This window comes from Nyctereutes procyonoides, unplaced genomic scaffold, assembly GCF_905146905.1.
Source record: "Nyctereutes procyonoides isolate TBG_1078 unplaced genomic scaffold, NYPRO_anot_genome, whole genome shotgun sequence".
Classification (NCBI taxonomy): Eukaryota; Metazoa; Chordata; class Mammalia; order Carnivora; family Canidae; genus Nyctereutes; species Nyctereutes procyonoides.
The window spans coordinates 6,462,974-6,751,331 of NW_026575029.1; the positions used below are offsets into that span (position 1 = coordinate 6,462,974).

Genomic DNA, 288,358 nt, shown 5'->3' on the forward strand with positions numbered 1-288,358 from the left:
TTATTCAGTTTAGTCTGAATAATCATTTCACAGAGTCACATTTTCCAAAATGCAATATGTAGGTAACAACTACCACTCTGGCTTTTTTTTTTTAATATTTTATTTATTTATTTGAGAGAGTGAGAGAGGCACAAGCAGGGAGATGAACAGAGGGAGAGGAAGAAGCAAACTCCTCGCTGAGCAGGGAACCCGATGTGGGGCTCAATTCCAGGACCATGAGGTCATGACCTGAGCTGAAGGCAGATGCTAAACCGACTGAGCCACCCAGGTGCCCTTCACTCTGGCTTTTAATAGCAAATTTCATTTTTTTTAAAGACCTTATTTATTTATTCATGAGAGACACAGAGCAAGAGGCAGAGACACAAGCAGAGGGAGAAACAGGCTCTCTATGGGGAGCCCGATGCAGGACTCAATCCCAGGACCTGGGATCACACCTGGGCCAAAAGCAGACACTCAACCGCTGAGCCACCAGGCATCCCTAATAGCATATTTCTATTTCTCTTGGACATATTACTTGTGATATGGTTATTTGGCCCCCTTTGTGGTTTATTTAAAATTGATGTTTGATAAGGCCTTGATATTATTCATTAATAATCAAATCTAGTTATATAATTTTACATTTATAAATATGCATTTTGTTTTTTAGCAAAGGAAGGGATAGGGAAAAGAAAGAAGTTACCCACGTATCTGGAGGACCACTGAGAACAATCCTGTTAGACACACTCCAAATTCAGTAACTCCCTATTTTCCATAGGACTCTGGATGTGGGAGTTTGGGTTTTTTTCTTCTACAGTTTTATAGGACTATTTTGAAATAAAATACCAATTTTGAATAAGAATGTACTTTACCCCAAATCTTGTGATGACATGGAATTTCAATTCTATCAGATATCATCAACTACATTGATTTACTGTTTGCTATGATTTCAATGAATACAGATAGAATCTTACCTTTTTAAATTATAGCTTTTCTATAACAAACACTGAAATTATTATGTGCACAAATTTGTAAGATGAAAAGTACCTCAAAAGATAAAAGGTTGGGGGGATTAAAAGTTACAGACTATTAATATCCCCTAATCTCCTCTCCTTTCTCTTTCTATTTCCTGGATGGCTCCTTCCTTTTCCTTATAAAGATGCTGAAATGTCCTCCAATAAAAAAAAAAATACCCCTCCCTGCCCCTATAGGTCTTAGGAGTTATCAGCCTACCTCCCTCCTGTCTTAGTTGAGCTTTGGAAGGAATAATCTACACTTGCTGGTGCCATGTTTTTGAGTTTTTTGTTCATCTCTCCACCCACAGCATTGACCACCATGCCCCTCAGACAGAAATGAACAACTTCCTGTGCAATCCAGGAAGTATCTTTGCATTTAACTTACTAGACTTTTGGAAGTTTAGACTCTGCTTCCTCTGACCTATCTCTCTTGTCTCCTGTGAACTGATATTGCTGATTTTCCTTTTGTTTCTAAGGAAGGGTCCCCTTTGTTTCTTCCATTGGACTTATTTTACACCCTCATATTAAATATTGGTGAACTCGGGATTTTACCTCAGTCCTCTTTTTGACTACTCATCCTATTTGCTTTTGGGGAGAGTTTTATTTAATTCCACCCGACGGCTTTAACTACAATCATACAGAGCATATAGTAAATGTTTTTCAACAAAATCTATTTAATTTTTTTTATCTCTATATAATTGCTTAATAGATTATTGAACTTTGATGTTCCCCAAACACCTTAAATACAACCTGTTCTTGGCGGATTTACTAACTCTACCACAAACCTCCAACTTGAACTACGTCATCACCTAGATTATAACATTCTTCCATGTTTAGAGGTTCTTTTAAAATGTCTTTCTCTTATGGGAATCCCTGGGTGGCTCAGTGGTTCAGCACATGCCTTTGGCCTGAGGTGTGGTCCTGGAATCTCGGGATCGAGTCCCACGTCAGGCTCCAGGCATGGAGCCTGCTTCTCCCTCTGCCTATGTCTCTGCAACCCGCACCTCCCCCGCCCCCCGTGTGTCTATCATGAATAAATAAATACAATCTTTAAAAAAAATGTCTTTCTCTTCCCTAACCCCAATGCAATGAATAAATCACTAACTCTTGTTTCTTTCTATCTGAATCCATCTTCTTCTCCCCAGCTCTCGGCTTAAACTTATATTTTCTCACACGTTAACCATAGTACTATCTGGTTGGCTGATTTGCTTTCGAGTTTGACCTACAAGTCCACGGTGTCTTTGCTCAGCAAACACCATAGCTCCAGGTTCAGACACTGGGTGAGGTGAGCACAGAGATACAATGGTGAACAGGGCCATGCCCCTAGAGAGCCTACCGTGGGAAAGACAGTCCACATTCCATACTGCTTTCAGAATGTTCTGTAAAATGTAAATAGGACTGCAATATTACTCTGCATGAAAATCCTTCAGAGCCTCTCCATTACCTACAGGAAAGAATACAGGTTTCTTAGCATGGCCATGTGGCCCTTTGCAATATGGTTTGCAAAGTTGCTTATACTGCCTCAAATCATCACTCCCCTACCCACATCCTGTGTTCCAGGTACCAAACAGCTCATGGTTCTCAGAAGACTTTACACTTTCTCCTTTGCTGCTTTGTCTACATCTTGAATTTCCAGAAGTCCTTTAAGTTCCAATGCTACGTCCCTCTTCCTTTATGAAACATCCTCTCCTCTGCTGCCCCCAGTCTCTGTTGGCCACAATCTGCTCTGTGCTGACAACGGACTTCGCATATTGTGCTGTAATATCATTTACCACATTAAAATCCAATTACAGACTCTACTGACCCGTTTGCCTAGCTAGCCGATGAATCTCTAGAAGTCAGGGGCTACATCGCACTCATTTTTATTTTTCCAGCATCTGGTATGATACCCAGCATGTATTCTTCATTGAATGAAGATGTAGCTGATATACTAAATAAGAAATCAATTCAAAAAGTCACATCTAAACTTTATTCGCTTTTCAGTTTCTCTGTGATGATATTTAAAGTCAAGGTACGACTCATAAGGTGTTTTCATTGCCCTTTTTTCAAGTGTGTATGCGTTTGTATGAATTTTCATCTGCACTTAAGAAAGGTTTTACATTTGGTTTATGTACAGTCTATTCACTATGGAAAATTATCCCAAATCCACTGATAAATATAAAAACTTTCAATACAGTAAACCATCATTCAAACTACTCAGTAAATAATGTATAAGGTTTTCACATTTATACTTGTATGCATGTATCTTGTTAATAAACAGAATTATTATGACTTGAGAAGAATATCCTTTAAATAGCACCAAAAAAAAAAAAAAAAAGAAAGAAACCAAACCAAAAAAACCCTGTTAGCTTCTCTCCACTTGAATACCCCCAGAATGGCAAATACACTTAGGTTCTATGGCTCTAACACTTAATTTTTCTATTTCAGTGATAATTACATCGATAAACCTGATTCAGCATTCGTTGCTGTTCAATTCATTAATTAAAACAATTTTATTGCTACCACTGTAATTTTTCAAGGATTTCAAAAACACATTCAAAAATCAAAATAGCATACATCATCAGTTTTGATATGTGCATGGTATGCTTTACTTTGATTTCAACTCTACCATTAAGAGAATGTTTAGAATATAAAGAGAGATAGCATATACTCCATACTCCATATACTTTGAACAGAAATACTTAGAATACAACTTGAATTTTTTAGAAATGGTAATATTCATGTGAAGAGTAGCAACCTACCAAGAAGTTCCAAAAATCCTCTTAGGATGGGAAATACAAATGTATAGAAATACTTAAGTGATCACAACAAAGGCAGTGGACTTCGTAGTCTTAATTCTAGTTTCATCATGCTAAATTTTTTTAAAAAGCTAATTTAAATCATAGCTTACTGTGCTTGAGTGGCTTGTAACATATCCATGAAATAAATATTTCATTCTTAAATGACACATGAAAGCTTCGTTAAGAGAATGGCAAGTTGCTATTAAGCCATAAATGTTTACAGAACAAGGCAACGTAATTATTTTTATATATTTGAAACTATTTGACGGTATTCTGCAAAGCAGCACTCTAATTCTGAGCTCAATTTAGTAAGCAAAAAAGACATATTGCTTTTGCTGGTTTTCACATCCCAGAGCACCTGAGACATAAAATATAATTTACAATGGTAGAGCATGCCGGAAGTGACCGTTACATGCCAGAAGAGAGTTCATAATGGAATTTATATACATGTTATAGTTTAGTATGTGCAATAGAATCTCATAAAATTAGAGAAAACACTGACATATCATTAATTTCTTACAGCAACAGAATTCCATCTTCATTCTTACAATCAATTTCCAAAGGAGGCTGGAAGGCTCATGGATGAAGTTGAAGTAACAGAATGGAGAGAGGTGAACTACTACACCTCCCTTCACATTATCTTCAGAAAACTCAAATATGCCCTTTGTGAAAAGAGTCAGAAGAGAAATGACATCCGTGTCGTTGTAGAGAGCATCCCAACTACGTGACATATGGGATACTCCAACGCCACCAAAGAGTTTCTCCCAGACTACTCTAGAATTTAATTGCTAATAGAAGAGCTCCAAGTTCTTCCATTTCCCCTGTCACCTATAAGCAGTCTCTCAGAGACAGAAGAAGGTGCCCTGCTCGTTCTTTGAGAACAGATTCTACTTGGCCAGGTAATTTGGATTGCAAAATAGCTACAAGCTTTCTGTTGAGAGATGGGTTTTATTTTTTTAGTTTTTTAGTTTTTTTTTTATTTTTTATTTTTTTGAGAGATGGGTTTTAAATATTATCACTGCAATAGTTCGTCAGATTGGTTTAAGAAGCATGCCTTTGTCCTTTTAAAGTCTCATGACTCAACTTTTTGACTTCAGCTAGCTATATAGAAAGTAGACTTTTAAAACAGTATTTCAAAGGACAAGTAAATTGGTTCCTTGAAATGCTTTAGCCGTACAAAGCAAGTATGTATTATACCTCAAAATATTGCCCTTTACTGTTATACCCTCTTTGTCAGCCAAATTAGCCCTTAATAGTTTAGTATCATGCACAATTAGTGTGGCATTAGTGAGGTCCTACACAGGTATATTGCTAAGACCCCAGGTGAGAAATAAAGTCTTCCAGGAATGATTTATTTTATCGTGTGAACTGATGAGCATCAGTTAAATTGCCTTTTAATTGACTGGCTGTCTAAGTAACATGCCTTTGAGGGAAACACTACTTTTGAAATTTCCTTTGGCCAGGAGGGGAAGGAGCATTCTAAAGTCTTTGAAGTCTACAGCCATCAGACTAATTATCAGCACCATTCAATGTACATTCATTTAATTACAGTAAATTAAAAAGGATGTGGGGTTTGGGAGAAAAATAAAAGAGTCAATAAATGGTGACAGAAATTCCAGACTATGCAAATCATCAGTGCCTTTTCTGGAGATCACTAGCTCTCTCTCATCTTGCCACATGTACAAAACTAACAGCAGACAGAGGGAGAGTAAAAAGGGGTGGTGGGGTGGGGAGGAGGGGAGATCTGCCGTGGGCCAAAACTATGTAGGTACTTGATACTGTTTGACTTAATCTTCATCGTCACTTACAAAGGAGATATAATTTTCTGCTCTTTACAGATGATAAGAGCACACACTTATTTGGAACTCACTAGGTGCCAGGCACTGTTCTAAGCACATCATAGATCCGAACCCATTTAATCCTCACAACGACCCTATGAGGGCTGTATAGTATTTATTTTTTCTCTATGTTACCCTTGTGCAAATTGCAGCACAGGAAGGTTAAGTAACTTGCCCAACGTCACACAGCTTGGAGATGGTGGGGCCCAATCAAAGCCAGGTGACCTGCCCCCTACACCATGTTCTCAACCACTCCTCCCAGTGGGGACTATTGGGGTCTGGAATCCCAGTGAGGCAGAAGAGGAGGGCTAGCTCCTCCTGGTCTGTCTCACTTCAAAGGTCACGGCTTAAAAAAAAAATAAAATTAAAATTAAAAAATTAAAAAATTAAAAAAAAAAGGTCATGGCTTGGGAACAGGCCTAAGAGATTGTGGAGACAGGGACAGGGACAAGATGGGGACCTTCTGCAGAGGAGCATCCCACCTCTGGGATGCTGCCCACCTGTCCAAGAGTAGCAGGAAGAGGGAAAAGTTGGGAACTCGAGCTCTGGGTGATTGGGTGATTCGAGAGCAAACAGCTTCAGCAGGTGAATGAAAGACCTACACCCCATCAGTGTGATTCTACAGCAGGCACCTGTCATGATGCCACAGCGCTGCATGACAAAGGATGGTCTGCGTTATGGCTTCTTCTGGAAAAAGATGCATAAACATTGTTAAGGCTTCAAGGTTGATGTCTCGAAAAGAAAAGTCCTTTGTTTCTGACATTTAAATAGACACTTGGAACCGAGATCAGATTACTTGCAAAGCTGCAGAGCGGAAATTCAGCCAGGGGTCTTTTACCCCATACGTCAGAGACAGGAAAGACCCTTAAAACAATCCAGAGCACACTGGTAATTCTACCTTTGATTAGGGCCGCTCATCAGTTCATCTGGCAACCTCACAACAGTTTACCAGAACTGCGGCTCACTAGGTGGCCACAAACCCCTCCAGCATCTGCCCTGGAGCCTGGCAGCTGACTAGCCTGATGAAGGCGACCGCAGCAAGCCTTGTGTCAAGAAGGGACTCCTCCCAGATTCCAGATCCCTAATTCGGACCACAACCAACATTTGGGATCCCATACGAAACTCAATATACTGGCAATTTCTTTCTTTCTTTTTTTTTTTTTTTTTGCCTCAAAATGCTTTGTAACTTCAAATCCCCATGGTTGGTGAAGAGTTAGTTTTGCAAAAGGATAAATTTTATCACTTGTTTTGCATCTCTGCTAACACGCAGACGTGTGACATGGTCCGAATGTTCTTTTACTCTTGCGGGATGCTAGGGCCATCAAAATTTCATTAGCCTCACAGCAGTGCTAGCGCCTTCTAAACTTGAACTGTTGGCCTCTTTATCAATAAATAAATGAAACCTAATCCCTTTTAGTGACTAAACTCTTCTTTGAAGTTATAACTAGAACATCAGGCACTCGGCTTGCATAATTTTACAAATGTTGAATAAGTTTTTTTTTTTTTTTTCCTGGGGAAAACAGCCTTATCCACAGTTATTTCAAATGATGAAAACAGTCAACGAGAACTCCCATTCTAAACCGGATGAAAACAAGTCAGTGTCTGGTTCCTAAATTAGTTTCATTTTGGTGAGTTATTTCACACATGTCCTTCTTGTTTCGACCTAGAGGGTTATAATAGAACTTCCAAAGACTCATCTGAACCTAGTACAACAATGAATGATATTGGACAGTTAAAATAATGAAAGGCAAAGGAAAATATCACTGGAAAATCAATGGTCTTCCAAACTTAGAGCAATGAAAAATAACTGAGGATAGGATTGAATTATTTCAGTAATTTTAGATGAGAAATATTTGACTAGAAGTAGTAATGGTAAAAATATGTAATAATTTTGAGGCTATTGCTTAGAAATATGTTAGAAGACCATATGTAGGATTATAAGTTTTAGTTTTTCCTATAACTTAGCTTAAGAAAAACCATAGTTTTTTTTATCAGAAAAAAAATCCTCAATATTCTTATCTCATTCCACAATTCAAAAGGTCTGCTAAATATCTCAGAAAATTATCCTTTCCCACCTCTTAATGCAATTATTTACTTTCAGTGGACTCTTGCTCTTTCTGACTAATCACTGAAAATTCAGGACAAATAAACTAATCTGAATTTGTTCCTATGGAGGTAGATATTATAACTATGCGGTAGCCAGTGCTCATTAAGAAGCCATATTTATTTTATTTCGTCTCTTGCTTTCTTCCCTTAGCTGACCTCATTGGGAGTTCTTGGACCATCAAAAAAAAAAAAAAATTTTTTTTTTTTTTTTAAAAACAACCACAGCCAAACCTTGGGGAAAAGAGTAAACACAAGTTTAAGTCATCACTTGCCCAGCTCAACAAACATTGTTTTTGACACTTTATACTCTTAACTTGGCTGACCTGTTTACTCTCAACAAATGCTACCAAATGTTCTGAATTTCAAGGCAAGGCCCTTGACACCCTCTTCCTATCTCTGTTCATTCTGCTTTATAACCACCATCTGGAGAAAAGAAAGAGTATGCCTTTTCTTGCCTTGACATCACTCCATGACCAAGGTCTATGAGGTCCTGGGGGAGGCAAGGTCCTTCTTCAGGTAACAAGAATCTATGCAAATGGTGAGGGCCAGTGGTGGGAGACATTCAGTTTTCCTTTCCTCCTCCCTACCAGTTGGATATTTTATGCTGTTGACTATAAGTTAACAATTCGGTAAGTTTTAGATTTTCCTAAAAGAAAAAATAAATGGTGTGTGTTTGGGCATTCACTGTGAGATAGCTTTAGCAGATACACAATTTAAAAAATCATTAAATTAATTTATGTTTTACCACTACAGATGCAATCACAGGACACATTTGTTATTACAGAGGAGAAAGAGATGCTATAGAGGGTGTGGGTAGAAAGAACATGCTGACCTGATTGAGAAAATATTTAATGGATACGAGTGTGGATCTGATGCAGATAATCAGAACTGGATGCATTATCTTGCTGCGTTCTACTCTTTTCTATAACTACCATAAATTTTATCATGTATTTTAGGGAAATGAAATACCGAGTGCTACATTTGAATATAACATTCATACCTGAAGATTTGGATAGACAGAAAACAAAGTTGATACCAAATTTTATGCATTTAAGGCTAGAACCTTCTGAATTCACAATGAAAACTGATATAAATACAGGTTTTATTGAGGTGGATGGATTAGCTCAGGGAAATGCTGGCAGTCTGATTCGAGGACTCATTTTGTCAGAAAGAATTTGTTTCCTGTTTGGGGTTGGAATAAACCCAGTCTCCACCCAGAACTGACACTACCAAAATGAATACATCGAGTGCATATTAGCCATTGATCTTGATTGTTTTAATGCACTAACATTCTACATAAGGAAAGACACTGTTTTGGTTGGTTTAAATCAGACTTTTTTTTTTTTTTTCAGGAGTAGGAAGGAAATGGGTAATAATAGCAGGAAGCGATAGAGGTACCACTTCATACTGTGACTTAGCTAAAATTGAAAGCTGAATAGATCTGCTTTCGTATTGCAAAGCAAAGCTGACAAAGTTGGTCAATAAATAATACAAATGAAATACTGTTGGTAAAACAACCATCTTTCTTTTCAAATGTCATGCAATTCTTCTATTTTAATTTTCTCCTTGCTTCTTGATGCATCACATACACATAGCATCAATAACTAGATTGAAGTAGCAAGTGCAATGTTACTATTAAATGTGAAGGAGAAATGTCCCTTTGTTGTCTGGTATGTTGGCACTGATGCTCCAATTCTTCTTTGAAGCAATACCGACTAAAAATTAAGTTTCCTTTTAAATCTATTATTGCATATAAATGAACTATTTTTATGGTCCTGCATTAGCTATAAGAAAAGAGTCCCAATAATTTATAAAGATCCCTTTCTTACAATATGTAATGCTGCTGTTTGGATATCCTAAAATCCAATTTTTTGTGTGTAGACTTAATTGCATAATAATGCAGTCCCCAAAGCACATCGAAAACCATACTCTCCCTGTTTACCAAAATTTCATTTGCTCTCATCAACTAGTAAGTTTAAAGCACGATCAAATTTGTTCTTCAATCACTTGAGCCCTGTTCATAAACTATTCTGGGTGCTCACTCATCCATTCTAAGATTCCACAACTTCTTTGAGATATCTTCAAGAGGAATCTACAAAGACATCTTTGATTACAAGCTGGCTCTGGGGTAAACCTTATCACCACTTGCTTGGCTACTCCACAGAGGATAACAGGTGACATGGTCCAAGATAAGTCGAAGCTGATCTTTTTTTTTTTTTCCTGTACATAATTAAACTGTTTTTCAAAACTATAGCCAACACATCATAGACTGCTTGCAGAATTTAACAATCTGATGTCGAATATTGATTTTTTTTCCAGGAAAAAAATGAATTATTCAAGGACATTTCTTGAATTCCTTTGCATTCAAATGAAAACAAAGGAAGCTGGAAGAAAGTCAGAGAAGGAAGAGTGGGAAGAAAGAAGAAAGGAAGAGAAGCATGCCCCCACAGTCAACTAAAACAGAAGCACTGAAGGCCAACATTATAGAGCAAAAAATGGCACTTACCGTTCTCACTGTCCGACTTGTTTTCATGCTCCGTATCTGTCAGCGTGAGGGCTGAGTTGGACCGACTTGAAAGGCAGGAGCTGCGGCCTGATTTGACCCCCCTGCCCCAAAGTCTCATGGCGTGCTCTGGGGACATCACTGCTTCATTTTCAGTATCAGCATCGGACCCTGCACTGATAGAATAACCTCTGTGGGGGAGCCCCATTTCCGCACAAAATGCCAGTCCTCTTCGAGTTGCTGGTTCACAAACTCCTAACTGCCTTAGGGTAAAATTCTGTCCTAATTAGGGGGAAAAAGAGATAACAACTAGTGAGTATATGTTTCAGTTTTCTTGTGTTTTGTTTTCAAAGAAATCTCCCTAAAAAAAAAAAAAAGCAAAAACAGAAACAAAAACACACAAGCATTCCAGTTTCCCAGGTAGCAGCACCAGATGTTTACACGGGCACTGCATGGCATAGGGTCGAGTGGGTGCCAGAGGGGAGGGTGGGTGGGGCTCCCCCACTGACTTCCCACACACCCCGCTTAGAGCCCCTCTGTCAACCACTTGAGCCCATAAGCACCTCCAGAGAGAGGGGCAAGCCGAGGAGCACAGGCTATGACAAATCAACCCAGAGAAAGGACTCGTCATCAGGGATGAGATTTTGTTTGGCGACTTGGGAAGCAATGGAAACTGTCAGAGTTCTTTCCCATGTCTTGACTCTAGTCTTAAATGATGGGATTTTTCCCACCCAGATGTCACTTCTTTGGAAGACAAGAGAGAGTAAGTTATGCGTATGTAGGGGTTTGGTCAGTTCTTATTACATCTGCCCACCTCAAGTTAGCAACCAGTGTAAACGTGTGTGTGTGTGTGTGTGTGTGTGTGTGTGTGCATACGTTCACTATGTCTTGGAGTGTAACGTCTGGAAAATTTGCAGATCTCTGACTTTCTAGACATTCTGCTTTAATAAACACCTAGAAACATCTATATTGATCAGAGTAAACCAATTTTTGCAAATAAAGCTCACTCTGAAAATAAAGCGGGAGTAATATGTATTTAAAAATTAATGATAATCAAGTTCCCTGAAAATCAAGTTCCCTGAAAAATAAATGCCTGTGAACCCTGCAGGTCTTTACTAATAAATCGAGCATAATAAAACTCATGGCATGGCAATAACTTCAAGCAAAAATGTTTAAATTAGGTGACACTTTAAAATGACTGCTCTTATTAATGAGTTTGCCAGTCATGTGCCTACTCTTGAAATTTCACATGTTTTAGGATACTATAGATGAGAAGAGAGAGAAATCTGTTTGCTTGTAGGATGCAGACATATTGGCTCTTCCATTTCTTGTCGCTTGCTGGCATGATAGAGTCTGAGATTTAGGTACCGACCAGAATTAAAATACATGTAAAGAATAACCGTACACAAAGACTGATTTAAATGCTGCCATAATATCAACTTTTAAGAATATGAAGCATTTATATCACTCACAGTTTTCATTTTCCTACTTCTATCTCTTCAATCTACGAACATTTTAAACGTAATTGGCTGGTGTGAGAAATAACATACGTTATATTCTTAAAAAAGAGGGTGCCATAAATAATTTGTGATAAAATAATAACATGTGGGATCTTCTAGGAAATGAGTCAAACATAATGCACAATATAGTATATACTTGGTTGTCAAGATATCAGTAGCCTCCAGGTCTCAGCACATTTTAACTGGTGTGGTTAATTGCTTTATTGCTGTGGTCATATCAGAAGTTGGAATCAGCTTTATCTTGGTCAGACTTCCAAATGGGTTCTGACAATGACACTCATAAATAATGAAAATCTGTTGCAACAATTAGCTACAAATCAAACTCCTTATCAGAGAGATTTGAATAAGTATCTGAACAAAAAAAAAAGTCAGAAAAAAAAAGAAGGAAAGGAAAAAAAGAGCCCGTGGAACAGTGAAAAAGTGGGCAAGTTGGATGAATCAAGGCACAGTATTGTCCGTAGTTTTTAAATAATTAGTGTAGTTTGTACTTTACGAGAGTAAACCCCAAAAAGGTCACTGTCACGGACAGTTCATGGGACAGTCATAGAAGAACCAACTCACTGTTATTTCTACATCACATTTCAAACAGGGAGACAGAAGAACAGAGTCTAAAATGATTACATGTTACTGTTACACGTGTTGATTTTTCAAAATAAGAATAAAACATAATTTTTAAAAAAGATTTTATTTATTTATTCATGAGAGACACAGAGAGAGGCAGAGACACAGGCAGAGGGGGAAGCAGGTTCCAATGTGGGATTCGATCCCAGGACCCCAAGATCATGACCTGAGCCAAAAGCAGATGCTCAACCACGGAGCCACTCAGGTGCCCCCACAAAATAATTTTTAAAGGGTGAAAATGGATGATAAGACTGCATCTTCCCTCTGCTTAGGAGGTGCCCATTGGAGGATAGAGATGAGAGAGAGGTTAAAAGCAGTTAAAAACTCCTTTCTAATCTCTGAAATGCAACTGAAAACATTTTCCACATTATTGACTTTTCGCACTGTTAACATCTTGATGCAAAAATCTATGAGGTGGAGGAAAGCAGAAAGCTATCTTTAGTATTTGTTATCCAGGTATGTAAACACAGCTTGCTTTGCAAATAAATATCCAAGACACCATCCCTATGAACGAGATGTGGATCCTGGGCTCCTTCAACATCTGACCCTCTGAAATCAATGCCTCACAATAATTCAAAACTCTCACAGGCTCTTTCTGAAATGCAAGCTGGAAAGCAAGCAGGAGCAGAAGAACCCCTGTCGGACTGCCTTCCTGAATTAAAAGGTCTGCTTTCGTTTCCTCTAGGAAAGGATGCTAATCCTGACCCTATGTTGACCTATGCTGAAGCCACTTGTCTGTTCAAGTCACTCTACTCTTGTCTATTTTTATCATCTCTCGGGGCTCTTGTGACTTGGTTGAAGAGATGCTTTATGTAAATGTGACTAGCATACAGTAAGGCTAAGCAGGAATGGCTTAAAAAATAAACACCTGGACGCATGTTAATGAACAGTCATAGAGAAATGTATAATTTGGTGGTAAATTTCCAAATAATTTTAGAGCAGTCACACCACCCCCAAGGCTGACTTTTCCTTCTCCTTTATTTATAAATCTCTCTAGCCCAGACCTGCCTCAGAGCTTCAGGCTCCATTGTTATCAATTCCCCTCTTTGGCTAAGGATTCTTGCTTGTGGGATCCCTTGTTTTCACGCAAACACCCCTGGGGAGACCTAGTGATCAAACGGGAGTAAATTAGTTCTAGCGGGGTTATTTCCCACAATCTAGCAGTGTTAGCAAGATGGGCCATGCTTATGGAAAACATGCCGTTTTGACAAATGGAGGAAAGATGGAGAGATGGAAGGTTTCTGACTCAGGGAAGAGAGACAGCTGGCAGAGGTGTCATGGGGATGGGAGGCTCTGGCTGGGTGACGTGGCTCTGGAGGGCTGGAGGGCAATGTAGAAGAGCGCAAAGAAAAAGGCAGAGAAGATGCTTCTGGAAGCAGCTAAAAACTTGACCATCTTGCTTTGGCTTCAAAGGACATAAAAGACATAAGGATACACTTATTCTTATTTTCCAGGGTTTCTTCAGATTGTGTTCTTTGCAATGGTTCTAACAACATGACTGTAATGTCCTTCTTCACCTTTTAGAGTCTTTACATTAATTCTATTTGGCTGAAACTAGTGAAATAAGTATTTACCTCCTGCACATTGAATTTTGGTAACCTTGACCAGCAAGGCCTACACAGAGTTTCCCATTACAATTTGAAGCAGTACCAAAACAATAAATTGCAGCAAGAATAAAAGTATACCTGAGAATGAGATTTGTTGTGATTAAAAGGCAAGGTTAGCTTGGATTGGATTAGGCATTTGTGTTTTATGACACTCATAAATTCGAAAAAATATTTTTAAAAACTGAATAAATACCATGTAGGCAGGTTGTATTATTATTATTTTTTTTAAAGTTCACATTTTGAAAGAGTGACTGAAGGTCTGTGACGAGGCAGACAGGACCAGGTAAGAACCACCGTTGCAGGTGAAGTCAGCACACGGCAAAAGCTACCCCTTCAGTAAAAGCAAGGCCCTGGAGAAAGAGCTTAGCTACTTGGCCTTCTTCTCACATAGCATCTATAACCTAGTCAGAGAAGGAAGCGATTTTTCCAAGCTGCATTGCCAAGTGATGTTCAGCAGTAAGCGAGACATCTACTATCTCTGTGTGAGTTGAAAAGAAACAGGCTGTACAATTGGGTGGTCCAGTTCTGAACTCAGGGTATTCTCTTTCCCTCCAGAATCTAGATCTCTCTAATGCCTAGGTTTTGCTTTCTCTCTCTCTCTCTCCCTTGTTTTAAAAAACAACAATAAAACCCCACAAAAAATAGCTTTATTGGGACATAACTCATAAACCATATATTGGATCCATTTAAAATGTGCAATTCAATGCTTTTTAGTATCTATCTGGTGTTGTGTAAGGATCACCACAATCAATGTTAGAACACGTTTATCACCCCCTCAAAGAAGCCTTGATACCAATTATCAGCCACTTCCCATTGTTCCCCTTATCTGTTCCTCCTCACCCTAGCCCTAGGCAACCACCCATCCATTCTCTCTCACTACAGATTTGTCTATTCTGAACATTTCAAATAAAAGAAACCCTACAATATGGACTTTTGTGACGGGCTTCTTTCACTTAGCATAATGCTTTCAAGGTTCATTCCCATCGCAGTATATGTCAAGACGTCATTGTTATGGTCAAATAGTATTGCATCGTATCCTATAGCAGGGAAACACTCGGCATGTCTGACTCCATGTCGCTTCTATTTCTCTTGCTGCTGTTGTCCTAAAGGTTAAAAACTTCTGCTCAGCATGGCATGCAGCTAAGATTTACAAACATTGCTTTTTACACCAAATCTACCCCTGAGGAGATGAAGAAGTAGCCAGAGTGGTCATCGTCCCAAGTCCTCAAATTCAAAAAATGATCATAACTCAGGGGGCAGTTGAATATGAACCCAATAGAGTTAATGAGGTTAAAACTAGCAGAGAGTTTAAAACTGGCTCTTCAGAGAGCTGTTTCCCCTAATCAGTGATGGTGTCTTTCAGACCCCACTAACAAACTCACTGGCTGTCTCTGCAGAAGCCTGGACTCAAAGTCAACTCATATGGTTCCAGCCTAGAAATGAGCAAGGCCATACATTCCTCACCCAGGGATAACGGGCCCAAGACCCCATCCGGCACATCCCGGCTCTCAGAGCATGCCCATTGACCCTTCTCCCTGTCCTAAGATAACCTCTGGAGATGAGGGGCTGATTCCGCCTCATTCTGAGGTTAAGTCTCCGTCCCCAAAATGAACAAGGGACATATATGACATTTATGTTTGCTCAATGTGCACACTCCGTCTTTCTTCACAGATAATCTTTAGTTCCCCTGCTGTCCTTTTTCATCAGTATATATTATGTAATCTCAACTCCAATGATTATAAAAAACTTCTTATGTCCCCCTTTGAGGAAGCAGATTTCGGCTTGCCCTCCCGTCTCATCTGATGCCTCCTGAATAGACCGGTTCCTTGCTGCATATCCAACGTCTCAGTGATTGGCTTTGCTGCGCACCTGGCAGGTGGACTTGAGTTCAGTGATGTATCCATACATCAGTTAATGACATTTGAGGTGTTTCTACTTTTTGGTTATTATGAAATGCTGCTATGAACATTCACGTACAAATTTCTGTCGATAAACGTCTTTGTTTTTCTTGCATCTAGACCTGTGAGAGGATTGCCAGGTCATATGGCAGCTCTACGTGTAACCTTTGGATGACCTGCCAGAGTGTTTTCCACAACGGCTGCACCATTTTACATTCCCACCAGCAGCGTGTGAGGGTTCCCATCGCTGCACAGCCTCACCAGACTTGTTATCTGTAGATTCTCATACCACACTGCAGGCCAGTTCCTCGTGCTGCAAGTTTGCAACGGGGAATTGGAATGTAGGTCAGCGGTATTGAAATTTGGGAGGACAAACTAAGAATTGTTGTTCCTTTAAAACAAAGTCGATTCTGCGGGCCTGCTATGTGAATTCATTATAATTTTATGCCATTATTTTTTTTCTTTGCTTTCTGTTATGCTGATTTATTCTTTGAAAAGGTTTTTCTGTTGAAATGAAAACTGCTCTTTAGCTCAGAAAGTCTATCTTTGAGACGACAATCACCTGATCTTAAACATGCATGTACAAATGATGATTACTGTGGCACTGTTGCAAAAATTAAAATAACTGGAATGCTTACCAGAAAGGGAATAGCTGAATACATTATGTAGCCCCTGCGATGGAACATTATGTGGCTAGCATAAACAGTGAGTTTGGACCTGTATCTTTGGATCTGGAGGGAAGCCATTATATATATTTTAAGCAAAAAAACCCCACAAGTTGCAGAATGGTGTGTACAGTCTGATCCCATTTTTGGAAACTAAGAGAGAGAACCAACAGATTATGTGAGTGCTTATGGTTCTAAGTGTGAATAAAGGTGAGGAGAAGACGAGAAAACTGTCGTGATGATCATTTAGAAGGAACTGTAAGTGAAGGAAATTAGTGACTTTCATCTTATACTTTTGAATTTTTGCTTTGCATGATAATTTTCTTAATTTAAAAAAACATAATAGAAGCTGGGCTTTAAAAATCCTTCCTCGGAATCCTTGGGTGGCTCAGCGGTTTGGTGTCTGCCTTCGGCCCAGGGCATGATCCTGGAGACCCGGGATCGAGTCCCACGTCGGGCTCCCTGCATGGAGCCTGCTTTTCCCTCTGCCTGTGTCTCTGCCTCTCTCTGTCTCTCATGAATGAATAAATAAAATCTTAAAAAAAAAATCCTTCCTCGTTGATTGCAAAGGAGTGAAGTTACGTAAGACATGTTGGAGCAATATTTGTCTCTGGCTTCATTTCTGCCCTTTCTTTCAACATACAAGGAGAATCCTCCATTTCTCCTATAATAACAACACCCAAGACTGAGTTTGGGAAGTGGAGAGAAGAATCAATATACACTTAATACACAGAAATAAAATAACCTGTTCATTGTCTTTAAATGTTTTCCTTGGTTGCTGTGAGTTTGGATGGGTTCTCCCTTCCCAGACACAGAGTGACATTCCTCCCAGGGTTGAGTAAAACCCCAAACTACAAATTGGGCAAATATTTCTTACTCGATGCTTGTGGAATTAATGCCCTACCCTCTTATCTGGAGTTCCCACTTTTGCTGAGTTTGCAAAATGATAAGAAGATCGCACAACAATAGAAATGTATGTAACTTTTCCCCCTTTGAGACCTACTGCATATTTTATGGGACAATCCAAATGCTTTCAACTTCTTAAGCTAAATTTGTCACCGTTTGAACAGAATACCCATCCTCGAACATGCAGGAGAAATGCCAGCGATGGTATAAATCTTCACTTATAAGTACCTACATACAACTACATTTTAAGAATTAACTTGAAATCCCACTAAATATCCTAACTGCCCCATCGCACGTTACGCTGTATGTAAAATGCAAATACCTTTAACTGCTTGCTCACCTTATCTGTCAATAGGATATTAAGATCATAACCACAGACTGATAATCTCAAGTTCTCAGAAGATAGAGAACATGACATGACCACTGGATGCTATAATCATAATCTGGTTTATTATTCAAAACAGGAGTCTAATGGAGGCCATTGCAGGTTGTCCCGACCCCATTCGTCCTGGACTCCGCTGAGAAGGGCACCTGTCTGTCCCAGTGAACAGGAACCAGAGGCAACACGGTGAACCTAGTGAGAAGTGTGGGAAGGGAACACCCCAAGTAGGTGTGCAGGCGGAGAAAGCTAGGTTAGAATGAATGACCCAGAGAACACACATTTTCTTCAGGAGAAGATCTGTGATGCTCCAGGGAAGAATCGAAGGCTTGGTGGCTCAAATCAGAAATGTCTGCTGACTTCCAAGGAAAGAGCATCTTGGTAAGCATGAATCAGGAAGGATTTACATACCCAACCACAAAACGGTGCCACTTTGCCATCAGCAACCATTGGTAATTAGAGGAGTAACTTGACAACAGGTTTTTCTCAAGGGCGTTCTGAAATGAACTTGCTTCTTATTTGCACGCAGTGATTATTTCTGTAGAACAATCCAAGGCCCAGCGATGATAACATGGCTACAACATATCTGCTGGTGTCTGAGTCAAACTGCGGTGGGTATTGGTATAAATATGCATACACGGCCGAGCATGAAGCAGCAGGTGTTTAATAATTGTGACTGAAGCCGCACCGTGGTGATTCACAACGTGGAACCCAAACTGGCAATGGGGTGAGGACCGGATACAAATTTAACAGGAAGCTGGGGGGTAAGACATCAGACCAATAAAGGCCGAGGCAGGGGGAAAGGATTACCCCCACTGTGTCCGGAGGAGGCCTATAAGCTACATCTATCTACTCACACCTTCTGGTAGGTAATCTACAAAGCAGGTTGGCCGCCAAGCCTGAAAGAAGCCCTCTGCCTCCCTAACTGGCCGAAATTAGTTAACAATCAGTTAGGCAGGGGAGCTAAGAGAGGGAGCTCAGAGGAAAACATGAACGTGAAGTGATGATAAACTGGAGCTATTTAACTTGTGTCTTTAAGTACAGAAAATGTAAGGTTGAGTAAACATGACCATCTAAATCCTTTAATCCCGCCGCTGACATTTATAGTGACTGAGAAGGATTAATCATTTTGATCTCTAAATGAATCATTTTAAGTAGTTAATATTTAAAAGTAATAAACTTCGGAGTTGCGGTAATTAGTCTGGTAGATCTGATTAATGCTTCGGGTTTTTGTCTTTCTTTATAAAATCCTAGTCTCACAAAGAAAAAGTTTTCTCGGCACCAGTAAGTATTTCAGAAGTATTTCAGAAAAAGGGTTTCAGATTCCTTTCATTTTTGTATGATGACAGAGGTGAGGGGGAACACTGGGGAAATGAAAAGTTTGGGGTATAACTGGAAATTCATAGCAGCATTAAGTGCTGAATGGTAAGACCATATGGTCATATTTCTTTTGAAGTCTAGGATCAGTTCCCATTATTCACTATAATGGCATCCAAGACTAAACTAAATCTCAGTCTTTAAAATTAAAAGCATTTTGCTCTTGGCTCTCACATCTTCCTCCTTCACAATTTCCAGCATGCTGGAATGTTTAATATATTTTCATAATGCAAAAAACACAAATAAATAAAACAAAAATAAGAGGAGTAAGAACAAAACCCAATGTATTACATTCCACTTCCGAAGCAGGATAAAATGGTACAGAAAGACACATAATAGGGATCGTAAAGGCACTGTTAATACTATTTTTACATCTGTCCAATTCTGTCGGTGACATTCTAAAATGATACGTACAATCTTCATGTTCTACATCGAAGGAATGTGAATCTAATTCTTTTGACCTCGTTGGAATATACAGCGTAGAGAAAGGTTCTGAAATTATTTCTCATTTTAGTAATATTCTAGCAACAAAACTGTCACCTCCCCCCACCCCCCAACCCTGTAAAAATGGACCTTCCTCTATTTGGATATTGATTTAAAAAATATTAAAGGCACAGTCCCACCTCTTTGCCACCAACTCTTCATTCCCTCCCTCAGCACAATCCTGGATATGTTGTGGATGCTATTTTCCTAATGGGCCAAATGTCTTTATCCAGCAAAACATTATAGTGCAATGCCAGCAGAAGTTGTTTTTAAGAGGATTGTGGTTATGGTTCAGTTGAGACAATGTGCCTCTGCCCAGCACCAAATGAAATCTCACCCTGGCTGAAGCTGGATGAAAGGAGGAATATAAACCCTAAACTTTCCATATTCAGCTACATGTGTAGCCTGCCCGCTTGCTTGCTTGCGTTCACACTCTCTCTCTCACTAATTCTATGAATAGATTTTTGTTGTATTTACCACCTTTATAAACATTTTTGAGTAAAATTTTGAGTAAAGCAATTCATAAATTGTTTTTTTTTTAAGTTCTTCCTAAGCCCAAACTTCACAATCTTATAGAAAGTCCTCACTTTAAGAAAGTGAGTATTGTGTTCAGAAGTTGATAGGGATCGCATAGTTGACCTCTGAACAACACAGGTTTGAACTGCTTGGGGTCCACTTATATGTGGATTTTTTCTGGTATGGTGTAGTGCTAAAAATGTATTTTCTCTTCTTTATGATTTTCTTAGAGATATTTTCTTTTCTCTAGCTTACTTTATTAAGAATACAGAATATAATACATATAACATGCAAACATACAAGCATATGTTAACCGACTACATTCCCAGTAAGGCTTCTGGTCAACCGTAGTCTATCAGTAGTTAAGTTCTGGAGGAGTCAAAAGTTAATACAAGGATTCTCAATTGTGTGGGGTGTCAATGTCCCCAACACCCACATTGTTCAAGAGTCAAGTGGGTATATTTTTCCGTGAAAACAATACATAGGAAACCATGACGGAACACATAAGTCTATTAAGTTATCTGTACCTGAGGAACTGTAACCGCCTAATACAGCATGATATCAAGCTAAGGAGGCTGTCTCCTTGAAAAAAAAATGTGTTCAGAATTCCAACAGGGAAAACCTCTCACCACCATTGCTCCTTCCATTAATTTTCTGCTTTTCAAGGTGGGAGGAATTCCCCAAGCAAACCACTGGTGGTCACGTGGTACACCAACGCTCCGTGACAGAAGCCAGGATGTGAGCCATGTCCTGGGGATGCAGGAGCTAGGATTAGCTACTGCCCCTCTCAGACTAACAGGAAAACAGATCACCTTTCCATGTGTTTACTGACCACTTGAGTTTGCTCTTTGGCGAAATGTTTATTCATGGCATTTCCCACTGGATTGCTTGTCTTTCTGTTTTCAATTTGTAAAAGTTACTCTTAGTATATTATATATACACAGAGTCCTTATATATGTCATATGAACTGTAATCATCAGTCCCAATATAATCATGTTGTTTATGGTGTTTTTAACTTACATATAGAAGGTTTTAAATTTTTTAAAAATTAATCATTTAAGCTTTTTTTTTCCACCTGGGTTTTCTGCTTCCATTAGAACGGTCTCCTCTATTCCCAGGGTGTACATGTAGTCTCTGGGGCGGGCTGTGTAGATTCACAACCACATTTTCCTTGCTTTCCTCTGTTATAAAAGCTGGAAAGCACAAATAGTAAATGTTCCTTCTTCTCATGCAGCTAAGCGTAGCCAAGTATAACAGTTCTGAAAAAAGAGATGTAGGAAGACGTCTCTGGGGAGTAAAAAGAAACAGTCCAGAGCAGAGAAGGCCTTCTCACCTTTGCTTTTATTCTGTTTCAGCCAGAAATATGAAAATGCAGCACACATCTGGGGATCCATGGGACAGAGGCCACATGCTAAGGATGGCAGAGCAAACGAGGAAGAAACCTGGGCGTTGAGGGCATCTTTGGACGCTGAACAGTCTACCTCTGGATTTCTTGTTTTGTAAGGAAATCACTGGTAGACGCTGAAGCCATTGTTTAGGGAGCTTCCCACTCCTCATGGATCAAGTCATTCCCACTTTATTCCGTCTTTCAAATTAGCTTCTAGAATTCTTTTTTGCTTTACTTTTTACATTTGTCTTTAATCCATCTTAACTTATTTTTGAATATGCTGAGAGATTTGGGTCCAATTTCATATTCTTCCAGATGGATAACCAGTTGTGCCAGCACCATTTATCAAATCCCACTGAATAGAAAAACCATTTTCTGTTTTATGCTAAATTTCCCTATATACTAGGATCTATTTCTGAAATTTTTAGTCTATTGCACTGATTGACTTGTCTTTATTTATGCCAATATCATAGAGATGTGATTACATTGGCTTCATAGTGTTTTTAAAAAGATGTGCGTTAAGGCCATTTTATCCTCATTATCTGCCTTTTAAATATATTTTTTGGCTACTTTCAGATTTATTCCTCCATGTGAACTTTAAGACCCCCTGTTCTCCAATTAAAAATAAACCCTGACTTCCACACATTTATTTTGGGGGGAGTGATATTCTTATGATATCAGTCTTCCTATCTAAAAACATTGACTGTCTTCCCATTTATTCAGATCCTGTTTTATGTCTTCCAATAACATTTTATAGATCCCTTCATATTAGGTCCCATACGACTCTTATAAAATTTATTCCAAAGAGTTTTATAGTGTTTGTTACTATTAGAATAGGACATTTTTTTCTGACTTCTAAATCTAGCCAATTATTACTTAATAATTACTTAAAAATATTATTTAACATACATCAGGCATTATCCTAAGCAGTTTACATATATTAACTCATTTCATTCTCAACACTATTGATGGAAAACTAAAGGAAATTCTACAATAAAAGAGATCTGAAGCACAGAGAAATTAAGTAATTGGCCCAAGCAAGTTGCTTGGCCAAGATAAGGCACTTGCCACTCAGCTAATGAACAGCAGATCTGGGACTCAAACACAGATCACCTGGATTCAGAATCTATACTTGTAACAAAGCTATATTACCTACAATGCCTATATATTTATCTTGTATTCATCCAAGGTCCACTTTATTTCAAAAAAAATTTTTAATTTCTAGAGACACATAGTTTTTGTATGTATACAATTGATGTATAATTAATATAAAAGCTAATTTTAACTTTTTCCAACATATAAATCAATTACTTAATGTTCTTTTCTTACTTCAATTGCTAAAACATCAAAAACAATTTTGAATACAATTTTGAATATTAATTGTTGGAGAGTAGATGAGCCTTTCTTGTGTTCATGGTTTTAGATCAAATGGTCCTAGGATCTCACCAATTAAAATACTGTTTAATTTTTTTAATTGATCATCTTATATATGACTAAGATATTTAAATGTGTTTTATTCTTGTTTTACTTAGTGAGTTTTAGTTTAATAAGGAATGGTTTCTAAATTTTATCCCAAACCTTTTCATCATTTATTGATAAGATCATGTTTTCCTACTTTGATTTATTAACCTAATTATGTTAATAGACTTCCTAACATTGAAAAATCCTCACATTATACCAAGGATTAGGGACTCACCCAGTTATTAATTTGGCCTAGCCTATTATCCTTTTTATACATTGCTAGGTTCTTACATGCAAATAGTTATTTAGACTACTTTTTACACATATATTGAGAAGTAATTTTGATCCAGACAGCCTCTTTTGTGTAGTATTTTATTCAAGCTAGTATTACGGTTATTGAGGTGATGCCAGCTTCATAATATGAATCTGAGTACTTTCCATCTTTTGCATGTGTATGTGTGGTGTTAAATAGCTTTTTGAACCTTGGATTGAGCTACACTTCGAAGGTTTTGTAAAATTCACCTAGGAATGTAAAATTCACCAAAAGGAGCTCTTTCCTTGGTAATGGTACCCTTTTGGCCTCTTTTCTAATCTCTTCTGAGATAACTGGTCTGGACAAATTTTCTCCATGTTTTGAAATAATTTGGTGTCAATTATATTTTGCTAAGAAAAAATAAATTCCTCTATATTCGAATTATTATGTGGAGAAGTCCCTTTTAGTTGTTACATGGTCTTCGGGATCTCCATTTTTATTCTCATTATTTTTTAATTGGGATCATTAAGGGCTTTCTATTTCCTTGGTCTTTTTAAAGAATAAGCTTTTGTTTGTTTTTAATTTCAGTTTTATCTTGATTATCTCCCTCCTCCATTTCCTTTGGTTTATTTTTCTGCTATTTTACCCATTTCTTAGGATGTATAGCAGATTCCTCTTTGTTGGTCTTTATTTTTTAAGTATACTCCACAATATATTTTTCCTATGATTATGGTTTTCTCTCCCTCTCCTAAATTTTGAAAGCAGAACATTCTTTTCCTTGCTTTCTATTGCTTCTTCTGATAATCTAGGGTTGTCATAATTCACAGAAGGAAAAAGTTTTGTTTGTGTTTCTTTGGGTTACTTATTTCAAATTTTACTGAATTACATACTCAAACAATTTAGACTTTTAAAGCCTCTACTTTTCTGATTTTTTTAATGTTTCTTTTTGTAGCTAAATGCATAATCCGTTTCTGCAACTCTTTTGTAGAATTATGAAAATTTGTATCCTTTCAATCTGCTGGTTATAAATTTCTGAATATATATCTTAGCTGAAAGTTTTTATTAATATTATACAATTGCTTTCTTATTTTTGTCTTTTAGATCTGATGTTGAAGGAGTTAAACCAAAATATCCCCTAATAAATTTATTTCAACAACTTTTTTTTCTAATAGTTTTTGTTTTATAAACTTTGCTACTACATTGTTTAATGGATTAAATAATGAATGAAGGGTATTCATACTTCTGTCTTTTATCATTTACTCTAGGTCCTGTTTATCTCATTCAATATTTTTAATAGTATTCCTATTACTAATCCTACCATTCTTGTTTTCCTTTTGTTTTTTTGTTTTTTTTTTTTTTTTTGGTATTTACCTGACACTTCTTTATCCATCTCTCTGTTTTCAACCATTCTTTTACCATTTTTAAGTCCATTTATTATAAATGCCAATAACTTTTATAAACCAATGGGATAATTCTGTTTGTGTCAAAATGCAGCGCATTTACATTTCATGTAATATGTAATATAGTAGATTTGCCTTCTTTCATCTTGTTTTATGGTTATTCATGATTTTACTTGTTTCCTCTTTTTCCTTGGAGCAGTTTTTGCTAAACTGATCAGATTGCTATGCATTCCCTTTCTCCCCTTGCTAATGAGGTAGGTCTATTGTGCTTTTCTGGGCTTCTCTAATAATTACCTCCCTTTCCTGACATTCATATTCAAATACATGTTTTTCTGTATTACATGAATGCAAGGTAGCAATTATTTCCCTCCATTAGAACTATATTCCATGACTGTTCCCTCCATAGATGAGATTTGGAAACACTTTTACTTTCTTCATCACTTTCTTCCAACTAGTGGATATTGCTGAGAGAAGTGATCAGTTTTGGTTCCAGCCTTTTTTTTTTTTAAGGTCTCTCTTGTAGGGATTCTCATACAATTCCAGTTGCTTTGCCATCATCATTTGAGAATTACCCACAGACGTACATCGCTGTTTCCTCTTCTCTTCAGGGGCAGTGATTCTGATTCAATCGTATCGCCTTCTCGAATACTTCCTTAGATGAAATACGTCGCTGATATGGTCTCTGCACATCCCTAACTATCTTGCACTTACTCTGAGAGATGAATGATGTCTTCCTGCACAGAGAATCCCGGGGACAAGTTGTAGTTCTTTTCTCTTAGTAGACGGCATTGTATTGTCCTCGACTTTCATTGTTGTAGATGAGAAATTCATTAATCTTTTTGTTTCTTTTGTAAGCAACAAGAAAAGTAACTTGTTTTTTCTCTATAGAATCTTATAAAAGATCCTTCTCTCTAAATTTACAAAATGCCTCTAGGATATGCTTAGGTGTGTGTGTGTGTGTGTGTGTGTGTTCTTTTTGATTTTACCTGGAACTCTTGTTTCTTGAGTTCTTTCTTCTACTTGGTCTTCAAAACTATTAATTCGGATTTCATCAATGAACACGTACTCTTCTTCAACTAATCCATCATATTTTTTCATTTGTAAATGATGGCTTTTCTCCCTCCTCCTCCCCCCGCCACCAGCATTTGGTGGTTATTGTTGGTTTTCTTCTTACTGCCTTTTTCTGTACTTAGATTTCTCTAAGTGATGTTGTACTTTTTAATTTAGGTTCAAGTTTTCCTCTTCTATCTCCATTGCTCATTTTCATTAGCTGCTTCCTGATTTGTTCATCTTGCATCCTATCCCACTTCCTGCATTTTGGGTGCTATCAAGTGGCTTTCCTGGGTGCCTTAGCAGTAAGTCCTGTTAGACTCTGGAGACATATCTTCCTCTTCCCTGTTTCCTTGGCTGGTAGTCTCACGATGTTAGACTGGAGAAAATGCATCTGTGTAAGGTTCCCCCAGCTCCAGGGGCCAAGGCAGCCAGCTGCTCCTATAAGGTAACCTTCACTCCTGGAAGGACCATGGAGAGGGAGTTCAGCCTCTCAAAGAAAGTCACAGCTTTCTCCACCCCAGAGCTGTACCCCATTCTGAGCTCTCATCTGACCCAAATGGAAAAACTGTCTGCATCAGGTTTGTCCTTCAGTGCCCTGTAGAATTCTAGAGCTCAGGACGCCTGGGTGGCTCAGTGGTTGAGCATCTGCCTCTGGCTCAAGGCATGATCCCAGAGTCCCGGGATCGAGTCCCACATCAGGCTCCCTGCATGGGGCCTGCTCCTCCCTCTGCCTCTCTCTCTCTGTGCCTCTCATGAATAAATAAATAAAATCTTAAAAAAAAAAAAAAAGAATTCCAGATCTCATCTGCACCCTGGATCACTGCTCAGCTCAGAGGAGGTGAGGTGTTGGTTGATGAGGCATCATTCAAGCCACCGTCATGCTGGAATCCTGGACACATGATTACAGGAAAACTTGGACTCCTTCTCTAATGTTCTTTTGATTCACAAAAGAGGGTTATCCTTGGTAAGAGAGAATATTTGTATAAAAGATGGAAGCAGGATGCAGCCCACTAAGGAGGGACAGCAGTGAAAAATCAGGTCCTGTGGGATCTACTACTACACTTGAACCGGTCTTAGACCAGCAATGGTATGAGGGAAGAAGCAGAAGCCAAGTCTGTGAGAGCCAGGATGGTGGGGCGCTACTGACAATGACAAGCAGGAAGAGAAGGCAAATCCCAGAGCAGCAATAAGGAAAGAAGAGAGTTTCTGGGACCGGAAGCAAGCTGTCAGGAAGACCGGCGGTGAGCCACACTTAGAAATCAACGAGTACCTATCTTTGTCAACCTGCCTTCCTTCTTCCCTTTACTACTCTGCAAATTTATATTCTATTTTGATTTTAGGGATGTAAAAACAGAGACATAATGCTACCTGTTGTTCACATTTAAAACCAGATAACCTTCCTCCCCATTGCCATTCTAGAGATGAAGAGTGAGTGGTGGCCTTTCCATTTAAAAATTCTGCAATTCATGACCCAACACCAATTACTGAATGACTGGTAAACATTTGGGTTAACACTATCTCAGGGGTGTGCTTTTCAGGCTCAGGGTTCTGTGGAACAAAGCATGCTTATTTCCAGACATCACCTTGTTTCAAAAATCACCCTCATGGCCAACATTCCTTGTTGGAGTTGATAAGCATTTTCGTTTGGTTAAGGACACTACAAGTAGTGTGCATAATGCAGAGGAAAAAAGATCTCTTATTTTATCACTTCTCTAAAACCGTGGGATGATCTTCTGCAGCTGTTTCATGAGAAATGTGTCTCAGACCTGACAGGATAAATTCTCTTCAAATATGAATCAAAGAAAATAGTATCCAAGAATGCAAAACAAGCCATTGTTACCCTAACCCCATCACACCTACGGAGAACTCCACAGCTGCTAAAAGAACTATTTCCATCACCTAATAAACCACATGGAGAGACTTAAAAAGAGACAGAGAGAGAGACCTTTGTGAGATCCAGTCAAGTTATACATTATTGTGAATACAAAATCATCTCCAGCTTTACAGTCCCTAAATATAACATGTAATTAACCAGAGTCACCTGCCAGTTGGTAAAGTCACAAAAAATGATTAAAATTAACTTTGATAACAGGCCACAAAATTGGTCAAGAAACATAAAAACATCATATTTCTAGATTTGAATTCTCCATGTAATTGCATTAAGAGGGGTCTCCACTTATGCCTTTCTCTGGCTGAAGTGGCTTTTCCTGTGTCATTCTAAGAATAAGTGGCTGGAGGATTGACAAGTTGTTTTAAAACTCCACGGACAAGCTAAATTAGCATGATTCTTTGGAATTGTTTCAAAGATCTTTGGCTACTAGTAATATTTTTCATTTTTCATTTTTATTATGTGTATGATGTCAGGAGCTGTGGCAGGAAGCACATTTTGTCAATTAAATAATTAATCCCACAGCCTAATAGTCAGTGAGGAAAAATTGACATTTGTCAGGTTCAAAGAAAATGAAAGCCTGGGAGGATTTTTCATTATGCTTGCCTGAGAAAAACATAATCCGATAGCAGACTTTCCTTAGTCATTTCTCTACTACATTTACTGCTCCTGCTACACACATGCCCTGTATCAAACCACAGGAGAGACAAGGTATCTGCAACATCTCCCTCTCGCTCATCCTCTTCCCACCTGTGTATCAAATAATCATATCAGTTTTATTTCCTGAAGGTCTCCCCTGTCCCTCTATCCCCAAAAATGGCCAAAACTGACACCCATAAAACAAGGAGCAAGGCTTACACAGAATTGCCTGTGTTCCACTGTGGCCACTGCACAGAGGCTGGAAGCTGGGCACTTGGGGTGGGACCGGCCCCGGGTTCAAGTCCCAGCTCAGCTGTCATCGGGTGTGGGGTGTAAGGCCTCTCCAGCTGGGGGAGGGGTGCTCCTGGGCCCCACGTCACACCGTGACCGGGAGGGTTAGCTGATCGTGCCCACACCGCCTGGGGCCCACTGAGGAGTGGTGCACATTGGCTATAAAGAGCAGTGCATTCCAGTTATGTTTCTAATATGGCCTGATTTATGAACGTGTCAGGTGAGCTGCAGCCCCGGCCCACACTGCATTCCTGCTCTTCCTCCCTCTCCTGCCCTCGAACCTCCTCTCCCTGTTCCATTCAGCTGCTCCTGACAAGGGGCCTCCATCTGCTGCCTCGCTCACTCTCTTTCCTCCGCTCCCTTTTCTTCTCCCCTCCTTGGCTGGTGAGAAGCTGAGTAATAGGGCTGTTTGGTCCCCTAAGAACTTCGGTTCCAGGGTTTCCACAGATGGTACCACCATGTCATCAGCAACAGCCTGCGCTGGATTAGCGCTGCCTAGGAGGTGAAAACTTCAGCTCGCTATTTTTAACCTGTTTAAGCATCCTTTGTGCTGCCAAAACCAAATGCTTGCTTGGGGTGGAGAGGAGCCTCCTCCACGCATCGCGCCACATGTGCGGATTTTTTTCTTTTAATGGTATTCCACAATGTTTTTTTTTTTTTTTTTTTCCCCAATAAGGCACTAAACAGTTGTTTTTGTTACAAAAAGCAAGACTTCACACTGGGCTCAGATTGCATGCATTTCACAGTACCTACGATTTTCTTAAACTGGTGAAAAATGTACCCTGATAATCTATGTCAGCTGTGTAGACAATATGAAACTAAAAAAAAAAAAAAATCCCTCAGGTTTGGAATTATAAGACATTGTACAAGGACTTCGAGTCCCTTGACTTACCCAGAGAATGATCTCAAAGATATGTTTTAGTATATGTGCTGCCGAAGCGAGCACTCAAAGATATGTTTTATATCTTTCCTTAAAAACTGGATTAAAAGTGTTAAGCTACTTTGCTCCCTTTCAGAAACTACGATACCTGTAATATTAGCAAGACATGCTTTAGGGTGAAAAAAAAATCTCTCCTTAGCCAATCAAAGGAGTCTTCTTTGAGGGAAACGGGTTTGGGTGAGTGAAGGCTATTTCAGTCTAGTTAGGATGACTCTTTCCACAATGCAGAGAAGAAAAGAACCACGGAAAATTTCCAAACCTTTGAATTATTGCATTATTACTTTTTCTTAAATTTGTTTCTGTGCAATACCAAACTGTTAGCCACACTGTTTGCAAGGTGATTGGAAAAGAATGAGTATATTCTTTACATTTGAAGTTTAATTGATTTTTTCCCCTCATTTCCTGATTAAATTCGCTAAGGTATGCTAAGTTCTATGTAAATTGACAGAGCAATACAAATGTAAGAGGATTTTATTTTTATTAGGAGCGATCTTGCCCACATCTCGGAAATGTCTTAGAAGAAAAAAATATAACTATGGATGCAAGATTTAAAATAAGCCGTTGTCTGAAAGCGTGGAAATTGGTAGGTTTAAGACTTGTGAAGTAGAGTTCGAGAAGTCATTATTCCATTGGTAGGATATGCAGGCAGCAAACAGAGCATAAAAATGTCCAACAAATATGTGCGAATGACCAAACCGTAATGGATTATATTATGAGAAGCTAGGATGTTTTAAGGTACAACCTTAATGTTCTAAATTGCCTGCCAGAGAGAAGATTGAACCCTCCCTAGTAGACTCTTCTACGCACAGACATGCCCGCTGATGGGGTGCATTGGCCATGAGATAATTCAGAATAAGGATTCTTACTTTCTAATGGGGGTAACAGGGCTTTTCTCACCACTGTTCCTTTCCCCCGGCATCAGTTCTAACTGTAGAAATAGCGTCTGTGATTACCTTCATGAGCGGGTGAGGGATTCCAAGAGATCTGGGTTTCAAGCAATGCACAGTGGCCGCGTGCAGACGCACAAACCTCACGTATAAAATGTGCACAGTGATTCTCTACATGTGTCGGTACCCCTAGGTGGGCTCAGGGTGCCTGCAGGTGGCTTTCTACCTTTCATCTGGAATATTCTGTGGCCATCTCATACCTCCCCAGTTTGAATCAGAGGACAGGCATCAAACTTGGAAAAGAGTACAAATAATACCTTGACGGGGGGTGGGGGGTGGGCAAAAAAGCGACACGTACAAGTTGGCACCATCTGAGTGTGCTTTGCTTTATGAGGACGTTGACCTACCTTGTCTGGTGTATTCGTCTGTTTCTCTATGAACCAAATCCTTTACTCTGTTTCCGTAAAGCAGCCGCGAGGAATCATGATCAAAAGCTTTCAAGGTTTCACTGGAACTGTAGGACTTCTGTGTAGGTACCCTACACTCCTCATTGTCTGCTGAGGAATTGGTGTACCGCCGCTCTTTCTCTCGTCTGCTCTTGGTCAGCGAGCAGTAGGGCCGACGCTCTTTCACATCCATTCTTCATTCCTTCTGGGTGCACATCAGTCCTTGCTCAGCCCAAATGACACTCAGGGTTCCACACTCATTGGCCTCTCTGCAAAGATAAAAGGTTTGCCCCACGTCAGCATAACACTCACCTAGAAACCAACACCCACCCTTATGTCCTTCTCAATCTGGAAGACGGTGGAAAACTTGCTTCCAACAAAAAAAAATGAAAATTTGTGAAATTGCTGTAAAATACCCTGTAATACCAGCAAGTGAGGCATACCTTCTGTTACTGAGAGTTATGGACCCTTGTTTCAGCTACTGTAACTGATTTTTCACATAAAAAAAAAAAAAATTAAGCCCAAGATCAAATTTCACTATGGAAGCCAGCGAAAAGTTGGCCTCAATATGTTTGTTAAATTTCCCACAATGGGACAATTTTTCCCTCACAGCATTTTCTCCATTCACAAATAAATTCCCTCTCTTTTTCTTACAAAGATGTATGCTATTTTAATTCTTTTGATTTTTCTTTAGGAGCAGGAGCAAATTGGGAACTTCTTGGAAGTGAAACTTTGTCAAATACATTGGACATTTTATTAATTTTTGGAAACACTTTTTCTTCGGTGGGTATAATTTTCATGTTTCTAGAACCTAAACATCTTCAACTATGGAAGAAGCTGATCTTTCTCTTCTAGTCCTCTCCTAAGAATGCATTTTCCTCTTTAGAAAATTAATTTAATCTGTGCAATCCCAGGGTGCCTGAGTGGCTCCGTTGGTTGAGCACCTGCCTTTGGCTCAGATCATGATCCCAAGGTCCTGGGATAGGGCTCCCTGCTCAGTGGGGAATCTGTTTCTCCCTCTCCCTCTGCCCCTCCCCCTACTCGTGCATACACATTCTCTCTTAAATAAATAAAATCTTAAAAAAAAAAAAAACCTTCACTATCTGATTTTAAGGCAATTCAAGTGGCTAATTTGATGGGGTAGTTTTTTCCAACTGCCAGTAGCAAGACTAAGTTAGGAGGAGCAAGGCAAATTATGTTTTTTTTGCTTAGCAACTGTCTTTTTCCTGATTTTGCTGAACAGACAGGGGTAAGAGTGACTGAGCCTAAGGAGGGATGGCTGTCCAGGGCTAATCAGCATTTTATCTTTTAATTTTTTAAAAAGTTAATTTATTTAAGTAATCTCTGCACCCAATGTAGGGCTTGAACTCAGGACCCCGAGATCAAGAGTCGCTTGCTCCTCTGACTGAGCCAGCCAGGCGCCCCTGCAGTGCATTTTTAATAATCCTCCTTTTCTTTATTCTTTCTCATTTGATCTATTCTCTTAACTCTGAAGATCCCCAAAGGCCTCCAGTGTTTGCTCTCACTCCACTCCTTCTCCCCTAAATTCACTTTTTACTGGAGTGATTCCATAATCAACTTGAAACTAATGATTTCTGGCGGTCCCAGGTCTTCTCTTTGGTTCTACATCCTTAGGGCTGCGATTTCTCTTTAGATATTTTCTCCCATGGAAAATCCCTCTCCCAAGGACTCTCTCCCTCTCTCTTGATCCTTGCCTATACACATCACACTTCTCTTTAACATACTTTCAACATGGTGTCTTGGTGTTGACTCTGACTCTACCATGTCGGCTCAGTTTACATCTACGAAGTCAACAAGTCTCTAGTCTGTCTGAGCAACATTACAACTCCTCTACCTTTCACTTTCTGCTAATTGTCTTCCATCCCACTATCAGGAGAGTGGTGAAATTCTGTGCTGGAATGATCACAGAGTTCCAGAGCCTGCGCTTGGAAAATCTGGACCGCTCATCTTGCTACCTCTTTATCCAAACTGTATCTTCTCCTATCCCTACTGGCTATGAAGGGTTACCTCACATGGGCTTCCACACTTCTGTGCTGTTGTCCTGAGCTGAGCTGTTACAAGTAGTTGCTAATATTGCCTTGGCTGCTGAAACATATCTTGACTTCCCTACCTTTTTGTGATTTTTCCATGAATCTGATTAAATTAAAAAACAATAGTTTTCACTGACCCCTTCTGATTCATTGCTCTATTGTTCTCTTTTTAAGTTCTTCCAAAAGCTCCTAATAGAAATTGGATTTCTCTTATTGTAGCTTTCCTTTAAGACAATAAATAATTTTAAGATACCATAACAGGAATATTTTTATACAACATGGTTAAAACAACACATCAATTCACTCTTTTTATTTCAGAGAAAAAAAACAAAAGCTACTTAAGGTCAATATTTATTGAATGACTATCAAGTATTAAGCTCTCTTTCATGTGCTGAGGACATCCCATGAAATAAAACGATGTCCCTGCCCTCATAGAGCATACCTTTAGTGAGGGGGAATCAGGTACATTTTTTTCTAATGAATACATTTGTGAATACATATGTGAATACATATGTCTGAGTTCAAGAAAAATCTTGTTTCCAAACCGATGATGATCTCGATCTCTTTGGAGGAAATGCCATATCAACTCTGATAACTAAATGATCATCAAAAAGCTTTGAATTGACTGGATAAATATCATAATTCAAGTATTTTTAGTAATAGAACTTTGGGATTTGAAATTATTATTCAGTTTTAAAGTTCCAGTTTTTGCCTTGAGTTGACGACCATTTTAAAATAAGTGCTGCTATATACACACATTTGTATGCATTTTTATACTTTAAAAATGGACTGATTGAAACAAGAGGAAATTGGTTTTTTTTCCTCCACTACATTTTTCCTTCAGTTAGTTAGACCAGGCACTGGTAAACTCTAGTACACCAGCCAAATGTGACCCATGACCTATTTTGGTAAATAAAGTTTTATTGGAACACAGCACATGCATGTATTTACGTACCGTCTTTGTCTGTGTTCATGCTACAAAGACAGCTGAATGGTTGCAACAGAGACTGCAGTGAACTGAATTGTGTCTCCCAGAAAGATACACTGAAGGCTTCATCCCTAGTATCTGTGAATGTGACCTTATCTAGAAATATGGTCTTTATAGTTGCAATCAAGTTAAGATGAGGTCATACTGGATTCCAGTGGGTCCTAAATCTAGTGACTGGTGTCTCTTACAGAGACAAGACGAGGAGATTTGGATACAGAGATATATATAAACACATAGGAGAGTAGACCACATGAGGACAGAGGCAGAGGTTGAGTTATGTAGCTCTAAGTGAAGGAACACCAAGTGCCATAAGCAAATGGCAGAAGCTAGGAGAGAGGTATGGAGCAGATTCTGCCCAAGAACATCAGTGAAAGTATGGTACTGCCAATACCTTAATTTCATACTTTTTGCCTCTAGAACTGAAAATATAAAATTCCATTGTTTTAAGCCACCAAGTTTGTGGTAGTTTGTTACTGCAGCCCTAGGAAACCAATGCAGAGATCTGATGGCCTGCAAAGTTTAAACCATTTACTCTCTGGTCCCTTACAGAAAAAAAATTACCAATGTCGAGTTAGACTATTCATATGTCTATTCTGTCTTTAATTGTCCCTTTGAATCTTACAATGCAAAATGTATTCTCTATTATATAGCCCGTGTGATACAATTTCACGATCTTACAAATTAGATAATCAATAAGTTCTTTAACGTGGTAACACAACTATGGATCATCAATAGTAAAGATGCATCCTTACGGTGATGTTATCAATGTTTATAAATCAATATTAATTAAATGTTGATAAATGAGTAATAAAAAGATAATTGTAGGTATTCTTGAGCTTTAGAATATCTCTAGCACCAAATACATGACTTTTCTTTATTTTTGAAGCAATTCTGAAGTGCCATGAATGATAAATCAAGAAATAGTATTCATATATACCATCAAAGACAAAAGCATTTTGATCTTAGAGATTCCAAATATAAAAAGTCTTTTGCATCTGTCTCTCCATTTTTGTACATAGTTCAAACTCTTCAAGGAGTTAATCTACGCTGTAATGTTTGCAACCACTGATATGCTTCTGATGGGAGTCAATGAGTTCAATATGACTTCAAAAGGCAGTTTTCTGCATTATCTCCTGCACTTATAGCTAAAGATTTGAAGGTTAAAAAATGCAGTTGCTTAAGTAGTGCTAAATTGTTGAAGCACTTTGATGGTGATTGCACAGTCCTACACAGGAAAGGGGTCCCTATGCACATATTCAGCATAAAGCATTTAATGAATAAGATCTTAGCTGCAACAGTGGGCAAGGCCTTCGAAAAAATAAGGAAAAAATATTAGAAATAAAGTTGATCAAAAAGTTCTGATTCAATTTGCTACAACATGTATATAACAATATCAAACTGATTTGATTAATTTTCATTAGCTCCTTGAAAAACAACTCAGTTACTAACCATAGCACACCTCTGGAAAACACAGCTGGTCTATAAGGCAAATTCTATTATTTGGTTATTGATTTTTTTTATCAATTACTTTTTCCGCAAAATATTTGATTGACTATAAATGAATGGGCAGGCCACCAGATTTAGGGTAATCATATCCTCTATTTCAGATATTTTAGTTCAACCTGCTTTGAAACTTGGTCAGAGAACTTAACAGTCTTACAATGCTTCAGAACATGTTCCCTAATTCCAAAGAAACATTCTTTAATTGTACTTTTAGGAAGTAATCTGATTTTAATCGGACTTAATATGATTATAATTTATCAGGCTTATAACAAACATCCCTAGAATCATCTGTACTTCCAAAATTCCATGAGCTTAGGTGTCTAACTAGCAACTGAAATAAAAACAAATATTCAAACCCAAAGGATTAAGTAACCTATTGGTCAAATTCACTCATGCTCCCACTTTTATTTCTTTTCTGTAAGAATTACAAATTCCTGAATGTCACTTTGAATATTTTCTGCACAGACTGTCCTCTTTATAATAGTTTGAAAAAGCTCACCCAAAAGAATAAGCAGATTTAAGGAAAACATTAATTTACTCAAACACATTTTATTTTATTTATTTTATTTTATTTTATTTTATTTTATTTTCAAACACATTTTAGATTAAAGATCTAAATTAAGCTAGTTGTACACAATACCAAGGAAATTTTACCTTTTGTTACTCACAATTCATATTTTCCCTAATAAGTTAGCATTTATGATTTATTACCAATTATGTTAATCAAACAGTAAATACAACTTTGCACACCATAAGAATTTCTAAGTGTTTCCTTTATTGAATGCTAGACTAATGTCAATTGAGCACAAGAGGAAATCAATCACTATTGTTCATTTTAGAGTAAATCTCATTTCCTGAGGCAAATTTACAAATCAAGGAATTAAAACAAGTACAAAAATAAAATCATATTTTGATGATTTTTTGTAATGCTAAATGCAAGTACAACTAAAATTTGAGCTTACAGTTGTAAATAGAAGAATGTAAGTGAATTGCGATATCCTGTTTGAAGCACAAAGTTAAAACACAATCAAAACTGTGAGAAGAAATATGGGGAAGAGGAGTCTGCTAGGAGTAACAAAAGTGATGCTTGTTGAGAAGATACAGGTACAGAAAAAAATAAATATAGTGAAAAATTAGTGGTTGAGTAGGTTAAACCAAGGCAAGTTTCTTTCTTTCTTTTTTAAAATTTACGTATTTATTTATTAGAGAGAGTAAGTCGGGGGAGGGGCAGAGAGAGAATCTTCAAGCAGACTCCCCGCTGAGTATGGAGCCCGAACTCAGAGCTCAATCTCTCAACCCTGAGATCATGATCTGTGCTGAAATCAAGAGTCAGACGCTTAACCAACTGAGCCAACCAGGCACCTCAAGTCAAGTTTCTTTCTTTAAACATGACATTTGAAAACAATAAGTAAGAGCAGCCCTGGTGGCTCAGCAGTTTAGCTCTGCCTTCAGTCCAGGGCATGATCCTGGAGACCTGGAATCGAGTCCCACTTAGGGCTCCCTCCATGGAGGCTGCTTCTCCCTCTGCCTGTGTCTCTGCCTCTCTCACTCTCTCTTTCTCTCTGTGTGTGTCTCATGAATAAATAAATAAAATCTTTAAAAAAATAAATAGAGAGAGAGAACATAAAGTGTGGTCTAATTGAGATGGAGCTAAAAGAAGACTTCTCTCTCTTTTTTGTTTTAAAGATCTTATTTATTTATCTGAGAGAAAGAGAGAGAGCGAGAGAGAGAGAGAGCGCGTGAGCACAAGCAGGGGGAAGGGCAGGCAGAGGGAGAGAGGGAGAAGCAGACTCTCCAATGAGCAGGGAGTCCCTTGCAAGGGCTTGATCCCAGGACCCTGAAATCATGACCTGAGCTGAAGGCAGACAGTTAACCGACTGTGCCACCCAGGCGCCCCAGAAGACTTGTCTTAAATGACATTTAGGTTGAGACCCATAGGATAAATAAGATTTAGCCTGGTCACAAGCATGTGTGTCACAGGAAAGAGGTTGGCAGCATAACAAGCCAGGTTAACAAAATAACCCACTCAAACAAATGCTTGAGGGCAGAGAAGAGCTTGATGGACAAATGCCAACAGGGCTGGAGCACAGTGAATGAGGAGACACGAGTCCAAAGGAAACTTGCTGGCCAGGCCTAAGCTGTCTCATTCATAAGCGCATCAAAAATGGTGACCACTGGAGAGCATGAAACAGGACACTGCCACGATCAATCAGATTTACAGTCTGAAGAGATCCCTCTGGCTTGAGTGTGGAGAACACAGAAGAGGGAGACATCTGGAACAGAAGTGGGGAAGCGTGTTGGCAGATTTTTGTGTGACTCCAGGAGAGAGAATGCTAGCTCAGACTAGGGACAGTGAAGATCTGGAGACACGGGCTGAGATGAGAGACAGACATGGCATCAGCAAGACTTGGGATGGGCTGAAACAAGAGTGAGGAACAGGGAGGAGCTGAGAAGGACTGGTAGATTGCTGGCTTGAGCGTTTGGTGGAGAGGGATAGCTCTGAGATGCACAGAGAAGGCTATTCCTAAACATCACTCAATGCACACTCTCAATTCATGCTTTTCTTTCATTTAAAACACAGAATTATTAAGCAGTAATATGTGTTCTTTGTGGAAACCAGAAAAATACATATAAGTGCCTCCCCTTCAAAAACAAAACAAAACAAAAAAAAAAACAACCACACATTAAAATTACTACTCTCTTAACATTTTTGGACTTTTTCTATATGTGCATGTACATGTGTTTGTATGAAGATATGTGTGTGTCATATATATATAACATAGATGATCTTATAACTCATTTCTACTTAACATTGTGAACATGTTCATGTGAGTAAAGATATACTTATGTCTTATCTTAAAAATAATAAGTTGGAAGGTTGCTATTTTAACACTCAAAATTATTCTCCATGTATTATCATAGATAGCAAATATGCAAACTTAGATAATGAAGCAAATAGGAATAATATACTAAAATAGCTACTGAATAAGTGTGAATACTGGGAAATTTCTAATTGGAAAATATATAGAACAGTGCCTTAGGCTATAAGAAAAGTGGCTTAAACCTCATCAAATCATTAAAAATTCTTTTAAAATTATTTATATAGAGAAGGAAACAGAACTGGAAATGATCAAAAAAGAAAAAATAAATGGATAATGAGACTAATTCACTCACTAATGTAAAGTAAGAATATTATTCTATGATTTAAAAACAAATAACACAATTCACTTGTATAGTTTGAAATTAAAAGTCATTCTATTTTTCTTAATAACAATTATGGATAATAGTGATATAATAGTAAAATATTTTAATACGGTTTTGTAGCTTATGGTCACAACTGTCGCAGTAATGGGAGGGGAAGACCCATAATCTCGATACTTCGAACAGATGGAAAACGGCACGAGGATCCAAAACGGCTGAGCTAAATCCAGCTTTCCTACCTTGCAGACCTTTAGGGTAAGGTGTAAATAATATCTCTCAATTTGTCTGTCCACCTGGATATCTGTCATTTCTATTTAACTATTTTTATGATGTTTTAAGCCAGAGCACTGAATATAATGGCCACCACTTTATTCATCTATGTTTTGGCATGAGCCAGGCCTTTGAAAATTTTGCCAGCAATCCTATCTGGTTCAGAGGAAAAATCAAGGAAACAGTGTCATGTTGATATTACTGTGTTATCCAAATGGCCTCCAGTATACACTAGGTTAAAAACAACAACAACAGCAACAACAACATAGAAAACTTTGTTATTGTTTTGTGTATTGTTCTGATTGAACTGGGTCACAGACTATCTTTCCATTTTCAGATGAACACACTCACCTCAGTGGATACGCCAGCCACCGTCAAATACGCAATAAAACCAATACCCACCATTTACGAACGCTTTTTTATGCTAGGTATTTTACACACTGTTACTTCTACTTTTAACAATAGCTCATCAAGTTCATGTGATTTATCAGTTTTATTGATGGGAAAATATGCAAAATTAATAAAAAATTACAAGTCTGATAACCAGTGACTGGTGAGGCTGGCACTCGTAGTCTCATGCCCTGCTCTTCCATTTACTTCTCTGAAAGGTTGCCAGATGGTAAGACCTGTGTAGCATCAGCTCCGAATCCAAACCTTTAGTCATAATGAGAAAAGAATAATCAAGACTTCTAGATGGCTTAACAACAACTACAGCTTGCTGTCAGAAAAGCGACTCAAAAATGGGTATTCCTGACCTGGTGACAGTTGGGAATGCCATGTAAAACTGGGTGGGCTTCTTGAGTGAAGAGCTAATATTATTTCCCTAAGTGCTGAGCATATTCCTCTCTTGAAGAGTAGACATAAAAGCTCCTTGATGAATTATTAATTTCAATCTTGATTATTTATTGAGTGCTTATGATATGCCAGGCACTTTACATATATGACCTCACTTAATCCTCACAGCAAGCTTGCTAGGTATTTTCACACGAGAGAACTAAGGTCCAGAGCAATTAATTGACTCGTCCAAGGTCACAGAGTCTGGAAGTAGCCAAGTGGAATTTGAACCTATTTCAAAGTAATCCCTACAAACAGAGGCTTTAAGCAATCACAAAAACAAATTTTTACAAAGGTAAAGAAACGGACAAACAAAAAACACATTGGGAGAGAGAGAAAAGGAGAGAGAGACGACAGCGGGGTTTGACAACCTGTGTCAGGATGTCAACACGTCCAGGATTAAGAAAGTCAGTGGGGCAGCCCCTGTGGCTCAGTGGTTTAGCACTGCCTGCAGCCCAGGGTGTGATCCTGGAGACCCTGGGTCGAGTCCCACGTCAGGCTCCCTGCATGAAGCCTGCTTCTGTCTCTGCCTGTCTCTGCCTCTCTCTCTCTCCTCACTGTGCATTCTCATGAATAAATAAATAAAATCTTAAAAAAAAAAAAGTCAGTGAAGGCTGCCATGTTGGCAAGACCACGATAATTAAATTTGCAGAGATCACGGTACTAGGGTAGCAGAAATTAAAGCCAAGTGAAATTCACTGGCAGAGTAAGAAAGATGGAAAAATTCAAGACCAACTGAAAAAGATAAAATACATTGGAAACATTTTTAAGCTTGTCTTCAAGGAAGAACAGTTAAGGAAGAAATCAGTGATACCTTACTGTGATTGTGTTTCATAGGACAGTCACCATTCCCTTGACTTGTCTCCCAGCTCACGTGGTTCAGCTATCAGAGGAGGAGGCTCACCTACATCCCAGTCAATGCAGTCATACAAATTTTTTGTATGCCTTGCATTTCTCTGCATAAATGCTTGTCTTGGGGATTAGCTTCTAGAGGTTCAGTTGGAGTAGAACTCCATCCTGGGGCCTGGGACCTGCCTGCCAGGGACCTCAGGGGTGGGTTCAGGAATATATGTGACCTGACTCAGGCCAATAAGGTTAGCTCAAGGATGCACTAAAACTCTCTGGGCGCACCTACTCAAAACCAGCGAGTGTGCAGTTGCTCTTGTGGGAGGATGTAAACCTGAGTCTTGTATACATTTTTGTCACCATGGGAGAAAGCCTGCCTGCCACTGAAGTCTGCATAGAAGAAAACAGACCTCAGAGAAAGAGAGAGAGAGAGAGAGAGAGCGAAATACAATTTTGAACCAAGTTCTTACACTGGGTGTTCCAACTAAAACGATCTATATTGCCACAACTGGGAGGACAAGTGTTTGATCAGACGTATCTGTGTTAAAGTCTAGCTCCACAATTTACTACACATGTGTCTTAGGGCCTTGCGCAGGTTACTTAAACTCTCTGAGATCTGGTTTCCTGTATTTCACTCTCTAAAATGCATATGACAGTATCTTTCTTACGGAAGTATTATGAAGATGAAATGAGATAAAGTTTTCAAAGCATTTCGTGCTCTGATTGGCATATAATATAATGTCTGCTTGATAAGAGCCAGCTATCATAATTAAATTCCAGAACACTGTCCAGTGTCCAAGAATACTGTTCAGTATCGAAGGCTTTTCCGAGGAAGCTGTGACAGAGACAGTAAGAGCTCAGTTCTATGAAGTGCAGAGCAAGAGGTGATGCTGTAGCTGTTGTGAAAATGGTATTTTGCTAAATGTTTGAATGGAATTTGGATTTTGAATTTTTGTGAGCTTGTGCAAAATTACTATGCCATCAAATGAGAAAAAAAATTAGTTCCCATGCTGGTAATTTCCAAATGGCTTCATCTATAATGTTATCCAAATATTTATGTCTCAGTAGCAGAAAGGAGTAGGCTAACACTGGAAAAACTTTCAAGAGGAGCAATGAAACTGATTAAGAGTCTCACGATTCAAAGAACTATGTGAAGTTTATTTTAGTAACAACTAGGTGGAGACCTGATAACTACCCACAAGTACTTAGAGAATGAAAGATAACTGCGGTTATTCATGCCTCTGTAACCCACAGGCAAAATTACTATAATAAACATATCCTCTGTCTACCGCCCAGCAGATAGTTTTCATCTCAGTCTGAAAAGCACCAAACCAGCCAAATGGCACCTTCTTCACAGACCCCTGGGGAGCAGGAAATTCTGGGTCAGTGCTGGAGGTAAGGGTCTCACGCAACTTGGCATCTCCCTGCAGAGAGAGGAGGGAGGTGTGGACAGAGATTCCCAAACCCCACTTCCTCCTTGAAGTGATGAAGCCCTTAGGGGATAAGTCAATTCTGGAATTGCTTCAGGGTTCAAAGCACCTTTGGGTTCAATCTTGGTGCCCAGAGTCCCCAGAAAACTAGGTGAACCCTCTTAGCTTGCACTGGAGACTGTAGAGGCTTGGTCGGGTCTGAACTCAGCCTCTATGGGTGTGGGAAAAAGGAAAAACTTTTTTTTTTTTTTTAAACGTGTGAGAGCAAGCCTACCTGGGGATGGGCAGAGAGTGAGGGAGAGGGTGAGGGAGAAAATCCCAAGCAGGTTCTAGGCCCAGCACAGAGTCAGACCCGGTAACCTCACAAACCCTGAAAACATGACCTGAGCTGAAATCCAGAGTTGAATGCTCAACTGGCTGAGCCACGAAGGTGCCCCAAGAACCAACATTTTTATAGCCTGTCTGGCAAGCAGTCTGTGCACTTACCCTAGAAGATTCAACTCTTTAATATTTGTCTTCTTGGGTTCTTATTGTCTGTTTTTAAGTAATTTTTAATGCAACACTATCAGGGTATATAAATATGCTTGGCTCAGTATAGGCTCACATAGAAATGTAATGTTTTGACATCTCAGGTTTACTTAAATACCTTAAAGTGCATATGTATAATATACTCAAATATTTTGACTTTCCCTAAATGCTGCCAAATAGTCTAGTGAAAATAGGAAAAGTGTATCCAATTAGTCAGCTGTTCTGATTTTCTGAATGCTTTATATCACAAAGACAAATATGTGAATAATTTATAATTCTTATAAAAAAATGTTAGGAGTCAGGTACACATGGTCTGACCCAGGCCTACCTTGTCAGGGGCACCTGCTGAAGGGTGAGTGACAGTCTGCAATCCAGCCTACGCTCTGTGGTTGCTCATCCCAATAGTGGGCAATGTCTGCAATGAGGGGGGCTGTGTCTGCCAAAAGGAAGCCCCTTGTCATAATTAGCACAACAGCTCTGGAGCAAGTGGCACGATCAAAAACATTTTTTTTTTCATGTTGTTACTAGGGGTAGTTATAAGCCAAGGCACAGGATTAAAATGGACCCAGGCAACAGATAAAATCGTTGCCTTCTCAGATGTCTGCTGAAGTAGAATTCTTTCAACGCTCTTCCCAACCACAAAAGGGCAGCGCGTGCAAGAGTGTTCCAACAGGCACACAGGCAAACTCTGTTTCCTTGGCTTCCCGTTGACTATCTGCCAAGTGGAGAATCTGGACTTTTGCCATCATATTTCGTACCTTGATGATGTGTTCTGGACAATTGTTAAAAACCACATTTTCAAGGTAAGCTGGTAAATTGTGGCTACTCGATAAACATTAAACCACAACAACAATTTGGACTAAGTCAGTTCGGTCTATGTTTCTTGAAAGAAAGGCATTACGAAAATGCAACAGTCACTGTTGAGAAAATATGATCTAATTTTGGCTACTGCAGCTTTGCTTTAAAATAATTTAACTTGCTATTCATGTCATTATGAAATAGTTATGGTATCAGTTAATCATTTTGGTTATAAGCCATATGCCAGGAGGACTTTAAAATTAACTTGGATGGAACAACAAGGAAAGAACTCTAATTTATGAAAGCATCTCCCTCGGCTGAGCTCTGCTATTCCTTTCCAACATCTTCCCAACTGGGCATGGGTACTTCTGTCCCCGACTAGGTGCAGCACATCTGCAACCAGGAGGTATATTATTTTAATACTCATTTAATTTTTGGTCCCTCTACTTCTGACTACAGTAGGGGGCTGATTAGCTCTGATTACAATAGTTATTTTGCATAATGGACACCTGTCACCTATGAACGGGACTGAGAACAACTAACCTAATTTCACGTGGATCACCAAGTAGTAATGACTACTAGTTATTATTGGTCTAGATGGCATTCCTTTTCCCTCACCCCACCATCCTTCCCCTTCACAATCACCATCATCCTCTGTGTATACGCAGGCGATGTTAATATCTCTCTGATGGAAGAAATGGTGAACATAAAGATTTCCATGATTATTTGTGGAAAATAGCCACATCTCATTGGATTATTTCTACAGTATATAGTAGTAAACATGTAATGTAGAATATATTTTAATTGCTGTGATGTAAATGAGACTTTGGGGTCATGTTACAGAGTGTTAACTGAAAGATCCAGCTATGACTTTAGCATGCCTGCAGGCCTTTTAAATTGTTATGGGAAATTGCAGCATTCAATTGAGTAGTTTCAACACTGAGGTCCCCTAAGGCTTATTACAGTTTGGCAACATGATGCCAATTTCAACTAATGTACATAATGCTTTTTTCCTCTCATACTTTATCCACAGAATCTTGCTAGCATGTACAACTTGAAAACCATGAAACACTAGGCAGACGAAGAGCTACATAATTGAGGCAATTTACCATTAGGTTATTGGCAGAAGTCCTCAGGTACTACAGGACTTCGCTCAGATGGGGTTCAGACACGCACAAGTATCAAAATGTTGGTCCAATAATAATAAATAGAAAGAAATAGAAATTGTCCAAATTATCATAATTTAATTTCCCATTAAAATATTTTGTTATAAATTGTTCGAGGAAAATATACCCAGGTAACTCAGTTCAAGAAAGATTCAAGTAGTAAAATATCTGGATGATTAACTTATGCTTATAAGATACTTAAAAAAATATATTGCAATTTGTAAGCATTTTCATATATGATGATAGTCTGTTGGCTCTGAAACCCTGGTTCCTCCAGTAGAAGCCACTAAAAACAAGATGTATCTCAAATATAAGTATGGCTTACTGTCGTGGCAGGAGTAGACTAGGGGACCTTGTTTTTTCTCCTCAGGCACACAAAGCACAGATCTTTATAATTTCCTGGCACTGAAGGGAACCAGATGAACCAGATTCTCTACTATCTGACTCAATGGAGTCTCTTCTCATGATATATCTGAGCAGATGGTACAGTATTCTTCACAGAGAGGGCAAGAGTTGTGTGCAAAGTCATCATTGTTGACTCTGCTGTCATTTAGGGGATCCTAAATGGCTCGAGTCATATTCCCTTGGGTCCGATCTGCAGATGTGGGGAGTAAGTAACAAAGTTTTAAGAATCCCTTTCTCTCTATTGTGACTAATCTGAGAACAGGTAGGGTAACGACCAGCCCCTTCAAAGCCCTCCAACAAAAGGCATGCTGGAGGCTCCTGTGAAGCACCCACCTGTCATCAAACCAGTCTTGGGTATTTCCACCAGACCATATACAGAGGACATGTTTGGATGTTTCATATTCTGAGGAGAATCATCCTTCCATCTCAGGCCAAAGTGGAAAGGCAGAAAAGGGGAGCTTTGCAGAAGCAAAGGAGTATAACAGAGAAACAGAACGGGTACACAAATCTGAAGCACCGAGTTAACACATTGTCATAAAAGAGGATAAACCATGGCTAAGATGTCAGTAAACTGAACACTATCAAATTACAGATTCTGAATAATAAAATCCTTGCACATCCCTGTGGATGGTTCATTGAAAGAACATTTTATTGGTTTGATCACACCTAATTTTCTAGTTCAGCAAATTCTCCACACCACTGTCCATGGCATACTCTGAAACACTATAAACATTTTGGTGGCATCTTGAAAGGAATAAAGACTCACAGTGACATTGAAAAGCCATTCACAATTACAATGCAATTATTCCTGGCAAATCAATGCCTTCCAGTGTCAATGAAGGAATACAAGTAGTCTTGGTTGATCACACATTTCACAGGCTGGCCCTTCAGACCTGGTATTTGTTAACAATCCGTTGTGTTTTTTTTTTTGTTGTTGTTGTTGTTTTTTTTTTGAGGACAGCTGTTTATTGCCCTGGCCATATCCTCTTCTATATTTTTAGCATAGAATGTTGTCATGTTTCAGTAAATATATAATAACTCCTGGAGCTAGAGCTGGCCTGACAATGTGATACTCAGCATTAGCAGAGCGTACCATGTTTACAACCAGCATAGCTCAGCTTTCTGGATGCTGGACCCAATCAACCTGTGTCCTCCTGATGCAGGGGGAAGAAAAAAACTTAACAAAAATGATCTCAACTTGGCAGCACCCTTTATTCACGTGCAGCACATAAATAAGCCAAGGGACAGTGGTTGAAAACTACTGCACACTGATAATAGATCTATACAACCCCACAAGTTCTTGGGTCTAGGTCCATGAAGACCAGTTTTAAGCGATGCCATTCCTGCTCTGGATTTTGGTTATGGCAGTTGAGAAGTGGGAAGAGCTCAGATTGTACTTTAAGTTTTAAGGCGCCACCACTTTCTATTAGACTCCTCCACAAGCTTTTCTACTCCAAAATTCATAGTCGCCTCATCTGAAAAACCTTCCCTGACGTTATCTACTTGGTGTCTTACACACAGTAGGTCTTCAATAGTCAGTAATGTTTCCTGATTTATGTGAACTTTTATGTCCCAAGTGAGACAATAAAGCTAATTCCAATAGAAAAATAAATTAACTTAAAAGAGAGAAGAACATATAATATTGTCTTCAGGGCATCTCTCACTTGCCACTCACTACTAGATTTAGTTCATTTGCTTTGGGGAATTTTTTTTCACTATCCCCCAAAGAGTCTTCATGTTCTATTTCAAATTTTTCTCTCGAATAATAGGAATGTGATGATCTACAAGGAAAGCTATTATAAAAAAAATCATGCTATAATATTCACATGTCTCCGTGACTCTTATTTTGATAAAATTTATATCTAGAAAAATAATAATTACACAGAACACTCATTATGATCATGCAATATAAAAGCAAATGTTGAAACTTTCAAATTAAAAATTAAGCCATTAAGATTGCAATATATAGTTAATCTGAGGATTCTATAGCTCTAAGGTGCGTTAAGAGTTGCCAAGTAGGGACTAAAAGAAGTTTACTGTACATACCTAATATGTATCGAGAGTATGCAATAACATTCATTTTCCATGCATTGTCTCATTTAATTTCTATAACTGTCCTATGAGGTGGGTATGTATGTATGTATGTATGTATGTATGTATGTATTTATTTATTTTAGGGAGAGAGAGAGAGAATGAGAGAGCGTAAGTGGCAGAGAGGGACAGAGTAAGAGGGAGAGAGAATCTTAAGCAGACTCCCAGCTGGATGCAGAGTCCAACACAGGGCTTGATCTCAGGACCTTGAGATCACCACGTGAGCTGAAACCAAGAGTCAGACGCTTAACCGATTGTGCCACCCAGGAGCTCCAAGGTGGGTTCCTTTATTAACCTCTTTTACAGAGAAAGAAGTCTAGAGTCAGAGAAATGAAGTAATTCACCCAAGGTCACACAACTGTTATGTGACACAGCTAGGGTTCAAACCCAGATCTGCATGACATAAAATCCACGCCTTGGACCATGTCACTGTGTTGACTCTTACTTAGGGCACATACATGCAGTCACATTAGGGAATATAAAATGGTGGATAATATCACTTCTCGTGCTTTCCTATGAAAGCTTTTAAGGCAAAGATGATATCTGCAGAAGTAACAGAAATATTACTCTTATGCCATAATATTGTTCAGTGGGCCTTTGGTAAAATTCTGACACCTGATAATGCCCAGTAGAGCAATCCACTCAGTGGTGTGTCCCAGCATAGCAACCAATGTGTGAAATCACAGAGTTGAAAAGGCCAATGCTCAAACATTAGAGCTAGTGCAAATAATTTCAGCTATTAATTTTCACACTAAGCAGTGATGAAAAGTACATATACTAATTTCAACAAGGTATGTTTAAATGAAAAACAAGTTCTACCCGTGGTTTATGGCAGAGTTTATGAGAGAAGCAGGTTTCATGAGCGAAATTAAGATAGGTTCCCATCACTAAGAATGCCGCAATTCACATAACTAATCACCCATAAAACCTATTACAAACAAACACTAAGAAAAACTCAAAAAGCATCTAAGAGTGATGAAATTTCCACTTCGATGACTGATAAAGTGAGACATATCAAAAATCAACTGAGCTGGAAAAATGACACACTGTGAAGAGGTGCTTAGGATGATATGTAGTCAGGATCCTGCATTAGTCAAGAGATGCCTCTCTACATGGATATTTCAGGTTCTCAAACCTGGAAGCTCAGTTCTTAATGACAGAAGTGTGTCTTCTCACATAGAAATTAGAAAGAGCGCTTCCAAAGCCGCCACTCTCCAGGAAAAATGATTTGTCAGATGTACAACTCTCAACCCAAACCTTCAGAAAGGCAGGGCTCTCCTTCCATTTTAGAATTAGGTAAAATACAAATTTATCACCTGCTCTTTAAATACCATTTTCAGAACCGGTTTCTTGGCTTCAAGTTTTACACCCTTTTTTTTTTTACCACTGCTTTGGGCCAACCATAATCAGCGATGTTTCTATTTAACTTTTTAAGGAAAATGGCATACGGTTCTGTTAAAGGGAGAATATTGCAGATGTAAAAAAGAGAAGTAGTTGTCACAGATTACCAAATATCCTATGCTATGTATCTTATTTTTTAAAAATCTTTTTAAAAAAGATTTATTTATTTATTTGAGGAGGAGAGGAGCAGAGGAAGAGGAAGAAACAGACTCCCTGCTGAGCAGGGAGCCTGATGAGGGGCTCAAACTGAGATCACTACCGGACCCAAACTTGAGAGTTGGATGCTCCACCGACTGAGCTCAGCCAGGCGCCCTGATATCTTACTTTTAAAACAGTTACAACACGAACTCTCAGCAAAGCAGAGCTGCCTCCCAAAGAGTGGTGGATGCTCTGTGAAAGTTTGCTGAATACATATGAGGGAAGGACCTGGCAAAGAGTGACCCACAAGGAACAACTGTCTTCACAGGAGCATCTTCAACATGACCTTCGCCTGCCACAGGCATCAACATGAAACTAAAATGCTAACTTCTTTTACAAAGGAAAGAGTATTTAAATCACACACAGGGAAAAAAAAAAAAAAGCTGAGGGCCAGGCCTTAAAATGGGAATAGGCCAAGGGAAACAGTCTGTGGGAGAATTCTAATGAAGAGTCTTTTTCTTTCTTTTTTTTTTTTTTTCCAGATGGAGTTTCTTCTTTGCTAAATTTTTGGCAAAATAATCATTTCTTTCCGTAAGAATTTTTAAACAGTCCAGAGTCTAAGATACTTGGTTGGTAGGGTTGATAAAACAATTCACTGGCCTTTAAAAGACAATGTATCATTCAAGTAAATTCTTTTAGGCCAGCCTCCTTCACATGTTAAAGACCCCCCCTGGCATATTAGCCTGCACAGAGGAAGCATAGTGATGTGGAGCTTACCCTGATGCAGACCTGTACCTACCGGCCGTCCCTCTGTCTGTCTAGACCCACCAACACCCTGTCCTTAGGGCTGCATGCTATACTTACTTTTGGTGCTATAGTGCAGCCAGGTTGTCACTGAAAAGGCAAACTGCATTTTATGGCTGTCTATGCTCAACTTCTTCTTGCTAGTGTATTCATTCTGTCACTTTAGAAGAAGCATCTTTTTTTTTTCTTTTTTTAACTATGTCATCTGCAGAAAGCCAGTGGTGTGTTCTATTGTAGATAGTGTCACAAGGGGCTCCTCTCCTCTGATGCTTCTAGGGGAGGGAATTTTCAAGATGCTCTTAAATGTACATTTCTTTTCCATTTAATTGATTATTCACGTGTTAAAAATAATTAAAGAAAAAATCTGAAATTGACAGTAATATTTTTCTTGCTAACCTCAATTAACTTCAGCCTCTCTTCTAAATCTCATCATGCTACCTATCAGAACCATACCTTGGCACAGAATGGGAGGGAATGCAAGCTACTGTTACAAGGAGAAATATCTTATTTTCATAGATAGTAGTTTGAAAGTACACACCATCATGCAGACAAAGTCAAAGTTTCATTGCAATTGTAGGGAAAGGAAGGAAGAAATTTGGGGAGCCCACAGAGAGGTGGTGGAGGGGGGCGGGCCTTCATTGCACATAGTAGACTCTACTTGATTGAAAAGGTCCTGCCAAAGTGAACCACTTTTTTGAAAGCCAAAGGAAATCTAGGGGATTGTGAAAGAAAAAAAATGTATGTGGCACATTAATCACCGTCGCTACTGCGATTTAACATGTACAGGATGCAGCCCCTCTTTCATTTTTCTTTCAAATGTATACATACTTTTCTTTATAAAGGATAGCTTTAGGACTCACAAGCAACAGAAAACTAATAAATGAAAGGAATACCTAATTTTGTTCTAAAAAAAAAAAACCCCACAGCTACTTGGAAATGCCAGGCTGAGAGGGAGCAAAGGTCATTTCAGCACAAACCGAAGTCAATTATTTTGTAATCTATCATTACATTGAATTGTTTATGAAATGGAAAAGTCTGTCATCACGTTTCTATCCTTTTCCTAAAACTTCACTGTTCCGCACAAGTCTAGGAAGAGCTTGCGGGCAGCAGAGATGCTTTGGCTTCCTGATTATTGCGCCTGCAGAATGGAAGCTCTAGAAATCATGCATGGAAAATACACCAAAGCAGCCAGAGAATTCTGCATGTAAAGCATGAAGACTCCCTCTCAGTATGTGCATCCACGAAACCTCAATTAAAAACTACAAAATTAAGAGTATTATTTACCTAGACACACGGCAGCAAATGTAAGATGGGAGAAAATTTATGTCAACCCCAGGAGCGCTGATCCCTGACTCCCATTTCTAAGGCCAAAAACCAGCACAAGGCATCACTACGTCCCCTTCACTGTCAATATTAAAATCCTTCACTGTCAATATTAAAATCCTCGATGGTAATTTTACCATCAGTTCTGTAACCTGGTAATACTCAATGTCTTAACATCTTTACTTGCTAAAATGGGGGCATCGGATCTCATTATTCAAAATATAGAAAAGATCAAGTTGAGGTAACTGTCCTGCCCCTTTCAGCCATATGGACACAGAAGTCGACTGTCACTTCTAGGAGAGTTTTCCTCCCTCCTTTCCTCCCTCTCTTCCTTCAGAAAGGAAACCATTTTGGCAAACAGTGGCCTCCCTGAACACAGCAAGTCTTCTACTTGGTCCATACCCATATGGGACAGCATCACCCTGCCTGTAGGGTAACAGAAGGTACACCCTAATAACACCCTGCAGCCCGGCTCTCTACCACCCCTCCCTGCCACCCCACATTCTCCCCCGCATCATCAACCATCAGTATTTTTCGGTCACATGACCACAGCAGGCAACTTGATTTCCTTGTCTTTTCTCTGAAAGAGGAGGATAATTATATCTTGCCTTTCTGGAAGTAAAGGGTTGGTTTAAATGATCCTGAGGTTCCCGCTAACTCTAAGATCTATAGTTTAGAGATTGCTCAAAGACGTTCATTCCTACTGTCTATGACCTTGATACACAGTCAAATATCAACCTTCCCATGTAACAGGAGTGAAGATAAGCAGCCTCATGTGTCATCATCTGTTTTCTTTTTTCCCCAAGTTTTATTTTTTTAATTGTTTCCTTATTTCCTACTCTAAAATAAATTAATCACATGCCCATGTTCTTCAACTAGAGTAAGGCAGGCTTCCTTTTCCTTCCTCTTGCTTGTTCCCTATTGATCCCCTCAAGGTGTAAGACGTAAAGCTGCACTTCAGCGTTTCAAAAAGGGGTCAGTCGAGAAGACACAATTTCAAACTCCGTTTTACGGAGAGTTGTACAAATGCCCTTGCTTGAATCTTTTTCATTTTTCAACAGAGTGGATGTTAATAACTTGGAGACACCAGTTCAATTGAAAATTTGCCACAGATTATCAGATAATCCAGGGTTTTTAAAGATCCCATTATTCCTCCCGTCCTGAATAAGCCCCAGCCAGTGGTTTCCCAACCACTCCTCTCTGTCAGCTTCACTCAGTTTCCAGAAGCCAATTCTGTGGCTGGCCTCCGGTGTGCTTCACTGTCACCAGAGCTGCATGTCCCCCCTGCCACTTGCTCTTTGATGTCTGGTCTCCTCCTTCTAGCTCTTTGGTCTCCCTCATGTACCTCTCCACCTCCCTATTTAATTCCGACACTGAATTTCCTGAGCAATCTTTTTTTTTTTTTTTTTCCTGAGCAATCTTTAACGCTCCTCTTCTGAGGTCTGTTTTTATTAATTTAGCATCTCATGGAAGGTTTCATCCCTCTTTGCTACCCATTTCCTTACAGTGAGCAGCAAGACAAAGTTACCATGTGAAAACCCACAACCTAGCTGATTGGAAAGGGGTGTCTCAACAGAAAAACACACGACTGACCAAATGGGCCCCATTGTAGCTGACCCACCCAAAGGAAGAACAGTTCATATATCTGCATGGGCCCAGAGAATTCACTGGATGGCCTCTCTCCTTGAGGAATCTTGGGAGTGTGCCGTGGTGTCAGAGGCCCATCTAAGGAGTTTCCAGCTGGTTCATATTTAATTCATTCAACAGTTATGTTTCAAGGATGTATTTCATGCTGGTCACTGTGCTAGGTACCAGAGCCACAACAGTGGAGAACAGAGACACCCTGTCCTCAAGGAGATTTTAGTTCAGCCGGGGAGATAAACAGACAAATAAATGATTACAAACTGCGGTGGGTACTGTGAACACATCAGGCCAGTGAGAGTCTTTCAGTGAGCGTGGAAAGGGGAAGAGATGCAGAGGAAGGAGGGGACTCGCCCAAACTGTCCCAACAACCGAGACCCAGTAGCCAGCACTGTGCTAGAATCTTGGATGTTCACAAGTGACCCTCCAGCCTTCTCTGGGGCCTCGCTGCCCTGAGGCCCGTTCCTACACATCCCTGCATCACACAATAAACCACAATTAATGAGGCGATCTGACCTCATCTGTGTTTGCCACCTAAAAGAGTCTAAACGACACAAGTAGGGAGCTTCAACACAACGAGCAGCTACTACTAGTAAATGGTCAATATATGGTCTTGGGAATTCTAAGCAGGCGCATCTTGGCACAAAGCACCTTGGTGGGGCTAGGACACTGAGGATCAAGGGAAACTTCAGTCTTTTTCACTAAGAGATAATGAAGACGGGATCAGAACCAGAGGATGGTGAACTACCATTTTCACCTTGTATTGTGGAAAGGAAGTACAGAAATAAAAGAACCCGTTCATGTAAAAAAAAAAAAAATACACTCACTTCAAAGATCATGACAATTCGGGAGAAGAATTTTTATCTCAATTACCTGAATAATTATATCAACACGCTATTTTAGTCTGGGGTCAAACCATATGAAATACCCCATATTCTATTGTTATTGATCTATGAAAATCGCAATGGCATATGGTTTGACAAATAGTCTAACACCCACTTTCTGATATACTTAACTTGGTTTTCCATTCTGAATCGGATTCTCTGAATTTTAGTCCTTCACCAGGAGAGAGGACACAGACGAGATCTAGCATATATGGGCTGCCGCACCTGCCATGCTTTGGGCCAGGTGCTCTCTGCACACTATCTTACTCACACCTCATCATGAGGTAAACAATTTTACTGGTGCTTTACTGCTAAGATTCAAAGGGAATAAGTATAAAATATTGTGTCAAATGAGACTAATATGTGATCCATCCTCCCATACTTATTATGTATGTCTCTGATTTCTTCTCTCCTTGATCTCCTTTTCCTTCCAAATAAATGGAAATTTTTATTTCCCAAAAGGCTAGTCTATCAAAATCAGAGCCAAACACAGAAATACAGCGCTGAAAATTAAGAGCAAATTAGCACATGTTCTTTGTTTCTAAAAAAAAAAAAAAAAAAAAAAAATGAGATTTGTTTAAATCCCATATTTTTAAAGAAGTGTTTTTGGTAAAGAGTAAGTAAGATATTATAATCAAAGGCAGCAATTTAAATAAGTCGACTCCTTGGGCATACAGCAGTGCCAAATACCTTAATTGATCCAAAACCAGGAGGTATACACTTAAACTACAAGTGTATGGAATCTAGAAACCCTACTGTCTCCTCTCTGACAAACTCCACAATCAGCATGCGGTGAACCTTTTGGCAGACCATGGATTATAAACATCTGATTATAAACATTTCTGCTTCAGAAATTCTTTGTGTGATGTATAGCTTGCAGAAAACCAAAATAACCAATAGTCTTTAAGTGACATTGAAAAAAAATCCCTTAATGATTCGTTTTGCCTCTTTATTAAAAAAAAATCAACTTTGATCTGAGATTATAAAAGAGCTTCCATTGATTTAACAGTGAAACAAATATTTGTGGATAAAATGAAATTTAACAGGATATGGATGATTTCATAATACTTAAAAAAATTATTGTATGTGTATATGAACCCAAATCACTTAAGGAGAACAACCGTGTTTTGTCTGTCCCCAGCTGGTCAGCTCCCCTACTTCGATTTTTGGGCCCTGACAGCTAAAACATCCATGGTAAACAGGGACGTCCTCCCTTGTGCATGCCTTGTCCAGGTGTCATACTTATTTCTTCCACGAGGCAAAACATAAAGATAAAAAATCAAATAGCATATGAAATGAAAAATAACCGGATGAAAGGTTTAATCACAATTTTTACTGCTTTTTGTTGTATTATCTGTTTTGCTTTTGCATATAGGCTCTGCTTTCTGAAGCCTTACCGTATTAATACTGCCGTTTTGCTCTAAGCCTTACAGTCTTAAAATATGAGGGCTAGAAAAGCAAATAACCCACTTGTTTTCCACATGTATTCCAGAGCTAATGCAACACCATGCCTAATATCATCCATAATATGCATTCTTTTTCTTATCATTCCAGGAAATTTAATTAATTTAAATATTACAGGAATGTATGTAAAATCAGCTAGCATTCACATAAAATAATTCTCTTAATCCATCACTCAAAAAAGAATAGAAAATGCCAAGTCTTTGTTCATAATATCAAATGGTCGCCCCTGCCTTCGTCTTCCCTCTCCACGTGTTACGAATGGGACCTTTAAATGCATTAAAAAACAAGAAAAGATGCAAAAAGTATCAATAAGTGTTGCATCCAGAAAGGACTTTAGCAAACGATCAATAATGAGCATATAAATTATGCTTGCCTGTGTTCTTACTTTCAGGAATCCTGAGTCACATATCTTTAAAAAGAGCAGCCCATACATTTCTAGGTTGTGTCTGTACAGGAGACTCCAAAGTCTGATGGGAAAGGATGATCGTATTTGGCAGTTGTAGAAAAACGCAAGGCGGTGGCCAGTATTACGGCAGCTTTGGGGTTGGATTCCCAGAGCATTTCCTTAATTTGGATCTTGCTGGAATGTACTACCTCACTCCTAGCTCACGGGCATGAGAGAACAAAACGGCCTTTCTATGTCTTCACAGAGAAGGCCACAGAAGGACGCCACCAGCCCGACTCTTCAAAGCTGCTTCCAACCCCGACCCTCTTACTTTGGGCAACGTCTGCCTCTTGTCAGCTCAGGGCTGGGACACAAACGCTTCTATCTTTCTGGTTTAAAAAAATAGAATTTGTTTAGGGATTAAAAGATGGGGGTGCAGGGAAGCAGAGGGACGGCTGAGCGTCCGGCGGCTGCGGTGGCTGCTGTCGGGCCAGGCCCACGTCTCACTGGGCCCCTCTCCACCTCGGCGGGGCAGGGCTGGTTCTGGGAACAGAAGGCCCTTCCCGGCCACCGTGAAGACTCGCAGCATTAGCAGAAAACCTCGAAGACCCGATGATGGTTTCTTGTGCTGCCACCGGGTCACCGGCCGAGCGGGTGGGCCGCAGACATTGGGCCGCAGACGGTGGGGCAGCCGAACCGCTGACCCTGGTGCCTGTGACTCTGGGGTGGGGGCGTCCCTGGGTTCACCCAGGCCTCCCATGGCCTGCGAGGCTCCAGAAAAGCTCTGACCCCCCCAAGGTCTCCCCACACATTCCGCTAATTGTCGAGGCATCTGGGTTAACAAGCTCCTCTTTTAAAATACAAATGCCCCCGGGAGGGTTAAGCCTCATTCATACCTCAGTGCGAATTAGTTTAATTAGATAATCAGATCTAATTAATCGAGGGCTCAGGGAAAGAGAGTTTTGATTGAGGTGGGCCAAAGGGAGGGAAAGTGTGGAAGGGGCGCAGGTGGGGGCCTCCCAAGAACCAGGGAGCGGTGTCCAGAGGGGGGAGCGCGGGGCCCAAGGCACGCACTGGCTGCGGCAGTCCCCTTTGTCCAGCTCCTGGGCCCCAGGGCGCCCCTGGGTGCGGCCTGGTGCGATTCACTGCAGGGGCCCCGACAGGACTCCTGACTCCTGGGTCTGGCCCACCTGCATGTCCCGGGAAGGGGGGAGGATGAGGATGGGGCAGGGCGGCCTGCGGGCCCGGGGTGCACTCGGCCCACCGGCTCCCCTGTGCGGCTGAGACCCCCAGGACAGGCCCTGCCCAGGACACCCACGGGGCACCTGCCAGCCAGGATGCGTAACCCATGGGAGTGCCTTGCTCCAAGGTCCCGAGGGGTGACTTCAGTGTTGGCAAGCCCCACTCCACTCTGTCCCCCGTGTGCTCCCAGCTGCGTGTGTCACACTCGAGCCCCCAGGCTGCTCTTTCATCTGGATCCTCAAACCCCCTGCAAGTTCAGGGGGCAGGGGGCACATCAGGGCCATGAGAGCCCCTGACCTAGCACAGAGCAGGGCCCCGTGCTATATTTAGGGGAGGGAGAGGGGGAGGGGGAGGGGGAGGGAGAGAAGGGAGAGGGAGAGGAGGGAAAGGAGGGAGAGGAGGGAGAGGAGGGAGAGGAGGGAGACGGGGAGGGAGAGGAGGGAGAGGGGGGAGAGGGGAGAGGGAGAGGGAGATCAAAGCTTAAAGCATCTACCCAGGGGACCAAGCAGATCTGTGATCTCCAAGGAACTGTGACAAAAACACACCGGTTTGAACCACCAGCTGATGTGGCCACCATCCTTTTGTACCGATAGGGACAGGAGCCCCGGAACACTAACATTTTGTCACACCGGGAACATCGCACACGGACTATTTCAGGGCAACATCACTACTAGGCAGGATCCTCACGGATGGAAGTCTGAGTCTGTGCAATCCACAGCCCCACGACCAAGATGCGCACGGCTCATGTTTTCAAGGGGAGGTTTACATCAAAAATACTCCCCTCCCCGCCCCGGGGGTGCGAGGGTGGGACACCAGGCACAGAAGGCGCGCCCGCTGCCGCACCCAACCACCCTGTTTCTGGAAATGGCTCTGTGCTTTTGTTTCTCCGTAAGCTTGCTTGCAGGTATCAATATGCCCATCCTCTAATACCTTACATCTTTACAAAACATCCTTAGAGCTGCATATTTTTTTCATTAGAGGAGATAGAACAGTGCCAATTGTTCCTCAGCATTGTAATTTGTCCCATAAACAACAGAAGGTACACGTATGTCAAAAACAGCTTTTTCATGGGCTGAAAAAGGAAGATGAGCAGAAAAGACTGTTGGGGGAAAAACTTTTTTTATGGGTCCTTATCTGAGACATCTAAATTTTAAAAAGATTGCTAACAAAATTGTTCTAGGCAAGAATAATAATATAAATGTGAGTCATGGAGTACAATTAGAGCTGCGGTTGCTTCTGGGAGCAAGGAGTGCTCGGAGAGAACATGGCCTGTGAACATGACCTGTCTGGGCTGCCTCTGACTGGGGGGCATCTTGGTGGCCTGGGCTTTGCTCCTCAGTCTCTGGAGGAGTCTCTGCGTTCACCCATCACATGCTCAGAGAAGACACCAGGGTAAGGGAACGATGTGTCTTCTGAAGTCTGACTGGTCTCACTTCCAGTCATGGTTCTGACGATTAGTGAGCTGTGTGACCTAAGGCGGGTTCCATAACCTCTCTGACATTGCATCCTCAACTATAAAATGGGGGTGAGAGAACCACCAAGCCTCACTGCAGGCTGTGACGAATTAAATGAGGGAACAAGTGCAGCATCCAGCACTGGGTCTGGCACAGGGCGGACACTGTCACAGCTGAAGCCCATGTTTACTTCCATGCTTGACTCTTATTTCCCAGGGTCTCCTGGCATTTAATCTCTATGCCATTCTCTCTCTCTCTGTTCTCTTGCAATGACTTTCTAGCCCAATGTGACCAGGCTGTCTCGTGCCTTCTTTCCTGGCTCCGAAGGTGCCATTGGAGACCTTCTTCCAGGAGGCTCTGTAAAATAATGCAGAGTCAAGGCCAAATGGTATTTAGGGACATGCATGCTCATGTTCACCTGAGGGGACCCTGTCATAGAGTCAGCCAGCACACGGGAACATTCCTGAGGCCACATGACCACGCATCCAACTTTATATTAATCTCTTACTGGTCAAAGATTCTGTGAAAGAGAACTGTTCATTAAAAGGCTTTTTTTTTTTTTTTTTGGACTTAAAAATAGAAAAAAATTTCTGATTTTAGTTTGGTTTAATGACCATTTAACTTCTAGGAGTATTTCTGAGAATTCTAAAGAGAAGCTAGTGCCAGAGTTGTCCCAAATATGTGGAATATGCAGGCAATTTCCCAAAATTTTAGGCTTCAGATGCTAGGGTCTGGTGCTAGATCTGGGTTTCTGGAGCTGCCCTGGAAAGCAGTCGTAGGGGAGGAAGTAGGTAATGTGCCAGCTGATCATTCATTGGTTTCCTTCCTTCTTTCCTACCTTCCTGCCTTCTCTTCTTCCTTTCCTTCCTTCTCTCCTTCTTTCATTCCTTTCTTTTCTCCCTCTTCCCTTCCTCCCTCCCTTCATTCCTTCCCTCCCTCCCTTCTTTCCTTCCCTCCCTCCTTCCTCCTTTCCTTCTTTCTTTCCCTCGCTCCTTCTTTCCTTCCTTTCTTTTCTCCTTCCTTCCTTCCTTCCTTCCTTCCTTCCTTCCTTCCTTCCTTCCGTAACAAGCACTGCACACTTACCATGTGCCAGGTAAGTGGGGATACATACATGATATTATCCCTGTGGTTTAGTCTACAGGCAATTCAAGGAGATAAACGGGTAACTGGTCAATTAAAATAGTGATTGCTGCCAAGAGGAAAGTCATCACCCTCCGGTTTAGGAAATCTCAGAAACAAGAGTCTGTGAGGCCAGCTGCCAGTCAGAACTGCTGACATGAGGTTCTGGGTGAGCAGTCCGAGGAAGAATGTATCTCCCCTATCAGGAGAGCACGCCGTGGGGAGGCCTAGGAAGTGTCTCCCAAGGAGACACCTGCCACAGAAAGATTATCAACTGCCAGTTGTCGTTAGCAAGAGAAACATCAAAAGCCATCCAAGAAGATTGGAATTTCACCCATTCCAGGGCAGGTCGGAGGAGAAAGCAGAATCAAATTGGTATTTGAAAGCTCCCCCCACCCCTGCCCCGAATGCCTCCAATGGTTAGTGGATTTGGATCAGCTTTGGACCATTTCTGAAAACACTAATTTTCCTGAGAACAGAGGTTGAGCTCCTCTGGTGGCTCCCTGGACACATCCCTTCCTAAAATCGTACTGACCTGCAATCACGTATTACCTTAAGATGCAGCTAATAATTTCTTAGGGCAAGAAACTGGCCTTATACTTCACTGTGCCAGGCACACAGTAGAGCCTCTACGAATGTATGTGGAATATAAATGCCAAACATTTATGTCTTTGCAACACACACAAGCACACATCAAAAAATTAAGTAGGAAACATACTCATGAAATGAAATTATGGCTAAAACTGATAAAAAGGTTACTTCCTTGTACTGAATGAACAGACATGCCCATCAAACTTCTCCAATATGGACAAACAGGAACTAACTTAAGTATAATGAACTTTCCTCTAGTTAACAATCAGATACTATCTATGCTTAACCCAAAGCCTGTACTTAAACAACAAAGAAGAGATACAAGAGCTGGAAACTAGGAACCCAAGACTCAGCCTGCACAGTGATGTAGAAGATAGCAGGCAGGGTGCAGTATTTCTTCAGAAGCCCCCTGATTAGAAAATGCATACGTCACGCCAAAAGTTGATGAATAGAGGATTTAAGATATAAAAACATTTGTCATTTTCCAAGTAGCTCCTTCATGAAAAATAAGTTATTATAGTAAAACCTACAGAAGTCATTTAGTTAAAAGACTGAGAGTCTTCTTTGGATCCGGTAAGTATGTAATCCACTCCAGCTCCCACACACCAAAAATCAGAGCACAGAGACACAGATGGAGCATACTCCTTTCTACAGAAAACTATTAATTGCCCCGATCATATTTTCTGTCTGATATAAAAAAATGGTCTATTTAATTGAGTGGATTGAGTGGATTCAGAGGAGACTTTTTTGAGGGGGTTGGGTAGAAGGTTTGCTATACAACAATTAAGTGTTGGTCTTTTTTCAAAATGAAATTTAGGAATTAAAACTATATATATATGATATATATATATCTCAGTGAAGACTCCATGGTGGATCCAGAGAACGAGGAGCTAATAATGAGTGACAGTGAAATAGATGAAAACAGTGATCAAGATTACTTTGTAAGGGAACGTTTGATCTGTTCTTGTCCTATGAAACACTACCATTTTGAAGCTCTTCTATTCACCCTAATAAAAGGACTGTATGGAGAGAAGGATACATAGTTTAAAATAGTCTTTGCACAAAAAAAAAAAAAAAGAAAGAAAAGAAAAAAGAAAAAAAAAACCCATGCTAATTCTAAATTTAGAAGAGAATCTGGAACACAGGGACATGATATACTTTATTGAAATGCTTATTCTGACATTATTGGTAGAGATAGAAGATTCGGGACCAAACCAAGTGATTTTATTATTTTTTTAAGGCAATACAAGTATTTTAGCCATGTATTCCATAAGTAAAGTGACTTTTGACCTTGTAAGCCAATCTTTATAAAATGTATTAAAATAGAAAAAACCCGGCATTTTATAATATTCAGTAAATATTATTAAAATGTCTTTCTTCAAGTCTTGACATTTAAAAGTAATTCTGATCTTAAATTTTAATTCTATACACAGGCACCGACAGTTCTTCAGATATGTCACGGAAATCTTAAAATGCCATCAATATTACGATTTTTTGAGAGAGAAATCTAAATATTTTTCAGTTTGGCGAGAAAATCCCCCCAATGAACTTTAAAGGAACTTCTAAAAATAATACTACTTAAGCCCACAAAGTTAAAACCCATGGTAAACTTCAAAATAACCTAAACTTAACATAGTAACTAGTTTTAAGTAAAGGCTACCTCCATAAATTCCAGACAAGCAAATAAAATTGTGTACAAAAGCTTTCCATCTGAAATTGCTAAAACTATAGAAGGCGGCAGGATTATTGGCTCACAAACTTCATTTAAAACAAAACAAAACATTGCCCTGAGTAACTATGCGAATACTTTCTTTTAGGCCTAAAATCATAGTCAATCTATTAATAAAATAAGATCATTTCCATAAAATGTGCGACACCCTTGGAGTTCAGAGGTTCTGTGATGTCACATGGGGAACTCACTCCCCAGACAGTTACCTGCTGAAACAGCAAATCCTCTCCCTAGAGTGTCTTTGTTCCTTTACTCTGCATTTCCAAAAATCTATGCTAAATATTAACTTGTGCCTCTTTGACCCAGATTCCTAAAAAAGGTATCAAACAGGGGAAAGGATTCTTCATGGGGTCCATGCCACCCAAATTCCCAAAGATGGTTTTAAGAAAAGATTGCTTTGATGTTTAATAGAATCAGACATTTGGACTAAAATAGTCCTGTCTCTCTCCTCTATTGCCGCCACCACTGCTAACAATTATAAGCTTTCAGGGCTCTGAATAATTCACAATCTCATCTGTTCTACTCAGTGTAAAGACAATGTTGAGAAGACAAGGTCACTTTTTTTTTTCCTCCCCGACTACTGACTTTTCCAACCCGACACCAGTCTGATTGCATGATCCACCTAGTGTTTGACACGCTTCCCCTGACAGCTTCTTAACAGCCGTTAGTCTATTTAGCTTAGGGTATGAAAAATAATAATGGTGCAATGGAGTGTCAGATTTCTTCCACAGTAATAAACACAGGTTCAGCGTTTCCCCGTTCATTTTACCTCAATACACTTAAAACACCCTCACACACCCATCTGTGGTCATATTGACCAGTACCCATCCACAAATACTACAAAATACCAGGCTGCCTGGACATTAATGGTGTTTTACATATAATATACATTTTTTAAAAAAGCAAAATCATAATACACTGTTTATGGGAGATTAACACCTGTGAATATGCCCCTCTGGGGTCATCTGGAAAATCTTGCAAACTTGGAGCCATGCAACCTATAATCTTGGAGCAGAAAGGAAAGTGGCAAGCTGGCAATGCTCAAATTTCATTCATTCATTTTTATCTGAAAGCAACACCAGTCAGAAGAGAGAGGAAAGTTTTTGTAACCCTGAAATAAAACTCTAACTGTAAGTGTTCAATTATTTTTTTTAACTTTAATTAAGCTCTCTCATGTCTAATAAATTTAGACTTGGTAAAGGGGAAATATTTTTAAAGTTCTTAAAAGGGAACAGCCATACAATAAACACGTTATGCAGAAACACGACCCTGCAAAGTAATAGAGAGGCAATGCTCACGCCTCCCTCCAAGGCCCTAGTCCCACAAACTCTGTCAGAGGATCTGCATTCAGAGAAGTCTCTGGGTTGGTATTTCTTATGCCGCTTAAAAAGAATCCCTCCATCTTCTTTTTTATTGTGAAAAGTCTCAAACCTACTCAACAATAGAAAAAAAAATTAGGATAATGAACCGCCATATACCCACCACCTACATTCAAAAGTTACTTCCTTATTTCTTTTTTTCTTACATTTTTCACAGCAGATCTCAGAGAGCCTTTTATTTCACCACAGAGACCTTAGAATTACAACATTCATTTGTTTTTCTTCATTCTTGTTAAATTTTGGAGAAGCCAAATTGGCTAACGCAATTTCTTATTCCAAATTATCCAGGAGTTAGCCAGGTGAGTGCTACTACTCCCATCTTAGGAGCAGACCAGAAATGCTTACATATCCATCTTTATCCTGGAAAGTCTATTGAGAATTAAGAAAGAACTACTACATCTAAATTAATCCAAAAAATCCTGTGCATATAGTACAACCTTCACTATTTTAATGTGAACGGACTCCAGACTCCACCAAATGACTAACAAGGATCATTTATAGCAACGTCAACAATGACAAATAATTGCAACAAAGCAAGACACTTGTGATACAGAAACAAAGCTCCCTATCTTAAATTCATTCAATTTAATATGACAAAAAGCATAGATCAAATAGATGTGTTTTATTTATATAACTTATTTTTTTTTACAAGAAGGCCTTGTGAAATTACAATACAATTAAAAATAAACTTTTAGAAGAAAACAAAGGAAAAGATCTGCAGTTGCTACTTAATTCTTTAAAATGCAATAAATATCGAAACCTATCAAAATAGGGAACCCACAGCCTACTCGATTATCCAAGTACTAGGCGGTATTTTCATTGTTATAAATTGTCAGTAGATTGACAAAGTGGAAGCAATTCTATTTTATTCTTTGTTTAAAATAATAGTTCATGAAATATATTACTGATGTAAGCATATGGCAGGAGATATTTGACTATGAGTTTTTACCCAGTTTCTTTTATAGTTTCATGACAAAAATTTCAGGCTCCAGACAAAGAAAGGAACATCGGTACTCCACACCTACTTTCACTTCCTGATGACAGATAAGTACTTTCGATTGTCATATTTACATGTTATTAACATACTGAAACTACTCTTGAAAAAAAATAATGCAAACCTTGGGATAGAAGGATAATGAAAATTTTATCTTTAGTTTTTAACACAGCACCGAAGACAAAGAACATACTAATATAATGGAGAAGCCAGGGAACTCAATATAAAACTATAAACTCTGACGACTCTCCTTGAAACAACTTAGCAGTGACCTTGAAGATCTGTCCCTCCAAAACGGTTTAGGAATGGACCTGCCCATAGAAACAGACTGCGCTGCAAGACCGATTGACTTCTCACCCAAGTCTACTGGTACCTGAATTATAAAGCATTTTTTAAGTGTTTCCATAAAGCCATATTTTTCTTGTTGATTTCTGAAAAGCCGGCAATAATAAAAACTTGGTTGTTGGATAATAATTAACACACTCCTGATAAGAATTAAATTTTAAAATGACAATGTATTATTATAACATCATAGAAATTTGGCACATCAGAGTTATAATTAAATGTGTTGGTTTTTGCTTCTGTGTAGGAAAATATTCAAGGTGAATGGAGAATCCAGTAGTACTGTTTTCTTTTCAAAGTTGAGCTAACTTCAATCTACTAGTGGCAGGAATATATAATGGCCGAAAGGTCTTGAGGGGAAGAAAGGTCTTATTTTTTGTTTATGTCCAATCTATGGGAATATCTTCAAATGTATCTGTTATTAAAGTGACAATTACATAGACAAATGATAACAAAGTGCATGCTATTATACTATTAAACATTTCTAAATTGCCGGAAACACTACCAAAATTGCTCCAGTTAATTATCAAGGATAGAGTGACCAGATGTGCCAGTTTGCCTGGGATGGTCCCTATTAAAGAAAAAAAATAACAGCTTTATAACTTAAAGATATGGAGGGACTAGAAGTCAATTTCCTACTCAATGAGGTTTTTACTTTATTAAAAAGGAACAAGAGGGATATATGGGAGAAACTACCCAAGGCAGATGAGCGGTTGACGATCACCGATCACCGGACAGTGCTACCTACCACTCCTTTCTTTCAGAACCATCTCAGTTTAGACAAAGAAGAGAGGTACTTGGCCTAAGGGTTTACTAACTCTGCTCCTTGGGGCTCCCTGGAGGATTTCTTGGAGATGTCTTAAAGGCTACTGAGCAAAGAGGCAAGCCCTTCACTCCCTTTATAAAAGTCCCTCCAACTCTTCTTTCTCTGTCTCTGTCTCTCTGTCTCTCCACTCTTAGTTTTACATCAAGTTCCCAAATATTCTGTGGCTAAAAAAGTTTGGAGCTCCCTCTTTTTATACATGACCCTCAAAGAAGTCGAGTTACAAGTCCCTTCAACCCACTGGCCTCATGGCACAGCTGGAGCCAGACAGAGGTGTCTGGACGGGGCTCATTTCCCCAAACCCTGCTGACTCGCAGCCTGAGCTGGCTACTGAAATAAGGCTTCTGATGCACAACATGAAAAGGAGAAGTAAAGTTTATTTTTATGCAATGAGTCAGGTTCCTACTCGGTTAAGAATAGATTTTCCATAAAAATAGAAATTATCTCTTCTGAAATGGGAAAGAACTCCATTCAGTGTAAGAGAAGAGGCATCAGTGTTCTTTCCTCCTTTTATTCAAGAATATAAAACCTTGAAGACCACAACTTGTGGTGGAAGTGACAGACCAACTAGAAGCTGCGTGCCTCCCCATTGCCCAAACTAAACCCACAGAAATACTGAATAGAATACAAATTTTACAAGAACTGTGTGTGTGTGTATGTGTGTGTGCACGTAAGTGGACATTCACTACAGGCCCCTGCTCAGCACACACAGGGCTGGAAAACCTGCACTGGTGCACTGGGGCCCCACGTTACAGGTAGGAAAGGAATCTTCTAGAAAGAGAGGAAACCCGAAGTCTCTGCAATGCGTGTGTGTCAAGGCTACATTTTTACAGCCTTGTGAACCCTTGACTAAGATATTAAATAAAAATGGATATGAAAGCCCGAGGGCCCAGTAGAGACAAATGCAAACCCATTCTGCAGGGATACTGCAGGCTGCCCAGAGCGTTTGGGGCTCTGGCTGAAGATGAGTCTTATAAAGCATGTGGGGAAAATGACTGCTAGGAGCAGCCACGATGGGCAGAAAGCACACTCCAAGAACTACTGAAAAATAAAAGCATCCAAAAGAGAATTAAAAAAAAAAAAAAGCAAGAAAGGAAAACAGGGACTATATAAATGGCTCGTAAACATTACCCACATCCCTAGTTTCTGCTCTCATTTTCTTTTATATATTTAATAATTATGTAAACATGAGTATCTGTCTTGATAGATTACTAGCTTTTTGAAGCAAGCCTTCCAAGATGGCTTATTCATTTATCCAGTCTCATGGCACAGTACCCTGCACTGCACATGGGAAAACAGGCGATGCTTTCAAAATCTCATATACAGGTAATGAATTTCATTGCACTTCTTGGCTGTGAAGGGTACTGATCCCCATTTTATCCTAAAGATGATACTAATAACAATGCCAACTAATCATATCACAAGCAATAACTCTCTCCGTATATGTATACATGCACACGTGCACACATGCATAGACACACACCTACATATGTATAATCTGTCATATTCAACAGAAATATGTTTAAAGCCTGACCAGGAAAAAAAAAAAAGGAAACAACTCTGTGGCTCTGAGCAAAGCGCTAGAGCAAATAAGGAAACCGTAGATCATTAAAGACAAGGCAGTAATTTTAGTAACTGATGTGGGTTTTCTTAGCCTAGCTAAGCATCTTTAAATTGTTGGTTTGCGCAATGCGGTGCAGAGCCTTCCTTATCCTTCCGTCTAGTGCCAGATCTTGCCCAGGCCCCTGGGCCCCGACTGCTCCGCTCTGCCCCTCAGGGTTTGCTCACAGCCTCCCCTCTGCGGCACTTACAGACTGTGCTGTTCGTTGGAGCACAAAACATAGAGCACGCAGGGCATGACGCAGGGGTTTGTCTGAAATTTCAGTTTATCCCCCAAACCTACACTAGCACCATGCTGCACACAGTTGGTGCTCAACCAATTTCCATCTCTATTGATGACATGCCAGCTCCACTGTACGAGCTTGTTGCATTAAATTAATCAAGTCATGAAATGTCACAGAGGGATCGAGCTTATTCCAGCTCTTTCTTTTTGCACACAGGGTGCTTCTGGCTCTAGGAGGGGTCAGACGGTAATCCAGCCCGTGGCAGAGCTGGGTCCAGAACGCTTGGCTCCCAGGCATGTCTCCTGTCCCGTATGCAGCCACTTGCATCCTCGCAGCAACAAAAGGGAGACCTGTGGGGGCTCACAGTGGCCGAGGCACCCCCCCCACCCCAAGAGGTGGTGATTGATACGGTCCCCTTTTTGCAAGTGAGGAAACAGAAACTCAGAGCCGCCGCATTGCACAGGTCACCCAGCTAGCCTGAGTTCCTTACCGGCCATTCATCACGCCTCACTTCTGGTCTGCAGAGGGAAAGATGGAAAAGGCAAGAGATGAAGGCAGAAACAGGTCTGATGCCAGAAGGAGGAGAACCACAGTACCAGGGACGGAGGCCGAGGGAGTCCCCCAGCTTCCTGCACGTTCCCTTTCCGGCTTGTAAACAGTATTTAAGTTATTTTTGCGCTACTGTTTAAATAGGGGGCTTCATCTAAAAGAACACCCTCAGGTGCCTAGAATTTAAAATTGCCTGCTGAGTAGCATCTCTGGATAGAGCTGGGCCACTTGGTAAAAGAAGAAACAAAGAGTGATGCTACTGGCAACCAGAGCAGTTTTGCCTTCGGTTGGTAGTTGGACGTGTTATAGAACTGGGCCTCGGCCCTACTTTGTCACTCCTTCAGAAGGAAGCACCGTACTGCTCAGATAACTCATCTGTCCCCAGGAGATGTCTAGGCAAGTGACTCAGCCAATAGGGTCTACACTATTACCAGCGAAGAGTAGCTATAAAAATAAACAATGATAACAGCACTCCTTTTTCTGAACAGGAAGCTTATTATCCTGTCTACCTTTGAGCAGCCCACAGCCCAAAAGGTAATGCATAATTTTGTTTTTTAACAGTTGTCATATTAAAGAGTGCTTGAAAATACCTGATTTCCCTGCAACAGATGGAAAAGAAAACAATAATCTTTTTTTTAAAAAAACAACCAAAAAAAAAAAAAAAAAAACCCGCCCCTCTACCTCTACGAACATACTTGCCTAACATAAGGTTTCTCTGAAATGAGATATTTTCACCCCAGGAAAATCTGTGGATTTGGTTAACATTGCTATCTAATCTTGCTCTGAATATTCAACATAAAAATTAATCCCACCAAACTCAATCTTATTCTGACCACATTGCAGATTTTTAAAATCTATTATTGCCTAGTTTCTGCTTTCTCTTCAAACATTCCCAAGTAATGGGACCTGACCTCACAGTAAAGCTATGTTTTAAATTTTCCCTTTTATTTTCAAGTCAGGACATTTTGTCCCAACATAGACAGAAGAGGCCACTGCCACGTAGGTCTTTTATAAGTGTTTCTTGTCCTTTCTATACTATTCAAAATAATATATAATAATAATAATAATAATAAACTAACCTAGCCTGGTTTAAGTCACCAACACAGAATTCAGTTCATTTCATTGTATTTAGGAGACTCTATGCATAGCAGAGAAATATTGAAATTTGCCAAGTGGAAAGGGCTACACATACGTACAGACTACACTAAATATGTCACTTTGAAAGATAATAAGCACAAGATAAACAATGGAAAATCAGATAGCCTAAGAAAATTTAGCGGACAATTTTCATTGAAACATTCTTTTCTCTAGGCAAATAACAAAGCTAAATGCTGTACATTATTTAAAATAATTGGACAGCAGCGTTTAAAAATATGGCAATGATTAATTCCCTTTCGGCGGCAAAATCCCTTTGACGATATGATTGAGAATTAGTTTATAATGTTTACTGGCTCTTAGCATTTAAACAAATGATAAGCTGTACATTTTTTTTTCAGACAGGGTAGCATTCTAGTCAAAGGACTGATGAAACCTTACCTCTTTTCAACACACTATCACAAATGTTTATCTCAGAGATAGCTAAGGGGCAAATACCTGGAGGAGCGGTCTAGCCTTTGAAATGCTAAAATATGATGTCACATATGGTTACCTGATAACTATTTAAGTTTACTTGAATTCTACTCTTTTCACTTGATAAAATGTCAGTGATGGGCATCTGGTTTTGACCATAAAGGGCAAAATACCCTCTTGTCCAATGCTTAAATGGGAAATGATGTGGCCACCTGGTGACACTGGCCTTTCTATTCCAGAAAAACAACAAAGACCATCTCTCTTAGGGTCTGTAGGCTATCTGGTGCCTCTGCCTGGAAGTTCTCCTCCCTAAATCCTTGGATAGCTGGGGACTTCTTCTTACTCTGGCCTCCCTACACATTCACCTTCTCAGAGAGGCCTTTCTTGATCAAACAATTTAAGAAGCTTCCTTGTTACTCCACACTTTTTTTTTAAAGATTTATTTATTTATTTATTTATTTATTTATTTATTTATTTATTTAAGAGAGAGATAGAGACAGAGAAAGACAGAACACGAGCAGGTACAGAGGGAGAGAGTCTCAAGCAGACTCGGCACTAAGTGGGGAGCCCAATGTGGGGCTCCATCTCATGACTCAGAGATCATGACCTGAGCTGAAACCAAGAGTCAGATGCTTAGCCCACAGTGCCACCAGGAGCCCCACAGAACAGTTTTTTAAAAATAGCTCTTAACAGACATTTCTTCTCCAAAGAAGACATACAGATGGCCAACAGACATATGAAAAGATGCGCAACATTATTAATCATCGGGAAAATGCAAATCAAAACCACAATAAGATACCACTGCACGCCAGTCAGAATGGGTAAAATAAAAAAACCAAGAAGTAATAAGTGTTGGTGAGGATGTGGAGAGAAGGGAACCCTCATGCATGGTGGGAGGGAATGTAAATTGGTGCAGCCACTGTGGGAAAAAGTATAGAGGTTCTTCAAAAAATTAAACATAGAATTCCCATATGATCCAGTAATTCCACATCTGAGTATTTACCTGAAGGAAATAAAAACACTAATTCGAAAAGATGTATGCACCTCTGTTTCCTGCAGCATTATTTACAATAGCCAAGATATGGAAGCAGCGCAAGTGTCCATCAATATAAGAATGGATAATGAAGAGGTGGTACATAGACACAATAGTCTTACTCAAACATAAAAAAGAATGAGATCTTGCTATTTGGGACAATGAATGGACCTAGAGGGTATTATACTAAGACATAAGTCAGAGAAAGACAGGTACCATATGATTTCACTTATATGTGCACTTTAAAACAAAACGAACAAACAAATAAAAACAGAAACAGACACATAAATATAGAGAACAAACTGGTGGTTGCCCCAGGAAGGGCCGGGGGGGTGGAGGTAAGGGCTAATAGGTGAAGGGGATTAAGAGGTACACATTTCTAGTTAAAAAATAAACATCTCAGGGATCCCTGGATGGCTCAGTGGTTTGGCGCCCACCTTCGGCCCAGGGCGTGATCCTGGAGTCCCGGGATCGAGTCCCACGTCAGGCTCCCAGCATGGACCCTGCTTCTCCCTCTGCCTGTGTCTCTGCCTCTCTCTCTCTCTCTCTCTCTCTCTCTCTCTCTCTCTCCCTCTCTGGCTCTCATAAATAAATAAATAAAAATAAAATCTTAAAAAAAATAAACATATCATAGGAATGTAATACACGGCAGAGGAATATAGTCAGTGATAATGTGTAATAACTTTGTGTGGTGACAGAGGGTAACTATACTTATTAGTGAGCATTTCATAATGTATATAATTGTTGAATCACTGTGTTGCACACCCGCAAACTAATGCAATATTATATGACAACTATAATTAAAAATAAAAAAAGAAAATAGCTCTTACTACCTTCTAAAATTATCTTGTTGTCCTGTTTATGCCTTTATTAATTACACCAGTAAAATATGCATGCTGTGAGAATAAAGATCTTCTTTCCATTCTATCCCAGGTCCTAAAACAGTGCTTGCCACACTATAGATGTACAGACACAATCTGTGAATGAATGCATACGTCATTTGAAAAAGTCAAGTAATATTTGCACAGATCTTGGTGGGGCAGAGGATCACTGTATAGCAGGTGCTGGCAGTATGACACAAACTCTGCCCTTGAAGAGCTTCCAGCTGCCCAAGAGATGTCTAACTGTAAGCCCAGTATCATGACCTGCCACTGCCTCTCTTCAGTTTTTCCTGCTCAACAGGGAGGACGGCCAAGAATGGTCCTCAAACCAGGTTCTCGGCAGATGGCACACAGCAGGGAACTTTTCGCCATTACACCAGACAACAATGAAAACCAACCAATGAACTATCAATAAGATAAAATAAAGTAAAATAAATCAATGATCAAATCAATTACAAAAAAAAAAAAAAAAAACAAAAAACACAAAACCCAAACCAACAGATAAGGAACTGCTTGACTTAAATTCTGAAATAATTGCCCTTTCATCTCAGGATATCCTGCATATTATGTGTATTTTAAAAACTAACCATTATCGGGGCACCTGGGTGGCTCAGTCCATTAAGCATTCCATTTTTGGTTTCGGCGCAGGTCATGATCTCAAGGTCCTGGGGTGGAGCCCTGTGGCCAGCTCTTCGCTCAGAGGAGAGTCTGCTTAAGGATTCTCTCTCTCTCTCCTTCTGCCCTTCCCTCAACTCACTCTCTCTAAAATAAAATAAATCTTTTTGAAAACCCTAATCATTATCTTGCAAGTTTCAGAACCCAAGTACAATCTCAAAAAAAATTGCTCTCCATTCCATAGAATTTATATGCACCAAAGCTTACTGACATGTCAAAAACTGGGGTTGCACGCACAGACTGCTGCCATTAAGCAAGCCTGCTTTCGGCGGTGACCTAGCAGGTAGGAGATGGGGAATAGCCTCACTCTCCTAACTTCCTTCTTTCTCTCTCAAAACAGGGCCTCCGTCCTCTCTACTTCTGCATAATCATCACTGAAGGTGGCGAATCTGTCAAGACTGTGATCTTGGTTGCCACGTCAAGGGGTGTGTCGCTTCTTAGTTCAGTATCTACAGGGATCTCTATCCTCAGGACGGGCTCCTTTCTCCTTTCTGAGGAGATGCTGGGTGTGCATCGCACCTCTCTGTCCTTGCCTTTGATTTCCTTCCTTACGACACTAAACAGAAATAAGTAGATTACAGTTAAAAAGCAAAGCTAGCTTTAGGAATTACCAACGAGTCAAAACATTTTCTTAGCTCTTCCAGAAGTTTCTTCGCGTGCCGACATGACCGCATTAGCACTCCCCACGTCTTTCCCTCTAGATTGTTCTTCTCAGTAATTCTGGCCTCTAGCAAGCCTGCCCCCTGTACGTTTCTTTTGCATTGTTATTGGCTCTGTCACTTGCTCGAACACGTCTATCTTTGCGGAAAGAACACCTGTATGTATACCTGAGAAGATGCTCTTCTCATTTAAACCATTAACAGCAGAAACATCCTTTCTAGAAAGATAACTATTTTTATGCTTTCATCTTTAGAATACAAAGCTCCTTAATTAAATGTAAACCAAAATATTTTTGTGAAGCTCAAATTCCGGATTGGCATTCTTTCACATTTCTCAATTTGCACAGTCCTTTTGTCCGTGGAAAACAGGGTATTATTCACTGTTTGAAATTGCCTGGTGTTGAATGCAGCCTCCTCCTCACGTCTGAAGAGGGTAAGCCAAGCTCTTGGAGGCTTTTTGTCCTGAGTCTTCTTTAATTGTTTTGCACCTGCCTTCTACCAGAATGTACACATTTTCTCCCCCCTCGCAATCAACATGTACTATTGAAATGTGGTGCAATCAATACCGCCTTCCTGGAAGATGTTTAAGAGAATAAAGATACCAAGTTTAAAGGAAACAAAGCAGGGACTTGTACCCATATCATGTTATTGATTTGCTCACAAGAGGAAAAAACAGCTCGCTCTGCTCAGACTTCTTGGGGCTACCTGCCCTGCCTGGATTATCCATCTTTTGAAAACCTGCCAGGTAGGGCTTTTCATGGGAAATGCAGTGAACCCTGGAGTCAGACCATGTGGGTTCAACCTCCCCCCGCCCCCAGCCCGGCTATACCGATTACTAGGGTGATACCACCAGGCAAAGTCTCACCTTCCCAGCCACACCTTCAGGGGTTCCTGGGGAAAGGGCTTGCAACCCTCTCTCTCTGGCCAGAGAGCACAGCCCCTGGCACCCTATCTCTGCTCAGCAAGGGCTAGATATTTTGTCATTATGTCGGGAAGACTGTTCTGTTTCCCTCAGAGGATACTGAACTGCATATTATTCCCCATCCCCATCCCAGTTAAAGCCACTTTCCTGCCTCACCTGATCCCCGACATTCCTCAGTCCCCCCATCTCACAGTTAATCATCTTTGAAATCAGACGTTGTCACTCCCCAGTGTGAACCCCTCTGGGCCCTGGAGGGGCTGGCAGCTGCCTCCAGGCCTTTGTTCTTGCTCTGCTCCCCTGGCTCTCTCACTGCGCCTGTCCCCAAGCCAGGAGGCATCTCCTGCCAGGCCCTTGGCCTTCACGGCACGGGCATCAGGCATCCACTGAGCTGACGCTTCTGACCTCTGCCTCGGAAGGGCCTCGCCCTCTTACTCTCTCATGGAGCTCTGATTATCCCACTCGCAGGGCTGATCATGAGCTGAAATCATTTAATCACGTGTGTCCTTGCATACTGAGTTGTGCCTGGCCTGGACCATGACCCCGATCGGGGCAGGGGCCACGTATGGCCTGTCACTGTCAGAGCCCCAGGAGTTTGAGAAATATTCACTGGCCTAAATGCATGTTTAAGTGCTCCGATACAAACAGTAACCATTAAAGTAGTGACAACGCGCTGTCCTTAAGGACTACACACACACATACAGCTCAAATAAATGTCTTGCCTGTACAGGAGAATACTGCCCAAGATTGACTAGAGTTTTGAGTTTTTATGTACTTGCAATAGTTTCTGTTTCTGCCTTTGCTCTCAGAGGGCCAGCTCTGGCCTCCTGCCTGCTGGCCTCTAGCAGATTTGCCCGAGTCTCATTTTATTTGCTTCTGTACCTGGTGAGTCTGGTGCCAGTCTGTTATCACTGTGTCTAAGTGTGTGGTACATCAGCTCTGCAGAGCTTCTCAACGAGCAACGCATATTGGCCATGCGCTACTGGTTTACAGAATGGGGTGCGGAGGGAAGAATATTTTTAGACTGCTGGGCCATTTCTTTTGCTCATTTCCTGATTCTTGACATCAATGTCCTACAGATAAATGAGTTGTTATAATGGGAAAGAATGGAATTAAATATCTTAGGCTATCCAATCTTTGCAAAAAAAAAATAATAATAAGTCTACTCAATAAATAACAAGCCTACACTTTGACAGGATATCTGTGGAAATGAGTAGACCAACATTTTGGTTACGTGCATATACAAGAATCCATCCTATATTTTTGTATCTTTGTGTGTGGGACTTTCTTTCTTTCTTTTTCTTTTTTTTTTTTGGGGGGGGGTGGGACTTTCTGAAAACAAGCTCCATCTAATCAGCTTACACTGGTCTAGTGGTCACAAAGACTCAGCGAGGGCAGAGCTGTGTTCCAGGCTCACACACCCTTAGTAAATGTATCTGGTAAATCCCCAATGCATCTGTTCCTACAGGAAAAAAAATTAAAAATTAAAAAAAAATCATCTCAGAGCTGAGATTAGACTTTTAGACCCTCCTGAGCGATAATCCTTACTCCGACATTGACTTTCTTTGTGGGGTTTGGCAAATCAGTTTTCTCCTCTATAATACAGGGATAATAATGCTTTAGTCAAATGGATGCTGTGAGAATTAATTACTGTTATACAATTTATTGAAGATGGGAAGTCCTGTAAAAATATTGCTACTGCTTATGGGATTGAGGTCCAAAGACATGGCATCACACACAGCAAAGAAATCAAAACATCTCAAAATCCCTACTGTGTCCCTCTCTCACAGCGCCCTCCTTCTTAACGCAGGTGAAAAGTAGGCAAAACAGTTTTCAAGGACATGTCCCCTTCTTCTGTGACGAGAATTGAATATGCACCACCGGATCCAGTTGGGCACGTTATGCCTCCTCCAATGCACGATGGAAGGACAGAACAGCCTTCTTTACAAGAATTGCAAGGGGGCAGAAAGGAGAGCTTTTGTTTCCTAAGCAATTCTTTTGACCCTGAACCCCAGGGTCTTTCGGAATCAATCAATGGATGCCCTCAAGACCAGGTCTTAAGGAAAGGTCTTTTCAAAGGCACTTAGGAGAGGGGTAGTGAGACGTCGAACTGTCAAGGAAAGAAGAACCCATCCTGCTGTAAGGTGATAACTAACAGGTTATAAAGATTGAGCCCCATTTTAATGAAACACAATTGGGTATAGCAAACACTCTTGGAGCCCACAAGACGCGGGGTGTCTTAGCATGAGGAATCTCTACATGCTGAACTGCAGTTTTAAAATGGCAAAAGGACTTTTGCCCCCAAACCAAAATAAAGCAATAGAATGAAAAACACTACCTATGATCCATGTTTGTGGTAAGCTTTTTGTTTGTTTGTTTTTAACAGAAATGTCAATCAACTCAGGATCCATTACTTAGATCCCATAATACCATTTTCAGAGAGGATTCATAGTAGTGCCAGAGAGATTGCAATTTTGAAGTGGCTCCTAAGTATATGAAGTTTTAAGAATACTCTGACTTTGGGCACCTGGGTGGCTCAGTTGGTTAAGTGTCTGCCTCCAGCTCAGGTCATGATCCCGGGGTCCTAGGTTCGAGCCCCACCTCAGGCTCCCTGCTTCTCAGGCAGCCTGCTTCTCCCTCTCCCTCTGCCTGCCACTCCCCTTGCTTGTGCTCTCTGTGTCAAATAAATAAATAAATAAAATCTTAAAATAAAAAGAATATATTGACTATAGACTCTGTCTTTAGAGGGTTCAGATCATAACTAAAACTGAACGTAACCAATACGACTCTACATGAACATTTTCTCAAAGTGAGGATATTGAGCATGAGGTTTGGGCTTCTGTATGTGTCCTTCTATCCCAGATACACAAGTTGTTCATTTACTCATTAATTCTTTCACTCATTTAAACTTAGGAGGATTATTTGAAAGTGCTTTTCTGTAGCAAAAGAAGAAAGATTAGATACTCTTGGAGATTCCCTTCAATTGCATTTTGCAAGGCTCAGTCCCCCAGTAGTATTAAACCTCAGATGGGGAGGAAGGGATAGGCAAAGGGGAGACTACGGTGGAGGTCTGTCTGACTTTTATATCATAAGGGTGAGAGGGTTGCACAGGGGAGGGTCTCATTCCCTGGCCCCTCCACTGCTCTTCCTCTTGGTGAATCTACTTCACTCCCTGTCTATCCCTCTGATCCACTCAAGGGCATTTGGAGAGTCACTGCCATGCACCATACTTCCATTTTCCTTTTGTCAACTGTCTCCATACTTTCACATTTATACTACGTGAAAATGACTCCTTTTCCTTTCACCTCTCCCTCCTCTATTATGATTTTCTTTCCTTGCCCCTGCAGGAGCCTGAACCCACTTGGGGACTGAGCAGTCGAGGCTGTGACATGACTTGCCCATCACCGCTCTCATTCTTTAGTCACGGAGAGATGGCTGCACATCAGTGCAGACACTGCCATATATTTATACACATGTGAAAACAATGATAATCTCTCAAACCTGTCAAAAAATTAGCATTACCAAACTCTGTCCATTTCAAGATCTCTGCATTAATATTCTGAGTTCTTTGAATTTCCCCCCCAAAAAAGGATAATAAAGTTTGAATATATTCACCATCTCTGTAGAGTAAGCAAATAGCTTTTGACATTTTAATAAAATTGCCTAATTAAACCCTTTAAATTTCATTTAGTTGTGTCATTTAGTTATTACAAATGCCATGTAGTCATGAGATTATCAGGTATGGGACTTAATTGCTGTTAAAAAAATGTAGTTCTTCATTATTTATCCTCACGTGTATCAATCACCTGGAAGCAGAGTGCTCATGCCTACCCCCTTTTCTTTCCTTACAAAGGATGCATTGATTCCAGAATAATTCGTGGTTGGGTTTGTGACCTTGGCAATTTTTATCCTGAAAAGTGATTAGAACAACTTGAGGATCCTGGAAATCAATTATGGAAGTTCTCAAAGGGGCCTCTTCTCAGGCCTCGGCGGAGGGCAGGCTGAAACACGCTGTCATCAGGGAGCCTGTGTGCAGTCGAGTAAGGATACATAATGTGTAATCACGCATGTAGGAGGACAATCCCATGCTTAAACCAACATACTGGCACTTCTGTTGGGGGGAGTGGGAGCACTGCTCAAGCAGTCTTGGGGTGGACTGCCCCAACCTGGGAAGGGTTGCCTTTATAGTAGCCTTTTCAGAACAAATTTTTGCAAATATTCCCCAAAGCTGATATTACATTCTCTTACTTTTTCCTATTCTCTCTGATGAAAACCATCATTCTCTTTTAAAATAGATTTGTTATTTTAAAACCTAAATGTCTACAGTTAAGTCACATGAATAAACCATGTAACTGGACACACTGAGGTACAAAGGCTGAGTAATCACCTTCATCAATGTGATCACATTCAGACAGAGTTCCCATATGTCACCTAATCTGATGGTGATGGAGAAGACCGTCACCATCACAATGTTGGAACAGCTGTAACTCCCCAAAGGTGATGATTCTCCCCAAAGGCTATGTTCATTTTCATGCTGAAATTCTGGAAGATTCAGTTTAAAAAATACTCAGATATTTAGAATTACAACTTACTAGACTACAATGCTGAATATTTTACTAGCTTACATTACCGAAAGTCCAAATCACTGCCTCATGCTTTAGCACATACTCAATATATACTTATTGAATGAATGTGACTATTTTACAAACACATGAATTAAGCTTTAGATAGCAAATACTGTTTACTTTTTCCTGACATCGGAATAACCATTATGATCCAGTAACTGATAATTTTTCAGACTTATCAATATTGTATTTTGAGTTCAGCATCTTGATTCACTTTTGTAGTGGGTTGATAATATGTAAGAATAATTCACCCATTTGTGAGTAAAAGCTACGCTTATTTAAAGGGTAACTGTATGGATAAGAAACAACCTTTATTTGCAAAGCATAGTTTTGTTGTTTTTTTTTTTTTTAGCAGAACGGTTTCAGAATTGGGGACATACTGTCAAAAACAAATAAAAGCATTTTTAAAAAGCTATGATTATAGACAGCCCCTCTAATTATGTAATTCCTATAGTATCTAAACCTAAGCACAATTTAGTAGGCAATTTATCATATTAGGATATGAAGTTGGCTATGTGGGAGCTGTTTGCTTTAACACCGACTTGCTTGCTCTTTTTCATATTACCAATGAACATAGTAGGAAAAAGGAACCAGACAATAACTTTCTTAAAATATTCATAAAAACTTACAACTCATAAAATTTGAACATGGCTCCCTGGAATGTTCCAAAAATTATCTGTAGAAAGCAAGCATCATAGTCAGGTCCCATTACCTTATCCTGTAGCCAGGATCCCCAGAATCAGAGCACACACATCGATGCATAGGGAGCCCCATCTATTACTTGGTTCTATTCTTCTCAAATAGTTCCTTGCTGTCTTCTAGCTTGGGGTGCTATTGAACGTGAAACACAGAACTAGCTTCCTAGACAAAAGTATCTGCCTTATCCAATTACTAACACATTTAAAAGCTAGTTGTTATTCTCCCACACGAATTCAAAGCCAACCAAACAGAAAGCACAACACTGCAAAAATAGATTTTGCAATCCACACATGAGGTTAGTAAGCATCTTCAACGTGGAGTTTCTGGAGCCATTTCCAGAAAACCAAGGCTTTGGCCTTCACAGATTGACAGTGATGTTACAAATGCGTGCTGAGAAGAGACGGCCGGTTTCTTTGTGAGAACCACCTCTCTCAAAAAAAAAAAAAAAAAAAAGAACCACCTCTCTGAAATCCTGACATGAGTTTAATAGATAGTCCCTGCATGGTCTTGTACAAAAAAGATTGTGTAAAATGGTTGTAAAATTCAAGTATTTGCTTTTTACATGGTGGGGTTGAAGTCTATACCACTTGTGTAGTTACAAGCAACAGGATGAAACTCAGCAAGCAATGGAAAGATCAAGATCGCATGCATTCTGACTTCTTACATAATAATACCTTTTTCTTTGAATTGCAAATTCACCCCTGGCCAGTTTTCCATTCTATATTCTTTTGTTTTTTGCCTATTCTTTTGAGGGGTGAAAATGGTCTTCCTGCATGCACAAGCTATTGAAAGGCCATGGTCACTGGATACCTAAGTGAAAAGCCCAGTGAACTTTTCCACTGACGTCATTCTTTCTGCATTTATAAGATATGAAAATTGAATCTGCTTTTCCCCATGAGTACTTCTTTTGGATATAAGTTATTAATCGTCTAATGAAGTCATTATAAATCACTTAAAACATTTCAATATGAAGTACTTGGTGAGTTTTAGCAAACACTATATTAACCATTAAATTCAGTAATACACTCAGAAACCAAAATAACACATGTAGTATGGTTTCACTTAGATTAAAACACACACACGTGCACATACATGTTTGTATATGCACCATACACTATACATTATTCTATGTACTCTATACATTTGTTTACAGACTGTGTTTTATATGGCATATGTATATACTAGGCCATATGCACATTTTTAAATGCATTTATACCATCTACTCCTGAATTCTGCTAACATTTTACAATCAGGATATATTAATGTGCTATTCAAGTCTTAATAAGACAAATCTGGCAATAAAATTGATTGGCGGGTGGGGGAACGGAGTACAGTATAAATGACAAAGTCTTCTTCCTTTTCCACTAGATGCAGCATCATATAAAGAGTAGCAGCTTGGGGACCAGATGAACAGGTTTGAATCTCAATACTCTCATATAATAGTTTTATGACCTTATATGTTTTCTCTGAATATGAATTTCTCATCAGTAAAATGAGGGTAGTGATACCCATCTCTAAGGGCTGTAGTTAAAGAGATCAGATGCATAGGACATCCACTGCCAATCCTCTCAGCCTTGGTGGTTGCTATCCTTTTCTCTCACCGATCACACCTCATTCCCAGGTTTCTGCAAGTTAGTTACAGCCACAGCAATGCACCCTTGGGCAGTGTCAATGCATAGTGTACTGTGTCCTCTAGGTGCTCACCCTTCTATCACTACAAATACTACATTCTCCAAATTCACTTTTGTGAGTTTCCTTTTTCCCAAGAGACCAACTGTTTCAGACATTACTGGGACGGTTCCTTCCAAAGAATCACTATCCACAGTGTCCTCTAGGTTTAGAGGGCAATCATGATCAGATCCTTGGATGTGCCTTACATTACGTCATTATGTAACTTGCAAAAATATGTGTATTGACTCACATGCACACATACATATATATATATATATGTATGAATGTTCGGACACACACATGTGCATATACGTGTATATACACACACATATATGTATGAATGCAGACAGGGTCATTAAGCAGAGGTTCTCAAAATGTGGTCAGAGATCAGGGGGTTCAACATTACCCAAGAACTTGTTAGAACTGCAAATTCTTGAACCTCAGTCCAGATCTACTAAATCAGAGTCTGAGGTTGACCAATGCCCTTAACTAGCCCTTCAAGTGATTCTGGGGCACGTTGATGTCTGAGAACTGTTGCCAAATGTAATAACCATTATGTCCCTTGAATAAATTCAGAATGTTCCTTGACACCATTTCTACTCTAAAGGAGCTCTCTGTGAAGCTGGGAGAAAAACATGGCACGGGGTGTGGGGCAGTGGTAGCTTTTATATATATATATATTTTTTTGATATATATTTTAATATACATATATATCTGAAGAAGTTTGAAAGAAGAAAAGAGTGAGCTAAAAATAATGATCTAACAGAATTTGGCCTACAACTATTTCCATTTAATTTGGCTTTATATTGGGCTATATTACAAATGGAAATACTTCAACCGCAGCTAACTAAAATCTTGTTCTACATGGAAACAAGAATATCCAAGTTCATAAGAATTTTAAAATAAACAACTGAAATAAAATCTATAATTGCAAGGCAATGATCTTTTTTTTTTAAGACAAGTGAAACAAAGACCTAAAGGCCACTTTACAAGAGAAAAACAGAAAAGAAAAATAACAGGCGATTATGCTAACCAACTCCTAAAAAACTGAGATTCCTCACGGGCGATATATTAAAATTTTGAGAGTTGGAGAATCTTAAGGAGACGAATGCACTTTCAGTTTAAAGTTTTATCTACAGGATACAGCAGCAAATGCACACTCAAAACATTTTAGCTGTTAACATATATAGCTTGCCATGTGGTCATCGGCTCCCGTATATGATTGGGCAGTGCTGTGAGTTTAGGAGAGTCTTTAAGTTATTAAATCATTCCTGAGCATGACATCATCTGCCACCTACATCTTACTTGGAAAGAGCTCCACACTTTAGACAGCCTGAAATGGAACCCGTAATATATTCTAATTTGATCCATTCTTCTCTATAGCTATGGCCAAAGGGGAAAAAGACAATTATCTCATACATTTTATTCTTATAGCTTTTGGGATGAAATAATTTAGAATAATCAGAATAGCCTCAAGAAGCCCTAGAAGGGAAGAAGTGCTGGCTTCCCCATCATGTGCAGGGTGACTGGAACCTACATATCTGTCCAGTTGATAGTGCAGAGCGGCCAGGGAGCAGGGGTAGCGCCCAGAGCGCTCAGTATGCCCATCATGGTCACTGTGGGAACACTGGAAGCCATATTTTCTAATGGAAGAGATGACGCCATAGAATGGCGTAGAAAGAACAGTAAAGAAGGGATGTGCAAAGGACATGAGGGGGTCTAGGAACCAAGATATGGTGTAGTGCATGTTAAGTAACCAACACCATCACAGTACAACTTGTCCGTACTTGAGTCTTACCATGGCTGGGGGTGGCGGGGGGGGGAAGGTTGTTAACAATGAAAACCCCAGATTTTAGAATTGGCTGTGAAAGAACTAGTCTGATTAGGTGAATTCTCAGGGCCCATCCTCTCCCACCAACAAAGAAATCCAGGTCTGGCAGGAGGCGTAAGCTGCAGTGCTCACCGCTGACCCTTGGAAGACATGCTTTTTTGAGATTCATGGTCGCTCTACTCTAATCCCTGATTCAGACCTGGACCTTTGAGCTTGCATGAGGTGTCGGCAAATCTGGAGTCTTAGAATCTCTACTGGAAAGTAGAAAATACAACACTCTCTGCAAGTTTTGATTTAATTTCTTTTCCTAGACAAGGCTGGGAGAGTCAACAAATGGCAAGGTGGGGCAGGCCCTGCTACAGGTCCTGAGTTAATTGCCTTATAATAATGAACCCTTTTCTTTCACTGTTGATCAGCTTTCTTCCTAAGCATAGTTAATGATCTCTCCTATTCAACATTTGAAACTGTTTATGAGGTTTGTGCTTTGGGGGTACATTACGATGATGGGCTTACAGAGCTCCTATAGACTCAAACTGTCTTAGGAGATTTACCCAATAAAAAGAGACATAGATCTGGCTAACATGCAGAAGGGGAAAGCCAACAGGGTCCCAGAGGGCTGTCATCTTGCCAAATGACACAAAAATTAAGCTCTAAAATTTAAATTATACTCAACTCCTAAAGTTTAGGGTAAAAACGGATTCCTCCGTGCTGCTTTCAAATATGAGATAGTTTCCAATTTTCAGAAAGTATTCGGCCCTTGTTTAAAAGGAATTGCCCTGCAGATGATCTATGGCCCTGCACATGTTTAAATACACACAGACAATTTGTAAACACAGGGCCCAGATCCGGAGTGTTTTGTTGATTGGATTTTGGCTGGCTGCGACAGAGCCAAAACCCTCTTATTTTGTCAGAACAAGGGGCTCTGATATATTTGGTGTTACCTCCACGACTGGCTGGATTGTTTTAGTTATGTGTCTCTCGGAAATCTGAAACTGAGGACTCCAACACAATATGGTCACCAAAATCCCAAAGTTAAAGAAAATAATAGGTTGTGACCAAAGAAATAAAAGGCTTTTTACGCACGTCTGAATTCCTCCAGCTTAATATGTTTAAATGAAAAAAATTTGCACTTCAAAAGGATTACTACTTTCAGTGTAACATCTACCTAAATAAGGGAAATTCTGCTCTGTTAACCAAAGCTTTCTGCTGCTTATAAAGACCTAAAAGGATAAGAAATATTCCAGCCTTCCTCTAGGCAGTATTTGAACAGTACTAAATACCAGAAGACCGACTTTCCAATCCAGTTCTTAAGCCGACCAGTATTCTTGTGAAATATTCTTATCTTCTTCTCTTTTAAAAATTTTTAAATGAGAAAATTTTTTCTATCATGTTTTAAAGCTTCAATGACTACCAAAAAAAAAAAAAGGAAGAAAGAAAGAAGTTCTCAAGAAAGGGAGAGAACAAGGAAGGGCTGAAGGTGGTGTGGCTCAGGGGGTCATCTGGGGGCAGTAAGAAGCTGTCCCAAATCCATCACTGTCTTTCTCCAGAATTTAGGACAAACCTTTGCTTTACAGCACACATGTAAACTTCACACAGAAGTCTTAAGTCTTGGGTTCTTCGCTCATGAAAACATACTCCACCAGAAAGAACACGCATTGGCATCAAGAAACTGATGTTCACTATGACCTTGTGATTCCAACCTCCTTTTCCATGCAGGAGTAGGATGACAGGGAAAGGCTGGCAGGAGAGTGACCGGAAGGCCTGGTAATGAGGAGGCCGAGCTGGGCTAACAGCAAACACAAATGCCCAAGTGAACTGTCGTTTCAAGAAGACTCAGAAATGTCCACTCTTTGTTATAAAGCATATTTAAAACAACAACAACGACAACTGCGTGTGACACCTATTATCTCAATTTCCAGGCAGAGGTCATGTGGTCTTCAGTCCCTCTGGTAAATATTAACTTTTTTAAAAAAATAGATGACATAACGGTGATTAATCGTAAAAAACCTAAACGTGTGTTTCGATTTAAAAAAGAGTATCATTTATTTTTCAGAGCCTGAAGATTGTGAGGAGGAGAAAGAAGGAACTCAGGCGGTGAAAACAAATCAGGAGAGTCTCATGCTTTTTGGTATGAACAAAAATGTTTCCTCGCCTAAGATACTGGAATTGGGCCTCTGGTAAAGTGGTCTAATTAGCCTGAAGCCTGGGAAATTTTGAATAATCCCATCAACTTTTCTGTCTGGTTCTTACTGGGAATAATGGATCAAAAAGAAGGGAGTGCCTTTGGATTTCCATAGGCCGTATTAAACCCTAAAATAAAACGTGTGACACAAGAGAGATCAAAGAGTTTATTTGTAAGAAAATAAAAATCGCTTCATTTTTCCAAAGGGACCATGGGACCTGGAAGCAGCGTTGACAAGGAAGTAGCCCACGCTTTTGATGACAGGAATCTGAGTCCAAATTCTTGCTGGATGGATTCTGTGATATGGGGCCGACTTCTACCCTACAAGAACTGGGTTTCCTCGTGTGCCACATAAAGGGTAACCATTGTTTTAAACTGCAACGACTTCTGAGGTGTGATTAACCAAGACACATGGCAAAGCTCCTGGCACTTAATACATACTGAGTAAATGCCATTTTGATTCCTTTTATTAGCCAGGTGTCATTTGATGTATAAAATGTCTCAACTGACGTACTGAGCCCAAAGGTATGCCAAAGCCTCCGTACAGTAATTATGTCCAATTAAATATGCAGGTGATTTTTGTGAACAGAATCAGCCTTCACCTAACAGTGATCTTGAAAAATAACAATAAGGAAAAGCTCTGAAGGTCTATAGAGAAAATTTTAATGGAAAAAGGTCTTATTTAAAAGTCAGTTGCTCAATAACTAGAAAGTCAGTAGTTATGTTTATTGCATTCTTTATTTTAATATTCATGTATTTTAAGTATGCTGATTTGCCAACTGCACACTAAATCACATCGTTATTTAAATTTTCTTTCCTTCCAAATCTCCATGAAAGCAATTTCTACTTTCACAGCAGTATACATCTGATAGAGAGATTTTAGAGGTCTTAAAAGCTTTGCTCTTCATATTTGTTTGACTTATAAGGAGCATAATAAAAGAAAGTTATGTCTTTACTTAAATAATTAGGAGTGATGGACTAGTCTGGGCATGTGACATTATCAACAACCACACATTTTAATTCAAATACAAGTATTCCAATTCATGTACCGAAATGAATAAAATATCACTAAAACAAATCACTATCATTGATAGATCTCATTCACGGTGACCAATAATTTTATGTCGTGTGCCCATTTTAACTCAAAATTTGAGTTATTTATTTTTTACATGTAGGATATAACCTACGTGGGTTATATTATGAACGGAAACAGATTTCTCCCCATTAAAGAAGATAAAACTTAGCCTTGGGAAAAACAGGATTCTAGTGATTACTATACAACCAGCCACCTCATTTTAGATCTTAAATTCAGAGTTGTAAAAGGTGACTCTTATTATACTGGAAAAGAAGGCCTATCCAGTGTGAAAAAGCATGGCAGTGGATCCTTTTGTCTCCACACCCTTCCATTTTAACAGTAAGGACAACTTCTCAGGATGACTTTCTCAGTGGAAGAGCTTTTTTAGTTCCCAAATTGATATCCCTGGAGAAGAATCCCCAGGTAACTCAAATCCCAAAATGCAACCATTTAATTAAGGCCACATCTCTTTAGATGAAAATATCTTTTTGACGATGGACATTGGGAAGAAACTTCTGACTTGATGCAAAAAATCCTCATCATCCTGAGCAAATCTGTTGTGCTGTTTTAGGGACCTTTAGGTTTTTAAAAACAGTCACAGGTAAACAAACCCATGTTTTTATAACTGGTCATGACACCCATCTGAAAATTTTGCACCACTAAAGCTTCTGGTGGAGTAAGTGGGTGTTGACATTAAGAAACATTACCAATTAATTGTTCCATGCATACTCTCCCATAGACTACCTGAGAATTCCTACAAATGTGCATGCTTTGCAATAGAAATAAAATGTTTTTCAGTAGAAATCTAAAAGTTCTTACTTTAAAAGAGAAATCTTCGATAATCTGGAAAAGTCAGCCAGACTGACTAATTGCCTTCTAGGTTATAGACAGCTCAGGTTTCACTATTAGCTGGCAAAGACTCACATACAAGAATTTTTCATCTGCTCAAAACTGAATCAAATTTACTAAGGATTTCTCTACCAACAGGCAGTACATTGAAGTGAAAAGTGTAGGGTTTGAGAAAGGAAAACGTGTGTTAAAACCTGACTCAATTCCTTAAGAATTGTGTCACTTAAAGCAAGTTATTGTTAAAAGTTAACGTGTTTATTTAAAAAATGGGTCACAACTGGGGTACCAGGGTGACTCAGTGGTTGAACGTCTGCCTTTGGCTCAGGTCACGATCCCGGGGTCCTGGGATCGAGTTCTGCATCAGGCTTCTCAAGGGAAGCCTGCTTGTTCCTCTGCCTGTCTCTGCCTCTGTCTCTGTGTCTCTCATGAATAAATAAATAAAACCTTTAAAAAAAATGGTCACTATTTCTCAAAATATTCATAATCCCTCTGTATTTATAACTCCTCATCCTATAGGGTACCTCTCTGGTGTCCTTACTGGGGAAGGTGGATATTTTCCACCCCACTGACTGTATGATCTGCTCTGGCCAAGACAAGCAGATGTGATATGTGATGTAGCCATTGTGTGGCCCACCATTTTTCTTTTTCTCTGCCAGAAGAGTAGCATGCCAGAGATAATAGCTTGTCCTTCTGGTATGGAGACAACATGGAGAAGAGCCACATCCACTCCTGTACTTCATGCAATATGAGCTAAAAAATAAACCTTTGTTGTGGTAAGCCACAAGATTTTGTAGTTGTTTGCTACCATAGAGTAAGTCAGCAAGAGCTGATTATTAATCCAACGATGTTCGTGCTGGTGCTAGGCAGCTGTGGGGTGCTGAGGAAAGCCCTGGCTTTAAACTCAGGAAACCAGGAAACTGAAATCCAACTTCCATCTGGCCCTATGCCCCGGGTCACTGCATAGCCTCATGTCTCCTCTTGCACAGCCACAGTGTAGCAGGTCGGAGCTATGTTCCACCAATTACTAGCTGCACAGTTACAGGCAAGTAATTCTTATCTCTGTGTCTCAATCTCTTTATTTGCAATGTGGGGATAATACCATCTGCTTCACAGGGTTGTTGGAAAAAGTAAAGGGGCGGATGCACATGAGATTTTCAGAAGAGTGTCTCCACATGGTAAACACTGAGCACGGGTTAATTATATTATTGTTTTATTGTTATTATTATTCCTTTCTTGTAGGTTTTGGGAGGCTTGAAGGTACTAGTGTTTGTGAAAGCACTCTGTAAACTATAAAGTGCCACACAGACACATATGGCACATATGGTTCTAATGAACAGCTCAATCATCCCCTCATCCCCAAACTTCTATAGTTACGAGGAGCGCCACAGGAGCAGGGAACTTCACCTGTTTGTTCTCTGTTCCACCCTAAGCCCTCAAACTCTACCTGGCACATTGCAGCTTAGTAAGTATTTGTTGAATTAATGAAGGAAAATCATGGTCTCTTTTGTAATCCAATCGATGCTGATGCCACCTTTAAATTACATTCTTACTGACAGAGTATCAGCCAGTTCCATAAATCAAAGCTTCATATATGCAAGCTTATTTCAGGTGTTGGGTGTATTTAACTACCTACTTATATTGTCCAACTTACTAGATCTGTGTTAAATAAAAATACCACATGTCATCCCTTCTCAGCAGAGATCAGAATAATTGGTGCTACACATTAGAAGAATCACCTTAAATTAAAGAACATACTGTAATAATGTCTCTGATCAATGCACAATAGATTACATGTCAACATGTTTTATACTCCAAATTATGAAACTAGCCTAAGAATTTCAATGTTTTTTTTCTTTGACATTAAGGCTAAGACAATTGAAATTATGCTTTCATTTTTTTTTTAAAAAGGGGGGGGTGAAAGCATATTTTAAAAGCAAATTTTAACTAAAAATAATGAATAAAATAATGAAATTTATTTCATACGTGCTTGGTTAAAAGCCTAAAGACAATCATAAGTGGTATGTTTCAGATCAACCCTTAAAACCCCACATTTAATTAAAGGGCCAAATGATCAGAAAATCCTCTGTAAGTTAAATAAGATTTCTGATATTGTATCCAAGCAGCAATGGGGTCATTGTCTATAGCTTTCGGAAATGCAGGAGAATTCTGGAGGAAGACTGGAATTGCTGGATTCAGCCCCCTTAGCCTAGCTAAGTTCTAATTCTCTCGCTCAACACTGTTATCTCTACCTATCTCCTTTCAACAATGACTTTTAATGATTACAACATATATGTCCATTTCCACAAAAATGTTATTCTAGGGAGTTAAGGTGGCATGAGCATGAGTCTCTATAGCATGAGTCTGATCCACAGACACTGTTACGTTTTCTTTCTGTTTTCTCCTTCTCTTTTTTTTCTCCTCCTTCTTATCTTTCTCTCCCTATTCCTCAGGGCTGCTAGTAGTGGTTGGATAATCTGCTGGTGATCCTGGGGTTAAATATTCCCTGCCACCTAGATTACTGTGCATGTGTCAATGAGACAACTCCTAGGAACCTCATCTCAGGCATTTATGAGGTACACATACCCATACGTGCCACTGTCCGCTATCACTGTCTCTGTTTGACATAAGACCAAGTTACTTCTATGATAATTGCTGTTCTTTGCAGAATCAAGGAGGGCACAGGAAAAGAAGTTCCTGGTAACTACAAAGTATCTGACAATAGCTCCTCCAGTAAAATGTTATGCTGGTACAGAGTAGACATAACAAACTGCCCTCCCCAAATTCTTGAGTTTCTTAATTATCACCATTCTATAAAATCATTGAGGACAGTTATTACTCCACTGGTTTTACTGATTGATGATGGAAAGTTAAGTTACCAGCTCAGAGTCCTAAAGCAAATTCAGTGTCGACATAACAACAGCAGCGTCTCCATCACTCTCTCCCAGTGTGGCTGGCCCCAGAATGGAGTGAGTTTCCCAACCTGTGGCCATGTCACATGTCAGCATCCTAGACTACCTATTTCTAACAGACTGTAGTAGGGAGAGCAGTCGTCACATTCATCTACAGTGTCTAAATAACATCTGGATTGCCATAGTTCAGAAAGACCACAGTTCCTAAATAGAGAAATAAATTGGGCCCCTGAACTGCCTTTATTTAGAAGATGTGACACAATTTAAAGAAAAGTACTGCGTGCTCGAAAAGCAATAGAAAATCAGAAAAAGTTTACAACCTCAAACGAAAATGTGTGCTTTACACTCGGGACCACCTGAAAAGCAATATGTGACACAAATAAACAACAACAACAAAGAAATGAAGGTCAAATAAATTCCTTTCCACCTGCTCTTTCACTTTTCTGAACGAGGCTGGAGGACGCAACCTCACAGGAGACAACGAAGTTGCTAGGGCTCACTCTCAAGAGAACTGGACTGCTGGAAACAACTTTATCTGTTCCTTGAAGTAGTTTTTAGGAACAAAGGCCACTGATTAAGTAAAATCATCCAATGACCGATTTCTGGGTAAAAAGAGAATGATTTCAGCATGCCACAGAACTGTCAATATCCCCATAGCCATTGATCTCTGCTCATTCGACGAACAATAGTGTAAGAGTCGATGGCTTGTTTCTGTTTTTCTTTTGGTTTTCTTGGTTCTAAAGCCCCTGTCTCATTCCTCAAACGCTGGAGAGTATCGTATCATGTAAGGGGACGAGAGACATTTGTTGATTATAGGATGCAGACGTTAACATAGAATGAGATTCTGGAAATTTAATTTTGTGAAGAAATGCAAGCTGCTCATTAATTTAATTAGAACATAAATAACATCAAGCGTAGCTAATGAAGTTCAATGTGATTCGATTTGCAAGAAGATATATTAATATGAGAAATCGAGTGATATTTGCACCCTTTCAGAAAATTTGGTAGTAGTAAAAATTTCCTAAACAGTTTATATATGGTTAGGCCGCACCAACATTGGTCTTCTCTCTCTATGGTACCCATCGCAGGAGTTACACCAATCTGTGACAAGCATGATGGAGCTCTTGAAACAATGGACAGAGGAGCTTGGGAGCCAGGGATTCTAGAAGACCATGTCTTCCCCTTCCTAATCTCCTTTTCTCCATCAGTCTAGGAGCCAGGCCAACTGCCAAAGCTAACATATGTTCCAATTGAAGAATGGAAAGCAAATATAAAAGCTAACCTGCAGGCCATGTAAATAAATGCACCTGATTATAAACACTAGTGATTTGCATGGTACCGTGTTCTAATAAAACCCTTACAACGAGTAGCTATGAATCATTCAGACATGTATGGCTGGTTCTAACAATTCCATTGGTCAAGACGATAAATTTCTTAAAAAGTTAAATCAGCCCAAAGCAAACCAGTTAAAACCATTTCTTTTGATTGTCTTGACCATCACAATGCTCTAATATTCTTGGTTGTAGAGTATAATAGAAAAGACAGATGGTTTCATTCTTAGAAGGGTCTTCTGGTTTGTGCATGAAGAACAGAGTCCGTCTATTTTTCTTTGATTTCCTCATTTAAGTCATGGGAACTCAGTAATAAAAAAAAAAACAATATTTGAAGTCAATAGATACATATTTTAAATTATTTTGCTGGTGTGGATATCAAGTTTACATTTTACATAAGGAACCACAACTCGTTGAATTAGTCAACAGTAGTTTTGATTTGTGCTTCCTTCTAAAAGTTTTCAATTTAAATGTCTTCAGGAAATATCTTCATTTAAAAACCACTCTTCTCGACTTGCATGCTCCAACACTACCCAAGTTTTCCCCCTACATCTCTGTTTACTTCTCAGTCTGCCTTTTAGACTTGTCTTGTCCCATCCAGCATTCCAACTTTTTAGACTTGAACCTTTCCTCTTTTCATCCTCTCCTTTTACTTTGTGCTCTCTCACCCTTGCCCTCAATTCCTAACTATATACAGGTGACTCAGCAATACATCCTTCACTTACCCTGAGTTCAGTTTTCTCCTCCGAGCCTCCAGACCTAACTAAGATCCTACCTGACATATATTCTTGGAGAGTTCAAAGACATCTCAAGCTCAGCCTATGTAAAGTTGAACTCATGGTAGCCTCCCATCACATGGTCCACCTGGACTGTCTGCCAACTCAGGAGTGAGCCCAGCAACAAATTACACAAGTCAGAAGCCTAGGGATTATCTTAGTTACCTCCTCTTCCTCTGCACTTCTGATAGATGATCAACTTTTGTCAAGTTTGTCATCTAAATATTTCTTTAACCAGCCCCTTCTCTCCATGTCTGATAACCACTATCCAAATATAAGCCACTATCATCTCTCACAGCTGGAGTGGGAGGATCCAGGGTAGGACTCAGAGAAAGTGGTTAGGCAGGAGCACCAAGAAAGTTTGAAGGAGACAAACGGATGGAAAGGACACGCAGCCAACAACGGAAAATATGTTTTAGATTGGGACTGAAAAAAAAGGCCACTGGATTTAGGAATTAGGAGGTCACCAGTGACCTCTGAGAGTCATTTCAGAAGAGATACAGAAGTAGAGGTAGGATTGCAATAGAATAATGCAGTAATAAAGTATAAACTATTCTTTCATATGAAGGAGACAGGTGTTTTGGGCACATGGAATTGAAAGTAGATTTTTCAAAGAATGATTGAAATTTGTGCGTTTTATAACCTGACAGGGAAAGAAAACCACTGGAGCTAGGAGCATGAGGGTGAATTAACAGAGCAAGTATCCACAAGTATCCAGAGGAACCAGAGGGAGTCCCATCCAGGGCACAGGAAGAGACAGTATCACTAAGCAAGAAGAGTGGATGAAGGGATAATTTTTTTTTTTTTGACAAAGAAGAGAGAAATGGAGTAAATTTCTCTCATTTCTTAGTGAGTTAGAAGGAAACATTATCAGAAATGGAAAAGAAAGCTGTTAAATCAGTGTTTGGATAATTAACTGATTCAACATTTATTGAGTGTCTACCATGGACTGAGCGCTGGGTGTGGTAAACCAGAGAGAAGCCACCACTATCCCCATGAAGATCGCAACTCTCCAGGGGATGAGATTTCAGCACATGTTAAGTCACCAGGGAAGGGAGCAGATTCAGGGAACCGCGTGGAAGGAAAATCGTCAAACCAGATGCCCAAAGCCGAGAACACAAGTGGATGATACTGAGGTTGTAGATGATGATGGGAAGTGGACTTCAAAGAAGGAGTAAACGCTGAACAGAGGCTAGTAGAACAACTGCTTAAAAGACACAGTGAAAGTGCCATACTGAAGGCAGAGGCCAGATCCCAGGGGGAATCCCAGAGGATCAGAGGCCAGATCCCAGGGGGCCGCGTGATGGGCCGTGTGGTAGGGTGTTCATCTAACAAGCAGGCAAACAAGTAGCTTCTTGAGTTGCAGTCTCAGTGGGGTATTTATCGTACCTGCATCTGAGGCTGCATGAGTGCACAGGGAAACCAGAAAGCTGCCCCCATGGGGACTGTCACAAAAGAAGACAGCACCCCCCCCCATTCGAGCCTCCCTCCCCCACTTGTGTGGGCTGCGAGGCCCGGCCTTGCAGGGCTTGCCTCTAGGATCTGATGGTAATCACCCACCTGTCCCAAGTTCATGTGAGATAACTTGAGGAAAAGCGGAGGTATTTTCACTTGGAGATCAGCATGCTGATGGCACATGGTCTACATCTCCTCTTTTATCTCTAATCCTGACACCGCAATTTCACAATTTATTCAGCATCTGAGGGGCGCAACGGGGGACTGGGATCAAAGTTAGCCAGAGGAGGACTAATCCAGATAAGACAGAGGTTATGATGATAGTCAGGAGAAAATATTTAAAGAATGTGGCGAGTGTGCTTCTGGGTTTCTCATATGGACAGAGCTCGCTCCTGCTTCCCTGGTTACTTCGGGCATCCCGGCGGATGGCCTGGACAAGCCCGACACCAGCAGGCCTATTTATAGGGCCAAACCTGGACTCCGTGACAGTGACTCTTGCTTTGGAAATTCTTGGAGGCTGTGGCTGCCCCGGGTCTTGTGAAATAATAAACTGAAGGCGAGGCCTCCCCGCTCCCCAGAGGTTCCCTCACTGAAGTCATCAGCAAAGCCAGAAATACCACTCCATTTGTCCTCAGTTTCGCACTCTGCACCTGTTACTATACTATTGCTTGTTTGAATCGTTTTAATTAAGGGGTGTTTTGTGAAATTTCTTCTTTTTCTCTGAGAAATTTAATTTTAGAAAGCCAAAACGTGACAAGCCATCTCAAATTAATTACCCTATTTTTATGCTTTGAATGTAGCAAACTATTCATCAAGTTTTGGTTTTCCTTTATAATCAGATAGGCATAAAGATTTTTTCCATTAAACTGCTTCATGATTATTTTGGATATAATATCACCATAAGCACCAAGCATTAGGTATTAGTGTCCTTCCTCCTCATTTCATTTGAAGTGCCAGTGATTCTGTTTTCTGCCTCCCTGGTCTTTATCTGGTTTTGAATCTTAACAATCTGGGGCACCTGGGTGGCTCAGTGGTTGAGCATCTGCCTTTGGCTTGGGGTGTGATCCCGGGGTCCTGGGATCGAGTCCCACATCGGGCTCTCCATAGGAAGTCTGCTTCTCCCTCTACCTGTGTCTCGGCCTCTGTGTCTCTCATGAATAAACAAATAAAATCTTTTTTAAAAAGTAAATCTTTTCAATCTGATTTTCTTTTTTTTTTTCAATCTGATTTTCAATTAGCTCTCTTACTCCACTCTCGACTTACTCCACACAGTAAATCATCTTTTCTTTTCTCCTGCAAGATAAACCTAACTCTTGAGGAAACCACATATTTGTACAACACGAATATCAACGTTTTTGCAGCATACTGAATGTTAAACTATATAGTATTATAATAAGCTTTTGTTGATTTTTGAGAAATAACAAAATATAATTTACTAAGAGTGGAAAGATTCCAACACTGAAAGCAGCGGTTGTGATATTATGCAGGACTACAATCGAGATTTTTTTCAAAAACCACATAACAGCTGAGAATATTCTGAGAGAGTTGTTTTTTGTGTTGTCTTATTTCCAACAGAAAGCATTTACCTAGAAGAAAGAGTTGTTCAATAATTACGATCTCAGACCTTTATCTCTGTCTCCATTTTCTCTTGTTTTTGGCATAAAACAATGCAGATGATAGTAGGAGTCACTAGAATAGGTAAGTGAATAAAAAAGAGGAGGAGAGGAACTACTTGTGTTTGAATTAAAAAAAAAACCTGAATAATTTTCATAATACTGTCATCATTGTCTAAAATTACAACAGTTTAAAGTTACAAATGCAAAGATGATTCAGTCCTGACATGTAGGTCGGCTCTCTATTACGTACCAACCAAAGATGAAACACCAATTCACTTCTTTGCACAGGTAATAAATACATAGTTGTTGAGAGCTACTGTCTGTAAGTCACTGTCCTAGGCTCTAAGGGAGCCACCAGAGAGAGAAGGCTCCTGCCCTAACGAGTCCCATGCTAGGGGAGGATTCAGATCCATGGCAAGGGAGCACACACGAGACCTTGAGAGTGTGATGGGGAGCTAAGGAGAGGGAAGGGGCCCGGGGCTGGCAGCACAGGGCAGGACTCTGAGGACCGCAATGGAGCTGGGACCCGAGGGATGGTACAGAGCTCGCCATGGGAAGTTGAGAGGGAAAAGGTCGAAGGCAGAGGGATCCCTCTTTGGTACTTTGTTGCTCGAACGCCGTTGAGAAGTCATTTTGATACAGAAACTCTATGGGGCTGGGGAGAGTCTGGGGTTCATGTAGTTCCAGATCCTCAATTCTTTTTTTTTTATTCTTCCAGATTCTCAATGCTGAGGATAAAGCAGCTAAGTAACAAAGAAGGGATGGATGTGATGTAAATTTGGGACCTTGTGACTGTCTGTCATGCCCACCTTCATTCACTCAACCATTTATTCTTTTCCCCAACTTCTTCTTTAAAAAAAAAAAAGATTTATTTATTTATTTATTTGAGAGAGAGAGAGAGAGAGAGAGAGAGCGAGCATGAGGTGAGGAGGGGCAGAGGGAGAGAGAAGATTTAGCAGACTCCATGCTCAGCGCGGAGCCTGATGCAGGGCTCAATCTCACCACCCTGAGATGGTGTGACCTGAGCCAAAACCAAGAGTTGGACGCTTAACTGACTGAGCCACCCAGGTGCCCTCCCAAACTTCTTTAAAGTAACACTATTAACGAAACCACCTATAATTGTACTATATGAAAAACATAAGAAATCTGTATATTCTAACAGGGGTATAGCTGGTATTTCCAGACATATTTGCCATTTCTTGGTCTGAATGCGACAGACCAGAATGGGAAATTCCCAAAATTCCTTTGGGGTTCTACTACAGGTCCATAATCTCTTATCTGTATTCTAAAATCTGAAAAGCTCTGAAAGCAAGATGGAGGAAACTCGTTTTATGACAAAACAACGTACGCTGCTTTATACTCTTTATTTATCTCACTAACTTTGAATATTCATGAGCTTTGTGGAAGAAATGCTAATATGTTTAACTGCTAGAGGTGGCCCTAGATTTCATTAGTTGTGTTATATAATATACAATTACTTTTCTAGAATCCAAAAATCCTGAATTCTGCATGAGTTTTGGCTTAAGGGATTGTGCAAGGAATCACAGGGCTTAATACTGTATCCAGGATTCATAGCAAGGTCAGTGGGTACTGCTACCACTTTATTAACGACTATTAAAATTATACTGCCACATGTTTGAACGCCTGTGGTTATCTGTCACCATTGCAAACTCTTCTGGACTTCATATTTTACTTTGTTAAAAAAGTTTCTTACTTCATACCAAAACGACCTTGTTAAAACATTTCATACATAAATGATCTGACTCATAAACATTTTACATGTAAATTTCATGTAAATAATAAAGTTATTTAAAATCATTTAAAATCTACACTGGGGGATAAAAAAGTTTGTATGGCCCACTATAAAATCACATGAAAGAGAAGTAATTGCCTATGAATAAACATATCATGAAAGGAAATCAGGCATTTCACGTAGCTGAAGTCACTGTTTATGAGAATTAATGTCCATATTATGAATAGGCAGATGGTCTGCTTAACCAAACATATTATAGTTTGGCATTTCTTATCAACTGCGCTGATTCAAGAGTAGTAAGAGTCACCAAGGGCAGCTTTGCAGGCAACTATCCATTAAGAGGCATTCCTTAAACATGTCATTCCAGAAGTGTTGACTTCAGAACTACGACATCTTACTCAGTGTAAAGCATGAACATTTAGAGAATTATACATCAGTTGTTTGGTAACTTTATTATTTTTATTTATTTTTTTAAGATTGGATTTATTCATGAGAGACACAGAGAGAGGCAGAGACACAGGCAGAGGGAGAAGCAGGCTCCATGCAGGGAGCCTGATGCGGGACTTGATCCCAGGACCCCGGGATCACAACCTGAGCTGAAGGCAGATGCTCAGCCACTGAGCCACCCAGACGTCGCTTGTTTGGTATCTTTAAAATACAGCCACAAGATCTCCATAAATTTTTGTTTCAAGAGAAAACAGTATGGAACGTGTGGAAGCTTATTAAATTGGTTAAAGTATTGAGTGAAGAGGGATCCTGCTAGTGCTTCTTCCTTTATTCACAGATAATCCCTCTTTACCACTTATTCATAGTCGGCCAAGGTCAATGCAAATCTGATCTTCGATAGTGCCACCTGCCTCTATCAAATCCATCAGTGCTTCTTTCTGCCTTTGGAACAAAGTTCCTCCAAAGGGGGAGCTCCATAAGGATAAGGAATTTTTTGGATCCTGTCGTTCACCGTTCTATCCTTGGTGAGTAGGGGAGTGTGTGCACATAGTAGGTTCTCAACAAGTCTTTCTTGAATGCTTCCATACACTGTTAGCTCCTTCCACCTCTTCTCCTGCCTTGTGGTGGGGTCCCGACTCTTCCCTTTACTTACATCTTCCTCACAACCCATTCCCCATTTCATCCATCATGTTTTGGCCTCACACCTGCCACTGTGATCTCCCTTGAAACCCCAAATGAGGTTAATGTCCTGTGTGGTCACTATTTCCTGCTCTATTCCCTACTGAAACATTCATGACATTCGTGACAACCTACTCCATGTCTGATTTCCCCCACAAACCCAAAAGCTCCAGAGGGACGGGGACCATGTTGATCACCTCCTTCTTTCTCTCAGCACATAGTAGGAGTTCAGTAAACATGTGGTGAATGAATGAACACATGGATCAGCCTTCATTCCCCTTCTGCTGCCAGGGCTCGCGTACCTCCCTGGGATGAGTGTTCTGTGCATTTGCCCGTGAGAGATGGCTGTGTGTGTATGTGCGTGCTTAGTTCCAGGGTGGCCACACTCTGCAGTATGCCTCTGTCACTCTTACCCCCGATCCTGGAGCACATCGAGGCCAGTTCTCTTACTCTGTAGAAACTGCAGAATGGAGGTGCCTGAGTGGCTCAGGGTTGAGCGTCTGCCTTTGGCTCAGGTCATGATCCCAAGGTCCTGGGATCAAGTGCCTCATCAGGCTTCCCAGAGGGAACCTGCTTCTCCCTCTGCCTGTGTCTCTGCCTCTCTCTCTATGTGTCTCTCATGAATAAATAAAATCATTAAAAAAAGAAACTGCAGAAAGCTCAGAATTCTGAATTTACACACAAATCATTAGACAACATTCCTCTTCGTTAATACCGCTGATTTGCATGTCACAATCTTCCCGAAGAAGCACCACTGGGAAGGTAGGTTTTGCTGCAAGGCCCATAGAAAGACCATGTGTAACCACATATATTTAGAGATATTTGAGATCACAGCCTCGGAGAACATTTTTAACCTATTACTATTTTTTTCCTATCCATGCCCATATGCTTTCAATCCAGAATCATTACTGTGCCCCAGAGGCATTTTAGAGCTATAATAAGCACAGGTGTTTGTGTGCCAACAAGTGTGGTACTGGCCACCAGGGAGATTCACAAAATGAGGGCCACTGGCCTCCAGTGGGGTCAGGACATGGCGGGGCTGGGGGAAGGGTAACTGAGGAGAGGTCTTACGTACCAGCAGGTGAAGTACTTCTCACTGCCCTCCACACCAGCGTCCTGACTGATTCTCTGCTTGGCTCATTTTGACGTCTAGTCTAGGAATGTCCCTCCCATGCCTGTTCTGTATGCATCCTTTAAAGACTCAGGCTAACTTCGCTTCCTCCAGGAAGTCTTCCCCATACCATCTTCCTGCAACAGTCTGCATAGGGTCTCTATTACAACAGACTGTGTCCTGTTCATATTTCCAACTCCAGCATTTAACATGGTATGTGGCACACAGTAGGCCCGCTGGTTGAAAGAATGAATGAATACAGTCACTGAATTTACTTCCCATGAAAATAACTGGTGGCAGCGAGTCCTGGAGCAGGAGGGTACGCGGTGGTTAAGGAGGTAAGGAGGTAACTGTGCTCGGCAGGGCTGATCCCTCGTAAAACGTGGGCCACTGGTTGGGGGCAGGGGGTGGACAGACCTCTGTGGACATTAAGCCTGTAATCTCACCTCTCAGACAGAGGTTGGGGAAAGAGATGGACTTGGGAAGCCGCAAGGGTTGTCAAAGCAGAAAGGATGGACGGGTCCCATGAACAAAGAGGTAGGCTTTCCCGGTGAACTCAGACGTTTCTGCATTTGTCAGAAACCCTAAACCAGATCTGCCCCTGTGGCGACCCAGATTAATCAAAGTAATCAACCACCCATGCCACAACTCCCCACGTTAAAGGGAAACAGTGATAACAAAATCAGAGGCCTGGAAAACTGGAAAAGCTGAGAAGTGTAAAGAGTGGTTTTAGCAAGATAAAACACCCCCAGATAGTTGGAGCAAACGCCTGTGCTCATATCCAAGAGAATGGGAGAGATTTCTACCAGACGCCGTATACCTGTGGCTTCTTCTGAAGTGGGAGGTAGAGGTCCCCCTTAAAGTGTTCCTTTGTTTGCTCAATGGAAAAAATTGGGAGTATCCTGTCACCTAAGATATTATCCTTTGGTGAAAGAATTTACCCAACCTCATCTTGATGACTTCGGAAGATAGCGGGGCTGGAATATCTGTGGAAGATTAAGTGTGATGTTGACCCGACCATGAGTCAAATATACAGCCAGAGAATAAATGAAATATATGCTAGAGAAGGAATCCAAAATTCTGTGAATTTTAAACAGTTTCCAGAACGTCCTCTTCCATAAGAAGCATAAAATTTCGAAAGTGTACCGTACTGCCAAAAAAAAAAAAAAAAAAAGTATTAAATACAGGCAGTCCACAACTTACGAACAGGTTGTATTTCAGAAGTTTGTTTTTGAGGCAGTCCTGTGAGAATCTGGAATGCACATTTTCTGCTGAAATTGTAACACACAGGATGGTCACTTTGCTGAGCAAATTAACCCACCAATGCATAGGGAGTATGGGCAACCGGCAGGCCAAGGAGCCAGCCATGCAGAACAATGCCACCATGGGGACGTGTGTGGGCACTCACATCACCAGCCAGAGAAGCAGTGGGAGGCATTGGGGAACTTCCCTGCTGCCCTGTGACGTCCTCCCACCTCTGTTTTGCCAAGCCAGCAAAGGTAGGGATGCTTCAGGTCCCTGGTAGTACTTTCTAGAGGCTGGTGCTTTCTTAAGTGGCTTAAAAAATAAGGAGGAGCTGCTATGGTGGTGTACAGAGGTCCCCCTGGAGGCCCCTGTTTTGTGTGTTTCTGAGACTATGATGTATAATATCTGCTACGTGTCCTGGATGACTCACCAGTAACAGTTTACTAGATGCACATAATAGGTACACAACAGATCTTTCCTTAAAGTTCCATATACCTCGTCTGAGAATAGTGGTGGCAGGTGCTGGGGTACTTCTCTCCCTTCTTTGACTTTCTCAACCTGCCATGAAGGAGGGGCCCTCTCCAGGGCCAACCCTGGGGCCAGGTGAGAAGCCAGGGCTGGGTTTCTGAGTAAAAGTGGAACCCTAAGCTCGTTCAGCAAGTAGGGCTGGAGAGTCACGAAAGCCAGTTGCCCGAATGGACATTGGAATCTAAACTACCAATGATTAGTTTCCCAAGGCCCCCAAACAAAGATAACAACGAGAGGAATGAGAATCCTATATTCTCCCGAGAACTAGTGGAAAGTTTAGGCAAGCGATTTGAAATGTGTATCACCAACACGCACAAAAAATATGCAAACCAGGTAGGGCTGTGGCCAATTTCTATTTTTATTTTTTTTAATTTTTAAAAATTATTATTATTATTTTTTGGCTGTGGCCAATTTAATCTCTAAGGGGCTTTCCAGCTATCATATTTTCTCCTGCAGACTCAGATCACACCCAGATCTTTAGAAATCATTGGGAGAGGCTGGGGATCGATCATTCAGTAAGTCCCCAGGAGCCTACTGGTGCCCCGAGCCCCAGGGCATCCGAGGCTTGGAATGTGGGTGATGGACAAGCATCCCAGCTGCTCCGGGGGCCAGCCCTGGTACAGGGGGCATGGTGCTGCTGGCACCCTTCCGCCGCACGTGGCTGCTATTCTAGGAGAGGAGCCACTCCTGAAACAGCTGAGAGGTCCTCACAGAGCGGGAGCCGGGAACATTCCTGCCCTGGGCATCACCCTCTGGCCCAAACCTCTCTCTACCGCCCAGCAGTGTCCACCCCACTTTTTAGGGTTGTGAGCAGCTGCCCGTGAAACCTGAACCTGAGCCACTGAACACAGAGGTACAGAGTCGCCTGCACTCAAGTGAAAAGCTTATCACAAAGCTGGGGGGACTCATATTGAAAATTAGACATAATGATGAACAGTAAAGAGGCTGTGGGCCCAAAGGTAACCACCCCTGGCTTTCTCCACCCCCTCTCCCCCACCAGGGTCGTCTCCACTGATAATCAAAGCTCTTCTGCCCCAATTGTGGGTTCCAAGGGCAAGATCTTGTGGTTCTCAGTGGGGGCTGGATCCGAATAAGTCAGGTCCTTGGAGAACCACATACTTGGTGAGTGGAAACAATACTGAGAGGAGAACAAATAATGAAAGATGGGAGGTGGGGGAACTGAAATCAGAAAAGACACATTTCTGGAATGTTCTGAGAAGAAAGAAGTATAATGAGGAAGTGATTCTGGGGCTGTTCTGGGCCGGCAACACGAGGAGGGCCTGGTGGCCAACTCTCTCCTTCCTGCAGCACAGAAGGGCCTAGGGGCTGGGGGCCACCGGGTCTCAGAGACCCCCCAGGCCTGGCCTTGGAAAGACACTCATTGTTCGGGCAATCATGAGGCAGGACTGTGCCCTCTCCTTTGCTGGGAAGTTGGCCTCTTCCTTTGCTATGATCACAGGAGAGCAGGAGGTAGAAGGAGGGAGGGTGTACAGTTGGAGGAACCACACATGTCACATAGCTGTTGTCTGCCTAACACAAATTTGAAAAAAGATTAAAATAATACACACGACAGAAATAAGGCTCAAAAATATTTCCCTCTGCGATGGGGATCGGCGGACACCAGGATGGGAAAGGCCTCGTGAAGGAAGGTGGGGCGGGCTCGCTGGCGGAGGAGAGGTGCAAATGGAAGTGTTAACGCTGTTCTAGAAGGAAGCGCGATGCAGATGGGCTTTCGATCCTGGGACGCCGGTGCCACTGCGGCAGTGACTGTCCCTTGGGGTCACTGATCCACGGCAAGCACCCGGGAAGGAGCTTGCCCCATCAGGGGTATTCCAGTCAGTATTGCCCTGCTCAGGAAATCAATCAGGTTTCAGAAGAAGTCCTAGGAGGGGTGGAAGAAAGGCTGTCACCTCCCCATCCTTGGTTCCCTGGCTGCAGAGCTGGAGGTAACAGCTCGGGATAATTACTCTTCTCAAGTCTCTTCTGACTTGAGATTCGCAAGAACGCTTGGCCGGCCTGGGTGTGAAGAGCTTGGAGGGAGATGTGCACAGGGGCATTTTGGGCTCCACAGGGCCACACTTGGAGCTGGAACCGAGCCCCCGAATAGTAGTTATTTAGGGACCAGGTACGCTGTGTTCTTTATCCCAGTGTCTGGGAAGGATATTTTTTTTTTAGTAGCTCCAAGCAAGCGGGGGACATGAAGTTTCTCTGTCTGCTTATATCTAATTAACGTTCAGCGAGTCTCTGGCTATTTAAAATAGGGAAATAATGCATATTTATTCACACATGCTTTGAGATCTGTGGATAAAAATGCTATATTACTACTAACCACAATGAATGCACATACTTTAAATATAATTATCAATTACCAGCTACCACCTGTTGAGATAACTAACTACAGTGCCTTTAAACACCATCCTTCTAAATTTTAGAATTGGAAACATTCTTCAGCGTTATAGGCACTATATTCAACCAATTCATTAAGGAAATTCTTTGTTACTCTTATTATGACTTATGTATCAGCAAGAGAAATGGAAATTAAGCTCCATGAATTTCTAAAATGCCTGAGGGCCTATACTTAGGGTCTGATCTTACAAAGTCATCTTTCAAAACTCTTTTAAGATGCACTTAATGGCATCTATATAGTCTAAGGTCATATTGCTGCATTTTAAAAACAAAATTTTGCCCTCTTGGCAAATCAAATATTAAATGGTTAGGATGCATACAAACTAAGGTGCATTTTTATAAATACAAAGCCCCTTGTGCAAATCAGTTCATAAACCATGCATAAATAGAAGGTATTATGTTACTCCTTCACACTTGGGACCATAGATTGCAGCTAAAACCATAAGACTCTGCTTATAGATGGGCAATTATTACAGGGTTTTTATTCTTCAAAAGCTATTAACATTTTTATAGCATAACCAAAGTTATTACAAACAACCTCTAAAATGTGAAGAATGATTTTCCTGAAACTCCTCCCAAACCCTCGCTTCAACATAAGGCACTGTATTTGTTTACTGAAAAGGAAAAAAAAAAAGTAAGTAGGTTAAAGCTAAGATAAAAATGTTGCTGGCGTCAAGTCAAGCAAGTCTCAATGAAACTCCAGCGAGCTGTTCTCCATAGCATATTTTTGAAGTGCAAGGAAACAGAATAGAAAGCAAATCTACCTGGGTGTTCAAGTCATCTCGGACGTTATTAAAAACTTATTTACACAGAGTGTCCCATCGGAGGTGCCAGTTGCAAAGCCGGGCGGGGCTCAGAGGGGTCAGCACCATCTACTGCCCCCCAAGGGTAGTTTGGCAGTGACCCCTGGGACACGCACCACTGCTGCACACCCACCCGACGGCACCTGAAGCTTCTACAGGACAAAGAAGAAGGTATCAGGGGCCTTCCGCTCAAGCAAAGGCACTGATCTCACAGAACAAGACAGAGGTAGGAATCCCACCTTAACGTGAGGAGTGAACGCTGCATTTCTGCAATCTGCACCTGTGCCTCAAAAGCTTGGTAGTTCACCCTAAAAAAAATATCTGTGAGTTATAGAAGAATACATTCCCTGTGCATTCTTAATGAATTTCCTTGACACCGTGTTGTCACAGAGTGAAGAGACACCTGATAACTGGATAATTTATCTACGTAAGACACCAATTAGCAGTGACAAGGCTGACTTCGTTTCTCACGCTCATCTTTGAACCAGTCGGCGCTGGCATGTAGTTTCAGAGGCACTGGGAGAGAACTCAACAGGGTGGGATGTGAAGGAAAATACCTACTCTTAAAGACTCAGTGGTCCAGTTTCCAATATGCAACCAGTGAGTCGCAGAGTAGAGCTGCGATGGGTCCTGCTAATACCACGATGGGTCCTTCTAACACCACGTCCACCTCCATTCATTCTCAACACAGCTTAAATGTGGTGCCAAGTCAAGTGATTTGCTCGGAGTTAGAAGGCACTGCCCATTCCCACAGAACATTGAGACACTACCTTGCCCTTAAATCTGCTTTCCTTTAAGGAAGATTTCAAAAGCCCCGAACCTTGGGGCTTAGCCTAACAAGAAAAAGTAGATTAAAAAGTGCTGAAAAGGAACTTTCTACTGGGACAGGAGGGACTTGGATCCATGATTGTTTTTTTCTTTGCCCTGAAGCCACACACACACATACACACACACACACACACACACACACACGAAGGGAATATTTTGAAAGGGCAACAAAATGAGAAAGACAATCAACAAAATTGCACATAGACACAAAGAAAACAAGAGACTAAAGGGAGTCTTCTTCTATTTATCTAGTTTCACAGAAGCCACTGTTTTCTCACTCAAAGATCAGGTGCTGGAGGTGGAAACTGGAATGATCACTGACACCAAAGGTTTAGGAAAGATCACAGAGCTGTAACAGTGAGGCCAACACAGTGGCCATGTTGCCACATCACCGAGAGTGGACGCTGACCAAATAACCAAGGCCATTACTTGTCATCAGGGAAGGGCCTAGAGGCATTGCAGGGCCACGAAGTCGCAGGGACCCTGTGTTCATGTGATTATGAGCAGCCCCCAGGGTAGCAGGACACTGTACACCTACACTTATGGATGGGCAAGTATAGAGCAGAGAAACCAGAAGGGTAACCAGACAAAGAGGATGGCATTGCCCACTCTTTGAGGTCACAGGAGAGAAATGAAGCTCACCAAATGCAGTGGGAACATTTGGAGAAAAAGTCATTAGACCCCTGTTCCATGGAAAGAAGTATCCACCACTTGAGTCCTCTTATGCAATCACTCAATTTACAAATTCAAAGGGATACTGTTAGAAGAGAAAAGAATAACCACAACAGTGGGCATTAGGGTAGAAAGGGTGAGTTAAGACAGATGCTTTAAGCTGCCATTAAGTAATAGGTGGAAGATCCTAGTAACACTTGCAGAGATGCATTATGACCCAAAACAGTACCCAGTCCCTGCAGTAGAAAAATCCAGGATGGAACCAAGGCGGAAGGTGGTTCAGCCTCTCCATTCTTTGGTCACCAAATAGGGCATGGTGAGTTTTAAGATTCACAGCTACATTGTATGTAATATAGTTACCTACACATATCTCTAAACCTGCTCATAACCAGCTTGATTCCAGTTTATTTTGGCTGAGTTTTGTTTTTCTTGATTCCAGTTTATTTTAGTTTTTTTTTTTTTTTCTCAATATCATTGTTCTTGACAAACCAAGATAAAGAAGCCCCTCTGGGCACTGTTGAAATAGAAATTCATTCAATTCAATGAGTCATCTTTCTTAGACAATAGGAATAAAATAGATCCCTTGCCCTTGGAATCATGCCTCCTTCAAGGGCTGGCTCGCCACATGCTCCTTTCCACCTCAGCAAAGGCTCCCAGGAACTCAGCCCTATTAGCTGCTACCTTTTCGACTTTTCCAATTTCCTCTCTCTTGGCCAGGGTATGGAGGAGTACATCCTACCCCTCTTTTCAGTCTTTGCTGTCTCTGAAAATATGCACACAACTTTTTTTTATGTAAGGATTATACTCACAAAGAAGGACATGGCTGGAATAACAAAACCCACAAACAAGAGGAAGTTATAAAGGTTCCGGTATATTATAAAATACTCAGGGTAATTGTCCTTGATCTGTATTTCCTGATGATTCCTTTCTTAGATGATATTCCAAGGTCTCTGTTAAATGGTGCCTGTTACTAAGCTGCCTGGCTTAGCTCTGTGATGGTGGATTTAATAGTTGCCGGGGCTGCAATCTAGCAAATTCTGAGCTCTGAGCAGCCCTGTGTTTTGACCTTCACCCCACAGATGGCCCAGCCCTTTGTCAGACTCATGGATGGTTTAGGTAAGAAAGCCACTCTCTTTCCTGAGCCCCAAAGCTTTTTTGCATGGGGTCCAAGCAGCTCTTCATTGCCTTTGGAGACATCTCCCATTTCCCTAGTTGGCCCTTTTAAATCCCACAATTGTTGGTGGTTCCTCTTTCTGGAAAGAAGTTCTTTCCTTCCAAGGACCCCAGAATGTTCCTTCCAAGGACCCCAGAATGTTCCCCCTGGGCGTTAGATCATTTTGTGTTCATCTCCAGGTGTCTCCTCCACCTTTCATTGAGCTTCCTCATGGTTCCAGCTCCAGGTGGTCCTAACCAGTCCTACTCTATACACTGTAGAGAGTCAGTTTCTTACCTACCACATACGATTTACCTTTGGAACGTTCAGTACCATTTAGTCAGGCAGGTTCTCTGTCTCTCAGGAAGCTTGGCTGTTTTGTCTGTGGTCCTCTATGAACACCGTGGCCACTCCATCTTGAGGGCAAACCTCCAAGGGCCTCAAGCCTCGAGCTAACATTCTGGTGGTCCAGAGACAAGGCTCCATCTCACCTCCTCTCTACACTGATCTGTCCCATGTTTAAGAGTCCCTATGCTTGAGATGAAACCAAATAATATCTATTTCCAGGGGCCATTTCAATACTTGAAAGCTAGACAGATAGATAAATCTAGATATACCCTGAGATCAAAACAGTAAGAACTGTTGTCATGTACTAAGTATGCAAACAAGTTTTGCCAGGCACTGAGCTACATGATTTCCAGAGTTTGTTTCCCTGAATCCACAACACGAACCTACAAGATGGCATCTGCGACTCCTCCTTCAGGTGAAGAAGTCGGGTGAGAGAGGTGAAACATCTTCTGGAAGATTTCACAACTAGTTGGGATGTCTGGCTCCAAAGCTAATGTTCTTAAATGTTGTGCTCCACTGCCTTCCTGAAGAAAGAAATAAGCTCAGCAGGATGTGGGTTATGATTATGAACGGTATGCATAGTTCCTAACATCTCCCCTTGTCTTACCTGGGGCCACGAAACAGTTTGTTCATATGTCCTGTTTCACAATGTAAACTTTTTAATGTATATGCGTAAATAGGAATGACTTTTAAAATTTAAAATGAAATGTAAAAATTGATACACACAATTTTCACCTATGAAGGAGGTGGGCAGAGGCCTATTTGACTGGGAGGACTACCTATGATCGAGTGTTCTAGGCTACAAGGTACATAAACAACTGTTATACAATTCATGCCAGGAAAAGAATTTTTTTTTTCCCATTTGAGAATTTCAGCCAGAAATATAGGGTCTGGAAACTATCCCTGGTAAACGAGCAAGCCAGGAATTCCTTTTCCATACTGTCTAATTTTGCCACTTTTATTCTTATTCAAGAGAATACTGAGCAAGAAAAAGAACAGATACACTGTTTCAAGGACCTCGGATGCCTATCAGAAATGAAAACTGTGACAAGTGATTGCCTCATATTTCAATTAAAATACCAATGAATTTATCTAGAGATACTTAAAATCTTTTAGAAAGCAGCTTGATTTATGAGTTAATAATATATATTGTGAAGCACATAAAATAAGTCATGCTATAATCATTTTTCAACAGAAATTCTCTTAAGTTTTGGATTCGAGAAAAAGGATAATCTTGGAAGGACGTTTTAACCATCTTTCTCCCGTTGCCTCCAGTCAAATACAGTCACAACAGATCACTTTAATTGGATTGAAATGATCTGTTGGACACTCTACTGCTTATATTAACACAGTGAGGGCAATTCCTTAGCTGCCAAGTGGTATCTAGAAATGCTAATAACTTACCTGTCAATTCAATTTCTTTTTCCTTCCCTTCCCTTTCCTCCCCTCCCCTTTTTTCCCTTTCTTTCTTTCTTTCTTTCTTTCTTTCTTTCTTTCTTTCTTTCTTTCTTTCTTTCTTTCTTTCTTTCTTTCTTTCTTTCTTTCTCTTCCCTCCCTTCCCCTTTTTCTTTCTTTCTTTCTTTCTTTCTTTCTTTCTTTCTTTCTTTCTTTCATCTTTCTTTCTTTTCTTTCTTTCTTTTTCTTTTTTTCTTCTTTCTTTCTTTCTTTCTTTCTTTCTTTCTTTCTTTCTTTCTTTCTTCTTTCTTTCCAATCTACCTCCACTTATGGCAGTGTTCTATGTTTACATTCATACATCCATACCCAAACACATGCTCTCAGTGATCTAGAAACAGCCAGCGCAAAGGGCTACTATGAAGATTTACTCATGGCACTTAACTTCTGAGCCTCAGAGCTCATAGAAGGAAAATAAAAATTGCTAACTTCTTTTTTAAAAAGATTTATTTATTTGAGCGAGGGGGGGGGGGCAAAGAGACTCCCAAGCAGACTCCCTGCTGAGCATAGAGCCCTATGCAGGGCTGGATCCCAGGACCTAGAGATCACTTGAGCCAAAAACCAAGAGTCGCATGCTTAACCACCTGTGCCACCCAGGCGCTCCAATACTTGCTAGCTTCTTAAAAGGCTTTTTTGTTTTTAGGAACAAATAGTATCATGCCAGTTGTGTCAAAGCATGTTGTAAACTGTAAGGTGGAGGTGTGTAATAAAACATATACATTTATTATTATTATTATTATCATTATTATTATTATTATTATTATTATTCAGCTGATTCTATTGCTCTTTTCAATGCCAGGATAGGCAGTGCAGGAAAGTGTCATCACACACAGTATATAATTTTTAAAATCTGTAACATATTTTTGTCACATTTTAGACCTGGTACTGATTTTATACATACACATCTCTTTCAAGGAGAAAAGATGTGATTCATGGTGGCAGAGTACATAGGTTGGCAAGAAAAGTGATATTGAGAGTGATTAACTCATCTTAACCAAAGCAAGGAAGGCACTGTGCTCTTTCCATCTCATCTTTCCCTCCTAGATTTACTTATTCCATCCTTTTCCATCTCTCTTTCCCCTGTCTTATTGGCAAGTTGCTCAACAATGGAAATACCGCTCAGATCATCAAAATCCCCTTCCCATTTCTGGAGACCACACTGTTTTGGATCAACCACTGGGCGGGTAGTTCCCAAAGATAAACAGTGCTTAACCCCGTCCAAAGGATGGCTGGTCCAGAAGATGTCCTAGGGGTGAACTTGTGATCACTGTGTGCTACGCCAGAAGCAGGCCGGTGTAACCATGCCACATAGCAAACACAAATCCACACTTCACATGAGGAAATGTCTCCAGAGTGGGTGTAGAATTGTACAAGACCCCCCTCCCATCCCAGTGCAAATTAAAGTACATTAATAAAAAAAAAAAGAGCTAAAAGTCAGAAAAAAATGGGAAAAAAAGGAAGAAAAATTCTTAATAAAATTGAAATATGTAACCTGGCCCTGAAAAAGAAAAGCTCATCATGATGTGTGATTTTTTTTTTTTTTCTCTTGAGAGGAAAGAAACCTGCTTTGCAATGATGAAATAGTCTCCAGGCACAATACTAGACTAGCTTCCTTTACCCTTCCTTTGGAGATTATGTGGGTGCTCCCCACATGTATAAACACATACTTCCAAATATATGTGACAGGGAAAGAAAAAACGAACAAGCAAAATACACACCTAACCCCCAGCTCACGTACACATTGATCAATACCCTGGATATGAGTTTTGTTGTTGTTTTGAAATGTGGGGAAGAAGGAGTTAAGGGCAGTTTGTTGATAGCATCTGTGCAGATACTTTTGTACATTTCAATGAGTTTTAAAGACCTCCATGCTTCACTGGCTATTGTTAAAAACACACTGAATTGGATATGACAACCTGTGGGTTAGTTTACACCACAGTCTAAAAATTGGGAAATTCAGTTTAGAAATTTGATCAATATTCATGCCATCTCACATCATAATTCAATTGGCAAAAATGCAGTAAAAAACTCCCCAGGGCAATCCTGAAGAACAACTTACATTCTGGTGGTTTAACATGTGTAAACCTCCTGCTTGGAATCACGGATGGGGGTTGATGGAAACCTTGCACTTTAACAAGAGCATCCAGGTGATTTGATTGAGGGGTTAACTCTGATAGAACAGAAATGAGCAAATTAAAATGAATATGCCAAGGCAAAAACTCAAGATGCTTTTTTTTAAAAACTCTCCACGAGAACTCTCCCCAAAAAGCATAAAGAACTGTCAAAATAGGATCTTGCTTAAAATGCAAAAGGTATTTTCAAAGCGGGGATGACATTTGCATACAATATGTGCTGAAGACTGATGATATGCTGAAAATGTCTTACTTGTAGATTGAGTCTATATGACATCAAATGCCAGGATAAAGAAAAAAAAAAGGATTTAAAATTTTAGATTTAAAAATATTTCTTGATGTCTTTCTCTGATTAAACATTTACCTGAATTTTAAACTCATAGATGGCATCATGACCCCTGAAAACAGAAAGCAGTGAAGGGTGGCTGAACTGGTATTAATTACACAAGCCCTCGCTTGAAAGATAGCAATATAACGTAGTTTCAACTGTTAGGCTGCCAGCATCATTGTGATTTTAGCTCTGGTATTTTTATTCTAAAATGTTCTCCCATGTGGCCCACCACCAGCTTTTGGGTTGTGGCCACCTTCTATCAATCCCTAGATTATCTCTTCACTTGGGGAAAGCAACGCAGCGCTAAGGCCACTTTCTCTAAAGTTCAATTTCAATAAAGTTTCTGGTCTTTAAAAAATAAATGTCATGGCAAATGCTTAAGAAGACCAAATATCCTAGTATTATTCACCTGGTTCTCTGAGCCTAGAGTGGCTAACTTTTAGCAGGGAGCCCTTAAAGGGAACATTCCTTGTTTATGGCATGTAACAAAGGCACAGTGTCCTTCCTGCTGCCCACCCGCCCCTTATTTTGATAAAATCAGTGCAAACGAAATCAAGAACTGTTTAAAAATGTTAACATTTTTCTGCAGCAGTGTAACTGGATTTGAGCTCAGGTATTTAAGGACAGATTTAAGGACAGATAGAACAATCACACCTTTCATCGAGAATTCTGAGTAACTTGACATACATAAATCTTCATTATTTTCGATTAGGTGGAGGGGTAGGTAAAACAAAACTGCTAAAAGATTTGTAGATAGAGAAGCTAACACACTCTAATGCATTATCGTTGTGATGGTTCTGATGGATAAAACCCACTGGCATTTTTCTAATCAGCAAAGAGAGGTCTTTCTCAGTCACTTAAGCTAGAACCCAGAACTTGCTCTTAATAACACCTATAACATATAATAATAACTTGCCAAGAACAAAAAGAAAAAATATACTCTTCACATGATGACCTTCATAGAGCTGCACATGAGTATTTTATATCATACCCTATTCACTACCAGTTATTAAAGAAAACCCCCAAACGGGAAAGATTATGGTCCCGGTAAACATATAAAATGTGCACTTTACCATCTGCCAGCTATTAGGTAATTATAAAAAAGATCATGTAATGTAATCATAAAACTGCTATTTTTACCTAAGCTTTCAACTTGGAAGTAAATATGTCTACCCGTCAAGTGATCTCTGGCTAGCAGGTGGCACAAACCTTCTCCACAGCAGCTTACTATCAATCTGTGGTGACATTGGTTCCAGTCTGGTCATCCCACATCTAGACACCGCTTGCAATGGCAGGCCGATGTACAATCCCAGAGGAGGTTGTAGTAGGAAGAATAAAAGGATGAGGTAAAGGTCCCTCCATCAGGGCCCTCCCTCAACTGTTCGACACTAGAGCGATGAGACCAGTCATTGCCCTTTATCAAGCAGATAAAGGAGGTTTTACAAGCCACCCAAATGGAGGAGCTCCTAAGGGCCGAAGGCTCATTTAATATGGCCAAATTTAAAGTTGAGCTGTGCAAAATATTATCCAGAAAATCGAAAACCCAGTACATACAGAGAAATATTAAGGATTCCATCTACAGTACAAAACCCCTTGACAAATAATTAAAAAATGATTTTCCAATCAGAAGTTTCTATTTTTCTTTCCTTTCTTTCTTTCCTTCTTTCTTTCTTAAAGGAGAGTGAGCAGACTTCATTAGACTGATTGACAGCTAAACTTGATAAATGTCAATTTGCAAGAGTTTGCAATATAAACTGAAACAATTATTTTAAACCATCACTTGGATATTTTAAAATTGGATTTTAAAAAAGCAGACTCATATGTGTTTTCTTCGATTGAATTTTTACTGCCAGTGTTTGAAGCTTCCAGATTTTAACCCATAATATGTGACTTTAAGCAAATGTATTTGTTGACAATATTCAAACTGATGGAAATGAATTATTTTTCTTCATTTGCAATTACTTAGTTCCTATTCAAAATTTATCATAGTTTTTAAAAAACACAATGCTGCATGTGAAAGATGTATGCAAGAAGTGAATTTGAACATAATCTTTGTTCACCTTTTTTTAAAAATTATTAATATCAGTACACTTTCACATTAACCAAGGCACTGGTACTGCCAAATTTTGATGACTTCTTTTCTTCTCACGCATTATGTTTGCAAATATAGTAGGTGCTCCCTCGGTGTATTTGGCAGTTAAACACAGGGAAGGGTTAAGCTAATTATCACTCTTTAATTAGGTTGTATAACATGAAATTGCCAATAGTTGAACATTTTTTGACCTACCAAAATGGCAATCTCATATGGCTTAACATAATCTGGTAGAAAGTTATGTATGAAGGAGTAAATGTTGTGGGCTTTGAAGTCGCTTAGTGAATGACCCTCTGATAAGCCTCAATTCAAGTGTTTATAATATAGAGTGGATGATATGTACTCATTAGGGTCATTAGGCAATTTAAATGAGGTAACGCATGAATTTGGACCATGACTAACACCCAGTATGCCACTACAAATTACTGCAAAAACTAGAAGAGGATTAGTGGCCTATATAACTCATTCAACTTTAATTACAATGAAATTATCTTTAAGATATTAGTAAGTTCATCAAAACACCAAGCATCCTCTCTTCCACATGCCCAAGATAGAGCTGTCATGCGATGAAACCCCCAGGCTGTCTTCTCTCACCATTGCGTGGAGGTAGGACAGGTGGTTGTTCGAAACACAGATCTGGGACCAGATACTTTTGGACTGGGGAGCCTGCTGTGCTGCTTATAACCTGTGTGACTTGGGGCAACTAACACGGTTGTCCAAAAAATAGACTTACTACACTTAAGAAAATGCACCTAAAGCATTTACAACATTGCCTACCACATAGAAAGTACTAAATAGGAGCACCTGGTGGCTCAGTGGTTGAGCATCTGTCTTCTGCTCGGGGCATGACCCCGGGGTCCCAGGATCAAGTCCCACGTCAGGCTTCCTGCATGGAGCCTGCTTCTCCCTCTGCCTCTGTCTCTGCCTCTCTCTCTGTGTCTCTCATGAATAAATAAATAATTTATAAAAAAAGAAAGTACTAAGTAAATGTTCCCTGTTACTTAAGTTTTCATTACTGTTATCATGATGGCTGTCTTACCCATCATGTTCTTTATCTGCGGCTGAATTCCAAGAAAACAATTTTACCTTCACTGACATGCTTTCCATATTTAATTGAAGTCAATATTTTTCTTAGATTACCTTTCTCTTCATGGGGCTTTAATACCTGTAACATTATTAGTCACTTCTTTTCTGTCCCAAAGATTCAAGGATAACCTAAAAGGGAAATCCCAAATAATATTACAAAATAGTAGTCATCATATTGTGAATAGGTTAAAAACACCCAAATAAGGCCAGGCTGTCTGGATCCAAGTCTCAATTCTATCTTCTTTGGCTCTGCAGGCTTGGGCAAATTATTTAATATCCCTGTGCCTCAGATTCCCCATCTATAAAATGGGTATGACAGTACCACCCATGTCACAGGAGTGTTTTAAGGTTTAAAAACATTAATACATAGTGAGTGTATATCGATATCTTATTTATCCACTCATCCACTAAGGGACACTTGGGCTGCTTCCATAATCTGGCTATTGTAAATAATGCTGTAATAAACATAGGGGTACATATGCCTTCAAACCAGTGTTTTTGTATTTTTGGGATACTCAGTAGTGTGATTACTAGGTTAGAGGTAGTTCTATTTTTAACTTTTCGAGGAACCTCCATACTATCTTCCATAGGGGCTACATGAGTTTGCATTCCCACCAACAGCGCACGAGGGTTCCTTTTACTCCACATCCTCACCAACACTTCTTCTTTCTTGTGTTTTTGATTTTAGCCATCCTGAGAGGCGTGAGGTGATGTCTGCCATAAAAATGAATGGAAGCTTGCCATCCACAAGGACATGGATTGAGCGAGTATTACACTAAGCGAAATAAGTCAGAGGAAGGCCAAATACCATATAATGTCACTCAAATGTGAAAAGAGAAACAAAATAAATGAGCAAAGGGGGGAAAGAAACAGATTGTTACCTATAGAGAGCACACTGGTGATTGATCACCAGAGAGGAGGTGGGTGGGGAGATGGGTGGAATAGGTGATGGAGATTCAGGAGGGCACTTGTGATGAGCACCAGGTGTCGGATGGAAGTGCTGATTCACTAAGCTGTACACCTGAAATTAATATTACACTGTATGTTAACTGGAATTAAAAAATAACTTTAAAATTACAAAAATAAAAGAGTTAATACATGTAAAGCGTTTAGAACAAATACCTGACACACAGTAAGCACTCAATGAATGTTAGTTATCCTTATCATAGGTACTAGTCGGGCAAGGGTTCATTAAACAGTTTTCTTTAAAAATACTCAGACACCATAATCATATTTAATATGTACTTTGGATACTTTGATCTTGCGTAGTGAATCACACATAGGCCGCTATCTTTGCTGTGACAGTGCTATTCAGATAATCACTTTGCTGAAAAGTCATGAATAGAAATGATGGTAAAACAAAAAAAAATGCACTTACACATTGATTTTGGTATTTACCCATGAAACGGTGTGAATCACACCCGTTTTCATTCTATAAACACTTGGGTTAGAAAGATGGTCAGTGGAGTTCTTAAATGCGAGCCTGCCAGTTTTCTAGAAAAGACCTGAATCACTGACAGGATTCAAAAATATGTCAGCATTGTCTGAAATGCTATTACTAGGAATCAAGACTCAGTTCAACATATTGAACACCAGCTCCATGCCGGACATGATGCTAGGAGCTAGGAGCTCAATGGTTAATTAAGCAAGATATGGTCTAGTCTCAGAAAGCTTCTAGTAAATATTGTCTCAATTACAACAACATTCCTAGCAATGTAGATCCCCTTCTTTCAAAGGGAATGAAGCCCGTATCTACATCTTTACTCTTCCTATTCAGGTACCATTGGTGTTGGAGGTAGGGTAGCCAAACTGACAGGGTATCGTATGCATCAGACTATGACTGATGCTGGGATGATTTGTATTTTCCAAGAATGGCCATGGGCTCCAAGGGCAGCAGCTCATCAGACCATGAATTTTTTGACCAATGCAATGGACCTACAAGGACGGCTGGGAAGGTCTGACGAGAATAAGCAAGCCAGAATTAGGCCACACTACTCTCAAGGCAACCGCGCTCTCACCTCATAACCTCTAGGTACCTCTTTTTTTTTTTTTTAATTTTTATTTATTTATGATAGTCACAGAGAGAGAGAGGCAGAGACACAGGCAGAGGGAGAAGCAGGCTCCATGCACCGGGAGCCCGATGTGGGATTCGATCCTGGGTCTCCAGGATCGCGCCCTGGGCCAAAGGCAGGCGCCAAACCGCTGCGCCACCCAGGGATCCCTCTAGGTACCTCTTAACATGCACAGTAATTTGAACCCAAAAGGAAACTGTCAGGAGGTCTGGCGTCAGGAATATTTGTGTCTCCTTTGGGGATGTAGTCTGACTTAGCTGGAAACCACACGTTTTGAGGGCTGTGTGCTGGCAATCATTTCTGGTTGGTGAATACAAGGACTGATACACAGAGGAACTTCCATTGTTTTGGAATGATTACATGCACATGGTCCGCCAGCCTTTGGAGAAATCAACTAGTGGAGAATTAAAAAAGCAAAAACAAAGAAAAAGGGATTTTCAGCAGAGATGGGAAATCCTCTGTAGACTCTGAGACCACCCACAGGGTGGAGGGGGATGGAGCAGCTTCCTTTTCCCCATCTCTGGCTTTCTTTTCCTGAGTCACAATTAGATGTTCATTTCCAATTAATGTTTTATGACTTGCAAAAGTGAATTTAATAGGGGATTCGTGGAGAGAGGAGAACCCTAATCTTAGAAAGATATCTAGAGATCAATGGAATTTGAGACCTGACTGCAAGTCAGAAGAGAAAATAAGTGGAAGGGCATCCCTTGCAGTCGAAGATTTCTCTGTTGATGTACTCGAGGTATGAATTTAAAAAACCTGGGTGTGAACTGCAGTCTCCCCCCAAATTCAAGGAAAGGTCTGTTGCCACTTTGGTGCCATTGGTCAGTAGAATCTATCAATTTCCATGACCCTATAGGCTACACACATCGTGATTCAAATATTCTGTCCATGACGACTACCGTTATAAAAAGAAAACCTGAAGATCTTTTCAATATATTTTGATTGGCTCTAGGAAGCTGGGCACCTCTTTCCTCTTCTTCTTTTTAGATCTTATTCGTTGAAAAAAGCACCCTCTTAAAGCAGAACGACGATACATGGCCAACTCAATAGAACACCTCTACCTGACCTCGGTGGGTCTTTTTTTTTTTTTTTCCCCAAAACGAGGGAGTGAAGTGGTCATTTAGTCAGTGAAGATGGAACTCACCACAATTCAGCTATAACTGCCTCATTCTGGAGGCATCATATTTTCTTTTTTTTTTTTCATTAATAAAGATTGAGTCAGTCACTTGCACAACACTTTCCCTCTAATGACATTTGTTCTAAGGAGTCAACTAGACTAACTGCTTGTCCTTGTCCACTATTAAAGCTCTTGAAAATACCATTTACAACCCTGCTGCTCCGGTGACAGGGCCGGCGCTCTGCACTTCACATGCACTCTAGCTGGGAGCATTTCTTCAGAAGTTTCTGATGTGTTCTTTTACAGCAGAGTTGCACGCCTGTAATCATGACAAATGATTATGGTCTTGCAGACACCTTCCTTATCTCTAGCTGCAATTTCATTTGTGTACCATGATTTAGTTAAAGGGAGGTGTAATAGAAAATTAATGTATTTGTTTCAGTCCCAAGAATGTGGACACATTAGGAAAATCTACAATGTGTTCTTTACGTATCGATAACATCTAGTCTACTCTAATTCTACAGATAAATTTAATTGTAAGAAAGGCTGCCTTTTGATCATAAAATATTATTATGAGAACAATATAACCGCCGTCAATGTCTGTCAAAATGTCAGTGTGCTATTTACATCATTTCTGCTAAATCTTATAAAAATTTAGGAAGAATTACTTCATGTGGAGTGTTTTCTTAAAAAAAAAAAAATCAGTATGATAAATAAAACGTAAGTTCCTGAAATGAAGGTTAATTACGGGCATCCACAAAGGTAGTGCTAAATATGTGTTTTTGACCAAGAAGGGAAGGGGACTAACTCTCCACGTCTGAAGCCATGATATCCATTCAACTTTTCAAATTTACAAAAGATGCAGCTAAACTGCAGATCAGATGTCAGGTCAACACAATCTACTGGTTATGTTACAGGGAAATTTATTTCACTTTCTTGAAGATCACAGAGTAAGCGCATATTTAAGAAACACCAGGGGTCGAGAAACTAGAATTATATCTCTTATTTCCAACAAGTGATGTATTATGCTTCCCTAATACATTCACATTTTCATGCAGATTTAAGCCCTAGCTACCTAAACTGCACATATTTCTTCCTCTCATTTAAGAAAAGCTGCATTTCGTATCTCTAGACAATAGCCAAAAAATATAGACTAATTTTTAAATTCTATTATCGTAGTGGGGTTTGCTTGTTGCTTAGAATTTTGGGCATGCAAATAGAGTTTAAGAAGTAGTGTTTCTATTACTGAGATGACATTAAATATGCCTTTCTATGGATTGTGCTGTATCATTTAGTAGCTCTTCCTAATGAGACATTCACAAGCAGCTTTCAAAAGGCAATAAATCACCATTGTATTGAATTGAATCGTGATAATAATTAAGCACGTTCAAAACAACCGTGTTTGTTATGAATTACGGAAAGCCTATCTTAATTTCTCTACACCTTTTCATGGATAATAGCTTTATTCCGAGGATAAAAATAGTTGTAACCAAATCTTTAAGAGTATAATTAGAAAAAAAAAAAAAAAGATGACTACATTGCTACGGAATGTATTAGTGGGTGGCATGGTAATTCATGCAATTTTTTTTCAGTATTGCTTTTTATCCCATGTTTTATCACTCATATATAACATTTGAACTGACTCATAGGTTATATGATATTCTGAAATATGGTGCAACTACAAGTCTAAATGCACTCTGCTTTATTCAATTACTTAATAAGTTCTCAGGAGTTCTTTAGAAGCTTAACAGAATATCCACTTATAACAGGACTACCAATTACAGGGAAGATCTGGTTTTCCTGAAATAGGAAATAATCATCTAACTCAACTTACAGACAAATGCTTTTAACTGCTAATCAATGTGCAAATCCTCCTGTGGAATGCTAGTATGCTTAAAATCTGTAACATCAAGCAAAAATACAAGGGATAGTAGAATGGACAGGGTGTTGATACTCATGATGTGGTCTCAACATCAGACTTCATTTCTTTTATTCTTTGAGTAAAGGAAAAGGTTGCCTCCTATTGTCCATGTTGCATTGAGCCTCTTTGGCTTTTTTAGTCACCCAAGACAATGGTAAAGAACATCTATTTGTGCCTGAAGATCTTTTGCACTACTAGTTTTATTTTGGGAACGTCAAAATTTATTTTCTTCCACTTGTCACACTAAAATCTCAACTCTGTCCTTTCTGCTACACTCTCAAAGAGTTCAGTGGTGTGGGGATCAAAGGATTAGGAAGCATGGCTTTAAGGGAAGCAAGCAGCATGAGAAGACTTTGTGGAGGCAGTTCTGAGCGTTTTATGTAAGCAATCTATTTCTGCTTCAGAGGAAGCACTGCCTAAGTGGGTGAACAACATGTAAAGTGCTCACTTGACATAAGTTTTTTTTTTTTTTTTACAGTAGTTGAGATAAAGACAGCCTCCAATGGCTGACCTTTTATTATTAGTCAGAGCCCCAAGTACTTGAGAAGAGGTGGCCACCGGGCACCCGCAGGGCCTCCAGGGGCGTTCTTAGCTGTTCATGCAATATTTGTTGGCTGCAACACTCTCGGTCTAGTTGTTTGTTCCACTCACTGCCTGATGCCCCCAGGGTATCTGACGTTTATCTCTGGAAGTAGTGTGGGAACCATGTAGTGGTCAAGTCTGGACTTGAACTGCAAAGGGATACACCACTGTATTCTCCCAGGGAGCCAGGCATAACTCACCATCAGTCTGGTTTCACTTGAAAAATCTGCAGAACTTTTCTAAATTTTATGAAAGAGACAAGGGAATCCCCATGCATCTGTATCTCCCTTTCCATGTCTTAAAGTAGTCTAATCATGAGAATTAAGAAAATACATATTTATTTATAGCAGTTGAGAGACATGGATGAGGGTTATTAGTTCAACTGTGCTTTTTTGTTTAATAAATACCTGGTAGAGGTGACATTTGCTGTAATTCACATGTGCTACGCTCCATGCTTACATGCCTTGCATACAATAACCTGTTAATTAATTTATTTTTTAAAGATTTTATTTGTTTATTCATGAGAGACAGAGAGAGAGAGAGGCAGAGACACAAGCAGAGGGAGAAGCAGGCACCGTGCAGGAAACCTGATGTGGGACTTGATCCCGGGTCTCCAGGATCACGCCCTGGGCTGAAGGTGGCGCTAAACCATTGAGCCACCCGGGCTGCCCACAATAACCCACTTAATCCTAGCAACCAACCTTTGAGTTACTGGTCTACCTTCGGTTTACAGGTGGATACACTGAAGCCCTGCAAGGATTAAGGAATTTGTGCAGAGTCACATCGTAAAGAACCAACTTTCAAGGAATTCAAAACAACAAATAAATGTATTTGAATATAATGAATTTCCTTCAGTTAATCAGAAAGCACTTTGGGACTGTATACCGTGTCTGCCTCATCATGAGGAAATTAAATGTTTTCAGCATTGCAAAAAAAAAATTAATTTTTGTACACATTCTCAATGCAAGGATTCTGAATCTTTTAAAAAATTAATAGGCTGAATTATCTGATAATGATTTTTTATAGGTGGCAGTATATTTAATTTCTGAATAATCTACCAAGTCTTAAGTGGTTAACGTAGGGGGTTTATTTTCATATACACATCAAATTTCTTTTCAAATTCATTTTCAGGATATAGCTTATATTTTAGACATATTTCTGTATATAATTAAGCAATTTTCAAATAGAAAATGGAGCCACTGCATAAATATAAGACATATCATAGTGGTTAATATTTAATTATGGCATAATTAATCATAGAAGCTCAGATGAATCTAATTTATTAATGTTCTCCCCCAAAATGCCATCTTTGATTCCTACCAGGAAAGAAGACAAAAGTATAAAAACAATGCATGCACTATATTCATACTTCTTGAAACAAGAGCCACATCTTTCCTCCATGGATTCTAATGGTTTCATGAATATTATCTCTACCCTTGAAAGGAATCCTGGTTCTTGTCCTTATCCCAGGGAGAGAAATTAACCTCAAGTGGAGAAGCGCTCCTGGGCTGTTACCCTGTTTGAGGGCATGTTGTCTGAGGATGGGATCATAAATCCAGACGAGATAGTGCGGGGCCACGAGAGTAGAAGGCCAGTCTGGACTATGGCTGGTCCTGTCTGACTCATGACATATCACCCCACTTACTGGAGGTCACCGAGGAAGCGGATGGCTAAGAGACACCGAGTGGTAGCACTCCCGTGGTCATGTGCCATCAAACAAATGAGTAATTACAGCCAGATGAGATGCCCTATGCAAAGACACAATCTTTCTCTTACCAGGCAAGGTCATTCTTTTTGCTAGGAACCATAATCTATGGCATGGGGGTATAGATGAGGAAAGAGCATGGGTGTAAGTGTGGAGTAGGGGTGAGGGAAAGAGCGAGATCTGCTTGGAAGAATAATGAGTGCAGCTTGGGGATCAGTGGGAAAGAAATTTAGAAACAGAGGCTCTGGTAACTGACCGGGTAATAAGGAGCCTTAGTAGGTACTAAGCTTCAGGAACAAAGAGCTTTAGAGAACTACCATGACAATAATACACAAAATAAAATTAGAGAGGGAGAAAATGGAGCGAGACTTCTTTTAAAAATTGTGTACAAACCCAATGTTGACATGACAGAAATTAGATGACTGTCAGTAAACATAAATATAAAATAAACATAATCACAATATCACATAGGGTAAGAAATAAAATAATTAAAATAACCAAATAAAATATTTGAAGGATTGGTATGCCAGATGCGGAATAGGGAGAGAGCAAAGAATAATTACAAAGTTCTCAGACTTTGAGAGGAAAATCATAGGAGACCAACTGAATATCATGGGTTGAGGTGGGAAGACACATATTTTGAAAGGACTTCTTCACCCCCCAACCCCCTCCCCCAGCCCTGATTTTGATAAATTGAATTAGAGATAATTGCTTGGAATCCAAGTTGTTTTGAGTTTTTTGTTGCTGTTGTTGTTGTTTTTTTTTTTTTTTTTTGTGGGTTTTTTTTTTTTTTTTTTTTTTTGTATCTCAGCCCACTGAAAATAAGATGTTTTGCAGGTGAGGCAGAGCTGAAGTTGTAGACGTGGCGAAGGTGAAGGCTGAAGGCAGAAGAGGGGGCAGGTTTGCACAGGCCAGGGAAGCCAGGGGACAGATGGGGCATGTGCAACACACAGCAGGTGGGCAGCACCACATTTTGGGGCCGGGATGGGGGTGGAGGGTGGGGGATGAACCTGAAGGAAGCAGAAGGACCCGTGACAGAGGGTCCGGAAGGAGGCAGGTGTTGGGGGACGACAGCTGTGTGGTCACCTCACATTCTGTGTGTTGGGCAGCCAGGGCAGGGAGAAGTCCCAGATGGAGACCCAAATTAGTTCATTCCGCTCCACCTGCTTCCCAGGAGACTTTACTCACCCAGGTCTTATCAACCGAGAAGTAGAGATCTGGTCTTGGGTCTCACATTCTTTTGAGAACTTAATACACATTAGTACACCCAGGGGCAGATAGGTTCATATGTTGAAGTGCTTCCAATTCCATCTACCTCTCAGAGCCCTGGACTCTTGCCCTAAGCAAGCGCCTACTCATCTCCCATCCTCCTAAGCCCAGTCCATACTCCCTCCAAATGGTGTAAGACCCATTTGCAAAATGACCAACAATGTCTGAAGAAATCATCTACAGGATCAGGGAACATTGCTTTCAAGGACCTTATCCAGCTATACCATGACAGGGATCGACAAAGGGGAGAGCGCTGGCAGGGGCAGGGGCTTGCCACCAGTGTTGATGGCATGGAAGGGTTTAGGGCAACAAGGACTAAGGATTTGAAAGACTAGTCTTAGCAAACTTGGGGTATAGTTTTGATAGAACTTCTACATTGTAGAAGGATGTGAAAAACCTATCGGTGGTGTGCAATGAGCATGGAAAGCACATTTGAATTGTCCAGCTTTGAGTGGGGGTAATGGGATGGTAGCTGGAGCACAACAGGGTCAAAATCATGTTTGTTTTTTAAAAGGAAGAAGCTGCTAGAGCAATATTTTTCTATATATGTCTCCTGGGGCAAGGGAAACAAAAGTAAAAATAAACTACTGGGTCTATATCAAAATAAAAAGGTTCTGCACAGCAAAGGAAATAATCAACAAAACTAAAAGACAGCCTAATGAATGGGAGAAGATATTTGCAAATGATATATCAATAAAGGGTTAATATACCCAAAATATAAAAGAACTTATACAATGTAACAGCAAAATAATAATAGTAATAATCCAATTAAAATGAGAAGGCATGAACATTTTTTTTTTTGGCATGAACATTTTTCCAAAGAAGATATCCAGATGGCCAAAAGACATATGAAAAGAGGTTCAACATCACTAATCATCGGGGAAATATAAATCAAAACTGCAATGAAATATCACCTCATATTATCAGAATGGCTAAAATGAAAAGCACAAGAAAAAAAAAAGTGCTGGTGAAGATGTAAAGAAAAAGGAACCCTTGTGCACTGCTGGTGGGAATACAATCTGGTGCAGCCACTGTGGAAAACCGTACGGAGGTTTCTCAAGAAATTAAAAATAGGGGCAGCCCGGGTGGCTCAGCAGTTTAGCACCACCTTCAGCCCAGGGCCCGATCTTGGAGACCCGGGATCGAGCCCCACATCGGGCTCCCTGCATGGAGCCTGCTTCTCCCTCTGCCTGTGTCTCTCCCTCTCTCTCCTCTCTCGCTAAGAATAAATAAATAAAATAAATAAAATATTTTTAAAAAGAAATTAAAAATAGAATTACAATATGATCCAGTAATTCTACTACTGGGTATTTACACAAAGAATGCAAAAACATGAATTTCAACACCCCTGTGTTTACTGTAGCAGTATTCACAATAGTCAGATTACGGAAGCAGCCTAAGTGTATCGATAGGTGAATAGAAAAAGAAGAATTGGTGTATATATATGCAGTGGAATATTACTCAGTCATAAAAAATAATTGAACCTTGCCATTTCCAACAACATGTATGGATCTAGAGTATGCTAAGTGAAATAAGTCAGCCAGAGAAAGACAAATGCCACATAATTACACTCATGTGTGGAATTTAAGAAACAAAGCAAATGGACAGAGAAAAAAAGAGACCAAAAAACAGATTCTTAACTATAGGGAAAAAAACTAATGGTTACCAGAGGAGAGGTGTGGGGCGGGGATGGGTGAAATAGGTGATGAAGATTAAGAGTACATTTATCATGATGAGCAGGGGGTAACATACAGAATTGCTGAATCACTATACTGCCCATCTGAAATGAATATAACACTGTATATTAACAATACTGGATTTCTGTAAAAGGACAGGAGAGTGGGGTTGAGCCTATTTGAAGGCTGAAGGGAAAGGATCTATGGGAAGTGCAGGCTGGATTTCATAAAGATTGGGGATAGACTTCCCAACTAAACCAAGGTTGTAAGAGCAATAAGGAAAGGTAAAATCAAATGAGCTTGAGAATATGCAGTGAGGCCCAAGGACCAGCATGTTTAACAAACTAATTCAGTGACGGGTCACCAGATGACCCCGAGACTGCCTTTTAAGAAAAGCCATCTCACAGAAGGGTCAACACACTACTGTCTTGGGATCAAATCCAGCCTGCTGCCTACTTCTGTATGGCCCTTGAGATAAGAATGGCTTTTTACAGCCAGGAATTGCAACAGTTTTGATGCTAGAGAATACTAACTTTGAACCCTAAAGCAAAATGAAAACTCTCTCTCAAAAGACCCCATTCTTCCCCATAGTAGACCTGTATTACAATGAGTAGTAGACTTTCTTATTACCATATTTTGTATTTTGTATAAAAAAAAAATTTGTGGAGCTTGGTTTTCTCTCGTGTTTAGTACCTACGTACTATCCTTGATTTGGAATCTTGACACACAAAGCGTAAAATATTTACACTTTGGCTCTTTTCAGAAACAGCCTTCGAGCTGTGATGAGAAGTAACCTTTACTCTTGAGACCAGAAAACCACAGGCAGATTTATAGAAAACGAACAATGGGCAGAGTCATAGAAAATGATGTGTTAGGTACGTTCAGATTTGGCATCTGACTTCCTAATAATGTGATTGCTGCAAGACTATCCAATGCTTTTTATTTTGAAAAGGCAAGTTCTTTTACTTCTTACAAATATTTGACATCATAAAGCATTCATAAAGTACAAAGTCTGTTGCTAGAAAAAGGCATGTTAGACATTAACTCTGTGCTTAAGCAGCCTGCATTATTTAAAAAGGCCTACCGTAGACAGGGGAAGACCAACCTTCTTTTGCATCACTAAGGATTTTAAAGCTCTTGAACCCCGGCTGCACTGTTTTGGGGAAACACAATGATACACAATGATACCCGACTACAAGAGTATTGTCTTGCAAATCGTGGCAGCATCAGCGTTTTTTAACCAGAGGAACCTTTATAAATAGCTTAAGAGCAACCACTTAAACTGTTGGGGAGAGATTTTGGGCACAGCTGTGATACCTCTTACACAGAAAGGAGGTGCCCAAGGCAAAGCTTTGCGTAGAATACAATGCAATACAAAAGATGAAATGTTAAAATGATGACAATAGCAAATTCCTGTTTTTCTAGAAGAGCAGCATATTTGAGGACCGTACAGTTAACATGCTTAAATTACCTCTGATCATATTTTTCCAATCTTTTACACACTGCACAATTTTTCAGATATCTCAAGTCTGCTTTAATGATGGTACTTCGAAAGGCTAATAGAACTTCTTAGCTATTTTTTAACATACTCTATGCGATGCGTAAGTCACCTACACGGCAGCTTCAATTTGTAATACGTACTTCCAAGAAAACCACCAGGAACATCGGCTATAATTTACAGAACAGGCTCTACCACTGTACAGATCTTTTTGTGCGGACCGGGATGAGGGAGGGGGCAGCAGAGCGAGGGTGCGGGGCAGGGGCGCAAGGGGGGCAGGGGTGATGCTCACCTTGAGCTGGAAGCATAAATGCTGGGGTACTGTTTATATAAAGCACTTAAGTTAAAAAAAAAAAAGGAAGTAAATAACTTAATTTGTAAGTATAAAAAGCTCCCAGCTTAGTTATAAAATATGACATACCAAGTGAACCTCGAGCTGCTTAAATAAATGTTTTACATTTTCCAGCAGGCTAAACTATGAAAAGCAACAAGAGGACATTCTCCCCCTAGAAGATAATCACTTTTATTGTTGCCAGGTCAAAGATTCAGATTCCACACAGCAACCCCTGACTAAGGAACAGCAAGTCCTTTCAAGTCAGAAGGTCCAATAAGGAGCCCCCCCAGAAGCAGAGCATAATAGTCCTAAAATAACAAGCAAACACGTAGCTTTCTTAATTTGCCCGGCTGGATTCCCGTAATAAGTACTTAACAACTGTAGGCTCTGAGCAGCCCAGCAGACATCAACAAGACCATTTGCCAGATGATTTAGCAAACAAATTTCTGAGCGTCTCACACTCAGGCTGAGTGCATAACATGAGAAAACATGCTGGGACCTAGAGATCATAATAGGAGAGAAGAGTGCTACAAATTTACAAAGAAAAGAGAGGGAGAGGGAGAGGGAGAATTTTCGGGTCCAAGGACCTTGGGCAGATGAGCCAAATTCTCTTTCTAGAAAGAAGTTCCCCAAATGAATACTCAGGAACTCCTGCTCACTCTGTACTCCTTGGGCAAAGAAGCTGAACGGACAAAAGAATCTGGAACTGGCTTCTAGGGAAGGAAGACACGAGCAGAAATCACTAGATTTTTGAGCACTAGGAACTGACATACAGCCAGTGCAGAACACGAAAGGTTCCCAACAAATATTTGCTGAATGAATGAATCCAAGTCTATGATACATGTGGGAAATAGCCCGATCATAAAGAACGCTGGCCGAATTCTCAGTGAGTAACAGGGGTTAGGGACGGGGGTTAGGCATTCGTAAAGGAATCACTCTCCAGCGTCCAGAATTTAAGGCTTGAGCCTCTCGAATCGCAAGTTAAGGGGCCTCCTGGCTTTTTCTCACAAGCCTGGGCCCAAAGCGAGTCGGGGATGCCTGTAAGTGGGGAGACGGGGGGGGGGGGGGGGCGGCACTTGCCATTTCGAGCGAGAGCACAGGGCGAGGAGAGCCATCAACACGAGGCGGAAAACAAACCTGACAAAGCAGCAGGGCTGGGCTTCCCTAGTGTGCACCGTTGTGGGCATCAGGAGCCCAGGAAATCTGTCCTGAGGAGCTCGCGTACCCATCCCATCACGTTAGATCACAATTAAATGGGGCTGTTTTCTGCAGTAGTGTTTTCAAACACGAATGTGGACATTGTATCTATCTATCTATTTATCTATCTATTTATTTATTATTTTTATTTATTTTTAGAGATTTTATTTATTTATTCATGAGAGACACACACAGAGGGAGAAGCAGGCCTCACGCAGGGAGCCCAACGTGGGACTCGATCCCAGGTCTCCAGGATCACGCCCTGGGCTGAAGGCAGAGGCTCAACTGCTGAGCCCCCTGAGCGTCCCCGAATGTGGACATCTTATTTTTTAAAATATTTTATTTATTTATTCATGAGAGACACAGAGAGAGAGGCAGAGACATGAGAAGCAGACCCCCTGCAAGGAGCCCGATGTGGGCCTCGATCCCAGGACCTGAGCCAAAGACAGACGCTCAACCGCTGAGCCACCCAGGCATCCCCAAATGTGGACATTTTAAATGTGAAAATTCAGCAACCATTTTCATGACACCCCATGTTCCTTTGGCCCCGTTTTGTTTTTCATTTTACTCATTCCTTCTTTCAACGAACCGTCTACACCAAGGAGTTGCTTTGATGTCTTCTGGCCAGCCTTGGAGGAGAGTAGACCCCCATGGCCGGTGCAAGGCAGTCCATGTTTTGAATGTGAAGCATGACTTCTCCGTATTAATTGTCAATTGGTTGAACTTTGTAACATCCTACCTGATGTACGTTAACTTGCACACGAGCACGAAGGGAGCTTCCACACCGGATGTGAGCTGAGGGCACCCACAGCTACTCTGCGGGGTCTCCCCTGAACTTCCAGCGTAAAAATTCACATGGGGCCCCAGAGCAGTCAAATGTGACAAGAACTTGCGAATAAATAAACAACACATAAATAAAACTGTTTGTGGCATGTCTACATGCAAACAGTGTGTCGAGGGCACAAGGAACATAAGTGAAGCTGTAGAATGAGTTAGGTTGCCAGATGTAGCATGGTGATTTGGGGAGGCCAAGGGGAACACCCACGAGGAGAAAGGTGGGGTGTAAACTGGTCCTAGAAATGCTCCACCGTGCCTGGGGTGGGGCCCTAAGGAGATCTAGTCACAGTGACTTCAGAGCAGGGTGCCAGGGCCCTGGGGTCACATGGAGAGGGGCCCAAGAGATGCACACGGGAGAGGTGGGCCTGCAGAGGGAGGGGCCCACATTTCTGTAAGTGGCCATGCAAACAGCTGAGGTTAGTGGCTTCGGTGATTTATTAGGCAAACGTAAAGAACCATTCGGGTTCTGCGAACTGTTTAGGTCGGGACAGCCGCAGTCCACAAAGAAAGGAGCAGTTGGGAAATGCATACGGTTGGAAAGAGGGTGCGAGCAGAAAAGCGACAGGAGAGCTTACATTTGTTTTGTAAACCATGGCCAATGTGCGAACTCAGAACCCCAGCTTGTCAGAATTAAATGACCCCATGAGCACAACAGAATTATTTGCCAATGGTATTTCACTGTAGATGGTTTTGTTATTATTATTTTTTTCAAATCCAGAGAAGCTCAGGAGAATCAACGAGAATGTGAATCCTATGGGACTATGAATCGGCTGATCCACGGCAGCTGAAACTGAAGAGCCACAGAGCTTGCTTGGAAATGGGAACGGTACGGACTCATCAGTTTTCATGAATATCTTATGTGAGTTTATTTTTATTTTTTTTTTTTTATTTTTTTTTCTTTTTTTTTTTTTTTTTATGATAGTCACAGAGAGAGAGAGAGAGAGAGAGGCAGAGACATAGGCAGAGGGAGAAGCAGGCTCCATGCACTGGGAGCCCGATGTGGGATTCGATCCCAGGTCTCCAGGATCGCGCCCTGGGCCAAAGGCAGGCGCCAAACCGCTGCGCCACCCAGGGATCCCCATGTGAGTTTATTTTTTAGAGAAATCTCTCACCAGGTCATTTGATGCAAACATACATAGTTGTAGGAAGAAAGACTAAAGCCATAATTTTAATTGAACAGAGTTTTACCATTCCTTTTTTTTTTTTAATTCTTTCCAATTTGCATTTAATTATTATTTTCCACGAAAGCGAATTTAACTCTTGACTTCTGTATCAGCCTTGCAGGAAGACGTTTTTGGGAATCCGCGAGAGCCATTTCATGTGTCTCTTATTAAGATAATGGCCGGGAAAGTCAATGAATGGATGGGAAGACAGTTATGTGTTGATTACGTTGAGTCATCAAGCAGAACAGATTGAGACACAATGATTGAGGGAACTCGAGTCAAAAAGAAAGGGTGAATTAAGACACAGATGTGTGCACAGTGTCTAAAGAAATCCTGCAAGGAAACTCAAACGTGAACCCGTATTTATTTCAAGTGTATTTTTCAAGATAAATTCGTTCCGAATTACCACTCTTTCCAAAAAACTAAAATAAAATAAGCCGAGCATGGATCAGTTTGGAGTAACTGTTTTCGCAGGTTTTCAACTTGTTGTGCCATACACACTTAAAATAATGCTCTTAAACATTCTGAAAGAATTTTAACTCTTCCATGAGCCTCAAGATAACAGCCTGCCAGTCAGCATTAGAATAACACCATCTGAAATCCGTTTCAGACCCAAGCCCTCTGACTCCCACACTCTGTCCGGCTGTCTCGGTAGTCCTTACTTTTTGTTATCATCACGAGGCTCAAAACCTCACCAGACCCTTTGACTCCTTTCTTTCTTTCGTCTCACACAGCCACCTAATTACTCAGTCCACTTGATTTTGCTCCTTCAATATCTCTGCCCTCCCTCTAGTTCTACCAGTGCGATGATGCTCCAGTAGCGTTTAACCTTGAGAGCAACAGCTTCTGAACTTCCTCCCTCCTTGAATCCATTTTGCACCTTGGATGAAATTCATTTTCTTGAAACACTGTTCATTTTTTCTGCCATTCCCCTGCTCTAAAACTTTTCATGACCTCAGGAGGTCTTTTGGGCCTCCACCATATTCGGGAGGGAGGCCTAAGGCCATATGCCCGGGCAATGGTGAAATTTAGCAGCAGATGTCCTTCTGGAGGGGCTATGAGGCTGTGCCCACAACCAGAGGCCACCTGCCAAAGACTCTGCCGGCGCAGGAACTGCGGCAAATCCCTCCAGCGCAGTCACTGAAGCCCTCGCTTGCAGGTTGGGGGGGCAGAGAGTTCTGAAAAGAAGGACGAGGAGGAAGGCAGAGCAAAGCTGGAGGGGGGGTGGGCTCCGAAGAGCAACCTCTGCTCAAAGCCAAATCTGTTGGCTTCAACTCTTGGCCCTAGAAGCAGTAGCACAAGTCTCCCAACTGCCTTTGTCATTTATTGAAGACCTTATGGCAGCTCTCAGGGCTCCATCAACCAGGAGGCGTTTGCCCTCCGTTCTTTGGGAGATTTCTTTCCATTCCTTCTACCACTTTGCAAGGTCGGGAGGGCACATGTGTGAAGGAAGCCCATACCCACCCTCTTTCTCTACAATGCCCAAAACCTTGACCGTGCTCAAAGCTACCTGTCGCCTTGGAGTTGGGAGTGTGGGTTTCTGTCCTTAACTGGGGAGAGGGGACAAGACATTATATTTGGAGCCACTGTAATAATGATGCCACTACATCCCAAGGCCTAGGAAAGTCAGGCAGGTTTTCCCACTCGCCCTCTTCTTCTTCAAAGCCTCCAGAGCTTTGCTCTCATTGCCCAGCCTCTCTGGCTCGGCCTGCGGGCATGTCCACCAGCACTCTCTCTGCCCTTCAGCTCCACGGCCACTCCCCAGCAGAGTCCAGGGCCATGGGGATGAAGACAGAACTGAATATGTAAAGGGGGAAAAAAAAAAGTGCAGTTCACACGCCATAGATGTGCAAAGGTCAGAGGAACTTTCAATTGCTTTAAAAAAATTTCAATTTCCTCTTTGCAAACCTCCTTGCCAGACACCCAAGTTTTCAAGTGCAGCTGGACCCTTCAGCTGGAATCGGCTCCGGGTCTGATTTCACTTGTAACCAGCACGTGTGGCATGGGCGACTGTCCTTTGACGAGTGAATGGGCAAACGAACAAGTGAATGAATGTCCCCCACAAACCCAAGTGTTTTTGCTTACATATCGTAAGTAGAGGTGCAATTCATTTTCCGTGATTGGAAACGAGTTTTGGAGACCGCGCAGGCACACCAAACTTCCACCAGATGTCTTTAAATGCAGGGCTATTATTCTATTTCCTAAAAGACACTGGGGTGCTTTCACTTTAGTACTTAAATCAGGAAGACTGGATATGCCAGATACTGATGGACCATGTTTTGTAAATCAGGGTCAGCGGGTTCTGAGATAAATCCACTTTATATAAAAGAGCTCTATGATGAGATACATGGTACATTTCTTTTTTTTTTCTTTTATGATTTGATTTACTTATTTATGAGAGCCAGAGAGAGGCAGAGATGTAGGTAGAGGGAGAAGCGGGCTCCCCCCGGGGAGCCTGATGCAGCACTTGATCCCAGGACCCCGGGATCGCACCCTGAGCCAAAGGCAGATGTTCAGCCACTGAGCCACCCATGGGTCCCTGGACATTGGTTTCTGACAGAGGGGAGTGCTTCTGGTGGCAGCCCCGCTCTCCCGGCCAGGCTGCTAGGCCCTCCCTTGGGAGTGATGTCAGACCACCCTCCCACTGCTCACGTTGACCAGCTGCTACCCTCACTCCTGGATCTTCCAGAACCTTCCTTTCATCCCCATTTGGCACCACATTTCAGCTCTAAAGCACCGGCTCACTATCCCTGCCCGGTCACCCTATTCTGGGTAAACACCTCTAGCCGACCTCAGCCCTCTCCCTTGTACACAGTCCTGGCATATTTACCCTCTGCTCCCAGAAGGTCCAACGGCACCAGTCATGCCTCTGTCTCAGGAATGTCAATCTTAATAAAAAATGTGTCAGTTTTGCGAACATAAACACTGAGATAGCTTAATCCGGCTTCATTGTTATCAGCTGTTTGTTTTTCCTTAGAAATTGGGAGATGGGATCCCTGGGTGGCGCAGAGGTTTGGCGCCTGCCTTTGGCCCAGGGCGCGATCCTGGAGACCCGGGATCGAATCCCACATCGGGCTCCCGGTGCATGGAGCCTGCTTCTCCCTCTGCCTATGTCTCTGCCTCTCTCTCTTTCTCTCTCTGTGACTATCATAAATAAATAAAAAATTAAAAAAAAAAGAAATTGGGAGATGCTTAATTCCAAAGAAAAGTTGTAGTGCATATGTAGGTTTAAAAGGTTCCTCAAGTGAGGCAGGAAAATATCTCCAAATAAGGGAACTTGTGGGAGACTTTTGCTAATGTACTCTTTGGCTGTTTAAAGTCGTGGTTGGGGGATCCCTGGGTGGCTCAGCGGTTTAGCGCTGCCTTCAGCCCAGGGCGTGATCCTGAAGACGCAGGATCGAGTCCCACATCGGGCTCCCTGCATGGAGCCTGCTTCTCCCTCTGCCTGTGTCTCTGCCTCTCTCTCTGTGTGTCTCTCATGAATAAAGAAATAAAAATAATAATAAAGTTGTGGTCATCTCTTCAATTACAAAGGAACTCTAGTGTCTAAGGTCATTCTTCTCCTTGGCTGCTTCTGCTTGTGTGGACTGCTCATTACATAACAATTAACACCACATATAAAATCCAGGATACCAGAAGAAACTGCGCATTTTCAATTTTCTCTATTTGTATTCTTCTAATCTTCCATGACAGGAGCAAATTTTCTATGATATGTGTTCTTCCTTATAGGTGAAGCTTAGAGTACAAAAAAAAAAAAAAAAAAAAAAAAAAAAAAAAGAGCATCCTTCTGTAGAGAATAACTTAGCCAAGGACACCGTGCTCCATCTTTCTGATGAAATACATATTTCCCATTAAAAGGCAAATCTGTCATTTTAAAAGGTTGAATTGGATGTACTTTAAAAATAATTCCAGCTGGTTAAAATGAGAGCATTGAAAAAAAAGCTCAATAAGAATGTTCTCTTGGTCTGTAGTATTTTCATTTTCCTGAAGTGTGAATTGGATATATTTTCTTTTATTTTAAACCTTTTATCCTCAGTGTTTGATTCTGAGTTAGTGGAACAAGTTTTTAAAGATGAATTGGGCTCAATAATACTATTGCTAATACTTAGGGTTTGTATTTCTGAACTATTATCTCTAGCCCAAAAAAAAAAAAAAAGGATTATTTGACCTGACCCTTTTTGCATGGTCATAGAGGAAATGTGGATATCTTCGTACCTTGTTCTGTCCTACATGCATCATTTCTAGATCTTGTATAGCTCTCCCTTTAATACTTGTCTGTTTAATATGATATTTTCATAAACTAAACATCTAATTATGTCCTCGGAAAACCAAGGCAAAGAAGACCTTCAAATATGTAATGTGGATCTAAGAAAGCCATCTATCTAAGGTCAGATCATGTAAGTACATGCACACACTAGTCTACACATCCAGAGATTTGAGGTTTGTCCCTGGATTCTCACATCCGTAGTACACTTCGGTGCTGAGCTATTATTTTTTTTCCCATAAAACAACAGAAACACTAACACACATACTTTTCTTTTTCTTTTTTCTTTTTTACCAATTTTCAACTCATTTAAAGTTTGGTCCATTCAAATGTAATTTTCTTCACTAACCATCAATGGCTTTTGCTTCTAGGTTGTTGAATGATGCAAGGTGCATGATTCAGGTGCAGCGCTTCTTCCTCCATACTTGACCAACCGCCTTCTTTAACCGCACTGGTGCTTCTGAAGAAGTTCACAGTGACATCTCTATGGGCTAGCTTTCTCCACTCTGTTCCCACACTACCTAAACTACACTTAAAAAAATTTTTTTTAAGATCTTCTTTATTTATTCATGAGAGACACAGAGAGAGAGGCTGAGACACAGGCAGAGGGAGAAGCAGGCTCCATGCAGGGAGCCCGATGTGGGACTCGATCCTGGGACTCCAGGATCATGCCCTCAGCTGAAGGCAGACGCTCCACCACTGAGCAACCTAGATGTCCCTACACTTAAACCTTTCATAGAAATGTTAGTAAAATGCACTTTCATCAAACTTTCAAAATGAGATAAATACAGAAGTAGGCTAGGGCCCATCATCATCCTGTACGTGTTCAGGAAGGCTGTGATAGGACTCTGGCTTCCTCCTGCTGGATTAGATTCCCCTCTTCCCTTCAATCTAGCTCTTTCCTACCACCACTGATACATTCACGTTATATCTCAGACCACGGTTTGAACATCTCTCAGATCACATTTTTATCAGTAATCCTTTTCTTCCTTTTTCTCTGTCCTCCATTGCTAGGTTTTCAGTGTCTATACAGACTGAGCAGCTGAAAACATCCTCCATCCAACTCTGTACCCCCTGACACCTGCCTGCCTCTGTTGCTCACACCCATTCCCACCACCATTGACTTTGCTTGCTGGATTCATTCCCACTGCCTGCCACCCAAGGCCACAAGCCATTTGAATTTCAGGCTATTCGTCTTTCTCTTCTCACCAAAGTGGCAGACTTTAAGCAAGATTACCTCACGGTTCCCACCAACACCAGCATGGTTCCCACCAAGGGCTACTTGGGTCTTAAGGCCAACCCAGCACCCACCTGCTGACCTGGCTGGCTTTGGCACTCCACGTGGGTGCCCTTCCTTCTCACTGCCTCAAGTTCACACATGGCCTCCTCTTACTTTGCCCTCCAGCAGTGCACCTCTTCCCTCAGTAAAAGTAACCTGATTACCTGATTAAAGTAACACACACTAAGGTGTATATGACTGATAAACTGATAAGCCAACTCTACTGGAAGTCCTTTTGGGAGTTTATTAAAGCAAATCAATCTCTGATCTGTAGAATGTACCGTGGGATAAGGGAAACATTCTGGGATGGAGAATCTGTTCTGGGCCTCTCATTGATTCTTCATCTCCTTGCAAATAGGAGAACAGCTTTAACAGGCCAGCACTGCATTTCTGAGAAGCCACGAACCCCTACCGGAAGGCCACCCCAGATTGTATGCCAGTATGCAGCTGCTCTAAATCTGTTAGGTAAAAAAACTAAATTAAGGTTATTGTCACTATTTCAACCATTTACATGCAAAAGATACTTTTACCATCATACTCACTGATGGCCCTTTATACATTTTTCAGGGGGATATCTGAGCTGCAACTTATTACCGCCCGATGCCATACCACATTGGGATAATTATTTATCGAGTACTTTTTATGTAATTAAAGCAGTGGTTGGGAGACACTTTATCCTCTGGATAATATCATCTGTGATGAAATGAACTCTTAGGGAGTAAAAAGCAGAACCACTCTTGTTGAATGGGGAGTGTAACCCCTGGGATACAGTTGGCTTTTCCCAATTCCAGCCTCTCCTGGCTGGAGAGGGTCATGTGACATCGTTTCTAACACACTGCTAGAGAAGTTACTTTGATTCTGAGCCTCAAGGCAGCAAAAACTTGGGGAAATAGTGATGTGGTGACTGCCACAGCCCACGTAAATCCATTCCTCCTAGCCTATTTCTGCAGTGTAAGTCTGTTAAAATTTTTGTAGGAAACAAAAATAAGAAAAATAGGGCTCGCCATTGGTACAGGAAATAGATTCACAAATAAGGCAATTGTAGGCAGCTGAAAGCTCCTGGAAGGAATTTCAATTGCTGGATTGTAAGATGCTGATACTAATCGCAATGGGGGTCCTGAGGATGGAAAAAGTGTGACCAAAGGTAAAGAAGCTAAAGATGGATTTCTCGGGAGCCAGGTGTTGCGTCCCTTTGGCGCTGTCCACATGACCAGCACTGATACTTGGCATTGCACAGGGAGAGAAGAGGAAAACACAGAGGCCCAAGGCAAGTATGATATTTGGTTTGAAAGAAGTGATGCTCTAAAGGCTTTTTGTTTTGGCGCAGAGATGTGAGACTAACAAGGCATGACTGTCGTAAAAACTTCCTGGTAGGTTTCTTTGAAATGTACAGGAAATGATATATACAAAGAGCCTTCAATGAGCAGAATTGTCCTTTGAAAGTAACACTTTAGGGAAAAGGAACTGCTAGAAATCTTTAGCAGAAGCAGAAAGAAACAAGCCCTCTGTTCTTCTTCTAGCCCTAGTCACTTTGGTACACCTGAGGACTCCGGCCCAGAGGGAGCCCCCCACCCCAGATAGCACGATGACAATGAAAATGAGATGGATGGATGAGGAGGGCAGCCTGGTGTTAAGGACCAGCTTACCTCTTGCTCATACTGACCTCTGGGAAGAGGCTTGTCCTTCCTCTCTGGCTTATTTCCTGCCTCCCAGATGAGATCTGGAGAATCACCAACCCTCCAAATTGGTAATCCCACATTGACTTTCTGGAAGCCACACCATGAACTTGTCCTGTACCTGAACGTGCTACAGTTCTTCCTGACGTATCTGAATGTTATGTCTAGTAAATAAATGATCTTCATCAAGTCTATGCAAAAAGCTTCAAGGCAGGGGAGGTTGGGGAAATAGTGATGTGGTGCCTACCACAGCCCAAGTAAATTCACTCCTCCTAGGGGAGGCCATGAGAAAGAACACACTGTTCTCTAGCAGTGCCATTCAGGGAGAAATCTTAGGAGGCTCCAAGCAGAGAGACACCAGAGAAGTAGAGCCCAAACAGGATTGTTAGCTCTTTTCAGGAGTTCAATCCAAGATAAGCTCTCTTTCTAGGGCAGTTAATCTTGGCCCTGAAAAGAAGTTGCCAGAAGGGTTATTGATTTCAAAGCTACAAGCTGCTTGCAGGAGTTGAGGTCTAGCCAGGGCCTTGGGTAGGTTTTCAAGGTTAGAGATTTTTCTGAGAATATAATGGAGAACCATGATTTCCTTCACAAATAGTAATAATTACTGTTTGAAGTTAAGTGAGTTAATGCTTCTAACAAATGCAAATCTTTTATTTTTTTGGCATTTGCATTTCTTTTAACATGTCTTTACAAAGTATAATGACACATTAATTTAGGGTTATGATTAGTAATTAATATTCAAAATGTAGCGAAGCTGTATTTACACTGCTATTTCAAGAGTTTTAAAAATATTTTATAAAAGCCACGCTTTAGTGTGGCATCGCACTTTAAAATATTCTCCCTTAACCACTTCAAAAGGACAGGTTGACCAGCTGACCCTGACGAACAAGTAGGGCCCCATCATTTAGAAGGGAGCTATCACTGACATGGTAGGGTACAGGAAAAGACACTTTCCATGGGGTTTTCCTTACAAATCAAACCCTTCCAAGAGGTGGCAAGTACCCTAAAAAGTAATGTATCATAAATTGCTCATCTTATACTGGCCCCCTTGAAAAGAAACAAAATTTCTCCAATGTGCCTTTGTTTGAATGAAACTATTATCAAGACAGCCTTCTGAATATATATATATATAAATATATATATATACATATTATATATATACACATATACATGTGTATGCGTGCCCATGTGTATGTGTAATTGCATTTGTTATATTTTATTTCATCTGACTTGCAGTTGTAACCATAGCCTAAAGTGACCATATCTATTATGAATACTTCCACGACAAAAAAAATAAATTTCCTCACAACAGAAAACTTTTAGGAAAAAAAAAAAAAACATGCATAACCAGCCTAACCTTTAAAGGTCAGTCAGGAACAAAAATCTTTATTTGAATTCATTATGAAATCAATGGAACCTTTGGTTAAGATTCATGTAATTATAAATAACACAGAAGACCACGAGGAGGAAAAAGAAATGTTTATGTCATAAATCTTTCATAACTTCTGAAACTTCACTTCTCATTATCACATGGTTACATTTTCCACACCCAAGCAAGACTATTGTGCAATTGCGGATTATTTAGTCTGGCTAGCTGGCATACTGCCTAAGCTTTTAGGAGTTAAAAAGAGATCATATAATCTGTCTTTTGATATTTAGGTTCGTGTTTTTCAGCACGCTTGTATCTTTGCCAAGGAATGCATATTGAGTCAAAATCCTCTTCTTAACACGCACCGCGTTAGAAGTCATAGGTAAATGAAAAGCAGGGGGAAAGGCATTTCTCTTTCTAAGAGATAGAGAAAGTTCTAGTTTCAGAGTATATTCTGGTAACTTGACAAATGCCAGGAGGGAAAATGGCAATGGTTTGGCCACATGACGTGCATCAGTATACACCAGCAAGCATGCCACAGCGATTTTCAGCAGCATTTGGTTTAGTCCCCAATCAGAAGGATCACTTAACAATTCTGCTCAGAAACAAGGAGGACAAAAAGCCTCTCGGATCAAGGATACCGTTTGATTTGCCTGTACTAATAAGTGCCATAAATTATTTACAGAACTTCAAAGTCTTGAAACTGGTGAAGTACACCAGGGCAAAAGTAGAATTTGTTTGTTTATTATCAATTATTTACACGGTATGTTTTACAATATCAGATGTGTAGAAAAGGCATAATCCTGAGGAATGGCATACAATAAAAAGTATATTATGTTAATTCTGTGAAAGCTGAACATGGGCCATCGAGTTGTGGAGGGCATTTAATGCAGTATTTATAAAGGTTTCAGCAACCATCTCAATAATATGAAACTCTCCAAAGCCTTCTAAAATAATATGTTTATTTACAATATCTAGGTAAGTGAGAAGCCCCACATGCACGATTTCTTGCATAACTATCATAAGGGGATTTCAAATCTAGGAGAAGAGGGTGACTTCAAAACAAAACAGGCTTCTTGCCCGACGAATAAAGTATCTGTACCACGGGGTCACACACAATAGACGAATCAAATCCACATCTATCCAAATAGGTCAGCCAAAAAATAAACATGTCAATCTCTTGAATCAAGCCGGCACTTCAAATCTAATGTAGTAATTATAGATGAAAATGTTGCTCAGATTAAGAGCTACACTCCTGGGATGTATGAAATGTATGTCAGGATGCTATTGTTTTACCGCGCCTCTGGTCAAATGTGGTAAACTTCACACTTTTAACCAGTGCTGTTTGTAATAGATTGAATGAAACAGGTCTACAAAAGAATCAATAAATGTAAAGACTGGAAAGAATTAGAGAGGCTTGCAGACTTGTACCTATTGTCTGGGGGAATTAGATGTCAGTTTGAGTATTATAACTCTGACAAAGGTTTCCGAGCTTTAATTTACTAGAACATATAATGGGCAAAGAAGAGGCTGGGAAACACAGTCAGTCTGAATACATTATTTAACAAACACTTTAATGAATGTTACACACTTTTTTTTTTTTACACATACTGCTGACATACTCTTCCCATTCATTTTTCAGAACCTTGTTTATCAATGAAACACACTTCTCTGAGAACAGTCTCCCAGCTTCCTCAAATCCCAAGCCGGTGATGGTGTAGTTGATGCCCAAGAGCCCACTCGTGGGCTTAGGGGCCCACACAATGCTTACCTTAATGTCATGATGAAAGGAGGACTGGAACCCTATTGCTAAAGTTGAGCAAGCAAACAAAACATGGTAATGATAGGAGGATTAGGTGAGTAATTCCTGGTTCCGTACATATGCCTGAATAGAACAAGATGTCACAGGAATTCTCAGTCCTTATTTTTTTAGGGACAGAGAAAAGTTTAGGAAAGCTTTGTGGCTGGCATACCGAAGAAAGATCCAGGGCCTTTTTATTTATTTACTTTTTTTTTTTTCTCCTTAACCTAAATCCACGGACTTAACTGTGCTTAAGCTCACAAAGCGGTTGCTCAGCCCTACTACACACACCAGATGCAATTTAGATAGGTTGCATCCCCCACACTTATCTTGGGAGAGGAGAAAACATTCCATTAATCAAAAACTAATGCATAAACACCCTTGGGAATAAATGGAAATCACATTGCAAAGTGAGAATTAGTGTTTTCTGTAAAACATGAAAGAATGACGTGTCAGAAATGTAGCCAAAGTAGCCAAAGAATAATCAACATGTTGCATTCCAAAAATTACTTGGGTCTCTGCTGACTTTCACTGTATGCCCGCTAGTAATGAAAGGCACAAATCTTATTGAAGAAAGTAGCCCTGTCTGCTGTTCCACGGTGCTCTGACTTGACTTCCAGCAAATATCAACAACCCAATCGATAAACAAACATTTAAAGTGCCCCAAAGCCATACCTTCGAAGGGGTTAGCAGGAGATAGAAAGATGGCCCTTGTCTTCAAAGAGTTTACAATCTAATGAAATATCTTTCAGGGACTCTAGAACTGGGTGGAAAATCATTTCCATGTAAAGAGCCAGACAGTTATTGAGGCTGTGTGCCATGGGAACAGAAAAGCAGCCACAGACAAGATGCAAACAAACACAGGTGGCTTGTGTGCCAATAAAACTCTTCATGCACACTAAGATCGGAATTTCGGGTAACTTGCTCATGTCATAAAATATGATCACTCTTACAATCTTTTTCATCTACTTAAAAATGTAAACTCATCCTTAGCTCAGAAGCCATACAGAACAGGCGGAGGGCCTGATTTGACCTGTGGGCCATAGTTTGCTGAACCTTTCTCTAAAATAATTATGTAATACCACGATAATTTATTGGCTCACACAATGACAAAATTCCAAGGGGAAGCAATCAGGGATGCAAAAGTTGACTTAATAAAGTCCAATCTAAAACACCGTTATAATCTCTCTGAAGACAATGCAATTATTCTGGTGGCTGGCATTACTGAAATGGAACCCCAAAAACCTAAAGGGCTTTGGATCATTGACATATAGCAGAGTCCCTGACATGCGGTGGGAATATTCAGGCTCAAGGTCAGCGTAGGAGGCACAGGAAGCACAGGAAGCAGCACAGGAAGTCCATATATGTTTAAAGATTTTATTTATTTATTCATGAGAGACACAGAGAGAGGCAGAGACACAGGCAGAGGGAGAAGCAGGCTTCCTGCAGGAAGCCTGATGCTGGACTTGATCCCGGGACCCCAGGGATCATGACCTGAGCCACAGGCAGACGTTCAACTGCTGAGCCACCCAGGTGTCCCCTGGAAACCCATACTGATTTCAACTGAACTTGTGAAGTGTTTATTAGTAACTACGACATAAAGGTAAACTAGCAAGAACTGTTCCTATAGTCCAGGTTTCCAACCATCCTAAAAGGCTACACAGATACTTGTTCCAATAATTCTAGATAAAACCAACTGTGCTAAGTTTAGCAACTGAGTACATGTGCCAAGAAAGGGTAATTTCCAATGGGATGATCCATCATGATATTTTAAGGATTTTAAGGAAGGCACCCGTTGAGACTGTCTGGTGATCACGGGCACACATCTGAGTGGAAATGACAACAAGGGGCAGTCTTAGCAGAAAGCCTGCGTAAAAGCAAAGGATTGGGGGTCACACACTGGCGTCTAGGGTCGAGGAAGACTCAGAGCACTTCCAGGGATGAGTTGGTAGTAGGCGAGAAATAAGGATAGATTCATATTAATTCTTCTTTAATTCATATTAAAGAAGTCTTTAAACACTACCTGGCAAAGTTTGGACTCAATTTTTATGCAAATGAATGCCAAGAATTTCAAGCTCTTCTTATACAAATGAAATTTCAGAAGAGCTGCAATCTTCTTTATAACCCAAGTTCAATAATACTCTAATCACAAAATGAAAACTTTCATAAAATAATTTAACACCATACATTTATTTCTAAAATCCTTCTGGCACTGCTCTGAATAGAAATCAACTTGGCTTTTATAACACAGGGTTAAAATAGTTGAACGAGGGATCTGTGGGTTTTTGAACAGTGCCCGGCACAGAGCAGGTGCTCACTAAACAGGTAAATAATTTTATACTACCGTTCAGATCTATGCCAACGTCAGGCAAATGAAATAAAGTATAATTCTGACGTTTAAGAGTAACTAAAAGAAGTGTTTTCTTCAATATGATCTGAAAATTCTGGAAACTCAAATAATCCCCATTCTCAACATGTTTATTTGGATAGGCAAGGTGCAAATTATCTCACTGTTATTGCATTGATGACATCACCCTTAATTTTTTTCAATGAAAAATTTCATTTAGTAAGACATGGCACATGAAAAGGGAAAAATAAAAAAAGTTAGAGCTTAGCAACAGTCCTGACATTTAAACTTGCCACCTCCAGGTAACTTTAATTCTCAAATATCCCCTGGTCTGTTCATTGTCATCAGAGTATAGTTATAAATGGATTACTGGCTCCAGCCGCCCTGTGAACCTTGTTACAGCACGGCAGTATAATAAACCATATGAAATGACATGTTTTAGAGGATGTCCAATTATATCTCTACTGAACGAGGGGCCAGGAATTTTATTTGTGTCCCCATGTTACCACAAGCTTTCAGAGGTCAGGCGTACATAAGAAACAGTGAATAAGAAACAGTGAATATTTGTTCAAATGTTTGTGTGCTGATTTTTTGACACTTTTCTGTAGTTATCTGAGTTACTAAAAGACTCAGAGCTATGCTGGAAATTCTTAAGAACGTCTGTACTGTCAGAGCAAATTAATTTACAAAGTTTTCATTGAGCCTCTTCTAGGCATCTAGAATTAACGTTTAGGGGAGATAATATTTCAGGACTCAACTGAGGGAACAAAAAGTTTCCTTTTTCTTTCAATTTGCAATTATGCTCAATTTTTATAGGCATCAAAACGTACATGCACAGAGTGATACATTTATAGAAAAGAAGAGAATGTGGTACAGAACTCAAAGTCTAATATTGGTTAATCTTCCCATCTCATTAGTCATTCTTAGTGATTTTTTTTAAAAGGAAACCACAAAACAGTTTCTAAGAATAATTAAAGTCTTTGAGAAGAAAATATCTTCAGAGTAAAACCCACAGGAGTGAACTTGAGAAGATAAATTTACCCGCCTTTCCCGCTCATAAATCTGACTCTGAGTAGGTGACAGGATTCTGGGTAAGGGGACCTTGGCACCACTGGGCTCTCAGTACGGCCCCCTTGCGGGCCAGCCTAGTTCTGGGCTCTGGACACACACAACACACACATACCGACCCATGCATGCGTGCACTCTAACTAAATTATAGGCATGACTAATGATGCTGCTTCACAAACTGTAGTTCACACCCTTTTGGAAGTATTCCAGACCACCAAATGCACCAACTCCTGAGATGTCTGGGGGCGCGAACTGAAACCATGTTTACCCAGAACTATGCCTAGAAAATCCTCAGTAATGAGTCTGGGGTGAGCCTGGGACTGTGTGCCACACACAAAATCGGTCTTCTCATCTCCAGGTCACATGCTGCCAAGTCCCCAGGTCTGGTTTTTCTAGTGGATCTTCTCCCTCAACCTTTGACTTTCTTCTACACATACATCTAAAAAATCTACGCCTACACAAGCGTGTCTGCTTGTGCTGTAATACTGTGGGTGTAGTGTCTAGCGTCAAAATCTCCCACTCATTAGTTAAAATCTCCCACTCATTATGAAGTCTATGCATCATACAATTTTTGTTGTTGTTGAATGCGACAAAAACGTACAGCACTGATGTGCTGGTGACATGTGAGCAATCACACCCATTTACTCCAGGAAAACCTCACCAGGCTGGACTTACAGAGTCTTCCAGGACAAGGAAAAGGAGGGCCGCCAAGAATGATACATCAAAGTCCCCTACTACACTCTAGCATGTGATGAAGAAGACAAACAACACAGATAATTCACAAAAAATTTTGGTGGGTTTCAAACATATGGAATAGAACTACACCAGTTTCAATATTCTGATTTTTTACTATTAAAAGATTCTCAATGGACTTTTGTTCTCTCAAAGTCTTACATATGCTTTAGCATATAAATATTGAACATAATCCTCTCTTAATTATTGTATCCAGTTTTTAAGAAGCTGCTGAAGGATAAGCAAGTAAGTTAGTTTCACGTTGACAGAATGTATAGACATGTGACAAGCCAAGTGGGCATGAGTCAATCAGCAAATAGTCATTGCACTTCTAGAATACTCAGCAGGACCGGGTGCCTTGGAGAAGACTGCTGGCTTGTCCCAAGGAGCCCTAAGTATTGGAGGACTCATGTGCCCTCTCACGCTTTCCTCTTTGCAATTACTTAAGAGTTTTGACACCCTGACCATTTGATACTATCAAGTCATTACCCTTTATTTCTTGTCACTTTCACCTTTTTAATCGCTCATTTAACTATATGCAAAAGCGCAGCAGCTCACCAAGTCATATTCAATCCAACTCAAAGTATCTACCCCAAACTGTTCTTTGCAACACGTAAGCAATACCCACCTAGAGTAGGTTACAAACCTCTCGGGGACAAGCACAAGATTTTACTAGGGCATTGAGTGTCCTAAGAGATACTGAGCTGTTTCTGGGCTTTTAACCTAATATTGGAAAATGACCTGAATACTAATAAAAATCGGGAGGTACCCTGAGGTTTTAGAAGAGGCATCCAATCCTCTCATCTACAAAACTGGAAACTGAGGCCGGGTGAGTTGAATCAACTTAGCCAAGAGCATACATTTAGTGACAAATTCTGAATTAGAATGTGGTTTTCCTGACTCTCAAAAAGTACTTCATCTTATTTATCTAAGTTTTAAAGGACCTATAACAAATCATGTGAGGCAGAATGAAAAAAAAATTACACATATATCTACTGTGCATAATATATAACATGTCTAACACGTGCTTACATTTATTTGGTTGTATCTCATTTTACCTCTCCTACGTTTTTGAGGCTTTTACAATTATATTTTAAAACAAACTCTCAGAGTTAAACATTTAAGTATTTTATTACAGTACAAAGGAACCTTGGAAACACAAGCCTAATTTTTGGTGCTGTTTCACATAGATTGTTGTTAACATGCCACAAGCTGTAGACACTTAAAAATACTGTTTAATTTTCTTTAATCCATTTCGTTTTATGGATCTAAAATGGCCATCAGACAATAATACAGCAGTTTCCATAAGGAATAAATTGTTACTGCTTGACAAAAAACTCTTTTTATGCTAGAAGAGGGAAATATAAAAATGTCTTTTTCATATAATTATATTAAAAAATGTGTTAGTATGTTCTCTCATATTACAGCTGTTAGAACGTTTTTTTAAGCCACTGACTTAAAAGCTTTCCTTTCCTTCCTCATTTTTTCCTAATTAATTTCTGTTCAACCAAAGAATTCTTTCCTTTTATGGCTTCTGCTATCATAGCAGGGCCTTCATAAAATGAGCAAGCCCATTTCTGAGCTCTAGTCTTCAAGAAAAAAATAAATAAGGCGGGCACAGAAGGTATAATGCTTCTAAGGGGGGTACTTTCCCATTTAGGTGTTACTCTTCATTTGAGGAGAGTTGATAAATAATTATGACTCTAGAAAAATTTAAGTCTTTTGCTCTTGAAAGACGGACATAAAGAGAAATGTAACCATTTTTAGATATGAACAGCTTCACAGACTTGATCCTATCGGGAAGCATCTGCTACTAATAAATTTTCTATATGACTTCTGATAATAGCCTTGCTTTTGTTTATAATTACTCATTAAAGTGTTAAAACCGTGAGTGAATTTAGAATGTTTTCTTCAAAAGATTTCAGTTCTTGTATTTTTTTCATATTTATTTTAGATTTTAGATTATACTTTAAATATCCAGAATTAATGAGGTTTCCTTATGTACTTTGCAAAGTTTACAGACCATTACTTTTAATCTCTTTTTTCTTTTTATGCTTTGAATAACCGTTTTTCTTTTTAAAGAATAAGGGAGGAAAGTCTGTTTAATTAAATAATATAGTCAAACAACTGCTCTTTTATACTGCAATTGCTTCACTATTAAAAAAAAAAGGCAAGGCATAAAACTCAACTAATTAATTTTATTAAAGATCTGAAGAAGTAGTGCTATCTCTGCCAATACCTCCTACCTCCACCCTCACACCAACTGCCTAGATATTAGAAAATCTGGAGAAACGAGACGCCTAACACAAATTATTCAACAGGGAAGAATTCTATATAAATACATATAATATTTATGAGATACATTAGTATATTTCCTACCCAAGCTATTTGAGCTCATATAAACAGAATTCAAAAAAAAAATCACTTGCATGAATCGGCACTCAATTAAGACAAATGTAGTGATCAGTATTGATCAAGAAGTCAATAAATTTGCTGCTTTGAGATCCATTCATTCTGTTCATGTAAGTGTGGTTTAGCTTTACTTACATAAGCAATGCGTAATACATGTAACAAGTTCCAGTGAAGTAATTTGTTATTAAAAACACACAAGCAATCTTCTAGTATTAAAAGCATAAGCCTGTTTTCCTTCAGCATAAATTCAACGGTATTTGTCAATAAATATTAGAAGTTGTTTGCAATAGGCAAGTTTTGTAGGAGGAATAATCCAAACAATGTACATATTTTATTTTTTTATTTTTATTTTTTTCAATGTACAGGTTTTAAAGTAATAATATATTTAAACAAAATATTATCTCTTGCACATTTATTTTTTATTTTATTTTTTTAAAGAAATAACTCTTGCACATTTAAACCTACCAACTTTCCCTACCCTTTAACAAATACTGACACAAAGTTAATATTAGTGTTGTATCTCCTATGGACTGTCCACACTCACACACATGCACTCACATGGGAAATTTGATCATCATGATACTTGAGGTCAAAACCACCATCTAAGAAAGAAAGTTTTTCTTTGCTTTGAATTAATTGCATCATTTTCCCATCTCAGCTCCCATATATAAAGGAAGCTTAACTGTGTGCTTACAATTATAGTTCAGGCTCGACTCCATTACTTTAATTATCTTACAATGAGCAGAAAAATCTAATGGACGGTAAATGTAGCTCTCTTAATAGAAAAGCAGATTTTAAAGGCATTTTCATTTTCAAAATAAGCTGGACACACTATAGTCAGGTTTTGTATTTTCTATATACAACTGGTATTTCATTTTGAATTACTTGAGCACATTGCAAAGTGTATGCACTATAACAAGAGGTCAAGTTTCACTCAGTGAATCGATTCAATATGAGAAGCAGAAATTTCCACAGAGGGAAGGAAATTGCCTTAAAGTCAGTTGGCATCATTTTGTTTCAGCTTCTTGCTCCGAGTGGTGGGACCAAATGCAGACAGTGCTCTGCGCTGCTCTGTGCTACTTTGAAGAGCACAAGGCTTGAAGCACTGCTAGAAAGAGTAATGATGGAATTGGAACTGATGAGATCTTTGTCTGGTGAGACGATCCAGAAAAAACTAACAAGATAGCAATGGCTAAGTGGCCTTTGTTGTCTAGGTAAGAATGAAAGTCATTTCGTTTTGTTTTGTTTTTCCTTTCTGATTTCTTCACTCAAACGCTGACCTCAAATTCACAAAAGCCAAAGATTCGGTGTGACTCACGCTGCCTTTGATCAGGTTCCCAATATCCTCTAAATAACAGATCAGTGTAAAAAAATATGTAAAGCAGTTTTTGTTCAAACAGTACTAAGTGTTTGAAATGAACTCTGTTTATGTGACGGTGCCATCAACTGAAACCTCTGTTCGGCTGCTGATCAGAAGCCAAAGATGGCAGTAAAGTTAATGGAAGTGAGAAATAGGTTATTTTGCTTTGATGACCAGATAGATACAAAAAAGTAAATTAAATTATATTAAGATTGATAGAAGATACAGGGTGCTGGGGGACTCAGTCAGTTGAGTGTCTGACTCTTGATCTCAGCCCACGTCTTGATCTCAGGGTTGTGAGTTCAAATCCTAAGGTGGGCTCTGCAATAGGTGTGGAGCCTACTTTAAAAAAAGAAAAAAGAAAGAAGAGAAGAGAAGAGAAGAGAAGAGAAGAGAAGAGAAGAGAAGAGAAGAGAGAGAAGAGAAGAGAAAGAAAAAAAGAAAAGAAAGAAAAGAAAAGAAAGAAAAAAGAAAAAAGAAAAGAAAGAAAAGAAAAGAAGAAAAGAAAAGAAAATAAAGAAAAGAAAAGAAAAGAAAAGAAAAGAAAAAAGAAAAGAAAAGAAAAGAAAAGAAAAGAAAAGAAAAGAAAAGAAAAGAAAAGAAAAGAAAAAAGAAAAACTGATAGAAAATACCCTAAGCCTTATTTGCAATCCCTCTTTGGACAGCATCTGTCCTTCCAAGAATCTAAATGCGATAGATGCTTTCCACATGACTATAACACACTTAGTTTTAAATCAAGAAAGAAAAGAAATGGCGGGTCGCCTGGGTAGCTCAGCGGTTGAGCGCCTGCCTTCAACCCAGGGTGTGATCCTGGGGTCCCAGGATCGAGTCCTGCATCAGGGTCCCTGCATGAAGCCTGCTTCTCCCTCTGCCTCTGTCTCTGCTTCTCTCTCTCTCGTTCTGTCTCTCATGAATAAATAAATAAAATCTTTAGAAAGAAAAGAGACTAGTATTTCCATTCTCCAAGACCAGATCATTTCTTCTCTGCAAGGATTAGTCAGGAAGTTCACTGGAAGTATACTTCCTCCACAATAAATCAAAGAATACTGGGTAATTATAGTGACGAATAATAGAAATTGACTGGCTGTTTATTTTGAAAAGGTTTGTTTAAATCTTCAAACACACTTTAATGTTTCAGACACTAAAAACCCGCATTAAAGCCATAAGAAATCTACTCCTTTTCTAAAATATGTCCAACCATACATCCCTTTATTGGTGTAACACTACAGTCAGCATCATCAGATATGTTTTTAAAGTGCTTATGTCTTTGATACAATGGTCATTTTTAGAGACCTTTGGTCCTTTTGGATGATCTTATCTTGCTTCTATATCCAACTGTAAACTCTTTAAAGAAAGAAACATCCCATGGAACTCCCCAGAGGCCCAGTAGAGTGATTTGCATACTCAATAAAAGGATTTGATTAACTCCTATCCCAGAAATTTGTCTTAAAAACCTGGGGATCTACTGGGAATGCACTTGTAATAACCTTCTAGTACAGCCTGTTTAAATATCTTTGTTGTACAAAAATATTCTGCTTGTCTAACCTAAAGCACTCTTGTAATTTCAAACCATTTCTTACAATATTGAACTTTTTGAAGTTGAGGAATGAAACTGCTGGTCAGCATTTCACAAAATTTATAAAACATTTATTTTGGAATAATAAAATAGGCAGAACTACCACTCTCTGTATCAAGATGAAAACTTATAACTATTGGGTTTTTCATATAAATGTAGCAAACTACATTTTTAGTTTTAATATAGAATATATTTTCAACCTTAATAAACTCAGATGCTGGAGGATACTTATGTGTTTGTTATTTATTCTCCACAAAAGATGGAGTACACAAGACCACATGAATTAAAAAAAATTTTGAAGCAAATATTTAAAATAATGCATGTCGTAGTGATAGATTATGATCTAGATAAGGTTTGCTGTTTTTTTTTTTTTCTTTTTAATTTAAAAAAAAAACAACCCTACAATCTTGGTATGCTTCTACTCAGGACAGTTCTCTAAATATGCACATGCTTCAGGACATGGTACAAATGAAAATGCTGATAAAAAATGGACATATGTTATCTGGTCTCTCAGTATGTTAAACTTCAGCGGAAATAACTAGAAAAGAAGGAAACGAAATTATCCTTCTCCAATCCATTTCTTATCATTCTTGGAGACTTCCCCTGAGTTCATGGGAGTAGAAATTATTTCTATCAAAGTAGTCCTTGGTTCTGCATCTGCATATTAATGAATTATAATCAAGGTCCTTTCCTCAAGCAAGAAATACAGACAAGGACCTCCTTCTCCATCCTTTTTGGGCACAAAAGCATAGAATCCTTTAAATAACAAACTGGTTAAAAACAACGCATCATCTTCTAGGTGGTTCTCTGGTGATGAAGGTAGCTTTTGATTATTTCTCAGGAAATTCTGGTTTCCTTTAAAATGCAGTTCTAATCTTTGAAAACCGATTTCACCCTTAATTTTCTGCAACGCCACCCTCTTTCGGTTGTTAATATAAGTTAACTGTTCAAGTTCCATCTAATATTCTTATCAAATTGATGGCTATTCCTCCCCATTGAAATAAAGATTCAGTTCTACACACATGTTTTATTCATCTTGTGTTACTTTTCTGTAGATTACAAACACAAACCCACCACACATTTAATCCAAATTCCACAGCTTTTTGGCATTTCCTCTAGTGATTACTATTATTTCTTTTTTAGTCTCCTGAAGTGAAAACATTTTTGGGAAAACAATAAGTCACCAATCATGAGGTAAACTGCATCTAGTTAGGTTTAAGTTAAATATCCCGTGTTTAGAAATGTGATCACACCACTGATTTCTCTCTTTTTAACTTTAAGCTAGTCATTTCACCCTCCAAAAATGTTAATCGTGATACTTAACACAGGTGAAAAGTATTGAAAGAAAATGTTTAGGAGATTATAATGAGTAAAACTGCAGGATACAGAGGCTGTCTCTGCAATGAATCCTGGTATGTAGAAGAGCTGCCACAAAGTCAGACGAAGTAAACTAAGTGTAAACAACCAACAATAAGTCAGTCCATGAAGGTATTATGAGGCCTAATATTTTCATGTAACGAATCACAACATGTGTAGTTTTAAGTTATTACATTCTGGATCACACTTATTTGATTATCTTTTGAGTTCGATCTGGTGTTTTTCCTAATTAAAATGATTTAATTAAAAAGAAACATGTATGCAAGGGTAAAAAAAAAAAACGGTTTATCTTAGGTCTTCCTTAGCTAATCATGACAGAGTAGTGATGGGTTTGCATTACACTGCCTGTTGGTCAGCAACATTTGGATCATCTGAAAAGTCACATTTAAAGTAACCAACCGTGTGCCTTGTAGATTCTTTTTACACAATCAGCCTTACTTCATCCTTCCAATAATCCCCGCAGGTGGGCATTTACAGAGGTGGGACCAAGGCTCCTGGATGTTTCATGCCTACCAACACACAGTGGAGGGACGCCTGGTGGCTCAGCGGTTGAGCATCTGTCTTTGGCTCAGGTCGTGATCCTGGAGTCCCGGGATTGAGTCCTGCGTCAAGCTCCCTGCATGGAGCCTGCCTCTCCCTCTGCCTGCGTCTCTGTCTCTTTCTCTGTGTCTCTCATGAAGAAATAAATAAATGCAATCTTTAAAAAAAGATTATGGATAAATAACACAGGGGAGCTTAGAACCCACCCAAGGGGGGCAGCCCGGGGTGGCTCAGCAGTTTAATGCCACCTTCAGCCCAGGGCCTGATCCTGGAGACCCGGGATCCAGTCCCTGCATGGAGCCTGCTTCTCCCTCTGCCTGTGTCTCTGCCTCTCTCTCTTTGTCTCTCTGTCTCTCATGAATAAATAAATAAAATCTTAAAAAAAAAAAAAAAAGAACCCACCCAAGGGGCGGGGTGGGGGGCAGTTAAGTTCAGAATCATGCGCCTGAATATCAATGCTTTAGCCTGCTTTAGTAGGCAAGCTCATACTGTTGGCCATTTAGAAGACCTAAAACACAAAGAGATGCACATAATCTGCAAATCAATCCTGTCAGTCTAGGAATGCCCTATTCCTGTACCAAGGACTTGCCACAACAAAATTTCCTATTAGGGCAATCTTATTTTTAGTGATGGTCCATTTTCTCCCTTTGGTACCCTATTCTATCTCCTAGAGCTTCTACACGGACTCCAAGAAATCCATGCCTTTATGTTTTGTGTACTTTATCACCTTGAACTTATTCTCTCCCTCACACAGGACAAAATTCAATATTTAACAGTTCAAAGCTTAGAAATAAGTGACCAGAAGATATTAGATATAAGTGACCAGGAGATATTAACATTTTAATAAGGAGTAGTTAGTTCATTCACACAAAATAGGAATGAAATTCTATTGGGATAATTTAGACATCACAGAATAATACAAGTGGTTCTTAAAGGAAGGAGTTGCCCTTCAAATGATATCATACCCCAAAAAACTCAGTTCTTTGTTAGAACTGGGTCCAAAATTTTCGTATCCTTTCTCATTGCTGAATGAGGAGAGTACAAATACCCAATTGTATGAGCCAATATTTTTCATCAGCAATAATTGTTCAAAAGGAGAAACTGGATTTTATAAATGTATGCTAGGATCTGTTTAAATCAGTCGGATAAGTGTCTACATCCCAGCACACAGACAAGCGACCACTGATTTACGTTCTAAAGCCAAAGCACATGCTACCTAGCTAAATCCCTAAAAAAAAAAAATTTACCACCAAATTAAAACAAACAAGATAAACATCAGTAAAAATCATAATGGGACATTTACAATTAATTTATTTTTAAATTGATTTACGTTGATTTATTGGTGATTGATTATGCATTATACTATATTTTTACACTTGTCAAATGTTATAGGAAAATAAAGCAATGTTGAACATAAATAATCTGTCACAATCTGATACACACACATATTTTAAACAGATGCCTTAAATTTATAAAGGTGATCACGTAAATGAAGGAATCCATTTATCAGAACTGACTGGCTCCGCCGAAAATCAATTAATTATTTTTTAGGTAAACACCTACCTCAGGGTCAAACTATTGGAATTTTACATTATATTCTGGAGTTTCCTTCCAGAATATTACATTCTGCTACTTTACTTTTTTTCTTAACAGGTTTGATTAACTTTATAAAAAGGTGGTCAAATACTGACCATATTAGAGGTTTGGTTTTGATCGCCTCACTAATACTGGTTTTGTTAAGAAGCTGAGCTCTGTGGCTCCCGCAGAGAAAAAAGAGGAAAACAATTAAAGACTCCCACAGGAGGCCCCATCTTTCAGCAGAAGATTTGGGGAACATTCTCATTCATATCCAGTCACAGCCAAATGCCTTTTAAGGGTGTTAGTTTAGTGAGCCATAGCAGGGCTTTGGTTTTCTATTATTTCTTATTGTTAGGTTCAAGGTTCAAGGGGACTTGCAAAGGAAGAAATGAAATAGTCCTGATTAGTTTATGTATACAGAATACTTGATTGCAATTCCTGAGAAAGTTGCTTTATTCTTTCAAAATCTCAATTGCCTTGTTGCTTTATTCGGTTGCTGGGTTTTGATTTGTTTCAATGTCACAAAGCTGGCTCATTCATATAACCACGTAGATAAAAAAAAATGAGGTTATCTCTAATAATTTTTTTAAAAAATTCATCAAGAAGTTTTCTGAGGCCAGATGATAGTCCATAAGTACAACAACAGAGTAAAATAAAATAAAATAAAACAAATGATGTGTTTTGTGAAGAACAATGAGATTTCATTAAAGTAAGAGAAAGTGAAATTAAGTATAATTTAATAAGTGTAAGTTCCTAATAAAAATGCTTCCAGACAAAATGACTGTTATTCAAGGAGCACAATAAAAAAATAATGTATATGTTACATGCCTCCTGTATAATAATGAGATAAAAAGGCCCAGATATTTATTCACATACAATGACTTAATGAAACTTAATCAACTTTTAAAGAAGTGTAAAAAAGGCTCTCTCCACCATGTAGCATCTGGAGATGCTATAAAGGAAGACAAGAAGACTTAATCACTGCATAAATGTACTCTAAAGAAAGATGTCAAAGTAGGATTTCAAAAAGATAACCAAAGTATAACAGCAGATAAACATCACATTAACTCAACGCTGGAGGAAAAACACAGGCAAGCAATGCAGACGCATGGGTGAGATTATCATTCTCCATAAACATGTAACTAAATCTCAACATTTTTAAGTTCAAGTCATGTGGTAAAGGCCAAGGAAAAACAAGCATTAAAATGTTACAGATGAAAACAAACTTTTCAAAGCCACATTTTCCTAATTCAAAGTTCACATTATTTTAAGAAGAAAAATCCTTCAGCTTTTTTTTTTTTTTAACCCTGAAAGCAGGTTTTATCCAAATTTCTAGTGTGCGTGCAACTGCAACTATTAAGGACCTTTAGTCCCACAAATACTTAAGTAAATACTTAAAACAAGCTGTAATTTAGTGAAGTGGATTCCTCCCCATAATACAAAGCCGATACTATCTAACCTTCTGGGGGAAGAACACAAAAGTGGATCTGAATGTGAGGTCTGAAATAATGACAAAGGTTAAGGTTTCCTGACCAAGCCACAAACATACTCAACACTCATGTAAAAGCCTAAAATTAAAGAAGCATTTTATCCCATAATATTCAATGTGACTTACTGTGTTTTAAAAAGAAACAGTGTTGAGAAGACAGAGATCACATTTAAAAACTTCATATTTCACACACACACACACACACACACACACACACACACACACAAAAGATGCTTTTTGAACTTGAAAGTTGAATCAGAGGATTAAGTAAATGTATTCTGTGCGAAGGAAGTGATGATTTCAGGGCTGAGAGTACTTTGAGGTTTGCAATACATTCGGTTGTTCTGTTGTATAAATTATGATAAGTTTTATAGTAATGAAATGTTTAATAATAGACACTGAGTTTTTAAAATTCCTGTTCTATTACATATTGTTATTATACAGTATTTATTCTGAAGTTTGGATATGTCAGTTGAATTAAGAAATGCCTCTGCATTACTTTTTTTTTTTTTTCATTCCAGCTGTGGGACAGAGGGATATTTTAAAATTAATTCAATGAAAAAACAAGACCCTACACTGCTGACCCACTCGGGTTTGGGTTCATCTTGGCCATACATTCCAAGTGGGTTTAAATGAACAGGCATTATGTAAATAGGAATTGCTAAATAAAAGGCAGCCCTCGTGTATTAATCCAAAGCCTGGGGTGCTTTTAGAGCAGGCTGGAGACAATCCCAGACACCTGGCTTTTGAAAGACCACCAAGAGAATAAGTAAAAGGGGTCCTTAAAAGCGGTTTGAAATGAAATCTAACTTAAATACAAGATTTAGGTATGTTTTTGCTCAGCATTTTTAAAGGTTTATTTTAGTTATTTAATACAAAAAGTCCCACCTTGAAGATACTAAACTATTCTTCAGTCAGTGAATCCTTGAGAAGTAAAATCCTATAAAAGGACATGGCTGAGAACAAATGATTTCATTTACTGTTATAAAATATATATTCTGTTACATTTCCTTCATTTCAGTACTGACTTTTGCTTGGAACTGTCTGGAATGAAAAAAGTTACAGGTTTGTCTATATGAAGTACTATAAGCACATCACCTGTTTAAAAAGCTGAGCCATAGAAATTAACTAGAAAAAAAAAATTTTAGAATGCCTAATTGGTCCCAGGATAAAATATGTAGTCCTAATGTTTGGGAAAAGTTGAAAGCTCCACAGATACTATAGGAAAATGATTACGAAATTGCACTTTTTTTTTCCTGAGAAACAATTAAGTAATGAGCTCAACTTCTTACTGCTTTTAAACCACTTAACTAACGTATTCCATAGCTAACGAAATTACCATTATTAAATTTAAAAGGGAAACGCACATTATGAGAAATGTTAGGGCCTACAAAAAAGAGAATTCCTGAACATTTAAGACACGGATATTAGGCAGAGTTAGTATGTTTATTTGTAGGTTCCTATTTCTTTAATTCTCTTAAATTTTTCCTTGGGGGATGGCTACCGTCCCATTGTTTGAACCACCACCAAAGCCACGGAGAAGACCAACAGTGCTGGGAAGGGAATGCTCTTCTACTGGCCAAAGCTGGTTGTAAAATGCATAAGGAAAGTTCTATGCCCAGCCTACATAATTTTTTGGTGAGGCAGTAGAAATTGATGCCATCTAAAAGAATAAAAGTGGGCAATTTAGTTATCTGAATGTTCTCAGTCTCCACAAACCTTGGAGACATCTGGGGTCAGGAAAGGCACAAAAGTTTAAGTTATGGATGTGTGATTCCAACATCTGTTTATTGAAGAGCTGATATGTATTAAATCTGGTGCTCCGTTTTGCAGCATGTGAGATAATTACAAAACGCCATTCTTGGCCGTGGACTACTTGTAATCTATCAGGAAGATAGATATATTCTGCATACACAAAATACTTAAAAAGTATTTTAACAGGTGTCCCCATCAGAGCAAAAACTTTATACCAAAGTGTGTAAAATACTGTACAGAAATATATGTCTTTGGCCCATAGGCTAAACCCTATGAGTTCCCTGGAATAGTTCAATCGTTGGCTTGTCTGAATCTCAAAACTTTCTATAAGAAGATCAAATTAAAAAGAAAAAGAAAAAGATCAATTTAAGCAGTTTTGAGAGTAGAACAAAAGAAAACATATATGTCTAATATTTTATAATTTTTAAAAAAGAATTAGAACTATAAATTATGATTTAAAATCACCTAATGTGAGAGTTTCCAGGGTGCTTTCATGGCAGATAATTTCCCCAAATATAGTGAATCAGAAGCATCAGCTTGGCTGAAGCCGAAGAACAGTGGGTGGGAACCGGGCCTGGAGACAGGATTCTCTGAGCAGCTCCAAGTGTAATGCTGAGTGGGAACTCCAGATTCAGCGGGGCAGAAGAATCTGTTAGATCTATTTTCACATCGAGAAAAGGAAAGTGCTTGGGACTCCTTCATCTGGCTCAGTTTTGGATCATCCCAAATGCACATCAAGAACACTTAGACTTATCACTGAATCTCAGTGTCTTACTCAGATGATGGGATGGTAATACCTCATACAAGGCAAAGGGAAATAATGAGCCTTTATTAAGCATCACCTCAACACCAGCACTGGCCATGCCCAATGAACAGGGGGTAGACCCTCTACTCTTAGCTTGACCCCAGGGGGGCCCCCATGGGCCTCATGTCACTCATTATTGATTCTCATGGGCCACCTTTTCTGGGAAGTAACTTAAAACCAATCACCTCTAAAATCTGAGCATCTCTCCTGCCCATCTCAAAATGCTTGAATAAAACAGTGTATCGCATTATCGCATTTATATATATATATATATATATATGACAAAAATTCTGCCAACTATAAAACACTATTTAAATGCCGGTGATCGTGTTAAAAATAATTACAAGTTTAAAACTCATGATTCTAAAAAAAAAAAATCACTTTCAAACCAAAGAATATTCTATATATCACGTTCCATAATATTAACAAAAATAGTCAACACTTACTCATCCTGAACTATGTGCCAGGAGTGATGATAATATCCTTACATGTATAAAGTCATTAATCCTCACTACAAACCTGTGAGGCAGCTATTATTATTATGTCCACTTGAGATACAGGACACTGGCCCCCAGAAAGTAAGTAATTTGCCCAAAGTCACACAGGCAGTAAGTGGCAAAGCTGTAATTTAAACACAGGTAGTTTCAAAGGCACCTGGGTGGCTCAGCGGTTGAGTGTCTGCCTTCAGCTCAAGGTGTGATCCTGAGGTCCTGGGTTTGAGTCCCAAGTCAGGCTTCCTGCAGGGAGCCTGCTTCTCCCTCTCCCTCTCTCTGTGTGTCTCTCATGAATAAATAAATAAGATCTTTTTTTTTTTTAAGATTTATTTATTTATTTATTTATTTATTTATTTATTTAGACAGAGAGAGAGAGAGAGAGAGAGAGAGGCAGAGACACAGGAGGAGGGAGAAGCAGGCTGCATGCTGGGCGCCCAACGTGGGATTTGATCCCGGGACTCCAGGATCACGCCCTGGGCCAAAGGCAGGCGCTAAACCGCTGAGCCACCCAGGGATCCCCATTAATAAGATCTTAAAAAAAAACAAACAAACATAGGTAGTTTCCTTTGGGAGTCCACACTCTTCACTAATATGCTCTACTGCCTCTCACATGTGTTATTTCCATGATCCTTCATTCTCTTACCATTTAATACATGCCTCCTGGAAACTAGGCCCTATGCTGAGCATCACGTCTTGTGGTAGGATGATGCTGGTCTAATAGTATGTGGCCACACAGAATAATACTGATCCTGTACATTTCCTCAGACCTAACTACCTTAACTACAACATCTAATTTGTTTAAGGCATTGTTAATTTTGGCAAAATAAATCATTTGCTGTGCAACACAAAAAGGCTGAAGCAATCATACAGCAAAGCATAACTGTTGGACAGGTATCATTTCGGTTGTGTAGACCAAGCCATATTCCCAGAGCCACTGAGGTGCCCTTCCAGAGTTCCATAAACACCCATGGGCACCTATGCGCATAAGATATGCAAAGGCAAGTTGGCTTTATTTGGAAGATGATTACCTCATTTTCAAATCTCAGGGCTCCACGGACCAACACCACTGGCTTTACCCCTGCTGTCCTCATGAAGACAGGCTTGGCTATGCCTTACAGAAGCAACCATTGTCAATGGACATATTTTAGCGCCATATGTCCTTATGCCAGGACAGAAATTGACAGTAAGACAGCTAAAAGCTTTCTTGTGCTGACGGTGTCTCTTTGGCAGAGGAAAAAGTAGGAGGGTCTCCTCTCAAGTTATTTTCAGATGTTTTAAATAGGCCATACTCCTATGGGCCTCTTTATTCTGGTGGCACTTCTGTACAAGCACTCTGAGGGATTTGGTCTTGATTTTAGAATTATGCAGAGAAGTAAGAAAAGAGCAGCTTTAAAAAAAAAGAAAGAAAAACCACCAGGGTGTGAAGTATTTCAGTATGTTCACTAGCATATAGACTTTTTGTGCTTTGCAAATATAGGTATATATGTATGTGTGTGTATACATACAGGCAAATGCATATGTTTATATACAGGTACATGTATTTAAATTAGGCAGACCAGAGATCTGAAGTAATCAAGGTAAAAAAAAAAACAAAACATGCCTCTAAAGTGTGAGCAAACTCAATAGAGCATCGGGGCTTGGCCATTGCTCCTGACATCCTTAAAAAATATACCATAGTAGGTTGTGAGGAATCACTCATAAAATTTCTAGTGAAAAGATAAAATATAGACGATCATGTTATCTGCCTTAAAATGCTTTTTCTGAAATAGTCATGTAGCACATTCTTCCTGGGCAAATTTATCCTCACAACTTGCAAATCCAGAGAATAGACTGCAAGCCCATTAAAGTGTTTGCTCTCTTTAAAGGCTTTTTTTCCCCTACTTACAGACAGTGTGTAACAAATTAAATATCCAATTGAAATAATGAAAATGTCAATACTTGTAATAAAACTTTTCTAAAAAAAAGAAATTAAAAAATGAAAATGAATAGAATGAAAATGTTTTTCTTTTTTTTTTTTTTTCCCCTCCCTTTAGACATTCTTTCAATTAGAAAGGAGACCAAACTTAAATTATAGCTACCAATTAATTTTTCTGCTCTGGAAAGTGAAATAAGCATCTTTCATTAAATTGGATATTAAAGCTCATTGGTTATACAAGGAACCTCCAGATTAATGGACTAGAGTTCTTCCGTTTCAATTATTTTCACTACTTCCTAATTTCAGTTCAACTGCCCTCCTCTCCCTGGTGGGGCTCAATCTGACTCCTATTGCCCCAAAGTATTTAACTGACTCTTTCCACTACTGTGGGTCACTCAGGTAATCTGAATTTGAAGGGTACAATCTCTTTGTTAAGAGAGAGAGAGAGAGAGAGAGAGAGAGAGAGTGTGTGTGTGTGTGTGTGTGTGTGTGTGCGCGCACACACACACGGATGTGAGTGAATTAGTAGCTAAGGAGGCCTTTTGTAGATGAAATCAGAAGGTGAAGATGAAGAAGAAGAAAAAATACAGAAAGAATGCCAGCGATGGAATGAAAGTAGGCAGTTACTCAGAACTTTTGCTTCACAACCATGTACACTTACATATGTGTTTCAAGAATCCCCAAAGAATGGGTGCCTGGGTGGCTCAGTGGTTGAGTGTCTCCCTTTGGCCCAGGGTGTGATCCCGGAGTCCTGGAATCGAGTCCCACATCGTGCTCCCCACAGGGAGCCTGCTTCTCCCTCTGTCTGTGTCTCTGCCTCTCTCTGTGTGTCTCATGAATAAATACATAAAATCTTTTTTTTAAAAAAATAAAAAGAATCCCAAAAGAATAAGGAGGGCAAAGAAAAAATCAGTTCTAATTTTAGACTGTATGTAAATTAAATGTCTAATGATCATATTTAAGTTTGCTTTTTTTTCAATTACCTATTAATTGAGGGAACAATTCTTACTCTTCCAGATACTACCCTTGGCATCAAAGTCGATTTAGTTAACGGATCCAGAGAAATTTCCTGAGACAACATAATTTGATCATCAAGATAAACTAGATACAGAGACCGCAATCTTTGAGGAAATTAATCTGTATTTCTGACTTATCAATTTGCATGAAGTGTCCTTTTCAAATGATGCTTTATGATTTACAAAACACTAACTATAACATAGCAATAAAAATAGCAATATTTTTTTACTTAGTATCACCCAAGAAGGGATCTAAGAGTCAATATTTATAAGATAATAACGTTGAAAATCTTGGTCAGTACTCCAGACATGGCCAAGGAGGCCTGAATATTTGTCTTGTCTTTTCTTTATTTTTTTCTTTCTTTCTTTCTTTCTTTCTTTCTTTCTTTCTTTCTTTCTTTTCTTTCTTTCTTTTCTTTCTTTCTTTCTTTCTTCTTTCTCTTTCTTTCTCTTTATCTTAAGATTTTATTTATCCGTGAGAGACACACACACACAGAGAGAGAGAGAGAGAGAGAGAGAGAGAGAGGCAGAGACACAGGCAGAGAGAGAAGCAGGCTTCATGCAGGGAGCCTGATGTGGGACTTGATCCTGGGTCTCCAGGATCACGCCCTGGGTCGAAGGCAGATGCTCAACCACTGAGCCACCCAGGCATCCCTATTTATTTATTTTTAAAGATTATTTATTTATTCATGAGAGATAGAGAGAGAGAAGCAGAGACACAGGCAGAGGGAGAGGCAGGCTCCCTGCAGGGAGCCCGATGCAGGACTCGATCCCAGGACCCCAGAATCACGATCTGAGCCGAAGGCAGATGCTCAACCACTGAGCCCCCCAGGTGTCCTGTCACCACATTATTTTTATACCTCTTGCAGATATTCCACTTGTTAAGCTGTCACCCTCCTGGCACTGCTGGCTTTGTGTAACAAGCTGGATGTACGAAGCCCCTTACTTCCCCTACTCCATATCTCATTGTCCCCCACTGTGTCCTTGAGCCACAGCAGAAGATACTCCTTTCCTCCTCACAATGTATGGAGGTTCTCATCCAAACTTCCTGCCTCAGAGCCCTTCCCCTAATACCCATCAATCTTCCTGTTTTATTTTTTATTTTTTATTTTTTTTAACAAGACATGTTTAATTTTTTTTAATTTTTTAATTTTTATTTATTTATGATAGTCACAGAGAGAGAGAGAGAGAGGCAGAGACATAGGCAGAGGGAGAAGCAGGCTCCATGCACCAGGAGCCCGATGTGGGATTCAATCCCGGGTCCCCAGGATAGCGCCCTGGGCCAAAGGCAGGCTCCAAACCGCTGCGCCACCCAGGGATCCCAATCTTCTTGTTTTAACACTTTCTGGTCACACAGGCCAATGTCTGTGCATGTGGCCTTGACGCTTTTCCAAACTCCATGCACGTGGTTTCCATTCCCAAGACTGGCTCCTCACCTCCTCACGGCTCCTTCACTGAAGGCTCTTCTGGGCCCTCATTTTTCTCTCTTCCCAGAGATATTTTCCCTTTCGGAGTTTAACTGGGACTTGCTTGGAAATGCATTTCACCAAAACCTCTGATGTATTTTCCCCAAACTCTTGTCATGAATTTTCAAAATTTTCCTGGAGTTTTATTCTGATGTGCCAGTGTCACCTGCAAAGGCAGGAGAGCAGGCGCCAGTTCTGTCCTGACACTTCAGTTCAGAGCCCTGAGTGTCCAAGTGCTGTTTCCTAGGTGCTCAATCCCGATGTGCATATTTAAAAACTGTACATATGCATATTTTAAAAACTGCTTATCATTCTTCATGTTTATTTGATAGAAGCATCAAAGTTAGAGAGTCAAATAAAGAATAGAAATAACTTTATTTTTCCTTTCCTTTCCTTTTTTTTAAAAAAATAAAACATTTTATTTGTTTATCTGACAGAGAGAGAGAGAGAGAGAGAATGAGCACAAGTAAGGGGGAGAGGCAGAGGGGAAGCAGGCTCCCTGCTGAACAGGGACCCTGATGTGGGGCTCGATCCCAGGACCTGAGATCACGACCCAAGTGGAAGGCAGACACTTAACTGACTGATCCACCCAGGCACCCCTTCCTTCCCCTATCCTTTTTTTTTTTTTTTTTTTTTTAATATTTACTTTCAGGGCCTAGGACAAAATCTAAGAATCTTCTTTGGATTCTTCTTTTTCATTCATATTCACGCGGTCGCAAGGTCTAGTCAACTATGCATGTTTATTCAGGTTGATATTCAGGACAGAATTATTAAAATTAGTCCCCATCAGGCAAATCCACTTTAAAACAGAGCAGTAAGGATTCTCCAGGTTCTAGTTCAATATAGTTCAAGCACAATATTCAGCAGAACACTAAAGTCATTACATTGGGTCTGGACTCTGTTTATATATTTTAATACAAACTCTTTACCACCTTGTACGTTTCTATTTCTCATCGTTCCTAACATAGGTTTCTGCACACAGGACTTAATAACTTAGGGAACTTACAAATAATTTTAAATCTACCTTATAACTCTACAGTTTTCTATAATTTGGGGGTCCCTTGATTGCCAGTGCCTAAAGTAATCAATAAAAATATTTTGGACACAAAGGTATTCCCCAATATAAATTCATAAACTGATCAATCATTGTTTAGTAAACAGTATCTTGTGAATTTGATTTCTGCAGCCAGGGAGCTGATGCAGCCAATTTCTAAAGGTTGATTACCAAACTAAAAATGGGTGGTAACTCTATTCAGAAATAGCCTAAGGCAACACTCCAACTTCATATTTTTTTAATCTCTCTCATTCGACACCTAAGTATATACTCTTTTGTATTGCAAACTCAAACAGGCAAGTCTGACCACTTTAAAGACAGTCCACTGATTGTGGGCTTCCTTCTTAGCATTCTTCCCATCACCTCTCAGTTCTGTACCATGTACCTACTATGTCTGGAGTAAATACTTCTTGAATAAATACTCAGGGTTACTGGCATAAATAACACGTTACTATGAATTCAACATAAATACAAATTCATATTTTTTAAAAAGCTGAAATGATAGCCTCTGTAAAACATATATATCACGATATTCACAAAGGTCTAAATAAATATTTATAATGGTATACTATAAAAGCCAATTTAGATGTCTCTGTTAATATTTTTAATTATGTCAGTTCATGAATATTTTATTTCAAATCATTTCTTTCTCCTTGCCAAATGGAAATGATTATAAGGCCTCTTTTGAAGTCAAAGGAGACCCTTTGTTAATAAAGTAAAAATGACAAAGAAAAAATTATCAAAGAAATAGCAAATTTTAACATTTTCTATATATTTTTAGTAAACTGAAGTTCTGCTTATAAAAATCAGTAAGCTACAAAGATTCATTTTAAACTATTTAATAGCCATGTGATACCAACTCACCCACTTTTACTAAGACTGCACTATTTACCATACATGCTATTTATTAAATTTTCATTTTTTAAAATGTTTTAAAGTGAAATATACAATGACAAGAAACATGATCTTTGATGTGGAAAACACAGTTGGTACTGAACTGTGTTGTGGATTATAACAGATCTATCTGGCTTGTAAATTTTAAGTTAAAAGTAACAATCACTTTGCAGAAAATAAAAAAGGCTATTAAATATAATTTGGAAAACAGAAGTCAGTTAGCACTTGGATCATACAAGTAGAAAGAAGGCTCTTATTAGAGAAAAGGAGATTGAAAGAGGTGGAAAAATGCCCTTAAAAAAATATCATCGGCCCCTAATTTAGTCTAGGACTCTGATAGACTACTTAACCAGAATAGTAACTATCTAACACAGAGAGACTTACATTCTAAAATTTATCAAGTTGGGGATCCCCGGGTGGCTCAGTGGTTCAGCGCCTGCCTTCAGCCCAGGGCCTGATCCTGGAGACCCAGGGTTGAGTCCCAAGTCGGGCTCCCTGCATGGAGCCTGCTTCTCCCTCTGCCTGTGTCTCTGCCTCTCTCTATGTCTATCATAAATAAATAAAACCTTAAAAAAATAAAATGTATCAAGTTTACCAATTTAAAAAGTTTGTATAAGTTTATTTAAGTAGCATATTTTTGCGTAGTCATAATGTTGGCTGAAAAATACTTTGTATCCTATTGAAAGCAGGCAATACTTTGATGTAAAATTTTCTAGACACTTGCCAGAACTCAAAGAACTAAAAGTGATTTTCAATTTTTTAAATAAAACTGCCTTGATTTATAATGGGCTTGTTGGACCTGATGACCATTCTACTATAGCTTTTACATGAATAACACTGAATTTTGTCATGCAAATTACAGATAGTACATTTTAAGAAGAAACATCAGAAGTCTCATTAGATTGCCTTAAATTTGATTAGAAAAAAAGCCCACTCTAAAATATTTTCTGTACGAGCTCAACATGACACATGTACATCATCACTGAAATTTTACTTTGCCACTTAACATTTTCCATAATTTGTCTAATGAAATTAGCTAATGTGATTTTATTATTGCTATTTCTGTTATAAATCTTACAGATGTTTTTTTTTTAACTTGGAAAAAGATCAAAATACTTGCAGGTTTCAGATTGCCATTAGACGTAATAATTATACACTAAACTAATTACCACTAAACCAAAACCTGACTTACAACTAATTAAATTTTATTACATCAACATAGAGCATAGACTTCCAATTTAACACAGGGCGCAACTATAAACACAAGAGTCTATCAGTCTGCCTGTTTATTTCAAGTAAAATGTCCAGGTCAGATTTATAAAGTTTGAACTTGGCAGGACTTGCAGACTAATTTGTCAGTTTCACAAATGTACTAATTTGCTGACTTCTAAGGCAAGGGGAAAGGTGCTACCTGCAAAGTGAACACACTGGATTATGCCAAGTAATTCACGTAATAGCTGAATGTACAATATACAAAGATTATTGTTATGGAGAAATATGGAGTGCAAAGAGGGAGTCATTTATTTTCAGTTCAGACATGCATTTTAGTTGTGACATCATTTATTCTGAGATTACTGACATACAACATTGCTGAGTCGTGGTTTCTTTTGTGTAAAAGAGAAATGAAATAAAAACATGCACGTTATCTTAGAGGAATGCAGGAAGCATGAAGAGCAGAATCTTTACAGGAGATGAAAGTAACCAATTGTTTGCTGTCAAAGGAGCCAGTGCAGACTCCATTGCAACACCAACTGCAACCCAGTATTCATCCCCAAAGAGTAGATACAGGATCTCCATTTATTTTTCATGAAACTGCCATTTGAATTTGCCATTTGCAACTACGGAAAAGTATAAGAGATTCACTTTATAAACTTTAATTTTATAAAAAGTGTTTACTTTCTACCAGATGGTAAGATTAAATTACATAAACACTGTCAGCAAGCTGAATCCTCAGATGTATTCATTCCCACCACAGAAGCTTCAAAACCTGTCTATAATTTTGTTACTGATGTTTAGAAACAGCTGTAGCTGACACTGCTACATGTTATATATGTCAGCTTTAAAGGATTAAATATTCTTAACCCCCAATGGAGAGGTCTTTTGCTGTTAACAAATGCTAGTGTAAATTACACCGGAAGTTGTGATTCCAGTAGCCATACCTCACACTAGATATTTGGTAAACAAGATGGTCAAGGATCATAAGTTTTTCATTATTCCTGGAAATTCTGTTTGATGGGGGCAAGAGAAAAGATTTTAAACGCACAGCATTTTCTCATACTAAACATAAGATAAATCCTCCTCTAAAAAGCCCCTCACATATATCTTCATTAATATTTTAGATGGTAGTAAATTATATATTTTTCTCTTCAGAAGAATTCAATCTGTCTCAAGAGGCTTTTTTTTTCTTGGTGCAGATTTTTCCTTGACTTTTTGGGAGATTCCTGGTGTCTCTTCCATTAGAGTTTAAAATGATCTTCACCCTCAGCGTTCCAAAATGATGGTAGAGTCAGCAGGGTTTTCTGAAATGCTGCACTTTGAATTTTGTGCTCAGTTAAGCTATCTAAAAGAACAGAATTAACCAGCCTACCTAACTAGACTGCAGGCTTCAAAATCACTTGATTTATGAATTAATCTAATCTAATTTTCAGGAAGTGTTGATTAATGGCCGTCTAAAGTACAGATCTTTGGAGATGATATTCATCAACACAAAAATACACCCACACACCCACACATTCCCCCCCCCCATATAATTTTCGTTTTTAAACTTCAATCATCATGGACTTGATGAATAATTTTAAGTCTATAAATAGACATATAAATAAAGGTTCTGAAAAATATTGGGCAAATGCAATAAATAACTATACACAGTATGTTCTTTTTTCAGATCATGTAGTAAATGAAAAGTGGCCCACATAAATAAAAAGATAAAATAAGCTGATTGATTAGTGGCATTAAAAGAGGTATCAGGTGCAGAGCAGAAAATTCAACACAAATTACCAAAATTAGAGCAAGCGTTTACACATATAACCCACATCACATTGAAAGTCACATTTTACATAAAGTCTAATGACTTTATGAAGATGATCCTTTTTTTTTTTTTTTTTTTTTTGTCTAGTCACCATATACTAACAACAGAGACACTCATGGATACGGAAAGAGAGTGATGATGTAGGTGGTTTCACATGAAGCTTCTGAATCTAGTCTGATTTGCAAGTGTACCTGTAATCCCCAGCTGAGCGGTATAACAGCACCAGTGGAAATTCAAGCTTGTCCCTTGTCCTACATACCATCATAATATCCTAACTTAGTGCAGTGACTAATGTCCTATCTCACAAAACAAGTGCAGCTGCACAAGGGAAGTAACACTTCATTTCTTTGAAAGAGATAAGTAAACCCAAGAATTCTCTCTTTCCTCCATGTGTCACTCTTCTTCTTTACCAAATTCTGTCCCCGATACACTTTCCGAATCTAATTATGCACTTAGGTTGTGAATTAGGATAATCAATGTATTGAGGCAAGGCATTTACAGAAAAAGGAAGCTGCGTTCTGATTTAATACAAAAGAAAACATTTATTCGACTTTGTTATTCATTTGACTTTCTAGTCCTGTGAAATCAATACTTTTAAGGATAATTGGATGAAACAAACTTTTTGTAGTTTTTGAAAGGAAAAAAGGCATCCTTTCTTATAAATGTCTTCATTTTGTACTACCAGATGTCTTTCTGTATCCTCTCCTGCTTTCTAATTTTATTTTTACAAGTGTGAGAACAGTGAAAATGCCAGCCATTGTAGTCAGGCAGCCTGAGGCCCAGGGAAGATGGCACCATGAGATGTGATCTTGGTGCTTTTACATAAAGAGTGAATGTGAAGTCCATTTGGCTTCTGGGGATCCAGCTACCCACAGAGCACACCGGGATCCACACTTGACTAGCTCCATCATACAGGCAAACCCCATTTTAATTCCAACACAGAAGAGCATCCACAAAACAAATATAGCTAAAGGCAGAACACGGTTTGCTCCTTCTCTTTACCTTTACACAATTTTCTAAGTCTGAAAGAATCTGGAATTTGACAGAATCAATAATTACATGAGTAGATCTCTGGATTTTTTTTAAAAAAAAAGGGAGAGCAGAAATTTGGTTAGAAATAAATTTCAAAGTCCATTATAAAACTACTCGAAAGCATTACTTCCACACGATAGGCATTTGTGCTAAAGGTTTTGGGGTTTGGGGTGAACTGCCACAAAGATTCCCCTGGCAGGGGATCCCCAGGTGGCTCAGTGGTTTAGCACCTGCTTTCGGCCCAGGGTGTGACCTGGGAGTCCCAGGATCGAGTCCCGCATCGGGCTCCCTGCATGGAGCCTGCTTCTCCCTCTGCCTGTGTCTCTGCTCTCTCTCTCTTTCTCTGTGTCTCTCATGAATAAATAAATAAAATCTTTAAAAAAATTTTTAAAAAGATTCCCCTGCCAGCTGCAAAATGATGGCAAAATCTGTTCCAGTCTATGATGCCCCTAATAAGGATAGTCTTGATTCACATGAAAGGCCAGATTCTGGGTGTCGCCATCCCTCCGTGTCAGCGCAGAAGCAGGGGCAGGGGGCCGGTTACTCCTCTCTCCCCTTAAAGCATCAGCACTGAAGCCCCTAAGAGGACTTACAGAAAAGGTATATGAGAAGTTGTCTGCCATTTGCGGGTTCTGTGGCAAGTTGCCACTGCATCAAGAAAGTGTATTAGAACCTGCTGTTTTGGGGACACCTGGGTGGCTCCGTGGTGGAGCGTCTGCCTTTGGCTCAGGTCGTGACCCCGGGGTCCTGGGATCGAGTCCCATATTGGGTTCCCCTCAAGGAGCCTGCTTCTCCCTCTGCCTGTGTCTCTGCCTCTCTCTGTGTGTCTCAAATAAATAAATAAATAAATAAATAAATAAATAAATAAATCTATCTTAAAAAAAAAAAAAAGCCCACTAGAGAGGCAGGAATGAGATGGAACAGATAAGAAGAATTTGCCGATGTGTCCAACTGTAAAGGTAGTCACAAATTAAAAGGCTGATTTGGGCTTCTTAACCCTGGGTCTTTGCCATGTGACAAGTGGTCAGCAGTCTGATAAAAGGGTATTATTATCAAGTAACTTCTCCAGCCTCAGGAACTCTCTGAACGTAATGTACAGTCTCAACCCTGATGGATCTTACAACCCAGGAATGGAAACCCTAAAATAATGAAATAAGTCTTGACCTTATCATTGCTCCACTAAATGCTAAGTTCTAAGGAAAAAATGAGCCATCTAGGAATTTCCCTGGAAGAGATCGTGTTTGAGATGGGATCTGAAGGACAGACAGTTGGATTCAAAGCAGTGGTTTCTCAACGTATGTGTCAGAAACACCTGGGAGGCTTTTTAAAGCTACTGATTATGACCAGGTCCTAACTCCAGAGATTCTGAATTAATTAGTCCAGGATGAAACCCTGGTATTTGTATTTTTTGAGAGCTCCCTAGGTGATTCTAAAGTGTAGTTGTGGTTGTAAAGTACTGAATAAACAAAGTGTAGATGGGGATACCCTGTTTTCCAAAATAAGAGAGAACACAATAGTAAATAATAGAATGGTCTAGGCTCCACGTTCAGATGGTTAAAAGCTTTTGGAGAAAAAAAAAAGAATATAGAGACTCTAGAATTAGTAGTCTGAAGTCAGGTTTTAGAATCCTGGATCTTTCACTCATCTGCTTATTCAACTAACTGGTATTTATAAAGGACTATGGATAGGTACAATGCACATTACTGATAAAATGAAGGAGCAGAGCCAACAAAGTTCCCAGCTTTATGGGCTTTACAGCAAAGTATAAAAGGAGGACATAAAAGGGGTTTTGTATTATGTATTGTTTTAAACAAGGAATGATATGATCCTTTTGCATGCTTAAAAAAATCACTCTGGCTGTGATGTGGAGCATGAACTGGAGAGAGGTCCAGATCGAATGCCAGTGGATCAATTAGAAAGCTAATGTGGTAGTTCAGTCCAAATGTCATGGGAACTTGGATTAGCGTGGCAGTGGTGGAGACAAAATTGTATATGGTTTCAAGGAGGTATTCAGAAAGCAAAAATAAAAAAGAAAAAAAAAAAAAGAAAAAAATGCAAACTAGGTGTTGTGAATAACCGGATATACGGTGACTTGATGGATACTCATGTCATTCACTGAGTCAGAGCCCACCTGGAGAGGCTGAAGCTGGTGGCTCAGTGGTTTAGCGCCGCCTTCATCCCAGGGCCTGATCCTCGCAATTTGGGATCGAGTCCCGCGTCAGGCTCCCTGCATGGAGCCTGCTTCTCCCTCTGCCTGTGTCTCTCTCTCTCTCTCTTTCTCTCTGTGTCTCTCATGAATAAATGAATAAAATCTTAAAAAAAGAAATTGTTAAAAAAATAAAAATAATTAAAAAAAAGAAAGATCTCAAGTTCAGCTCACATGTTAGTGTTAGGAGCATTGCAGACATCCAAGAGCATACATCAGGTGGTTCAATACACCTACGATAACCACAGGGATGTGTTGCCCACGACAGTTCATACCAATTGTCCTGGTTTCCTGACATTTGGTGGTCACTTTCACTCTGCAAAGATCCTTGTTTGGATGACAGATTATAAGGCCCCCCTCTCCACCCCAGGTATGTAGATCTTGAGCTACAGGCAGAAGTTCAGAGTGGAATATCAGCAAACTGCCCACGAGCGACCACAGAGGCCGTAGGAACCTATGACATCACGGCGGTTGGGAGAATGGTCACAATAAGGACAGCTGAAGGTCTCACGGCTGATTTCTGAGGCACTCCAGTATTTGCAGGCCAACTAGAAGAGGATGAGATGCTAACACAGTAAAGAGAGCTGTGCTAGGATGCAGGGAGCAGCGCGCCACACAGCAAAGGGAAGTTCAGGGGCTGCTACCGAGGTCAAAGGATGTCACCCCAGCCTCAGTTTTGTCCCATTTTAAAATCAAGTGCTTCACCTGTATGATCTTTTAAATTCCTTCCTACTGCTGGAACATTTTCATTCTAATAAGCTAGAAGACAGCACAGAATGAGTTAAATGATAAACAGATGGACAAATACTCTGATATGGTATCAGAGAGAGAGAGATACCAGAGAAAGAAGAGAAAGAGAAAGAGAAAGAGAAAGAGAAAGAGAAAGAGAAAAGAGAAAGGAAAGAAAGAAAGAAAGAAAGAAAGAAAGAAAGAAAGAAAGAAAGAAAGAAAGAAAGAAGAAAGAAAGAAAGAAAGAAAGAAAGAAAGAAAGAAAGAAAGAAAAGAAAAAAAAAGAAAGAGAAAGAAAGAGAAAGAGAGAGATGGATGAACAATTAATTCTACTGAGAGGATCCGGAACAGTTTCACAGAGAATATTTAACCTGGCACAGAGAGGGGAACACTTGTCCGGTGAATGGGGAAAGAGCCAGCAAATCAACCTGCGTAAAAGCATGCTGTGCACGAGAAACCCACTGGGAGGTGGGCTGTGCAGGGTCTTGGCCAGACCATGAAGGATATACCCTGACTACCATGCTAAGGAGCTTGGGCTTCACCCTATAAAGGGGAGGCACTGTGAGTTCAGGAGCCAGTGACATGACCAGATCAGGGTATCAGGAAGGGTACTCCCCAAGGGGGATCTAGAAAAATGGATTGGTGAGACGTACGTTGAGTGGCAGGAAGGCGAGCTGGAAGGCATGATTCGTAGTCAGGATGAGGGATGAGGGGAGTCCAAACTGGGGAGCTGGCAGTGAGGATGGAAAGGAGCAGTGGGCACTGAAACCCAGCCTAGGGAGCATTGGCAGGCCCTGGTGGTGGGTCAGACGTGACTATGAGCCATGGGACCATCTAGAAGATGCCGTTAGACTTCTGCCTTGTGTGATCAGAGAGGAAGATGGTGCAGACACAGTAGGGGCAGCTTTCATCCTCAAGCCTGAGAGAAAAGCTGCCAAGTATACTTTCTTGGAAACAATGAAGTCGAAGTGGTAAGGAACGACTCCCACCTTACACGTTCCTCTCTCTTTCTTGAGTTCCTGCAGGGTGTACAGTTTGTGTCACATCCTCAGATTTCATTCTAGCTGCACGTTGTTAGTACAGTCACCTAATTAGCATATGTTTCTTGGGAGGGGGCTTCTAAAATATACATCCTCTTTATTTTTGCATCCCTTTCTCACCAAGCCTAAACCAATGGTCGACTCATAGCAGATGCTTAATAAATGATAATGTAATAAAGACATCAGAGCTAAAAACAACAAAAAAAAAGACACAAATGGCCAACATCAGTTGTAGCCAACTAACATTTCACACAAATGCTTAAAATGTGCTTTTCCTAAAGACATTAAGAAATCCACTGGGCTAACTAATATGCTAGTGGATATGTTTTGTATCCTGTCTTTTTGAAAGAAATAAACAAGATACATCCAAATGCTAAGTAATTCTCTTAAGTAAATGGAAACGTTTTTCACTATGCTCATTTGTTTTGTAATTATTTCTACTTAATATATCAATACATTTTAAATATATGTTTCAAACTTGGACACGAAATTTCCATGAAAAGTTTCCTGGCATCTCTAACTATTACAACTTATATATAACCTATAAAAAGAATTTATAAATATATAATACATATATATAATTTATATAACTACATAGCTTATTTTTGTTATATCATATTGTATATATAATTAACACTATTCTTTATATATAATATATATTATATACATATATAATTCCAACAGTCATGTGGGAAAAAGATGTCTGTTTTCATTTAAAAAATATGAACTAGAATATACTTAAAATGTTGACCCTGAGGGGATGGATCCCTGGGTGGATCAGTGGTTTAGCGCCTGCCTTTGGCCCAGGGTGTGACCCTGGAGACCCGGGATCGAGTCCCACGTCGGGCTCCCAGCATGGAGCCTGCTTCTCCCTCTGCCTCTCTCTCTCTCTCTCTCTCTCTCTCTCTCTCTCTCTCTGTGTGTGTGTGTGTGTATCATAAATAAATAAATCTTTTAAAAAAAATGTTGACCCTGTCAAATAGGGTTTTTTTTTTCCACAAAATATCCCAGTTACCTGACATCATTAAGGAATGTGTCTTCAAATACATTTTAGAGATGAGTCTTATACTCCTTGAAATGTCAAAAAAAATTTTTTTTAAAGATTTTATTGATTTAGTTGATAAGAGCAAGTAAGCACAAGCAGGGGGACCGGGAGGGAGAGGGAGAAGCAAGCTCTCTGCTGAGCAGCAGCCCCACATGGGTCTCGATCCCAGGACCCTGGGATCATGACCTGAACCAAGGGCAGGTGCTTAACTGACTGAGCCATCCAGGTGCCTCAAGAATCTTTTCATCTTTTTTATATAAATGGTTGCAAAACATCACTGATATTGCCTCTCTTCTTTAAGTGACTTTGGACCATCATGATGAGGGTTGACTATTCTCATCAGTACTTTTGTGTATGCTGCTCTGTGGATAAGCCCTTGCACCCGTTAATCTTCCGGCTATCCACAGGCCAAAGCTGAACAGGGTATCTCAACTCCTCCACCTGAACTTAGCACTTATAATCAGTAACTTGGCAAGTCAGAGAATCAGGGTTGTTAAAAATTGTTCATTAAGAGAAATATTCTAGATGACAGCCCAAGAAAAGAGAAGAAGGTCTGTGACTGCTTTTTGGTTCTTCTCACCTAATTTAGGGAGCTAATATTGCAGCAGTCTGGCTGCTGGATTAACGTGCACTACTCTCCTGATACACACACATCTGTACACACACATTAAGTCTCACTACATACCTGACACTACGTAATCCCTCTCTGTGCTTTAGATCATTTCATCTTCACATCCAACCCAGTTTTTGGTACGAAGGTTAAAGTAACTAAGTGGCACAGCGGGACTTGATTTTCGTCTCCAAATTTGACTCCAAAACTCACATGAAGCCATGTCAGAGAGCACCATATTCGCCAAAAAGTGCCAATGACAGCCCCTCCAGTGACTGCAGCCACCACCACCGTGGTACCTACAGCGTACAGGGCAGGGCTCCAGGCTCCTGGCAGTAGCAATGTCACCAACCATTGTTACCAATCCTGTTGTTCAGATGAGGAAGTGAGGCTCAGAGACCGGGTGGCTCTCCCCAAGGTCACATGGAAAATAAATGACAGATGTGGGATTTGAGCAGGCTTCTCTAGTTCCAGAGCCCAACTCCTTCAGCACCCAACAATAAAAAACAGCAAGCCAAGGGAAGCTAAGTGTTCCTTTTATTCAATTAACGTAATGGGTATGACCTAATCCGATACGTCATCTTTAACTTTGGATTTTCCTGTCATATAGAATGCAGGATCTGGATTCAGGTAATATTCAAATGCTAGCAGAAAAACATATTAGCTATAGCTTGCTATTGGAGTGGTCCCAAATTATAGGTGTATTAAAGGTATCAAGAGCCTGGCACATTCAGTCCCTGGTGGGCAGAAGATGGGCTAGGGAGGGAGGGGTCTCAAGTATCTGAATGAAAGGTCAAAAGTGTGGGTTATAACCTCTACTGTCACTTAATCCTTTCCTGATTTGGCATGAACAATGCTTATGGAAGGCTCGCTGGCAACCCGAGTTTCTGTTTTAAAGCAGGAAAAAGTGTACTACAAACTGCAAACATGTTTTTTTTTTCTCCAAAATGGGTAGAAGAGGATGACATTTAAGATAATCCACAATCTGGGCCCAAGCTCTCTCTCCAAGCTCATCACAGATTTTTCCATGGGGGATCCTCTGCTCCATTCCTGCTGCTCACCCACGATCTCCCAAAGACATCATGCAGATCTCTGCCTCTATATCACAGGTTGCAAACTGGTGGCCCAACTGCCAAACCCAGCCTGCAGGCGTGTTTTGTTTTATCTGTGTGTTTTGTGCGTTGCCTTTTTTTTTTTTTTTTTTAATGAGCCAACATTTAAAAATCTAGAGATTTCACATAATTCATATTCTGGCATTTCTTGAAGATTCTTGCAATCTGGCAACACTGTTTCACCCCCACATGGCAACAACCAGTCTAGAGGTGTGACGTGGCATCTCCTTTTGGATGAGGCATGCGTCCCTTCAGTGCTGGGCTCCCATCACCCCGTGTCTCCGTCTCTGAGCCTATGCCAACACTATTTCTTATCAAACTTGCTCTGCTGTTTCTCTAATAGCATAGAAACATTTCTCTGCATGCATATCTCTCTCAAAAGTGGAAAAACGAAAGACAAGGAGAACCACAGATTTTAGGAAATATGAAAGAACACATATCTGGGCAGAGGTGAAAATGCGGCACACAACTACCCCGGCCAATTGCATGCATCCACGTTACCTGTTGGGCATCACTGACACTTGTTTGCAAATTTGGCCTTGCTGTGGGTGATTCCTGTTGCTCCTTCCGTTTCCCCGCCTTGGGATCCCCTTACCTCTCCATGTCAACTGGTGGTTTTGCCAGAGATCTATAGTCTATGCCGTATCCTTTGTTCTTAAACGCCGACAACTTCTTGTTGGCACTACAGATTTATCGGGAATCAGAGGCGATCTTAAAATAATAGAATATACACTTATGGAATTTTAGTGGTCCTAGGGGATGCCCTAAGTCTGGAGGGAACAAAGCTTTCGTAGAAAGAGCTATTCTCCAGGGAGGGCCCTCGACACCGACACGGAGGGAGGGGGGATTGCATTCCCACGTCAGTTATTTACCGATGGACTCTGCAGGGCCAGGCACTGTGTCGAGAACAGGATGGAAGGGCCTCTGCCTTCACAGCACTTTTGTGGGTAAGCTTGCAACAAACATTTTGCCAAGTTATTCCACAGGGGAGGAGGCAAATGGCCACTTTTTGTTCTCCCCAGGTCCCTGGCTCTTCGTGACCGACCTTATTGGGTATCTATGGCCATGCCTGTGAGCAGAAGTATCAGGCCCATGTTCTGATTCACTCGGCTGTCTATCCTTTTAAACGCTTGTGAGCCCCAGGGCACTTCTGTTGTTTGTCAGTAGTTACGGCCTCGTGTCCTTTCCAATGTTCATAGAGTTTCAAGGCTCTGCTAACGTCTGTAGGCTGCAGGAAAGCTGTGTGCTGGAAGCCTTAGATTCTGTACTCCCTTCAGTTCCCTGGCATTTCAAAGATCCACGGGCTTTTAGAGCACAATCTGACCAAAGCAGTAATTCTTCCAAACCCTCTTTCAGCTTTCTTAATAGCCTTAATAACGGTCTGTTATCTTTTATATCATGCCTCAACTAGAAGGGAAAACTTCCTAGGGGTCTGAGATCATGTCTTATTTCTTCTAATCTTTCCCAGGACAGAGTCACTTGGACACAGAACGCTGACAAAACACTTGGGGTTTGACTTAAATGAATCGGGAGAAGAAAAATACCTGTGGAAGTAAGGCACACATTAAAAATAAAGATAGACAGGGGATCCCTGGGTGGCGCAGCGGTTTAGCGCCTGCCTTTGGCCCAGGGCGCAATCCTGGAGACCCGGGATCGAATCCCACGTCGGGCTCCTGGTGCATGGAGCCTGCTTCTCCCTCTGCCTGTGTCTCTGCCTCTCTCTCTCTCTGTGACTATCATAAGTAAATAAATAAATTAATTAATTAAAAAAAATAAAGATAGACATTCAAATCAGGGCAGAGCTTTATGGCATCTATATAGCCTCATAATTTTTATAGGTTCAATGTCTACTAATTTCTAATATATTAAATATATTAGGGGAAAATTTTCAAGTTTTGACTGGTAAGCAGTGCATGTCCACCCCTGAACAATTCTCAAAAGCCTTCCTGAAACTAAAGCACTTTTTTCCTATCTTGGCTTTATATTTTGAAGACCTTCTCCCACAATCAATATGCTTACATGAAAAGTAGCAGAAAAATGACGAACCATGTGTAGGTCTATCTTTTCCAAATGAAGCCTATCCCACTCCTCATCCTGCCCTCTTTGTTGTCCAAAGAATTTTAATCAGGCAACAGATATTCTCTAGAATCTCCTAAGAGGAAAACAAAAATAATTGTGTTTCTATGCAACATCTTTGACACCTTCCTAAAAGTAGTAGTATTGAACTCATTTTCTACACTTTACTAATCACAGGAAGTACCTTTACTTATTCTGAGAGCCAATCCCACTGTCCACAGAGATGGGAACATTCCAATAACACAAAAGAGAGATAATATAATGAAGACAGGTTGTCCTTACAAGTTGACACACTTAACATTTCTTAGGGTTTATATATAGTTTCCAATTTGGTTCTATAAATAATATTAATGCAAACAAATATGTTGAATTTTCTCCAGAAAGCACTCTCTCTAATTTCTGCAGGGTTATATCACTGTACATTTGTTAAGTGCCCATGTGACATCAATCATTCTCCAACTTGGCACATCCAAATAAATGCAAGGGATTAATAAATCTCTCTCTACAATGTCATATTCTAATGGGTTTTTAAGAAGTGAAAAAAACTATCATATTTTGTTTAGAGTTTAAATTATGACCATCACTGTAGAAATATGACCTAAAGAAATGTGGAAACCACTTGATTAAAGTGGTACTTAACTCCATAAAAATGTAGAGAAATTATTTAATTTTCAGTGATTTTTATGGCCAACATCACTGAAGCCAAAGTTGTTATACTTTAATCTTTTCAATTCTTTCTCATAACCACTGACATAATGATTTAAAAACAAGTAGAATCACCCATGCACCTGTACAGAGTCTGTCCTGCTGTCCTTTCATCTTCCTTTATAGGCATTTATAAGAAGTGAGGTGCACAACACACATGTATTTGTAATTACACTTGCCAAAAAAAAAAAAATCCTCAAACAGCTGTGGACACAGCAAAGATTAGAATCTGATAGTGGCTTAGAATAATGAAGAAAGAGATTGTATGGGTTCAGCTACAGAGCTGATGAAAGAAAAAAAAAAAAAAACAAACCCAAAACCCTGCTCTTCAAAATCCTTAATCTGTTACTTTTACATGTGAAATTAAAACACATATATTCCCAAATTAAAAACAGGAAACATGATGACTAATGTTTTTCAACTAATTACTGTGCAGTGTATTAAACCCTGTGTTTTCCTAGAAATAATAAATTGGAAATTTGTACAAATATCTACATAAAATATCTTAAGGTCTTAATTAAATTCTTCTAAAAATCTTATAAAGTACCTGAAAACTTGGTTATATGTAGCTAGTTTCCAGACAGTATTTTTTATTTTTAAAACTCATATTTATACCAATTGTAAAAGCCTAGAATCTTTTATGAAGGTTTACATAATCAATTGTCACATTAAATTGATCATTAAAAGCGGTAATTTAAAATAGCTTTTCATAAATATGCTCAATATTTAAGAATAAAACCAATTTTTTATATTCATACCTCATTCACAATGGATACATATTTATGCCTGTATACAAGTTTAAGAGGCTAATAACTCAGAACACGAATATTAACAGGAATATTAACATTATAACTTCTAAAGTTTATATAGTATGATTCAATGAATAAGTATACAAAAACTAGATTTAAATTGTAAAAAAAAATTTACTTCTGCACTTTGCAATTTTTTAGTAAACTTTGCCATTTTCAAAAAACTTTTATTTTTTTATTTTATTTTTTTTTTTATTTTTATTTATTTATGATAGTCACAGAGAGAGAGAGAGAGAGGCAGAGACACAGGAAGAGGGAGAAGCAGGCTCCATGCACCGGGAGCCCGACGTGGGATTCGATCCCGGGTCTCCAGGATCGCGCCCTAGGCCAAAGGCAGGCGCTAAACCGCTGCGCCACCCAGGGATCCCTCAAAAAACTTTTAAAAGCTAATAGGTTCAGAAATAAGAATCCATTTATTAAAGAAAATTGTCTATAATAAATTATGCTTTTTTAGGTATCATCACTGGGTCTTACAGTTAGAATGTCTTAATTAACCAATATTTGATATTTGATTAATAGGATGAACTGACCAATCTTTAATATAGTTCTTTGACTAAAAAAAAATCTCCCTACAACATGACACATTTTTATTAGTCTTAATGCTCTGCAAGAAGTTATTCATTCTAATGGGAATGTAGTCACATAACAAAATATTCATTCTTTTTTTTTTTAACCCATGATCAAAGTATGCTATAATATGCTCACTTTTTGCATACATGTTAGAGATAATCAACTAATAATATGTGATGGCTTCATTTTTATATGCTATTATTTCTGTCTCAAGTTGCTTTGAATATCACTGACACGGGAAAGCTTACAAGGAACTTCACTCAGGCCACAGACCCTGCAGACTTGACTGAGTAGGTAAACCACGTAAATGACTGGGTACCCGCAATAATCAATTCATTTGTCATCTGGTATAAATGTAAAAGCATCCTTCCAAACTTTTCTGGCTTCATCGTAATCTTGCATCAAATTATTAACCTCCGGATCTTAGAAGTCGGATCTATTAATGCCTCAAGTTTATATTTAGACCAAAATTCTACATAAATATTAGATTTAGGAAAGGAACCAATTAACTTATTCGAGGAAATGAAATGATGGCCAAACTAGTCCAGTGCTACTTGATAAAACCATTGTGTAACAGATTCTGGGATCACAGATTTAGGGGAGAATGCATAATCCTTCATCAAAGAGTGGCAGCTTATCCACAAAGCTTCCTATTCCTGATGGGATATTCTTTTAAAAGTAATAACGAGGACTTAAAAACTATGTAACACTCTTCTACCAAAATTAGCCATTTATACCAATGCTTCTTAATCCCAAAAGAACCAGAACCTCACTCAGAAAGCCTTGAGATACTTTCATTTGGGGGAAAAAAATGCATAAAGTGTATTAGTAATTTACATCTATTCCTAAATCAAATGTTTATAGTCCAGACTTAACATTAACTGATAATATCATGGAAGGTACTTTTTTGAAAAAGGGTAAAAACAAAATAACAACAACAGAAAGCAGTCCCTAGAAGGCTTACATTGATAACAATTTCCAAGACTGAACTATTAGTACTTTGCGTTCTTCAACATTTAAAATTTTTAATGTGAATTTTAACCTTTTCAAAGCTCAAGTGGTAATTGCACGACCAATTCGTATACTTTATGTCACATTCACATGAAATATGTGATACATTAATGATTTGTTTTAAGTAATTCAAAATTACCCTCTGCTGATAGCTGAATATGAAATTCACCCAGCTTGATAGGTTAAAATTCCTATCTGAAGTATAATACAGTTTTAAAAGCTATTTTCATCAGATGATGTGAGCAGAATGAACCGATGGCGTCTCTTAAAACAAGCACTTGGTCCTCTCCTTCAGATCCCTCTTTTGTCAAAATCTCAGAAAACACCTGCACCTGGAGATGAAGTATGTCACTGCAAATACAGGTTTTATATAAAACTTCAAGTAAAGAGATCAGACTTTTGCCATGGCCCTACTGACTGAGGGCTGCCTCAACTTGCTAACATCATGCTTAAATGAAATGCAAGATAACATGGATTTTATTGAGATTACCTTAAGCCAGAATACCAATAAATGATGTATCTTAAAATGTGACTTTTATTTTACAAATGCATTCATGCTGTGTTACTTAAGGGAAAATAAAATAACATCAATGCATAATTTGTCTTTCAGTTTTGTAATAAAAAAACTTTTTGGTTATCTGTGTGGATATCACCTATATATATATTAATTATATAATATAAATGAATGGTTTCCCAGTGCCTAGACTATACAAGACAGGATACGCATTAAAGTATTTCTAGGATTTCTAGAACACCAGATTTACCTAATTATCGTACTTCCTATCAGACTCTTCAAAACCTTATATTGGAGTTAATGTACATTTTAATTACTAATACTTTTAGATTTCTTAATTGCGGACTGTAGAGCATAATATCCTTTTAAATAAAAATGCAAAGTTCGGATTAGTGGAACCATGTAAAAGATAAAAGCCGTAAGTGTAAATAACTTAAATTATTGCGATCTAATTACTTACATCATCAGTAAAACGGTATTTGAATTTGAAAACACAAAATGAAGACTTCTGTTTGACACTGCATTTTTAACCATAATGTATTGTGCTTCAAATCCTATATGAATAATTTTACATTTATTTAATTTATAAATTACACCCTTTGCAATGACTAATTTTCCCTCAAAGAAATAACACCAAACATATACCACCTAATATCATACAAATTAATACATAATTTTAAAAATTATATCACGATCAAAACGCAAGATAGAAAACATTTAAAAAGTTTTCTTGCCTGCCACAGCTGTAATTCTTAAAATGAGTAACAAGGGAAAAAAATCTTATTGGCAAATCAACTTAACACGGCAATATTGTTTACAAAATTTTTTGTATAGCCAGGTTCTCATTCAGAGATTGTACACTCTAGGGCAAAAGTAACCGGTAAAGGAGAATTTTGTTTCATGTAATTTTTGAATCACATGCAATGCAGAATAGGCTATTCTATTTCTATCTGGCAAGAAAAAGTTATAAGAGAGCATAAAAATTACTCCAAAAATGAGGATTTAATTCTGGTTTGATAGGTACACATGACCTATGAGTAAGAACTTTAATTTTTGTTTAAATTGAAATTTATTTTAAACATTAAATATGCTAGCACAGCTTCATTAGAGAAAGACTGGGTGAAAATGAAGATCGAGATATCAACTTAGAAATATATTACAGATGAAAAATGTCTGTTCTAATTTGAATGGTAATGTTCTGGCAAAAGTTCTCCTCGACCTTCAGCCCTTTCTGAATCCAAATTCATCGAAAGCTTTGTACGGCAACAAACATCTTCTTTTTGCTGGAAGGTATGTTTATTTTTGAGAGCTTTCTAATTCTCTAGCAATATTTCTTAAAGAGAACATGAAAGGATTAATATTTTAGTTAATTTGATTGTGTCAAGATATTCTCCGAACGATTATTGATGCCATCATAAAATTTAGCAATATTGCTGTAGGAAGAATGTCTCATTTTTGTGACCATCAGGAGACAAAATGCGATGGTTGTACTCTAGCTCTAATTCCTTTTTGAAATTATAGTGAATCACTTTTCTGTATTTATTTAAATTCCCAGAGTAGTTATGACTTGCAGTATTTTTGTCTACATTATTCTTATCATTGCACAAAATGTAAGCAAAAAATTTACCTTTTAAATATTCATCTCATTTTTTATTATAAACATAGAAAAATATAATAATACTGTTTAAAATGCTTTTTTGTTGTTATTCTTCAGAGGGGGGGGGGAAATCATATTTGCTGTTTAAGAACTATAGGTCTGACCACTTTCTTGAGCTGGAAGTTATTATAAATTCTGAAAGAAATAAAATTTACAGCTGTCTTTTGGCTTTCATAATTATTTTAAATGACAAGCTCTGTGCCAGCTCTGTATAAAGGACCAGTGCCTTGCCAATTTTTTCCACCTACATATTGAAAAATTTCAAATTCCCTGATAAAGGTATTAGCATAGATGTCACATTTTAAAAGAGCATTTGGTAGACAGAATAAACAAGCATACTTTTCAATAGGATCACTTTTGTAATTACTGAAATAAACATATCCCAATATTAACATATTTGTAAGTGCTTCATGCAAACCCATTAAAATACTTCATGCATTTCTCTCTGTAAATTAAGTTAATTTCGGTCCTGTCTCATCACTCTCTGCATAACATACCTTCCAACGTGCTGTCCCAGCATTTTAGCTCTCCTAAGGTAGCACTCTAGTAGGAAAGCCAAATGCTGGCCACAATAGGGATGCTAGAGCTTCCTGGGGGGAGGACCTCTCTTTGGAAACGCCCCTGTAATAAAAAAGACACCTCACTTCCTCACACTGATAGTGCGTCCACATTCTCATCGTAAAATATTAGTTGAGCTGAACTGTACTCGAGAGAAATAATCCATTCTCTTAAAAGAATACCTTTTCTTTCTTTCTTTCTTTCTTTCTTTCTTTCTTTCTTTCTTTCTTTCTTTCTTTTTTTTCTCTCTAGAAAAAGCAAGGACCACAATTTCATGTCATCCTACTCTTCAAAAGTGGTTTGGAATCTGGCTGAAGGCAGACAGTCATTACCAGGCTGTTATTTCTTGCTAAATTATGGCAATCTGAAGAGGAATTATCATAAGATTCTGGCAAGTATAACTAATAATTGAAGAAATGACAGAATGACTAAAATATACTGATTATGAGCCATATCTTCAAAGATAAGTGACCTTGTAAGTCACCTCCTAAATGATCATTTAAAATAACCAGACTGTTTGTTTTTTAAGTCTCTCTATAAATTTGTGAATTAGAAAATTATAATTTGGTGTTCAGTCCCATATACAAAGAAAATATAAAGTAGAACTGTTAACACATTTTCTTTTTCACTGTAAAGATGAGGTACCATATACAATATTTGAAATTTGATTAGTTTTTAGAAACTAGTGATGTTTATATTCCTGGATCTAAAATGCAAATACTTAAAAGTGAAAAAATTTAGAAGTTAATTTTCTTCTGTACTTACCCAATTAACTTGCAATGACCAAATTTGCCCTTTATAGATCGCTTTTCCTTGTAAACACAGTGCTACACACAGAAACAGCTCAAAGGACCATCACTTTTTATAAAAGGTATCATGTTCATATTCTCTCCTCTTCCTCTTCTTCACTCCTCCTCCCCCCTCCTCTTTCTCTCTATGTATCTTCCTTTGGTTTTGAGGCAGAGACCCAGTAGATCCAGTTATAAAATAGCTGCTTATTATTAAATAATATGACCCCGCCCCAGGGCAAACCAAATCACAGCATCCCACTCCTCCCCAACTTCTGTAATTGAAAGTAAAAAGTATTCCACGGTACCGGAAAATGCTTTCTCAACAAACAGCATCTCACAATAACTTTTGTATAATTGAACATACAAGGGTGAATATATGCACCTGTTTTTCTCAAAATACTCCATTTGCAAAAAAGAATCATCTCTTTTTTGTATGTTCCACAGGAAAGCAGAGATGACTACAGATGTGGTTTTGGAAAATGATTTTTAAAACTGCCATCGCTCCATAAGCGATCTTCAACTCCTTAATTTTTAGGAAAGAATATAACCATAGTTGGGTAATGTGACACACGGTACTCAACACAGGCTCCTAAAACATTAAAGCCATCTATTACCTCCTTGAAGTCTTGGAACTCAGTTAAGACTGCCACCTATCACAAACTTGTTTGAAAAGTCAATGCTACCCTAGTGCTAGGTCTTCCAGCAGAGTATCAACGGGCTACTAAGGTCTCCTTTTTATTATTACTATAATAATTATCATAATCATTATCATATGATATGGTTGCAATCCTATACTCATGACCTGTGAGTACGTTCTACGATACTGACAGTCATTTGCTCGGTGACTTATTTAAAGTAGAAAGAAGCAGGTTTCAGTAGATTACTATCTTTTACAGGAATTCTACATAGCTGTTCTAACTACCCAGTCACCTGAGTTATTTAATCAAAATCACACACACACACACACAAAAATCAACATTCTTTCTAATGAAGGAATCCTATTGTGGTTTTGGTGTTTGATGCATCTATATCTCTTAGAACATGTATCTGTATTTTGAAATTTATATTCTAATGGATGGCTAAAATGATGCTTTGAAAATGATATTTTAAGTACATTATTTTTAATGTTTCAAATTGTTTTAAATGAATGCTTTTAACTGGAACAACACTAATTCAGCGTACATAATCTATCATTACAGTGAAAAAAATTAAAATATAATAAACATATTTCCTACCAAGTCTTTTTTTTTTCCCTGAAATCAGAAAACACTGTCACTGTGGGAACTTTATCTTCACTATAAAGCAGTCACATCTTTATTTAAAAATCCTATAGACGATGGCTATCTTAGAATACTTATCTATATTATTCTTATATTCTGTGCTTCTAATATCTTAATTTACCGAGACTATAAGCACACATCACAGTAAGCAATGCAATATGGACCAAAGTCCAAGAAAATATTCACGGGGTCTCTCGGAAGAGAAGAAAATGCTGATAAAGTTGAGACCAAACACAACTAAGGTACAAATGCAAACATCACCATAGGGATGATAATATTCACCATCTTTCCAGATTTCCAAAGAGGGTAAAGAATTACCTCCACATGCATTATTGTCAGGATTACACCTCCCCCCTTACAAAATAAAGTTATAACACATGTGCAAGATATAGAATTCTATAATTCTAAGAATTCCTTGTAAAACTCAACTAGAATATGGATATAAACAAAAAAGGAAATAACCTAGTTGCATAATGTTTACCATTTACGACTCCAAAAGACCACAAAGCCCTTAGATGAACAAGAAAATACACCTGAGGCATAATTGTATCTGGAGAAAAAAAAAAAAGGCTATCGTAGTTGAATATGCATTAATGAATTGTTTCCTCATGTTTTATATAATTCTTAGAGAAAGTTCAAATTAAGTCCCCAAAAGGATGTTTTAATTATAAGAAGCAATATTTTAAAACTCATACAAGCCATCACACTTGTTTGGAAACAAATGACTTCTCAAGATGTAGAAGTATTACTATCAATCACCAACAAGTTAATTCTACATAATAAGGCAGGTTTGGATGCAAACTGACCCACTGTGGAATGCTGTATCTAAAATTGATTACAACAGCACTCAAAATGAATGCAGCCCTCTAAACCACTTCTTTGCTCAGAAACATTAATCTCAATTAGAAGGAGAGCTTCATAATGGTAATGCTTGGTATAAAAAAAGTATGAAATAAATCAGTTTTTATAAGACACAACAATTAATCAGTTTTGAAACTTATAAGTATTTTTTTTAAGTACAAAATATCCATCAGGATTCTTAAAACATCTGCTCTCTCCAAAATAAGTCTTTGAATGTGTTCTGAAAGAAGCTTAGATGACATAATTTTTTAAGAGTCAGTTACTAAAACTTTTGAGTAGCATAACATCATTGTGCTATCTTTTCGGTACAGTTCTTTATTTTGAATAAAGGGGGTTAAATTCTCCTCCAGACTATCCTTCCACTGTATGAAACAAATATGAACAATGGCTTTAGCTGCAAATTCAAAGGGATACACAACTGGGTGTGGATCAGAGTAAAAGTTTGATAGCAAATTACCGTATGCTTTGCTGATATTCTCAGTGGAAGTAAAGAAAGTGTGTTCTGAAAGTCCAAATACATTCGGCTATCAAATAAAACATGGGGTAGAGGAGCAATGTGTCACTGAACATGCCTAACAGGTTTCTACAAGCACATCTTCAGGAAAAGAGTCGACAATTCATTAACACTGCTGAATACCCTGATTCACGTAAGTATAATACCTTGAGGACACTCCTCAGCCGCCCAGAAATAAAAATTTTACAGGGATAAATAGAGCTTAAATCAAAGGAGGTAATCTATTTATTAAAATGATCAATATTAGTAAACAAATAAAGTTGCATTTACGACGCTTTTATATAAGACTATGAGTATCATCGGGACTCACTCCCCAGCACCATCGTACGCAGGACAAACCTGAGTATTTCCAAACATGCTTTCACAGCTATTGCAAAAACATCATTTTTTGTCCATCGAGCTCAAAGTTGATCAAGTATTCCTGATAGGTCATTCTAACTCACAACGATAGCCATACACTTTTGCCTGGTGTCTTATTTGCTTGACTCTCTACAAAGAAAATAATTTTAACTCTTGGCTTTCAGAAGCAAAGCTAAGAAAGAGTAGCTGGAACTTGCTAACTGGATTATTATTGTTTGGCTAGGGTTTCTTTCGGAATAAATTTGAAACTTTTCACTCTATTTAGGTGCTTTCTTCTATTCGAAGATAAGCATCCTTATCTTTCTTTGTCTTCACCCTAATAAAGCAGGTTCTTCTTTCTAACCTAAAGACGCATGACACGCCTACAAGATCATAGTAAGCAAAGCCTGTATAATTTACCTAAAACACTACTTTCTAGAAAATAAACTCAGCCATACAAAATGATTCAGTTTGGAAAGAAAAAAAAATAGTCAGAATTCTACTATAATTTTATCTGCTTTATTTCACAAAATTAAGAAATCCTCATTAGGGTCGATACTCCCTGTCTATGAGTTGCTAACATTAATGCTGTTGGCACAGGATACTAATATGTGTTTTTCAAATATATAAGCACTGGCATAGTTATTAGTACATAAATACGTTTTCATAAAAACTGTGTAGTATATGCAAAAATATACTTGTCTTACTTGAACAGCTTCCTCTCATAACATACATCCTTTCTAAAATTGTCTAAAATAAAATATATTTTTTTTGGCCACTAGCAAAAAAAAAATGGTACCTTTGAGTAAGAAGAATACAATTCAAATAAGAAAGAAGGCAAATTGTCAAGGAAAATGCAACAGGAAGAGAGATACATTCAATCCTGAAATACACAATAGAATAACTTAACCAAACTCATTATAAACCCCTATCTTTGAAGAATTTAGGAATAATTTGTGAATGCCATGACATTTTAAAGTGGGATTAGCAAGTCTTATTACTGAACTAACCTCTCACTCTTAGAGCAAGAATTAAATATTTGCTCTGCATTTAGAATCACAAATCGAAAGTTTCACGGCTCTTAGAAGAATTTCAGATACTAAGAAATAAAGGCTAGAAGTTTTAGATCATTAAGAATGTATGAAGGAGTGCACAAAGCAAGACCGTTTGTGTCTTGCTTGTGTAAAAATGTCTGTGTCAACTGCAATATTGAAATCTTTTGAGTTTTCATTATACTCTCTCAATTCTAAACTCTGTTCCTCATGTGCTAGCTAGAGTAAGACCAAAAATACTTGAGCAGGTAGGCAACCGTGTGGAGGAGGGTATGCATCGTATCTGAAACACATCCACTAAAGGAATCAAATGGCAAGTTCTGCTAAGCTGCAATACCACCTTTTGGGGGTACGCTTCCAAGCTTCCCAAAGATGCCAGTCCTGTCTTTTTGTTTTGTTTTGTTTTGTTTTTGACAACAGAAAGGAAAGGTAACGCTTGAACATAGTTCTGCTTCGAGGGAAAAGACCACCCAGTGGATCCTGCCAGAGCCTACAAATGTTTGGCAAATACATTGCCAGAAGATAAGAAGCAAGAGTATTAGGAAGAGGCAGTCCAGCTTCCCCGGGATCCCAGCAGGCTGGGGCCCTGCGGAAAGCGCTTGGACAGCTCTCGCCCTGTCCCCCGCACAGCGCTTACCCAGAAGTACCTGCAAACTTTTCTGCAGCTCTGAACCGTCAGGACTTCAGAAAACACAAGCATCTGCTGTTACTGCGCGGTGGGATTACCTGTCACCCTTTCTCCTCAATAGCTCAGCAGCAGGTCACCACTGCAAGTCCCTGGAAGGGGAGGTACCGAGCGTGGACTCCACGCTGCACGGAGGGGGGTGCTGAGCGGGGATCACCACGGTCCACCTCCACGGAAAGCACGTGAAGCTCCTTCCAACGCGGCGCGAGGCTCGCTGCAGCCCGAGCTGGGGCGCAGGTCCACGGGCTGCGGTCGCCCTGCGTGCCCACCCCAGGGGGTCGGCCTGCGCGCGGCCCCATCAGAGTGTCCAGGCCAAGTCCGGGCCCCGGGCTGCTGCGCGCTCCCCGCCTGCCCGACTCGGCTGCCCGCGACTTGGAGAAGCCCCGCGTGCACCGCCCCGCAAAGCGGGGACACTTCGGGGCTTCCCGCTCGCTGGGAGCCCCCCGGGGTCTCCTCGGGCAGCTTCTCGGGGGACGCAGCGCCCCGGGGCCGGACCCCCCCTTCCGAGCTTGCCTTCCTCGGGGGAGGGGGGGGGACCCGCGAGCCCGGGGCTCCCCGGAACCGCCGCGCCGAGCCCCGAGCTCCCACCTGAGCCCGCGGCCCGAGGTGTCAGACGCGAGGGCGGGGGGGGGGGGTGGCCCGGGGAGGCCGGACCCCGGGCAGGGTAGGGCAGGGCAGGGGAGGGGAGGGGAGGGGAGGGGGGGCACCGCGCGCCCAGGACGCGGCTGCTCCCGGGCCACCCCCGCCGGCCGACCTGCCGCCGCGCCCCCCGCCCCCCGCCCCGGGCGCCCGGACCCCGGGAGCAGGCAGGAGGGCGCGCCGGCGCCGGCGCCCACTTACCCGCTCGGCTGTCCCCGGCCGCGGCCGCCGCGTCCACCGAGCCGCGCGCGCCGCACTTGGCCAAATTCAAAGGAGCCGGGCGCGGGGGGAGGGGGCCGCGGAGGGAGCGGAGCGTGGGAGCGGGGGGCGGGGGCGGGGGCGGGGGCGAACGGCAAGTGTTACAACTTCCCTCCCCGGGCCGCGGCGGGGGCAGGGCGGCGCGCAGGAGCGCCAATGAGTTCACTTTCTTTCCCTCCCCTGCGCGCGCTCTCCACCCGCCTCCCTCCCTCCCTCCCTCCCTCCCTCCCTCCCTCTCCCTTCCCGCCGGGCCCTCGGAGCCTCCAGCTCGGCCCCGGAGGCCCGGCCCGAGTTTGCGGTCCTCGGCGGGGCGAGGGAGGAAGAGGAGGAGGAGGAGGAGGAGAAGGAGGAGGAGGAGGAGGGAGAGGCGAGGAGGCGAGGGCGCCGCGCCGGGGAGCAGCATCCAGGACCTTAATTGTGTGACCCGGGCGCGGGGGGCGGGGGGGGCGCGTACACGTGTCCGCGCGTGTGTGTGTGTGTGTGCGTGTGTGCGAGAGGCGAGGAGCCTACCATGCGCTTCCCCCCGTGCAGATCGCGGGAGAGCCCAACCTCGGGCGAGCTGGACCCGGCTCTGATCATTTATAATCCTGGACGCCTCCGCTCCGCCACTTGTCAAGGTGACAGGTACTTTATCTCTTCTTCTTTTTTATTCCAAAAAAAAAAAAAAAAAAAATTGAGAGGAGGCCGAGATTCCCCCGTTTGCTGCCTCTTGCTGTCAAATGGGATTTGCCGGACTGAACCACGTCGCCGCCCCTCCCTGGCTCCCGCCTCCCCCCTCCCCCCTCCCCCCTCCCGGCCGCGTCGGGCGCGGGGAAGCTCCGAGGCCCGCGTGCTGCGACCAATCAGGGCATCTACTACTCTCGCCGTGATTTAGGGGTCATCCGTGAATAACACTTCACGCTGATGAATGGCTCTTGCCGGCTGGCGGCCCCGATGAGGGGTCGGCCCGCCGCTGATTGCAAACACTAATGAACTTACATTCACGCGCACCTACGAAGTGCAGGGGGGGGGGTACGTGCGTGGGGGGGGGAGGAGGGCTGGGGGAGGGGGCGGGTCATTCCGTGCTTGGGACCCAAGCGGAGAAACACCTCCCGGTGCAATCAGACCTCTAACCTTCTTATAGGAAAAGTACTTTTCTTGATCCTTCCGTAGGGTGGGCATTCCAGGTCAGCTGAGTCACCCGAGGAGGCAGGAGTGCGAGACGCTGCCGGGAAGATGGATTCCGAGGCAGAAGGGTGCAATTAAGGATTTCCACCCCCGGGAGGCGGCCGGTCCTTTGCAAGAGGCTCTGAAAGTGCCCTGCGCCTTTGCCTTCCAGGCTGGCCTCCCGGGCGAGGCTGACAGCGCCAGTGACCCGGGCGCGCTGCGCGGGGCTCCGCACACCGGGACCCCCGGAGCCCCGACCCGGCGGCGGCGGCGGAGCAGCCCCGGGACCTCCCCCCACCCCGGCGCGCACCGGCGGGGGCATGGCTCCTGGAGGCCTCTAAAGGCTCCGCACCCCGCATCCTCCCACCCCCGGTCCTGCCCCAGATGAGCAGCCCCACGCAGCCCCGGCCTCCACTTTGCGGTGGGAGGGAAAGGGAAGTTTACTGCTCTCCGCAGGAGAACTGCCGCTTTCTACCCACTTAAGTTCCCTGCAACACCCTCGCTCCCGACTCCCCAGCGCCGGCCTCCCCGGCCTCGGGGAAGCCCGCCCGGGGCAGAGGCAGCTCCGGCAGCGGGGCGTTCGGGACACCCGGTCCGCGACCTTGGCGCAGCCGCTCCCGGACCTTCGCCCCCTGGAACCTGCTCCGCACCCACCGCAGCGGGGCTGGGGCGAGCGCGCTCGCGGCGCCCGGGGCGCGCTGGGCTGCCCTCCCGGAGCCCTAGCCCCCCACCCCGGGGTCCCCTCCCGGAGCCCTAGCCCCCCACCCCGGGCTCCCCTCCCGGAGCCCTAGCCCCCCACCCCGGGCTCCCCTCCCGGAGCCCTAGCCCCCCACCCCGGGCTCCCCTCCCGGAGCCCTAGCCCCCCCCATCCCCTCCTGGAGCCCTAGCACCACCCCCCGGGCTCCCCTCCCGGCGCCCTAGCCTCCCCCGCCCGGGAGCAGCCCTGAATTAGTGCCCCGGGCCTTCCCGGCCGCCGGCACCCTTGACCCAGGCAGCCTGGCCGAGGAACGCGAGCTCCCAGCCTGCTCCCTGCATCCTCCACTTCAGGTGACTTCAGAGCAGGTGACCAGCCCCTAACGGGGAGGGACCCGGGCTGGAAGGACAGACACCTGTGCTTGTAACTCCGCGCAGAACAAGAGACAGACTAAGCCCTCGGAAAACAAGAGCAGTGCCTCCTAGGACAGCCTGTGGCTTCCTCGTAGAGTTTCTCCAAAGTTTTGGGCAGGATTGACCAGGAGAGTCCCTGAACTTGAATTAGCGCGCCCAGTCGCACCGAGTTCCCGAAGTTGTTAAATGACCAGACGCACCCACTGGTTAGGAAACCAACGGTAATGCGTGACCGCGGTGACCCCACTCCCGGGGTTGCCAGTGACGCGAAGCACTGCAAGCACACCTACTCCGCAGGAATCTGGAGTGCCCTGGGGTGGCTCAGGCTCTTTCCTGTTTTGCATGTTTCACACTTGAAAATATAAAAGGGCAGCGGGGGCAAACGAATGCTTATTCCCCTCTCAGCCTAGCCATCCTCATTTTCTTAAGAAAACTTTTGAATTGTGAAGCTGTACCCCAGATATTACATGACGGTCACACCAGCTACTTAAAATTTGCATCCCTGATGATCTGATCATAAGGAAACCTGAAGGGTGTTGCATAAATCACCTTTGTAGCCCAGTTCCCACAAAAACATCTTAAGTGTTCAAAACTTTCTTAAGTGTCCATGTAACACTCCCCCTTGCCCTTTTGTACCTTACTATCTAGGAATACACACACACACACACACACACACAGAGAGATAAGACCCGTCCTAAAGAGGCCAGAACAGAGGAAGTCAATTGCCCGTAGAACAGGCAGGAGGTGTGTGTGTGGGGGGGGGGATGGCATGTTTCTTCTTTTCAGCTCTTTTCTCTTTTCAGCCCTCATTATAGCTAAAGCTGGTAATGAGCATAGGAAACAATAGAACTCATAAAATTTAGAAATGGTAATAAATCTTGAAGCTTGTCTCTAGCCCAGCTCCCCGTTACATGATATTCAAAGTTTTCCAGTATGTGATGCTGAATGTTCACACTATTTGTTTGCAACCTAGACAAAATAACTCTAGAACTCGTTCACCCAGGCCCCTGCACTCTGTGCCACACTACGGGGTGTCCTCAACCACCGTCTGCCAGTGGAAGGCTAAGCCCGAAATCCAGGCAGTTTACATGTGTTAAGTTTGAGGCTTCCTGGGTGGTGGGTTGGTTTTTTTTTTTTTTCCTGCACTAACAAAGAAGTTCCATCATTCGAGGTGGTTGGGGAAAGCTGATGTTGTACAGTGCCCAACTATACCAACGCTTTCTCCTCCGAATGCATCCTTGGAAAGCAGAGAGGCGGCTTGCTACGTGACCATCAGGCTTTTTGCCTTGCTGAGCAGTCGTCAGGGGAGGGCGGGGACGGTGGGGAGATCACACGGAGCCCTCGGCTGCAATAAAAACTCTGAGCGGGAGAAGAAATGCAAGACGTGGCTGCTTTGCAAACCTCTGGCCGCTCACAGCAAACTCTGCCCGCACTGCTGGTGACTTTGCCGCGTTAAGGCAGCTGGTCGGTCATGCACAGGATAATGGGGCCGAGCTGGCGGCATCGACCTCCCGTGGGGCCCCCTTGTCACAGTGATACGCAGCTCTCCGGAAAAAAAAAAAAAAAAAAAAAAAAAAAAAAAACGTTGCTGAGCTCCCCTTGCAGCCCCTACCCCCACACCTGGAAATGCACGCCTGCGGCCCTTGCAACCCCCTATGGCCTGCTGGGGAGGCAGATCAGGAACCAAACCACTTTGGGATTAGGAAGGAAAGGCTGTGCCCTCAGGACTGAGATCGGGTGGGGAAGGGACAGGCTCTGGCCCTGCTGCTGAGGCTGGGCCACCAGCCCCTGTTCTGGGGCTCCCTCTACTCCCCACTTCAGGGGACGGTCGCTCCTCACTTGAAGGTGATGCCCATCCCTTTGAGTCGGTATCACGTGAGCCTCCCCTGGGGGCTGATGCTTTGGGGGCTGTCAGTTTTCGCCTCCCGTCCTACAGGTCCAGCCTGGAGCCGTGGAGGCTGGGTGGCAGCTGTTCCTGGCTCCCTCCCGTGGGGCGCAGCCGGTCTCGGCAGCCACTTCCTCCCTTGACATGCGGGGCTTTGAGACGTGCAGAAGGGGAGCACCGGGCAGGCAGGTAGGAGGCTCTCCCGGGAGGTTCCTGGGCACCGCTCCACGCGTGGGCATCCTTTGTTGTTACTACATCAGCTCTAGCAAACTGAGGCAAGAACGGCCTGACTGTAGGGCTGCAACCTCTCCCACCAAAGGGGTTCTGGGCGCTGCTAAGGAAGGGGGGAAAATGACTCAGGGAACCACAGTTTAGACATTTAGGACTTCCCGCTGACCCTTCAAAGAGATCAGGAAAGCCAATAATCTATATTACTTCCAAAAGGATGTTATGTCTCAACTGAGGACAATAAGTGATGAGCAGCTTAAAACAGAGGCTGAAGGCTGGCAGTCAGGGGAAGGAAGAGCCCAGCCAGAGTCCTAGGCGCTTGGAGTGTTAAAGAAATCACTTTGCAAACGATGAATCTGGAGCAATTTACAGCACTAGAACCTAACTTCTACACCGAAGTCTCTCAGGTAGCTCTAAAGTTGTTATCAGGTGTTTGCTGTTAGGTTGAGAGACACTGTAAAACAAATCTTCTAATTTGATCACTGATCAAGTCATAAAATTAAGTGACTATTGGTGGTGGAAAATATGCTTTCATTACCTTAATTAAAGCAAGAAAGGCCTCTCTCCATGCAAATCCATTTTGGGGCTACCCAGTGAACTGGTGATCCGACAAATGAACCTTTAAACGGGCCCATGCAGTATGCGGGTTTGTGTTCCACTGGATACACAGAGCCTACACGTGGCTCCCACCCTCGCTCCGTGCAAAGGTATTTGCAGAGCCCAACCCAAGTGCTGCCTTGGTTTTGCTTCCGTCACATAGAAAAAAACCCAGTTCCTTGAAGGATTTTGAACACAGAAGGATCCTTTCTCATGTGGCACTTTCAATTTTGGTCTAATTCCACATATCTGTTTAAAATGTGCCACATTATTCCATGCTGAAAGATGAAACCTCAGTCATTAATAGCATGAAAGTGCCCTTTAAGCTCTGTCACATTTTCTACAGACAGCTTTTTAATAAGCAGCATATATACACCATATTTAAGGAATACAACATATACAATATCTAGTGTATTTAAGGTAGACACTAGCTGCTGGCAAGGTTTAATTGATGACGGAAGACAATTTTGTTAGTAATATGATGTCCTATAGATATTTCAGGATCCAGTCTATAAGTTAACTTGTAGATACAGATTAAAAATCTAGGCATCAAGTGACTGCATTTATTTGTAGTCCCACCAAGCACCTTTTCATTTCCCAGAAGTGTCCTGCTCTCTCTTCCCTTTGCCCACTCCTGAGTCTGGGATGTCCAGTACTCCCAGCCTCTGAAACACCTATTTTTAAAGTGCCTATTAATGTTTACTTCCCTCCCTTGGAAGAGCTTCCACAGTATTTTCTGCATGTAATAAATACTGCCACTGCTTTATTATATGGGCCTTTTCCAATAGCTCCTTAAAACCACAGGGTTTAGCAGCACAAAGGGCTGCCATACAGAAGATGTTCATTATGTGGTTGTTGAATGAATGAGTGAATGCAGGAATAAAATATTTTCACCCTATTCATTCTGATTTTCTTTTAAAAAAAGGATAGGTCATACATAAGATAAACTTCAAAAATATACTTATTAAGTGCACTTTTCCACTTTCTGGTCATCTGGTTTTTTAATGGCACATAGTTTAAAAAATTCTAGTTATGATATTAAGCCACATCGATTCACCTCTGAACTTGGTTGACTTCTCAGACACATAGTCTGAAGTAAAGACAAGAATAGTGGGGAAAAGCCAAGATATCAGATTTTGTTCTCCTCTTTTTCAGTGAACTGTGTATACGGAAATTTGGAAAAATTGGTAGTAGGCACCTATCAAATGCAGATACTCAGAGTATTTTCTATTAAATATGATACCCTGACACCCTTATTGTTTACTGAATTCCTTTGGACTTTTAATGGTAAGAAGTGGAGAGCCTAAGATGACTGCTTTTCATTTCTGCAAGACAAGGGTTCAGCTGGTATTGGGGAAACAATCTCTGTTTGTTCCTGTCTGCTCAGGAGGACTGTTTCTAATTGATGTGGCATGGAATTTAGTTGGAGATGTGTATATAGCAACCGAAGCGCAGAGCCTGTATGCTTTGTAAAGTGATAACCATATGGGCCTTATTTGAAACATTTGAGGATTTTCGACATTAACCTGGGTTAAATTGAGCTATAAATTCAACTCAAATGGATACGTCCTGACAAATGCATCATCACTTTGGCTAGATCCAATCCATGCCCCCCTCAGATTAATAAAGATGATGACCGCTTATCACAAATGCGGAGGTGCGTGGTGATAAAGTACCATAACGTTGTGCTTTGCACTGTTTAAATGCAAATTGCCCATATTAAGCAGACGTTTTCTACTGTTATCACTTTCAGGAGAATGGAAATGTTTAAAAATGATCTCTGGGTAAAGAAAAAGATATATAGTCCAACCTATTTCCTCTCACACAATTTTCAAGGGCACTTCGCTCTCATCATCAAGATTTAATTAAGCAAGCCCGGCCACGCTCAAAACGCAAAGCGGAGGGAAGTTACGACTTATGGGAGCATATTGGGGACTTAGCCCAAATAATGTATTTGCTGTTCCTCATTTGGGGATCCGAGGCATCAAGGAAGGTTAAGAACACAACCAGAATTCTAGAGCTCCCTTTTCCTGTGTTTGAATATCAAATTTAGAGCTCCCACTTTTTACAGATAATAGTACTGAGTTATGGATGTTGATGGTCCTTCCCTTGCAGCTTTCAATTGCCTTGAAAAAGATACAGTTTCTTTAATTAAAAAAGCTGCACAGAACTAATCCCTCTAGCTGAAAAAAGAAAAGTTTTAAGCAATCTCTTTCTGCTCGGAGAGAGAAAGGCAGACAATACCATAACAGATCAGAAACATAAGCTATAGTGTGCAGCCAGGAGCACAGCAGGGAACTGAATACTGCTCCGACTGTGTCATTTTTTAATCCTCCATCCTAGTTTTCGCCGACTGACCTCATGCTGAGATGAAGTTATCACAGAAGACAGCTTTACTCTCACCAATGAATCCAACCCTGGATCTGTATTATCCTTAGCAGATCAAAACACCGCTTTCATCAAATAGCATTATCTGCATAAAAGGCATGCAATTGCCCGATAATTTCACCCAAACTATGCTATTCATTTAAAGGACAAGAAGAGAAATGTAATTCATTCCTTTGGGGAGGGGGTGGCACAGAAGAGTGAGACCTGGGGGAGAGCAGAGGCTGGAGAAGCTCACTTACCCCCTTCACTCATGGGAACTTTTCTGTTTTTAACACAAAATCCCAAGAAGGGGTCCATTTAAAAGTCCCCCTGCTCCTGCGCTTTAAGATTAATTGTTGGAGCAATTTGGTGCCGTTTGAGTGACAAAAGTGTAAGTTGTGTAGAAAACTGGCAGCGAGAAATCACAAAGCTTGCTGATGTCATTAGCCATGCTTCCCTGAACCCCAATAAAAACATCATATCCAGTAAAATTGGAGAAGCATAAGAATTAGCTGAACAATTGGAGGAAGTTTAACACAATGTTGTATGTGGAGGGGGGTTCTTGCTGGAAGATCTTTCTGTGCATTATGAGAAGTTTGAATCCTTAGATTGGGAAGACAAAGAGGTATTCCACAATTTTGGGTTGATATTTTGCAGGATATTTTTAAAATCTTAGGAGTCAAGACTAGCTTTTTTTTTTTCTTTTTTTTTTTTTTTTTTGATTTAGGAAATACTCAGCCTCCTTCAGATTTTCTTTCCCATTTTTATGTTTAAACAGTGTTCTCATTTGCATTGTAGATTGTATAAAATGTTATAATGGGCTTCTCTTTAATGGATCCTAACTCCTTATTGAATGACATCAGTTGTTTTGCTCAAGGTATCATGATAGGTTAGAGCAATCAGACAAAACCATTTATGTCAAGTAAATGGAATTACTGAGAAGTACTAAAACTCTGCCGTGGGTGTGGGTGACCTATTAGGTGTATGTTAATATCTTTATAAGATGTATTACTCACCATAATTTTAATGATTCAGCTTGAAAATGTAAATTTATCTGCTCAGTCCTTTTGAATTTACCCTGTAAATTGACCCTGTAAGAAACCCAGTTTAATCCCTACCTTCCATCACCCAGACAACATCTACACACAAAAATGTGTAAAACAAACAATCGGAACTGCATTAAAAAAAAAAAAAAAAAGAACACATTAAAATACTTCAAGTTGGAGCCTAGGAATACTCCTGGGAATTCATCAGCTAGGTGAAGGGGCAAGAATTTTTCCCTTGAAAGAAAGATAGTGGCTCTGCAAGAAATTAATCATGGCACTATTATTTGTCATCATTGGCATTTTAATTACATGTATGTATTCTCCAAAGCCTTTAAATATAATTAATAAATGGGCATTTTTTTTTCTACACCAACTTCCTGAAACTACAATTCAATACCAAAGTGCTCAGAGGCTAAAAGTCTAGGTAGATCTATGGTCTGCTCAGTAGTAAAATGTGCATTCATGTTTCCAAAATATAGCTTCATGACGTACAAATTATCTTAAATGTAATGTGATTAAGCATTAAACTATGGCATTTCCTTGAATTTAATGACAGTACTATTTTCATGTCAAACTTGATTACAAGAACCACCTTTCAGAGGGAACTGTTTAAAATCCCAAATCATTAACAGATCATTTAGGGTTCAGGCTCACAAAACTTCTTGTCTGTGAAATATCAGCTAAAGACAGGTAAGCAGAGAGGTGAGACTCACATTTTGCCTGTGTGTGTGTGTGTGTGTGTGTGTGTGTGTGTGTGTGTGTGACTGATTTTAGAAGTCCCATCTCTGTCTGAAAATGCTGGGAAGGAAAAGCTCTTCACATCATCGATACTACTGCTACTCTCAACACACACATCTATGATGCAGTTCATGTTCAGACACTTTTCTCAAAATAGCAAGGCATATCATAGACCATTGTACCCACTTGAAATGGAGATAGTGAGACACATAGCTTCCTTAAGACTTCAGAAAATTTAAATACACACAGGTTTTTGATATTTTGTGTCTTCTTTATTTCTTCATTCTAAGTCTGTGTTTGACTCAGAACTGATTTCTCTAAGAGACTGAAACTGGATCATTCATAAACCCATATTTCACAAGTAAATTAGATCAAACTCACATGAGTTTGTGTCTGGAAGGCTAAGCAATCATCTTCATGGGTTGTGGAATTGTTTATCTGTTTGTATGTTTGTTTTAAAGATGACACACGAAATATACTACTCCCAGTACAAGTTTTCTCAAATGGGGCACAAGAAGGTATTTCTAACAACATTTTAGGTATTCTCCTGGCTGAGACTTGGTGTGTATGGCTTACATTACATTAAGACGGCAAACCCCGATTTGCTCTATAGAATGTTAAATCCCTAAAAGAGGAGAATTGTAGATTAAGGCCATGAAATGGCTAAAGGACTCAGATTGGAATAAGCAAGTTCTGACAGGCCATATGATCTGAGTTTTCATCTCTCTGAGGAAGATATAGCTCTGGGTTTTGTTTGGTTTAGGGAAAAATCTAAGAAGCCAGGCATTTCTCAAGCAGACTAGGAGAAGGTTCTGGGCTGGCCATTGGAACCATCCAAATTTCTCTCTCTTTACTTAACACTATTTTCCTAGCCCTTGCCTCCAAATCCACCAGTTTTAATCCACAAAAATCTATGAAAGGCCAGGATGTCCTTCCCCTCTTTTATCCTTGGATAAGATATCTAGGAGGAAAAAAAAAAAAAAGTAGGCCATGAGAAGATTATGAGCTAAGAGTCTATTAAAAGGGAGGAAATTGGCAGAAAGAGAATCTGAGTTAGGGGAGGAAGAAGGGAGAACAGCTTAAACTGAAGAGAAACCACAAGGATGCTGGAAGGAAGAGAGAGTGTGTGTGTGTGAGATTCGTAGGTTAGAGTCTTGGTTTAATGATCCTGGTTTAATGGAGTTCTGCCGTCGCCTTTGGTCTATTTACACTGATGAGTGAGTACTGGAAACTTGCCTCAAGAGTTTATAGTATTACTTGGAAATTACATTTAAATCAGGCCATGGTACGAGTCATATTTATTTTCAAACTTATTAGAAATCAACTTTTACTATATTCTAAAGATTTTGATAACAAAGAGGTTCTATATTAAAATGTAAAGATTAGCTTGATAATAAACAAGATGACAAAATCTGTGGTAGTCCTAGATCAACAGGGTTCTAACTGCGACCTTTAGATCACCTGTATCAGAATCACCTGGGAGTTCTTAAGAACATATACATTCCTGGCTCTTACCTCAGCCCTATGGAATCAGAATCTCCAAGGACACAACCAATAAGCTAGCATTTTTAACAAGGCTTTCCAGAGTATTCCTACTTGCAGGGAAGTTTGAGAAGTATTGCCCTGGGCTCAATGTTTTGCATAAAGCTAATAGATATTTCAGTTTTTATCATAAGCCTATTAAAGAGAGGTTGTTGCAAATAACTATAGTTGCATTATTTTCAAAAGTTACACATTTCCATTTCAGGAAGAAACCAAAATCACAAAATTAAGAGGGTGAGAATATCTGTTTGAAGATATTCCAGCTGAAAATTCAGTGACACTTCAAAATTAGATCTTGAATCATTCTTTCTAAGAGCAGTAAAATCAATAAGTTGTAAATTCAAATAGAATTTTCAATTCTCTTCTGTAGTTGGATTATTGGGTACAAATTTTTGCTGACTATATTGTTTAATAGCATATGTATGAGACCAAACTTGTATAGATTTTGAATGAAACTTTAAATATGTATTAGTTCTATTTATTACAGGAAATTAAAGATACTTTGGGTGAGATGGTATAGGAACTGGCTCACATGTATAGCTTTTAATAGAAATTTAAATATATATATTTAATTTAAAAATATATTTAAAAAATATATTTTTTAAAAAAAAATTAAATGCTAGGGGAAAAGCATCACCAAGATGGCAACACAGGTTGCTCCTGACTTCAGTCTCCCTCACAAGAAGAACAACTAACAACGATTCAAGAAAAAGACATCACCGAGTGAATTCTAGAACATGGAAGCAAGAGGGTGAGGCTAAGCCCATCTGATAAGCCCAACCAGAGAATCCAGGAAACCATGGAGCTGATTTTTCATCTTCATTGGGATAGGCAACCAAGCCAGCAGTCCTGTTTAACTGTTCTCAGCCAGTGGCACACAGTCATATCCCCATCGTCAGAACTCAAACAGTTGCTTGCTCCAAAACAGGCCATAATAGTAGGCCCTACCAGCCCAAGACACAGCTTATCAACCAACACAGCTAGAATCCAAAACTAAGATGACTGGCAAAGGACTGTTTCTATCAAAGCAAAGTTATAAAGTCTGGAAGACAAGCGCTATTACTCATGTGCACAGATAACCAATGTAAACAATCAAGTATTATGAAAGATCAGGTAAATATGACACCACCAAAGGGCGCTAATAGAGCTCAATTAATTGACCCTAAAGAAATGGAGCTCTAGGAACTATCAGACAAGGAATTCAGAATAATCCTCTCAAGGAAATTTAATGAATTACAAGAAAACACAGAAGATTATTGAATGAAATTAGGAAAATAATGCATAAACAAAATGAGAAGTTCAGCAAGGAAATAGCAACCATCCAACATACACACACACACACGCACACACACACACACACACACACACAAGAATCTTAAAGTTGAAAAATATAATTACTGAGCTGAAAAATTCAACAAAGAGTTTTAAAGGTAGACTCAACCATGCCGAAGGATCAATGACCTGGAGGATAGGACATTAGAAATTACCCAATCAGAGGAGCAAGAATAGAGAAGAATGACAAAGAGTGAAGAAAGCCTGTGAATTATGGGACACAATGAAAAGGAATTATATTCACATGATAGGAATTCCAGAGGAAGAAGAGAAAGGGATAGAAAGCATATTTAAAGCAATAATGGCTGATAATTTCTTGAACCCAGGGAAGAGAAATGGACATTCAGATCCATGAGGCCCAAATGATCCCAAATAGGTTGAAACCAAATAGGGCTACATTGAGACATATTCTAATTAAACTGTCAAAGGACAAAGACAAAAAATAATTTTAAGAGCTGCAAGAGAAATAGACAAGTTATATACAAGGAAACCCCCATAAGGCTACTGGTGGATTTCTAAGCAGAAACTTTTCAGTCCAGGAGAGAATAGGATAATATATTCAAAGGATTGGAAGAAAGTAACTGTGAGCCAAGAATCGTATACCTGGCAAAGCTGTCCTTCAGAAACAAGAGAGTGATAAAGACTTTCCCAAACAAACAAAAGCTGAGGGATCCCTTATCACCAGACCTACCTTACAAAAAATGCTAAAGAGAATTTTACTTTGAATGGAAGTAAGAGAATGTTTTAATTAACATCATTAAACCACAAAAAAGTAGTGTAGCTATCCCAGGTATTGATAATATATAGCTTATAAATGGATTGTGCAATATGGTAATAGTGATGCATAAATCACTTACTACTCTGGTTTGAAAGTTTTAAAAAAAGAAATAATAAAATAATTATAATCTGTTATTTGTTACATGATATAAAACACAAATGAATTGTAAAAGTAATAATCTAAAATGTGAGCGGTAGAAGTAAAATTGTGCAATTTACAAATTCTGTTGAAGTAAAGTTGTTATCAGTTAAAGTATGGCATTACAAGTTCAAGATATTTTATGTAAGCCTCATGGTAACCAGAAAGGAAAATCTTGTATTTATATTACAAAAAACAAATAAACAGAAACAAAAAAACAAACGAACAAACAAAAAAACCCCAAAAGAATTAAAAAGTCAAAGCAGGAGAAGAAATAGGGAACAACGAATCTATTAACAACCAGAAAACAATGAACAAAAGAGCAATAGTAAGTTTTTAACCTACCAATAATTACTTTAACCATAAGTGGATTAAATTCTATAATTAAGAGACTGAATAGCTCAATAGATCAAAAAAATAAGATCCAAAAATATGCTATCTACAAGATACTTTAGCCTTAAAGACATATAGACTGACCACGAAGAAGTGGAAAAGATATTTCAAGGAAATGGTAACCAAAAAAAAAGCTTGGGAAACCATACTTACATCAGGCAAAACAGACTTTAAACTAAAAATGGTAAAAAGGGACAAAGTAGGTCATTATATAACGTTTAACAAATGATATCAAAAAGATATAAGAATTGTGAATATTTATGTGCCCAACCTTGGAGGACAGGGTCAGAAGGTACAAACTTATAAGATACGTAAGTACTAGGGATGGAATGTGCAACATGATGACTATAGCTAACACTGCTATGGGATATATAGGAAAGTTAAGAGACTAATTCCCGAGAGTTCTCAATGTGAGGGGGGAAAAAGTCTTTTTTTCTTTTCAAAAATTTCTATTGTATCTATATGAGAAAACAAATATTTCATAATACACGCAAATCAAATCAAACCGTGCCGTATACCTTAAAGTCACGCAGTAGTATAAGTCAGTTATTTCTCAATGAAACTGGGGTAAAAAAATTAAGAGCTTCATTTGGAAGCTATGCATTTAAAGGTTAGCATCCCACACTATTTCTAAGATAGTTTTCAGAAGTATTGCTCACATTAAAAGCCTTTAAGTTTTAATGCATATCGCTATTTCTACTCTGCCAACACCACTTCCTTCTCTGAAGGATGTGACTTTTAACGAAGTGCTATTAATATATGAAGGACGTGATGTTGTTTTCCCTTACATTACAAATTTAAAGTCCTTATTACAGATAGTGGGGAAAACATTTAGAATAAATCTTTTTATGTTATCTTTACTATAATTATTGCTAGTCTACTTGGTCCTCTTTCTCCTCTGACTCCTCCTCATAACTCGATGTGACTGCACACGTTCAGACACTGTGCTCAGCATGCAACGTGCATTAACTCACATAATCCTCATGGCTACTTCAAAACTAGTTACTATTATTTCTTCTTCTTCTTCTTCTTCTTATTATTATTATTATTATTATTATTGGTGACTTCCCTCCTTTGGGCCTCACAGCCCTCCCTCAGCCATGAAGGGTTGGGCTAGAACTACTCGGGAGGAAGACCAAGCCTCCCCAGATACTGCCTGGATGTGGGTACAGGGGCCCCTCCCCTGGAGGGGAGTCCTAGGGGGCATTCTCAGTAGAGCCTTGAGACACATCGCCCACCTTGGCATAAGCTTACAGGGACTGCCCAGGGCAGGGACCTCTGAGGCACCTCGTGGCAGGGAGCACTTCATGGTGGTGGTAGTGAGGCTCTAGGGTGGACCACGTAGCTGGGGCCGGGGATGGGGTTGATCTTGGGGTGCTGGTCTGGTCACCTCTGCCCTGTTAATTCACTACTGCTCTACCGCAGTCTCCTCCAGTGGTGTCTTACCACAGATGGAGAGGGACTGGTGGGGGGACAAGAGCAGGAGGGACCTGCCTCAGAGCTCAAGAGGACCTGAGTCAGGAAAGGGGTGGGTTCCAAAAGCAAAGGACTCCTTCCAATAGTATATACAAGTCTTTATAAAAGATGAGTAAATTGAATAGTAACCAACTTATCCAATGTAAGTGGAAGAGCCACTTATACTAGTAAGCCTGATTCCAGACCCCAAACACTTAATAATGACACATACTTCCTCTTTAACAGAAATAGAAGTAGGATCAGTTCTGCTTATAAGTCAGTTTGCCTTTTATTTTATTTCATTTTCATGCCCAATGTGAGGCTTGAATTCACAACCCTGAGATCAAGAGCCTGATGCTCCACCAACTGAACACCCAGGTGCCCCAGTTAGTTTACCTTTTATACACCTATGTAAAATCATATGCAGAAAGAAATAGAAACTTGAGCTTGGGGTAGCCCAGGGGGCTCAGCAGTTTAGCACTGCCTTCAGCCCAGGGAGTGATCCTGGAGACCTGGGATCAAGTCCCACGTCGGGCTCCCTGCATGGAGCCTGCTTGTGTCTCTGCCTCTCTCTCTCTGTCTCTCTCATAAATAAATAAAATCTTAAAAAAAAAAAAAAAGAAACTTGAGTTTAATGAAAGGGAATTACCTCTTTAAAAAACTCAACATGACCCTAATGAAAATTTCAGAAAGGTAACATCTTTTTGTTGCTTGAGTTGATTTTTGAGAAAAGTTAGCTATTTTACAATGTGAAAAAATTAAACTCGACAAATCTTTAGGTCTTCTTCCATAGCAAGATTATTCATCTTTCTGTATTGTATCTGTACGTGTTGTACAGATTTAAAATAAAATTGCCCCAAATAGGACATGTCACAATTCCTCTATCTATTTCTCTAAACAAAATTACTGCAACCATCAGCACATACTTTAAAATGATGGTTTGAGGCTAAAGTTGCAAAAGATTTCAGTTCTAGAATGATAGTTCTCTCTTCAGTAATCTATGCAGGATAGAGTTAAATCACTGTTTTAAGGATATAGTTTGGGATGATAAACATTTGTGACTCTGATACAATATTTCCAGGAAGGCTGTTGCTGTTCCAATGGCCTTTAATTTGCAGAAGTTAGTAATCCTCTTTAAAGGATAGGAAAGTTAAGCAGAGTGAATTGTAAGCTTGCTGCTCCTTGAAATGACAAATCATTGAAAAACTGTCCATGAGAACACCTTAGGGAGTAAATGTGGATAATAATGGTTTATATGTGGTTGCAAAGCAATAATGAACCTGTCTAATCAATTGTTCTGAATAGCAATAGATCACAGTGGAAAGAAAAATACACATCCTTATTGACCCCTTGTGCATTCTGTTAGTTTTCATTCTTGTGACTTTTTAATTGTTTCCTTTTATATTTAATCATGCAGTAACAGATTAACCCTAAAATTATCACCCATAGCTCTTCTTAAAGGCAGAATTTAATGTGGAGAACTGAAACTGGAGTAGAAAATAAACACATAATCTTTGCTTCTTTATGGAAATAGTATCTCATGATGGGAAAGTTATCTTAAAAAGGATTTCGTAAAAAAAGAAACATAAATTGGAAGAGAAGTGAACGATGGCCTGATCTTACTTTATTAATTTTGCTTATCTTCATAATGGATACATATTATACAGATTAACATATTTTGGGGACACCTGGATGGCTCAGTGGTAAAGTGTCTGCCTTCAGCTCAGGTGTGTTCCCGGGTGGTCCTGGGATCAAGTTCTGCATTGGGTTCCCTGCAGGGAATCTGCTTCTCCCTCTGCCTATGTCTCTGCCTCTCTTTCTGTGTCTCTCATGAATAAATGCATAAAAACTTTTTAAAAAAACCATATTTTGTTGTGATCTGTAATTATCAATACACTATTATATGACCATACTGGGCACATAGTTTTATGTGTTATCAATATGGCATATGTTCAGAGTTAAATTATAGAAAATAATTCCTCTGTCTACTCTTCATTTTCTCAACCCCCACTACCTTTAGGTTTTTAATTTATGTTAACACGTTCACGTAGTAGAGAACTAGAAGGGGTTAGACTAGTTTATGGAGATGATTATGGCCAAAAATCCACTTGATACACCAAGGATCCCTCTCATCACCAACAAACCGAACTGTTTGTCAAATAACGATTTATGTCAGCCTGGGGTTAAATTTACCACACAAGAAGTAACAGAAAGTCTTCTCTAGATCTGCTTATGTCATAAGATATTGTGAGAATCGAATGAAATAGCAATTTTAAGTTTTAAAAGGTTATTGAGAATTTATTAATATCTTTCATTTAGTAAGCTATTATTCTTCCATTCAATTCATGTAGCAAAAACCAAAATAAAGTAGGGTTTTGTCATAGGGTTAATATAATAATTTGTGTGAAGTCATGCTATAATCTTTCAGCTTTGTCTTAAATTTTAATACCACCCACACAGATCTAAAGTTGCAAAACAAAGCATACAGGACTGATAAACTGGTTCTCTCTTCTTGTAATGATATATTGTGTTGAGCCCTCCATGCTCATTCAATAACTCCTTCTTTTAATTAGTGATGAAAACGTGCCACCTGAGTGAGTTTAGTGTCTTGGACTAAGGAAGTACACTTCTCAAAAAGTGGTCTACATCGCATTTCATATGAAGCCTTAATTTATTACACTATTACTCAAACACCTGGCATGACATCTTGGTGACAGCACTGTATGGCTGAGAATTAATCAGAAGAAGAAATGTGATTTGTCTGTATGTGACTTTGATCCATTTAATCTTACTAGTATTGATCTGCCATGGGTTATCTTTTTTGATATCAAATTTTGGTGAGAATATCAGTAAAAGAATTTTTTCGTGTTTATTTAAAAAACTGTTTTGAGGTTTAGTATTTTCATTCAGTTAAATCTTTATCTAGAAGTGCCATCATTTCTTTAATTTTGATAACTAACTTCTCCCCAAATATAAAAATCTGGATGTTGATTAAATTGTACATTATTTTGGTAAATGCGATTTCTCAGACCTCTCTCTCTTTTTGAAGTATATTTAAGAAAAACATTTGTTTGCTTAAACTTAGAAAAATAATACAATCTAATGACAGTGGCGAACTATTCTGATTATGTTTTCTTTTTCTTGAAATATTATGGCAAGATTAGAAATTTTACCATAGGACCAACAGTAGCTAGCCCAACATAAATTTGAGTATTTGGAGATATCCACAAATATTCATACATATCTGTGTGTGTCTCTATCTTTGTGTAAGGATAGATAGATAGATAGATAGATAGATGATAGATAGATAGATGATAGATAGATAGAATCTATATTTCTAGAAGAGTTTTATAGTTAGCCTTTGTTTTTAAATAAACTATGCTAGCCCAGTCTCTTGGCAGCATATAATCTCTTAAGAAAGAAGCTTTAAAAATGCTACAGTTGATAATCTTTAGTATTTTCCTAATACACATTTGCTTGTATAAAAGAATCAGTGTAACACAGAATATTGTCAACCTGATTTCTTTGTAGATCTCAATTGTCAAAAGGCTTTTCTTCAGCAAATATAAAGTGAAACATTTATGTGGTATCCATTCACTGATTACTCTTTTCCAGTTATCTATTCCTTTATACCTACAGTTTTTAATTTCTGGGTTTTTCCTAATGGATGGTATATTACCTTCTTCCCAACAGGGTGGCTCTGGAGATGTGTTTGGCGATTTCAGTTACTTTATTTTGTAATCTTTTGATCACACACAATAGTATACTTCTTACATTTTTATTTTTTTCATTCAAGAAGAATTCTGAAATGAATTATGATTAACATTTGACAATACAGATTCCTGGTGCTCTAAAAATACTGATGACCATGTTCGCCTTTTCTTTGTATTATACATTATAGAACATAAGTAGATTTCCACATTTGGAACATAAATGTCCTAAGCTCAAGTTATTTATGTTTAACAAAATATATCCACTGCTTACTGCTTTGTTTCACTATTTACCTTAGCAACATTTTTTTTTCACGTGGTATTTATTATGTGAATTCAAAATGACAGATAGTTATATACTTTGTGGAATGTTACCTGGGAATATAGCCCTTATTCTCATGTTTGCCATATGCTTTGTTGCCACAGATCTTTCTGGGTAACCTCAAATTAAAGCATTTTCCTCCCTCATGACCTGTTGCGATTTTTTTTGTAATGTGAATAATTGTGATGACAGAGTTAATTTGTGTATGGAAATATGAGGGGAATAAGTCATTACACTTAATTCATATTAACTGTTAATTTTGTGAACTGGATAGTAAGAGCTAATGAATTTTATAATGTCAAATCAAAGCTAATTTCTTGAGTTGATCTTTTCAGTTTTTTAAAGGCTTAACATAGTGTGAGAGGTGGATTAAATGTAACAATTATTACTTGATGATAAATTTAGGAGAATAAAATAGTCAATTCAAGGCATATATATACTTTAAATCAAGATTTCCAAAGTTCTAAAATTTACTTAATAGATTCTTATAGATTCTACAGGATAATGTTTCATTTTAAATATAGAGGAGGAGAAAAATAAGTACATGTTGAATTGTTCTCATTAAAGAAAATTTGATCTCAATAGTCAGAAAGAAACAAATAAAGGGATAAAGATGTTGGAAAAGATAAAAGTATATCAAAACGCAAATTTTACTAATGGCTTTTCCACGAATAGCAATAACTATAGTCGGTACTGAAAAATGTCTACATAGAAGAAAAAGAATAAATAGATAACAATCATTAATATAGAGAAATGAATTATCATATAAAATAGGGCTTTTGAGAATTTTTCAACAGATTTTATTCAATGGCACTTTTGACCATGAAATGAAAAAAAAAATTAAAGCATTATTAATAATACCACTTGTAATATGGACTGATAAACTATATTATAAAACCTTACTGTAATACTAAGAAAGTCTATAATCCTTCATACTATATATTATTGGTTTCAAGTCATATATATATATATATATATATATATGCCTAACTTTCTGCTTAAAGCTGCCTAAACTTTCTAAAAACAACTTAGTTTTTTTTCACCAAGGGCAAATATTCATTTAATAACTTATAGTTGATTTATTTATTATACATATCCTGCCTACCTTATTTTCCATTGTCTTACTATTCAAATTTGGTCACAGTGAGAAATACGTTAGCAAAGGAAAAGTAAGAAAAACAAGAGTATTGCAGAGTTTTTCTTTTCATCCCAAGTTAATATCCTTCTCTGAATATTCTAGTTTGCATGCTATATAGACTATGTAATATTTAAAACAAAATTTCAAAAGCCCTGCTTTCCTGAGGACTTCATTTTTGAAAAAAGAGTATTTCAGTAAACTTTGTCCTGCTTCTGGAGAACAGAGCTCCTTTTTAAAATGCAGCAAATAGTTTCAGCATGATCTTTTCCTTTATGTTTTATTTAAAATGTTAATGGAGTAAATCCACAATTCACATAATTTATTTTGAAACACTTTTGTTCAGAATAATGCATTGTAAGAACAGTGATATACAGGCAAGTTCCCTTAAAGAACATGCATCAATTCAGTTCCCTTTTGAAGCATATTGCAAATGCCCTCTACCAGGGCACAGCAACATTACATAAATCATCTTATATGAAAAATTAACATGACATCAAATATTTATAAATATTAATGTGTATGTTAATATAACCAAAGCTGTAACAAACAATCATAACCTTGCCAAGTTTCCTAGGACAGGCGCCGCTGATAATGATACCCATTATCTCTGGAGGAACGCACAATTATGAAAGTTATACACAGGATGCTATGTTCTTTAGCTGCTTTTAAATTTATCCATTAAATGTCTACCTTATATATAATATTAACCCTGTAGGCGCACATTCTTAAGAAACTGAAAGGCAGCTCATGTGGGTAACTATTTTTGAAATCATTTTTATTTAATAGTGTACATGGAAAGTCCCTAATTTTTCATATGATTCTATGTGTAATTGCAGTATATGGTCTCCTACAAATAAATCCACTTGCATTGATTTTGTTAACATGCATTTATTACCACGTATGCATTTAAATGTATGTACGCGGTGCCTTGTTTAAGAAAGGTACCCTTTGTAAATATGGATCGGTGATTTGTGGCTCTGAAATGTAGTACCTCTAGCTCTACTCTACCCAGGAAAGCTCTCTTTAGAAGTGTTCTTATGGATAATGTGGTGAGAGGGATTCATTCTTGGGTTTCCCTGCACCGAGGGCTGTCAAGTCTATAGATAGAGTTTTTGATCAGACCCTGTGGGTCATGGGAATGGGCAGCCAGGCAAAGTTTTGTTTGGGATTCTTCTTCCAGATTCCACTCTAAGTAGGTATGGTTAATTAAACTCATAAGCATTAAAACAATGTGATTTCAGATGAAAGAAAAAAAAAACACCATTTATGTATGTGCAAGCTCAGCCAACAGATTTTCATGGGCAAAGCAAGAAGATAACTTTATTTTAGGACGAATATACTTTTGTGTCAAAAATGTTTTGCTTCCCTGAAAGAGAGCTCAGTGAGAAGCCTCCTGAATCTACCTGACTGAACCTGCACCCAAGCCAGGATGCTCTTCATTTTAAAACACCTGCCTTCTAATTCCAGTCTGATTCCTTGATATTACCAATAGATTTTTTTTTTTTTGGCATGGTATTGGACCCTAGAGAGAATCTGCTTGATGTCACTTAATGGTGGGGATGAGTTTAGCTGGGAGTGTGCTGGAGAAGTGTGGAACTGTATTTTCATTTTAAACTTTTTTGTTTGGCTCCTGGGTCTGGGGTTGACTTTGGGGCATTTTTGCTCAGGATAAGAAAGCTAACTCAAACTATTTTACTTTCTGAAAAGCTAAATATGGAATGAGGAATGTCTCAAGTGGTCAAAAATATCAGTCAAAATTATCTTACAATTAAAGATGCATTTTGTTGCAAATCTTTAAAAATATAATTGATTTTAGATGGTATGTTAAGCCTAATACACATTCAGTACTAGTTATGTTAACTAAATAAGAAATCAATATTTAATAGGTATCATTCTTAAGTGGGTCAGAATTTTTAATGGGATGCAAAGAAAAAGGGTCAATTTGCAGAGTAGACCTTACTTTGTCACTTAGTAATTAAAAATTTCTTTAGACATAGTCTTTCAAATCCCCCCAGATATTATCATATTTTGCTCTCAGCAATTTTATCCTTTCATCAACATTATCAAATCACTTCTTTTATGTGGCCATTATTCTAAAAATGCAGTTATTTCTTCCACCTTAAAAAAAATCGAAACAACAACAACAAAAAGTCCCATCTTGATTCCCCTGCTAGCTGCTGCCTCTTTTTAATTAAATTTAATTAATTAATTAATTAATTAATTAATGCTCTCTCCATAGGAAAAAAAAACCTTACAGGATTGCCTACACTTGATGTCTTCAAATGATCTCCTTCTGTCTTCATTAAATGCAATCAAATTTTAATTCTTGCCTTTTCAAGAAACCAGTCTAGTCAAGATGACCAAAGATCTCTGTGTTGCTAAATCCCAAGGTCAATTCTGTCTTCATTGTACTTGATTCTGCCTACAGCATTACAACACAATTTACCACTTTCCTCTCCTTGACAAATTTTCCTCTTTCAGGACACCATATTCTCATGATTTTTTTCCTACTTCTCCAGCCACTCCACTTCAGGCTCCCTCACTTATTCTTAATCTTGGAGTATCCCAGGGCCCAGTCCTTCTTCCTCTTTCTTTATCTTTCTAGACTCATATTCTTGGTGAACTCTCCAGTCTCAAGGGTTTAGTAGTATTAACATGCTGACATATCCCATATTGATATTTCCAGTTCAGATTTCTCTCTTTTTTTTTTCTCTCTCTCTCCCCTTCCCTCCCCGGCCTCCTTGAATTCAGATTCATATATGCAATTATCTACTCAGCATTTTTACTTGGTTGCCTAAATAGGTAATTTCAAATAAATATGTGCAAAACAGAACTCCTCAACTATAAAATCTACTCCTGAAGTCTTTCCCAGCTCAGCCAATGGCACATCCAATACTTTCAACTACTCTAGCCAAAATCTTTGGGGGTCCTCTCTCTCTCTCTTTCTCTCTCCTCCTACTCTTCCTCTCCTTGCTCCTCGTCTTCTAACTTATAAGGAAATGATCTGTAGCTGTACGTTAAAAATAAATACAGGTTTTGACCTATTCTAAACTTCCACTGTTATGCTGAGCCACAATAATCTTTTGCCTCTTATTATAATAGCCTCCTAACTATTCTTTGTATCTATATTTACCCCTTACTGTCAATCCTTAACCCAGCAACCAGAGTGAATCTTTTAAAATAGAAGTCAGATAATATGTCTTTGCTCAGAATCCTGTGGGTACTTCTACATGTCACTCAGGACAAAAGCTATAGTCCCCATCATGACTTTTGAGGGCCTGTATGATCTGAAACTCTGTTGTCTCTTTGATCTCAATTTCTAGAACATTCCTTTTATTTTCCCCATTCCACTGGGCACATCCTAATCTTGCTGTTCCTTAAATACACTAGGCATGCTTGGCACCCTTCATTTGGTCAGAATCCATTTGACCGACGTTTTCACTTCTTTTATCACTTCCTCAAAGTCTTTATTCAAATTTCTTTCTTTTTTTTAAATTTTTTATTTATTTATGTATGATAGTCACAGAGAGAGAGAGAGGCAGAGACACAGGCAGAGGGAGAAGCAGGCTCCACGCACCGGGAGCCCAATGTGGGACTCGATCCCAGGTCTCCAGGATAGTGCCCTGGGCCAAAGGCAGGCGCCATACCGCTGCGCCACCCAGGGATCCCTCAAATTTCTTTTTTTCAATTAGGCTTCATTTGACTGCCCTATTTAAAATTGCAAATCAGTCTTCCCTTAACCACTGGTACTTTTGACCTCACTTACTTTGCTCTAGTGTATATATTCTTTTCACCACTCTTTATTATTTTATAACATTCCAGATAATCTACCTATTTATTTTATATATGTATATATACATATATACTATACACCCATTTTTATTTATTTATTTATTTATTTATTTATTTATTTATTTATTTATTTATTTATTTTTAGGTCACCTCCACAAGAATATAAGGACCATGAGGATAAAGATCTTTGTTATCTTCAAAGGAATATCCTAAACATCCAGAATGGAGACTGGCACAAAGCAGGTAATGCAATACATAGGTGTTGAATGAATCAGTTACTATTGTAGGATCTATAGATTCAACACAATCCCAATCAAAATCTCAGCAAGTGATTTGTGGATATTGACAAACTGATCCTAAAGTTTATGTGGAAAGGCAAAAGACTCAGAATAATCAACACAATATTGAAGGAGAAGAAACACCCCTGGAGGCCTGACCCTACCCAACTTCAAGATTTACTATAAAGAGATGGTAATCAAGACAGGGTGGTATCAAAATGGAGAAATAGATCAATAAGAATAGAATACAAGGCTGAGAAATCCACATAAATATAGTTATCTGGTCTTCAACAAAGGAGCGAAGGCATTAAAATAGAGCAAATAGTTTTTTTTCACTTGGTGCTGGGACAACCAAATGCCCACATATAAAAAGATGAATCTAGAAAAAGTCTTATACCTTTCACAAAAACTTACTCAAAATGGCTATAGACCAATGTGTAAAACACAGAACTACAGAAGTCCTAAAATATGACAGCAGAAAACCAATACAACATCAAAAACATGGTCCATGAATAAAATAATTAATAAGCCAAACTTCATTAAAATGGAAAAAAACAAAACAAAACTTGTGCTCTGTGAAAGACAACATCAAGTAAATGAGGAGTCTAGTCACAGACTGGGAGACAATATTTGCAGAAGACAAATCTGATAAAGGACTGTTATCCAGAACATATGAAGAACTGTTAAAACTCAACAATCAGAGAATGAATAACCAAATTAAACACTGGGCAAAAACCCTGAATAGACACCTCACCAAAGAAGATGCACTGATGGCAAGTAAACATATGAAAAGATATTCCACATCATATGTCATTAGAGAATTTTAGGGGCATCCAGCGGGCTCAGTTGGTTAAGTGACCAACTCTTGATTTAGGCTCAGGTCATGATCTTGGGTCCTGAGATCAAGCCCCATTTGGGGTTTTGTCTCAGCAAGGAGGCTGTTCCTCTCCCTCTCCCTCTGCTCCTCTTCCCCCGCCCCTTGGCCACCTTGCTCACTCTCTCTCAAATAAATGAATAAATCTTTTTTAAAAAGGAGAAAGAAGGGACCCCTGGGTGGCGCAGCGGTTTGGCGCCTGCCTTTGGCCCAGGGCGCGATCCTGGAGACCCGGGATCGAATCCCACGTCGGGCTCCCGGTGCATGGAGCCTGCTTCTCCCTCTGCCTGTGTCTCTGCCTCTCTCTCTCTCTCACTGTGTGCCTATCATAAATAAATAAAATTAAAAAAAAAAAGGAAAAGAAATTACAAATGAAAACAACAGTGATATACCACTATGTATCCATGAGAATGGCCAAAACCTAAAACACTGACAATAGCAAATGCTGGTGAGGATGTAGAACAACAGAACTCTCATTTATTCTGCTTCTCATCATGATTAATTTTACTTAATGAAAATATATGTTATACATCAGTTATATGCTCTATGTATGTACACTTATATACAGATATATGTTGCTTACTGAGAGTCACTTACCTTATTATGCATTTATCATATAAACAATCTTTAGTGTCACCTTACTGCAATTTACCCCTTGTCATTCCCACCCCAAGTTTACACTGAATTTCATGTATAGAATTTAATGGTACAGCAATTTGGATTATGGTTAGGGAAAAAGAAAGGAAAGAGTAGGGGGAAGAAGAGAGAAGGAATTGTTTTGACTGGTTCAAAAATTACCAGGCTAAATTCCATGCATTCCACTCAAAAGAACTTTTAAATTTCTTTCTTAGCAACTGCTTTCACTTTGTATCTTTCTAATAATTTTAGTTATATGGGTTTGAAAGGTGTCGTGGTTTAGGTACAGAAAATTAGAGAGTCTACCTCTAGGCACTAAAAAGAACAAAGATATATATATTATATTTAATATAGATATATATATATTAATATAGATATATATTAAAAGGAGACAGTTCTTCCAAAAAACTGGTTGCCTGACTTTAGTTAATATAAAGGGCAACTATCTGGACATTCTTCAGTATCTTCTAAGAGTGTCATTGTGCGATATCTGTAATGATGGCCCTGCATTCCTAGGAAAAGGTTACATTATGTATATAGCTCAGCATATTCTGGTTAAGAAATTTGGAAACAGTTCATTTAAAGAAAGCTCCATCAAAATGGTTAAATCACCTCATGATGTCTTCAGAGAACAAACATTTAACTTTTACTCTCCTTTTCCTTCATCCTCTCTCCCTCTCTTCTTCCTCTCTCTCTCTCTCTCTCTCTCTCACACACACACACACACACACACACACACACACTTTATTTTATTTATATTCCTTACTTAGTGTTTCTCTTGTCTCAGACTAACTTTACCAGCATGGTGGCTTATATTTTAAGAAAATACAAATTTAGTAAGATTTTTACTTCCTTGAAAGTAATCTAGCATTTCTATTTATATATTAAAAATGCCTTGGTATATATTCACTATTCATTTAAGTCCAGTCAACTCTCAATTATCTCTAGTAATAGAGAGTAAGGACAGAATGAATGGATGGAGTCTATTCCATGTTCCAAAACACAACTTTCAATCTTTTCTCTGAGTTCCTTACAAGACAGCAATACTACCTTCCTTTCCCCTTCTTTGTAGACTCATTTCGATTGTAGAATGACCTTAAGAAAAACAACCCAAGAGAAAAAAAGAAGCAAAGTACAAGATGATCTTAAATATTCTCCTAAAATGAAGGTAACTAATGAAATCTCTAATGATTTATCAAAGAAAACAAACTGGGATGATTTTTCAAATAATGTCTCTAGAAGTATGGGTCACGTCTATATAAAAGTTGATCGCTCTTTATTAAACTGTGCCAACTATTTTGCAAATCATAAAATCATCCTAAAAGTCAGCTTCTTAGAAGATAAGCATAAATGTGCCTTAACCTTGAGAAGTTTTAAAATGTGAATATCATTATACATTTTATGATCTGCAGATGAAGATGACAAGCAAGTCTTTATTTAATAACATTGTTAAATAGAATTAACAAAGTCTTACAAACATGTTATCCAGACTGTCAGTACTAGAACAGGCTTCTTAGCCTTTCTTTAACTAGCAATAATATTGGCCTTTTTACTAAGTGTGAACAGCATTTATCCAACGAGGAATCGATATCGAGCTGAAACTCCAAGGTCTTTACAGCTAATCCTAAAGAACATCACTCAGTGGAGATTCTGGGATGATGATTAGCATAAAGGCAAAACTGAAATGATTGTATAAAACAAATGTGCTCAAACTTGTATACAGTTTCCTGTATTTGATGATTACTGGACACTGAAGAAAAAGGGAACCAGAACTAGCTTTTCCCTCCCTTGAAAATGTTCATTAAATAAGGAGTAAAATAAAATCCTCTCAGACACATAGATAAGTAGCTATAATTTAACACCTATTGTGCAGTGGGATGTCAATAGTCATTGATTACTTTCTTTGTGAAGACCCAATGAAATCCTATAAACTAGCGTTAACTTTGATGCTACAAAGGGTCAGAATATTTTAAAACACTGTTAGTGATGCTGACTTTTTTAAAAAAATTCATCTGATGAACCTAGTCAGATGAGTACTAGGTACAAAAATCTGTGTTCCCCATCAGCTGATGAATTTGGGAAAGAGGGGCAAGTCTGTCAACATGCTTTAATAAACTGCTCCCAAAGAGAGGGCAAGGCAGCTCACCTGGGTAGGGAATTCAAACTCTATCTGTGGTCATTTCAATAGAAACCCAAATACTTAAAAGAAAGGAGAAAAATGTATTAATTTTATTGATGTAAAGAAAGAAGAAAGAAAAAGGAGGTAAGACATTGTGTATCATGGATAGAATTTTTCTAGCTTTATAGACAGAACTTTTATTTTATTTATTTTTTAAATATTTCATTGAAATTGAGTTTGCCAACATACAGTATAACACCCAGGGCTCATCTTATCAAGTGTCCTCCTTAGCGCCTGTCACTGAGTTACCCCATACTCCCACCCTCCTCCTCTTCTGCAACCCTTTGTTTGTTTCCCAGAGTTGGGAGTCTCTCATGGTTTTAGACAGAACTTTTAAAACTGAGAAACTATGTTAGTTGTGACCCAGCCTGGGCTTTATGCAGTCTGGGAGACAAGGTGAATTTAATGTTAAATCTAGTAACCAGATTGTTAACTGGTCTTTCCTCTGTTACTATACCTTCTTGAGGCTGTCTGTTATAGCCAAATGAACTGGATCTTCTGACCTATACTGAGTTACGCCAAGACTTCTTTCATCAAGAACTCTTCCAAACTCATTTTAATGAGGCCAATACTATATTGGTACCAAAGCCAGATAAGGACACTATAAGTAAAGAAAACTACAGGTCCTAATGAATATAAATGCAAAAATTCTCAACAAAGTGCTACCAAATTCAATAACACATTAAAAGGACCACACATTATGATCAAATACCTGAGATGCAAGGATGGTTCAACACTCACCAATCAATAAATGTGATATGTCACATTAACAGGATGGAAGATTAACATTATATGAACATCTCAATAAATGCAGAGAAACATTTGACAAAATTCAATATTATTTCATGATAAAAACCCTCAACAAATTGGGTATAGAAGAACATACCTCAATGTAACAAAAGCTTTATTGACAAGCCCACAGCTAACGTCATACTCAACCATCCCCAAGATCAGGCACAAAACAAGGATGTCCTCTCCTTACCACTCCTATGCACCATAGTACTGGAAGTTGCAGCCAGAGAAATCAGTCAATAGAAAGAAATAAAAAGCATCTACATTGGAAAGGAAAAAATAAAATAATCTCTAATTTCAGATGACCTGATTTTATCCATAGAAAACCCTAAAGACTGCCAAAAAAGTGTTAGGATTCATAAGCTAATTCAATAAAGTTTTGGGATACAAAATCAATGTACAAATATCAGTTGTATTTCTATATATCGAAACATACTATCTGAAAAAATTACATTCACAATAGCATCAAAAACAATAAAATGCTTGTGAATAAGTTTAACCAAGGAGATAAAATTTTGTACACTAAAAATCATAAGACATTGATGAAAGAAATTGAAGAAGATGCAAATATATGGAAATATATCCCATGTTCATGGGGTGGAAGTCTTAATACTGTTAAAATGTCCATACTATCCAAAGACATCTATAGATTCAAAGTAAGCCCTATCAAAATTCTAATGGCGATTTTTATAGAAATAAAAAAAATCCTAAAATTTATATGGAACCACAAAAGACTCCAGATAGCCAAAACAATCTTGAAAAGGAAAAGCAAAGCTAAAAGCATCACACTTCCTGATTTTAAACTATACTGCAAAACTACAGTGAACAAAACAGTATAGTACTGGCATAAAATAAACCAATGAAACAGGATCAGGAACTCAGAAATAAACCCACATGTATATGTATATAATCGACAAGAAAGCCAAGATTACTCAATGGGGAAAAGATAGTTCTTCATAAATGGTACCGTAGGCTGGAAATCCACATGTAGAAGAATGAAGCTAGACCCCTACTTTACATCATTCACAAAAATTAATCCAAATGCATTAAAGACTTAAATGTAAGACCTGAAACCATAAAACTCTAGAGGAAAACAAACAAAAAAAAAAAAGTAGGGAAAAAGACCCCTGACATAGGTATTGGCAATGATATTTAGAATTTTTGATATTTGATATTTGATACCAGAAGCACAAGTAACAAAAGCAAAAATAAGTAAGTGGAATTATGTCAAACTACAAACTTATCGACAGCTCAAGAAATAATCAACAAAATTAAAAAAGTAACCTACAGAATAGGAGAGGATATTTGCAAATCACGTATCTGACAAGGGATTAATATCCAAAATACATAAAGAACTCATAGAAAAAAGAGAAAAAAAACAAAACTAAAATAATATGATTGAAAAATGGGCAAATGATCTGAATAGATATTTTTCTATCTCTATTGGCCAGCAGATACATGATAAGATGTTCAACATCACTAAATGTCAGGAAAATGCAAATCAAAACCACAATGAGGTCCCACCTTACACTGGATAGAATAGCTATTATCAAAAAACAACAAATATCAAGTGCTGACGAGGATGTGGAGAAAGGGGAACCTTCTTCCATCACGGTTGGGAGGGGAGAGCATGTGGTGAAGGCTGCTATGGAAGACAGTATGGAGGAGCTTCAAAATTTTTCGGTAAAACTACTGTATGATCCAGCAATTCCACTTCTGGGTATTTATCTGAAGGAAATGAAAACATACTCCAAAGGACATCTGCATCCTTATGTTCATTGCATTACTTACAGTAGCCAAGTTATGGAAACAATCTGTGTCTGTCAATGGATGAATATGTAAAGAAACTACAGTGTATACATATATACAAATATGAATATTATTTAGCCATAGAAAAGAAGAAAATACAAATACTGTATGATCTCATTTATATATGAAATCTTAAAAAAAACTGAACTCAGAAACAGAGAGTGGATTGGTGGTTGAGGGGCAGGGGGTTGGGAGGAAATGAATGATGATGATCTAAGGACACAAACTTCTAGTTACAAGATGCATAACTTCTGGGGATGTAATGTATATCATGGTAATTATAGCTAACAATATTATATGCTTGAAAGTTGCTTAAAAAATTGATTTGAAAAGTTCTCACTACAAAAAAAACTATTGTTATATGAGGTGATGAATGTGTTAACTAATATTATTGTGGTAATCATTTTGCAATATATATGTAGATCAAAACATTCTATACACCTTAAAATTATACCATATTACACATCAATCGTATCTCAGTAAAGTTGCAAAAAAACAAACAAAATACTTTCTATTAAGAAAGGAAAACAAATCCCCTGAAGCTTCCTCCTTGGAATGGGGAAACTGGCTTTAGGAGATGGTAGCGGAATCCCAAAGGTATGTTAAGAAAAAGCTCTTTTGTCATGTATCCATAGAAGCATAGCTATTTGGAAGTCAACATTTGTCTCAAAATTTATTATCTTTCTATTACACATGCGTCCGTAAACACCTTCTCTCTGTTCTTGAATATGAACATCCTTAATCGGTTGAGAAGATGCCATTTAAAAAGGTGTTCAGCGTTTGGCTTTCAAGAATCTGGCCATTCTAGACAAAAAGGCACCGGAGGAGTTCTTATGATTTATCATGTCTATGATCCATGAATTAAAAGGCCTTGGTGAGTGAGACCATTATGGTTTATTGCTTCTGGGAGCCGAGTACTACAGTGTGTGAAGAGAAGCTGGCACTAGTGCCTGAATAATAAAAGTCCCTAAATACTGATTTACCTGTCAGACTAAATTGGCTCTGAAGGAAAGCTAATTAAAAAAAGAAAAAAAGAAAACTTGTAAATATAGAGTTAGAGCCCTTTTATTCCAAAAATTTCAGTGGAGATCTATATAATTTTCTTATGAAACTATGAGGAAAATTGTACATAGCCATTTGTATTCCATTATTGGTTGACATACTTTAGATTACAAGAAATTGAGAATGCCTACAAAAACTACCCGGAAGCTTTCCATATGCTAACAATATCACTTTTGCTTCTTGGCTGTTTAAAGGGCTCAGAAATTGTATGTTTTCACAAAAATCATAGTCCAAGAGTTGTGTACTCCAAATAAGTTATAATGGTCTTACAGTTGCTGTAGGTTGGATCATCTGTTTGGTCCTTGGATTCAACCCTGTAACTTCAGGCAGGCCTAGCTCTAAATTATGCCAAATTGCTAGTGCCTGTTCAGTCTTTCCGTCTTCAGTGAATTCTCCTATTTTAGTTTGAAAGTACATCAGGCGTCATACTAACATCGTATAGGGGAAGATTTTTCTTACTACTGTTAATCCCTCTGCCAAAATTGAAAACCCCATTTCGTAATTCTGGGTTAGGCTTCCTAGATCCTAGAAGAGCTGCTCAAATTATCTGTCTTCTTGAACAGAGATCAGCAAACATTTTCTATAAAGGGCCAGATAGTAAATAGTTTTAGTCTTTGCAGGCCATAGGATCTCTATAAGAACTATTCAACTCTGCTATAGTAGCATGAGAACCATCCTAGATAACACACAAACGAGGAAACATAGCTGTATTCCAACAAACTTATGGTCACCAAAATTTGAATTTCACATAATTTTTACATGCCACAAAATATTATTATTTTTACCTCTACCATTTAAAAAAATGTAAAACCTATTCTTATCTCAGGAACTGTACAAAAAAATAGGTGGCAGACTGGATTTTGCCTACAGGTCATAGTTTGCCAATCCTATTCTTGAAGACGCAATTACAACGAGTTCCAAGCCTCATCTACACAGGTGATTTGAGGGGAAAGGGTTATTAATCTTAATTCACCTTCCTTTGTAAATCATCAACACATTGTACAGGGCACTTTCTGTAACAAGGTCTTGAGGACAAAGGGGAAAGTGAAAATCCCACCTCAATATGGTGTCCTGACTTCCATCACATAACCAAGGCATCTGAGAGGTGTAGATGTGGCCCTGTTCTAGGCTACAGTACTGTAGACACACTGCGGAAGCGATGGTGCATCTCTTTTCACCTGGTCTTTATGCTGAAATGTATTGATTTTCTTATCAGTTCTTTCCCCAAAAATTCTAATTAATTATAGTTGCTTTCGTAGTGTATTGAGGTTAACTTTAATATTTTTTTCCTCTTGTGTGAAGAATGTATCAGTACCTGAAACTATTTGTCTACATGAATCCAAATCTCACTGATTCTACATAAATTATAGCATAATCACTATATTTGCATCAATCTGATATGAAATACTTCCTTGTCAAAATGTTGGTATAATCATCAAAAATTCCATTTACCTAATGGGTATTTTGTAGATGTGGGGCCTAATTTTTGACTGCATCAGTTAACTACAGATTCGAAAGCTGGTGTGATTGGTATGCTAATCAAATATTAATATGAGACACTGAAATATTTTTTGTATTTTTGCAGGCAATAAAATACTTTAGGTATAATAAGTTGAGTTAAATATGGTCATAAATATGACCATCATTCTCTGATGATAAATTCTCTATTTCATAATGCTAATATGATAACAAAGTAAGATTATTCTTTAGTTAAAGTGATTACTAATGACAGTCTTTAGGTTGCTTAATAAAAAGCACAGGGGTGCCTGGGTGGCTCAGTGGTTGGATGTCTGCCTTTGGCTGGGGTCATGATCCCGGGGTCCTGGGATTGAGTCCGCTTCTCTCTCTGCCTATGTCTCTGCCTTTCTCTGCCCTCAAGAATAAATAAAATCTTTTTTTAAAAAAGCACAGAAATGGAAAGACTTTAGAGATTATATTTTGAGTCTTGCAAAGTCGTATTAATTTCCATCCTACAACTTTTTGGTCTTCTCTTTAATCCCTCTTGAATAGTCATTGGCCAATATATTTGGGGTTACTTGCTTCTATGGTCTACCCATCCCTCTCTGTATTAGACTACAAACTCTTGGAAGGGAGGGAATCTTACTCATTTCATACTCCCAGGAGTGAGCCAAAATGCTGACAATGATGAAATCCGGAATGTGTTTTTGTAGATTGAGTGATTTGTGTTATCTTGCGAGTTAACCCCTTATTTGGATGAGTCACAAGACCAGCTTATATTTCTCTATCCTACAGTTTTATAGAGGAAACAGTGATCCTGGTTCGGTTGTTTTGGCCTAAAAGCTTCCATGAAACAAAGGACAAATTCCTTGAATCTCAAGTTCCCTTATTATGAGACCATCAAACCTTCATAATATAGGTGTGTTAATTGCCACATGTGAATTGCCACAACTGTAGACATTTTATCAGTAGCTAAAAACTTCTGTGACTTCTGGTGAGCGTGTGGGTAAGAGCAAGATGTGGAAGGCAGAGGGTACTCACTGCAGCTGTGCATGTGCTGAGGCTGGAAGCTCGCCTAGCAGCTGGCAAGTCTCAAGAGACTCAAGCGATTGGAGGGGTTGATGCACAGAATCAAAACTTATGTCACTTGTTTTCCTTGTACTATATATAAGGTGCTTCTCTGATTGTGATAAAGTACAGAAAATGTCAAAACAAATTTAAAGTGACTTCAATAACTTTGATTTATGCTCCTTGAAAATGCTAAGCATTTCATTGTATTGCACTTACCTATCTAAAAAATGGGTAAAGTAACAATTGAATTATTCTAAGAGCTGCACAACTATTTGGAAATAAGTCCTTTAGTCATACAGTAACTCTGACTGAACCTGTCTCTTGAAGTTAAGCATCATAAAGAAAATATCTAAGCCTACTCAGTAAATCAAGAAACTTCCTATCAGATTTTCTTCAACTCACTCAGAAAATGTCATTAACAGAAGAAAAAAAAAAAAAGGCAAGTGTTTGCCCTCTTTGAAAAGGCTGTGATTTTGCTGACTTCACAGATGGGCTTATATCCTTCATTGGAATAACAAGCCGTGTTACTCCAGAGGGACAGTGTTTCTATTTTTTGTTCAATAAGGAAAGGTCCCTGCAGTAGAATGTATTTCAGATTACTACAGACTAGATGAAGAGGGTCAAAGTTTGATGTGAGCTGGGAAGTGTGGTTGGAGTCCCTGTTCCAAATGAGCACATCTTAGCTTAATCCTTGTGGCCACATTGTAGCAGAGTCCCCCGTTTGTACCTTTTCCCCAGCTGACTCCCCATTTCCATCTTGGGATATCCACATGCCCTTGCTGCCCCATGACCTGGTCTATGGTTCTGGTTTATATTCCTGCACATGGTAAACAAACTCTGGCAGTTTTTCCACAGCTGATACTACTACTAGCAAACTTTGACAGAGCACTTATTATGGGCCAAGCTTCAAAGGGATGCAGATCTGGATCTGATATTTGATATTTTTATTAAACAATCCTGAAAACTCTCAAAAAACTATCTTACAAGTCTTGGCTCATGGGTTGGCACCACACAGAAGAAACAAAATCTGAGCAAACCTCTCACCAGCCTCAGGCAAAAGGCTCAGCTAAAGGAGATTTATTTTAGATGGCCAAGATGCTTTTGCCAAAGTCAAAAAAGTCTGACTCCTGAGGGAAGGCGCACGTTACTTTTTGAGGGTGTTTTGCAAAGGAGGTGGGGGTAACTTCTGGTTCTGGAAGAAGTCTGTCCTTTGCCCTGAAGGTGATCTTTGTTTGCCTGGGGACTTTGGGCTGGCAGATAGTGACAATGTGGTATAGGTAGGAGCCGACCACACCCAGGATGGAGGCTAGAAAGATCACCTAGGTGACTTAGGGTGAGAGTTTTGGGTCAAGAGACTAGAGACTGGGATCAACGATGTGGGGCAATCAATCCTACCTACATAATAGCACTCCAATAAAAACTTCACATACTGAGGCATGGATGACCTTTCTTGGTTGGCAATACTCAGATGTACTGTCACACATCAATCCTGGGGAGTCCTGACTCTATGAGGAGAGGACTGTAAAGGCACTGTGCTTGGTACTTCCTTGGCCTCTGCCCTATGCACGCTTATCCTACAGTAAGCCATAATTGGGTTTTTGTTACTGTTCAAGTATATAGCTTTCAGTGATTTCTCTGAGCCCTCTGGGGAGTTATCAAAAGTGACAGTGGTTTTGGGAACCCCCTCATCAGGTAATTGGTGTCGGAAATGAGGGTAGTCGTGGGTTCAGTGTTCCCTTTAAACCTCCTAGTTGATCAAAACTCTTTGCAGTGGGCCCAGACTCAACCTCCTGTATTGGAAGTCCCTGGGGCGACTGTTTAAAATACAGCTTTAGTAGCTACTTAAACCTACTGGATCAGAAGGGGGGATGTTGGGAAGCTGCATCAATTAGCAAGTTTTCCAGATGCTCTCTAAGCTGAGTACCAGTATTCTAGAGAATGAGGACCCAGTCTTAGCAGAAATTAACTTGACCTACTACAACAAATATGTCAGAAAATCCTGGGAGGAAGAAATCCCAGGATCTTCACGTGTTCAGTTTCCTGGGTCATGTCAGTGCTTAGAAAATAATCCAACGTGTATAAAGAAGAACTAAAAATGATGACCCTGGGTGATCCTTTAGAAAGGCTCGAGGAAGGAGTTAATTCCTTTCTCTGTTCTCTGGCTTTTCACAGAAAAGGGTGATGGCCACTTTCTAGGTCCTAGGAAAGCACTGACTTCCAACTATTATAGTGGAGATAGTCACTGAGGAAAAATAGAAGCAGCTGGGCCCTGCTTAAAGGGATCGTATTGAATAATAAACACCTGGTTTCACTGGGCTTCCTGATTTTCCAGTCTGAAGTCATGTTTCCCACTGGGACACACTGGTTCAGGAAAGAATCTGTGTTCAAGCCAGTAGTGTGCTGCCACTGGCTCACAACCAGTTTGGTAGTTGATTGTGTGTATCTTTTCCCAATCTCCTGGTCGGTGACATCACATGGTTATGTTGATGTTGGTCACGGCAGGAGTATTTCCACCATAAAAATGGGCAAATTGTATAAATCAGGCCCCAACCCCACTGGCTATTAAATATTTACCAGCATTTCACTGGTGCAAGCCTGGGCAGGTGCCAAAGGGAGGCACTGACATTTTACCATCTTTTACATGCATTCAGTGAGAGAGCTGTGATTTACTTTCAAAAACCTGACTCTGACTCCAGAAGAATGCAGAGTGCAGTATCTGCAAACAAAAAGGACACCTGACACATTAAAGGTCGTTTGCATATCTGTGTCAATCTGAGAAAGACAGGGCTCATCTTAATTTTATGAGTGACATTACAGAAAACTTGAAAGGGGTCATCTGGATATCAAGTATTATTTGTCACTCAGTCTTCTTATAACCATTATTATAATGATACAGCCATAATCATTTAAAAAGAGCCTTAACAGTCAGGCTTTGATTTCAAAAGGGGGAGTTTTTCTGAAGTTGATTGAAGGGGATTCCTTTCTTTTGGCTTTGCTGTCAGCAGAAAAAAGGCACCAATGTAGGGATGTGATAAGTGATGGGTAGCCTTGGATGGCAGGTCTTTGAGAGTTGAGTTTTGTCTAACAGTGAAGATATAAGTGAGCACAGGGTTGTAGGTTCACTGGTATTCCATTCTGCTTTATCTTTCATTGTAATTTATAAGTTTGAGTTAAAAAATTTCATTATCAGGGCAATTGAATTCAAAACTAATGCTGTCGGATAAATGTACGATTCTTTTTTTTTTTTTGGTGCTTAATTATGATCTTACAGGTGAAATGAAAGACAAATTGATTTTTGCCTTTATTCTTACCAGGTTTTAGTATTTAAAATATTTATCCAATGCCTTGGGCAATATTAAATGTGTGTCTCAGTTGAGTTTACATTTTAATTCTCAAAAACGAACTCACTAGGCATATTTATATGACGAGGGACTTTTTAGGTGGTGAGCCTACTTCTTACAATTGTGCAGACTGATATATGTATTTATAAAAATTTTACAAAGATCATCCATCGAGTCTAATTCTATGTGAGCCTCTTGTCTCTTGTGAAATGAATTTTTTTTGAAGTGTGTCACCTTTTAGACTTGTAAAAAGATCTTTCTTTTGGAAATTCTTTATTTTTGATGGAAAAAAACAAAAATGGTTATAATTTTTCATAAAACTAATTCACTGTAATACTGTCTCCTTAAGTCGCTACTCCTAATCTGGTTTTCTGGGGTAAAAGATAATGCTGGCTGAGAGGATAGAGAACATTTATTGAGCACTTACTGAGTGGAAGATGCTCTCCTAAGGACTTGATGTAGCTTATCTCTGTCCATCCTCCCACTAACCCTTGGAGATAAGCACAATTCTGATGGCAGTTTTCAGATAAGGGGACTGCAAGTTTAAAGAGGCTAAGAAACTGGCCAAGGTCAAACAGATTCTGAGGCAGAGGCAGGCCCAACCTACAGTCTGATACCCAAGCCTGTGTTCTTAACTCTATTCTGACTTGGTCTCACACTCCACAGACAGTATGGCACCAGGGAAGATCCCAGAACTGATTCACCACATACCTGTGATTCTGAAACAATTTTAGCTCACTTTGTGGAGTTTCTGGGAAAGGACCTCCCCTGTATCATTTGCGAAAATGAGATAAAATTCCTAAAAAGTGCATTTTGAGTCTTGGCTATGAGGTTAGATGAGACATCCCACACACTCAAATATTAATCTATGTCTCCTAATCGTTGCTACTGATTGATGGATGTATAGATCAATCGAACAAGTCTAGCAAATCAATTGCATTGTTTTCACGGGGTTTCCAATCTTGCAAGGACACCTGGAATGATAACTCCCAATACAAGGTGGTCTGATTGCCACAGTCAAAACCGATTTCACCTCTCCAGAGCACCAACAGGCTATGACCCTTTTATTTTTAAATTTATTTACTAAATATTATTATGATTATTATGAATATTAAGTGTTATTTATGACTTTTATTTTAATGAACTGCTGGAGCCTACATGCCCTCACTAGCTCAAAGTTCAAAGTTTCCTTCTTCAGCCTAATTCCTAGAATTTTCTTAAAGTCTTGGGCACCTGCACAGCTATGTCCTGCTGATGGTTGCAGTCACTTGGTTCGTATCCACCTGTTCAGTATCAGATATTACTCCAGAGTGTATGGTACTATAGTAGGGGGACTGGACCCCAAGACACTTTCAGCCTCTGCTCAGGCTCTCTGAGAGTTAGGTCTTGCCCAGGCATGCTTGGGTCTCAGAGTTGAGCTCTGGATACCAGCCATCTTGCTTCTCCTTTTACGTTTCCCTTTTGGCCACAGTGTATTGGCCACAGGGTAGATCTGTGAACCCAGCCCCAGCTGCCAGATTCTAACGGTGACAGTCTCAACTGGTTTGATGTCTGGCTCCCATAACAGAGGTCTAGAGGGTTGGGCTAAAGTCAGATGGTGGGAAGACAACATGCTATGGAAAAGAGCTTAGGTTTGGGTTTCACTCTATAAGTAGCGGGCATAACCATTGATGATTTGGAGTAGGGGAAATGCATGAAGAAATGGATATTTGGATAATTTAAACTGAGGTTGTAAGATATCATCTTGGGTGGGAGCACTGGAGTGGGAAGGAAAAGATGACTTATGATCCTTACATCCCAGAGAACTGGAGAGCATTTCACCACGCTCTGCAATCATGCACTCAAATAAGACATTATCATTGGTGGTCATGGTGGCTGAGTCAAGGGAATCTGGGGTCAGAAAAGAGAATGAAAGCCAAGTTATGTGTTAGACTCTTTCATGTTACCAGAAACAGAGTTGTCTTAACTATCTCCAAGTTGACTTGGAGTTTATTACATGGAAACAGAAATAAGATACAACACTACCTGTCTGCCGTAGTTAACCACTCTAGAGCAAGTCTCATGGAACAAGGGTAAGACATGTGTGCTCCTCTCGAATTATGGTTCCTCAGTTCCTCTGGCTTTCTCTTCCAGTGTTCCTGCTGTTCCCGGGCCACCCTGCCTCTGTTCTGTTCTTTAACTCAGAACTTCTGTTTGCTCAAGGATTCCACTGCCTTACTGCTTCTGGATTACTGTCCTTTTCTCCTTTTTCTTTAAATTCATCCATCTATTCTCTAGGCCAGGAGTCACTAAACTTTTTTTCTAAAAAGTATATGTTTTTTTAAAAAATTTTTTTAAAGTATATGTTTTAAATATATTTGTGGACCACATGGTCTCTGTTGCAACTATCTAACTGCCGCTGTGGCACAAAAGCAGCCATAGATAACATGTAAACAGATGCACATGGCTGTGTTTAATAAAACTTTATCAACACTGAAATTTGAATTTCATGTAAGTTTAATGCATCACAAAATAGTATCCTTCATATATGTTTTTGAATTGTTTAAATATGTGAAAACCATTCCAAACTTGTGGTCCATATAAAAATTGATGGTGTAACTGGATATGGCTGGAGGGCCATAATTTGTCTATTCTTGCTCCTTATCCTTCTCTAGTTCACATTCCTATTTTCCAAAACAGAGATGATATTTATTGATTTAACTAGTGATCACATAGGGTCCTGGGCTCTGATTGAATTGCTGCTTGGGTTTAATTCCAGTACTTATTTAACTGTACAATCTAAAGCAAGTTATTTAGATTTTCTGGGCTTCATTTTTTTCTTATGGAAAATGAGGATAGTATTAATACTAATTCTGTGGGTTGGTGTGGGAATCAAACAAGTTACAATGGTGCTAAAGTGCTTAGCTCAGTATGTGGCACAGAGTAAACACCCAGTAGGTATTAGCTGTGATGGTGGTAGGGACCCTCAGAGCTCTCCAACAGGTACAACTTATGAACCTATGTAATGCAGGCCCAAGAGATGAAGGCCTTGGTCTATGTTGCTTACTGCACTACTCCATGGTATTAGGAACTTGATATGTTTAAATTGAACTAATCTCTACAGCTTTACTTCTAGCAACTGTGGGTAGAGTATCAAAGACAAAGGAAACAAAGGAGAGTGACCTACATATAAACCCTTCCAGAGTATGGCTCAAGCCATCATGCTGTGGTCTATAAGCATGACACATGCTTTCCCCCCCCCCCCAGGCTTCCAAATACATTATATTTAAATAGGAACAGAGTTTGGGGACGCTGTCTATGCACAAATGCAATGTCCTAAACAAGGTTCAGCAATAGCAGTAATGCAATACCTAATCTTATAGGCTAGTTTTCTCTTGTGAATAAGGACCCCACATGATCTAACAGTCTTTGCCAGAGGAGGATCAGCAACAGCCCCAGAGCAAGGTGTCTAGCAAGCCACAATTGACATATATTCGTTAATTATCTTATATAATAAGGGGGTAAAAACACTTCAGAAGATGGCGCATAGGGAGGTATGGTAGGGGTAGAATTGTTGACATTGATTTAAACAAAATTGTGTTAGCAAGAGAAATAACAGCAAAGCAGAAAGCTGCTCTAAGGACTTTTTAAGTGTTAAAATCTTTTCATTGTAAAATAAAACAGAGACACAGAAAACATACAAATCAAATGCATGATTCAGTAAATTATGACAGGTGATCACCACCCATGTCAAGAAATAGAACACTGTCAACCATCTACAAGGCCTTCCCGTGCCCCATCCTAGTCACAGCACCCTCTCTTCCATGGAAAAATGACTGCTATCCTGACTTTTATAGTCATCTCTTCCTGGAACTTGCTTTTTGTAGTTTTATCTCACTCATGTCCATTCCTAGAAATTGTAGCTTAGTCTTGCCCATTAAAAAAAAATTGATATGTCTTTTAAATCACTTTTAATCCATAGGTTTCTCTTAGTTCCCTTTCATTTTCTTACACTTTATTGAGGAACGTGGGCTGTTTAACCCATGTAGAGTTTCCCATCGTCTGCGTTTTGCTGATTTGATACTGTTGGTGAAGTTCAACATGTTCTTCTGTTTTTTGAATTTCCTACAAATTGGCAGCTGAATGCAGAGACTGGATCAGACCCAGGTTCAATCCCTCTGGCAAGACTAAAGGTGTCTTTATATACTCTAGTGTTCCTTCTAGTTTAGTCATCATTTCCATAATGATTTTTGGCAAGACTATGAGGCACACAATGTCTGGTTCTCTCACTTTTTGTGATCTTAGCAGCCAATAATGCAGAATGCCCATATATACTCATTCATTCATGAAGGCTGCAAAAATAGTGACATTCTATCATTTTATTTTCATTTATTAGTTGGAATACTTATATAAATACTTTCCTTCCTCTATGATTTATCTACTTAGTGGAATCTTTCATTGATTATTTTTCAAGATAATGAGTTAATTCCTTATATTCTGAAGATAACTAATGCTTTTTGAAAAAAAAATTTCACAAACTCAGAAATCCAAATAAATTGTATGAGTTTAAATCTATTGCAATGATGATCATTATGGGAGTTCAATTTGTCGAGTCTTTGGCTGGTGGGACCTCTTTGTTGGCCTTTGAATCCTTTTAACATCACCTTAGTAGTCTTTGATAGCTTCTTTGCTACCTCGTATTGTAATCTAAGATATTCCAGGTTCATCTTGTACATTTCTTCTCCTTGAGCCATTTGTCCCAGAAATTCTGGTTTCTTTCAGTGAGAAGAGATTTTCAATGCCACAAGATGTTCATTGCTACTAGGTAGATCACTGTTTCCAGTCCTTTTTAGTGCACAGTATATTTAGGAAATATGTACAGACATTTAAAGATAAAATATTTTATGAGTTCCTATTTATGCTTTAATTCAAACTTGCAATTGTACAGCTTTACTTAACTTCTTTATTACATCAATAACTCTTCCATTCTTTTGTAGGTGCCTCCCTATTATACCTTATTCCTCTTTTTTAATACCTTGAGTTTTAATTCTTAAGGACAGAAGAAATGATAAAATTAGAAAATCCCATAATCACGCACCTGTTTTATCTCATCACATACACAACAGTCTCAAAATAACACAAATATCACCTCCAATGAGATACCAAAAATTAAAAAAAGGGTTTTTTGCCTATGTTCTTCTGATATTCCCTCCACTTTTTAATAGTCATTTCTACATTGTCAGAACACATAACCATTATACAATGTGCTCTCTGCCTTTTAACCCTCATTTCCTCTTACTTTTCCAGGTAAATATATATTTAATGCTTACCACCAGCCCTTAAGTTAATGTCTCTCTAGGCATAAGCTCATTCTCTCTACTCGATGGGCTCGTGGGAACAATATTCCTTGAGTTCTTGCATGTTGATAACAGTTTAACTGTGCCCTTTATATTTGAAAGGCAGTTTTGCTAGATATCAAATCCTTGGGTCACACTTTCTTTCCTTGACTATTTTAAATATGCTACTCTATTTTCTTCTGGCATAAAGCATTGCTGTTGAAAGTCTGATGGTAATTTAATTTTCTTTTCCTTATAAGTATTGAATTTTATTTTCTAAGATGCCCAAAGGATTTTTTTTTCTTTATACATACAGTTCAGTAATTTTACTAAACCATGTGGTGATGTTGGTCATTCTGGATTCTCAGGAATGCAGTGTGCACTGTCAATATGCAGGTCTAGATTATTATTTCAGGAAGCTTTTCTTGAGTTAGTATTTTCAGTATTTATTCTATTTTCTTGTTTGCTTCTTCAGAGACTTCCTATTGACCATTTGTTTGATTTCCTTCTCTTGAATATTGATCGTCTTCTCTTGAATCCCTTTTGTCTATTTCTTCATTTCTTTTTGATGTTTAAAAATTCCTCTTGGGATCCCTGGGTGGCACAGCAGTTTGGTGCCTGCCTTTGGCCCAGGGCGCAATCCTGGAGACCCGGGATCGAATCCCATGTCGGGCTCCCGGTGCATGGAGACTGCTCTCCCTCTGCCTGTGTCTCTGCCTCTCTCTCTCTCTGTATGACTATCATAAATAAATTTAAAAAAAAAGAACATTTATAAAAAAAATAAAAATAAAATAAAAATTCCTCTTTTTCACTTTCTATTTATCCTGAAACATAGTCTATTGTGTTGGTAAGCTCTCGTCCCTTCCGGTTAAGTCTTCATCTCTAATATGATTTTTACTTTAATTTAGAATTCTTTCCTGAAGTCTGTTAGCTCATTTCTGAGATTTTTCTGTTTCTGATTCGTGTTCCACTTTCATGTCATGCATCATTTTCTTAATGTCTCTTAGCTTATTTTGAAATAGCAGGTCAGTGTTTTGATCGTTTTCGAGGGCACATCTTTCTAGTGTGCCTTCATTATCTGTTAGGATGTTATTCTGCTACTTGTTCTCTTCTTTTTCTCATTATAATACTATGTGAGATTTAACCTTGATACTTTTCTGTTGTGTATTTCTATCTGAAATTTGTTTTCTTGAACTTTAAGAATGAGGCTGCATTCAAGGCAGCTTTTCTAATTTCACAGAGCTCCCTCTTCTGTTGCTTTTCTGTAAAAGTATGGTAGCTGGCTTTCAGAGATGTCCTGGCTCTCTTCTCATGTTGCCTCTGGTCTGGACTTTCCTTGAGTTCAACTCTGCTGTCCCTGTCCTGCTCACCATGGATCCCATCCCCCAGCTGTGTCATCTCTGAAGAGGCCCCAGGCAGGGCTGCACTATGACTTCTGTGAGCCCCAGGCCTTTGTGGGTCCCTTCCTCCACTAAAACTGTCAAAAATCATATTTTACAGCTGTGTTAATATTAAGATAAATACATTCAGACATTTTCTTTGACCTAAAAGTAAATTATTTTTCCTTCTGATTTTAAGGAAATACAAACATTCCACAGGTCCCTAAAAGGACAGTGGGCCCTAGACACTGTGGCTATAGTGCCTGATGGATGACTTGGCTCTGGAGGGGACATGTCCTGGAAGAGTGCCCCAGTGGGTCATTTGTGAGCCTTTCTAATGGCCCAACCTCTTCTGGACTGTGTGAGCCCCTTGCGATCACCTGGTATCAGATTGTACAAAACTCTCTCAGTTTTAGCGGCTATTCTCCAATTGGTCCACCATGCATTCCAGTGAATACAAGTAGACACATTGGCCACCATGGGGATACTCATGTTCTCAGGTTCCTCAGATGCCACCCTGTCAGTGCACGCTGCATCCTTCTATACAGACGCTAGGACACTGCACTTGTTTGGCTGTGGGTGGCTTGTCTACATCTGCTTGTATTGTGGTGTGCATGGGTTAACTTCTCAGCCAGCAACACGGCAAATGTCCAGGGATTTTTGGTTTTGCTATCTACTTGTTCTGTCTGCTTTTAGTGTGGATTCAGAGAGGCTGAAAACCTGTACTACTGCTGCCATCCTTCTCTCAGAGCTTTTAATGAACTTCCAAACTCAATAATTTAGGAGAACCTCCTCACTTGCCAATAAATCCAGAGTAAGATGCTATGGCTCTCCAATATGCCCCTCCTTTCTAAAATTCTGACAATAAGGATTGATTTGGAGTTAACTGGAATACTTTAAGATACGAGCACCTTTGAAATGGTTACAGGAGAGTAATCAGTTCATTCCTAAACTGGAGTGAATTGCTTTCAGAGAACTTGGCATTCCTATCCAAAGAGTGGCATTAAGAGTTGAAGGTGAGGTTCAAGATGAGAGAGAATTTTGAAGTTGGGACGTTTGGCAGAGATCCAGCTTCTTGGTACACAGTGGACAAGGGGTGGGGATTTTAAGATAGGCCTGGATTAACTAGACATACTTTGTATACTTCAAATTTTGCCTATCATCAGCCAAACCTCATGTGCCCTACATACTTGAAAAGCCTTTATGCAGGCCAGAGGGTTTCCACCTTAACCTTGAGTTGCAGTGAATTATATTAATAAATATTTTGTACTGACTGAAGATTGCATTTCTACCCTGGGAGTTGGAATGGTGGTTACCTAAAACACCCAGAGGGCAGAAAAACTCTCACAATGCACAGATGCCAGCTTATTCTTGATGTTTTGTGCCTCCTTACAGATGCAGTAATCTATTTAACTCACCAACTGCCAGGCCAAATGATCGATGTGGCACTGTAAACCCGCTACAACCTCTCTTTTAAAGAACAAAATCAAGTGTGGGCAAGTTATTTCAGTCACAAATGTGTGCTGGGTATTTACTACTACTACTGTCTCTGGGCCTCGAGTGACTTCCACATTTTGCTCTGTGGTGTCAGGTGTGGAAGTCTACAAACTACATTTGCCACACTCCTTTGCACTTGGCTTCCTGTAAGGTGCTGCCAATGGTAGACCACTGGAAGGCAGGAGGAAGGGGGAAAAAAACCTGCCTTCTGATCCCAGATCCTGTTAGCACCAACCCAATAGAAGAAGAAAGCTATAGCTCTAGACTCTGGTTTCCTTTGGCCCTGACAGATCAGCCATGCCAAGCCCTTCAGAGGTACCATTGCCAACCATTTGCTCTTTGCTGGTCGAACGACCACTCTTCGTGTTTACCTCAGAGGCGTGAACACCACATGGGCAGGGCCTCTCTTTTCAGCTGTTAGGGGGCCCACATGTCACTTATTTCCTTTGGTCCCCCAGCTCAGGACTGCAAACTTTTTAAAAACTGTGTTGTTTTTTAAATTTTTAAAAAAGATTTTATTTATTCAAGAGAACCACAGAGAAAGATGCAGAGACAAGCAGAGGGAGAAGCAGGCTCCCTGCAGGGAGCCCAGTGTGGACTCGATCCCGGGACTACAGGAACACACCCTGGGCTGAAGGCAGGTGCTCAACCACTGAGCCACCAGGCATCCCATGGGCTGCAAACTTCTTTCTGTAGTTACTATTACCTGGGGCTCTTGCTGTTTCTAGTGATTGCTGTTGTTCAAGTTATCTCAGTATGTCCTTCTTTGCTTTTCATCCTTCCCACTAGTTGCTAGTATGACATTTCTTCAATTCTAAATACTCAGTATAGTTTCTGTTCTCTTAACTGGAGCAAAAGCTGAGTTTTCAGCTGCTTTTCTCAAATTGGTCCTCTATACTTTCTAGTGAATACACATTGGCATGCTGGCTGTAGGGGCGGACTCATGCCTTTCTTTCCACTGAGTGGGAATTAAGCACTTCAATTTTCCCCATTCTGATACTTAGGCAACAATGTGCGCTTAGTGAGAGCTTTTATATACAGGCATCTGAATACTAAATTTGTTATTACCAAGGGAAATTATAATTTTGTAACTCAGTACTCTTAAAACATCTTCACGTCCTCAAACCATTCTGCTAAGACAATTAGATTTAGGATAACCATACTATTTTAGAAGTAGGACAAAGGGATCATAAGATAAAAACCTAAGAAGAAAGAGTAAATAACTGTCATTATTTCTCTAAAGAAGACAGAAAGGATGTTCAATACTAAAATTATGAATGATTTTATGAAAGGTAATAAATCACTTCTATATATCCATCTTGGAATGGCACATGACTGCATTTCCGCCACTGAACATGGAATATTGAATAACAATGGATTCCTTGTAGTGAAGGTTGTTGGTAAAATCAGCTAATTAGAATTAATGAGGAATCTGATTCCCTGAGTGAATGCACACACACATAAAATATATATACACACACATATGTATATATACTGTTTGTGTGTGGGGTGTGTGTGTGTGTGTGTGTATTTCTTGTCTGCCTGGGATGAGTTATTGCAGCCCTGCCAAGGGCATGATATGACCTGCCAACCTCTGTATGGCTTTCTCAGGTTTTAGGACTGTACTTCCAAGAATTTATGATCTCCTCAGCTTTATTCACTCTTAGCTCTTGTTTTGTTGGTGAAAAGCATACCCAGGGATCTTTATTCAGTTGGAGGGGCTGCTAATTGATTTAAAAAAATGCATTTTGTCCCTGGTCACTAATTGACTGATGGAACAGCTGTTGGTCTGACAAAAGGCAGGCTGGAAAGCATTTCCCACTATGGGGTGGTCTGTTGCTAAACATTATTGCTTTTGCTGTCCATTGCAAAAGCACACCCTTACATATTCCCAGGGATTGGGCCAGTGTTTTATTTAAAAGGTTTTTTTTCACTGCCTTTAAAATAAAGAGACCAGTTACCTTGAGCAATCATTAAATAACGGTGAATTAACCTTAGATATTATATAAAGAATCTAAAGTTTGTTGTCATTGAGCATTTCTGAGTTAAAAAGCATGAGCTTTATCATCAAATGAATAATTCTTCAGATTCTGAAAATCTTCAAGTCTAATGAGATTTCAATTGGTTAATAATGAAAATATTTTTTTGTTGTTGTAGCCCGGTATCAGATAGACGGAGTCAAACTGCCTTTATAAAAACAATAGCACATGGAAAGTATTAAATTTTACTATGAAGTAATAAACTGTTTTTCTCAAAGATACTTCTAAATAACACTACATATGGTTTACATATATATGATATATGTAAACATATATAAAACCATATATATATATATATATATATATGGGTTTATACTTGGTAGCTTTGGCTAAAACTCCTAATAATTAGTGTGACACTAGATAAATACATGTAATACTGATTTATGAAAATGAAACCCTATGTACAAGGAGTATCAAATTGAAGGGTACAATTATAAATTAAGCAAAATTTTTTATTTTGGACATCATGGAATGAAGTAAATTCAAGATCCTAGTCTTCTGAAGTAATCGAATGATCGTATACATATTTTAGTAGACATAGAGTTAAGAAGCAGAAAAAATTTGTATTTTGCAGTGTGAGAGTGTCATAGTTTACCAACAGTCAATGAAGCCTCACTAGGCATTATCCTCTTGCCAACTATTGTGACTAGCAGGGAGTACAGGTCAAAGTGAGTGTCTTAGTTGATTGTTAGTTGATTTTTAATTCCTTTTAGTTCCTGTGGTCATAGCTGTAGAATTCATGTTGGGGTAACCCAGATTAATCAGCGAATGTCTATTTTTCTCTTGCCTGTTTTTGTTTGTTTTTCTTTTTATTCATTTGTTTGTTTTGTTTTTGTATCTTAGGTAAACTATGGCTGGACCAGAAGCCAAGAGACTTGATTTCTAGGCATGAGTCATACACTCCATAGCTATGTGATGTAACCTTGACAAAGCTATCTAAAGTCTCTGTGCCTAAGCTTACTGGTTTGCAAGAGGTGTTCTCTCTCTCTCTTTCTCCCTCTCTTTATATTAAATATTTTAATATTTTTAAAGCAGTGAATACTGACACTTAAATGCATTCTTACAGAAAAGTCCAATGAATTACTCTATTGAATACACTGAAGTGACCTTTCACTGTTGAAGGGGTGGACAGAGCCTGGGTGCCTTAAACTACCTGTGCCCCCTTTATTTTTCTTCTTGCCTCTTGGTGGTCCTCGAGGTACTTGAAGAAACCTCTGGTGACAGGGAATACTTTGAAAATCATAAGTCAGATGAACTATATATGCTCCCTTCCAACTATAAGATAGAGTTTTAGCTTACATTTGGTCCAGAAAACCCTATGGTTATTTTCATATTGACAACAAAAGTCATTTGTAAATATAAGGTTTAAAGTATTCAACATCAACACAATACAGAAAGATTTCACTATATGTTTTGTCCAGATTTGCAAAATTATTGTGTAAAATTATTTTTAGAACTGCGTATATATGCATGTATCTTCAGGTATGTGTCTATAACTACAGGGGGATAGAAAGGAGATAATAAGATCATATGAAATGGCTCAGAATCTGACAATGCAATTCAGTTCAGTTCCATTCGGTGAGCATTTATGGAGCACCTACTGTGCAAAACTGTATACAAGGCTCCCGAGGGTTACAGAGATGAATACTCTTTCTCTTACAGAGAAAACATACTCTCCTCAATTTATTTCGAAGCCTTCCCTGTCAGAGATTTTAACTTTTTAATACACTTTTAAGTATAAGAAGTGTGAGGTACCTAGGGAAAAATTGTCTTAAATTACAGAGAATAAATAAATCAATCAATAAATGACATTGAGTAGGTCAAACATTTTGCGGCCATGGATGGGGAATGTGGACCAAGGGTCAAGTAAAACTGTCCCTGAATGGAGAGCTATTTTGTCCTTCTTGTTTATTAATGTCGATCCATCTATACTAATGGATTTAGCATGAAAGGAAGTACGGTGGGGGTCGGGAAGTGAGAGTCACTAAATCTCAGACTTCCATCCTTCATTAATATTAATGCTTTTCTTCAACCAGCACATGTTGGCACAACATAGTCTAAAAGCCTAATACAAGAAAAATAGTTCTGAGGCTTCCTTATCATATATTCATCGGCATCAAGCACCAAATGGTCTCTTACTATATCACGTGCCTTCATTTTTACCCAATGAAGAGGAATTTGCCTTTAGTTGTGAGTAGGTGACAGTCGTGGTTTTGTGTGTTCCCCCCAAAAGGGTATTATTTAAATTTTTAAATGATGTCCCCATGTACCGTCCCACAATACCCTTAAATGAAAACAGACTTAGCTTACAGGACTAATTTTGTAAATCAGCATTAAATAAGCATTTTTAAAAATCAGTACATTTTCATTAAATTCAATCATGGGAGCTCTAATCTTGTAGCCCATGAGCACAGTCTGAGGATATGAGGAAACTCAGAATGTGTTTGAGTGACCTGCCTAGAGGATGCACGGTTCTCTATGACAGGTGAACAATTCTGTCCTGAATTTCTTTGTGAAACACAAGTTAAAGAAGAAAGATGTGTTATATTTCTTCCATGGACCAAACGCACTTTGGTAGAACTCAAAATGTTCACTTCCAATGTTGGAATAATCTTAGAAATAAAGTACCAAGGCCCACAGAGGTTGTATGACTCGTTCACAAGTACTCAGTGAGTAATTGGCCAAGTTGGTAACTTCCAAGACCTTCTACCTTTCAGTGCAGTAGTCTTTATATTTAGAAGATGTTTTTTAGATTCCCCAGAGCTATAATTTGTGATTTAGAGATCCATTTCATCTCTGAGAGTGCTCACACTCAAAACAAAACAAGAGAGTAAGAAGGTTTTTGCAACTATAACCTAATTCTACCGCAGTTTACTGCTGTACCCTACCTGTAATCTGCCACTCAATCTTCCTTACTCAACAGCAAACTCAAACCTAGTTGATGCCAGAAATAAAGCAAAACAAAACAAAACGAAGACAAAACAAAAACCTAACCACCAAAAACTAAGAGAAAACACTGTCCTATAAAAAGCATACAAAATGAATTTGAAAGGCAACTAATGAATAAATTTCAGCTTTCTCCACTTTTCTTCCTCAGCAGAGCTGCTTTGCTGTTGTCTCATGCAGTATTAAAGGGCCGTGTATGACCGCAGGTAGACACATGCATCAGGAAAAGGAAGCAAGGAAGGTAGCAAATTTTTCTCTCCCCTATTTCTTTTCTTTTTAATATTAATTAAGAGAGTTTTGGAATTTGCAAATGTTAATCCTTGGGGAATGGTGTCTTCACTGGTGTCCTACAAGGTTGGGGCCCTAAGGGAGGTGTGTGTGTGTGTGTGCGTGGTATCTGGGAAATGTCCTGTCTGGGTGTGTCACAGTCTGTGTGTGACTCCAGAGCAGGCTTCTCCAGGAGGCGAGCCAGGTCAGGCCAGTGACTGGAAGGCAAAAGACAATTCTTGTTCTATGTCTCATTTTAATCATTTAATATTTAGATCCATATGTTTTTCTCCCTAAATAAACCAACCCCCAACCACCTTAACTTTTCTTTTCTTTTTTTTTTTTTTTAAAGTAGGTTCCATGCCCAGTGTGGGGCTTGAACTCACAATCCCGAGATTAAGTCACATGCTCTACTGACTGAGCCAGCCAGGAGCCCCTCAGCTACCTTGACTTTTGATGCCAACCCATTTTGAAGGAAGGATAACTATTTAGAAGCCACTTATGCTGCTAATAAAACTTATAAGCTATTATTTAGATTACATATTTCAATTGAGAGTAATTCCCCAAAGTTCAAGAGAAAAGTTTGCTAAATGTGACAGAGGTTAGAGAGGGCTGTTGGATGATTTTCAAGATTCATATTTCTTTTTACTTTTAGGGGATAAAAGCAAGCAAAGCATAAAAAGAGAAATGGTTTTTAATACTAAGTAGAAAAATGCAATATATATGTGCAAAATAGATGCTTCGTTTGAATTAGTATTTACATGTTTTGTAAGCTCAAATAATATATGTTTTTCATTATTTTAGTAAAATTAAAGAATGGGCATTCAGCTATCTTTAAATTTGCATATTGCTCACGCTAGTTTATGCATGCCAGAGCATTTTGGTATAATAAATTCCTACATGGTTATTGCACGGATACTACAAGACATTGCAATATTTTTCTTTTAAACGTAAATTGAGGAAAACATATTAATAGATAGTTACATTTTTATGTTAGCCATTATTAGAATTTACTAATGAGCAATATGACACACTATTTCCTATTGCTTTAATATGTTATATATTTTAAAATGTTTTTCTACGTTATAGGCGCTAATTGCATAACGTGAAAAAATTCTTTGCAATTCCGTGTGATTTATGGGCCTGCCACTGGTGACTAGGTGCCGGAGAACTTTGGCTTTTGTGGGCTTGTGGGGAGAACGGATGTGTGAAAAGTCGAGGAAGCCCAATTAGAGAAAGGCAGTGAGAAAAATTTTACAAAATCCATCCTGCTGAGAGGCAGGCATTTTTTCTGGATGACAAATGTCTGGAGTTCTCAGTTTTACAAAAAAGAAGTGCTCACCCCTGGCCTCTCCTCCTTTTGTCATGTAGGTAATGTAGGCTGGGGAAAGGACCATCTGGAAAGAATGCTGGGGTTTCACAGAGCTCATGGTTCTCTGCCCCACATTATGGACCACAGGGCTCAGATGACAGATTTGGGGAAATTGTCTTCGAGATCAATCCTGAGGCAGTTACAGCGTATTGGTATTTTGGATGCTTCTGCGCGTCCTGTCATCTGGTTAAGGAGGCTGATGGGCTTTTTGTGAATCACTGAGCTTCAGGAAGGCTTTTATCTTCCACTCAGTTTTAATTGAGGAATTTATAGGATTTTTGCCACCTTGAGAGGTAAGTTAGACATAAATGCCGTGTGATTCATACGTGAATGATTTTTCATTGTGTATCGACATAAATCTTACTAGTTCACTACACCTCTCAGAGACCATGGTCAACTGAAGAAATGCTTCACCAGCTTTCCTTGTAAGAAATATTAATGATACTCTCTACTTATACTTTAGCACGGTATCACTTCACTATGGTTGTCACCTTAAATGGCATTCTTTGAATTGCTTCAGGTGAAAAAACAAGGCCTAAAAAGGAGAAATGCAGAAATTGTGCATTTAGGACAATTTCATTGTCCTAAAAGAGGTACAGTATTTTAGCCAGTTAAAGGGGGTGGAAAAATGACCTTAAAAAATAAATAAATCTATGGCCAAACACTTCTTTTAAGAGGTGCCTTCTTGACAAGAACCAAATGAACACTATCTCTAAAAATCTAATCTGAAGGCAAACCAGATTTGTTAGTGTGATTATTAAAACAATTGCCACCTTCTGGTGTAAAGTGATGTCAACAGTGAGCAATCAAATAATGCCCTTTGCTTTGGTACAGTCAAACACTCAAAGCTACCGTGAAATAGGATTGGACGGGACCTTTCATTTCATATGAGAATTAATTCTCTAAATGCAGTGGAGAGGAGGCAGCTTATTTTTTTCCCCCCAGCAAGCAGCTAGAAACAAGTCTGCGGGAGACCATATTTTTTCTTATTCATCTCTTAGGGTGTTCATGTATATGTTATCAAGTATTACGGCAACTAATTTATTCTTTACCTCGAATTGCATCAGAAAAGGAAGAAAATGGCAGAATTTTTCCAAAGGTTTTATGACTCTAAAATTTTTTTTTCAGTTCTACATCTAAATTGTTTATGAAAGACTGAATTAAAGGTCACATTTCTTCAATTGCGCACAGGCTTCCCAGCTGCTTTGGCATTCTGGGCGTACTGCAAGTACCCTTGGAAAAAGCACGCACGTGTATTTTGTGGTAGACCTCAGTAATGAAGGCTTTCGACTCTTCTCAACAAAGTTAATAACTGTAAAAGAAAGAAATGCCACATCTATTCCATTATTGAATATCCTGCACTGTGTATTAACAGTATTTTGAAAGTAACAACTCTACAGCATAGTACACCTTAGATTTCAGAATTGTAACAGCGTTGCACGGTGACAGATGGTAGCTACACTTGTGATGAGCACAGCAAAACACAGAGAGACATAGAGCTGTTGAATCATTATGTAGTACACCTGAAACTAGTGTAACGTTATGTCAACTGTACTAAAAAAAAAAAAATTTCTAAAGACAACCACAAAAGAATTTATGGGCCTTAAATGAATTCAAAGCTGAGGGCCAAGTATTAACTATGTGACTTTACATGTAAATATGTCTTTTGCATCCCACAAAATTATCGTCAGTGTAAATCTGTTAGCTCTGTCTCTAATTTTTAAATTGCCCACATTCACCGTATCTTGAACCTCTACATTTAATAAAGCAAATACGAGACTTAAAAAAAAATAAAAGATTAAGTGATCAATAACACATTTCTTCTCCATCAGATTTTTTTTCACGTACAAAATTCTTGTTTGATTTTTCAATTATTCAAAATGTCAGAATGATAGATATAGGAGAGTAACCAACTAACTAGGGAAATCTCTGCCTATAATATTCAATAAAAAGATTCAGGATGATGTTTCATGATGGATTAAACTTTCCCCTGTTCTGCCTCATTAAGGGTTCTCCCAATTTGACCCAATCCAAACTTATTACTTAATATATATCTAACAGTAAAATTGCATAAATGTTCACTAGTACAACAGATGCTAAATGAGCAGTTTCAGATAATTTAATTAAGTTGTAGGTCTTCTAATATAATTCCATAAGTATGTGAACTTTTAACTTGTGTTAACTCAATTTCCTTATGCTTTCATTTACCATTTGTTGGGGACATTATAGTGATTAGCCAAAGTCCTTCCAACTCCTAATGTTCTCCATAAATTTTGATTTAAATTGACTGTCACTTTCTCACTATAATAAAGTAGATATTTGACATCTCAAAAAAGAGAACAGGTCTAGTATATTACATTGTCAAGAAGTAGAAATTTTTTTCTCTATTGCACAAAATCCGCATAAAATTCACCATAATAAAGTCCATTAAGTTAATCCAGAATGAAGTGGATTGAGTACTGCATATGTGTGGGCATGTTTATGCTTTAAGATTTCTGGAAAAAATAGGTTCCTGTGTGCCCTTAGCATTGAAAACACAAAGAATATCATGTTCCATCTAATTGTCATATATTTGGTGGCTGTCGATGTCTAATTGTTGAGTCTAACATTCTGGAGCCCTTGGTAGTAAGACAGGACAGTGACGGCTGTATATTTCACTGGAGGTCAAAAACAAGATTTGTAGGACCAGCTCAACTCAGATGCACCTCCCACACTTTTTCAGTCACATAACGAAGGGGGAAAATAACATAATTGTGCTTTGAAAATTTTCAGTGAATATATTTGCTTTTGAACACAGCGCTAAAAAACACACAGTTATGTTTCTATGAATATAGATTTACCCCAAACTCTCTTTAGTTCCAACAAAATGACAGAGTCAATGAGGTTTTGTTTTTGTCAATGACCGTCCTTGAAGTTATCAGGGATCATCCAAAAATAGAGGCCCCAGTTCAGTGTTGAGTGACCTTACAGATTCAGGAATGGAAACAGGTATGCTTTCCCGATTGAGTGCTGGAATTTCTGCCTGGGATGGATCAAGAGTCCGTAGGCAGCCAGAGCTACTTAAAAGTATCAAGGAGGCTTAGAGATAATTGCATGCAAGGGGCAAGAAATGTCAGTCCCTCTGGCTAACGATTCACATAAACCACTTCTTCTATGTCGCATGTGGTATCAATCTTCGCTAGAGCCTGCCTTCTGTAAAGCACTTTTTGTCCACAAAATGTAACACGCCACCGTAGATTCTCTCTGACACCTATTCAGGAAAATATATCTTTAAGTACGAGTAAGATTAACTAATGTTTATTGGGCACTTTCTATAGGTTAAGAATTTATAAGCACGTTTTTCATCTATTTGTGTAGTGACTCTAGAGTTAGCAACTGTTAGGAGCTCTGATTTATAAATGGGATACCTGAGGCATAGTGAGATTAATTAAATCACTAAAGGTGGCAATGCAAGGCAGCCCAATTTTGGAGTCAACGTTCTTAGTCATTACGCTAAATTGGACTTATTATAGTCCTGTTTCACCTACTGGATGGCATTATGGTGAGGCTCCCATGCATATTTATGACTATTGAATGCTATATCTTAAGATATATGTTATCTTGTAATACAAGTCGTGCATGATTATAAGAAATTCAGGTGATATTGGTAATCCAAAAGAGGAGAATAAAAATTGTAACTAATTTCACTCTCCAGAGATGACTACTTTTGGGATTTTACTTTATAGTCTCTCAACCCTTCTCTGTAGCTCTTTGAAGAATAAAAATTTAATCATACTGAGCATATTCTTTTATAATCTAATATTTGATTTAATAATTTATCATGAACATCTTCCAATGCCTTGCAATCTATTTCTTTGCCCTTTTAAAATGGCCGCGTGCTTGAATATTTTGATTTTGAGAACAGTCCAGGTACAACATTTTACAGCCAATCTGAAGTTCGTATTTGGTCGCAGGTGGAACTGTTCATCTTTATTTCATATTTATTTAAGGTGGGGGTTTTCCAGAGGTGCAAGGTGATCAGGATATTGCAAGACCAAGCACAGCGCCTACACACACATGAAGACTCATCTTTCAGGCTTCTCCATAGAATTTTTTTTTCCTTCAGAATTTTTTTTGCACTGAAAAACAAGGGGATGCTTTACATGTGACAGTTTTGTAAACAGGCGATCCTCAGTAACAGAATAAAATAATAGGCTAAAAATGAAGCAGCACGAAGCCTTGGTAGCGAGGGGTAAAGGATTCTTGACCTTCCGTTGAGAGCCTTGGTCACTCAAGTTTCTTCAGCTTTCCTCCCTGACTGTGCCTGGGGGTAGAAGGTGGAAGTGACATCTTTACCGAGGCCTTCCTGGTCAGATGCAATCAGGTTGAGTGAAAGGTCTCAGAGAACTGAGCAGAATGCTCTCCACACTGGCCGGAGAAATGATCATGAAGAGTCACTCTGCACTATTAAAGGACAACCATTTCAACATCTCATTTAAAACTGCAGTGAGTGAAGGTGGTTTTTGAATTATGTATTAAATGCAGCTTCCAAATATAGCTTTGGTTGAGTATTTCAGCTAAATGTCTCTGAAATATCAATGTCCACATAGCAAGGCTCCTGCTCTCTCATTTGCTGGTTGGGTTGTCATTTCCGATTACATTTTACTCTTGACTCCAGCACCCAGTGTTGAATCTGTGGTACTGAACCACCCCCTGCATCCTTGCTCTTCAGTCTGTCTTGAGCCACAAAAGCTGCCAAGCTCTCCAGTTTTCTTCAAAGTACATGAATGCTGTCCGCAGTTGTGATAAGAGCACACACAGGTACTCATTGCCCAGTGGGGAGCACTTTAGCTCCACCCAGTTTTCTCTGGTATCAAAGCCTCAGTGATACTCTCACTAATAATCATGAACGGAAGTGGTTGGTGCTCACCCCAGTCTTCAGATTCATCAAGATCAGCATTTGTAACACTCTCTGGGGACTCAGATGCTGATGCCGAGAGTAGGTCAAAGTGCCCAAAACTATTTTTATTTATTTATTTTTATTTATTTTGTTTTTTTTTTAAAAAGGTTTTATTTACTTATTCATTAGAGACAAACAGAGAGGCAGGAATATAGGCAGAGGGAGAAGCAGGCTCTCTGTGGGGACCCTGATTCAGGACTCAGTCCCAGGACCCCAGGATCATGACCTGAGCCAGAGGCAGACACTCAATCACTGATCCACCCAGGTGCCCTCCTGAACCTCTATTTAAATCTTATCCTCCCGCCAGAACAACCTTCCATCTCCTCTTCACCACCACCTTTTCCTCCCTTCATTTCTATAACAAATAATGAGGTCAGCCCAGTCTGGCTAAACTTGCCTCCAAAATACCTACACAATTGATTCCTCTCCATTCCCACCGCTGCTCACTGCCTTGCTCCAGCCACACTCACCTATTGCTTGGGTTTCTGTAATGACATAGCAACTGGCCTCCCCACAGTGATACAGTTCCTCCTCAGATCAGTAACCCACAGGAATCAAGTGATCTTTTAAGAAAAAAATGTTGTGGTTATGTAAAGATCTTTATGAGACCAAGAGTAGGATATTGATACCTCCTAGTTGGCTGGAACCATACCAGTTTTTGCTTGTTGTGATGATTAAGAATGCCTCTGTTACTCTCAAGAGTGTTCTGTTTTATAGAATAAATTAGATGGTAATATTACCTATGGGACCTCGCCTCACCAGCCTCTGTCTACCTCCATAGCTGGTCTTTCTGAGTTACAGCTGTGCTGCCAAGCAGTTCCTGGGATGTGCCATGTCCCCTCACACCCAGAATCTTTGTTCATGTCTGGTCCTTCCTTCTGAGATATTTTTCAAACCTTCTTCCCCTTCTATCCAATCTCTACTCATTCTTCAGCCCCCATTAGAAAACAAGTTTTCTTTCTCTAAGAAGGCAGGAACTTCTGTCTGTTTAGATCAGTACTATATTCCAACTTCTGAGCATAGTGTCTGGCACATAATCGGCACTGACTAGATACTGTCTGAATAAGTGAGCCCCGACTCACGCACTCTTTCCCCAGGGAAGACTTCCCTGCTCTTTATTCTGCCTCTACTCCAGGATTCGTTCAGTTTCTTTATGAAATATTGTTATAAAACCAGGCACTTCATTTCAGAGCATTCATCTTAGTTACGATCATACAATCATTAGTTCAATAGACTTTGACTTCGATGGCAACACGGACTCTTTCCAATCTGCTTATTTTTGTGTCTGCACCACATACCATACTGATCTAAAAATATGTGTTGAATGAATAAATGAATGAACAGTGACAAGAGCACCATATTAGGCATTTTAGCAAACCTAAGAAAAATTGGGTAAGGTCTTATTCTCTAGAAGCTTATAATTCATTTGAGGGAAAGAAAAAGACAAAAATACACAAGTAGGTGGCAGTACAAGATGATGGATTGACTCAGAATTTTAGAACAAAGGACCCTAGAAATAATATAGATCAACCCTCACTCATCATAGCAGCATTAAGTGACTATCATACAGCGATCGTGACAGTCACATGAAGTATCTGGATAACAAGTACTTGTAGAGGTTCAGAAGTGAAGAATATTGCTGTGTCCTTGAGTGGCAAGGAAAGATTACAAAAGAAGTAAACTTGAATTGAGTTTTGAAGGATTCACTCTCTAACAAACATTAACTACTACATAACAACAAGACCAAGGCCCATGTAGATTGGGGGTTGGCAAAGTGTGGACCTCAGGCCAAAGCTAATTTTCTTTTTTTCTCTTTCTCTTTCTTTCTCTTTCTCTTTCTCTTTCTCTTTCTCTTTCTCTTTCTTTCTCTTTTTCTCTCTCTCTCTCTCTTTCTTTCTTTCTTTCTTTTTCTTTTCTTTCAATCAATCAATCAACCAATAAATAAATAAAGCTTTTATGGGAACATAGTCACACCTATGTACATCTTGTCTATGGCTGCTTTCCAACCACAATGGCAGGGCTGGGTAGTTGCAACAGAAATCACATGACTCACAAAATGAAATAAAACATTTACTGTTTGGGTCTTTACAGAAGAGGTTTGCTTATGCTGAGTTAAAATCTCCAGGCTGAGTGGGAGAGACAGCCGTAAAACACCAAAAACAGTATGACATACAGGCTGAGAATAGCTATGTTGGAAGTTTCATGTGAGAGTAATTGAAGAGGAAGAGCATAATCAGGAAAGGGAGCTCAGGGGTCTGAATGAGGTCTTGAAGGATCATATGATCTATAGGGAGTTGATTATAAATAAGAAGGAAAAAGAGGATACACTAAGAACTAAGGTGAGAATGCAGTAATGCGTGGATCTCACTGTTGGGGGGGGTGGAATACATATAATGTCCAATTGGGATCCCAGATTCCCATTGCAAAATGCATGGTGAAAAAACTTCATTGAAGGAGGCTAGGGGAACTAGAGAGAGAGTCCTGAGTATAAGGCTGAAACATTTAAAAATCACAATAAGGGCAATAAGGGGACTCTTGTCCAGGGCATTGATATGAAGGAAGGGAATAGATTTTTAGAGTCTGATGACCTGGATCGGGAGGGAATCAAGGAGACCACAGGGGAGGACAAAAGATATTAGAGATCTGAGAGGAAATTTAACCTACGGATAGGTCTTTCTTGAACCACATGGCATTTAAAAAATAGCTTACACATTTATGAAAGGATGTTTTACATGAAAATCAAGATTTGTATGGTTTCTTAAAATAACCAAGCGTCTAGTAACACTGGGCCTGCATTCTTGCATGGCAGCAATGATTGGGAGCTTGGCAGTGGGTGTGGAGCTGGCCGGAGCAGGCCCCATTTAATCTTGTAACATAACCCCTGTGGGCACTGGGACTTGTGGCTTTAGTGCACCATAATAATCTGGACAGGAAGTGTGACAAAGTCTTTGTCACAAAGTCTTTGGAATGGAGCCAACACATTGACCTCTCCCTTTCTGCCCTAAACTCGTATCTACTGACTGTTCTTCTTTCTGAAGCTTTCTGAAGATCTACTTCCCTCACTTGTAGATGCTGGGGATTTCTGAGCACTCTCTCCATTCTCTAATATTATAGTTTCTATCGATCTCTTCTTGCACAAAGAACCACAACAACTTCATTCATGCTTTCCAGTACAGGGATTTTTGGTTTTGTTTTGTTTTTTAAATTTATTTTTTCCAGCTTCCCTAAGAAATAATGGACTGCATAAGTAATCACTGTGTAAGTTTAAGGCATATAGCATGATGGCTTGATTTCTGCATATTGTGAAATGACCACAGTAGGTTCTGCGAACATCCGTCCTCTCATATAGATAAAATAAAAAGGAAAAAAAAAGATGAAAATAATAAAAGGAAGAAGTTGTCTTTCTGATGAAAACTCTCAGGATTTACTCTCTTCACTCTCCTATATAGTGTATGGCAGTGTTAGCTGTCGTCATCATGTCGTACATTATATCCCTAGCACTTATTTATTTTGTAACTGGAAACTTACACCTTTTGACTCCCTTCCTCCAATTCCCCCAACCAACATCCTCCACTTCTGGCAATTACAAGTCTGATCTCTTTTTCTACGAGTAGTTTGTTTTTCCTCTTTTATTTTTTTATTTTTTATTTTTTTCCCGTTTTAGATTCCACATATAAGTGACATCGTACAGTATTTGCCCTTCTCTATCTGACTTATTTCACGTAGTATAATGACCTTGAGATCCATCCATTTTGTCAGAAACAGTAGGATTTCTTCATTTTTATGGCTGAATAATATTGTACCATATATATGAGATATATATCTCACTTCTTAAAAAAATATTTATTCTAGAGACAAGAGTGTGGGGCAGGGGCAGAGGGAGAGAGAGAGAGAGAGAGAGAAAGAATCCAAGCAGACTCTGCTGAGCAAGGAGCCTGATGGGGGCTCCATCTCACAACCCTGAGATCATGACCTGAGCTGAAATCAAGAGTAGTATGCCTACCCGACTGAGCCACCCAGGCTCCCATATATACCACAATTTCTTTATGCATTTATTCATCAATCGGACATTTCCATCATTTAGGTTGCAAATAATGTTGCTGTGTATATGGGGGTGCAGATCTTTATTTGAATTAGTGTTTTTGTTACCTTTAGGTGAAGTCCTTGGGGTAGAATTGCTGGATCATATGGTAGCTCTATTTCCAATTTTTTGAAGACTCTCCATAATGTTTTCCATATTAACTGTACCAATTTATAATCCTACCTACCACACACATCCATGCCAGTATTTGCCATTCCTTATGTTTTTGATAATGACCATTCTAACAGATGTGAGGTGATATCACATTGTGGTTTTAATTTGCATCTTCCTAATGACTAACGATGTTGAACATCTCTTCATGTACCCGTTGGTCTTTTATATATCTGTCATCTTTGGAGAAATGTCTACTTAGGTCCTTTGCCCATATTTAAATTGGGGCTTTTTAATTGGGTTGTTTTTTGCTATTGAGTTTTATGAGGTTTTTAAAAATGTTTTGCCTATTAACTGCTTATCAAGTGTATGGTTTGCATTTTTTCCCATTCTGTAGGTTGCTTTTTCACTTTTTAAAAAAGATTTATTCATTTTAGAGATAGAGAGAGAAAGAATGTGTGTGTGAGTAGGGGGAGGAGCAGAGGGAGAGGGACATGCAGACTCCTTGCTAACAGAGCCCGACATGGGGCTAAATCCGGGACTCTGAGATCATGACCTGAGCTGAAATCAAGAGTTAGTCATTTAACTAACTGAGCCACCCAGGTGGTCTTTTCACTTTTTATTTTATTTTTTTTCCTTTTTCCTTTTCTGATGGTTTCTTTTGCTGAACAGAAGCTTTTTAGTTTGATGTAGTCCTAGTTGTTTATTTTTGACTTTGTTGCTGAGGTTTTAGGTGTGATATCCAAAATATCATTACCAAGATCCAAATCAAGGAACTTTGTTCTTATGTTTTCTTCTAAGAGTTTAATGTTTTCAGTTCTTACATTTAATTCTTTACTCCATTTTGAGTTAATTGTTGTGAGTAGTGTAAGATAGGGGCCCAGTTTCATTCTTTTACATGTGAATGTAAAATAATTATTCCAGCACCATTTGTTGAAGAGACTGTCTTTCCTTCATTGAGTATTCTTGACCCCCTTAGATATTAGTTGGCTATATATGACTGGGTTTATTTCTGGGCTAGTGATTCTACTCTACTAGTCTATTTGTCTGTTTTTTTTTTTGTTGTTGTTGTTGTTGTTTGTTTGTTTGTTTTGCCAGTACCATACTGTTTTGATGACCATAGGTTTACAGTGTACCATGAAATCAGGAAGTGTGAGACCTTCTGCTTTGCCCTTTTTTCAGAATTTCTTTAGTTATTTGAGGTCTTTTGAAGTTTCATATAAATGTCAGTATTGTTTTTTCTACTTCTGTAAAAAAAACCACTGCAGTCTTGATGGGGATTGTATTGAATTTGTAGGTGGCTTTTGATAGTATTAATATTTTAACAATATTAATTCTTCCAATTTCATGAACATGGGATACTTTTATTGGTGTCTTTTTCAATTTCTTTCAACCATATCTTGCAACTTTTAATGTAGAGATCTTTCATCTCCTTAGTTAAATTTATCCCAAGTATTTATTGTTTTTGAAGCTATTATAAATGAGATTTATTTCTATATTTTTTAGGAATTTCATTTTTAGTCTACAGAAATGTTATTGAGTTTTGCATGTTAATTTTGTATCTTGCAACTTTAATGAATTCATTGATTATACCTAACAATTTTTTGGTTGAGTGTTGAGTATTTTCTATATATAATATCATGACATCTCCAAATAGAGAAATATTTGCTTCTCCTTTTCTAATTCTGATACTTTTTATTCTTTCTTGCCCAACTGATCTAGCTAGGACTTCCAGTACTGTGTTGTATAGGAGTGGTGAGAATGGGAATCCTTGCCTTCTTCCTAATCTTCGAGAAAAGTTTGAACCTTTCACCATACAATGGTAGCTGTGGGCCTGTCATATGGGCTTTATTATGTTGAGATATTATCCTCTTATGCCTAATTTGTTAAGAGTTTTTATCATGCATGAATGATCCTTTCCATTTCTGTGATATCCATAACACCTATTTCATTTATAGTTTTATTGATTTGGATACTTTCTCTTTTTCCTTTATCTAACTAGGAGTTTGCTAATTTTGTTTATCTTTTAAAGAACCAAGTCTTAGTTGTGTTAATCTTTCTATTGTTTTTCTGTTCTCTATTTCACTTATTTCTACTCTAATCTTTATTATTTGCTTTCTTCTGCTAACTTTGGGCTCAGGTTGTTTAATTTAATTTTAATATGTTAATTTTTGCTTTATATAGTTAGATGCTCCAATGCTGTGTGCATAAATGTTACAACTGTTCTATCTTCTTGATGTATTGATACTTTACCATTGTATATTGATTTTGTCTCTTTTACCATTTTTAGTTCAAACTTAATATGTTAATTTTTGCTTTATATAGTTAGATGCTCCAATGCTGCATGCATAAATGTTACAACTATTGTATCTTCTTGATGTATTGATACTTTACCATTGTATATTGATTTTGTCTCTTTTACCATTTTTTAGTTCAAAGTCTATTTGGTATGATGTAAGTGGAGCTACTCCTGCTTTTTTTTTTTTTCCTTTTCATCATCATTTGCTTGAAACATCTTTTTCCATTCCTGCACTCTCAGTCTACATGTATCTTTAAAGCTAAAGTGAATCTTTTTCAGGCAGCATATGTTGAATCTTATTTTATTATTCATTATGAAATTCTATGCAATTCTTATTTAATTCTTATGCAATTAAATTCTCTAATTTGATTAGAGAATTTAAGTCTTTTATGTTTAAAGCATTTACTGATAGATAATGACTTGCTGTTGCCATTTTGTTAATTGTTTTCTCGTTATTTGGTAAATCCATTATTTCTTATCCTCCTGTCTTTTTTGGTATGTGCTGATGTCTTTTGGTATCAGTATGCTTTGACTTCCTTATAGTGTTTTCTTTGTGTGTGTGTGTGTGTGTGTGTGTAATTATCACAAGGTTTTTCCTTGTGGTTACCATGAAGCTTACATAAATATACTACACTTGTAACAAACTATTTTTAGCTGGTAACAAATTAGCTTCAATAGAATTGTTATATTTTATACTTTTTCTTCTTCTTTGTCTTTTTAGGTTACTGCTCTTATAATATACATATTTTTTTATATTGTGTAACTAATAACATTATTGTAGCTATGGTAATTTTTGCTATATCTTTTTAAAAAAACCTTTTAAATTAGAGTCATGAGTTATGCACTACTATTTCCATATTACAGAATCTAACTAACTATTTACCATTTTCAGCAAGATTTATGCTACTTTTTTGCATTTTTATGATTTAATTAGCATTTTTACTTCCGCTTAAAGAACTCCCTTTAGCATTTCTTGTAAGGTAGGTCTGGGGGGTAATGAACTTCCTCAGCTTTTATTTGTTTGAAACAGTCTTTATCCCTCTTTTGTTTCTCAATGATAACTTCATCCTGGTATAGAAATCTTGGTTGATAGTTATTTTCTTCCAATATTTTGAACATGTCATCCCATTCTCTCTTGGCCTGAAAAGATTCTGTTGAGAAAGCCATCAGTAGCCTTATGAGGGTTCCCTTGTATATAACTTCTTTCTTTTCTCTTGCTGATATTAAAATTCTTTCTTTGTCTTTGACCTTTGACAATTTAATTATAATACATCTCAGTGTAGTCCTATTTGGGGTCAATCTCTTTGGGGTCCTTGGGGCCTCATAGATTGGATGTCCATTTCTCTTCCCAGGTTCAAGAAATTCTCAGCCATTATTGCTTTAAATATGCTTTCTGTCCCATTATCTTCTTTTTCTGGAATTCCATCATGTGAATATTCTTTCTTTTCATTGTGGCCCATAATCCAGTAGGTTTTCTTCACTCTTTTTCATTCTTTTCTATCTTTGCTCCTCTGAGCAGGTAATTTCTTCTTCTTCTTTTTAAAATATTTTATTTATTTATTTGAGAGGGAGAGAGAGAGAGAGAGAGAGAGAGAGAGAGAGCACGAGCAGAGGGGAGGGAGAAGCAGACTTTCCACTGAGCAGGGAGCCTGATGCAGGGCTCAATCCTAGGGCTCTGGGATCATTACTGAGCTGAAGGTAGATATTTAACTGACTGAGCCACCTAGGTGCCCCCTAACCAGGTAATTTCTAATGTCCAGGTTCTTCTGCATGGTTGAGTCTACCTTTGAAACTCTGTTGAATTTTAAAATTCAGTTATTATGTTTTCAACTCATTGATTTCTGTTTTTTTTTTTTTAATGGTTGCTATTTCCTTGTTGAACTTCTCACTTTTTAACTCATTGTTTTTCATTAATTTCATTGAGTTATCTGTCTGTTTTCTGGTAATTCACTAACTTTCTTTAAGAGGATTATTCCCAGTTCTTTATCTGACAGTTCATAGGTCTCCATTTCTTTATGGTTGGTTTCTGGAGTCGTACTAGTTTCCTTTGGTGGTGTCATATTTACCTGATTTTTCATGATCTTTGATTTCTTACACTGGTATCTGTGCATTTGAGTAATGGGCTCTTCTTCCAGACTTTACAGATTTGTCTTGGCATAGAGACAGTTCTTTACCAGTCAGCTTAGTTTGGGCTTCTGGGTATGTCTGCTGGTAATACCCTTCGGCATGTGGGACTTGCTATTATGGTCTATTTTTGAGTATGGTCTATGTTGATCTCTGAGGATGATATGGAGGTATGCTACTAGTTGATAACAGTTGGATGGGATTCCTGGCTTGGTTCCCTATCTAAGTGAGGCTGAAGGATGGGCTTCATGGTTCCTTGGATCCTCTGGTCAGGCTTAGTAGAGGAATGGGGCTGACAACTATATTCCCTACTAAATGGGGCTAAGAATTAGCTTCCCTGCCTTGCAAGGCAGCAGGATGGGACTCAAGGCCTGTACAACTTATTGTTTGTGGACCTGAATCAGTCCAGAGTATGCACTAAATTCTCTGGTCAGGTGAGGCTACTGGTTTTGCTCTGCAGCTGGGGGAAGTTAGAGGCTGTGCTCTCTGTTCAAGTGTCACTGTATGTAGGACTATTATGTGGGTTATGCAGCTTCCTATATGCTTGGGTTAGGTTCCCCAGTTGAACAGGCTGAGGGCTATATTTAGCAAGAAGCAGGGCTATGATTTAAATGCCCTGCCCAGGCACAGTGAAAAACAATAGCTCTAAAACTGGTAAAGCTCTTTGTTTGTTGTTTTAACTTGAGTGGACCTGGACCCCATGTTCCTTGGTCAAACAGGGCCACTGATTTGCTTTGCAAACTAGTGGCTTTATCTTCCTTTCTTTCAACTCAAGCACTGCTGGGCTATGCAGGTTTCTGGTGCTTTCACCAGCCCTTCTCAGTCAGAAGACACTCTACAGTGGGTGAGGGTATGTCTCAGTTCCTTTGCCTGGGCAGGAGGTGGTGGGGCTGCTCTAAGCTACTTTCAGTTTGCCAAACAGCCTCCCTCATTTCATTAGATTTTTTTTAATTCATTCTCAAACAAACAATATTCATCCAAGAAAGTCTTTAAAGCTTGTGGTACACTTTCTCCCAAATTATAGAATCTTTCATATGATGTTTTCTCCCTTTGCCTGACTGTTAAAAATAGGCTACAATGCATTTCAGTATAACTTTTAACGATATGTGATTCCAAGGGAAGGAAACATTTTAAATGGCAGCTAATCTGCACTCCTGCTGAACTGGGGTACTTCTGTAACCCCTCCCCGGGATGCTGAACTTACTGTCGATGCACTATTTCATAACTAGGTAGCGGATCCCATGTTGGGTCCCACTGAGCAAGAGTTATAGATCCATGTCTATGTGTAAAGCCTGTCACGATCTGCTCACATGTGTTTTATGTTTCAAGAAAAATGATTTGGCCCTTGAAGAGCAGTTCAGGCCAGAATTTTGTGTCAAAAGCAGACTGTAACAGAGTTGGCATCCTGCCAGGTGACTTAATAACTAATTTTTAGTGTTTTATAAAAATGCATATAACAGCATTTCTGAGCTATGGAGTACCAAAAACTTTGGGAAAGAGCTCATCCTAGTAATAAAAAGATAGCCACTGACCTAATTTCCGTGACCTTAACTTTCTCCTGTTTTGTCTGCATAGTGAATAGGTTAAAATAGAAGATCCTTAAGTGTTCTGTGCCAACTGTGAGTGAAGAGATGGATGGTGGAGCTGTGTCCGTCCACAGGGAGCCTACGTCTTCATGATGCCTGAGCCACAATGCATGGACTAAAAAGCTGCTGAAAGCCCCAATTTCTCCCTGGAGTAGAGATTTAGATGGGGCAAGACTAAGTGGTTATACAGAAAGCCTGTGTGATGAAAAAAATACAGGCTCTGACTTCAGACACATAGAGCGCCCTATTTGGGTTCTTTAACCTCATGTGGTTTATTCAATTTCTCTGCTTTTTGGTCTCCTCTCTTGCTAATGAGGCTGATACTTATTGCATTAGTCCACTTGGACTGCCAGAAAAAAAAAAATGCTACATACTGAGTGGTCTAAATAACAGAAATTTACTTTCTCACAGCTCTGGAAGTTAGAAGTCCCAGACCAGGGTGCCAGTAGAGCTGGTTTCTGGGGAGGCCTTCTTTCCTGGCTTGCAGAAGGCTATCTTCTCATTATATCCTCATGCCACCTTTCTTCTCTGCATATGGAGAACAATCTCCAGTGTCTCTCTTTCTTCTCATAAGGACACAAGTCCCATGAGATTTAACTTCCATATCCCCCCCAAAGGCCCCATCTCCAAACACAGTCACTTTTGGAGGTTACAGCTTCAACATATGACTTTTGGAAGGCCACAGTTCAGCCCTCAACATCTCTCTTAGAGTGCTGTTGTGGAGATGAGACAGGGCAAAATGAGGTGACATATGCAAAGCACCTGACAGTGTTCCTGGCCCCCTGCAGAGCCCCAACCAGAAGCACATGTAAATCGATCTCATTACATACTTAAGACAACAAGCAGCAATCGATAAATTTGAAGTTTTCTATGCAAGATACCTGAGTGTACCCACAAAAGGGTGTCTATTTCTTTAAACTTTGTTGCAGATAATTTTTTTTTCTATTATAAATAATTAGAAATTTGTTTGGCTTCTAGACTTCATTTGTCTAAGCCAAGAAAAACTGATAGCATAGAGGGATGCTGTCCAGTGCCCATCCCTTTGCAGTAAACATCTCTTGTGTCTCCAGCTAGTACTCTGTTAGCTGGCACCAACTGACAGTTGCGTGCCCAACTGGAAAGCATAGCCAGATAATCAACTCATGTAGGCCTGCTACTTGATTTTAGGAACAATGTCTATGGTATTGTTTTCCAGGAGAAATAATGGAAATAATTAAAGCTGTATGTCAACATCTTTCTCTCTGCCTACAGACAGACAGACAACACACACACACACAGATCCTAGATGGTCTTGATCAGCTTGATAGTTGAAAATTATCCCAAAGGCAGTTAAGTAGTAAAGAATTTCTTCATAGAAAGAAATACATTGAAATAAAACAACTGGGAGCAAGAAATGTCTTCAAGCTATGTATGGATAATCAGCCAGTGATAATATTATCTATCATTTTTGCTAAAATGAGGTTCTAATGAATAAGAAAATTTTTCTGCAATGTGTTGATACTGGCTCAAACATTAGTTCTTCTGGCTTCAAACACACACACAAAAATCATTTGAATAGATTTAGGACTCTGTAGCCATGAAACCACATTTTAAAAGTCCTGAAGTATAATAATTGGCCAAAAAAAGAAATGACTAAGAAGAGACATCTAGGGTGTTCTTCGCTTAAGTCTAGAACAATGGGACTGGACAGAGAGAAGATCCAGATGCACATTGATTCTGCAATAAATATTCACAACTAGGCAGTATCCAGAAGATGGCTAACCAGGTATTAGAATAATTACAATTGTTTACATTTGAAGATGCCTGGAGGCTTTCCTGAAATAACTCAGAAACCCTGATCTTCAGTGTAGATTTATTAGTACCAAGTAATGTGTCAGGCACTGGGTAAAATGAGAACATGTTTTGAAAGTAAAACAGCTAACTATATTAATATATCAATACTCTTTGAGTAGTATGCTCTTCATGAATTTAAATTTGCAGAGGTTTTTTTTTTTCTCTTGGGAAAAAGGGACCAATGTTTCACCCGATTGAAGTGGCCAGTGGCTGGCTGGTGATCAGGAAAGGTGATCCTGAGGTTTCTGGGTTCACCATCAAGAGGAAGCTAGACTACTGGCTGGAATGAAAGCAATAGGAGGTCTTAGGTTCAAGTTCTTGGAAGAAGCAGAGATCAAACATTTCCAACAAAAACAATGGATGGGGACTTGTCTCAAAGGAACCAAGAGTAGCTTCAGGAGGTGGTGAAGAGAAGCAGTAGCAAGGTCCTCTCAAGTCACAGAATGAGACTATGCTGTGACATTCCTGAATCTGAGTCTGTGACCAGAGTCTATCCTTCAGATGATGCATTCCACCATTACTGAAATTCGGAAGAAGAAGGAAGCATCATTTCTCAGAAAGTAATTGAGTACTGGTTACATTTTATTTGTTTGTACATTATCATTTAAGTTCCAGTTAGTTAACATACAGTGTCATATTGGTTTCAGGTATAAAATACATATAATACCTGGTGCTCATCACAAGTGCCCTCCTCAAGCCCTATCACCTAGTTCCCCCATGCTCCACCCACCTTCCCCTCCAAGAACCATCGCCGGGTTCTCTATCACTACATTTTATTAACCAGAATTCTCTGTCTTTGTAGCTTAGATTTCTATATGGCTGACTCATCTTTCACTGCTTTAAAGTGCTTTTCTCCTTCTATGTCTTTATTCTGTGTATACGTGCCTTCTTAATCTTCAGTTCAATAACTTTCTATTTGCAAAGCATGAACTGAGTCTGCAGAGTTATGCAGAAACAAAGAAGATACTTTGCCTGTGCCTAAAGCACTGAGAGTCAAGGGGGAAGGGGTAGGCGTATAACAAATCATAGTGGCTTGTCCCTGCCACAGCTGTGGCCTGTCTTCCATGAGGGCCTGCACTCTGCGATTTGGTCCTGCAGAATTTCTCACAGTTTCATGATAGAGGGGGGCATGTCAGGCCTCTATCTCCACATAGTCTGAAGCCCCTGCCCAGCAACATCCTCAGCTTCCTTCTTGCCTTCACAAACTCTTAGCTAGCATTCACCTTCAATCCGACCTCTGGGAAAGGCATCTGACATCTCCGTTTGATGTCAGTGATCCTAAATATCACACTGTATTATAATGCCTTGCATCACAAAGGACTGTTTCACAGGCTGTCTTGACCATGAAGCTTAAGGGGCAGAAACTCCTCCTTCATCTGCAGCCCTTGTGTGTAGGGAGGTAGGAGGCCTTTCAAGATTTCTGAGCAGAGGGAGGGCTGTCATGACTTGATTGTCTCTTACATGTAAAGTGTGTGTGTGTGTGTGTGTGTGTGCGCGCGCGCGCATGGGCATGTATATGTTTTTCTGAGATTTTGGGAATACTAAGAAATAAGTAACATTCACCTGGTATATAACACAGCTGGCACACCTTACATAGGAAAGGTTTGCACACTAGACTAGTAAACAAATACGGGGTATGCATTTATTTATTTTTATTTTTATTATTATTTTTTTCGAGGTATGCATTTAAATTGAGGCCCCAAAAGGAGGTGTTAGTGATATATGGCAGAAGAGGGGCTGGGAGGAATTCCTGGAAATTCGGTTCTAATCATGTCCTTCCTGCAAATCTCCTCCAATTACAGGGAGCACGATAAAGGCCCGGGAAGGAGTGCACTGAAAATGGTTGAATTCATTTTATGATGTTAATGATACAAAACAATGTAATATAATATCAAAATACTGTGCGATGGAATGCTGATATTTCAACGCCATAACTGAAATTGGAATATTCAGCTCCCTATGAAACAAATTATACTTTTGCTGCCTCATTTATTATTTTTTTTTCCAAAGTTATCTCTGAAAAGTCTTTAAATCCATTTCTTACTTTGCCTATTACTAGGTCCATCACTGACATGGAACTAGTTACTCTGCTTTATTACTTTTAACTGCACTCATGAAGCTTCCTTTTTTTTTAAGTTCTTCCACTGATTGTAAATTGAGATTTTCTAATTCTGTATTTTATTTCACTTTGTGATTTATTTCATTCTTTCTATCGTATTCTTTTAATTTTTAAATCCAATTTCCATATGGGGGCTTGTATAAAATCTAACACCTATTAATTTATGTTGACTTACAACACTGATTTCAGTATACTATAAAATGTTCATTTTTAATGTTTGTACTCATAGATAATGCATATCGTCAAGTTTTAATCTAAATCATTAATACTTTTATTCATCTTTAACTACCAAAGTTCTTCCCGTTTATATGTTTGTACTCAAATATTTTCTAAGATTCATTAAAATGCATCGCCAGAAATGTGTTTTTATTTACAACATCTTTATGCAGATGTGTGGGTAGGAAAGACCTATTTGCAAAATATTTTAGGAAAACTTAGAATAAAAAGGAAAGTAGAGATTATACTCTTAATCGCAAATTCAATAAATATTCTTTGGAGATGAACACTGGAAACCGTTTTCATCAAATAAGGAAAAAAATTATATTTCCTGATTTTTTTTTCATTTATCAGTTGCATGGAGACAGTGTAACTGCTATAATGAAAACTTCCTTTAATTCTCATCCTAGGGACCAGAAGACTTTTATTGCTTAGTAGAAACAAGCTAGTTTTTTAAAAAATGTGATTGATAACGAAATGTGACATGGAAGCATTTTTTTAATGTTAAAAGATAAAGATTCTTTTATTATCACTTCTTGAGAAATGAGCCCCCACTGCCACTTTCAAACTCAGAATTCTGTAGTCATTGCACAAGTTCAGCCTTTATGTGAAAAGAAATATGGATGTCTTTGCCCAGCTCACTCTCAGCTCCAAGGCCTTTAGAAAGGTGTTTTTATTCTGCAGCAGAGAGCTTGGTGGGATGCACAGAGGCTTTGGGGTCAGACAGAGGTACATTCAAATCACTGCTCTGCCTCCCACCAGGACCAGGTGTCTGAAACTCTCTGACCCTCAACTTCTGGGTAAAGTGGTTGATACCGTCACCGCCCATCTCAAGGAATCATTTCAGGAATGACATACTTAGCACGGTGCTCGATACAGAAGATGCTCCAGAAACTGCTCATTCCTCTCCTGGCAGCCCACTAATGCAGTATAAATAACCATAGCTAAAATATTGGCAATGTAACTGAACAGGGAAAAAAGAAAAAAAAAAAAAACAACCCTAAAAAGCAGTCCTAAATAGAGAAATCAGACTGTCAGTTAGCAGTAACACAAACTTTTAAAACATAATTAAAACATACTTAAAAGTAAGTAGATTAAAATCATCCTAGCCTGCAGAGACCAGGAATGCTTAGTCTCTAAGCCATGTGAGGGACTCTCACCACTTCTAAGGGCCTTGGAGAAATCACCAATATTCCAGCAACGGAGAGTCAGCTCCATCTCAGGAGGCAGAAATAGTTTCTCCAGGTAACTTAGAGCTCTTAAAAGCCCACTAGGGGTTTCCTCTATCCTTTGCAACTCCTGGGATTTAACATAGACAGGAATATTCTTTTTTCATTTTTGCGTTGGGTTGTATCTTCAAAGTGTTGGTCGGGCACGCTATCCGTTGATGGTAACGCCATCCGTTGATGGTAACGCCATAGGGGCTTTATCACCAAACTCCCAGCAAACACAAGTAGCCTTCCCGGGGATGCAGTGGGCCCTGGGTGGGGGTTGGGGCCGACCTGCTTTCTGGCCACGGATAAGCTTCTGGAGGCTGATGCAGCCCCCCATCAGCAGGTCCCTCGGTGGGGACTCTGCACCGGTGAGGTGGCCCCCCGCACTAGACGCCAGCCCCAACTTCTGCGGTTGAACTGGGCATCACTCAGTGACAAACAGATAAGGGCCTACCTCTGAAGGTTCCCAGATGGAATGCTGTTAGACTGTCATCACTGAAATCTTACTGTCCTGCCTTCAGATCTGAAAAGCTGCAGATGTGAAGGGAGGATGGAGGACAGAGAAGAAAGACAGAAAGGGCAGATGGGAGATAAGGAGGTTCCCCGAGCAGAGAGACCCACAGTTGCTCCTGGGAGACCCTTGGCCTGTCAGAGGGGATGTCAAAATGCCACTGAAAAATGTGGCTGGCTCTGCTAGTGCGTCCTCTGTATTCCAGCATGTGTTTTTGCCATAATCCTCATTTTAACACGTGCAAAAAAGAAACAAACATTTAAAAAGCCCTAGATAGCCAAGACTTTCTCAATCTTTATTCTTACATTTATTTCCTAATGGGATAGGAAGAAGCCAGACCAGAATCCAGATCTTATTGTTGTTGTTGTCGTCCCTGGCATTGATCCTGTTATTACTGGTTACTGTTTATAGGCTGCTTCTTGTTTTCTTTGCAGATGCTGAGTACTCTTTACACTGAAGAACACCTGAGTTGCCTCGAATAGTTATTTTTTCAGAGGAGATATCTAAATGGACAATGCACATGTGAGATGTTCGACATCATTACTGGCGATGGAAATGCATGCAGATGAAAACCACAGTGAGAAATCGCTGTACATTCACTTTTTGGGCTATGAAATACAAAAAAGTGGAAAAAAAGTGTTGGCATGGATGTGGAGAAACTGAAATCCTGTGCATTGTGGTGGAAGTATAAAATGTAAGCCACCTTGGCAACTAGCTTGGGTGTTCCTTTTTTTGTTTGTTTGTTTTAAGATTTTACTTATTTATTCATGAGAGACACATAGTTAGAAGCAGAGACATAGGCAGGGGGAGAAGCAGGCTCCATGCAGGGAGCCCGATGCGGGACTTGATCACAGGACCCCCAGGATCATGACCTGAGCCAAAGGTACATGCTTAACCACTGAGTCACCCCCGTGTCCCTGGATGTTCCTTGAGAAGTTAAAAATGGAATTAGCATTTGACCCAACAGTTGCACCCCTGGATATATACCCCTAATTTAAAAACAGGTCCTAAGGGGGCACCTGGGTGGCTCAGCTGGTTAAGCATCTGCCTTGGGCTCAGGTCATGATCCCTGGGTCGTGGGATTGAACCCTACATTGGGTTTCCCATTCAGTGGGGAGTCTGCTTCTCCCTCTCTCTCTCCTTCCCCTGCGTATTCTCTCTTGCTATTTCCCTCTCTCTCTCAAATAAATACATGAAATCTTTTTGTTTTTAAAAAAACAGGGACTTAAACAAATGCTTGTACACACGTGTTCATACCAGCATTATTCACAACAACACAATGGTAGCAACAAACTGAATGTTCATTAACAGATGAATGGATAAACAAAATGTGGTATATACATTCAATGGAATATTAGTTAGCCGTAAAAAGAATAAAATATCCTTACATCTTATTAGGTGGCTGAAGTTCAGAAATATTATGCCAAGGAAAAGAAGCCATACACAAGGGCCATATAATGCATGATTGCATGTATATGAAATTTTCAAAAGAGCTAAATCCATAAAGACAGAAAACAGATTAGTGGATGCTGGCTGCTGGAGGTGGGGGAGGTGCAATGGGGATTAGGCTTAATGGATACAGAGGTTTCTTTTGGGGTAATGAAAACATTTTAGAACTACACAGAAGCAGTGGTTGCACCACATTGCCAATGTCCTAAATGCCACCAAATTATTCACTTTCAAATGATTCCTTTTTATATGATGTGAATTTCCTCCCAATTAAAAAAAAATGCTTGAAAGCATTTGCTCCTTATGATAAACCTGATGATAAAACTGTGATGTGGGCACTATTCTCCCCATTTTTCAGATGTGTTCTTCCCACGGGGATATATATTAGTTTCAGCAGAGGACATGTGGCATGATATTCAGAATGGGACTTGACAAATGATGGAAAATGTAGGACTATACCTTTTGAAGAAGGCATAAAATAACCTGGTGCTCGCGGCCAAGTCCCATTTGTCATTAGTGTGTCGCTGGGAACTGCAGTCCTGGCCGAGAGTGGAAGACCACCTTCCCTATCAGTCTGGCAGTGAAGGAACCAGTAAGAAAAATGGTTGGGAGTTAAGGGCGAAGGTATGTTCTGCGCTTCATCCTCCTCTGAGCTGCAGAATCTTCCCTCAGTCTTTGGTTTCTGGGGGAGGTCAGATGTGTGTGATCAGGGAAGAAAGTTGGAGAGAAATTTCGTCACTCACCCTCTTTTACAAACCCACATCTCCAAAAAGATAGGCCATCTGGGTCCTGCTCCTGTCTTCCCGCAATGACTGTCTTGCACATAACTTGCAGAGGAAGCCTCCCGTGAGCAGAAGGTGTATCTAGGGAGTTGGCTCCCACCAAATCGCTACGTGCTTTCCCTGACCCCCCTGGTCTATCCGCACTGCAGGGCCCTATGGCCACGGTCCACCGAGTCCCCTCTGACAGCCTCTCCCCAAGCCCAGGCTTTCCTCTGGGAATCCACGGCACCTGCCACAGTCACTACCTTTCCCAAGTACCACCCCCCTTGACATCTCCTCTCCAATCTCAAATTTTGAACATTTATTTTTTTTTATTTTAATTTTTTAAATTTTTTTATTTATGATAGTCACACAGAGAGAGAGAGAGAGAGAGAGGCAGAGACACAGGCAGAGGGAGAAGCAGGCTCCATGCACCGGGAACCCGACGTGGGATTCGACCCCGGGTCTCCAGGATCGCGCCCTGGGCCAAAGGCAGGTGCTAAACCGCTGCGCCACCCAGGGATCCCCAATCTCAAATTTTGAATGGGACCCTGATAGTTACTCGATGAAGCCGACTTTCTTTGCCTGGCTTTCAGTGTTGTCCACTAGGTTTTAGACTCATTGCCCCAAACTGTTACCCAATTGGATCTAGCTAGCCTACTTTTTTTTTTTTTTTAAATAATACCATCAGGCAATAGCTAACATCTGTTGAAGACTTACCTTATGCCAGGCTCTATGTGAAATGCTTTAGATACTTCATCTTGCTTAACTTTTACAATGCTGAACATGCCAGGTATCACACGAGTGAGGAAACGGGGGCCACAGGGAGGGTGAAACATGTATGACTGGTCAAGATCAGAGTCAGCATTTGAACCCAGGTCCAAACCTGTGGTTTTAGGTATTTATTTTGATTTTACCTCTCCCTTTCCTGTTTTCATCGCTTCTGCTCCTCCATTCTATCTGGAATGCCAACTCCAAGAATGGCTCCTTTACTCTCCTGCTTTTCTCCAACAAACATCCCTGACGTTCCACCAGAAGGGTCATCTCTTTGTTGGAAAGAAAATGTTTTCTTTCTTGCTGGCATTTATCTTTCCTTTGTTCTAAGCGTCGCACCACTAACCCTGTGATGGTCTTAAGGAGGGTAAGGGACCGTGTCTAATACTCGCATCTCTGACCTTGTCTAACACAATACCTTATTCACAAGAGTTCAGCAATTATTTGTCCAAGGATTCTTATGAATTACCTGCCAGGAGAAAAAATTTCGTACGTAGAGTTGTTTGTTAAAACTTCTTCACGAAATTGGATTTTAACTCCTCAATCTTTTACTAAATGCAATTTTTGATGTTTTGGTAGCATTAAATAAATAGAGTGAGCCTTGGCGAAATATTCCTAATTTTAACATATGACTAACGTGCTTAAAATATTAAGTGCTAAAACTTATTTTTATCCAAGTGTTTTACCTGAACCAACATTGAGACCAAAGGGAAAAGAAATTACTCTTTGTAAATCTGTTACTTTAAACCTCTTATTCTCAGGAGTTTCATGATAGGTCCATATAGAGAAATTAATTTACATAAGTAGTCAGCAGAACTGCTAAAAAATGCAAGCATGGACTACTATGCACTTTTTCCTTTGTGTGACTTCTGCATATTTCAATATTCAGTTCATCACCTTTAAGATGTTCAAATTCACCAGCTGTAGGAATACTTATCAGATTATAGAGCAGCACTAAAAATAAACTGATGTTATTGAAAATAAGTGAGTCAGCACATTCTTAGAGCTGAATTGTTTTCTCATGTGACTCATACTACTTAACTAACTTTTTCTTTGTGATTGTTCATTTATCATATCAAAAGTTTCTTTGGACATCTGCTTCTTTAAGTACAAAAGCACAAGCTTGTTGAAAACGTTCAGCAGAAGAATAAAATAACTCTCCGGTCTGGATTTACCAAAGCAAGACATTAATGAGGCCAGTCACTATGGGTTTAGCTAAATATCGTTTTACATTATTTTAAGGTATAAAGGGAGCTGTATAATTTTCAATGTTAGTGCAGCCTATTTGCCACCCCCCCCCCAAAAAAACCCTAAAATTCATTTACATACAGCTCATGATACTAAACTTGAAAAAGCCCTTCGGCTTAGTTTTGACCAGAGGATATTTTTGATAGAGCTCATCTCAAAATCACTTGGAGTCTAAAGTGTCTATGCAAAACCATTAATCTCAGAATGTGTCTAAACACCAACCTTCAGACAGGCTGTAATTTACCGTTCTCTGTGACAGACAAATAGCTAGGGGAACGCTGTCATCTAACCCTGCTGCTATCTTTAGTAGTCATGGAAAGAAAGGTTTTTTCTCACTGCCTTGTCATAAAAAGACTACAAAATCCATCAACACAGTATAACTTTACATATAAAAGTAATGCCCTGAATAGATATTTCAGTCATCATGTGAAAAATAAACAAGACAGTCTTTAAATCAATGTCATTCACAAGGAATCAGCGTGGACATGTATTGACTGATTTCATAGCGAAAATGGGAAATATATGTAAATTTGACTGCTCCATTTTGACATGGATGCTTTCGGCTATCTCTCTAACCTGTATACAGCAAAACCAAACTGCGAAGGAGTCTCGTATACAAAACTTGGGCTAGTCCCCTTTACAGGTGCTTTGGACATTTCTTATGTTAGTGGTGCCTGTGTGATGTGTATTCCACAAAATATAAGTTAGCCTAAAAGGCTGGTTGGTGTATGTTAGGATAGGCCTTCAAACACATGTGGACAGTCCCTGTGGAGTGGATTGAAAAAGTAACCCCTGGAATGTGTCCCTAGGATATGTATCGGAGAAAATATGAAAAGCCCCAACAATACAGATATTTATATTTTAAAATTTTATTTTATTGTGGTAGGAACACTTACTGTGAGATCTACCCTCTTAATAAGTTTTAAATATGTTTTAATATGGTACTGTGGACAAACAGGATAATTAAATACTTCATTTTTCATATTATTATTATTATTATTATTATTTTTACTTCAGAAGCAAATCTAAGTAAGAGGAAAATTAGTGGCCACCAATTTTGCAGAACCCAGTGGCAATTAGTAAACAAATACAAATGTGGATACTTCAGGGAGCATTTCATGAAATATTTGGAGGAGGATATAATCATATTAGGCTTTCATCATGTCTTGCAATAGGACTTATTTGTACAGTACTGAGGGTAATCAAAACTGATGTGTGAAATTCACACAAGGTCTGCGGTGACATCCCAGAAAGAAAAAAAAATGCAAAAACAACTTAGGAGTCCTTTAAATAACTTTGCAGATTTTTTTTTTTTAAACAATGAACTGAAGGCAGAAGTGCTCCAAGATGGAAATTGAGTGGCCAGGAGAAGTGAATGCCACCTGCCTTGGGACTGTGTCTGTGGCAGCCGAAGTCTTGCCCATCAGCTGAAACAACTGCTCCACATCCCCAGGTCACTGATTTTCATCAGGAGCCCACTTTCCCAGCAGTAGCAATTGAAAAGCTATATGGGAAGCTAGAGGTGGCCAAGATAAGTCAAAGGACAAAAATCAGCTCTGACACCATCTCAAAGCGTTTCCCTGATTTTCCCTTGAAGGAGCTCTGGTCAGCAATTCAGCACAGCCCAAATGTAGGCATTTGGTAGAAAACGACAATTTTATTGAATCATGCAAGTGAAATCTCATTTGGTGGGCTTCACCTGAGAGACAAAAATTGGAACTACATCCTGAAATTTCAGAGGCAGGTGACATATCGAGATACGTAACACATTTATCGGGCCCTCAAAAAGCGAGCTAACAAATATATTTCAACGTCATATATTACAGGGGCCACATATCCAAGGTAAGCGCATGCCTGTCTCGGCAACAAGTGCTTCTTAATTTTTAAGTATATGTGACAGAATATTTCAAGGTCATTGTTTGGGGATTTTAATTCCATAGTGAGTGAGCATTGGAAACAATCATTTGGCTTATGTCAGCAATTTTAGCTTTATAATATCTTAAAATGCATCTTCAGTATGTGTGTGTGCACGCGCGCGTGTGCAGCAGGTTTAACTTTTATAATTTGGGATTTGCAATAGAAAATGTGTTTAGGTGATTGTTTTAGGCACCACAAAGACTATCCCTAAGAAAATGCCATAGTACTTGTACTGGAAATGTTCTCCTCAAAATGAATAAATTTGTACACAATCCTTTATACGTTCCTTCCAGTAGGGTTCCAAAACGTTTGTCCCTATTTTACATAAAATTACCTTAATATTTATTTTAGAAACGTTACTGGAATAACAAAACAACATAGCAAAACAAATTTGTGATTCTCTATGTGCATTTGGGTAAAACTGGTTAGGAATTTTTGACACTGATTTCTTTTAGGTGATAGGTGATACACCTTTGATACACCAAAGAAAGGTGATTTCTTTTACGTGATAGGGTTCACTTCAAATACTGTAACAATTCAAGTCTTTTTGAGAAGGGCAAGGCAAAGCTTAAAGAAATCAATATGATAATAAGTATACTAAAGCTTATTGTTCTGGAAAATCGTACATTGTACAAGGGGATCGTACATTGAAGACATATGGGTTAAATTTATAGCTGCAGCATAAAGATGGCATTTGGCTGCTTATAAAATGGACCAAGTTTTCAGTTTCATCCTTTGCCCCTGTTGCTGGTGCCACATATACATGCACCACCTACCTCTTCACTTTTTTTTTTTCCACTTCAATCCTGCTCCAGACACTCAGTGTCTGATTCTGGATACTATTTCTGATCTACTTGGCCAGCTCTAGCTTCCCAGAAAAAAAAAAAAAAAAAAAAAAAAAACACTGAAGAGCTAAGATTTCTTCCTCAAAATTATTGTTTTAGCTCCTTCAAAAATAGGAAAAGAAAACCTATTTCCAATTTCTATCATCTGCTTTTATTATACCCCAGAGCATCTTAATCATTTTACTTCTTCAATGATTAAAATGTTGCCCTTCGTAAATGAAAAGGAAAATTTTACTAATCACAAATTAGGAGCTTTAAGTAGTTTCTTAGGGAATGAAAAACTAACTAAAAATCAGTTTGGTGAAAAGACTGATGTATTTCTTAGAGGTTTAGATATAATTGAAGAGTTGAATCACAGATATATAAAGATAGTGGAAATAGTGGAAGTAGAATATATTTATCACTTTTAATAGTTTTCACATCTTTATAAAAAAAAGGTGAAAGAGCGCTTTTAGTAGTGACCAATTTACTTTACTATTCAAGACATGGTGATCTTTTTTTTCTATATCTGGGACCAGTTTTATGCCTGGCAAGAATCTAAAAACCAAACCTGATTTTTTTTGAAATATATTCAGCAAATTACTAAATTGGATAATATAAAGTTGGGTACATATATGACCTAAAATCTTATTGGCTTCTTGACCCTTCTTTTTTTTTAAAAGATTTTATTTATTTATTCATTCATGAGACACAGAGAGAGAAAGAGAGAGAGAGAGAGAGAGAGAGGCAGAGACACAGGCAGAGGGAGAAGCAGGCTCCATGCAGGGAGCCCGATGCGGGACTCGATCCCGGGACTCGATCCCAGGACCCCAGGATCACGCCCTGGGCTGAACGTAGGTGCTAAACTGCTGAGCCACCCAGGGATCCCCTTTCTTAACTCTTCTTAAACTAAGTTTTGGATTTTAAAAAATGCAGTTTGTATGCCACCAGAGATAGCAGATCACTCCAGGAGGGAAACGGACCCTACCTCTTGATTTTCGTATGCAAGTAACTGGTAGCCATACATCTACCTCTAACCCTAGAATTAGCTCTCTTGGGGGGGGGGGTGAAATCAATGTATTCCAGTGGAATCATGTTCTTGCTAAAAAGTGAACAAAAAACACCTGTTGTATTAGATCAAAAAACACCTGTTGTATTAGATCACTAAAAAGATCCACGCAGGTTATTTTTGAGAGAGGCGTTACTTTGTCACCAAATTAAGAATTAGCAAAGCCCGAAGGCCTTTTAACCTGTTCTATGGCTATATTATACACAAAAGAAGGCTCTTTTAAATATTTAACAGCCAGTGACATACATATCTTTAAAAACTTTTTTTATAAATGATTAATTGGGGCTATCCCCGAAAACTCCGGGCTTTTTACCTGGGATACACAGGTGCCAAATTCCTGGCCAGAAACCCTCCAAAAGGATTTCCAGCTGGTCTTGGATCCTCCCAGGTGGAGCATCCTTCTTGGGATGGTGCAATTTATTCCAACCTGTCTGATCACCTAATGAGGCTTGGGGGGTATGTGGGTGCACGAGTAGGGGGGGGAGCCACCCCAGCAACCAGAGGTCAGATGAGAGATTCGGTTCCGGTCGGATGGAACTGCTTCATTTTCTTTCTTTCTGCAGCTCCTTTGAATCTCCACCCTGCCCCCCCCACCCCCCTTAAGAAATTTCTCTACTTCAACCTTCAAATATTTGATTCCTCTAGTGTCCACTGACAGCCCCCGAGGTTTGGGCTTTATTCTCCTTCAGGATCATTCCTCCTCTAAACACTTATCATCCGAGGCCCTGTGTAAAGAGAATGCCCAGCGGTAGATTTTACAATGAAAGAGAAAGTGTGGAGCATCTGAGTGTTTCCAGGTGCTGGTGTCAGTACCTGCCATGCCTCCTGTTGACAGGGCTGCCTATGGGGGGGGGGGCACCCGAAATCTCTCTATTCTGAGCAGTCTTCAGAAATCAGCCGTGGCTGATTGTTCTTTGAGATCAAATGTGGTAGGGAGACAAAGTAAGCTGAGCATATTCTTTCACTCTGTACTTTGTGGTTGAAAGGGGAGGTAGCCCGCTTAGGACCCCCGACTCACTTTGAGACGTTACCAAACTTTTATGAGAATTCCTATTCTTCCTCCTGCCCCCACCCCCCCACCCCTCCCCTTGCTGTCGGTTCCCCGATTGGGTTGCATGAGATGTCTTTGCTCCCCTACGGTCTGTCCTGTGCTGCAAGGATCGATAGTCCTCCACCCCCAGGTAGGCCACGGGTCAAGGGGCACTTGCGGTTCGGCGGGGGTGTGGCCTGCGGCTCCCTGCGTTTAGCCCAGCAAAGGATCATTTCCCTTCCTTCAGCAGCAAACTCGCAGATTCTCTCCCCACTCTTGGAGCTCATGTTGGGGAGTCTTTGCAGAGGTGGCTGGTACTGCACAGGCGGCAAAGACACCTCGGCCGGTTCATGGGCGCTGCCCCTGGCCTGGCCCAGCGATCCTCAGAAGGAAGATGTGCAAGGGGCCTGCTGTCCGAGACCACAAGGAAGCCAGCAGCGCACCTGGCATGCTTCTTACAACGTTTTTCTGGTTGGACACAGGAAGTCATTTGCCATCAGATTGGAACGTGTCATAATGGAACGTGTCAAAGACATTGTTAGAAAACAAACAAATTGGAATTGAGCTGCGTCGCGTTACTCTTAGATCTCAGTCAGCTTCACACATTAAGACGGCCGGACGTGCGGAGCTTATAAATTCTCCCGGTGGAGAGGTTTTCGGAGAATTTCACAAAACTCAGTGGGATCTTGGTGGGGATACTGACATTTACCACTGAGTTCTTTAATGACAGCTAAACAAGAGAACACCACTCCTAATTTACTCCAGTAGAATTCAATATCGTAACAAGGCAGTTGCAGAATGCTGTTCTTTTATGAAACCAATTTTCATGCTATGATTTTTAACTCTTTTATTTACCAGCGACTTCGATTGGCTTCCCAAAGGCTGCATTCTTATCCTGGCGAGGAGTATTTTTATATAATTACTCTGTTTTCCGAACTTCAACCCTTTCTGCTCTCATTGTGTGTGTGTGTATACGTATACTTTTTTTAAAAAAGATTTTATTTATTTATTCATGAGAGACACACAACACACACAGAGGCAGAGACACAGGCAGAGGGAGAAGCAGGCCCCATGCAGGGAGCCTGATGTGGGACTCGATTCCAGGTCTCCAGGATCACGCCCTGGGCCGAAGGCGGGTGCTCACCCACTGAGCCACCCAGGTGCCCCTAAACATACACTTTATAACACATTAATGATAATATATATATATTTTAAGTGTAACACCTGTCTCAACCCAGAGTCCCAACTTAAGTCACATGGGTCTATGGCTCCTGCCCACGCACCCCTAGCACCATGTCCACACAGTTACCAGAGTAGCAAACAGCTTATCACTTCTCAGTTCTACAAGACATTTCAGTGTCTTGCCATTTCTCTAGTTGGCAACGACAGTTGAGTCGACCATCAGGCAGTTAGCACTGTTGACTGCAAGGATGGAGTGAGGAGCACATTACCTGCTAGTTCCATATGGAGAGCTCCCCTGCCCCTGCTGGGTGTTGAGAGTCGCCCTGCCAGACCGCCTTCCAGAATGTTGACGCATATGGAAGGGTGGACAGAAAGAGGCAAGGGTCATCATTGCTCTGCTGGGGCAGACTTCAAAAGTGAATGTGATATGCATGCTGCCCTCAAGGGAGGGGAGATAAATGACCTTAGTCGGAGGCAGAAAGTGAGACACCTCACCAGAGAGGAACAGATAGGGTATATGGGAATTCCAAGAAGTACTGTTTCCAACTCTAGGGGCCAGAGTGAGTTGGGGGTTGGTGGTGGGAAAGAGACTTGAAGGCTTGCTGCCCTTTGCCCTGGAAGGCTCCTACCTACAAGTCTCTCATAGTTTCAGTTCTCAGCCTGAATGACCTCTCCTCAAAGAATTGTCCATGACTTCTCCTTCTAAGAAAGATTCTCCTGTTATTCCCTGTCATAGGACCCTCTCAGATTCCCTCCCCAAAATACATCACGCTTTGTCAATACCGAATTATATTATTTGTTTTATATGAAGCCGTTGCTAAAGAATTTAAACTCCACAAGGGACCTTGACTCTCTGGGCCACCACTGTATTTCTGGCACGGAGCATATTGCCTGACACTTCGTAGACACATAATAAATATTTGTTGAACAAGAGAGTGAATGAATCCGATGGATGGGGTTATATAGAGGTGGGTGGAGGTGAGGGGGGAGAGGCCATGTGGTAAAAGGCCCTTCCACAGAGTCAAGAAAATGGTTCTGCTTGGCTGAAACACATGGAAGATGAAAATGAAAAATGAGAAAAAAATTTGAAAAGGTTAATTAGAATCAGAATGCAGGGATACAGATTTTGCACTTTACTCTTTAGGTAACTGATAGTTTTTGAAGGGGAGACTGATATTCTTGGCCCTAGAACATCTTAGGTCTTCAACCTGCAGACTTTGAAGGAAGAGCATTTCTTTGCTTTAACTAGATCTGGTGTCAAGGCTATGAGCTTTTGGCCAGACCCATGGACCTCAGAGAGAGTCAGCTGGAGCTGTCAGGGGTCTTAGATTTACACTGAAATGAGTTCCAATGACCTGCTGAGTCCTACAGGGTGAAGGTTCACATCAGGCCAAGCCTAGCATCTGAGATCAATTCAAGTCAACAGATTAAATGCCTCTAGGGTGTGCTCAGCCCTGTGGTGAAATACAAAATAAATCAAAAGCAGGGCTCCCCTGCCTTGAAGAGCAGGAGACAGCTATCTCTGATGGAGTTGCTCTGAGTGGCCTCTGAGACTGTGTCTTTTTTTTTTTTTTTTTTTTTTTTTTTTTTTAAATTTTTATTTATGATAGTCACACAGTGAGAGAGAGAGAGGCAGAGACACAGGCAGAGGGAGAAGCAGACTCCATGCACCGGGAGCCTGACGTGGGATTCGACTCCGGGTCTCCAGGATCGCGCCCTGGGCCAAAGGCAAGCGCCAAACCGCTGCGCCACCCAGGGATCCCGAGACTGTGTCTTTTAAGGAGTAGAGTACAGGATATGTTAATGTGGATAACCCAAGATCAGACAAGAAAGATCTTGATTGTGGGATATCATTGGAGAGACAAGACCTGAAAGAGGGATCAGAGGGGGAGAGGGAGGACATGGTAGCCAGGTAAGGAAGAGAAGGTGTGCAAGGGACTCAGGCAATGCTCAGGTACTCAGGACCTCTCCCCCTAAAGGGCACTCTCTGTGAAGTGACCTGGCTACTCCGGAATCCAGGAAATAGTTTGGCCGCACTGTAGATCTCTATGGCTGTGTGTCTGTCCTGGTCCAGACAAACCCAGAGAAGCAGCATGAAAGAGCTCAGGTGATGAGTCAGCTGCCCGGGGTGTGAGATCTGTCATGAAGAAACCTGGTTTCACTGGGCATTAAAAGTCCTTTTAATGATCAGAATGCTTTACCATTTCAAAACGTGGGCATTTGTTAATTTATCAGCTATTTGCTATGTATCCACTAAATGCCAAGCACAGTGCTGAAAGAGGCCCAACTTTCCTGGGCTCATGTGAGAAACAAATGACATAATGGATAGGGAGTGTTTTCTCCAACCATAAATCCCTGTACAGTGTGAATTATTTTAAGTTGGTAGGAGAAACTGCAAAGCTGCCCAGAGCAGCCTGGGAGTGTTATGGGTCATTTGGTCACAGAAAATATTGCCGAGATTCTGCATGTAAATTGGGTTTTTGGGACCCAAAGTACAACAAAATGTAGCACCACAAAAGTTGATTAGATTTCAAGACACTTCATAAAAATCTATTTGTATCATACTGTCCTAATGGAACCAGAGTCTGATCACCATGTGTATAATTATTTATTTGGGGAAATGAGTCTGTATTCCCATTTTTTTGGTTTACAGAAGCACATTGTTCCCAATGTACCGCTGGCAATAAGAGCAGGTCCTTCTGTCTTCCTTTCCCATCTGCCATGACCATGTGGTGACTCAGTAGCCCACAGTAGAGAACCCAGCAGGGGGAAGGTTGAGCATGGTGGGGGAGTATGGTGCCAAGGGGTCTTGCGGTGAGGGTGAGCGGGGATGATCTCAGAGCAGGAGCTCTGAGGTGAAGGTATCAATGAAAGCACTCAAGGGCAAGGAAGCATGGTTGGCAGCTATGAAAATAAGAAGAAAAGGTGAATCTTTGCTGCCAATAAACAGGCAGCAATGGCTGATGAGCCTTCAAGAGCACAGCTGGTCCTTGAGAAATGATGCCTCTTAATTTAGCTCTACTGCTGGCCACTATTGTCTGGAAGCCCATTTTTGGCCTGTTGACTGGGACGTCCGCCTGCCTGCTTCTCCAGCCCAACAGAGTCTGCGCTCCATGTTTATTTCCTCTTTCTCTTCTCCATCTCTTTGACAATTTGCTCTTCCTTCTGATGACATCATCGAGGTCTAGCTGGATTCTCTGTTTAAATGGGGTGCTTGTTCCTTCATAAGGGGTAGATGAGTATCCGGCCTCTCTGTGAGGAACCTTTGTTGTTGGCAATTAGTGTGACTTAAGAAGAGATATGAACATTAGCTGGGGTTTCTCAACCTCACCTCGATAGCACTGATTTTTGGGGTGGGGGTAGGGGTGGGAGTCTCCTGTGCATTGTAGGATGTTTAGCAGCATCCTAGGCTCTCCCCACTTGATGTCAGTAGCACCCCCTTCCCAAGTTGACCAGCAAAAATGTCTCCTGATACTTCAAAAAGGCCTCCATGTAGGGCAAAAACAGTCCCAGGTTGAGAACACTTACCTAATCAATCAATTGGAAATAACACTTTAGAGTAACCCTTAGTGCTTTATCTCTGATGTGACATTCTAATGAGGTAACTAAATTATTCCAACTATCTTACGTACTCGAAGTATCTCAACTTTAAAGTTTTGAACTATTTAATTGTATTATACAGAGTGACCCTTACTATAAATTATTTGTCCAGACTATACCACATTTGCTCCTCAGAAGCAGGCGCTTAGGAAATATTTGGTAAGTGAGTAAATGATGCTATTTAAGATCAGGAAAATGCCTCATTTGCTTTTAACTCTGGTCCCAGGAGTCTTCAAAAATACTATATTAAATGGAGTAAGAACAGATATGAACTAAGGACACAGGAGACTGTGGGCATTTCATGTCCCCTACCTGCCACTATAAACTTCAGTGGCTGCAGGTGATCTCTGGAGACCATCTGAACATCCCTATTCTTTAAATAACAGAATTTTCCTTAAGAAATCCTGCACTCATCTCCCTTTTCCTCTTAATTAACACGACACATCATGTGGACTCTCGTGCCATGAACCACTTTATTTGATGTGTTTTGCTTATGGCTTATTTCCTTTAACAGACTGAGAGCTCTCTGTGGGTCAGATGTATGTTTGACTCCGTTTTTGTATCTCTCCAAGCCCTAGCACAATGCCACACAAAAATAAATAGATATATATTTAAGGGTGTGCTTTCATTTCTAAGGACTCAATTTCTGTTCTAAGCCATTTTTTTTTCAAATGCTGGCCAGAAAGAACCCTCACTTACCCATGACTGAACTTGAACACTTCTAGTCTAAAAGGACCAACACCAACTTCTTCATTATTCCTTGATTTATACCTGATGCTCCCCAAGACATACTTATATATAACCACAGATCTCAGGACATATTAATGATAAATTAACATTAAATAATGATAATGATAATAGATGCTGTCATCTATTATTTGCACTCAAAATTGTCTTCCATTTTCCTTTTACCTCTTTTTTTTTTTTTTTTTTTTTTTTTAGTAATCTCTATGCCCAGTGTAGGGCTAGAACTACTCACACCCCATGATCAAGAATCACATGCTCTGTTGATTCAGCCAGTCAAGCATGCTCCCTCTGCCCCCCTGTTTTCCTCTTAGGTAGTGGTCAGATCTCTCTTTGAGTGTCACTTTATCTGGATTTGAACTTTGGCATTAGATATAATTGTGATCTTAAAAATCCATAAAGAATAAGAATATGGGGGGATCCCTGGGTGGCACAGCGGTTTGGCGCCTGCCTTTGGCACAGGGCGCGATCCTGGAGACCCAGGATCGAGTCCCACGTTGGGCTCCCGGTGCATGGAGCCTGCTTCTCCCTCTGCCTGTGTCTCTGCCTCTCTCTCTGTGTGACTATCATAAATAAATAAAAATTAAAAAAAAAGAATAGGAATATGGTTAACACAAGTACATTTATAAGCTCGTGCTTTGCACAATGACTTCCTAGCTGACTCTAGTGGGTGGTGTGCAAATGGGAGTGGAGGCCACATGAGGCAATTCTAAGAGGTGCCAGGTTGCTGACCACTCTGCAGAGAAGAGCCGAAGTGCATCCTCTGCCTACCTCCCACTGTCCCTTTCCAGGAGAGAGGAAGGAAACTCTTCAAACTGGCGACAGACTATATAGTAAGGTAGGTCTGAAGGTCAAAATCTGACACAGAAGAGGGAGTGCTGATGCAGGGTTTTCTTTGCACATCTCATTCTTCTGATAAAGGCCTAGTCCACTTTGTATAAATCCACTCTAAGAACATGCTCACACCAAAGACCTTTTGTTCATGAAGTGTGTCAATGGTAAGCAGTTGAACAGAGGGAAGGGATGATAGGTAGATCTATAGCTGCACATATAAATAGACACACATAGAAGCCAGCACACAAATTGTCAGTCCCCACTGTAGAAACTCTCCTTGAGCAACTCTGAGAAATACCAACTGACGGCTGACTCTTCCATGTTATGTAGGTCAGAAGGACATGAGAACCCAAATATATTTTAAAAAAAAAGTCACAGCAAAATGTACTAAGTTGGTCCTACGGAGTTATAGTAAAGCTCCCCTAATTGACCACATCAGAGGAGGATTTGAACTTCTTGTATGAAAACAACTTACCATTCCTGGTGATAATGCCATTTACAGTGAGATTTTACTCTAAGCGTTCAAGAATAATAGAAACGGTATTTTTAAATAAATGCGTTGCAACATGCAGGCAGTGTTTTCAAAAGTATCACCTGCTCCCCTTTTAGAAAGATAGGTTGCTGCTCTGCTGGAAAAGTGAGATTGGCTCTTATGAAATTTTTTTCAATAAACAGTGTCTGGGAGAGATTTTTTTTTTTGGCACTTGAATGATACATGTGTAAAAAGAAAAAAGTTTCCTTTATAGAGGTACAAAAAAAAAATGTATCTCTTACCCTGAACATGCTATTCAATTGAAGTCACCTTTGTTAATTCAGCTGGGTTTTATTATGTTCACAAAGTTGATTTTTTTTTTAAATTGACATTTGACTCTTCTAAGAATCTGCTAGAGTGGCACAATTTATCACTGTTGGTCTCATCTTGATGTCACAAATCAACAAGGAGGGTGATAGCTATCTATTTGGATAAAGCACAAGTCCCCAAATCTGTGAACTAAGGAAATCCCATTTATTCACAGAGGAATGAGTAAGGAGAAAAAGAGGAACAGAAGAAGGTAGAAATCTATGAAGTCAATGTTTTACTTAGGTATTCACCTATGCTTATCATACTTATTAATTAAAAATACTTTGTAATTATGTAACAATCCTTTTGCAGATCATCACATTTTATCACTGTTTAGTATTCACCATCATTTAAACTCCGGGATAACTAAATTTGTATAATATGGATCTTTATTAAAACTAGGGGTAGAAATATAGAAAAATTACTTTCAGCTTATATCATTCAAAATGATTAAATGATTTCTTATATGATCAACTATTGATGAATTATCAGGGGATGTTGAAGAACTCTATTTAGGTAATAGCTAGATGGCAACCACAGTCTCCTGTAGAATATTCCTTGGGGCCACTGCTGGCTCCATGGATCCCTGGGCTCCTTTGGTATGACATTTCTTATATGGTCAGGCTCACCAGGCAAAGAACAAGTTACTTATGCTTAGAAATTACTCCATAGTGGTAAAGGATGTGCATAAGACAAAGGAAAAATGATGGCCTCTTTAATCAGGCTTAGTCTGGAGATATACGGAGCAGAAGGATGGGGCGATGGTGCACAAATGCAATGTCGAAATCCAAAACAGTCAAGGTCAAATAATCGTTGAGTGCTTGCCTCCACACAAGGTTAAGAATATTAGTCTTTGTTATTAGAATCTGTCTCGAGGCTCGTAGAATAGAGACCATCTAGTATATTATTTCCCAGGAAAACGGTTCACTTACTCATCCATTGAACACATGCTTATGAAACTTTTACTATGTACTTGACATTGTACTCTTGCAGTGCTGGGGGATGCAGCAGCCAACAGAACAATCGCCGCCTTTTTAGTAGGGGCCTTCTCTGAAGCCAGCCCCTGAAGCTTAGCTTTGTTGCTATCCGTTTTTCACCCTCCTATTTATCAGGCTTATTTACTTCTGGTAATCTTCCATAAAGCAGAGCTTTCTATTCGAAACCTAACAAGAAAGATGACTTCGAGAGAACACTGGCAATTGGCTACATTTCCTGGAGGTAAAACTTTCAACATGCATTGCACCTCTCTAAATCTTCTCATTGCAGTGTGATCAGAGAGGTAGAGTGTGGCTTACTTGAATTGTGGCTGCTCTGCTAAAAATCAAATCAAATCAAATCAAATCAAATCAAATCTCAGTATTGCCTATTTCTACTGTTTTCTTTCGCTCATCAAATTTACAAATTCACACCTTCTCTGTCAATAAAATATGATAAAGCATAATAATGTTGAAATTATCTGCATCGTTTCCATTAATGAAAGGGTCTTGGGAAAGGAAGTTTCAAAATAGAAACCCTTTTGTTATAGAACATGGTACCCTTTTGAAATAATACCTCCAATACTAACAATAGACACAATTTGCAGAGTATGATAAATATAGGTACTTTAGTACAGCAATTAGATTCTATCTTCATAAAAAAAAAGATTTTATCTTCATTAAATAATGGTAGAGAGGTTTATTATTCCCATTTTACTGATGAAGAGACTGAGGAAGTGAGAAATGAATTAATATTGCCAAGTTTTTAAGGTTAGAAAGTGATAGAATGAGAATTTAAACCTAAATTATTCAGTTCCAAGGCACATTCTGTCCTTATCAAAGTGTCCTCCATGCAGTACTGCATTTATTTATTTGTCTTTACTGATTGTAAAACTGAAGGCAAAAAGGTACCACCTATTAGGGATACACACACACACACACACACACACACAATTGTCCATATAATCTCTAGGGAAATAAAATATTTTATTTGATTCTTGAGTTACTAAACAGAAGACTTGTCTTTAGACCTCTTGCTTTGGCCCTCTCCTAACTGTTCTCTGCTGATGGCATTTTACAGGATAGTTCGTCTACTTGTCATATCACTTTATAGTCTGGTCCCTGTCGTCCACGAATCATCACAATGGGGTTTTTAAAGGGCCTTGAAATCTCTACTGACTTTAACTCTGTGAGGGCGATGCTTTACATCTAAGATTCAACTGAAATAATAAACTTCAGCACATTGCTTTTTCACATGTTTTGACGTGAATTTGCGAATGCGACCTCTCTGCATTAAATCACTATTTCTGCCGTTTCTTCACTGTCCCTGGGACAGTCCCAACAAATCCATTTTGCTCACTACCTTCTTAATGTAGAGTGAATTGCTTTTCAATTTGAACTCATGATTTTAAAAAAGCAGTGACCTACAAAGATGATTTTTTTTCCTTTAAACTTCTTGTCTTCTGTTCTTATCACCCCCCCCCCCGTAGGTTATACATCTTAGCAAGAAAATCTGTTTGTGCCCCTTAGAATATTTTTTTTAATGGAGGCAAAGTGTCATCCTTGGCTCTGTGACAGAAGACACACATGAACATCATCCTTAAGTCTCCCTCCTACAAGCCAGATGCAAACATGAATGGTCAAAGCACCGGATCAGTCTAAATATTCCCTTGGGAGCAGGTTTCCCAAACCTCTGCAATCAGACTGGCAGCCCAGAAAGCTAAATCATTCTCTACGTCTCAGGCCAAACAGGAGGCCTTGAACTGCACAGCTTAGGTCCAGGCTTAGACACAACCTTGCTTGTTCAGGAGGAAGGGACCAGAAAGCACAGTGGAAAATTATCACGGTACTTCAAATTTAAAACCCCACCTTTCCCCTTGCACCAAATGCTGTGTCTGCAAAATACCAACCCACCCAGATGAAAAGTAAAATCTGTAGTCCGCCACTCTGATTTTTGTTCCAGAAGACAACATAGAGCCACTTGCAAGCATCAGAGGGGCTCACGATGTTGTTTGATGTTGCTAATTTATACTGTTTCTTTCATCTCTTCCAATTCATTGATTATCTGTCAGATAGTAATATGATCAGCTTCCAATACCAGTGGCAGCAGAGAGGGGACAATTTAGTTTGAGGATTTTCTGAGTAGTTTGCTTTTCCCTTTCCCTTGTGGTCAACGTGACCCAGCAGGAAAAGTGGGTGATAGAAATTTTATACAAATCAAAGGCTTTGCAGTTTTGGGTTTAATTTTACAAAGGCCTGGAAAAGGGTGGAGTTGGCTGACCAAAAATGATAGCCCTGGCTTATCTGCAGATTTCAGTAACATATGGGGTTGCTTCTCTCCACTTCCAAGGCAGACCACGCAACATTTTACATGTTTTCCGTTCTCCCTATCCACTCTTCCAGACAACAGCAGGATTGTGTGCCCTGAAGTTGGCATGTAGCTCTAGGTGTCAGTTTTTGCAAAACATTATTTTGCAATGTTTTGCATTTAGGGAATGTTTCTGAGCATTTGTTAGGCTGAGTTAAAATATCTGGGCAGCCTTAGGAAATGGAAAGTGTGTTTACAACCCCACTGAAAAACACTAGCATGCCCTAAAAGCACGCTCACCCGTACCTAGTCTAAAGCAGACCAGGAAAACCCAAGAAATCTTCCTTGATCGATCATCTAGTTTGGAGAAAACTCTTCTAGAGTTGCTTTGTTTTGTTTATTTTTGTTGGGATGTTTTTCCTGCATTAGAAAACGTGTGGGCGTTTTGCCTGATTTAGACAGAGTTTGGGGGTCTGTGAATGCTAACTGTTGTTTCTTCAACATATAGGCGTATATGTGTGTTTTGAAGGCAGCAGCCTCCCTACCTAGCAGCAAACTATCTCATATAAAAGGTATCATTCAATGTGTATCTCAGAGGAGCACTAAAGCATTCAAGTTTATGTATTAGCTATTAAAGACTAAATGGTTGTCCTAGAGAACCTCCCAGTATGGGTAGAGTGCTTTTCATGAATTGACTAGAGAAGAGTTCCAAGAGAGGATACTTAAAAGACAAGAGGAGGTTGACATGTTTTATTACAGCAGCATTCATAACACTTTTTCTGAGGTGAAATGCTGGAGATCTAAAGGGCTCTCATCAACAATGGGTTTCAGAGAACCAAGTATTGCTTTGGCAGTGAATACTGAGTTATATTTTTATAGGAGAAAACACACAGGTGATTACTTCTCAGCTTAGAGTGCCTGAAATTAGGTGCATGGCTCCCATTAGCAAGAGGAGCTGTGCACCTAATTCCCAGGACACTTCAGTGATAATTTATCCCCCAAATTTAATTTATTTGAAGTCTATTATAAAACTATACAGATAGGTTTCTCACAGTGTGTGCCTTTGGCGTGATTCACATTTGAATGAAAGGAAAGGTAATCAGGGGGAGGATTTGAGGAAAATAACCAGCAAAGCAACTTAGATAAATCGCTTCTTATTCAGGCTATATATAATGTACATACATTTCTAGGGACTTTGTTTCCATAGACTGTGTGCAAAATCTAATATGAAAATTCTTTGAGAGGCTCTTAAAAGAATAGTAACTGAGGAAATTTATGACAGTAAATTGTAAGTCTATTTTGTATGAACTGTTTGCTTTATCTTAACAGGGAAATCTCACCATTACCCAAATTGAGATCAAGGAAACGATACCCTCATGCAGGAGATGGTTCATAGTGCCACCATTCTTGCCAGCGCTTTATTTTAGTTTCAACTAATTCCCCACCTAGTTGGTTAAGATGTGTATGCATGCAAAAACTTTTCTTAAGGGCCCTTGTATCATTTTTCCCTGAGATGCTTTAGGGGAAAAGTAAAAAGTACCTGAGAGGGACACTCAAAACAAGTGGGGTTGCTACTATTCTCTACTAACAATTAAACCACCTTTTTATTCTTTTATTTTTATTTTTTTTTACCTTGGGATTCTTAAAAACACATCATCCTATCATCTCTTTGCCCTTCCATAAGCTGAAAAGCCAAATCCTCTTCTACGAGTATTGAATTTGTATCAACTCTAATGTGGAAAAAAATGATCTGTTTTAGATATAAAATTAATCCAAATCTGGCAACCTGAATATAAAATCATCTTGGCAACACACCACAACGATTGTCTGGACCCTTAAGAGGTAGGCAGTTAACCTCTCAACTTCTGCAATGATTTTTTCATCTTAAAACAAGTACAATAACAACAACAACCACAAATAAGAACAAAATATTGTCTTTGGATGAAGAACATCAGGAAGAGATATACCCCAGTAACTCAGTTTTTCTGATGCAAAAATGTTATCATCTTACATTTTTTTATTTCATAATTATTTCACAATCTAGAAAGTCCTTTGCTCCATGGAGAACTTTTTACTGACTTTTACATTAAAGGAAGAAAGAAAAAAACCCATCAATCGGGAGAAGGTGAAGAAACTCAGAAAACTCCACCCAGTAAGCCAAAAGAGACACTTGGAGAAATGATTTACTCCTGGAAACTGGATCTTCCAGGTATGTACTACTGTACAGACATCCTGAGCTGGACACTTCTCAGGTTTACTGTTGTAAATTCTTTTAGAGCTTCCTTTTAGAAGACACTCTTCATTTTGTGGAAACCCCTCAGAATACGGTTTTAAATGAATCCATTCGCAAGGTTCAAAAGCTTTAAATTACTAGACCATGGTTACCATTGAGAAAAGGCACTGAGCTATAGCAAGGATAGTGAGAGAGAGGGGAAAAAAGAAAACCAGGTACAAGTTTAATTCTCTAAGGTTGCCATGTAAGTGCTGCTCAGAAAGGATTAAGACTTTCTGAGAAGGAGAGAGCTCCCCAACACATCACTTACAAAGTGGGGGAAACACAAGCATGCCCTATAATCCATTGTGTTTGGGCCACTCCATCTTGGTAGAAAATTCTCTCTAGTTAAGATGTAGAGATTCTGTATTTTAGAATGTCCTCACTTATCTACTTTTCCAGGTGAGAAAAAGACTGTAGAAATGCCATTGTTTTCCATATTATCACAAAGAATATGAAAATCAGATTAACTACACTTTGTGGAAATATTTTCCTAGAGGTGATTCATGGAAGTTAATAGCTTAATAAGGGGGCTACAGAGCACAGTGCAGCTCAGCCAAAGTGTATTTTGTCGAGACAAACAAGTTGTATGTTTTAAGAAGCCTTTTTGTCTTATTTGGTAGGTCTGGAGACACTTTAGTGCCTAGGACTTACCTTCTCTTCTTCTTTAAAGACGTGTTTAATTGTCTTGAAATTCTAAATCCCTTTGAGAAGAGCAGGAACTGTAGAATAAAATAAATAAAACATATAAACTGAAAGAAAACTTGATCTGATGTTTTATATGAATAATTTCAGGTCTGAAACTCTTTAAATATTAAGACATGCATTATAACAAAGAAACACTGCTGATTTATTATAATTAAACATAAACAATATCGATAATCATAAAAAGAGTGTGTTAAGCAAAAGTTTATTTCACAAGTCCATGTAGTCCTTTTGTTCTCTCTTTTTTTTTGGTAGTAAAAGTAAGAAATTTATGGCATATTTATCTTGACCACGAGTGAAATGTTTATGAGGTTAGCTGAGATCTGCCACCTTTCTATCTTGCTTAAAGCCCCTCCCATCTCTGTATCTGCCACTAGTTCTGATTACAGGGTTGTGAGAATTATGTCAACAGGAAGAGATATTTTTAGCCACATCATATTCCTAGAGCCCAGGATTACATTTACTACTGTGTGGATTTACAAATGCTTGTTTCTGGTTCTGTTGAAGGAAAAAAAAAATACATGAGTTTCTTGTTTTTGCATTTTATCTAGTCATTTTAAAGAGCAACCACAGTGAAAATAAATCCATTCCATGAGTTTCTCACTTCAGCATTCCACAGTCCTCTGGAGTAGTTTCCAAGTGTCAAACAGTTTAATTCTTTCTGTTCCCTTTCTTTCTCCCTTTTCTCACCCTAAACTAAACAACAACAAAAAATAAAACCAACCAACCAAACAAAAAAGCCACAGAGGCTTTAAGATAGGCATAGATAAGTCAGAGATTACTTTTAGGTGTTGAACCTTGTTGGCTAGGAAATAATTGATACAATTGCGGGGGGGGGGTGGTGGGGGGCAGAGGAAAGAGAAGTGGAGAGAAAGAACTAGTTTTAAAGAAAGCTGGTGTTTCATTTTTTGTTTGTTTGCTTAAATATATTGAGAGGAAAGACCAATGCCTAGTTAATGTATATTAGCTGAAAAGTTGAGTTATAGAGATAGGAGTCTTGGAATGTACCTCTTCAAGCGATGGGGGAAGCTGGTCTATACTTGGGGAAATACTTCCAAATGGAGTCCTGGCAGGATAAAGAATAGGCCATAAAGGAGACAGGAAGACTGGGAAAGAGGAAGGCCTCAGGATCAAGGAGTCACATTGGAGGCCATGGAGAGAATGTTCTGGGAAGAAATCACTGGTCTATAGTGTTAACTACTCCAGGTGGATTTGAAAGGATGAGAACTGTCTGGAGTTGATAGGATTTGATTTTGGAAAAACACTTATGACTTCTGAAACAGGTAGTTTGGTCACAGAGAGGGTACAAAAGGCAGCTAATATGAGGAGGAAACCAGATCATGATAGGAATGAAAAAAAAAAGTATGATAGAATCGATGGAAATGGTTTTTTGGTAGTCATTTTGCTTGGGGCTCCTTAAGGATGCAACATCCTGGGCATGTTAATTAAGAGAAGTAAAGACCAATGGCGAGGGCAGGGCTGCAGATGCTAGAGAAAGATGAAATGGGTATGTGGTGGGAGAGCAAATCAGATCAAGTGTGGGTGGGAGGTTTGGCTGTGAAGGAGGAGGGATGCCATTTTGTTTGAGGCAGGCAGGAGAAAGTCATGTGTGATCTGAGATATTGTGAAATCTGAAGAAAGATTGGAGAGGTTGCTTGGGTGATATGATTAGGTGTTAAAAATATTAAATTAATGCAAAAGTTCGAGCAGGAATCTGGTGAGATTAAATAGGATAGGTTATCCTGGACCTAATTGGAGGATTTTCCCAAGATACTGATGAGTGACCAGCTGAGAAAATCAAAGGTGAGCCTAACCCAAGATTGGGGATCTACTTGGCAAAACAGAAAAACAAAACAAAACAAAACAAACAAAAAAAAATTGAGAAGTAAAGAGGGTTCGCAAAACATGGAATAGAGTAAAGGACTGGATGACTTGAGCTGGATATATCAATTAGTTGAGTAAGTAATCCCTTTCTTGTCTTCCTCCCTCCTCTCTTCCCTTCCCTTTTTTTCCTCAACTACTTCCTTCCTTCCTTCCTTCCTTCCTTCCTTCCTTCCTTCCTTCCTTCCTTCCTTCTCACAGATATATACTGAGTCCTTTCTTTCTTTTAGGCATTGTGCTAGGTACCAGATAAGAAACATTAAGCACCTCTTAGATCAAGAATTTGCAGAGGGGATGAGGTAACTTCTTAGCACACTTTTCACCATCACTATGTCAGCAACTCTCATCTATCTCATATATACGTGTCATACATGTAAGTGTATAATGTGGGTGTGTATGCGTACTTACATAAAATAGCATTATTTGTGTTTGTGTTCTCTCTCATGTTAATTCATCTCATCTTTTCACCCAGTGGGTACCATCTATGGGTCCTCGTATTTTCATTTCAAAACCTTTGTACTCCTTCAGACTGACTGCTGTGTATCTAAGGATGCTGTTACACAGCAAATAACTGCTGCAGATGAGCCCAGATGAAGGGAGCTTTCCATAAAGTATCAAGGGGTCAGAGGGAAGGAGGAACAGTTTCCCAACAGAAATTGGGAACAGTTTTTTGAGCAGAGAAAAGCAATTCAACTCTGTTGTGTGGTGGTCTATGCCTACGAATCAGTATTCCTTTACCAAAAGAAAAAAAAAATCATCTTTTACCCAAGAAAACAGGATTCAGGCATCTGATGGAATTAATGTTGGAGCCACTGCACAGTGGAAAGAATGTGAGCAGGGGCGTGAGCATTTTAGTGCTGTGTGGTACACGGGGCTGCAAATAGCTCCTGAAGAGCAGGATTTGGAGGAAGCATTCTAGAGATTCCAGAAAGTTGGATTTGAATTTCATTTTTCAAAATGTATATTTTGGCTTCTGGTAGATATTCAAGATTACAACTCTGCATGGGTCTTGAACTCGTCTAGATGGATATTTTCACATGGCATTGGTGATGCATGAGCCTTGCTATAGCACACACGTATGTAACAGGTCCTGGGCTCAGACTTCCAGCTCTGGCACTAACACTTGATGCTCTCACAGCACCAGCAGCTTTACCATGACCTCTTTGGTGCTACTTTTTCAACTCACATTTACAGAATGCTTAAGATGCAGATTCTGAAACCAATCTGCTTGTGAATGAGCCTCAGCTCTGCCATGTAACAGCTGTGCCTGGATAACCTTGAGCAAGACACTTAATCTCTCTAGGCTTTAATTACATCATCTTTAAAAAGGGGACAAAGGGACACGTTCCCTTGGGTTTGTCATGAGGATAAAAGGGTTAATATCTATAAAGCACTTAAGAGTGCTAATATTTTTAAATATTTTAAAATTCTAAATTGTAATCATTATTTACATTTATACAGCGAAATAAAAGTTTTGTTTTAGGTGAAATTATTTTTAAGCCTGGGAACAGAATCTTGATTGGTAAGAAGTTTTCAATAGGTGTGCTTCAAGGAATGTTTGAGATTGATTGGATTCAAAATGAAACCACTCATCTTCTTCCAGAACCAACTATCTTCTCAACTAGTATAGAGCTTCCTGAAACACACAATACGAGATGGAACAACCGTGTTGAGAATGCTCAGGCAAAAATCAGGTGAAAGAGAGAAAGCAAAATGACGGTTCCTGGCACTGGGTTTCATCTTTCAGGGTGATTAAAATTTCTTAAATCTTGAATGTTTTTATGAAGTGAATATATCCTATACTCCCCACCAGGCTTCAGTTTTCTTCTTGAAAGAAAACACAATGAGCATAACAATAAGAGGCAGATTCTTTCTATGTAACTTGATCAGCCTAACAGCATCTGCAAATGCCATTTAAATATGCAAATGAAAGAGACAAATAACATCATTCAAAGACAGTTGCTGCCTTGCTCTAGAGGTAGCAGCTCACTCCTGCAGAAAAATTATTAAACCGTACTCTGCCAATACCAGATAATTGGTATTGCCATACCAGCTAACCTACTATGAAAATACAACTGATATAAAGCTTCAGTAGTGTAGTCCAGAGAAGACTCTAAAACCATTCTTAGGAAATATTTAATAAAAAATTTGAAGATGGGGACAGTTTGAAATATTTCGAATTCAACAGAATGAAAGAATGTAGAAGTCTCTTCATCTTATTTTGTTTTTTCTATCTAATTATTGTAGATAAACATGAGGAAGACTGTTTATGAAATACATAACATACAAGAGGAGGAGACATTTTAGGAGATTGCAGCAGTATTTAACACAGTAAAAAATAAGCTGGCAAACAACACAGCGAGGTCTGGTGACTGTCAAAACCATTTCAAAAAGCAAATTGAGCTTGTTATGAAAAATATCAGCAAGATAAACAAATTAGCTCAATAAAATTGCGGCTAAGAAGTATTTAGGAAGTGTTCTTCTAGTCAGCAAAATTAGGAGCATTTTTTTTTTGTTTCACCGTTTTAATATCAGAAACACATGAAAAAAAGTGAGGGTGGTGGATCCTATAAAAACTATTTTAAAAGTTGGTTCAGGTGGTCTTTGCATGCTGGAAAGGCAAAACTAGATGATTAAAATGCTAGCCTCTTATTTAAAAAATATTTTATTTATTTATTTGATAGAGCAAGCAGGGGGATTGGGAGAGGGAGAAGCGAGCTCCCTGCTGAGCAGAGATTTCCCCATGTGGAGCTCCATCCCAGGACCCACGACCTGAGCCAAAGGCAGATGCTTCACAGACTGAGCCACCCCAAGGGCCTTGCTAGCCTCTTATGTATTGTGTGCATATTGTCAGGCACTGTTTTAGATTTTAGGGATATAGAGATGGACAAAAGCTGACATAGCCACTGTCCTCATGCAGCTGAGATGGATCACAGAGCTATAGCTGTAGACATACAGCAAGGAAGGGTAAGTGCTATGAGGCCACTTAGCAGAAAGACCTAAGAGGCTCAGAGAAGGTTCTGTGAGTAAGTTGGTAGGATTTCCCTGAACCCAGCGGAGCCAAGAGTGAGAAATGGGAGTGGAAATACTTCTGGACAGACAGACTCTGTGGACTTGGATTCAGGTGAAACTCAGCAGGTGCAATTAACAACGGTCAATAGATAACGTCACACATGCTGCATGTGCAGAATTTCTAGACTTGCCTATTCTATGGGTGGTGAGGTCCAGAATTTATCTTCTCACGAAGG

At 39.5% G+C, this 288,358-nt stretch overlaps 1 protein-coding gene across 1 annotated transcript; it reads right to left on the reverse strand.

Annotated features, from left to right (window-relative positions):
• Positions 1 to 2,635: 2,635 nt before the first annotated feature.
• Positions 2,636 to 187,626, reverse strand: LOC129503545 (teneurin-3-like). The gene is made up of 4 exons (XM_055315683.1): positions 187,579 to 187,626; positions 30,798 to 31,105; positions 10,223 to 10,501; positions 2,636 to 2,748 (listed from the first exon to the last, which is right to left on the reverse strand). The coding sequence occupies exons 2-4, from the start codon at positions 31,027 to 31,029 to the stop codon at positions 2,636 to 2,638; spliced, it is 624 nt and encodes a 207-aa protein (XP_055171658.1). The 5' UTR covers positions 31,030 to 31,105; positions 187,579 to 187,626.
• Positions 187,627 to 288,358: the final 100,732 nt, after the last annotated feature.

Excerpts from the sequence above, each read along its gene's own strand:
- LOC129503545 (XM_055315683.1), bottom strand. The coding sequence starts at position 31,029 with ATGGATGTGAAAGAGCGTCGGCCCTACTGCTCGCTGACCAAGAGCAGA. Across the intron at positions 10,502-30,797 it reads AGACGAATACACCAGACAAG|GACAGAATTTTACCCTAAGG; the intron begins GTAGGTCAACGT and ends CCCCCTAATTAG. Across the intron at positions 2,749-10,222 it reads CAAGTCGGACAGTGAGAACG|CACAATATGCGAAGTCCGTT; the intron begins GTAAGTGCCATT and ends ATGATATTACAG.